The 216,877-nt window shown below is 38.2% G+C and overlaps 13 protein-coding genes, 3 long non-coding RNA genes and 1 pseudogene across 55 annotated transcripts; 9 read left to right on the forward strand and 8 right to left on the reverse strand.

Annotated features, from left to right (window-relative positions):
• The first annotated feature begins 2,064 nt into the window (after positions 1-2,064).
• On the forward strand, positions 2,065-5,439 carry LOC129728953 (uncharacterized protein K02A2.6-like). Its single transcript, XM_055687431.1, has one exon. The coding sequence runs from the start codon at positions 2,065-2,067 to the stop codon at positions 5,437-5,439; it is 3,375 nt and encodes a 1,124-aa protein (XP_055543406.1).
• A 75-nt stretch (positions 5,440-5,514) lies between these two features.
• LOC129728954 (uncharacterized protein K02A2.6-like) lies at positions 5,515-6,406 on the forward strand. Its single transcript, XM_055687432.1, has 2 exons — positions 5,515-6,059; positions 6,127-6,406. Exons 1-2 carry the CDS (start codon positions 5,515-5,517, stop codon positions 6,404-6,406), a joined length of 825 nt encoding a protein of 274 aa, XP_055543407.1.
• Positions 6,407-10,441: 4,035 nt separating this feature from the next.
• LOC129732870 (short-chain specific acyl-CoA dehydrogenase, mitochondrial) lies at positions 10,442-12,034 on the reverse strand. Its single transcript, XM_055694223.1, has 3 exons — positions 11,976-12,034; positions 11,795-11,874; positions 10,442-11,730 (listed from the first exon to the last, which is right to left on the reverse strand). Exons 2-3 carry the CDS (start codon positions 11,823-11,825, stop codon positions 10,547-10,549), a joined length of 1,215 nt encoding a protein of 404 aa, XP_055550198.1. The 5' UTR covers positions 11,826-11,874; positions 11,976-12,034; the 3' UTR covers positions 10,442-10,546.
• A 173-nt stretch (positions 12,035-12,207) lies between these two features.
• LOC129732872 (TBC1 domain family member whacked) lies at positions 12,208-36,236 on the forward strand. 11 transcript variants are annotated; one of them, XM_055694232.1, is made up of 5 exons: positions 16,794-16,932; positions 17,042-17,135; positions 32,762-33,129; positions 33,191-33,555; positions 34,053-36,236. In XM_055694232.1, exons 3-5 carry the CDS (start codon positions 32,863-32,865, stop codon positions 34,513-34,515), a joined length of 1,095 nt encoding a protein of 364 aa, XP_055550207.1. In that variant the 5' UTR covers positions 16,794-16,932; positions 17,042-17,135; positions 32,762-32,862; the 3' UTR covers positions 34,516-36,236. The 11 variants fall into 11 exon arrangements, with proteins under 11 accessions (XP_055550206.1, XP_055550210.1, XP_055550200.1 ...); XM_055694226.1 differs by lacking the exon at positions 17,042-17,135 and adding an exon at positions 17,270-17,472 and having other exon boundaries at positions 16,802-16,932; XM_055694233.1 differs by lacking the exon at positions 17,042-17,135 and adding an exon at positions 17,270-17,375 and having other exon boundaries at positions 16,802-16,932.
• On the forward strand, positions 12,435-14,080 carry LOC129732869 (short-chain specific acyl-CoA dehydrogenase, mitochondrial-like). The gene is made up of 2 exons (XM_055694222.1): positions 12,435-12,696; positions 12,759-14,080. The coding sequence occupies exons 1-2, from the start codon at positions 12,666-12,668 to the stop codon at positions 13,943-13,945; spliced, it is 1,218 nt and encodes a 405-aa protein (XP_055550197.1). The 5' UTR covers positions 12,435-12,665; the 3' UTR covers positions 13,946-14,080.
• Positions 14,664-15,404, reverse strand: LOC129732873 (uncharacterized). The gene is made up of 3 exons (XR_008729370.1): positions 15,176-15,404; positions 14,873-15,104; positions 14,664-14,804 (listed from the first exon to the last, which is right to left on the reverse strand). It is a non-coding gene; the product is annotated as an uncharacterized LOC129732873 (long non-coding RNA).
• A 101-nt stretch (positions 36,237-36,337) lies between the features above and the next one.
• On the reverse strand, positions 36,338-41,940 carry LOC129732868 (transcription elongation factor SPT6). The gene is made up of 2 exons (XM_055694221.1): positions 41,820-41,940; positions 36,338-41,762 (listed from the first exon to the last, which is right to left on the reverse strand). The coding sequence occupies exon 2, from the start codon at positions 41,732-41,734 to the stop codon at positions 36,473-36,475; it is 5,262 nt and encodes a 1,753-aa protein (XP_055550196.1). The 5' UTR covers positions 41,735-41,762; positions 41,820-41,940; the 3' UTR covers positions 36,338-36,472.
• A 3,783-nt stretch (positions 41,941-45,723) lies between these two features.
• Positions 45,724-46,963, reverse strand: LOC129728955 (uncharacterized; annotated as a pseudogene).
• Positions 46,964-51,989: 5,026 nt separating this feature from the next.
• Positions 51,990-53,989, reverse strand: LOC129730772 (N-acetylglucosaminyl-phosphatidylinositol de-N-acetylase). The gene is made up of 3 exons (XM_055690337.1): positions 52,998-53,989; positions 52,840-52,933; positions 51,990-52,781 (listed from the first exon to the last, which is right to left on the reverse strand). The coding sequence occupies exons 1-3, from the start codon at positions 53,683-53,685 to the stop codon at positions 52,610-52,612; spliced, it is 954 nt and encodes a 317-aa protein (XP_055546312.1). The 5' UTR covers positions 53,686-53,989; the 3' UTR covers positions 51,990-52,609.
• Positions 53,990-58,219: 4,230 nt separating this feature from the next.
• On the forward strand, positions 58,220-62,699 carry LOC129730771 (phagocyte signaling-impaired protein). Of its 2 annotated transcripts, none has more exons than XM_055690335.1 (8): positions 58,220-58,474; positions 58,796-59,513; positions 59,582-59,702; positions 59,759-60,031; positions 60,099-60,294; positions 60,352-61,511; positions 61,599-61,863; positions 61,928-62,699. In XM_055690335.1, the coding sequence occupies exons 1-8, from the start codon at positions 58,426-58,428 to the stop codon at positions 62,104-62,106; spliced, it is 2,961 nt and encodes a 986-aa protein (XP_055546310.1). In that variant the 5' UTR covers positions 58,220-58,425; the 3' UTR covers positions 62,107-62,699. The 2 variants fall into 2 exon arrangements, with proteins under 2 accessions (XP_055546310.1, XP_055546311.1); XM_055690336.1 differs by having other exon boundaries at positions 61,650-61,863.
• Positions 62,700-66,281: 3,582 nt separating this feature from the next.
• On the forward strand, positions 66,282-104,123 carry LOC129727849 (phosphatidylinositol transfer protein alpha isoform). 12 transcript variants are annotated; one of them, XM_055686077.1, is made up of 10 exons: positions 66,294-66,550; positions 66,676-66,756; positions 66,816-66,930; positions 89,928-89,958; positions 99,524-99,635; positions 99,702-99,853; positions 100,635-100,712; positions 102,394-102,503; positions 102,569-102,748; positions 102,835-104,123. In XM_055686077.1, the coding sequence occupies exons 3-10, from the start codon at positions 66,914-66,916 to the stop codon at positions 102,971-102,973; spliced, it is 819 nt and encodes a 272-aa protein (XP_055542052.1). In that variant the 5' UTR covers positions 66,294-66,550; positions 66,676-66,756; positions 66,816-66,913; the 3' UTR covers positions 102,974-104,123. The 12 variants fall into 12 exon arrangements, with proteins under 12 accessions (XP_055542043.1, XP_055542052.1, XP_055542053.1 ...); XM_055686078.1 differs by having other exon boundaries at positions 66,693-66,756; XM_055686079.1 differs by having other exon boundaries at positions 66,708-66,756.
• Positions 104,124-114,927: 10,804 nt separating this feature from the next.
• LOC129727851 (cryptochrome-1) lies at positions 114,928-120,899 on the reverse strand. Of its 3 annotated transcripts, none has more exons than XM_055686082.1 (6): positions 120,750-120,899; positions 117,812-118,095; positions 116,772-117,106; positions 116,030-116,706; positions 115,708-115,956; positions 114,928-115,636 (listed from the first exon to the last, which is right to left on the reverse strand). In XM_055686082.1, exons 2-6 carry the CDS (start codon positions 117,957-117,959, stop codon positions 115,396-115,398), a joined length of 1,650 nt encoding a protein of 549 aa, XP_055542057.1. In that variant the 5' UTR covers positions 117,960-118,095; positions 120,750-120,899; the 3' UTR covers positions 114,928-115,395. The 3 variants fall into 3 exon arrangements, with proteins under 3 accessions (XP_055542057.1, XP_055542058.1, XP_055542056.1); XM_055686083.1 differs by lacking the exon at positions 120,750-120,899 and adding an exon at positions 120,200-120,403 and having other exon boundaries at positions 116,045-116,706; XM_055686081.1 differs by lacking the exon at positions 120,750-120,899 and adding an exon at positions 120,200-120,403.
• Positions 120,900-130,762: 9,863 nt separating this feature from the next.
• LOC129726429 (ubiquitin-conjugating enzyme E2 Q2) lies at positions 130,763-188,007 on the forward strand. Of its 14 annotated transcripts, none has more exons than XM_055683100.1 (8): positions 130,763-130,918; positions 133,826-134,441; positions 171,125-171,241; positions 176,561-176,848; positions 178,443-178,517; positions 178,585-178,876; positions 178,942-179,090; positions 186,216-188,007. In XM_055683100.1, the coding sequence occupies exons 2-8, from the start codon at positions 134,280-134,282 to the stop codon at positions 186,324-186,326; spliced, it is 1,194 nt and encodes a 397-aa protein (XP_055539075.1). In that variant the 5' UTR covers positions 130,763-130,918; positions 133,826-134,279; the 3' UTR covers positions 186,327-188,007. The 14 variants fall into 14 exon arrangements, 12 of the variants coding, with proteins under 12 accessions (XP_055539075.1, XP_055539085.1, XP_055539076.1 ...); XM_055683110.1 differs by having other exon boundaries at positions 186,228-188,007; XM_055683101.1 differs by having other exon boundaries at positions 130,766-130,864.
• An 825-nt stretch (positions 188,008-188,832) lies between these two features.
• LOC129726428 (uncharacterized) lies at positions 188,833-191,594 on the reverse strand. Its single transcript, XM_055683097.1, has 3 exons — positions 191,375-191,594; positions 189,856-191,320; positions 188,833-189,756 (listed from the first exon to the last, which is right to left on the reverse strand). Exons 1-3 carry the CDS (start codon positions 191,435-191,437, stop codon positions 188,993-188,995), a joined length of 2,292 nt encoding a protein of 763 aa, XP_055539072.1. The 5' UTR covers positions 191,438-191,594; the 3' UTR covers positions 188,833-188,992.
• A 9,466-nt stretch (positions 191,595-201,060) lies between these two features.
• Positions 201,061-202,413, forward strand: LOC129729362 (uncharacterized). Its single transcript, XR_008728667.1, has 3 exons — positions 201,061-201,215; positions 201,275-201,407; positions 201,470-202,413. It is a non-coding gene; the product is annotated as an uncharacterized LOC129729362 (long non-coding RNA).
• Positions 202,414-202,811: 398 nt separating this feature from the next.
• Positions 202,812-205,031, reverse strand: LOC129729361 (uncharacterized). 3 transcript variants are annotated; one of them, XR_008728666.1, is made up of 4 exons: positions 204,826-205,031; positions 204,644-204,764; positions 204,458-204,585; positions 202,812-203,955 (listed from the first exon to the last, which is right to left on the reverse strand). XR_008728666.1 is itself a non-coding variant. In XM_055687885.1 (3 exons), the coding sequence occupies exons 1-3, from the start codon at positions 204,998-205,000 to the stop codon at positions 204,552-204,554; spliced, it is 330 nt and encodes a 109-aa protein (XP_055543860.1). In that variant the 5' UTR covers positions 205,001-205,031; the 3' UTR covers positions 204,202-204,551. The 3 variants fall into 3 exon arrangements, 1 of the variants encoding a protein (XP_055543860.1); XR_008728665.1 differs by having other exon boundaries at positions 204,458-204,764; XM_055687885.1 differs by lacking the exon at positions 202,812-203,955 and having other exon boundaries at positions 204,202-204,585.
• Positions 205,032-207,958: 2,927 nt separating this feature from the next.
• Positions 207,959-211,002, forward strand: LOC129731648 (uncharacterized). Its single transcript, XR_008729053.1, has 6 exons — positions 207,959-208,041; positions 208,105-208,446; positions 208,503-208,696; positions 209,871-210,134; positions 210,266-210,613; positions 210,774-211,002. It is a non-coding gene; the product is annotated as an uncharacterized LOC129731648 (long non-coding RNA).
• The last annotated feature ends 5,875 nt before the right edge of the window (positions 211,003-216,877 follow it).

Here is a 216,877-nt window from a genome sequence, read left to right on the forward strand (position 1 = left end):
GTAAAGTAGAACTATATAATACTATTTTATGATGACTCTTTGGCCCTAATACATCTGCTAAGAGTTATTTGAAAAGAATTAGTAATAAAAAATAGATATCAACTTGCCTAGTGGGTTGTTTACTTACTCACGGGCTTCTGATTTTCATATATCGCCATCACGCCTTCTATTTTGTATAGAGAAGGCGTCATTACGCCGTGTGTGTATCTAGGCCTTAAAATTTTATATCATTATCTTTCGATGTTTAAATGACGAATAAAAATCTCACTAAATCGCTACAATGATAGTTGGTATATGGGCGAACTGTCATTGTAGCGATTTCAAGCAGTTTCAATTCGTGATTTGAAAATTGAATGACAGCGTTAGAAAATTTCTGAAAATCACGTATTGGTCAGAAAATGCAACTTCAGATGATATAAAAACCTGATTTAGTCAAACAACCTAACAGAGTTATAGAAGGCCAACGAAATAAAATAACTCGGTAAAACGATTTTAGTATAAACTCAGAAAAACGTGTTTAATATCTTTTAGGTTACAGAATAGGAATGAGAGAAAGAAATTTCATTTGACAGCTTATGCTGCTATATACTATGCAGTGTTGCCCGTGTGAATAGGGACCAGTAGGTAGCAGTGTTGTACACTTAACACCCTCCTTCAACCATTGCTACCTATCAAACCGATGCTTAGACGATGACGCCGAAAAGCACAAACTGGTAGACCCTTTGTCATGATGTCCGTTGGTTGGTCCTCTGAACGAAGATACTCGATGCGAATCCGTCCTTCTCGAACCAGGTCCTTCAAAAATTTAAACTTCACGTCGACGTGCTTCAAACGCCCAAACTCTTTTGAGCTCTCCATAATCTTTATAGTGGATTGATTATCCTCGTAGAAGATAGTTGGCTTTCTGCAGTCGAGTCCGAGGTCCTCTAAAAGACGAGTAAGCCACAGCTGATGACACGCTGCAACACCCAAAGCATTCAGTTCCGCTTCGGTGGACGAGAGGGACACTGTTTTCTGCTTCCGAGTGATCCAGCCAATGGTGCACCCCAGCACCTTGAACACACAACCACTAATCGATTTACGATTTGATGTATCATTCGCCCAATCGGCGTCTGAATATACCTTCAGAACCGCTGCAACTTCATCCGCTTGGTATACCAGACACAGATCAAGAGTGCCCTTAATGTACCGAAGTACTCTCTTCAGGTGGACCCAATGATCATCTGTTGGGCAACTTTGGTACTGGTTGAAATAATTGACCGCTGACCCCAAATCTGGTCTTGTTGTTAACGACGCATAAGTCAGACAGCCGACCAACTCCCTGTACGGCTGCCTCGTTCGCCTCTCTTCAGTTCCCTTCTCAAGCTTAAGCCGCACTTCCAACGGTGTCAATGCAGGCTTGCATTCGTTCATGCTGAACCTACAAAGCAGGCCTTCCAAAAAATGCCTCTGACTGATCTTTGTTATCCTTGCCTTAACATCGCAATCAATGCGCATTCCGAGGAAACATCGAATCTCACCACCGTCGGTCATCTGGAACTCCGTTGCTAAAGATTGCTTTATGTCTTCGACTACTTGGAGGGTGGACCCCGCAACCACTACGTCGTCAACATAAATAACAAGGATTGCCGTATCTTTCCCAATTTGCTTCACATACAAACACTGGTCGTTGGCGCTTTTAATAAACCCCAGTCGTTTCACTATTGTTGGAAGCAACTGGAGCAGAACTGGGAACACCGTCACCGTTTCCTGTTTGCCCGCTGGGCTCTCCCATGACAGCAAGACTGTCACTACGACAGATGCCCGGTTGGCAACATTATTGTCATCCGGTATAGACGACCATATTGTTTTACAAGCATCTAGGTAATAAACGTTAAATATTTTATTTCGTTAACTACGCGGTTAATTGTTATGAGAACGTATCGTTGAGTGTTAATCTCACTGTCCCTTGTGGAAACACAACAGTGGCGACTCGGGTTTCATGATTTCGTTTGCGTTCGCGTCGAAAAATCGCAAAACAAATATCACGGTTTCCCACGCGGTTTTTAACCCGTCACAAAAGTCATGACTACTCCAGGCCAGCAGGTTCCAGTGGAATCAATTATCCTGCAAGTCCTCCAACAACTGCAGCAACAGCAGGCGGTGACAAGTCAGCTTCTCGCCAACCAACGGGAGGCCCAGGAACAACATCGGATGCTTATGCAGCAGAATCGTGATGCTCTTCAGAATATTAGGTTGCAGATTCCAGAGAGTCCGGAGACCATCCTGGATTCGATCGGTGCAAATATAAAAGACTTCCGATATGACACGGAGGAAGGCGTTACGTTCGCGGCTTGGTTTTCACGATACGATAAGTTATTCGCGAAAGATGCTGCAAGGTTAGATGACGCAGCCAAAGTGAGGTTATTAGTCCGGAAGTTGGGAGTAGTTGAACACGAACGCTTCCTGAGTTTCATCATGCCTAAGACTCCTAAGGATTTTAACTTCCAGCAGGTCGTGAATAAGCTCAAGACGTCGTTTGGAGCAGCGGAATCAGTGATTAGTAAGCGCTACCGTTGCTTACAGACAATAAAGTCTCCAACAGAGGACTATTTATCTTATGCTTGTCGCGTCAATAAGAACTGCGTAGAGTTTGAACTGTCAAAGCTCTCAGAGGACGAATTTAAGTCACTGGTATTCGTCTGCGGATTAAGAGGTGAATCCGATACTGATATCTGCACTCGTCTCCTTACTAAGATCGAGGATAGCATAGCCGTCACTCTCGAACAGTTGTCGACCGAATGTCAACGGCTGATGAACCTTCGACATGAAACAGCCATGATCGAGAGTGGTTCTAATTCGGTCAACGTTATCAACGGAAAACATCAGAAATTTCGGAAGCAGACGAAACAGGAGAGTTTCCCGAAACGGTCACCACCGGCAAATGAGAAGAAAAGGCCGTCTGGGCCGTGTTGGAATTGTGGGTTGATGCATTTCAGCCGTGATTGCACTTTTAAAAACCATCAGTGTGCCGAATGCAAGCGTTACGGCCACAAAGCAGGTTATTGTGAAATTGCCAAGAAAACCTCCCGTCCGAATTTCAAGCGGATGTCTCAGCGTGTACCTGTAGATACTAAAACCGTCGAAGTATCAGTGGGTGTAGTTCAAGATATACGAAAGTTCGTTTCCGTCATGTTAAATGGAGTGTCCGTTCGAATGCAATTTGATACCGCTTCGGACATAAGTGTCGTGTCTGTCCGTACATGGAAGCAGCTAGGAAGTCCGGAAGGGAAATCACCGTCGGTGAATGCTAAAGCAGCCTCCGGAGACCCACTCAAACTAGTTTCACAGTTCGACTGTCCAGTGAGTGTCAAGGGTGTAACGCATGTAGGTACGATTTTCGTCACGGAGAGGGACTTGCACATCCTAGGTCTGGATCTAATCGAAGCATTCCAGCTTGATTCGGTTCCAATGAGTGCATTTTGTAACGAAGTCTCCGTATCATCGCCGTTAGCGGAGCGTCTCAAAGCGCAGTATCCGCAAGTTTTCAGCAGCGAGCTGGGTAAGTGTACTAAAACGGCAGTAAAGCTCGAACTCAAGCCAAACCAGCAGCCGGTGTTTCGACCCAAACGTCCAGTGGCGTATGCCATGTATAATACGGTGGATGATGAGCTTGATCGGTTGGAGCGTATGAATATCATCACGCCGGTAGACTATTCGGAGTGGGCGGCTCCGATAGTGGTAGTCCGAAAAGCGAACGGGAGCATAAGAATTTGTGGGGATTACTCCACTGGTTTGAATGACGCCATTCAACCAAATCAGTATCCCTTGCCCCTTCCACAGGACATCTTTGTAAAGCTCGGTAATTGCAAGATTTTCAGCATAATTGATGTGTTCGAGTCCTATCTTCAGCTGGAAGTCGACGAGCCCACCAGTAAACTCCTGGCCATTAACACTCACCGGGGCATTTACAAGGTCAACCGTTTAGCACCCGGAGTGAAAGCTGCGCCAGGAGCATTCCAACAAGTTGTCGATGCAATGCTGGCAGGTCTGCAGCACACGAGTGGATACATCGACGACATCGTCGTCAGTGGGCGTACCGAGAAAGAGCATTGGGAGAACCTGAAGGCACTATTTGAACGTCTACGAGAGTTTGGATTTACCATACGTCTGGAGAAGTGCTCCTTTGGGGCTAGCCAAATTAAGTACCTGGGACACTTGCTGGATCAACATGGGGTTCGACCGGACCCAGGAAGGGTTGAAGCGATCAGACAAATGCCTGCACCTGTCGACGTGTCTGGTGTCCGCGCATTTCTAGGAGCCATCAACTATTACGGCAAATTCGTGCCAAATATGCGTGCCCTACGATTTCCTTTGGACGAGTTGCTGAAGGCGGGCACGAAGTTCGAGTGGACGGCGGAATGTCAGTCAGCTTTCGATAATTTTAAAGATATCCTGTCGTCGGAGCTGCTCCTAACGCACTACAACCCAGAGCTAGAAATTATTGTCGCTGCCGACGCATCGTCCATTGGTTTAGGAGCCACGATTAGTCATCGGTTTCCTGACGGTTCTGTGCGAGTTATCCAGCATGCATCTAGATCCCTAGCCCCAGCGGAACGAAACTATAGTCAACCTGATCGAGAGTGCCTGGCGATAATATTTGCGGTCACGAAATTTCATCGCATGGTCTTTGGGCGCAAGTTTCGGCTCCAAACCGATCATGCACCGTTACTTCGTATATTCGGCTCGAAAAAGGGCATTCCCGTGTACACCGCCAACAGATTGCAACGGTGGGCCCTGACGCTGCTTATGTATGATTTTACCATCGAATACGTGGCCACGGAGAAGTTCGGTCACGTGGATGTGTTATCTCGCCTCATCAACCAACACGTTCGATTGGATGAGGATTACGTCATCGCTTCTATATCGCTTGAGGATGATGTCAGATTAGTTGCTTTCGATTCCTTCAACGTCCTTCCGCTCCATTTTAGAGAAGTTCAGCAAAGTACAGAGAACGATCCGGTTCTCAGTAAGGTGGTTCAGTACATTCACCAGGGCTGGCCATCCAAGCAGACCGTGGCATCCAATCCTGAGCTGCAGCAATTCAACAACCGACGGGAATCGCTCACTACTGTACAGGGATGCGCACTTTTCGGTGAGAGACTAGTTATTCCGTCTCGTCTACGAAAACGTTGTCTGGATCAGTTACATACTGGCCACCCGGGAATCGGAAGAATGAAGGCCATTGCCCGAAGCTACGTGTACTGGCCTGCGATTGATGCTGAAGTCGAAAAGGCCGTTAAGGCGTGCATACAGTGCGCGCTTGCTGCAAAGACATCCCCTCGAGTCGCACCTGTACCTTGGCCAAAGCCACAACGGCCATGGGAACGGGTCCATGTGGACTACGCCGGACCGCTCGATGGAGACTATTTTTTACTGGTACTGGACTCCTTCACCTAGTGGCCCGAAATAGTGCAAACAAGCCACATCACAACCACAGCAACTATCAAGATTCTGCGAAGCCTTTTCGCACGCATGGGGATGCCAGAGCTGCTAGTATCCGATAATGGCACACAGTTCACCAGTGCCATGTTCGGAAAATTTTGCAGTATGAACGGCATTGAACACACCACTACGGCACCGTTTCACCCGCAGTCGAACGGGCAGGCGGAACGGTTCGTCGATACCTTCAAAAGAGGTATCAAGAAAATTCGAGAAGGGGAAGGTCCGATTCAGGAAGCACTGGACCTGTTTCTGTTGAAGTACCGAAGCACTCCAAATCCGGCAGTCGTGGGTGGAGTATCGCCATCAGAAGCAATGTTTGGACGTCGAATCCGAACCAACCTCGAACTGCTGCGGCCACCAACAGATCGTCAGCAAGCAGAACAAGAAGAAGACCAGCAGAAACCCCGAAGCTTCAACAAGAAAGATCCAGTGTATGTAAAGGTTTACAACCGGAACTCGTGGTCATGGGTTCCTGGTACCATTGTAGAACAAATTGGAGGAGTGATGTATAATGTGCGAACCGAAAAACGTCGTTTAGTGCGGTCACACGTTAATCAGCTTAGAAAAGTTACCGAGTGCTAAATCTTTTGAAGAAACGTCGGGTTCGCCATCAAATCCGCTCCTTTTGGATGTTTTGTTAAGCGCTTGGAACTCACCGAGCACATCTGTTTTACCATCATCGGCTACGTTTTCCCCTGTGTCTCCAGCATTGACGATTCCGTCCATATCACCACTACGATCATCGGTTCCTGCTAGTCCAGACAGTTCAGTTTGCCCTATGGAGATGGGCGAGCCACAAACACCAGTCATTCGCAGCAATCAACAACCAAGCATCGCCAGCAATTCCCAAGTACAGCCACTGCGACGTTCTTCGCGCCTTAGAAGATCGCATCCGCGGTTCGATGTGTACTATCGCTATTGAGGGGGAGGTGTTGGAAGCAACTGGAGCAGAACTGGGAACACCGTCACCGTTTCCTGTTTGCCCGCTGGGCTCTCCCATGACAGCAAGACTGTCACTGCGACAGATGCCCGGTTGGCAACATTAATGTCATCCGGTATAGACGACCATATTGTTTTACAAGCATCTAGGTAATAAACGTTAAATATTTTATTTCGTTAACTACGCGATTAATTGTTATAAGAACATATCGTTGAGTGTTAATCTCAATGTCCCTTGTGGAAACACAACAACTATGAAGCCATCGAAACGGTCGTTCCATGCCTTCGAGGCTTGCTTAAGGCCATACAACGATTTGTCCAATCGGCACACCAAATTGCCAGAACGTTTGAGCCCCTCGGGTTGTACCATGTATACCTCGTCGAGTTTCCCGTTTAAGAAAGCCGTGACCACATTCATTTGGTGGACCACCATGTTCCTATTATTGGCCAAAGCAAGCACCGTTCGCAGTGTATCAAGCTTAGCGACGGGCGAGTAAGTTTCCGTGTAGTCGAAGCCATATTTCTGACTAAAGCCTCTTGCCACCAGCCGAGCTTTATAGCGGTCGGGTTCGCCGTTCAGTCCCCGCTTAATGCGAAACACCCACTTATTTGTTATAGCCGAACGTCCTGATGGTAACTTCTCCAAGTGCCAGGTTTTGTTCTTTAAAATGGAGTCCATTTCGTCCATGATGGCAGCCTCCCATTTACACCAATCGTCCCGCTTTTTAGCTTCAGCAACAGTCGTTGGCAGGTTCTCGACGTAGTTCATCGCGTTAAGCGCGTACCTAGCGTATTCCACCTCAAAGTCGTCATGCCACGCAGGGGCACTTCGATGCCGTTGCGGTCTTCTTTCCTCTACTTCCTGATTTGAGACAGGTTCTGTCGTATCGTCGTCTTCGAAACTTTCAAATTCATCGCTCGATGCATCAGAATCTGGATCATTGGTTTCTTCCTCGACATAACTGTTTTCAGGACTTTCTTGGACTAATGGGATTCTAACAAAACCGTTACGTGATTTACTTCCTTTCGGTTCAATTATCTTTTCTTCGATACAATCCACGTCACGCGCGTGAACTATCTTCTTTGCTCTAGGGTCCCATACGCGGTAACCGTTGTGCGTGTATCCCACAAAAATTCCCTTCCATGCCTTTGCATCTAACTTTCTGCGATGCTCCCTCGGTATATGCACGAACATAGGATAACTGAATACGCGCAGTTTGCTGACGTCAGGTTTCCGACCTTCCCAGAGCTCGAATGGCGTTACATTAGAATGCAGCGCAGCTGAAGGGCTGCGATTAACCAGGTAGGCTGCAGTCTGAACAGCCTGTCCCCAAAACCGCTTGTCTATTTGCGAATCCTGCAGCATAGATCTCGCTTTCTCGACCAAAGTGCGGTTCATCCGCTCACTGACGCCGTTCTGTTCCGGAGTGTAAGGAACCGTCCACTCGACCTGAATGCCCTTTGCTTTACAAAAGCATTCAAACTCTTTGCTTCTGTATTCTCCGCCGTTGTCACAGCGAAGGCGGATTACCCGCTGCTTGAACTTAGCCGTCACGTAAGCCTCGTATTGCCGAAAACACTCGAAAACTTCGTTCTTGGTCGCGATAATAAACGTCATGGTAAAATGACTCCAGTCGTCTATGAAAGTAACAAAATATTTTACCCCGTTAAGGCCAACCGGCGTCACTGGCCCGCATACATCGGAGTGTATCAACTCCAGCACCCGCGACGAACGTTTCGATTCACGCACCGCGAACGGTTTCCGGGTCTGTTTCCCGGTCACACACGGTTCACACACGACGATTTGCCTGTCTGCATTACCGCTGAATGGTGTCAAGCCAACAACCATCTGATCCCGAACCAGCCTCTCAATGCTTTTTGTATTCAAGTGGCCGAACCGACGGTGCCACAGTTCCAAAACTTTCGAGATTCTTCCGCATGGCGATTCACTTGCGACGCGCTTATCCGTAAAGAAATCTAGCTGATAGTTTTTCATATCGCGAGCCACACGCGACGAGCTCTGATCCGTTATGGATCCACACTTTGCCGTTTTGATACGTCACTTTCATCCCGATTTGGTCGACTCTCATTACGGAGAAAAGATTGCAACGCAGCTCCGGTACGTAAAGCACGTTGTTTACACAACACTCGGTGAATTTACCTTTTAAGAGGGCCAACACTGTTACTGTTCCCGAGTGCTTCGCCAAAATTGTCTCTCCGCTCTTCGCAAGGCAATTTCCACTGGAGATGCTAATGGCTCGAGTTTGTCGAATAGCACCCGATCATTCACAAGATGATCCGAGCAGCCGGAATCGATGAACCATTTCAACCGGTCTGTTTCGTTTGGCAAAACTTCACCGGTCAATCCCACAAAACATGTACCTGCTTTTTCACCTAAATACGCTCTAGATTTCCGTTTTACATTTTTGGTTTCATTTTCCTTCTTTTTCGTGCAATCCGCCAGCTTGTGGCCTTCTTGCTTGCATCCAAAGCATTTAAAGATTTTCTTTTTCTTCTCTTGCTTTCTGCAAAAAAATGCAGCAGAATCACTTTTAGGAGTGCTGGATTCATCACCTATTCCCTTGCGCTTAACCTCTTCATCAAGCAGCAAGCATTTAACGAGCTCGATGCTAAGTTTATCTTCCGGCATGGTTTCGATGGCCGTTACCACGGTCGAAAATGATGGTCCCAACGTAATAAGCAGATGACAAATAACCCAACAAACAATTTTGTTATGCTATAGTTAAGCCGAAATCCACTGAATAATAGTTTATTAGGCTGTAAATCAACAAAATTGTTTGTTGGGAATGTCAAGCTCCTCCATCTCCGCCCCGGTTGCACGATACTCCCTAACGAGCCGGTCGAAGCATAAAAAATGTTCATGAAGCGAACCGTCCTCGAACTTCAGACCCAGCATTCGACGCTTTAAATGCATTCGACTTGCGATGCTCCGCCGCTCGAATACACGTTTGAGCGCATCCCAAATTTCCTTAGGGGTCTTCTTTTCCTGGACGTATTCGAGTTGAGTGTCATTAATCCGGGAGATCAACAGTGATCGACACTTCCGGTCCTGCCTACGTCGCTTCTCTCGCAGTTTCTGCTTCCCGTCTTTCTGTTGCTGCGTGTCGCCCGGTTGGTCTTGCATTTCCAAAATTTCCTCGGCTTCCATCTCCACACACTCAAACAGGTCATGCTCCTCAAGCAGCACCTGTGTGCGGAACTTCCACGCCATGAAATTACCACCGTCGAACATATAAACGCGTTCCGTTTTTCCATCGTTATCCATCGCGAAAATACTATTTTCCATTCACGGGATGTCCGAAACACTGGGCCCATAACCTAACAGAGTTATGGAAGGCCAACGAAATAAAATAACTCGGTAAAACGATTTTAGTATAAACTCAGAAAAACGTGTTTAATATCTTTTAGGTTACAGAATAGGAATGAGAGAAAGAAATTTCATTTGACAGCTTATGCTGCTATATACTATGCAGTGTTGCCCGTGTGAATAGGGACCAGTAGGTAGCAGTGTTGTACACTTAACACAACCCAATTGGAAATAGTCTGATACCTTGAGGACAAGATTCATATTGAATATCGAATAATTTACTAATAATTTACTATTCACGATTTTCGACGCTTTATTAATGTAAGATAGAAAACATAAAATACATAATAGAGGGTCGTACAACATTTACCTTGTTTTTTTCTATAAGATTCATAGGTAGTATCATTTGTCAGACAATAACAAACGCAAATTGATTGGAAGAAGTGCTCCGCATACCAACAACCTTATCTAAACAAAATAATTTAGTCTTCTAGTATCCTACATGTGTTCATACTGTGTTATAAACAACATCAGAATTTGGCTGATTCCATTCTGGCATAAAATTCGTACGAGGATTCAACGGCAATTATGAGAGTCTGATTGATCTTTAACACACTGAGCTTTGATTAAGTATGCCTTGCAACCCGGTTTTTTTTTTCTCAGTAGTAAGTGGGAGTAAATACAGCAAAATCATTAGAAAAATATATTAACTTTATTGTTCCTTTCTACGTATCATATTCATCAAGCGGTTACTTAACATATAATAGAAAAAAGTTGGTTGAAGACATGAGTGTTTTAACCAGACAACTCCTTGATGACTTGACCGGCAATAACTAGTCGTTGGATTTCAGATGTTCCCTCGTAAATTTCTGTGATTCGAGCATCCCGATAATGCCGTTCTGCTGGCATGTCTGACACATAACCCATTCCACCTAAAATTTGAATGCACTGATGGGCGCAAAAGGTAGCAGCTTCGGAGGCTGCAAGTTTAGCCTGTGCTGCTTCTTTGGTGAAGGGTTTTTTGTTGTCCTTTAGCCATGCTGACCGCCACGTTAACAAACGTGCTGACTCTAGGCTAACAGCCATGTCTGCAATCTTAGTTTGGATTGCCTGCAATTTTGAAATGGGTTTACCAAAAGCAATTCTTTTATTGGCATAGTCAACCGCACATTCCAAAGATGCTTGAGCAATTCCGAGAGCTTGACTGGCGATGCCTATGCGTCCTGCATCTAGTGTTTGCATGGCAATCTTGAAACCGAGACCTGGCTCGCCGAGAAGATTTTCTTTCGGGATTTCACAATCTTCAAAGATTAGCTGGGCTGTTGATGACCCTCGAATACCAAGCTTATCTTCTTTTTTACCTAACGTGAAACCCTTAATGTTTTTCGGTACAATAAATGCGGAGATACCTTTGTGCTTTAAATTTTTGTCCGTAGTAGCAAATACAACAGCACTCTCTGCTTCGTAAGCGTTCGTTATCCAACATTTAGTTCCATTCAAAATCCAACGGTCACCTTTTAAGGTGGCAACCGTTGACGCTGCCCCTGCATCTGATCCGTTTCCTGGTTCAGACAGAGCGAAACAACCAACTTTCTTACCGTCGGTGTATCCTGCTATATAGTTCTGCTTTTGTTGCTCGGTACCATAACGATCGATTGGCCCAAGATATAGAGAATTATTAACAGACATTATTACTCCAGCGGAAGCACACCCACGAGAAACTTCTTCCATAGCGATTGCGTACGCAACATAATCCAGCCCAGTACCACCATACTGCTCGGCAATAGATACTGCCATTAATCCGAGTTCACCCATCTTTTTAACTTGTTCTGCTGGATAGAGATGCTCCCGGTCAATTTTAGCAGCTATAGGAATGAGTTCATTATCAGCAAAATCCCGGCAAGTTTTCTGCAGCATTTGGTGGGTTTCAGACAATGCCGATAAGCTAGCGATCGATCGGTTGCTCCATAATTGAAATCCTGCATAATCAATCGGTACAAAGTTCAATAATTGTATAAACGTTTTTTAAAAAGGGTATTTTACCTGTTTTTGCGCTTCTTCTCAAAGCAAACATTTTATAGATAACGTAGATATATTCCTAAATCCTTACAAGACCTAAAAATCTTAAAAGTGTAGAAAAAATCTCTTAAAATAACCCTGAGATTACACTTTCTATGGCACCGATGGAATAAATGAAAACTTTGTACAACGTATAACTACGTACCTATAATAAAAATAATAAATAATGAAAGATAACAGATCGAATCAATACAGTTGAGGTAAGTGAGGCGGTGTATGAGTATGAGTATAGCCAGCGCGAGAATAGGCATATAAAAAAAAATAGCAACACTTGGTTATTCTTTCATTTTATTGTCTTCGCAAATGCGCTTTCTGACGTTTTTGACAGATCAGCTTCGCTGTTACGTTACACACACAACGCTCTCAACACATACATTCACTTGAACACAACAATACAAAATAGAAAGTGTGCTGGATCTGTCATCAGGCTGATAAGCCTCAAAACATTATTCGATATTTTCTATTCAACTAGAAAATTTTTAAAGTCGTAATTGAACCTACTTCAGTTGTTGTTCTTGGCGGGATTTCATGTAAGTACGAGCAAGATTTAAAATTCAACTTCCTCCAACAAATCAACGATTATTTTGACATTCCGTTCTGTTGACGTTTCAATACATTCCGTTGACGGTATGGTTGATACTTTTTTCGTTGATCAGCCTATACTATAATCGCAATCATTTGATTCATAATATATGATAAACATATTCAAAGTCACCACAGTTCAACTCAGAGCTAATAAAAAGATTACCGTGTGGTACTGAATTTCTATGCAGTTCCAACTTGAAGTTGTCGATGTGAAAAGTGCTTTTTCTTGCAGTATACATAGTTTCAAATTATGTACTGTATTAGATACATTTCACGACTCGGTAAGTGGTGGCATGTAAGGGAACGAAAAAATGTATACATTTTAAAAAAATCTTCATTTAAGGATTAACATCATGTACTGGCCTAAGATCGATTGCCAGTTTAAGTGCTCTACCCGAAACCCACCAAATACTGCAAAAAACATGCCGCAATTTTGCAGATAGTCAACTTTTTCCGATAGCGGCAAAAATCGACCGAGAACATTACTATCCGGCGAAAGAGTTAGCTAAGCTGGGAAACCTAGGACTAATGTCAATCGTACTAAGTGAAAAGTATGGTGGATCAGGATTGGATTACTTAGCATATGCCATCGCTATGGAAGAAATCTCACGGGGTTCTGCCTCTGTTGGCGTTACAATGTCAATTCATAATTCACTCTACTTAGGAGTGCTAGAGAAATACGGCACTGAAGAACAAAAGCAGACATTTATTCCAGGTTACATTGATGGTAAGCAGATTGGGTGCTTCGCATTGTCAGAACCTGGAAATGGCTCGGATGCTGGAGCAGCATCTACCACCGCAACACTGAAAGGTGATTACTGGGTTCTTAATGGAACAAAGTGTTGGATTTCTGGTGGTTATGAAGCTGGAACGGGAATCGTTTTTGCTACTACGGACAAAAAGCTCAAGCACAACGGCATTTCTGCGTTTATAGTTCCAATGAACTCCCCGGGATTGAGTCGTGGAAAAAAAGAAGAAAAACTCGGAATTCGTGGCACCTCTACATGTCAACTAATTTTTGAGGATTGTGAAATACCAAGAGAAAACTTACTAGGTAAGGAAGGATACGGTTTCAAAATTGCCATGCAGTCACTGGACGCAGGTCGCATTGGTGTGGCTGGTCAAGCGCTGGGAATTGCTCAGGCCTCTTTGGAATGTGCCGTTAATTATGCTGGTAAACGAAAAGCGTTTGGACAACCAATAAGCAAATTTCAGGCAATACAAATGAAATTAGCTGATATGTCGGTAAAATTAGAATCAGCACGCTTGCTGACCTGGAGAGCTGCATGGTTAAAAGACAACAGTATGCCCTTTACAAAAGAGGCTGCACAAGCGAAATTAGCAGCCTCAGAAACAGCGACTTATTGCGCTCATCAATGTATGCAGATCTTAGGGGGAATGGGCTATGTTTCGGATATGCCTGCAGAACGTTATTACCGTGAAGCTAGAATAACGGAAATCTATGAGGGAACTTCGGAAATTCAAAGGCTGGTTATTGCTGGGCAAATTCTGAAAGAGTATGGCGCGTGATATTATACTAATTCAATAGCTATCAAAATGTAGCATTTTCAGCATATTGTGGTACTTATTGCTATCGTCACTAACCGTATACTTAGTATATTTTTACCTAAATGGAAATAAGCTAAACACGTGCTGTACTTGATTTTCCAATGCAGCATATGCAAAACAGTATGAAAACTGCCTCAATTTTCATCTTCAATATATTAACATTATTTTGATTATAACTAATCATACATAGTTGTACACTGTTCAATATATTGTACCGGATTTTCCTCATGCTTTAAATCAAATTTGATAGGCTAAAGTAAGCTTGAAGTGAGGGTAAAAAACAAAGGCACAACCGAGGGTACAACAATAAAAAATTAATTTACCTTTTTTATACAAACTTCTCGTTTTATAATCCGAATCAAACTGTACTCTCTCTTTCTATCATGGTTACTCTAGAGCACCATAAAGTTGGACGCAAAAGCCTTTCGAAATATTCACCAATCCTTTACGAAGCGCATAAATATGTTCTTGTACAATCAGTATATTGTTCAAAAATATATTTATAACATTGGTATATATTTCAAAAGTTTTTTTGCATCCAAACCTTTGGTGTAACCATGGTAGAGAGAGGGTTAAAATATATTCATTTATTAATATGAAAAAAGCATAATTTGACACACATGAGCCCGCGAACTGCGTCTTTTGTCACGGTGAGGAATAATCAACAATTAAAACTGACGCGCGTCAAAACACATCGCGAACTGTTTCGACGCAGTTCGCGCCGCATCGCCCCTGTATAACATCGGCCTAGGTGCGAACCAATGAGACGTGACGTGATGAGATAAATATAGGTACTGAGATGAATATAGGAGCGATTACCCTATATATAGGGAGAAAGAAGAAGATATTTGTTGGTTTACTAGCGAAAAATAGGCAAAAAACACGTACTTTTTCGTTGTGACGGAGATCTCCAAAAACAAGCTGATGCCATTTGAAGTTGTATTCCGCATTGTTTTCTTTTTGGCACAGGCAGGAAGGCTTTTCAGCCGTAAACTATCATAACTTGTGAAAAATGCTTGAAAAAATGAACCTTGATTTCTAGACATTGTTTAGGACTTCTACGTCATCAATGTTAACAAAAAAGGCCCTTTTAACCTGGGCCTTACCTGTTTATAGTCACCTGTTTATAGTCAATTGGGTGTGTCAATTGGGTGCAAACAGCCTTCAAAATATTTTTATTTTCGACATTACCTAAGACAAGACGCGACAGCTGGTCACCGTTACATGCAACCAATTTGAACCGGCTGCTGATTGGCTGAATCCGATAACGCAATCGTCACGTAGAAAACACAACGAGGTTACTTTTCACTGTAAAACAGTGATGCTGTAGAGTCATAATTTAGCTATTATAATTGTTCAAAAATAATGATGCAAAAGTATGCAAGGTACATGATATTACCGAGTTATGTATTGCTTATTGCTTTGAATACTGGATTTTCAGCTCACTTGTTCAAGCACAGTTTGAATCTGTACATTGTTGTTGCCAGAAAAGATTGAGTAACACTAATATACTTCCTTCGGAATATGATTGATTTAAACTCTAACTATTTTTTTTTTTTTGAATGTTAAATCAAGAGTGGAATTTATTGAATGTATTGCGTAACACTTATTAGATGTCCGTAACTAACTTTTTATAATTTTTTTTCTGATAATGTATTTTGGCAGCACTGCCGCACACGCTTTCATTCAAGCTGTCAAAAAGTATGTTGGGTGACAGTAAATTCGTTTTTGCGGTGTAGCTACACTCGTGTTACACTTTTTATCTTGTAACTCCGGGATTGGTGTAGTACCGTCGCAAAAACGAATTCATAAGTGTTAATGAGCACTTTGATGCACACTTTTTTGCTGTTGCACTTTTAAACTGTGCAGTCCATTTTGGTGGGAAGTGCGCAATATTTCACTTTTGTAACTTTAAAAATGCATTGATTAATCGTTTTTTACTTTTTTCGTTTGAAGTCCAAGAAACTTAGGAAGAAAAAAATTGGGTACCAAGAAACTTAGGAAGAAAAAATTTGATAGTAGAAGTATGCTTTATTGAACATAAAATAATAAATAAAAATTGAGTATTATTCGCCTATATATTGCAATTTTAATTTGTTTTATTTTCATTGACCTGCAGAGGTTGTTAAAAAAAATCATTCTGGCATCAACGGTATTGAACGTTCAAAAAAAATTCGACTGGGATGACGGCCGTTACGAAAAGAAAAATAAGAAGCCAGCTGTCGCGTCTTGTCTTAGGACATTACCAACAGTTACTCTCTGTTATCATCATATCATGCCTTGTGAAATGTGAGTGTACTTTGGCTTTAACTGACAGGCTGTGAGCAGTGTTGCCACACAATTTATCTGAGAGATAAGATGTTTTTCTGTGTAGAGTTCGAAAACGATTTCGGTGCTTTGAAAGTAATGTTACTTATAAAAAATCACTATGGCAGATGGCAGAAAACGTGCATGAGCAAGACTTGTGGATAAAAAACGCACGATTGATTAAAAAAAAACGAATCATTGCATTTCCAACGCATTGATGTCCGGTTTTTATAATATCGACTTAGTAATGACACAACCTTGCAAACATTATAACCGGTCTGATCAGGCAGTCATGCTGCTGCCTAATGCAAATTTAGTTTTGCAAATTATTTATTTTTAAATGTTCATTAATAACACATATTTAGCACAGAGAAATATGTGGCAACACTGTCTGTGACTGCTGTTACGCACACATGCAAGGTTTAAAGAGTTTCGTTTATTTCATCTCTCCCCCACGATCAAAATTCCGTCGAATGAGAGCTTCAGTTCAGTTTTTATCGGTCATGTTGTGAGGTTGTGAGGAGCGCAATGTAGCAAATGTCGTGCGTGTAATGTTTGCTACATTTAAAAAAAATGTTAAAGAAAAAAAACTTTCGAAATCATCTACTGCTACCCGGAATTGTGTTAATTGTTGCTCATAGGTAGCTCAAGTGCAATTAAATATAAAAAACAGTGTGGTTTCAGAAATGAACCTGATTAGTACGTTTTCTTCTCCATTATGAATTACACATTGCCATTTATTTTTCGAAGCTGCGAGAATTCCTCAACGAAATAAGTGAAAAAATACTTGCAGTATCGGTACACATGTGCATATCCAACCGTAATTTCTGTGAAGCAGTAGAAGGTGATTTTCTTATTTACGTTGTTATCAACCTGTATTACATTCAACACGAAAATATTTGTAGTGAAAATCTGGAACAGCGATTTCGATCTTTAAGTTGTGGTGTAGAAAAAAATGTAAATTAATCCAACTTTCAGCTACACAGAAATTCATTGCAGTGTGCGAATGTGTGTAACATTAATGGATGGAAAGTCAAAGATGTGCGTTCACTAGCTAGCACTAAAGTGCCGTGGTAATTAAAAGGTGGTTGCAGATTGAGTGTATTGGAGTTTTTAGATTAATTGTTTGTTGCTAAACCTCAGTGCCGTGGAAGTGTGCGTACGATTACTCGATACGCGAGGTATGTGACAAAAAGATAGCACAAACAGAAAACCAACAAGGATGATAGCATTACTGATAGCAACTTGAGGTGTGCTTGTTCACACCTTAGTGAGTCTATACTACTACGGTGCACAGTGTTCTTCGAAACCACGGAAGGAAAACCAACAGCAAAGGTTGTTGGATATTACCACAAAATTGGACTTTATCGTTGCGTCACCACACCAATATTAGGGGTCTTCACATCGAGCTCGTAAACAAATACCCAGCCGTAAAAATACTCACCTCCATTGTCGAGTAATGGAAGATACACAGTTTACGGCTGGGTATTCGTATACGAGCTCGATGTGAAGACCCCTATTGTTATTTTTTATTTTGCAACTTGTACTATCGGCCCTCTTTGAAGGTTGTAAACATGTTATATTTTACATTAAAAAATGTGTCATGCATGTCTGTAACACGCGTAAACTAGTGCTTGCTAATACATTACTTGTTGAAAGTTGTTACCGATCACTCTGCAGAATGAATTTCTGTTATCTATTTCTGGCGCTCGCGCATAGAATGGTATAAAAGTGCAACCATTTTCATAACGTAATTTCTTTTGAATATTTATCCTTCGTATCTAAAAAAATAACGAAATCTTAAGATTTCCATTGGATAATTTGTTTCAATAAACAGAAACATTTTTCTAACTGTTCGAATTGTTGACTTTCGATAATATTTTCAGACCAGTATATAAACGTCAAAGTTGTTTTTTTAATGAGAAATAAGTAATTGTTTCATGAAGTTCAGCAAGTTACAAAAAATTAAGCGTAACAAAGTTATCACAATCTCTGAAAGCAACATAGAGAAAAACCTACAAAATCGACCAAACATGTTTTTGCAAGTATTATTGTTGTTTATTGATTTTAATCTTAGTAGGATTATACCTTGAAGTAATTTCAACACTAGATATGAATTGCAATGACGAACTAATTGAGTCATCCTTTCAAGATGAACCAACAGCTTGAGCATGGAAAATATTGTACTTGTTATCGCTGGTCGAGTGATAAGAAAATGCAGAACTGTCAAGGAAACGGAATGATTCCATAGATGTTATAGCAGCGATGAAATATCATGTTAGAAAACATTAGTAAGAGAATGACATTCAAAACGAAGGAGATAGACACTCTTGATGTTGCAATAAATATAATACTTTGCTCAAATCCACAGTGAGAAACGAGCCAAGATTTATATGAGCTTGGATAAATATCATCCAATTTTCATAATAGGCACTGTTACAAAAATTATGTCGAACTTCTGAAGGAAATTTTGAGCCGCATTTTAGGAGATTCTAAGAGCAACCCGTCTGATTTAAAATACATGTTACCTGCATCCAGGGGCGACTCGTTCATAGGTGCAACCTGTGCAATCAATGTACACGGGGTACGCCTGACAAAAATTTATTCCACACGCAAATTTAATGATTTTTAGTTTCATTCTCAAACAGTAACAAATAGAATGACTTGTGTGTTTACGCGGACAGGATTGAGATTACTTCCTCAAACTGCGATTTTCAGAATTTGTAGTTGAACAGGCAGGTTCAAAAGCCACGAGTCGCCCCTGCCTGCATCTTTTGTCACCTGAACGATTTTTATACATTCAGTCTTTTAAGGTTAAATGAAGAAAATTCTTAAACGTCAAAATCAGATCACGTAACTGACATAAACATTTCTCTTTAACAATTATTGTCATGGGTAATTTAAAAATCAAATATCGTGGAATTTGGTTTTTCAAATAAAACAATTTTTATTTGTTACGGTTTTGATACTCGAGAAAATTAGTAGAGCGCGGTTCGTTTTTAGATAGTTTATGTCTTGACTGGAAATGAATTTATAATTTTCATTAGAACGTGCTCGAAAAGCCACACAAAACATAATAATCTCAACGCAGTAGCTCATATTTGTTATTGAAGAACCGTGTTCCACGCGATCAAGACGTTATAATTAATTACGACACATGGCGTCGTATTGTCGCCCACCTAACTTGCTCGAAGATAATTGACTTTTTGATCCCTTCGTCTGTCAAGAGGTAACTTGTGCACTTGTTCAACGCTATTTCGCCAATGCACAAATATAAAACAACAAAAGTCCGGCCTTATTTTAGCATGCTTTGACAACCAAGTATTTTTTTTCAATTTTCAATATTCGTGGATTCCCTAGTACACATAAAAGTTATTGTAACGCTTATTACATCTTTTGGAATATATTATTAATTTAACGCATCACAGGGTGGCGAAAAAGTTTTCACAATTAAATTCCCTGATATTCCCTGAAATATAACATTAATTTCTCTGATATTTTTCAGCATTCATAAAAAAGTGCAACATAAATGAACGCAGCTTAGAACTCCAGGGAAAAATGTTTTTTTTTTATCGGAAATGAAACCAAGCAGTAAAGGTCCCGCATTGGCCTTTTACGCTAAATAAAATCGTTTTGGTGCTAGTGGTGTTCAAAAAGAATCCCGTTTCGGTTGAAAAATTTTCCCTGATTTCCCTGATCAAAATATGAAATCCCTGACATTCCCTGATTTTCCAGGTTTTCGCAACTCTGTATCAAATAAGTTAAACAACCTACTAGTAACTCCACGGATTGGCTAAATTCAATTGTGCTTATGTTAACCGATTTTTAACCATCAATCTTTATCTATTCGTTGTATAACAAGTAGTTCTAGAGAAGTTGAGTGAGCAATATCAGAAAGATCACAAAGGATTTCGTGAGACCTGTGAGTTGGACCGAAAGTAACGGAAACAAAATATTTTATTAAATTTAGCATCATCAGACTGTGAACAACAGTAGCCATTCAGAATGTGCGGTTTAAGAAGACAACAGAGTGCGAATTCTAGAAAAAAAATTCTAAAACGAGCAAACTTCGAGTAGTGACGAATATTTATTCAATAGACTGACGAGATACCCTTGCTATTTTGAATTTTGAAAGTATAGTATATGGTGATTATGATCGACGCTAACTTTCGATTAGCTAAGATTTCTAGTTGCTAGCAGAGCAGACTCTTTAGGGGTCTTCACATCGAGCTCGTATACGAATACCCAGCCGTAAACTGTGTATCTTCCATTACTCGTCAATGGAGGTGAGTATTTTTACGGCTGGGTATTTGTTTACGAGCTCGACATGAATACCCATTTAAAAAAAAAATCTTATAAATTAAGTCTCGTTAATTTGGATTGAGGTCTTGTTTTAAAATATAATGATCCTCACAGTGGAGTTTTTTTCTTTACCAGGTCGCTTATCCGTTCAGAAAGTTTATTGAAATATGCTAGTTTTTGTTTCAGGGAAAAATGCGTTATTCGTTTTTAAATATAAGATTTCATTAACACGGTTATCGATACTCTAAAAAAAGTGCTTCCAAGCACATACCACTGTGACCACAAGAGATGCTGTCCGAGCTCTCAAGTCATGAGTAGGTACCGCAAACTTGTTTTACACACACTAGCTTCATTTGCATCGCACGCAGGTATCGATCTTGATAGTCGTCGCGTCGAATGCATGCCAGTAGTAAAAATTAAACCCCGGAAAATCAGAGTTCAACGCATTTGAATGTATTGGAAACAGAAATAAACTAACTGTAAGAACTTCGTCTATATGCACGTAGACACCGGATACTTGCGTTCCGATTATTCAACTCATAAAACACCGACAGCTCGTGACTCGGGCACGCGGGCGTGAGATACAGCATCTTTCCATAATCTATACATCCACACATTGCGGTAAACAAAATGCAAATTGCAGTAACCAACTGACGGAACGAAAAGCGAAAAAACAGGTCAGATGGCTGGCTGCGTCCGATGGTAGTATAGTAACCATCAATGAAGTAAGCAGACGGTCAACGGGAAATTTGCATCAGTGTCTGTTCCGATTCACAGTTCAACGCAATATGCTTGGGAAACTTATTTCCTATTTGTTCAATTTTCACCTACGCGCGCTACTGTATTGGGCTAGCACACACCCCGCAGCCGACAGCGGGTAAGCAAATGCTCTACGCAAAATTTGTAGAAAAATCAATGGATGTAAAACCTGATGACTACACAACACTCGCTACATCGTACGTGATAGTGTTTCGAAAACAGCTGCGGAACGCCCCCTCTGCGATAAAAGTACAACTGAACACCACTGAAGTGGTGCATTTGCAACTTTACAACAAAACTGTTAGTAAGGTTTGTTTAGCACAAGTAAATTCTGGAACATGCTAGATTTATTTTTAGAAAACACACCGATACTCGATGTTTCCATGTGCTCTGTAATATATAGTAGATAATTTATACTAGTTACTTACATGAGATTCTGAACTTCCGTGGATAGTCATGAAATTTTTTTATCGTTATTTTTTTTATTTGATTATTATTATTTATATTTGATTTTCGAAATTTGATTTTGAAATCGATTATACAAATTCTTTCCTGAAAACACAAAAAAAAATTCTAATATTATGCTTATGTCGGTGCTAATAATTATATCAAGAATGTACGAGAATAGCGGAAATCCGACGATGGAAATTATTGGTTTATTGGCAAAAGATCTAAACAACCTTGAGTTGTAATGTACAAACATATGGGAAACAGTCGAGCTCGTGAAGAAGAGCAAATGGTATCTTGGAAGGTATTGAATGCTAGTGGAAAGGCGTAATGTTCTTGAAACCGGTAAATTACTACCGAGTTCAACATGCAACGGCTCCGAGTTGCTAAGCTATTTAACAACAGAAGAAGATATCGAAGCCTAAAATTTATGAAGCGCAACAGATTGCGCATAGAAGAGAAAGGTTGAACATATTATCAATGATTGAAAATGACTTTTAATAGTAATAATATCTAGACTCTACATCTGGACGCAAATTATCAATATTGATGGTACCGATAAGATTCGTAAACCAGACTAATAATCTCATTTTTGTGATTGAACACGTAGATTCATCAAATACAATTAGACTTTAAAAACACTTTTTGATCTTCCAGGGGCGAGTCGTGGCTGTTGAACCTACCTGTTCAACTAGAAACTCTGAAAATCAGAGTTTAGGGAAGTAACTACAATTTTATCCGCGAAAAAAAGCAAGTAATTCCCAACAAAGAAATAACAAATTCCCTTTGTTACTATTTAAAAATAAAACTGAAAAATAAGAAAATAAGAACATGAATTTGGATTTTAGATTCCTTTTTTTGCCTGACGTCCCCATGTGCATTGCACAGGTTGCACCTATGGACGAGTCGCCCCTGTGATCTTCGATTTCTTTTAAATATTAGGGTTCTGCATTCCTTTTGTTGGGGTGCCAATAAAATGTATGGAAAAATTGTTGAATCTTCAAATTTTGTTTAGCTCAAAAATTTTTTTGGACTCAAAAATTTTTTTCTACAAAGGAGCCTTAAAGTTTCATGTTTTGAACAATGAGCAGATTTGAACTTCGGGATCTAGAGTTAATTATTTTTGAATAGTGTTAGCTTTTTAATTTTTATCTGCCCATGTCGCTTGTAGTTACCAAGAAAGGAAAACTTCGCTTCTCTTTATTGTTGCCTTCTTAGTTCGTTGCCATGCGGCCGTCGTTGTTCTCCATTGAAAACACATTGTCTAGAATCAGCTCTTTATTTCGTTGTAGTAATGTCGGGAAAATATACTTTTTCAGATTATGCAACGAAATGTTGCACCGAATGTCTGTCTCTCTGTAGGTTACCTGGCTCTGGGGAAAATTGCTGCACGATTGCACTGGATTTTTGCATGAGTACTGTTTTTCGAGAAGACGAAACTTTTGAGCTCTACCATAAAACAAAATTCGAAAAATCGATTTCCATTGGCATCCTGCTAATGTCACGCGATAAACAAAAGTTGAATTTTTCGAATGTTTTCAAATTGACCATTAACTGAACTACGCATCCGTTTATTTGAACAGCACGTACGTACACAGTAAGCGGTACCGCCAATGGTAGTAGGAAAACAATTCATCTTTCACGTTGGTCTTTCCTATTTTCGTCTTAAATATTTGCTTGCATTCATATCCCTACTACAACACTACCCGTATTGAGGGTGAGTGACGTGAGCGCGCCAAACCCCTGTTTATCTGATCCCGTTTTGGTACATGATAGTCCGTGATTTAGATTGCTTTTTCTCAATCTCGAAAATTCACTGATGAATGAACATCATTGTTTTTTTTAATGGTTAATGATTTGTCTTAGTGGCATTATCTATTTAAATTTGTTCTCTGCCTGTATAAAATCAGTTTATTCCTTAGAAATTTTAAAACAAGAATCCTAGTTTGCAGTTTTTTTATTTATTGGGGGAGGTTTTGTTTCTGACTGAAATATTTTATAATAAATAATCAGCAAACAATTAGAATTAGGAAAATGGAAGTAATCTTACTAATTCAATCGCTAACTTCAGAGCCGATTTTAGACAGTGGGGGAGCAGGGCGCCCACATTTTGAGGGCCCAACATATCAAGAATCAACCAAATTTTTCCCGTGAAAAACCGAAATTTTGAAGTCTTTAATACCCAATAAAAAACTCACTTGTTTAGCAGTTTCAAAGTCTAGAGAATATTTCTTTTGAATGACATTTGGACAATTTGATTTCGAACAACAATATACAAAATGTATTCTAAACACTGAATTTTCGTTGCGTATCTATTTAGGGGGAATAGGGGTATAATGAGCACCCTAACTTGGTTGCTGGTTTAAGCATGGAAAACGACACAAATTTTAGGCTGTCTTCAGTGCAAAATTTGAATTACCTATCTATAATTAAAGGTACACTATTCACAAATTGAAAAGTTTATCGTATAATGGTGAAAAACACAAATTAGATTCATGCATCTAAAACTAGCAATCAGTCGATTTGTAGGGCACAACGAGCACCCTACTGGAGCGTAATGAGCACCCACGGGGTATAATGAGCACTCTTATAGAACATATCTTTAAACTGTGTAGAAGTACAACTAATGGGCCAACGTTTGTCGCGAGATGCTATGATACTTGGCGGCTTGTGTGGTAAATGTCCCGTCGCGCCTTATGGTGGTCTGCAGTTCCTTTTTCTGACCGATTCGGTCTCAAAGATTTTCTAAAATGTGTTCGCACCATCACTGTAAACAAACGCTGATTATGGAAACAGACAAACTCACAAGTCTACTGAGATGAATTTCAGGTAAGTTTATGTGACAAGGTGTGCTCATTTCACCCCACCTAAAGGTGACCATTTCGCCCCTATCGAATTGTTCAATTTGGGGTACGACCCATACCTCATATTGATGTGTCTACATACTTGATTGAGCCATTTAAACGACCGTGGAAGCTTATTTTGTAGTGCGCAATAATAATAATTTTTCCAACATCCGGGAACTAAGTTGAATTTTTTAATATATTTCCAGATTTTAAACAGACAAATGTAGAACAAAAACATAAAGAGATACTGTAGTAACTACGAAAGTGTTCCACATACTATGTAGTATTAAAAAATGCGTAGTTTCGTCTAAAAGAGAGGTGCCCATTTCGCCCCGTGTGCTCATGATGCCCCTAATCCTCCTAAGTCTAATGATTTCGAACGCAACTGAGGGGTGTTTTTCGAAAAAATAAAACTGAATAGAAATAAGTAGCGTTTGTTTTTAAACAAATATTTTTCATAGTGTGGTAAAAACTGTTCTCTTTTTCAATAAATTTTCAGTCAGGGTTTCTAACTCAGGAATCTTCTGGTTTATTTTTCAGCAAAAAAAAAATTAAAAAAAAAATACGTAATATTCAATACAAACACTAATTCAAATGTTTCCTAATGGATATGTTTTTACAAAAGTTTTTAGTGAAACAAGAAACATTGAGTTCAATATTTCATAGTAATATATTTTTAATTTAATTTGTAGCGATGATTTTGAAAAATATTACATTCATGTAATATCACTTCAGTTGAAATTATATTCACGGGAAAGAAAATTTTCAACTTTTTAGAAATGTTCAAATATTTCAATAGGAACACTGTCTGTGTTGTGAAAAACTGATTGCAGGGTCCTTAAATTCATTTTCACATCCTCCGTCTTCATTTCAAAAGACGGCTCTTTCGCAACTTTCATGTCGTTGCATGTGTTTGACGATGAGTTTGGAAAAGTATCTTGAAGCTCCTTTTCCCCATTTTCTTTCGATTTCTCAGCAGTGACGTATTCCAGAATGTCCGAATCAGACATTAGATCGCTACAAATTACGTTACTGTCTACATCATAATATTCGCTAATCGACACTACTGGCTCTACCGAAAAGAGCTCATCTTCCGGTAGTACTGCATCTTGTTGAACCCTGATGATTTCTCTTCCAACAAGTTGGAATGTCATCTTCCTCGTTCAAAACGAAACCAGCCTCTCGAAAACAATTCTGGATAGTTCCTGCCTACACATTAACGATCCAAACCTTGGCTACTTTAACAGAATAACTTGGCATAGCCCCTACCCAAGTAATTCTAATGAAACAAAAATCACGAGGCGATAACAGTCAGAGAACTGGAATTTCCCTTGTTAATTATTTAATTCATTTTAACCGCAATGAGGTTAACAACTTGAAATTTTTTGAAAAAGCACATGCTTTGTATAATGTGCGTGTAAAGTGGGAAATTTTAGAAAAGTTTGGCGGACGTGAAAAGCATATCACCCAATGCCGTATTTGCCAACGTTATGGCCATGGTTCAAAATTCTGTAACATGGACCAAAAATGCCTCATTTGTGGAGACTCTTCTCACAAAAAGGACACATGTCCTGTGAAAGAGAGTAAAAATTTTCGCTGTGCGAATTGTAACGGCAACCATATGTCAAATTTTTATCAATGCCCAGTCCGTTTAGCAATTGTTAAGGCAAGGCAAGGTAAACAAAATTCAATTTCTCAATTAAAACCAACTTCAAAACAAAATTCTCCAAGCGTACCAGTGACGCATAGTTTACCTACTCCTTTGCATACCCGTTTAACTTATGCACAGGTTACAGGTAGTTCGAACATTATACCGCCTAGTGTTGGTAGTTCGAAAATGACCGTTAATATGGGTAAGCAAAACACGCTAGAAAATAATTGTACACCTATTACTAAAGCTAATATTGCTGCCGAAAATGTTTTTTCTAATGTCAACTGCCTGGGACCTATTACGGCAGGTAAACTTTCTTTTTTGCAACAGGCAATGTTCGATCTTATGAACGCCATGTTGCAGGCAAAATAAATGTTTGAAGCCATTCAAATAGACACAAATTTTACTAATAAAATTGTTTCTAATTTAAAATTAAGCAATGATTTTAAATAAAACAATTAAAATATTAAATTGGAATGCTCGCTCATTGAAGGCCAATGAGAATGAGCTTTTTAATTTTTGAACAGTAAATAATGTGCACATTGCAATTATTACTGAAACATTTTTGAAACCTAACATAAAATTAAAATATGATCCCAATTACGTGGTTCATAGATATGATAGGATTCAAGGTTCCGGCGGTGGAGTTGCAATTGTTATTCATCACCGAATCAAACATCGTGCTCTTCCCCATCTTGAGACGAAAGTTATTGAAACTTTGGGAATTGAAGTTCAAACTGAACTTGGGATTTTATTTATTGCCGCTGCATATTTACCATTCCAATGCACACGCGAGCAGAAAAATTATTTTAAAGGTAATTTAAAAAAAAACTCACCAGGAATCGTTCAAAATTTTTTATAATCGGCGATTTTAACGCTAAACATCGATCATGGAATAATTCTCAAAGTAATTCAAACGGCAAAATTTTGTTCAATGATTGTTCTTCAGGATATTATTCTATTTTGTCTCCGAATAGTCCTACATGCTTTTCATAACTCAGTGTTCATAACTCAAATTTGAATTTTGTGAGTCCTATTGAAAATGAAGTCACACGTCAATTTGATTGAATTTCTTCCCAGAATTTTTTACCTGCAGAAATAATTGAAACTAACTTGAATGAGATTAAATCAATTATTAAAAATTTCATAAATATGAAAGCACCTGGTGACGATGGAATTTTTAATATACTAATCAAACATCTCCCTGAGAGCACAATGGAATTTTTAGTGAAAATTTTCAATTGCTGCTTCAAAATTGCATATTTTCCCAAATTATGGAAAAATGCAAAAATTACTCCAATTATAAAACCGGATAAGAACCCAGCTGAAGTTTCAAGTTATCGACCAATCAGTTTGCTTTCTTCAATAAGTAAACTGTTTGAGAGAATTATTCTTAACAGAATGATGTCACACATCAACGAAAATTCAATTTTTGCAAATGAACAGTTTGGATTTCGCCATGGGCATTCCACAACTCATCAATTGCTCAGAGTTACTAATATGATACGAGCTAACAAATCTGAAGGTTATTCCACTGGAGCTGCTCTTTTAGACATAGAAAAAGCATTCGACAGTGTTTGGCATAAAGGTTTGATTGCGAAATTGCAAACATTTAATTTTCCAATTTTCCTAATCAAAATTTTGAAAAATTATCTTACTGATCGAACCCTTCAGGTTGTCTATCAGAATTCAAAATCTGATAGATTTCCTGTCAGAGCAGGTGTACCTCAAGGTTCAGTCTTGGGTCCAGTCCTGTACAACATATTCACTTCAGATCTTCCTGATTTGCCTCCAGGGTGCACAAAGTCATTGTTCTGCGATGACACAAGCATTTCCGTAAAAGGAAAAAGCCTTCGTGTCATATGCAGTCGATTGCAGAAAAGTTTAGATATTTTTTCTTCCTACTTGCAAAAGTGGAAAATCTCTCCCAATGCTTCTAAAACTAAAAATGATAATTTTCCCTCATAAGACTAGGGCTTCTTTCCTCAAGCCAAACAATGATCACGTTGTCAAGATGAATGGGGTTATTTTAAGTTGGTCTGACAAGGTTAAGTACTTGGGACTAATTTACGATAAAAAACTTATTTTCAAAGAGCACATTGAGAGTATACAAGCCAAGTGCATCAAATATACGAGATGTTTATATCCTCTCATTAACAGGAATTCTAAACTTTGTTTAAAGAACAAACTTTTGATTTACAAACAAATTTTTAGACCAGCAATGCTTTATGCTGTACCGATCTGGTCAAGTTGCTGTTCAACAAGGAAGAAAACGCTCCAAAGGATTCAAAATAAAATTCTGAAAATGATTTTGAAGCGTCCTCCTTGGTTTGGTACACTCGAATTACATACTTACTGGTGTTGAACCATTAGAAGCTATGTCAAATAAAATTATTACCAATTTTCGACAAAAATCGTTGCAATCCTCTATTGCTACGATAAGCCAATAAGTTAGCAATTAAGTTAGTTATAAATTTACTTCCTTTTTTCTGACAAGTAGGTTTTAATCCCTACGAATGATAAGTCCTAATTGCGAAAGCAAACAAATCCTAACAATTAAAATTACAAATTTCTAACAGTGTTGAGAAGTCACCATTTGTGATTGGACACACATACTCATTATTTACTAATATTCATCATAAATACACTAAGCTTTTAACAAATCCCCCTCTTATATAAAAAAAAAATCCAAACCTTGGAAATCAATTTAATGGCATCCAATACGGTAATGGCTGGTTTCTCCTAGCAGAAGCGCAGTTTATTGAAAACTTAATTAAAGAAATATTTCGTTGTTATACCTGTTCTGTTTCCATATAAAAGACTCTTTTCTTCACCAGCTCATATCTATAGTAATGTTTCAGAGTTTTGATGATTCTTAAATCTAATGGCTGCAGTACGGACGTTGCATTTGGTGGAAAAAATACAAGTTTGATTAATTTTAGTTTTGCCTCAACAGCTTTGGGATGTGCCGTGCAATTGTCTAAAAATATTGAAATTTCCCTGTTCTCGTCACTCATTCTTTTGTCAAGCTTCAAGATCCACTCTTCGAACAGAATGGAAGTCATCCAGGCTTTTGAGTTGGCTTCGTACTGAACCGGTAATGATTTCACAGTCCTGAAACAGTGAGGTTTTCGACTTTCCGATCACTAGTAATGGCAACTTGTTAGTACCATCCGCATTTGTTGCACAAAGACTGTAAGTCTTTGTTTGGAATATTTTCCGCCATGAATGTTTCGGATTCGAACGCGAACGTTTTATCCAGGAGACATTTGTAGAATAAACCAGTTTCGTCAGCGTTATAAATGTCTTTCGGCTCATAACCCTACAGTAGCCCTGGTAAAATGTTGATCATCCAGTTCTGAACCATCGTAGAATCTACGGCAGCGCTTTCTCCGCATAATTTTTTGAATGAAAAAATTTGTACAGCCAACCACTAGTACCCTTGATACCAGAAACTGCGAGTTTGTCTGCTAATTGGCGAACCTTTTCCCGTACTATTGGTCATGAGAGAGAAAGGTTGGCGTGTCTAGCTTGTTTCACGAAAACCAACAGAGCCCGGTCTAGCCTATCATCGACAAGTGCTCCTGGTCTTTTTCTCTGAAGGTTTTCATTCTGAGATTTTGCTTGCCATTTTTCACGGTTTTTAGGATAGTTGAAACTGTACTTCGGGGGACATGAAATTTCTTCGCTATTTCTGTCACTTTTCCACGACTTGAATCAAACTCTTCGATTATCTTGATCCCGTGGGAAATACTTAACACATTCAGTTTTCGTTTCTCAGTTTTCTCCATCTTCTGTACGGGTAATTTATTTCTCATTCTTCAACACAATTTTTCACGTCTTCCGAACATGAGAACGATATCGACTCATAGAAACCAAACAATGAGCATAGTTACCGAGCGGGACCATCGTAAGGGAAATATCGACTATTGGAGGCGAGCTTATATAGTAAATCGAAGGGACTGAAGAAATTATCGAGTAATGGAAAATATCGGCTCGTAGAACATCGACTCATGGAGGTTCGACTGTACCTTGTTTGGGGTCCCACACAAGAGTGGGACATGAATTAATCCCAAAATTTAAACGAAAATCTCAAATCAATCATTACCAATAAGGTTGAAAAAATGTTATTGAGATAGTCTCTCGATAGACCATATACCGGACGGGACATTTGAAATTGGCTGCGACGCCAACGCTCACAATATAGTTTGGGGGAGCGAGGGTATCAATGGTCGTGGTGAGTGCCTATTAGAGTTTCTCTCATCGCATAATACAGATATTTGGAATGAAGGTAACAAACCAACGTTTACAAACGCTATCGCTTGGATCTGACGCATGCAGCCCAGCAATTTCTGAGAAAATTGCTAATTGGCATGTGTCGGATCACAAGCTTATTTTGTTTGAATGGACCTGTGCAAAATCATTGTCTGTTACATATAAGGATCCTAAGAAAACGAACTGTGATCAATGTGCAGAACATCTAGGAAATGAATTACTTTCAAACTGTAGCAGAATTGAAACAAACTCAAAACTGGAATCTAGGACAATTCAGCTGAATGAGCAGGTAATAAATGCATAGAATAATAGTTGTCCCGCCAAGCAGTCGTCATCAAGTAGGGATGGTGGAACAAAAAGCTTAAAAATAGTTTAGAAACTTTTCAATAAAAACGTACTTCAGATTGGGCTCAATATAAACGAACCTTAACTGAATATAGCGATGAAATCAGGAAATCTAAGAGGAGCTTCTGGATTCAAACTGGCCAACAGTGTTTCAAGCGGAGATTTTTGCAATTCTTGTATGTGCGACTGCTTGTCTGACTAGAGAATACAGACATGCAAATATTTGCATTTTCTTTGACAGTCAGGCAGCGTTCAAAACACTTGGTACTTATAAATGTACATCCAAGATTGTCTAGAAATGTATTCTCACATTGCGACAGCTGTGTCAAACGAACTCAGTGAATTTGTATTGGGTTCCAAGACTTTGTGGCATTGGTGTGAATGATAGGGGAGACGAACTTGCTGAACAAGGATCCTAACTCACAGTTTTTCGACCCATAATCTTTCTGTGGTATATCAAATTGTGCAGTGAAAAATAAGTATAAACGCTGGGAGGAACAAAAGGTGATAATCAATTGATTGGATGTAAAAAGTGTTCCCAATCTAAAAGATTTATAACACTAAACGTAAATCATTCGAAAGCTCTTAGACCTCAAACAAGAGGGCTTGAAAATAGATTTAAAAAAATGTGCTATTTGGATTTTTTTTTCTTTTTCTCAGACATTTTTAGTTGCAACATTTCTTCCAATTGAAAAATGACATTTGAAAAATAATACTAAAACTGGGATATTTTTATGGAGTTGCTCTACTAGTAAAACAACAGTATGACCAAATCGGTTGTTACGTACACAGCGTGTTGATGATAAGTAAAATAGACCAGATGCAATGGAACAAGCAAAGTAAATAAAGATAAACTTTAACGGGAGTCTGTTATCTCGCATGTAAAAGTCCTTGTGATCATGAATTCGGTACTGATGAACCAGGCTGTTGCACTAGAAACAGCGATAGAGTACATCGCTACTTAGTCGTAATCTCAAAGAGAAAACATTCAAAAAATCTCTGATTTCAGTTCTCACAGCCAAATAATGACACTTTGTTCATTAGCAACTCAACATATTTAGGCATACATAAATGATATTTTCAATCATATTGTTGAAGCATTTTTGCTTTTCCTATCTGCGCCAGTACAACGAAGAAAATAATAAACGTAAAGCATCTTCTCTATGACTTTATTAGCCACGCAGGCTATAACAGGACAAACCTGACGATAGTAGAACTGATACTCCAAATTGGAATTCGAACGAATTACTACTATCATCGTTCAAACGGACGAAAAAAATTTACTTGGAACAAATTGAATCATATTCGACGTATATAGAGGAAAAAAGCAGTAGAGTTATTCTGAGAAAATGCAAAGATTGATAAGTTTTTCATTAAATCAAATGATTTTTATCGAAATGCAAGTAAATTTTGCAGTATATCCATTGAAAATATTTCAGTTTCTCGTATCAATGTAACCACAACAAACATTATTGCAGCCGTATGTCCTCAGTGAGAGGATCTACAATCCATGTAATGATTTGATTTAAGTGCTTTCACTACCTTCTATTTCTTCATAGTAGGAGTTTTAGAAATAATTTTCTATGGCTGGAGTTTCAGTGATAATAGTAAAGTGAAACAAGTTATTGAATAAAGTTGAATAGTTTCTTAGTCCAAAACTGGACGTTTGTCTTTAATGACTTGGCTGGTAAAACTACGTTGAGTCGAATCGGAGTAATATTGTCATCGCTCTCTATTAACATATCATAGTTTGTCCTTTTTGAAGAATTTGAAAACATGGAATGCTCATCGCAGAATATCCTCATGTTTTCGTATTTCAAATGATTTTTTTAAAACTATTTCCAGAACTGTGACAGAATCTCGACACAGTCACCGGGACATTCCGGTCATCTTCATCATAAATAAGGTAGCGCATTTGTTTCTGTGGGGTGTTACCTCACCCCAAGATGGCCACCTCACCGACCTCTACGAACACATCAAACTCCGTGTCATTACATCGGCAGTCTAGTAAAAATGCCGACTCGATTTCCCTCTGTTCGACCACCAGTGCCTTCTCAACGTGTCCCGATCGGCATGGCTTCTATGGCGGCAGTCAGTTCTCCGAGAAACCAGCCAAAGAAACACTCACCAGGGAGCAGATTGTAGCTCGGGAAAAGAAATGGTTGCATATGATCAATCACTGGCAGGAATATATGAGCAAAAATTACAAGAAGGTAAGAATCGGGTAAGATTGTTGACGACGTTGCTTTACAATATGCACGTTATCATTTTTAGCTCCGCGAGCGATGTCGCAAGGGTATTCCTCAAGCTGTGCGTCCCAGGGCATGGTTCTATCTCACCGGTGCCTTTGAGATGCATAGACAACATCCCAATAGGTATGAAGAGCTGCTTCAGCAACCGGGTAATCCTCAGATCATAGAAGAAATAAAAAAGGATCAGCACCGACAATTCCCACACCACGAAATGTTCATCGACGAGGAGAAACCTGGCCAGAGGGAATTGTTCAACGTACTAAAAGCATACTCGATACACAATCCCAAAGTAGGTTACTGCCAGGCACAGGCTCCTATTGCCGCTTTCCTACTGATGCATTTGCCGAGTGAGCAAGCTTTTTGGTGCTTTGTCACGATTTGTGATAAGTGAGTATTTTTTTATTATTTGCAAATCATCTTATTTTCAAAAAAAGTCTTATTTGTATAGTAAGTCTATACCAGCAGAAAATTACAGACTTGTTATTAGCACTTTTACATATACCTTACAACATTGGCTGCTTGTATCTGTTTATGGTGTTATATACAAAGATTACCGCGGCAGAACGTGACTTGATTGAGGCACCATTGTTTGTTCTACACAAGGAAGCAATTTACCAGTTCGCGTATAACCGCAAAGCGTCGGAAAGAATTACTTTGGCTGACCAATTATCAACCCTCGATTTGTCATTGGCGCGGTAAACACCGTCTTCTTACAGTAGAACAAAACTGGTAGCAAGGTGATTCACCTTCCAGATAATTTAGCTATACTAACGACGTCTATATGACGTCTTCTGAAAAAAGAATAATGTTGTTCGTAGACCAGTGTACAATAATACTGATGTTACTGTTGACTTTCGAAGCACTTACAATCCGTTTTATTTCAGATATCTTAGAGACTACTTTACCCCAGGCATGGAAATGCTACAACGCGATGCCGGAATGTTAAACGGTTTGTTGAAAAAAACCTCACCATCGGTATATCGGCATCTTCAGAAGCATAAGGTTGATCCATTGCTGTACATGACGGACTGGTTTCTATGTGCCATGACACGGACATTACCCTGGGACACACTGCTGCGGGTATGGGATTGTTTTCTGTGTGAGGGCATCAAAACACTCTTCAAAGTAGCGCTGGTGATTCTTGGCGCTAGCCTCAATTCGCACAAGGTTCGCAAGCAGGCTAACGGGCTGTGTGAGACGCTAGCGGTGCTCCGCTCGCCACCGAAAAAATACATTGAGGCGGACTTCATCATGCACCATATTTTTCGACTGAATATTACCGTGGAAGATTTCATTCATGAGCACAAAAAGCAAGAAATGCTGCACCGGAAGGCTAAAGTGTCATAGAACCGGGCAGCAACGGGAAATTTGTTGAATACCACTTCAACCGATGCCCATGGTCGATGATAAAAGCAGTCCTTAACTCTAGTCTTCTCACGGTTGAAGGATCGCATCAGATCGTTTATTTACATGTTGTAACACAGTATAGTTTGGAAAACACACGAATTTAGTTATGTCATCTTGATTCTAAATCTTGTCACTTCAAGTATAATAACTAGGTACATTTGCAGAAATATTTATCGTAGAATTAAAAAATAAGCATTTAACTCAAAATTGCAATAAGCTAAAACTGACAAGCGAATTCAATTAGAGGGTTTCTCAATACCGTTTGAATTTCTCCCATTCGTTACGATAAATTTGTTCTCTCATCAAAGATCCATCAAAAATGCACTATGTAAAGGGCAATAGATAAGATACGAGTTTACAACGCTATTTTTAAGTGACGTGTAAAAGATGCTGATCAATTAATTGAAAACGAAATAATCGAACAAAATATGGCGATCGAGCTAACTTTTAGTGTAAATGACGAAGTCATTCTAAAATGCAGCAGAGTTATTCCTGCGCGATGACATGATCGCATTCTAAAGGCAAACACTCCTACCAATAGACAGATCTATTTATAAGTAATAAAAGAACTAATCAAACAATCGAACTCTACTGATGCAGAACCGTAGTTAGCGTATAGTTAAACATGGCAGCATCTAGTATGATAAATAAAACAGTACAACTTTTAACACTTCATCAACCGTACCGAGAAAGAGAGCAATCCGAAAAAAAAGTATATTACATAAAACTATTTCCACTGTAAGTAATGTTTGCGAAATATGCACTCGAAATGTTAGATAAGTGCGTACATTTCATATTTCATTAGTTCACAGTTCCATTCCGAGACTCTTTTATTAATATTAACGTGTAAAAACAACTAATTAACCCATATTAATTCGCTTAGGTTCAATGCAATATCGATACCTGGGTAAAACAACTTCTAGCGAGGCGGGAGCATGATGTGAATAGACAGAATGTTAAACGAGAAAACCATGATTATCTAGCACAAGCAGTTGCCACTGTGTGGAACAACAAAATTTTGGATCTTTATTACTAGAATTTACATTACTGCTTAATTGATTTGCGTATTGTATAAAAAAAAAATAAAACAAAAAATAATTTAAAAAACAGCTACTAGTTACATTACCGTTCCGATTGTTGCTTACGTGGTTAGTCCTATGTTGACCAACCGACGAAATTGGTCTCTAAAGTAGAATTGTAATAACAGAAATTTCTCTTCAAATTAGTTGCTGCCCGAGTTGATCCCAGAGAAACCGAACTAAAAAAATCATCTTATCAGAATAAGTCAAGACCAGTTCAACGTTATAGTGAATGGAAAAAATATAACATTTGTTGTGTGCAATTTTGTTTCCGTCGAAAATAAACCCGACACCAAATTTTTTCATTATACTGTAGGTTTATATTTTTTATATTCCATTTTGTCTCATAGAGGAAAAGTAGTTCAAATCGTGCGAGTAATAACAATGTTATGCATGTTATCAATCCGCTATTGTTTTAGTGTGTAGAAAAAAAAAGCAACGTACGAGAAATTCAATGCAGTACTGTTGATCGATACTTTAATGTTATACACCATTTATATATTGTACCTACAATTTCGATTATTTATTAACCTAGAGAAACATATCTATATGAAAATAAACTTTGTGTGAACAAATATACAACATGCGTTTGCTTTCATTATTGGTATTCTAAAGCCTTCGGTATGTTTTACATTGGTCGAAATTGAATTTCAGCAAACCGAAGAATTAATGACAACTCCAAATTACTATCAGCATATTTATTATTTGATGTATACCAACATTGGCAATGCACTACATTTAAAAGCAAATAGGATGCTGTAATTTGAATTAAGTTGGATGCGCTTTCGTGTGTTTATGAAAATTTAACATTTTATTGTTCATTCATCCCATAATGGAGTAGAATCACCTAACGTTGCTAGCTGCGATACACTGTTTGATTTTTGTATATTAGAAGCTATATGATGATCAGTGGGATTATTAGTAGGCATTGGCCGGTGGCTTTTTCCTCGATTTGTGACCTCTTTCTGTGCACGATTTTCCACGTGTATATTGGGTGTTGCACTTTGTGGTAAGCTCCTTTCGTTGTCTCTACCCTTACTGCTTCTATTAACATTGGTTACCCAAGGGTCGTCTTCTTTGTCCCAAACATCGTCTTCTGTATGCAGCGAACTGTAGCGGCTGTTGCTATTTTCAGAAGAATATGAAGACACAGATGCTGTTCTACTTCCTGCCGCCCCACTTTCATATGGGTTAGGACGGCTGAATGATTCTGTTATGCTTCGGGATGGAGTAGCGAAGCTGCAATTCGGAGTCATTGAAGAATGAGGTGTTTGCTGATATGGTGTCATATAGGGTGTTTGTCCACTTGGAGTATACGGTGTAGTCACATAATTGCTCGATGTCCCAATATCCCCTGGCGTGTATCCGTATTGAGGCGTGTGACCACTTGTTTGTGATAATGACGTCAATAAATGCGAAGGCATAGTTTGAGCCATTTTCTGGATCGCATCATTGCTGTATCTAGGTGTTCCTAAATATGGCGTCCGCAAAGAGGCCGATCCTCGCGGTGTACTACTCGGAGAAGGTATTGGGTCACGGAAATGTTCCTTGAACCATTTCAGTAATGAGTTGACTGAATCAAAGCGTTGTTGTCTAAATCTGTATCCTTCAGGTGTAACGGTTACATATTCATGCTTAAATTTTGTGCGTGGTAGATAAGACAACAAAAATTTTCCAGGGTAATTTTTCGCTATTGATATTACGTAGTGTATCTTATTTGGATTTTTCTTCTTTTCTTCTTTGATTATCTCTTCCGCCTTATCTTTCATACCTCCATTTGTATCTTTGTAGTATTTGTAATTGAGCAAGTCTCTCACATACGATGCCATTGGATTGATGTATCTAGCGATTATTTCATCTAGATCTTCAAATTCTTCATTCCCAATCCACAACGATTGACCCAAACTGAATATATTTTCTTTGCCTTCTTCTCGGATATCGATGTGTTGATAGATTTCGTTGGTTACTTTCCAGGAAGCAGTCAAATGATCAGATCCTTTACTGGATGGGCGAACTATCACTTCTCCTTGATCCAGTTGATCAAGCTTCTTCAAAGCCTCAGCATACGAAATGTTGTGGAATGAAGGGTGAACAATTACTCGCTTAATGTACTGTTGTCTATTCAAATTGGTTTGCACGCTAGACTCTTTCTTGTTATCTTTATCCTCAGCTTCCTGATCGTAAAATTGATCTCTGCGTGGTCGCCACTCATTATTTTTATCAGCTAAATCAGAGCTCTTAGATGAACAATCCAACGCAAATCGATCCACGTCAATTTTTATTACTCGTACGTGAATGGCTTGGCCGATATGTACACGCTCTTCAGGATTTTTAACATGTTTATCTGATATATTTTTTATATGTATAAATCCTGATAAACCATTGTCAAATCTTAAACGCACTCCAGTTGCTTGCCCAGAACATTCGCCAGCATCGAAATGATTCCACACTTCCGAAAGTTCAGGGAATTCATTCTGCATGCAAAATGGACACTGCCATAAACCGGTATCATCATTACGCACGGGATTAGCTTGATCCAGTTGATCACCCTGCGGTTTCTTGTGACTGATTCCGGCAACTGTACCGAGCATCATTTTTCCAACGTATAGCGTTTCCGGGGTTTCCTTTGTTAAAAAATCAAAAAGTTCTTCAGATGTAGCTGTACGGTACGGAGTTCTCAGATCTTTGTATCTGGAATTTAGTTCAGCCCGTATATCGTAAAGTGTTATACTTTTATTTCCAAAACCCTGGCGTTCCAATTCGACAGCAAAAGCATCTAAATCTAAATCTTTTAGACGCTCAGGTGATTCCAAAATTTCTTCCAGTGCTCCAGCCGGATTTGCTTCCTCATCGTCATATTCTAAAGCGTCGACCGCCATTTTACGAGCCCATTCGTAAGTTTCAGGATGAACACGTGATCCATCCAAAACCTCAACGTACGCCTCTGTACTGTCACCCAAAGAACTTGTATCAATTTTAATAAATCCTGAGCAGTTGATAAAAACTTTAGGGCCCATATGACAAGCTGTCACCAGCTGTGTGCGATTTTCCAATCGTTGGTTCGTTTGTTTGAGTAATTTGATGAGCGCCAGGCCTTTTCTTGGTCCTAAACCACAGACGAATTGCACTAGATTTACCGTTAACGAATTCTGAACTGTCAAATTAACGTCGAGGCCCACTTCATTAGTACGATTGATGAATTCTGTGTAAAGATTTTCGAGCAGTTCCTCTTTGCACAGTTGATCTTGTAGGGTATGGAAACGCAAACATAAAATTTCTTCATCCGCTGTACAAAGCTGCGAGAATTCTACCAATGGGTCTTGCATTCTTCTTGCCAACGAAATTGCCTGTCGTAAAAGTAAGGGGTATTCACGAAAATCGGCATTTCCTTTGACAGAGTTTGAATAGATTTTAGCCAAGTCGTTATCTATAATCTCAACTGAAACTTCCGGAAACTGTTCTTCGTCAACAAGAATGCGTACACAATCTCGCATGTCTTTTTGAACCATTAGGGCATCTTTCGACTCACCTCCTATAACTATCACATGAGGTTTCTTATTTCGCACGAAATCAATAATAGATTGCAAATCTGATTCCTTCAATTTTTTTTCGTCTTCTCTGTGCGTATTTTTCCGTTTCAATAAATGTGGGATTCGCAAGTAATCACTGACTTCTCCGTCTGTTGTTATGATAGCGGCAAATGCAGCCTGCGATAAATCAGGTACATATGCTACACCCATCACTCGAATCCCACGGGAAATATCCCATTCGTAATCGTCATCTTCAATGTCAAACGCTGGACTATATGGTGCTACCTTGATCCAGTTATAAAGTTTCCTACAACATACTTTCAACACGGCATCTTTTGATTCTTCTAACAGAATGGACTGCAACTCTCTCCCTAGTTCAGGCAAGATCATTTTGGTAAATGCTAGTTCAACACACTCAGATCGTACTTTATTCCATTCTTGAACGTTTTTTGAAAATTCGTCCTTTTGATAAAGTGCTTTCATTTCGTCCAAGAGATCTGAGGTAGCATTTCCTTCAATTTGCTCTGAGAATGTTATAGTTAGCAATTTATCACATTGAGCGATTTGTAATTTTAAGTATTGATCTCCTATCAAATCACGAACTGGCTTATCCTTCAAATATTTCATTGTAAAACATTGATGATTTTCATCAATTTCTTTCATTCCTTTTTTTGTAGGGCGTACTGTTATTTTTGCTCGTTCGTAGTATAATTCTCGGATAGATCGTCTAAGCATAGGTTCTTTTGCTATTTGTCTAGCAACCATAAATTTACCAGCATGTAACACATCCTCTGCTGAAGTAAACCGTGAATTTACATATTCTTTGCCGACATCAAGAGGGTCACTTGGCTCCTGGTCAACCTCATGGCGTTGATAACTGTCTCGAACGTTTTCAGCAAAATGACCCGGTGATAGCCCAAATCGCTTAGCAAATCCACAAAGACCACCTTTCCGACACATAGAATATGGACCTGAATCTATATTTAGCTTAACGTTTTCCTCCTGGACAGGCTCTTCTTCGATATCCAAATTTGACAAATCAATTTCATCCTCGTCTCTCTCACCTGACTCGATTGCTTTTTGGCGAGCTTCAATTTTTTCTCGACGTATTCGATCGCGTTCTTTACTCCTAACATGTTCGTGCATGGCTGGAATAGCATACGCATAATAGAGCATGAAATGATTATGAACGTCTTTGAGTTCCTCCGGAGAATATGTCGACTTCAACCTGTCAATATCATCATCTTTTATTATTCTCATTTCATCAGGAATTGGTGCATCAGGGTTCTTCATGAGTAAATCAAGCTGATAATCACGCATATTCGCAAACAGCTTGAGCAAATTGGTTTTTCGCACTAACAGTTGACACCATTTTGCATCATATTTATAAACTTTCCATAAATCGTTTATGTTTAAATCCGGTTGAACATACTCTTTTCGATAGAACGCAATGAATGGAACTTCCAAATGTTGATTGCGCATGAAATCTAACGCCTGCTTGATTTTAGGTATAGCGGTTATTGATTTCCGGGAATAGGTTTCCTGGTTTGATATCGGAGGTCTACAAAATGCCTGTTTGAAAATCCATTCTGCTTCTTCTTCCAATTCAGATGATCCCTCAGGTACTGGTGTTATGGGTACATCCCGAATTTGCATCCTTTCGGGAATGTCTGTTTTCCGTATTTCGTTATCAAGATCGGTGAAATGCCCTCTTTTAAGTTCACTTGGTTCAAAAATATCGAAAATAGTCTTTTTTGATGACTTCTTACGAGTTTGTTTTTTGGGTCGTTTGGAACGTTGGTCACCTTGTTCAGCATCTTCCTCATAATCGTCATCGTCAGATTCGTATTCATACTCATCTTCATCATATTTTTCGAATTCTTCGTAATCAAAATCGACTCCAAATATATCCTGGCCTTCTTGAAGTGAGGCGTCAGTGAATATAGGACGCTTTTTCTTTCGTTTGTCACTAATGGGGACGCCGTCGTCGTCAACAATAAAATCATCAGCATCAGATTCATCATCATCTTCTTCCTCATTATTTTCAGTTGTCGTTAATGGAACGTCACGATTGGCATCACGTTCAGATTGATGTTCATCCTCCTCATCAGCAGATCCCTCGAACAACTGTTCGGCAATTACTTCTCGGTTTAATCCGTCATCAACTGGTTCGTCCTCATCGCTACCTTCGTCGGTTATTTTCTTCAAACGTTTAAAGCGTTTTCTCTCGACTTTTACACCGAGGTTTTCTTCAATTAAATCGTAATCCTCATCCTCTAGACGATCGTCTAGTTCATCCTCATCATCACTTTTTTTTCTTTTCGCGTGATCTCCGGAACCATCAGAATCATCCCCGCCGCTATCATCATCTTCGATCGGATTGTCATCTATCAAATCTTTCAATTCCTCCCGGAGTCGTTCCTCGTCGTCTTCTTCGTCTTCCTCGCTATCACTAACTGTCTTGATTTTTCTACTTTTTTTTCTGTCATGTAAATCCAGATCTTCATCTTGCTCACTTTCCTCCGCTTCGGAATCAAGAAAATCTGCCATTTTCCTTTATGGAGACTTCTAACGAAGGCTGAAAATATAACTATCTTTACTAACGAAGACTACAAATGTAACTATTTGTACTAACAATGTATGCACTGTAGTAATTTCACTCAAAACTTCAATTAACTTAAAATAAAAATGCGTATGAACAATTCATTTTATTAATTCGTAGCGATGGGCGATACTTGTATCGGAAATGACGGTATCGATACTTAGGCCAAACGCCAAACGTAACATGCACGCTCAGGCATTCAAACGCTAAACTGCGTAGAATCTTACACTATAAAAAATCGACACGTTACTGCCAAGTGGATTCAACTTACTTCTGTCAAAAACATCAGATCAAGAAGACTGGCATCTCTGGATCGATCCCATACAAACAGCGCACTCCATTTATTAAAGGTGGAAGTTTGCTATGAAAGTGCTGGTAATTACATCGCTGCGAAGACAGAGTGTGCGTATTAGACTGGGACACGGTTATATGGGAAAAAAGCGATGGTGTTATTTTTTCGCTCCCATGCACTTTTCTTGTTCCTTATGGGTCCTATAACAACTGTGTAACTTTTCAGATCGATCGGTGAAACGCCCGATTTGCGCCCGTTTTTTCAAGCTTCCATACGATTTTATATGGGAAAAAGCACTTTTTCAAAACTTTGTCTATAAAGATGTCTAGTTGGCTCCAAAAAATATATCAATACATGATGTTCATAGGAAATTTTCCTGGGATTTTCCTTGCTTGTGAAAAAAGATATTCACCCCAGACTGATTGAATATCTGACGAACGGCTCACAATTGAATTTTACTAGCAATACTACTGCAGCATGCTGCTGTTGCAAATTTAACCATGTGATGAGAAATGATATCGCTAAATTTATCTTGGAGGCTTCACCGAAGATACTATGAGCAAAAATCACATTTTGAAAATTAATTCCACGCGAAATTATTTCTCATACTTAAGCAAGTTCGCAATAGCAGCATGCTGTAGCAGTGTTGCTGGAAAATTTCAATGGTGAGCCGTCCGTCAGACATTCAATCAGTTTGGGGTAAATAGCTGTTTCTACAAGCGTCGTAGTGCCTAACGGTCTTCAGAAGAGTTTTTCCCATTTCCATTTCCTACAAATATCATGTATTGATATTTTTTTGACAGCCAACTTCCCAAGCAACCAGAAGTACGAATTTCACTTAACAAACGAACTTAGAAGTTCACATAAAGTTCGGATTTAGTTCCGCGGAACTTTCTTGCTGAACAACAGGACCCATTACTTACAAACCGAACTTCATTCTAAATAAAGTACCGTCAGTACTAGAAAGCAACTTTGAAGTTCATGAGAAGCTGCTTGCTCTTCTTCATTGGAACCTTAAAGTTCACACAAAGTTCACACGTGAACTTCAAAACCACTAGAATTGAAGTTCGGTTAGAATTTTATCCGTACCTTTAATCAGCACTGAAGTTCATGAGAAGCTGCGTGCTTCTCTCAATTGGAACTTTGAAGTTCACATAAAGTTCACACGTGAACCTCAAAACCACCAGAATTGAAGTTCGGTTAGCATTTTATCCGTACTTTTAACCAGCATGAAAGTTCAGGAGAAGTCTATGTCTACTTCATTTTCACTTTAAAGTTCATGTTTAGTTCTGACTGATACTTTGCTCGGCTTTGACGCAAATGAAGTTTTCAGGTGTGAAATTTAAATTCGTGCTTCAGGACTAGTGACAAAAATGAGTTTTTCAAAAACAATAAAAAAAAGTGGATTGTTTTATTATCATCGGAAAAAACTTTTGTCGAAATGGGAAAAAGAAAACAAAGCTATAACTCCAATAGGTAATATTAGGGTGCTTAAATTCTTTCGCTATGTAAACATATTGTTACCTTACAGAAAATCAATCATGCACTCAGATACCCAGAAATGTGCAGGTCAAAAGAAAATTTGAACCGGGTGCAAGCCGTGAATTTCTGATAGAAGAAGATATACTTCAAAACCACGACAGTGATGTCGATGAATGTTGGGGCAGTGATGATGAATCATTCGATGAGTTAAACTCATCATTCGAAAATAAAAAGAACTGTGATGTACTGGATCGCATGGATTTGAGTGAATGCTGCAGATATTGGGTTCTCAGAACTAACCAGTCTCATGAATCTATAAATCTCATTATGGAAATAATAAGAAGAAAAACTGATGGAAAAAGATTGCCTCGCTCAGCAAGAACTTTAATGAAAACATCTCGTCAAGCAACTTCCGAAATTATTGAAACTGCTGGTGGACAGTATTGGTTTAGAGGTATAAAACGGTGTTTGGGCGATTTTTTTCGGTAAGATCCTTTTGTTTTGCTTTATTTAACAAGCCTTCAAATTTTTCATTCACAGATTCACAGATCGGTCATTAAATATTTCAATTCGCATTAACATTGCTGGGATTCCGATTTTCAAAAGCAGTAAACTACAATTTTGGCCTATCTTGTTTAATATTGTTGAAATGCCTGAAGTTGCACCGATGCCAATTGCTATATTTTATGGTAAAACCAAACCAACCAGCCTTGATGAATTTCTAAAACCAATCGAAGAACTGATTGATGTGCTGAATAATGGCTTTTCAATCAACACTTACAAGATTATCGTTACGTTAAAATGTTTCATCTGTGATAGTCCCGCACGCGCGTTTCTCAAAGGTATATTCTCGTTGAATGTTTTTCGATAGTTGAAATAAACTTTAAAATAATATTATTCCAGGTGTTGCTAATGTTAATTCCAAAAATGGTTGTCTGAAGTGTGAGGGTGAAGGGGAGTACTCACATGATTCACGGACTGTTGTTTTTACGTCTACGAATAGTGCTAAACGGACAGATGAAAAGTTTAGGCAAAATGCTTACAACCACCATCAAAAAGCCACCACACCTTTGGTAAAACTACCGAACCTAAATCTAATTGAAGACATTGTCGTTAAAGATCGGTTGCACCTAATTGATCTTGGCGTCATGAAACGTTTACTACTTGGGTGGAGAGATGGAACATTAGGTTATGCAACAAAATTATCTTCGCAACAAACTGATGAAATTTCAAAGATATTAGCTGGTATTCGATTGCCCTCTGAAATCCATCGTAAACTACGTGGATTGGAATACTTGTCGTATTGGAAAGGCTCAGAGTTTAGTAGTTTTTTACATTACGCAAGTATTGTGACACTTAAAGACTTTCTACCATCCGATGCCTATAAACACTTTCTACTATTCTTTTGCTCGGTTACTATGCTATCTTCAAATATTTACAAATCCAACTGGCATGTTGCTAGAAAGATGTTGAAGGAATTTGTCATTGAGTTCATGGAACTCTATGGAGAACAGTATTTGACTAGCAACGTACACAATCTGCTACATATTGTAGATGAAGTTGAGCGTTTTGGACCGTTGAAAACATTTTCAGCATATCCGTTTAAAAATGCTTTACAGCAAATAAAACACCTTCTTCGAAGCGGATGGAAAAGCCTCGAACAGGTCGTGAATAGGTTATCCGAAATTAATTCTACAGAATATTACACCTCTGAGAGAGCCAAGAAACAACAGCGAAGCTATCCTTCTGTCAGAGCCTGCCGAAGAAATGTAGTAGATGTAAATGAAAACTTTTTCTTAGATAATTCCGATAGAAACGGATGGTTTCTTACCCACAGAAACCAAATTGTACGCTTTGATCATGTTTTGGAATCCTCTCAGCTGGAAATTTATGGAAAAATGGTGTCTTCGAAACAAGATTTCTTTACCTATCCATTTGATTCATCGTTTTTAAATATTTATATAAGTCTTAAGAATAATTTATCTAAGACAAATTCGAAGATTAACTGCCAAGAAATTCAATCTAAATTAGTTGCAATGGAGTGGAATAATAGTTACGTGTTCGTCCCATTAATTCATACAATACTTAATTAAAGGAGTTTGCAAAACTTAATTTGGCTGTATTTTAAAAAACAAATATAATTAAATAAATAAGCAATTATTATTATTCAGCAAATTTAGATACCAAGTCAGTATGGTCTAAGGCATCTGATGAATCGACGACCGAACCGGCACTTGTTTCAGTCTCGGACTCACTGCAACGCTGGGCCGATTTATCAGCCCATACTTGCAGCCCGCTTGTTGCAGCATCGTTTGGCCCCGGAGCTGATTCTATCTCCAAAACTTGGTTGTCTGGTTTATCAAGTTTTCCTTGCTGGCCTGAAATAGCATCGTTTGGCGCAAGAACTGATTCTCGATCCACCACTTGATTGTTAGTCGTTTTTCTTCTAACATGTCTGGTTCCTCTGCGTTCCCCTGTAGCGACCAGACGTTTAAGGGAGTTCTTCAGCTTTTTCATGAAAAAGCTGGCCAACTTCTGTTGGGTGACTACTTCCTAATCGTCACTTCCTGTCTCTTGGAACAGCTGCAAAATGTTACGATTTGGCATGATTGCCAGTTTTGGTCCTAAACGGCTGGCTCCAGTCCAGGTGCATTGCGTTTGCATTTTTTTGCTGATCAGCATGTCAAGAACGCCGAACATGCGACTTTCCGCACAGTCGCCGGTACAATTCACTCGCAACCATTTAACCTATCGGATAAAATATAATGAAGGTACAGATTTTTTGTTTTGTTTATTTTATAATGGTTTAGATTAGGAGAAATATCGTTGTTTATGGTGGAAAGCTCTGCCCAACTGTAACTATTACTTGACTGTTTTGCTATCAACATAACTGTTTTTGTTAGGAAGTTTTTAAGACAGGCCATGATCATGAACAAGAACAAACTGGGGTAGCGAACGGCTACGGTAGTGGTTTTCTTCGGCAGGTTTTCTGCAGCAATTTTATGCAGAAACTTGCCGAAAAAAACCACTACCGTAGCCGCTCGCTACCCTACTTAAAAAAAAACAATGAATAAACGCGGTGGCAGATTGCAAACAACCGCAAACAACGATACTGGTAGTTATCTCTTACCATCTTCGATCTGTAGTTGTTATCCGCCAACTGAAGCTCCAGATCAGTGAGTTCTTCCTCTCGTTCAATAGGATTGAAGTAGAATGCTGGAGGTTCTTCAAAAGTCGTTGTCCTGGAGTTTAGGTTCCGTAAGGCATCAAGAATGTATTCGTTCTGCGTAGCGATGTCTGCTGTCCGCTTCTCCAAAAGATCCAACCGATGATTTATTTGGCTGAAAAATTCTCTTAATAATGCCTGTGTTGTGGTATCTGTCAGCACATTCGGGTCCGGCATAGCTTCGTAAGTCACATATACGCATTCTTCGGGTGGCTCATTGATGCCTTCTGAAGTCCTGATGGTGTGACACAGTGAGCTACCGCCGCGTGGTTTTTTGATTCAGTCGGTTCTACTTGTAAGGGTGCTGCTGGTGGTTGTTTTGTTCTGGGTGATAGTTGTAGCAGAGAAGAAAAAGAATCTGGATTTTGAGACGGTGGAGACGAAGGCATGTGTTTTCCACTGCCGTTGTCTAGTACCAACAAGTTTTGGAAGCTATTTAGTCCCTTGCTACTAGCCTTTTTCTTCCGTTGGGTTACACACTGAATGTCTGACGAGGATTCACCAGACAATTCAGCCGACAATCCCATCGCCACATCATAAGACGCTAGGTTACTTCGCTTCACCGTACATTTATACTTGAGCCACACTTTTTTGGGCGAGATACTCTCATCCCTGAGCATTTTGTTCAAATCCTGGGTTCTCTTAACGTTAGGCCACAGCATGATGCTGCCGGTTTTGGAGGTCCGTATCCATTTTTCAGGCACCACTGAGAGTTCTCTACGTCCCAAAGCGTTGGTCGTTTCGACTACGGCAAACGGCATATCTATTGACCGAAGAAGTTTTGATCGATTTTCAACATTTATCATATTTTGTATATAGTGCTTACCAGAATAATTTTCAATTCACTTTTGGAACGAAAATAATGCGCACACAACCTTTTTGTTCACAACAACGTTCACAACCTTTTTCAATCACATTACAAGCGAACTGCAGCGAAATCAAAACAAACTAGAGAACTGTCAGACGTAAGTTCACATCGCGCTGCGTGTGTACTTTTGCTGAACTTGAAAGTTCTAAAAAAGTTCCGCGTCAGCCTTTTCTGAACTTCCGAGTTCACATAAAGTTCCGCGTGTACTTTATCTGAACTTCCAAGCTGAAAGAGAGACCCGGTGTGTTCCTCGAGCATGTAGGTAATGACGAGAAATCAGCACATCGAGTAAAATCGATGCTGGCGTCATATAGCGAGAACGGAGCAGTGGTATGGATCTAGGCTTCAAAGGGGGAGGACTTGAGTTCGAAGCTTGTGTGGTGAGTGGTAAGTTGCAAAAATATCTTAAAATTTAATAAAAAATAAACCAGGCATTATTGTTCTGATCTAGAATTTCTCCAGTACATATGCTTATCATGGGATAATATCAACATTAATAATGATACGTTAGGTGAGGTTAGGGAAACAAGAAATTGAAAAAAAATATTTTGAATTTTTTGAAGTTTTGTTTTCAAGCTGAATAGCGTTCTATGCAGCGCCCTAACCGAACTAAATGTGAACTTTCTAGTTCGGTTTAGAAGCTGCTTTGCATGCTACTCGAAGTTTATTCATCAAATGCGAACTTGAAAGTTCGGTTAGTTACTTAAAAATCGAGCTGAATAGAATTCTATTCATGATCGTTAGTTTGGCTGATTAGGCTGTGAAATCTACTTTTATCCGAACTTTTGGTTACTTGGGTTGACATCTCTAGAGAATAAGTATTGAAAAAGTGGATTTTCCCATATAAAATCGTATGGAAACTTTTAAAATCGGGCGTTTCACCGATCGATCTGAAAAATTACACAGTTGTTATGGGACCCATAAGGAACACGAATAGTGCATGGGAGCTAACATTTATTTTTTGTCCCACCCTAGTGCGTATGTGGTGGTCCAGCCTGTGCGTTCAGCTTGCATTCGCATTGCCAGCACACACACTAACATGCGTTAGTTCCACTTTCACTCAACAGGCTACGCTGCCAAAACTGTCGCTCAATCTCAGGCAGAGTTCCCAGTCTTCTTGATATGATGTTTTTGCTTCTGTGCTAGTAGATGTAACATTTAATATCTAAGTGGAATATTTTTGCGTTTCACTTCACAGCACAAAATCAAGTGCCTTACACTTCGGTTTGCCATGTAATGCATACCAAAATCAATATTTTTACACACATATTTCAATGGCAGAAAGTGTCAAATGCCAAAACACGTCAAAATACCGTGAATCCCATTAAAAATCGATATGGGTCGACCTGTTAAAACGATTGGGTTGGTTTATTGGTATTCATGTGTAAATAGCATTTGGTATATGAGCGTGTGATTTTTTTTCAGTGTATTTATTTTTGCAATGACCGTATTTATCTAGGGGCTAGATAGATTTTATTTTTTTTTTAATATTTCAGTATTATTATTTATACACACTTAGATTTTATAGCCGAGAACTCAACAGCTGATAAATTCAGCGAAATGTTTTGAAAGTTTTCGGTGGAATTTTTAAGAACTTCGGTAAATGAAATGTCAATTGGGTTCTTTAGCTATATCAGTTTTTTATATCATCTGAAAGATCTGCGTTTTCTAAGTAAAACGTGATTTAAAAAAAAAATCTATCGTTGTCCTTTGCTTTTTTAAACACGATTTAAAACTGCTCGAAATCTGCTCTAAATCACTACAATGACAGCCCATATACCAACTGTCATAGTAGCGATTTAGAGCGAGTTTTTATTCTTCATTTAAAAATCGAAGGTTAATGATATAATATTTTAAAAAATCATGTTTTGCTCAGAGAATTACACTCTTTCAGATGATATATAAAAATCGAAAATCCGTGAATAGCTAAACAACCCAATACTTGCTGGTTTACGGTAAATCGATATATTTGCTGAGAGTTCGTCGAAATATATTGCTAACATTTGCTAAAAACTTCGCCGAGCTCAATCAGCTGTTAGGAAGTTTGCCGAGATAAATGAGGTGTGTACGATATTTGACGATATACACTGAATTCCTGCGCGATTGATGCGTCCACGCAAACAAAGATAATTTCGTAATTTCGAGCGAATAGCGTCGTTTTGAAAAAAAATCCTTCGTTACGTGATATATGTGTTTGTGTGTGTATGTATATGTGTGTATGTGTGTGTAAGTGTATGTGTATGTATGTGTGTGTATGTGTATATATGATTGAATGTGTGTGTGCGTGTATGTGTGCGCGTGTGTGTATGTGTGTGAGTGTATGTGTTATATCTTGGTTCAAATAGAAGTGTTTTCCGTATCAAAAATCGCGTAATTTCAAGAAAATCGCGTAATTTCGAGAAAATCGCGTAAAAAATCGTGTAAAATAAACCGCGTAAAAAAGTCGCTCAAAAAGAATTCAGTGTATTTCGATTTGTATCATTTATTTACCATACCATTTGTAAATGCGTTTTTGATGTGACCGCAGACAGGCGTCCAAGCTGAGTTCCAAACTTGTGTAAAGTTTTTTGTAGTAGCGATCCGTAACCAGATAGCGCTACCAGTACCGCCAGCCTCGTACACCAGCGAAAAAAAAATTATTGTAGCGATAAGGTCACCAGGCAGCGCTAGTGTACAAGTGATTTATAACGCAATTTACTTTGAAGATTTACACGGAAATTTTGATCAATATTGTCCTTGCTTGGACGTCTGTCTGTGGTACCTCTCTTTATACGTTGCTTGGAACAGAAACGGGTCAATAAAAATTTTCCTTAGCACAGGAAAATCACTTTTACTTAGAAGAAGTTCAGGATGTAATCCTTGGAACAGGAAAACAACTGAGTCTTAGGGGCAAGACACTATTGATATATTGCGGAATGTTTCCAATATCCAATATTAAAAAGTATTTACCGTTCCATTTTCGGGTACCCCACTATCTATATCATAGCTCATTGACAATACATCAAGCGTTACATTATCGTTGGAGGATATCAATTGACAGATAAACGATAAAAATCAAAATATATCAACCAATATCGTGCAATATTATGAAAATATTTTTCATGAAAATAACGGTGTCTAGCCCCTAGCACACGAGTCTATTTATGTCGAATTCGTTTTTACGGCAGGACTATACCGTTTCGGACTACACTTTGCAGCTGAAAAAAAAACACTTTCCGAGCAGTTGCAATGGTGTGTGTAATACCAGAGGTAGCTGTCACTTATGTTTTGGTCATCGCCATTGTCTTTTTATCGCGTACGAAAAATTTGCCAATTTACTGAAAAATGACAAAATAACAAAATAAAATAAATAATATCCAACCTGATGTTTGACACGCGAAGAACGATAATCAAAGCAAACCGATTTTGACACATTTTTTTTTTTATTTTGACACATACTTGTGAATGTGTTGGTGTCTTTAAAACTGCACTCTGTTTCTTTCGCGGACTGTCCAGGACAGAAAAAGGGTAGTCCGGGGTAGTCCAGAAAATGAAAAAAAAAAACAACTTTAGGACAAAGTGTAGTCCGCGGAGTAGCTACACCGCAAAAACGAAAACGACATTAGCAATACTCGGAGGGAGAGATATGCGAAGAGAATGTTGTAAGCCAAACGAACATGTCGAAATTCGAGCCAAACGAACAAGAAAGGTAAAACATTGAAAGGTATTGCAATCGGGTACAATAAAGGATATATTTAATTTCACACGTTTTTTATGTTTTATTATTAAACAATGAATTGAGAATGCTCCAAAATTTCTCTATCACAGTGATTTTTACCCGGTGGTTCACAAACCTTTTGTATGATCAATAAAATAATGATCAATTATGGTGAAAGAATATAAAATTAAAAATAAACATAAAACTTAACACCTTCACGGTTTTTGTGATGCACTTCATTATTTCCCAAGACTTCTATCGTCACCATCAGTTATACGAGTCGAATGAAAGAGTAAGTCAACATAGCGCTTCGAGAAGAGATCTGGCACCTCTGACATGTGAAACCCAGTTGCTAAATTAGCGATTTTTTCATCGCTTATCTCTCTCTCTGAGTATCTCTACTGAAGACCTATAGACCAGAGGTTCCAAACCATTTTGGTTTCGCGGCCCCGTATGTATATTGTGTGATACGAGCCTAACATGTCTAACTTGTTGCATGGATTGATCAAACCCCTGGGCTAGACCCTGTGATAATTCAAATTTTGAAATTTAATTTGTTACAAATATTCTAAAATTAAGCGGCAATGACAAACTTTGAGAACGAAAAACGTTTTTTATTTGTACTGGATTTTCGGGGATTCACAACTAACTTGTATGTGATAAAAATTTATTTAATATTGCAGAAATTTGAATCGCATTCATTAATATGTACAAAGATTACTTAAGTGACTGTGTGATTAATGATTGATTTCGTTGCTAAGATAATTTTGTTTTTGTTACAAAAACTCCAAATTTGCCTTATTTTGTTTCGAAGCAAGCACGCTTATAGCAAAAGATTAAAACGTTCAATACAGTTCTAAAATTTAAGCAGCATTTTAGGAACAAACATAATAGAGGCAACGAGCGCACTAGGATTCAACATTGCAGGGTAATCTTACAACGACATTGTTTGTTTTGCTTCTTTTCTGTGGCCGGTGCTTGGAATAAATATTAATATACGATTCGATTACTATTAAATCGTGTTCTACACGTTGCACTTTTTAGACTAGCTGTAAAGCTTCTGAGTTTCGTTCTTAAACACTGTTTACATTTTTGTGGCCTCCGCTTGCAAAAAGATTGATCTATTTTTCTAAACTAGATGGCATTGGATCGAACCGTGAGGAAAATTGCTCAAAACTTAAAAATTATTCAAACATGAATTTAAAGAAATTATTTCCACCTGCCTTCTTATTCGTTTATCTTGGTCATTTTTGGACAGTTATGAATCAAGGATCTCGAATTCTACGTCTGATTTGTTGATTTCTCTCAATGAGTTGATGACCATGTATCGTGAAAACATGATGTACAACTTACGGAACCAAACCATCTGCGACCGATGAAGTCTCATTGCATTCTGAACTGCTCGACGTGATTGCCAATTCAGTACAGCCCTAGAAAAAAATTTCCAGTTAAATCATTTAGCGGCTAATGCCCTTCAGAGCTAGCTACCAGTTAGTAGAAAGCAACAGCGTAAGCGGTAAATCTAGTACCGATATATACTTTCGACAAATGTTGACCGTTTCCAAAGTTAACACTTTACATTCTGTAAATAAATAGTATATAGTATATTTTATTATAGCTTAATAGGTCATATGGAAAGAACTTACTGTATGGAATCAATCCGGACAAGCAAAGTGATGCTGTAGCATAGTATATTGCACTATGATTCGGATGCCCGCTGATACCGTCTTTGTCAAAAGTAACCATAAGATCAATTTCTAGCGATTCCAAATACTTGAGAATTTGGTTCGCAATAGTTACCGCTTTCCATTCCAAAGCAGGATCATCTCGCAGGTGGGTAGCGTTTAGTAATGTGATATCTTCCGGCTTTATTCCTAAAGACTCGCAAGCATCCCACAGTTCCTGACGACGCTGATCTCCTCGCTGACCGTAGTTTCCCTCTGACAGACAGAGCAAAAATATACGACAATTCCGACGACGAAGTTCAAGAATGGTCGGTCCAAAAAACATACATTCGTCATCGGGATGAGCTGTTACTAGCAATGCGCGGTTCGCGTGAGGAGGGAGACGACATTTGCGAAATAGCGTAAGCCATTGACTGCAGCGATGAAAGAGCAATTTGTACAGGACCAAGCATAATAACGTGTATGCAAAAACAACCAACAATATATGATCCAGTGTTTCGCGCAAATAAATAACCAGTTGGTTACGAAAAAACTGATAATAAGACAGTAGTTCCTCCTGTTGTTCGACCACGGGGATGTAAGTATTTTGCACTATTTGATTGTTGAAAATAAATTCAGACTGCTCCAAAAGCGAAATGTTGTCCTTCATTTCCCAAGTCCGCACATTTCCGGCTGCTTCGAATGAAGCAGCTACTCGAAAACCAGACTACTTCTCAAACTGATGTTAGCGACAAAAATATCAACACAAAAAGTAACAATCCACTAAAACGAAACTAAAAACGGAATAAATAAACTTAAACCGAGTCGAATGTCGTATTACAGTGTACAAAACGTATCATAAAACTGCTAAAAATTATCACACCGACTACGATATGATAAAAATAGACAATTTTAATGGTATCAGTACAAGAAATATTTTCAACAGTACTTATTGGACTCACGGTTTGTTTACTTTACGTTTTCTTTTTTCTTATACGGAAGGGAGATGTCAAATCCGTCAACCGTTAGGGCGATGTTTTCTTCGACGAAATTGAATCTAAGGGTTGATAAAATATAGCGCCCCAGAAAATGAATGTTTTTAAAACTTCTGAGTCTATCAACCAGTTTAGAGAAAAGACATTCCCCAAATATCTAATGAAATTTTTACAGCTTCTGTGACAGCAAACTTGAGTCGGAGTAAGCGCCAAATTTTCAAATTTCATTTTTTATTTTGATCCACGAAAATAAATCTCGTGGTACGTCTGTTTGTCTGTGGTGGTACCATGCTTGTGGAGTGCTGAGGAGATACAATTTTTGTGCCAGCTTCTTGCCATTTAAAATGCGTTACAGCGTATACAGCGCATTACTTCCGACGTTAAATATAATTAGGCTGACCAGACGTACCGTTTTGAACGGGACAGTACCGTTTTTTCAACTATTTCTATCCGTCCCGTCTTTTTGCTATTTTGTTTGTAAAAGTCGCGATTGAAGATGAGACGATGATAATTATTAGTCGAAATCTCGATCATGCAAGTGATAAAGTTTAGGAACCTATTGCAAAAAAGCACACTCTTCTACGCAAATTTTATCAGAGTAACGAATAATTGTTTGCATACTTTTGTTAGTAAAAGTTTCTAAAAATCAATTATATTATGTGTCCCGTTTTTCGAACCCATTTGTCCTGTTTTTATCCCGAGAAAATCTAGGCAGCCTGAATATAATGAACGGTATGAGAGAAAAATCGAATGTCGCTAGTCGAAAAATTCGACTTTCTACTGGGGCGACAATAAAATACCGTGGATTCCAATTAAAAAAACATGGGTAGACATAATAGAATGACTAGGGGCGTTTATTGACATAAAGTATATAAAGAGCATTCGGGGTTAGCGTGCGATTGTTTTTCAGTGTAGCTCTAAGAGCTTAGTGTTGGCAATTACGTCATTTACAGATAACCTCTAAGAGCAAGCCCACCAGTGGCTAAATTGAAGTTTCTAAAGCTAGTTTGGCAACTCCCACCATAACGCGGCAACCGCACCGGGCGTTGCTATGTTGGTTTGGGAAATAACAATCCTCACCTCGGGTAGTAGCGAGTTATTAAATTTGGCAACGCGATAGCAACGAGCCGAATCGTTGCTATTTGATGAAATGTCAAACTGTTGGTTTTTGTGCTCGATAGTGAATGTTCGCAATAATATTACGAAGATGAAGAGTGTTTCGAATGCGGACTCAATTGGTCGGCCTCGGAAGACGAAGTGTTTTGCCTCGCTTGTTAAACACGTCGTAGGACGCAAGTGTCGACGTGAACCACTACTCAATTTTATTTCCGATTGAGCTGAAATTCTGCACAGGGTGTTTTTTCGGGCAGATAAACATTTTGTATAGGTTTTTTTATTGAGATGACCATTTTGGTTGGCATTTTGGTCTGCAACCTACACGATGCGGAAAGCTCAAATCCTCACAAGATTGGCCAATATTATTCAATAAACCTGGAAGGTTTAAGCAAATCTGCTCTGGAGTATTACCAACTATTTTCCCGTTTAGTTCGGTCGTTGTATAAAAAACAATTTTTCTCCTTTACCGCTGTTTCAATCTTCAAAAACAACCTAAAATACGTTCGAAAGCGGCGTTGGAAATGGTCATCGGTATAGACCGTTGTTAAAACGCTGGATGGCACCTTCCTCCGTATGGCGGACAATATTTGGCTATTTACTAGGCTGAGAGTCGCCCCGAATCTTTCCAAAAATCATTTTCTTAATAGCGTATAAGCAGGGCCGGATTTACGATTGTGGGGGCCCGGGGCCCAGTTATAGTGCGGGGCCCCAAAAAAAACAAAACCATTTTTTTATCGTACGAGGTAAAAACATTTATTTGCTATTGAAAAATTACCAAAAATTTGTTAGAATTTTCTCTTAAGCCCTATTTAGAGTTCCAAGCGAGGTGAAAATCTCATGCAAAACGTTCATTTTTTCACGCTCGTGAAAAATGCAACCTGCAAAAATTTCACTTCGCTTGGAACTGTAAACAAATTCGATCCAGCGAAATCAAAGGTTGTGGATCTCATCTTTTTCACTTGGGTTTATTTTTTTTCCCGGATGCAAACGCTAGTGAAAAAAGCAGCAGCAAGCGAAAACTTGCGTGCGTTTCTATTCTGTCAGTTGCAGCCAATTTTCACTTCGCTCGGAGTGTAAACTCGTGAGTTTCGCTTCACTTAAACTGTAAACTGCAGACTGGTGAAATACCTGCGTGTAGAGCGGGGGCCTAGTGTGGTTGGTAATGTCTCTGCCAACCACGCTCGACGCCTGGGTTCGAATCCCACCGCCGACATAGGTGTCGATGGTTGTGAGGTAGCGTGATCCACTCACAACCAACCCAACTGGTCTAGATTCAATCCTAGCCGACACCGGGAGGTTTTCTGAGGCGAAAAATCTCTGGGATCACGCTTTCCATCGCATGAGGAAGTAAAGCCGTTGGCGCCGGTCCGTTAATAAACGGGTCGTGAGTTAGGGTCCTGGGTGTGGAGTCGCCTACCTGGGCGTCGGTGATTGGCCACAACAGTGGCGGAACTAGACCGACGAAAAATAAGCGAGAATAAAAAAAAAAAGAAATACCTGCGTGTTCCACAAACGGGTTTTCACGACAGATTTCGCAAGCGAAAATTTACGCTTTTTCACTTGTCAAATGTTTCACTTCGCTTGGAACTGTAAACTATGCTTTGCGAGTTTTTTTGCCGAAAATTTATCGTACTCGAAACTTAATAATGCTAAGTTTGACTGTCTTTCATTATTCACAGTGGTACGCACTGTGCGGTATTTTTAATAAGTTTCATCTTCAATTTGTTTTCTTGATACCTAAAAAAAACTACCGCAATTTGAAAAAATTGCGATCCACAGGCAAAAATTTGCACACAATTTGAGAAAGACTGCGCAAATATAAGACGACTCTGACAATAATAGAAACTAGGAAAAAACTACGCACATCTGCAGGTCAATAAAATCTGCACACGAACTCAGAAAATCTGCATTTTTCAAAGCACATTTGGTATCCCTGATTCGGACAAGTTAGCAAAAGCAATGCATTAAAAAACTCGTGGGTTATTTTCTTTCTCTGCTTTACTTCCCATGTGCGTTGGTTCGATTCAAATGGTGTGTTAATGTGTGTCATTCCAAGAGAATCCAAGGTGAACTCTTATGGATGTAGTTGTGATATTGGCGCTCGCGAAAAAAAAAACGGAAGGAAAGTGTCAGATTGAAATGTTCTGTTCAAATTTTCTTACTGTAAATTAAACTTTTGATTGAATCTCATTTTTTAAAAAAGAAAAAATCTTTTTCTTGATTTGTGGGGGCCCCAAAAATGTGGAGGCCCGGGGCCCGGGCCCCCCCATAAATCCGGCTCTGCGTATAAGGAAATTTGTTCTGCGGAATCACTTTCTTCATCACTAGAATCAATCAAATAATCAAAAACAATTTACGCGTTCTATATTTAAGTTCTTTTTGGCGGCGAATTTGTTCTGCGAAATCACTTTCTTCATCACTAGAATCAATCAAATAATCAAAAACAATTTACGCGTTCTATATTTAAGTTCTTTTTGGCGGCAAATTTTCAAATATTAATAGCAAACTGTGGGAACCGAGACAGCATGAAATACAGAATACAACTAAGTTCGCCAGCTTTCAGTAGAATAGTCATTTAAGCCAACGTTGCGGGTCGTGCCCAGTTTTACGGAATTACTTTAAATAAACATATAAGGATGAAAAAATTTATGTACGCACAAGTACAAAAATCTGCAAAAGAATTATGTTATCGATAACTTGGGAGAACGGAAACAAAGTTAAAATAAAGTTACGTGAAATGGAGGGAACATTTTATGAAGTAGAAAGAACGTAAATCATTCCGGAAACGATTGACTGACGGATATGTTGGTTATTACTAGATCCGCAAAACAAAGCAAAATACATCACAAACAAACATTTTGTCAACGCTGGCTAGTGACGGTCTTCAGAAATTGGCAACTGCCGGTGTGAAAAAGAAATAGTGGAAATGGTAATCCCCATTAGCAACGACCGGTGCGAAAATCGGTTGCTATCCAAAATAGCAACGGCCAGCGTTGTGAAAATAGCAACTCAAATGGCAACTCACCGGTGCGCTTGCTCTAATTCTAATTTGAAAATCATTGCTAATTGACAGATCTGTCATTAATATGAGACGATGGAAAGCCGATTCTTTTTCACTGATTCGTTTGCCGTGCGAAAAGTTCCGAACGGAGTTTGTGTCGATTTTCAAACGATATAAATGTCTAGAAGTATTTTTTTTCATTTTGGATGAAAAGTGAAAATTGCTGTTTTATTAAATCAAGGCCAACATACTGAGTTTAAATCTTTAGTGTTGTAAAATCTGGCATAAATTCGTTGCAATGCAGAACGTGGAGCTCGTGGTAGAACGAAGACTTCGCCCTATATTTGGTATGCAAAAAAGGACACTTGAAATAATATTAATGGTTAATAGATATGCGTCGTTGTTTGGATGTTCAACCTAAATTTAATAATTATAATTCAAAGATGTGTTACAATCGCTCACTGAAAATAAACTTTGAATATTTTTTGCGATTTTTTTGCTGCCAATCTAAGTTAGAGGTTATTGTTGGTTTCATTTACACATAGACGGCTTTACCTTAAGAGAACACAAGATAGATGTAGAAAATGCATTTGCAGCTGTGTTGTCGAAATTGTAAATAAGGCCTTCCAGCGCACTTTTATATTGAAGCATTACTTTCATTGTTTCAGAATCGATCGAGATCGGTAATTACAAGAAAGCTCTACAGGATGTGGAGAAAGTGCTTCGAAAAAATCCTACCATCCAGTGCGGGCGAGCATTAAAAGCCTGGGCTTACATACGGTTAGGAAGAGACGAGGAAAGTGCAAGTTTGATTCGAGCCTTGGAGCAGGAAACTCCGACAGAATCAACGACGTTACATGTAATGACTCTTTGTTACAAAGAAACGGATCAGTTGAATAAAATCTGCCAGTTGTTCGCCAATGCCTCCAAACAGCATCCTGGAAATGAAGAACTGTTGTCGCAGTTGTTTATTGCACACATGCGAGTAAATGACTTTAAAGCACAGCAAACAGTAGCATTGCAGTTGTACAAACTGAAACCAAGAAATCCATTCTATTTTTGGGCTGTTATGAGTGTTGTTCTTCAAGCCGTGCGTGGACCTGATTCAAAAGATCCACAAAAATCGAAACTGCTGCTGGTCTTGGCACAACGTATGGTTGACAAGTTAAACGCCGAGAATAAACTGGAAGCTTCACAGGAAGTTCAATTGTACTTGCAAATATTGCAACACCAGGAAAAACATCAGGAAATGTTAGACTTTTTAGAGGGTAGTGTTTGTCAAAAACTGTATCCAGGAGCTCCACATTCGATAAAAATTGATCTTCTGAAGAAGCTCGACAAATGGGCGGACTTGAATAAAATGATGAAACAAATGTTGTTAGAAGAGTAAGTAGATGCTGACCATAAGCTTTTATTTCAATAGTAACCTAATATGTATGTCTTCATGTTTTCAGCTCTGATCGGTGGGATTATTATCTCGACTATATTCAATCAACCTTCGAACTTATTAAAGTGAATGACGAGACTCCTGGGACGGATCATAGCACAGAAATGTGCCATGAATTCATATGTGGAGTAAGACGATTTTTTTGTTTCAAATGTTCCAAATTCTCTAACGTATTGATTTGTAGATCATAGAATCGCAACCACGCCAGCATAGAGGTCCCTATCTGGCAAGATTGGAACTCAACCGTCTAATGGTAGAAAATAAGTGCGACAAAGAGCAATTGTTTGGAGAGCTGACAGAGCTGTTGCTCGATTACTTTCGAATTTTTGGTGACAAAACATGCTGTGCGAATGATCTTAAGATGTTTCTGGAGTATGTGGATCCTGTGAAGCGTCCCGGGTTTGCTGCAAAATTGATGCAAGAATGTCGAATAAATCCGGTTACACTACCGAGCAACGTAAGTTAGTGGAAAGTTAGTTTAAATATTTCTAATAAGGTTTTTTTTTGTTTTTATTGTTTGATAGAAAGAACACATGCAACGACATATTTGCTCGCTGCAGATAGCTCGATTTTGTGGGGCGCATGCCGCATTGAGTGAGGAACACTTGTCGGCACTCTATACGGCACTAAGTTTGCACTACGAGCATGGGTACAATGCTTTTGGGAGAGGACTGCTTCCAACTGATATGGGCCCTTCAGATCCCTACGCTCTGCTGGCAGGTAAATTCAATTGAGGTCACCTAGAAACATTCGTATTGCATTCATAATGTGTTTTAGTAAACATTATGTACGACCGTGCCTGGACGCTGCAACGCTCCGAACCTCTAGTAGAAGCACTCTGCTTGCTGGAACATCTGCTTTCTAACAGCATCAACAACTTTCATGGCAAGCTTCTCAGTCTTCAGTTGTACCATAGGTTAGGTATGACAGACACCGCCCACCGAGTGTTTGAATCGCTCGACATCAAACACATTCAGTTGGACTCGCTTGGATTTCTGCATTGTAGCCAGTTATGCAACGGTGGTTATCCATCATTGGCTAAGCAGTTGTTCGATCAAACGCTGAATTTTTTCATCAACGATCATCAAAACAGTGTCGAGTTTATTAAAACTTCATACAACTTTGGGTCATTCTCGAAACTAATCGAGTTCCTGGAATTCCGGGATCGGTTATCCAACAGTTTTCATTTCACGCTCATCTCAGTGGAAGCATTACTCTTAGAGATGGTATGCTTCTGTGGTACATTAGTGCAGAATCTCATCGCATACCGATTAATGAGAATAAAACCGCAGGAGGATCGAATTAATTGGAATGACCTAAGTGATAATCGTGATCTGACCATTTTTGTCCACTGGGATCCTGCGGTGGATTACTCAAAAGTTCTTCCACCAGAAGGTGCGTCGGAAGCACTGAAGGGTAGTAGTGAATACACTGTCGTACTAGAGCCTAAGACGGTGCAAAAACAGCGTGAGGAATTTCGGGAGGAGAGTTACAAACAAGAGATGGATCTTTTGCAGTTGCGTTCAACTTTGTTGAGGCTGGTTTCCTCATTTATAGATTTATATGCCAAAGGAGCAGATTATGAATTTGAAACGGCGGCAAATCTATGTCAACGATGGGAGAAAATTATGGCTACCATTAGAGATAAAGATCGACAAAGTATAAGTGGAAAATTTCTAGTCAATTTGCTGCCGTCACGTTTACATTTGATGCTGAGGATGCCATACGATTATGTGTTCAAAAATTTCGCGGATTTTCTACTGTTGCTGTGGAAGGGTGAGAAACATGAACTGATACGAACTGCGGCTGATACGTGTGTGAAGGATATTGGCGAGCTGTTTGCGATAATTGCGAACGCAATTAGTGATTATAATAAATCCGGAGATCTCCTATGGAACCGCAAGCAGGTTCACGATACTGTGAATGCCGGAATTGAGGTAGGATAATTTCAACATTGTTTAGTAAGCGAAACAATTTTGCTATATTTATTTAGTTTTAATAAAAAAAAAAACATCGCTTTGCAGACAACTTCCATCAATAATTGTGGCCTGGCAATGCTTTCGTATTTTTTTCAGATTGCTTGCCTGGTTCTGTTTGTGCTGACAGTTTGCTACGATAAATACTCTCAGGCACCACCTCCGCAACCCACACGTAAACCGAAGAAAAAGGAGAGTGAACAGAATAATCATGAATGCACTGTGGTGATGAATGAGAAAAATCGACTTCATCTCGTAACAGAACTGCTTCGGACTTTGAAGGTCAACATTATCGAGTGCGAAGCAGCGCTTTGTAAGTAACTTATTATCATTTTATCATATATGCTCGAAATGTTTACGTATTACTTTTGTTTCAGCTTCCTGGGAGGCGCCACTAGTATCAGATTCCTTAACCGCAGCATTAGAGCAAATGTCACTTAACCCTAAAAGTGAAAGCAGTGTGCGACTCAAACTCATGGACAGTCATGTAGGCGAGATTAAAGAACTGAAAAAACTTCTAAAAGACAAGTTGAAATTGATCAACAAATCAATTTAATGTAAATTCCAACGGACGCACTACTAGAGGTTGTTAAAGCTGCCGGGAATGTTTAGATTTTTCTTAGAGTAACTGTGAAATGGCACCACATGGTAGGCACTACGAAGGCGATGACTGGTAGTATATAAGATATTATGTCATTAGCAGATGTTATAAGCAATTTTCTGCATATATACATCACACAGTTTGCCCTAAACACATTTGCACATTTTTCTCATGTTGTTATCATGGCCTCATGCTCGCTTAATGTTTAGCGAGAACATTCAGAAACTGCATGTCCGCTCGATTCGTAACTCATTGTTGGTCGAAATCTTTTACGTAGTAAAAATTTGTATTGAAGATTCAAGCAATGCACTAGCGAGCAAACAGTTATCAAAACAATCATTAACTTGTCATTTACTGCTGGACAGCACACGTATTGCCGATTTATCCAGTTTTCTTGATTAAACTTTTGCTTACACCTTTATCCCATTATGTAGTGTCGTATGAAACGTACGCGGATACCGATAAGATTTATTATAATAAAGATGTTTAATTAAGTTTGGAATGTTTTAGGTACAAAAACTCGACTAAATAAACTGAATGTGACCAAATGCGCATTTCGTTTTTAAATTCTATAGATTGCTATAAAAGCTAAATTTGATATAAAAGTACGAGCCCTGCGATAGTCGACTCAAATCGCCCATCTATTTCAGATTTATTACCGTCTATTTCAATTTGTTTAAGATGATTGTTTTAATATTTATATGAACTGAAAACATCGTGACATTCCAGAAACAGAGAACGACTGGCTTTGGGATGTCAAAAACAAAACCAAAGTCAAACCAACAGCATTGTGTTTTCGTACTCGAGGAACTGACGAGACGAGCATAATGTTCTATTAGGTAACGCGAGCAGTTTGGCAGACGAGCTAGTCGTCCAATATACAGCTGACTCGCCATCTGTAATACCAGGTCAGGCAAATAACTCGCCGATCGCCTCAACTTTTGTGATAGGCCCCATAAAGATGTCTATTACATATGACGAGTCGAGAGTAACTTTATTCGACAACCTATTTTGGTATTACAGAAGTAGAGTCGAGTCGTATTTCTGTCGAGTAGCTCCACCGAGTCGAACGCTCGAAAGGTCAGCTGTCTCGATCAATTGGGTCCTAAAGTGTTACACGGTTTTTTGATTTTTATGTATCAGCAGGAAGAGTGTAACGTTAAGAGCAAAACGTCATTTTGGAAAAAATGTTCATCGTTGTTCTACGATTTTTAAAAGAAGATTAAAAAATTGCTCGAAATGTGCTAAATGACGGTTAGCCCATATGGCCATCCTTTCTTTTTTTTTAAATCACACCTCGAGACCAGCTGGGAGATAAGCAACCAAATTACTTAACGCTAAAATGTGGTTTCCAGACCCCCTTCTTCCTATGTAATTAGTAACGTTTAATATGACTCACTCCCTACAATTACGTATCACGAAACAACTTGCCTTCCCTACGAAATTTTCGATTTCCATGAGTCTCGCAGTGACGTAACTGTCTCAACTAACCCCTTCCCTATAGGTAACAATAGGTAACAAAATCTCAGCCCTCCTCCACCCTGTTCATGAGTTGTGTAATTTGTGTATACGACGTTTTATTCGGCAAGTAGTTAGAATGTGTCGGGATCTGACAAAAATGAACGGAAGGAATTTTCTCAGGCCTTAGACGCTCCTCTTCGCACTATATAGGGTAAGAACCCCACAATTTTTCATTTTCATTTTTATGTTCAAACACGGTTCTAAGAGTTGACACTATATTGCGAACAATAGAAAAAAAATATAGGTGGTCGAACTTTGGGTACTCGGTTAATGTGGGCGAATTCTGGGGTCGTTACCTTATTTTTGACTCCATTTTCAGTTCGCACCCACCGTGGTTCCATAATGTTACATCAATGAGCAGCGTTGCCACTAAGTCTTAAATAAAATCTGGCAAAAAGCAAATAAAAATCTGGCACTCATTGTCTGATTAAATTTCCGACAAAATTGAAAGTGAAGACCTTTTTGCCTTTCTCCTAGAAAGGTATAGCAATCACTTGCAAAACTGAAGATATGAAAGTACTCCAAAGGGCCGAATGGCATATATCACTCGACTCAGCTCTACGAGCTGAGCATTTTTTGTATGTGTGTGTGTGTGCGTGTGAGTGTGTGTGCGTGTGTGTGTATGTACAGATTTTTATTCACTCACTTCACTCACTTTTTTCATATGTAGGTTAAAATCACGAAACATCATTATCTCAAAAACTACACAACCAATTTAAACAAAATTGGTTTAAATTAACGGTCTTTTAACTCTTGGCTTTTTAATATTATAAAGATTGGACATGTGGTTCAGAAGTTATGGAAAGAAACGTGTTCTGGAGACTGTTTAATCTCACTATTGTTTCTCAGAGATGGCTGGACCGATTTTCATAAAATTAGTGCCAAATAGAAGGTCTAGTTGCCCCATAAGACCCTATTGATTTGTTTTGCAATTGGATTATTACTTTGCCTGTTATGTTTAAAAATGTGAAATCTAGCCAACAAAAGAAACATATTCCGAAGAATACTCAAACTCCCTATTGAATTTAATAATCGGATTGTTACTTTGTCTGTAATGTATCAAAATATTTACGAAACTTTATTATCTCACAAATTGCACAACTGATTTAAACAATTTTAGTATCAAATTAACGGGCTAGTTGAGGGTAAACTAAAGAATTTTAGAATGATAAGGCATGTGGTTGAAAAGTTGTGAAAAGAAACATGTACCGATGACTTTTCAAATTCATTGGTATCCCCAAAGATAGCTGGACAAATTTCAACAATCTCAGTGTCAAATGAAAGTTTTAATTGCCATTTCATTTGTTTATAATCGGAATTTTATTGCAACCGTTATGTATTAAATTCTGAAAACAGCGAAAGTCTATTAACACAAAGATAACACGATTTATTTGAACATAACTACGGGCTGTCTCTCAAACGTACAAATAACAAATTTCAAAACAATTTGATACGTGGTTCAGAAGTTATGGAAAGAAACGAAATTGATTGATCAAAATATATTCTACTATTTGAACGTTCCCGGTATTGCTCTTGATCTAGGGGCTAGACACTATTGATATATTGAGAAATATTTCCAATATTCAATATCAAAAAGTATTTATCGTTTCATTTTTAGGCACCCCTCCATCTATATCTTAGCTCATTGACGTTACATCAAGCGTTACATTATCGTTAGAGGGTATCAATTGGGTTGTTTAGCTATTCACGGATTTCCGATTTTTATGTATCATCTGAAAGAGAGTAATTTTCTGAGCAAAACGTCATTTTTTAGAACTTTATATCATTGTCCTTCGATTTTTAAATGAAGAATAAAAATTCACTTTAAATTGCTACAATGACAGTTGGTATATGGGCGAACTGTCATTGTAGCGATTTCGAGCAGATTTCGAGCAGTTTTGAATTGTGATTTGAAAAGCGAATATTTTGCATGAAAACAAAGGTGTCTAGCCCCTAGCTCTTGATTACAGTCTTTGGATTTAGGAGTCATTTTTCCGTTTCGGTATTTCTTTAGCACAAATATAACGTCAAATTTCACTCTTGATACTTCAATTATTGCTTCAAATACAAGTTTATTTTGTACCAACTTTTTAAAAGATTTCTTCTTGAGTGTTACGTATTTCTCATGCATGTGGTATAACTTTTTATTTGCAGGAGTTGGATGCTTTACTCCAATAATCACCGCGGCATCTTTATTCTTTTTGTTAATGCGTTAGAATTTGACGAGCTTGTATTAGACAAAAAAGACCCCTCGTTATTTGACATGCTTGCACTCACGATATTTGACTGCGAAATTCACTAGAGCACACCTATACTGAAACGTGGAATTCGTATTTTTTTATCAATTTGCATTCATCATGAGAATGTGTTAGTAAGCCAAGGTTAAAATTAAGAGGTTGTTTGAGCAGAAATAATTGAATTTTTCGTTGGTGATATTTCAAAAATTTATATTATTTTTGCCAAAAATGAGCCAATTTTCAAGTTTTCAAAGATCTCAATAATTGTTTTATTATAGTTATTGAAATCAATATACAACATATTTAGCTTTAAATGTAGTTGATATTAACTGTTTGTCTTTACCTATAGCTGTAGATCTTGAAATCCACCGTGTCTAGAAGTTCTGCTGCATGCACGTCGTGTGGAAGTGGAGCTAATCATTTAGTTCTTTGAGTGATTCGCTTCAGTCGAGTTTCAGTCAGGTTGATCGGTGTGTAGTTGTATGATCTCCCAAGCGGATTGTACAGGTGTAGAGGACATAATTCTCACGACCCTCCAAAAGTTCAATTTCCGCGCGGACCTTTCCCTTAAATAACCTATTAGTTCCGAGTTATTCGAGTGCTGGCTGCGGCGAAAAATTGGCGGTGACGAACGTGAATCGGTACGAAGAAAAAGCTGCGGTTGAGGGCGGATTCATCTCAACTTCAATTTTCTGTGCCAGTGACCGAATAGCTTGATTCTCAAGGTCCATGTGAAGTTTTTTTTTTGCATAATCAACTAATGAAGCATACTAATTGCTGAAGCTGTGTGATTTTTAGCTATACTGTAAAAGTGATAAAAAAGGAAACATTTTAGTGTAGAACTAGAGTGAGTGCATTTTTCAGCGGTGTAAACCCTTGTATAACTTCTCTTGAACCAATTTTTAGTAGCAAACGTTTAAACAAAAAGTATTCTTGACATTAACAAGTTGCGTGACTCATTAATACCGCAAGTCAATTCCGGCTTAACACGTCAATCGTAAACGATGCTGATCAAAGAGTTGTAAGTAGCATTTACTTATTTCGTGCATGAAGTTGATATTTTGGTTATTTTCAATTTTTTTGTGGGAAAACATTCAGAACTGTCTCAAGATGCATCTTAGATTTATCTGAAATATAACATTCTTTTACAAAACGACCACGATGGCAGGATTGCAAATGAAGAAAATTGATTTTTCTTCCTGTGTGGACAGGAGAACTGAGAAATTTTAGTCTGTGTGATCAGACCGAGCTGCCATCTAAGATTTGTGAATATTTTTCAACATTATCGAAATGGATGTGTTATAGAGTATGTGCGATGGACACCTTAGTAAAACATAATTTAAACATATAGAAGCCTCGTTATATCCCTATTTAGACCATTGATTTAGTTGGGTTGGTTCGAACAAAATCAGATAGCTAACATAATATTACAGCGACTGGTGTTGTGGTTCCTCTTTTATTTCTTTTCTGGCAACCTCGCCATTTTATAAGAGGCAGCCTTGTCATTTTGACAAATCATTCTTTTTTTCATATTTGTGTTGTTGCTTTTCCGCTGTTTAGGTTAAACACATGATGGTGTATTAAGAGGTATGTACAGCTTAGTGCACCTAAAAGACAACGGAGTCTGATAATCGTTGATGAAGAAAAGTGGAAACGCCTCATCTGTATCTCAGATTTTTGTTATTTGCAATACAATCTAAGTTTGAAATGAGTATTTCAAAATTGATTACACTACGGTTGAGGTTATCGTATGAAATGTATAAGAATAGTTATCATAGAGAAGACGACTTACCTCCTGATGTCTATCATCATGAAATAAACCGAAATGTCAAAGTTACTCATTTGGGAAATTCGGAGAATGTTTGAGTGTATTTGTATTCAACGAACATTTCACATGTGCTTGGAAATGTGTTCATTTTTTATTACTGCACGAGTGCACGATTGTATGAAATTGAGAGAGGACGAATGTGCAAAAGCTAACAAGGTGTAGAATTTCAAGAGTTAAGGATAACATAAATATGAACACGGGTGATGATTCGAATTGCTATTTTGAATAATTAGCTATATTTTGTATTGTAGCTTCAGTTTACTTTCATATTGACGTAATTTAAAGCATGCTTTTGTACGTTTTTGAGCAATGAAAAATATTTATATTTGGAATTTGATTTTCGTGCAATGTGGAGCTAGGTTGGCACATGAGATGATTGATTATTGGTTTGATTATATAAATATCGAATGTGCGAAACTGCATTCAATATGATCTCGAATTGTAAAGGTCAATTATTAGAATGAAAAATAAACTGCCGCTTGTCAAAGGAATAGCTAATCATTTCAGAAACAATATGGGATGTTGCATATATCTGTAAAATAATTAGAAAAACTCAATTGCTCAAAGCTTCGTTGGAACACAAGGTTTTTTATTGTTCTGTAAAATTTGTACAATGATATTTAATGTAAAATTGATTGTATTTACAATAAAAATATATTCAAATTATGGCAAAACTATGTACAATCACAGCAACTTTTACGTTATTTTTTTCGGGAACGGCACGTCGGTATTTTGTTTGTGCGACATTATCTAGTTTTCCTTACTGAAAAACCAGTTGTTGAACTGCGGCTTATTAAGCTATAGCCCAGCCGGAATCCACCTAACAATAGCTTAACAAACTAAATCGGTGAAATAGTTTGTTGGGATAGGGGAGCTGGAAGCCCCAGATTACAGAGTCCGCTCTGACAAGTGATTGGTCGTGAGTTCGAATCTTAATAGAATCATTTTATCGACCATTTTTGATCTGGCTGAAACTTTGCACAGTTTCTATGAGCTTTAGAAGTCATTTTGTACTTTTGGTTTTTTTTATTTTTGAGACACGATTAGTTTGTCTACAGTTTCATGGGCGTTGACACAATTGTATATAACAATTTTATCTTTCCGAAAAACAACAGAGCTGCCATTCCCTTGATTACGACAATATTGATATATTACAAAATATTTCCAATACAGCAGCGGTTTTCAACCTGGGGTACGCGTACCCCTGGGGGTACTCGAAAGGCTTCAGGGGGTACGCGAAAGAAAAATCAGTAATGGCGGACAAAGCAATTTTTTTATATTACTCCATTTGTTGTTCAATCTTGCTCTTAACGTAAAGTGACCAGATAGTTGAAGCTCCAACGCGGGACACACCTATTTAATTGTGCGTCGGACGGAGAGGAGAGGGGGGGGGGGGAGATTAATGTTGGTTATCTTGAAACGGTAAAAATTACACGTAAATTATTGTAAAAGTCAGCGGAACATATATTTAAACCACAATGTTTGGAGCAACACAAGAAATCATCCCGAAAATAAGAACAAAAAAAAAAAATAAGAACAATTGAGACAATTCAACGTTCCTTCAATGAAACATACGTTCTAGAAATAACTTTCGCAGCAAATAATTTTTATCTTTCAAAGCAACTTAGGTACGCATAAGCAACTTACAGTTTTTGTAAAAAGTTTTGCTGCCACTTCTTTGTAAATTAAGCAAATTAACGATTAGCATTTGGAAGACCAACATTTTGACGACGCTAGTAGTTCAGATGAAAAATTAATGAAATCGCTAAGCAACTAACTAATATTTAGTTCCTGGTAACAACAACGCGCAGTTTACTTTTCAAATTTTGGAATACAATAATATTGATTCCAAAATGAAGCAAGAGGGTATTAATGAGTAGATTAATACTTATCGAAAACGCGGGACGCATTTCTGCGCGGGACATTTTGTTGAAAAGCGGGACTGTCCCGCGAAACGCGGGACGTCTGGTCACTTTATCTTAACGTGAAACGGGATGGAACCCAACCATGGGATGACCGATGGCTTCCTCCTGCATACTATCGAATTTTTGGAATGCGTTATAAAATATCATTCATTTTTCTAATGCGTTATAAAATATCGTTCTAACTAACCTAATTCAATCACTTTGCACTTGTGGTTTTACCGTGTAAGTTCTCAAAACATACCGGTACGAAGCAGTCGCGTAACCACTCAAACTAAGTATTATATTCTCTTAACACTAATAAACATTGCGATCGCAACTAATTTACACGGAAAATTGAGCGAAATGGTCTGAAACTAGGGATACCATCCGTCCTGATTTAGCAGGACATGTCCTGATTTTGAGATCATATTTGGGCGTCCTGATTTATTTTTTATATTCTAGCATTTGTCCTGATTTTTATAAGACATGCAATTATCTTCAATCACCAAGCTCATATTGCAAGCCACAAGTCGGTAAATTTTTAACAGAAACGTGAATGTTGCCTGATATTAGAAAAAGTTGGAGATTGCCCAGTTTTTATTTGTTTTTCATTTCTGGTTGCCAGTTCGAATCCGTCGCTGGTAAAAATAACAAAGGGACATTTTTCTCCGATAAAAATCTTGAAGTAACATTTTATGAGGTAAAATTGTAAAATTTGAAGTGATGACCGTTTGGCGGGCTAAAGGAAATTAAGGGGGCTATTACAGTCAACAAGGTGAGCAGCGAGTTACTCGCCTGACCAATTTAGATATAACAGATGGTGAGTCGGCTGGATATCGGACGAGTAGCTCGTCTGCGAAACTGCTCCACTCAACTGTCACCAACCAAGTTTCACTCGCGTTTCCTTATACAACATTTTGTTCGTCAGTGACTCTAGGCGAGGCAAATTGCTCGCCTCGTTACCTGTAATCGGTCCCAAAATCAGGAAAAAATCTGCATTATTTTTGAAATATCTGGGAGATTTTAAACAGTTTACGTGTGCTGAATTCTTTGAGGACATACACATTCCTATAACTTCAAAGTTACTTGATAAAATTGGATCGTTCGAGATACATGTTGAATAAATTAACAACCGAATAGCATTTTGAAGTGCAAATCACATACCACCAGTTTAAATCAGAATAAAAATAATTTGGATCAAATTTGTGCCGAAAAAATAGATGTCCTGAATTGTACCTCTGACCAGATGGTATCCCTATCTGAAACTTGCCTATAAAGTATAACGCCTCGAAAAATCCCGGTTTTTGCTCTTTTCTAGTTTCAAGTCAATTGTGGGCGTCAAGTTGTACGCCAGTGTTGTCAGCATTATTCAGCAAAATATTCAAAATGATGATTCAGTGGAGTTTTATGGCAACAAAAAATCAAAAATTCGGTAACCATGTACTATTAACTATGTTATAATAATTAGATTCCGTCCCGTTCCACCCTAAAACATTACTGTAGCAATCATCGGATAATCGAGTTTTCCGCATAATCGAATCACAGAAAAAATATTCAAATTTACTGTTAACGAACATAATATTTCTTTTTTTTTATTTTACTCGTATGACGCATTGGCGTAACCAGAAATCATCCCTCTATCTATATCATAGCTCATTGACGTTATATTTTCGTTGGAGGGATCAAAATATATCAACCAATATCGTGTAATTTTATTAAAATATTTTCCATGAAAATAAGGGTGTCTAGCCTCTAGGTGTCCCAGCGTTACGATGTGTATAAACTGAAAGAATAAATGTATCATATTTCTCCTTATATTGTCACAATCATATCACATAAATAAGACATAGGTAACACTGGGGAAGAAATCTTCCAAAAAATTGGGTGAAATTGAACTACTCGAATGGTCTCTTCCTCTGAAAAAAACTTTTGTTTGAGCAGTTCATGAAGGTCGTGTGCATGTGCAATCCTGCATGCTGTCTCTACCACGGGGATGGCAAGCTTGTCAGCTTACTTATAGCGAATTTTTTTATTCCACCAGCACACCTCGTTTTGACCTGGAAGCGCACTAACTGCTGTCAAAACCCTTCTTTATTCGCTCGATTTTGACCCAGTTTTGACCTGCCGTGCTGCCCGAAGCGCACTGTAAAATTTGTCAGCTTTAACCCACCACCGCACGTGCTATGTTCGTAAACAATTATTTGGCATCTCTTTCTTACTTGCGTCTTAAATGGCGATGACGTTTCATTATTCCTCGACAGTTTTGCCCGCACACAGTGGAATAATAAAATTTGCTATTACTAAACAGTTCCAAGTAGTGTGACCTTTGCTGTACGTAAGAGTAGCGCTGCAAACTTTCGCTGTCATGAAAGAATTTTCAGTTGAAATTGAAATCTTTGAACTTCAATTTTCAACGAACGAGTTGAAAATGAGAGAGACTCAGCTCTAATCAGTTGACAGTAATTGTTGGCTAGCAGCGTTTCTGTGATTTCGCACACGCTGTGTTGCTTTAGCGATGTTTATGCGGTTGAGAATGTATATGCTCATATGGTTCATCTACTTTGTGCAATAAATTGGCTGGAATCAAATAATTTCGATATCAAATTGACACCAGTAACACTGAAGGTAGTTTCACCTTGAGACAGTGAAAAGGCTGTTTCTGTCATTTTCGTTTGCAGTGTCGAAATCTTGGAGGTCTGCGTAAGAGTCGTCTCAACTCCACTCGGTCTAAAGCTGCAGTTTGCCAGCTCTGCAGTCTGCGTAAGGTCCGTAGGTCGTTCAATGGTAAATATTGGATTTATTCTTCAGTAACGAAACGAATCAGAATTTGATCCGTGCCTTAAAGCGGTAAATTTTTCTTTTTTTTGCCCGATGAAAAAAATGCAAACTAGCTTAGGAAATTTTCGATCCCGAAAAAAACATTTTTTTTTGATGCCGAATGTCTTAGAAATGCAGAACACGTCAAGATCTGGTGTTATTTAAAAAAACGACTTTCTGGGACTTAGACAGGTGCTTATTACGGGAGTCACTTCACGGTGAAATATATTTCACTCTCACGCTCACTTCACTTTTTTAGACCTATTCCCGATTCCACCTCAAGTGAGGTGACAAAAATCACCTCCGTGGAGTGAGATTGACAGTGAAGTGAAATTGAGAATAGGACAAGTGAAATGAGATTGTTTCCCAGCTCAAAAATGTCTAAGTCCCAGAAAGTCGTTTTTTCCCGTTTTTTTAGATAACACCAGATCTTGACGTGTTCTGCATTTCTAAGACATTCGGCATCAAAAAAAAATGTTTTTTTCGGTATCGAAAGTTTCCTGAACTAGTTTGCATTTCATCGGGCAAAAAAATGAAAAACTGACCGCTTTAAGGCACGGATCAAACTCTGATTCGCTTCGTTACTGAAGAATAAATCCAATATTTACCATTAGATCACAAATCAATCAACTTTAAGACTTATGGCAGCTTCGAGGAATCACTTCACCGTTCAAAATGGTCGTGAAATAATTCCACGCGAAACGTCGCTTTTTCTGTTCTCACTTCACTGATATGACACTCATAATAACCCAGATTCCACGGCAGATGTCACTTCGCGACGTTTTTCTCACTTACGTGAGTCCCGTAATAGGATTTTGTTCACTTCACTCTGATTTCACCGTGAAGTGACTCCCGTAATAAGCACCGTTATCACTAGATCACAAATCAATCAATTTTTAAGCTTCCCTATCTTCGTGAAATCATTCACCGTTCAAAATGGTCGTGAAATAATTACACGCGAAACGTCGCATTTTCCGTTTCCACTTCACTCATATGACACTCATAACAACTCAGATTTCACGGTAGATGTCACCTTGCGACGTTTTTCTCACTTACGTGAGTCCCGTAATAGGACTTTATTCACTTCACTCTGATTTCACCGTGAAGTGACTCCCGTAATAACACCAATTAGTACTTATTACGGGAGTCACTTCACGGTGAAATCAGAGTAAAGTGAAAAAAGTCCTATTACGGGACGCACGTAAGTGAAGAAACCGTTGCAAAGTGACATCTGCCGCAATCTGGATTATTATGAGTTGCATATCAATGAAGTGAAAACGGAATAAGCGACGTTTCGCGTGGAATTATTTCACGACCATTTTGAACGGTGAAATGATTCCACGAAGATGACATAAGTCTTGAAAATTAATTAATTTGTGATCTAATGATAAATATTGGATTTATTTCAGTAACGTATCAGTAACGACACGAATTAGAGTTCGATCCGTGCCAAGAAGCAGTCAAAGTTTCAACTTCATGACCGACGAAAAAAATGCACAGAACTTGTCGATACAGAAAAAAAAACATTTTTTTTTGATGCCGAATGTCTTAGAAATGCAGAAAACGTCAACCAGATGGTGTTATCTAAAAAACGGAAAAAATCGACTTTCTGGACTCAAAAATTTTGAGCTGAGAAACAATCTCATTTCACTTGACCTATTCTCAATTTCACTTCACTGTTAATCTCACTTCACGGAGGTAATTTTTGTCACCTCACTTGAGGTGGAATCGGGAATAGGTCTCAAAAAGTGAAGTGAGCGTGAGAGTGAAATATATTTCACCGTGAAAATACTCCCGTAATAAGCACCATAACATCCTAAAATTACGTAACTCTAAACAACCTGACCCCTCTCCAAATTTACAAATTTGAGCAAACATCAGAGTAACCACCCCTTCCCTCAATGTAGCAATAAGTTACGCAGACTCACCCCCTCCTCATGCGTTACGTAATTTGTGTACGACGTCTTACTGCCATTTTGCGCCTTTAAATTTCTCTGCTGGTATCATTGTCGGTAGTTACCGTAGAGCCCAGGTACACGACCTCGTCGACCACCTCGATTTCATCACTACCAACTTGAATTTGAGGTGGAAGGGTAACATTATTTTCTCTTGAACGTCGTTCAATCTGTTTGCCTTTGGTCTTCAGTTCGATGTACGTCACAATGGCGAAACCAAATAGTTGAAACGACTTACGGAATATCGTACCACTCGTGTCAATTTTCGCTCCTTCCAGAGCAATGTTAAACAGTAGGCACGAGAGACCATCATCTTGGTTTAAACCTCTTCGAGTTTCGAAAGTGCGAAAGATAGGTACTACTTCGCAAATGGTGATAGTCGGCGGCAAAATATTTGGGAGAGTATACCTTGTAGGCGGCGTTCAGAAGAATGATTACCCGGTAATTGCAGCACTCCAGTTTGTCACCCTTTTTGTAGATCGGATACACAATATCTTCCATCCACTCCTCCGGTACTCGTTCTTCCTCCCAAATCTTGGTAGATGCTCATCGATGTGCTGTTTCCACTTTTCGATCACCTGACATTCGGAAGGAAGTTGACGTCTAAGCTCCTGCACATACCACCTTGAGGCACGTAGTTTTCGCAGGAGTTGTTCAGCTCCTCGTAGATCTTCCGAGTGTCGTTAGCTTGGTATAGCCCTTCTATCGCTACGTGGTCACGGTTCTCTTGTTGGCGCTTCATCTTTGGAGTATGGGCTGTTCCGTACTCGTCGGTATAGTTCTACGTTCGCTCTCATACGGTGTTGCAGCATGCCCGTCCGTGCTGCGTTCTTCTCCTGCGGTCGCCGTCGAACCAGTCCGGAGCCCTTATACCTACAGCAGCGTTACCTATGTCGAATTGAATGCTCATCCAGACATCTTCAAGAGTAGCTGCATCGAGCTGCTCTTCCGTGGGTAGCGCTGCCTCCAGCTGTTGCGCGTTTTCCTGTGCAGCCCTGGGGTCCCACAGTTGCTCAATATTTGGTCGCGGCCTTTGACTTCGGCGGATATCATACACCGTCAAGGGTTTTGAGCGCATGGATACAGTTGCTAGGTAGTGGTTCGAATCTACATTCGCACTGCGTAAGTTGCGAACGTAGATGACATCGGAGAAGAATCTATCGTCGATTGGAACGGGGTCGATTTGATTCTCTGTCTGTTGGTCAGGCGATCTCCAGGTTGTTTTGTGGCACTTGGAAAAGGTACTTTGGACTACCATACCACGAAAGGCTGCAAGTTTACGCACCAATGTTCGTCGGGTCTCTCTTCATGTGGGCAGTACACGCTGTAGTTGAAGAGTCGGCTCTTTATCCCCAACTCGCATATCCTCGCGTTGATCGGCTGCCATCCAAGGTTACACAAAGTAATATGACTTATCGTTTTCTCAATTCAATTTTTTTATATCAACATAAACTGTTTTGCTAGTATTCGAAATTGTTTAAATTCGACAACAAATTGAAAACCAAATATAATGCTTTACTGTAGTTTTTCAGACAACCGTTTGTTGTAATTCCTGACACATTTCAGCTCAAATTATGTTCAAAAATGTTAAAGGTTGAACCGAATCTACTTACTACTTATTTAGATGGCCGTACGTCCTAAGACATGGCCTGCATAACGTGGTTCCGCCAATTCACTCGGTCCATGGCTGCCTGCCTCCAGTTCCGCGGGCACCCGGTACTTTGCAGATCGTGCTCCATCTGGTCCACCCATCTCGCTCGTTGCGCCCCTCGCCTTCTCGTTCCCGCCGGATTTGAAGCGAACACCAATTTTGCAGGGTAGCTATCCGGCATTCTAGCTACATGCCCTGCCCAGCGTATCCTTCCAGCTTTAGCCACTTTCTGAATACTGGGTTCACCGTAGAGGCGCGCGAGCTCGTGGTTCATCCTACGCCTCCACACTCCGTTCTCCTGCACACCGCCAAAGATGATTCTTAGCACCCGACGTTCAAAAACTCCGAGTGCTCGCAAGTCCTCCTCGAGCATTGTCCACGTCTCATGCCCGTAGAGAACGACCGGTCTTATTAGCGTTTTGTACAGGATACACTTGGTGCGAAGACTCAGATTATGCGACCGTAGTTTTTTATGGAGCCCATAGTAGGCACGACTTCCACTGATAATACGTCTCCTTATCTCCCGGCTGGTATCGTTATTCTCAGTTACCAGAGAGCCGAGGTACACAAACTCGTCGACCACCTCGAACTCATCCCCGTCGATTGTTACCGTATTGCCTAGGCGTGCCCTGTCGTGCTCGGACCCACCTGCAAGCATATACTTAGTTTTTGACGTATTATTCTTCAGTCCGATCCTATCTGCTCCACGTTTCAGTCGGGTTACTGGTCTGCCACCGTCTCAAATTTTCTGCCGACAATATCCACGTCATCCGCAAAGCAAATAAATTGACCTGATCTGTTGAAAATCGTGCCCCGCATGTCAAACCTCGCTCGTCTCATAACACCCTCTAGCGCGACGTTAAACAATAAGCAGGAGAGACCATCACCTTGTCGGAGCCCCCTGTGAGACTCGAATGGATCCGACGTTCCACCCAAAATTCTCACACAACACTTCACATCCTCCATCGTAGCCTTAATCAGTCTTGTCAGCTTCCCCGGGAAGCCGTTTTCGTCTAGAATTTTCCATAGCTCTTGTCGGTTTATTGAATCGTATGCGGCTTTAAAATCGACGAAAAGATGGTGTGTAGGGACTCTAAACTCACGGCACTTTTGGAGGATCTGCCGCAGTGTAAAGATTTGGTCAGTCGTAGACCGTCCTTCCATGAAGCCGGCCTGATAGCTTCCTACAAACCTGCTGGCTAATGGTGACAGGCGTTGGAAGATGACCTGGAAAAACACTTTGTAGGCGGCATTCAGGACTGTGATCGCTCGATAGTTCTCGCAGTCTAGTTTGTCGCCCTTTTTGTATATGGGGCAGATAACCCCTTCTTTCCACTCCTCCGGTAGTTGTTCTGTTTCCCAGATCTCGACGATCAGCCGATGCAGCGAGCTAGCCAGTTTGTCGGGGCCCATCTTTATAAGCTCCGATGCCGTCTTTTCCGGCCGCTTTGTTGATCTTGAGCTGCCGGATCGCATCCTTAACTTCGCTTATTGTTGGGGGTGGCACATCTTCGTCGTTCGTTGCACCGACCACGTCTTCTCCGCTCCTGTTGTGGTCTCCTGCTTGCACGCCATTCAGGTGTTCATCGTAGTGCTGCTTCCACCTTCCACCTCACGATCATCCGTCAAAATGCCTCCATTCTTATCCCTACACATTTCGGCTCGTGGGACAAAGCCTCTGCGGGATCCGTTGAGTTTTTGGTAGAACTTTCGTATTTCGTGTGTGCGGTGCAGCTGCTCGAGTTCTTCGCATTCCTCCTCTTCCTGGCAACGCTTTTTTTCCTTGAAGAGTTGGACTTGCTGCCTCCGTTTCAGTCTATATCGCTCCACATTCTGACGGGTGGCTCTACGCAGCATTGTTGCCCGCGCTGCGTTCTTCTCGTCCAAAATCTGCCGACATTCTTCGTCAAACCACTCGTTACGTCGATTCGGTTGCACGTGTCCCAGGACTTCCTCCGCAGCACTGCTGATAGCTGTTCTCACGGCATTCCAGCGATCCCCTAGAGGGGCTTCTTCAAGCTCTCCCTCTTCTGGCAGTGCAGCTTCGAGCGATGACGCGTACTGTGTTGCGATGTCGTGTTGCTTCAGTCGCGCGAGATTATACCGTGGCGGGCGACGGTACCGTATGTTATTTACAACGGATAGTTTTTGGCGTATCTTAACCATCACTAGGTAGTGATCCGAATCGATGTTAGCGCCTCGATGTGATCTGACATCGATAATGTCCGAGAAGTGCCGACCATCTATCAAAACGTGGTCGATTTGTGTTTCTGTTCCATTCGGTGATCTCCAGGTGAGTCTCTGGTGGAGGCTATGCTGGAAGAAGGTGCTACGTATGGCCATGTTCTTGGAGGTGGCAAAGTCGATTAGTCTGAGGCCATTTTCATTCGTCAGCTAGTGTGCACTGAATCGTCCAATCACCGGTCTGTACTTCTCCTCCTGGCCAACCTGAGCGTTGTAATCCCCGATGATGATCTTGACATCATGTTTTGGGCAGCGGTCATATTCACTCTCCAACTGCGCGTAGAATTCGTCCTTGTCGTCATCGGTACTTCCGAGGTGTGGGCTATGCACGTTGATAATACTAATGTTGAAGAAACGGCCTTTGATCCTCAACCTGCACATTCTAGGGCTGATTGGCCACCACCCGATCACCCGCTTCTGCATCTCTCCCATCACTATAAAAGCTGTTCCCAGCTCATGTGTGCTTCCACAACTCTGGTAGATGGTGTGACCATCCCTGTACGTACGCACCATCGTTCCCTTCCAGCATACCTCCTGCAGCGCTACGATGTTGAACTTGCGGGTCTTCAATTCCTCGGAAAGCACGCGGGTACTTCCTAGGAAGTTGAGAGATCGGCAGTTCCATGTTCCGAGAATCCAATCATTAGTCCGTTTTCGTTGCCTAGGTCCTAGCCGATTGTTCCGGTTCATACTTAACGTTATTGCGTTCGTTGCTGTTGTTTTTTAATGGTGCGGGCTTGCAAGGCCAGCGACCAACCCCACTATGTCGCAGGAGGGCCACCGTAGTGCCATTGTTTAGAGTCCCGGGCACTAGCAGGACTTGGGAGGGACACTGCGTTACTTAGAACGCTTCTGTTGGTGTCGCTCCCAGGAAACTCCCTTCCGAGGAAGGAAGCCCCGCCCCCTGTCAGCATGCGACCAGCAGTCCCACCAGGGTTGGTTACCCGATCTTTCCACTGGTTACTCGCACATCAGTTGGTACCACGAGAAGGTAGGGGTACGGTAGCTGGAAGACTGAGGTTCACTAGTGGGACCTGTTATGCGCCTTTGGTCCAGTCATTAACCAACCTGAACCAAATCTATTTAAGGAGTAATAGTTAGTGGTTTGGTTTATTGATCACGCAGCCGATCACACTACGTAAGAAATAAGATCTCTAAAAACTAAAAAGAATACTAAGTTGCGATGCAAGTAGCTCTGGCAACAGGATGTATCTCATGTGGTAAAAAGAGTTGAAACGAACAGATTGTTATCCTGTAGGTATCGCTCGGAAGATGTGACGGGGTGGTAGGTATCCAAATCAAGGCTAATGCTGTGCTTTATTCTCTGCATCCTTCAGCTACATTTTAGTGTGAAGCTAAGTGGCTAGTTTGTGGTTTTTTCTCATTTGATGAAATCATTACAAAACATTTTTCCCTGTCATCCTGGGGCGTACATTATTTGATTCCGCGCTATGTTTGCTACTCTACTAAAGTTTTGACAGGTTAAACAGTAGGATAAAAATTTCAAATCTATGAAAAAAAATACTACTTCCAGTTGATAGTCTTTTGATAGTATGTTCTTCCACGCTGTGCTTTACGTGGATTCGTAAACCACTATCGATAAATGTCCATTTTAAACATGCCTCTGTGGGTGATGAAATATGCGAAAAAAGAAACCGAGAATGACGTAGGTACATCGAAAGATTTGTACACGAGGTTCATTTTTTCACTTCGGAGAGCATGCAAAAATCACATGAAACGGAACGTAGGAATACTAGCATCTTAATTAAAGAGTTTTGTACACTACTTCTGGAGACTTCCATAAGTGAGTTGTTACAGTACGTGCTCTAAATTCAAACATACGGTTTCTTAGAAAAATAGATGCTGATCACACGTGAAAAAAGGGAACAAGTTAACCAGGGCTCGTTTTATCACGGATAATGTTTTACGTGTCGTTTTTTTTGAAATATGAATGTTTGAGTCATTGACAATTCTGAAATTTTTCACTCAATATATATGACATGCCTAACGGCTTCGTTAATTTACCCGCTCACCGCAAGTCATTGCAATTTGAACTTTCAACTATAGTTGCACACATTTATTAACCGTATGGCAGCTAGATGGGAAAATGCTAAAAATAGTTTTGTATACAAATTACTATAGAATTACTGGATTCATAGATCTCCCATCGAGTACAGATGTTGATATCGAGCGATATGTTGTCTTGTACGATTGTTGTAGTCGTTACTTATCTGTCATCATCGATATTAGTACAGTGTTTACAAACGAATATTAGCTGTACGGAATCGTGAAACCGAGGACAACATTGCATTGTGCTTGTGCTGGTGCCTTTACTTTTAGGTGCGTTATTCTATACAATCATTATAATATGCTGAAGTTACAATGCTAAGAGCGTGAAACAAATTAAACAACGAGAAGTAGATCGGTACAAATTTGAGAACTCGAAACAAGTGTTAATGTGCCTGTTTTCTAATTCAAAGTGTAAAAATGAATAATAACGCTGCAGATGAATTAAGTGTGTATTATCAAATATGCACATGCCAGTATACACACAATTAATTAAACGGCACAAAAAGTCGTTATCAGTGCTGTGCCAACAAAGTTTCATCAAACCAGTGCTGGAAATTTAAAATACCGGTTTTGCAGCAAATTTCTCTGGTTTATAAACACCTTCTAATCAAAAGCTGATACACGATAATGTAGTTATTATCACAGAACAGTACTATAGCTCACATTTACTTATATTACCTATTTCTGAATGTCGTTTTCATAAAGCGTAAAAGAAAGCCCACACTTGCACACGTTTGTCAAACTTTCCTGAGAAGTTTCCGCCCTAAGTCATTGCTTTAAAAAATTTTTTGTTTAGACAGTTTGCGTCTTTAGAGAAAATTCTCGATTTGAGCGATACTATTGCATACTAAATGATTTGCTTACTAATTATTTCAATTTATCTGAAATATCATGAAACATGTTCATTAAGCAGACAGTATATGAAGTAGAGAGAACGAAAATTGAGCGAACTGGAAATATGATACACATTTGGAAAAATGTACCGCATCCCGACGGGACTTGAACCCGCAATCTCCCTGTCTCCGGCATGGTGTTTTGACCAATTAAACTACGGGGGACGGTGGTACTGTTCCACAATCTATATCGTAACACATTCCGCTGCCGCCTTATTCTATTGCTCATCCCTAACTACACACACTGCTGTGCAAGCGTTATTTATAGACTGAAAGTAATGTCTCATCACACACCAGGGGCGATTCGTCTCTAGGTGCAACCTGTGCATTGCACACGGGGACGCCAGGCAAAAAATTTATTTTAGACGCAAATTTATATCAATATTTTATTGGTTTTTAGTTTCACTTTCAAATAGTAACGACTAGAATGACTTGCGTGATTACGCGGACAAGATTGTGATCACTTCCTCAAATTGCGATTTTCAGAATTTGTAGTTGAACAGGCAGATTCAAAAGCCACGAGTCGCCCCTGTCACACACAGAAGAGTCAGCTGATGCTGATAACTCTTATAGACCTGTGTGGTCGAACCCAAAGTCAGTCTGGTGATATTTCCAGTTCGCTTAATTTTCGTTCTCTCTACTTCATATACTGTCTGCTTAATGAACTTGCGTGTTAACGGGAAAAAGCTGTTGTTAAAAAATAGAAATTCAGTTCGAAAAATTCAGCCCGTACGGAGCACCTTCCGTAGTTGTGTCGCACTTGCAAGCACGACGCAGACCAGACTGACTTTGGTCTCGACCCAGCGTTGCCAGGTCATTTTTTAAAAAATCTGGAAAAGGCAAAATAAAAATCTGGAAAAAATCTGGCAGTCATTTCGTGGGGTGAAAGGTTAATTTTTCGGATAAAAGTCATGGTGTACGCAAAATTTGAGGTGACAAAATTGCAAAATTTCGCGCCAAAATTGAAGTGATGACCTTTTTGCGGAACAGAGAAAATAAAATCTGGATAAAATCTGGATCATCCATGAAAAATCTGGATAATTTGACATCAAAGCTGTTTACCTGGATACATGTCCAAAAATCTGGATAATCCAGCTAAATCTGGATACCTGGCAACGCTGTCTCGACCACACAGGTCTATAAGAGTTATCAGCATCAGCTGACTCTTCTGTGTGTGATGAGACATTCCTTTCAGTCTATAAATAACGCTTGCACAGCAGTGTGTGTAGTTAGGGATGAGCAATAGAATAAGGCGGCAGCGGAATGTGATACGATATAGATTGTGGAACAGTACCACCGTCCCCCGTAGTTTAATTGGTCAAAACACCATGCCGGAGACAGGGAGATTGCGGGTTCAAGTCCCGTCGGGATAGTTTAAGACCGCTTCCTCTTCTGGAAGGGAGGGGTCCCATACAAATGAAACATAAATTTCTGCACAACTCAGGAACAAACCAAGCAAATTAAACCGAATTTGGCATGTGGATGTTTTAAAGGGTAACAAATATGTCCATAATAGTTGAACGCCCCTTCCTTTTCTGAAAAGGAGAAATTCCATACAAATGCAACACAAATTTTTGCACATCTCGAGAACTAACTGAGTAAAGGGAACCAAATTTAACATGTGAATGTTTTTAGGGGTAACAAATATGTCCATAATGGTTCGACACCCCTCCCTTTTCTGGAAGGGAGGGGTTCCATACAAATGAAACACAAATTTCTGCAAATCTCGAGAGCTAACCAACTAAATGGAACCAAATTTGGCAGGTGAATGTTTTTAGAGGTAACAAATATGTTTCATAATCGACCTCAGGCAACATTTTGGATTGTAAGATGGCAACTTCCGGTTTCTGGAGAACAGCCAAAAATGGCCGATTTCCACCCAATATAACAATATCCGGATCTAGAATGATACACAGGAGCTAAAATCGACCACAGATACCATTTTGAATTCTAAGATGGTGACTTCCGGTATTGGGTGTTATTCGATCATTTTCGGCTGTCTCCCAGGAACATGTGCTTCCAGAAGAGGGAATTTGTTACCTCTAAAAACATTCAAGCAGAATGACGCTCAGAGGCCAGAAATTATCTTAAATACCATTTAAAATAACCAAATACCATCCAATATGAGTATCTCTGGAACCAGAATGATGCAATGAGCTAACAATTGACCCTGGACACGATGGAACGTTCAAATAGTAAGATACCACATTTAAATTATGGCCACATATGAGCAAGATCGCGCCAAATCACCGATGGTCGAATATTGACCATTTTTGATTTGAATGAAACTTTGCACACGTATTTGGCTCAGCAAACTGTGCATTTTCCACAGATGGAGCGATTTTTTACACTCATGAGTTACATTCTAAAAGGGCGTATGCCTTTTGGCATAGATTTTATTCGAAGCATTGTAGCCCAGAAACCGTTGGTTGTATAGAAAAACTGTCTGAGAATGAGTTGCAGGGAATTAAAAATGCATCATAAAAAAATATACACTGTTTGTACACGAATCACAAATTGATAAAGACGTATTAAAATGAGCTTGACTGTTCAATATTTTTAATTTTGCAATAACGTTCTCGTTTAATTTGCGTAAGCTTGATGAGCACCGATGATCAGGAAAGGGTTTACAGCATTTGGGCTTGGTGTATTCCATTTTCACTTTATTCATCTTCACAAAATGCAAACTGTTACTAACACATCTAGAGTAGTGCAATCGTATTTATATACGAAAACAGATATTATAGGTAACCCAGTAGTTATTGGTTCCGTACTTTACAAACAGTTATTATTAGTAAACAAGTAGGTAGTGTTGCACGACAAACATACGTGTAGGTAAGCTAAGGTACAGCCCCTGAGTTATTTACCCAATCGTTTTGTTGCCAAAGAATGAATTGTATATTTTTGATCAAGCATTCCAATGAACGTATGGTTTTTGCTGGAGAACCTTGGACAAATTAAGAAAAACGTGTATTTTCCTAAATTTTAATAATTGTTCGAGCTTAAATTAGAAATAACTCGAAAACCAATGCCTTTAGAATGTTAACTACCAAGAGCTTTTTGATTCAAAATGACTCTCTGCATCTTTTAAAATCATCAGAATACAAATATTTTGAAAAATGTTTGAATTAGAATTTTCATAAAAAAATTATTCTACCATAAAAAAATTATTTTTCATTTCTCCATCCTGGACTTTTTTTTAAAAGTTGTGTATTAACGTCAAGTTTCTTTTAAAAAAAATTCAACTCTTTTTTTTTAAATTGAAATTTAATGTTTATTTTTAATTTATTTTGGTCAAAAAAAATTTTTTTTGTACAGTGTATATTTTTTTTATGATGCATTTTTAATTCCCTGCAACTCATTCTCAGACAGTTTTTCTATACAACCAACGGTTTCTGGGCTACAATGCTTCGAATAAAACCTATGCCAAAAGGCATACGCCCTTTTAGAATGTAACTCATGGGTGTAAAAAATCTCTCCACCTGTGAAAAATGCTAAGTTTGCTAAGCCAAATACGTGTGCAATGTTTCATTGAAATCAAAAATGGTCGATTAAATTTTCGCGTATTTCCAGGCGATTTGATTGAAATGATTTCGCTCATATATCGTTTAAAGCAGGTATAGTTATAAATAGTCTTTGAATTTTTTTTCTTTCCATAACTTTAGAGCCGCATATCAAAATGTTATGAAGTTTGTTATTTGTAAGTTTGAGAGATGACTCGTTCGTATGGCAATAGTTATGTTCAAATAAGTCATGTAATCTTTGACTTCGTTGTTTTATTAACAATTTAATACATAACGATTATCATCAAGTGAAAAAAGAACGTATAGGGCAGCCGACTTATGAAAGCACGTGTTCAATCATAATTCATTAGTTAACCCTAAAATAGCCCGCTCATCTGATAATAATATTGATCGAATCAGTTCTTTAGTTTCTGAGATAATGAAGTTTCATGATTTTCACATTTCTGTACATTACAGACGAAGTTACAGTTCGATTACAGTGAAATTCAATAGGGTGTTATACGGCAGCCAGACTTTTCATTTGACACTAATTTTGTGAAAATCGGGTCAGCCATCTCTGAGAAAAGTGAGTGAGTCCAAGTTGTCTCCGGAATATGTTCCTTTTCATAGCTGGATTTCACATTTTTGAACATTACAGGCAAAGTAATAGTCCAATTGCAAAACAAATCAATAGGGTCTTATGGGGCAACTAGACCTTCCATTTTTATGAACCACCAATTTTATGAAAATCAGTTCAGCCATCTCTGAGAAACATGGGTGAGATTAAACAGTCTTCAGAACACGTTTCTTTTCATAACTTTTGAACCACAACTTCAATCTTTATAAAATTCAAAAGTTAAGGGTATTACAGGTAGCCCGTTCATTTGAAATCAATTTTGTTCTAATCGGTAGTGTAGTTTTTGAGATAATGATGTTTCATGATTTTTACATTTTGATACATAACCTCCAAACTATAAATCCGATTACAATAAAATTTAATAGGGTCTTATAGGGCAACTAGACCGTTCATTTGCAATGAACTGCATGAAAATCGGCCCAGCCATCTCTGAGAAAAGTGAGTGAGAATAAAAATCTGCACATACACACACACACTCACACACATACAGAAAATGCTCAGCTCGTCGAGCTGAGCCGAGTGATATATACCATTCGGCCCTTTGGAGCACTTTTATACTTTCGGTTTTGCAAGTGATTGCTATACCTTTCTAGGAGAAAGGCAAAAAAGATTCTTTTGAATATTCATATCGTAATTATTTTTATTCTTTTAATTGCCTTTCTCCTAGAAAGGTATAGCAATCACTTGCAAAACCGAAAGTATAAAAGTGCTCCAAAGGGCCGAATGGCATATATCACTCGACTCAGCTCGACGAGCTTAGCATTTTCTGTATGTGTGTGTGTATGTGTGTGTGTGTGTATGTGCAGATTTTTATTCTCACTCACTTTTCTCAGAGATGGCTGGACCGATTTTCATGAAATTAATTGCAAATGAAGGGTCTTGTTGCCCCATAAGACCCTATTGAATTTTATTGTAATCGGATTTTTAGTTTAGAGGTTATGTTTAAAAATGTGAAAATCACGAAACAAAAATATCTCAGAAACTACACAACCGATTTGAACAAAATTGGTCTCAAAAGAACGGGCTACCTAAAAAACCCTCAACTTTTGAATATTATGAAGATTGAACATGTGTTTCAAAAGTTATGAAAAGAAACGTGTTCTGAAGACTGTTTAATCTCACTAATGTTTCTCAGAGATGGCTGTACCGATTTTCATAAAATCAGTGTCAAATGGAAGGTCTAGTTGCCCTAAAGACCCTATTGATTTGTTTTGCAATCGGACTATTACTTTGCCTGTTATGTTTAAAAATGTGAAATCCACCTTATCTCAGAGATGGCCGACCCGATTTCCACAGAATTAGTGTCAAATGAATGGTCTAGCTGCCTCAGAAGACCCTATTGAATTTTACTGTAATCGAACTGTAACTTCATTTGTAAAGTACCGACTTGTGAAAATCACGAAACTTCATTATCTCAGAAACTACACAACCGATTTGATTATTATTATCAGATGAGCGGGCTAGTTAAGGGTTAACTGATGAATTATGATTGAACACGTGTTTTCAAAGTTTGGCTGCCCTACACGTTCCCATTTCATTTGATTATAATCGAACTTAAGCAACCGTTATGTATTAAATTGTTAATAAAACAACGAAAGTCTATTATCTCAAAGATTACATGACTTATTTGAACATAACTAGTGTCATACGAACGAGTCATCTCTCAAACTTACAAATAACAAACTTCATAACAATTCGATATGTGGCTCAAAAGTTATGGAAAGAAGAGAAACTCAAAGACTATTTAAAACTATACCTGCTTTGATCGATATATGTGGCCTCAACATAATTTAAATGTGGAATCGTACTATTTGAACGTTCCAAATTCATTGATTCCTCGCAATGTGTTTTAAGTCTGCAAATGCACGACGAATCGGTCATAGGATATGATCAAAGTCAAATAACAAACCGTTTGAAATGATTGGTTTTATCGAAATGACAATATCCTCAACTTTTGGCTTCTGTACATCGCCTTGATTCTGAATATATTCATATTGGGTGGTATTCTGTCATTTTCAGCAGACTTTCTGGCATCAATCTGACACCGGAAATACCCATATTGGGAGGTATTTTTGGTTATTTTCCAGAAACTGAAAGTGGTCGTCTTTAAATTCAAAATGGCGTCCAGGGTCAATGTTTGGTTTCTATGCATCATCACGTTTACGGAAATATCCATATTGAGTATTATTCGGTCATTTCCGACTGTTGCCTATAAGTTGCCATTTAGCAATTCAAAATGGTGCCTGAGGTCAATTGTTAGCTCCTTGCATCATTCTGGTTCCAGAGATACTCATATTGGATATTATTTGTTTATTTTAGGCTGTTTTTCACAAACCGGTAGTCGCCATCTTGAATTTCAAAATTGTATTTAGGATACTGGTTAAAGAAAAACTCATATTGGGTGATATTTTGTCACTTTGGACTGTTTTTCAGAAGCCGAAAGTCGTCATTTTGGACTTTAAAATTGCCTGTGAAATCAATTTCTGTCATCTGGGCGTAATTCTGGTTCCGAAAACATTCATATTGAATGGTGTTTGGTCATTTCCGGCTGTTTGCCAGACACCGGAAGTCACCATCTTAAAATTCAAGATTGTGTCTGTGATCAATTTTTAGCTTCTGTGCATTTTTCTGGTTCCAGAAATACTACTATTTAATGGGAATCGTCCATTTCAGGCTGTTTTCCAGAAACCGAAAGTTGCCATCTTACAATTCAAAATGTTGTCTGATGTCGATTTGTGGCTCCAGTGCATCATTACGGTTCCGGAAATACCCATATTGGGTGGTATATGGTCATTTGCCGCTGTTTTTCCGACACCGGAAATCGCCATTTTGGTTTTCATAATGGCATTTGGAGACAATTTCTGGATTTTGAACGGCATACTGGTTAAAGAAAAACTAATATTGGGTGGTATTTGGTCATTTTCAGCTGTTTTCAGAAACCGGAAGTCGCCATCTTAGAATTTAAAATGCTATCTGTGGTCGATTTTAGCTCCTGTGTAATATTCTAGATCCAGATATTATTATATTGTGTGGAAATCGGCCATTTTTGGCTGTTTTCCAGGAACCGGAAGTTGACATCCTACAATCCAAAATGTTGTCTGAGGTCTATTATGGAACACATCTGTTACCACTAAAAACATTCACCTGTCAATATGGTTCCATTTAGTTGATTAGTTCGCGAGATGTGCAGAAATTTGTGAAGAAACATGTACTTCCAGAAGAGGGAGGGGCGTCAAACCATTATGGACATATTTGTTACCTCTAAAAACATTCACATACCAAATTTGGTTGTATTTTTTTGATTGGTTCTTGAGCTGTGCGAAATATGTGTTTCATTTTCATGGGATCCCTCCCTTATAGAAGAGGGAGTCGGGTGTCAAACCATTATGTACATATTTGTTACCACTAAAAACATTTACCTGCCAAATTTTGTTCCAATTGGTTGATTAGTTCTCGAGATGTGCACAAATTTGTATTTCATCCAACTATTATGGACATATTAGCTACCTCTTAAAACATCCACATGCCAAATTCGGTTTCATTTGCTTAGTTTGTTCTTGAGTTGTGCAGAAATTTATGTTTCATTTGTATGGGACTCCTCCCTTCCAGAAGATGGAGGGGTCTCAAACTATCATAGGAACCTTTATCGGCACCAAAAACCCCTACATACAAATTTTCGCGTCGATCGGTTCGGTAGTTTTCGGGCCTATATGGATCAGACAGACAGACAGACTCGACTGCATTTTTATATGTAAAGAATACAACATCAATATTTTAGAACCTAAAGAGTATATACATTTATTGGATTGAAGCGGTCATGTAAATCTATTTTTAAAAATAAAAAATTGAATGAGAAAGGCTGGGTCCGACCGCTAGGTGGATTAATTTAGGTTTTTGAGATTTACGAACACTGATTTGTAACGTACCGATTATTCGTCCCTCGATGATGCAATAAAAAAATCAAATATTCAATTATACGACCGATCATCGGTAGATTGCGAGAACCAACTCTACCAGCTCTTATTGCTAGTATATTTCATACAGGGTTTAATCATGAATCAGAGCTTCGCATATATACACTACACTATGTCCCGTGAGAACGGCTACTCAATCATTCTGAGAATACAAATACTCTCGCAACTACCACTCAGTTTCTCCTCGGCGACCAGGAAAAATCCCACGTGTCCTGATGGAAAACCATGCCCCAAGCAGTATAATCGGTGCTTTGGTTTGTTTTTGTATTCCGTCGTTGAGGTACTATTTTGTTCCGTGACAAATAAAATTGAACAAAATTTTGAAGTGATGGAAGTTTTTTTCATTTTTTTTGTGAAACATTATTTTTTATGATCACACATCTTTATTCTTTGTAAAGAGCACTTACTTTAAATTAGAAATTTAAATCGAATGAATCAAATCAGTACATTAAAACCGATACTTGTTACTAGCTTACATTGTTATGATTTATTAAAGCGGCATTCTTTGAAAATTTCTAATATTTTTCTTTCTGTCTTTTCAGTCGAGTAACTCTACCACTGACGGTTGAAGAGGTAAGCTTCATAATATGAAGGAACTCAAAGCTGTCTACATTGTGCATGTCTCACTATAGCAAAACGTTGCTGGCTGGCTAACTTTTACAGGTGGCTATGACAGATCTGACTTTCTGTTCAAACACCGTGTATATATGCAGGATGTTTGCGCTGGAGGTGTGAATGATTCAAATGAAATCAAAATGCACTTGAAAGTTTTGAGAGCAGAGTAAGTTTGAGGCTCACTGACAAGATGTGCTAGTGTATAATTATTATTCGGCAATCGTTAATATTAATTATTAAAATTGCCAAAGCACTACATAACCTTCACAATATTACTTTTACATTTTTTTAAACTTTGTCAAAAAAGTAACATAGTTTCTTCTGATAAGATTTCAAGTTAACAGATCATTACGTTATATAAAAATTTTAACTTTTGTCATATTTCATTAACAATACAACAATACAATTTACGTTTTGAAATGTGCTTTTTTGCCAGATCCTATTGAAACACTCGAGATATTTATTTATTTTCAATATTAAAAATACGTATTCTCTAGGTATCTAACTGAAGCCTGATAAATACTAGGAATATTATCATCTATTCACAAGCGAAAAGGGGTTACTAAAAATGTAATTGACCTGTATGATACTTCATAGCTCAATACCATACCATATATATATTCTTCTATTGAAACAATACCAAGATCGGTTGCCTCTTTTTCATTTAAGGCAGTAGCTGCGGCGCAGTTTTCTAGTACACTAAAGTCGCTTTTTACGCGGGGGAAACGTACCGCGTAAAAAAAACCGCGCAAATTCCGGAATCCGCGTAAATAAACCTGCGTTATTTCTGCGATCCGAGTGAAGAGAAACCGAAATTTGCGTAAAAAAATACCGCGTAAATTCCGGATTCAGCGTGAAAAAACCGCGTAAATTCCGGAATCCGCGTAAAAAAATACCGTGCAAATTCCGGAATCCGCGTAAAAAAAGCGCGTAAAAAGTGACCTTGGTGTATTCGAGTATAGTATTGAGTAGAGTATTGTCAAAAAAACTAGTAATATTAGCTAGAATTTTTTCTTCATCATCATCATCATTTAGTATTCAACATGGGCCTTTAAACAAACATAACTTTAATCGTTTTCAATACCTTCATTGAAATAATGGGCCGGTTTTAGCGAGAATTATTCAATACGAAAATTGTGAAAAAAGTGCCAAAAATTTATGTTGAATTGCATATAAAGAAATGCCTCCATCAACTATGATAGAAAATATATAGAAATATTAAACGCAAATTTAAATGATATTGCACGTTATTTTGAAACAAAATCGTAGTTTACGTAGAAAGCAACTGAAGTTTTAATAATGTACGTAACGTGTAATGTTCAGAATTTTTTACTGTTTACAAACAAAGAGGAAAAAATGTGAGCGTGTAGGACATTCTTGTGGTTTGACTAACAGTTGTATGCACAATTTCGATGTATTCGGATTTACTTCATTCCTTTTTATTTTACCCTTTCATTGAAAAATCAATCAACAGTTGTTTCATCATTGAATGAATATTCAATTAAACATTCAATAGTTTCAATCTTCCTTTCAGTGCGAACTATGATTAAAATGATTGCTTTTTGCTTTCCCGGTGTATTACCGTGTGACGATATCTGATATTCAAGTTCTAATGCAGCGAATGACTGCTAGAACATTTTGCATAATGTTATCATTTAAGCATTATTAAAAGCATCTCGCGCTTCGTTTACTTATTTCAAAAGATACATTTTTGGTATGTTTCACTGTGATACTTAACCCCAATTGATGAGGTGATCGGCTGACAGTTTTAGCGTGACAGGTGTCAAACAGGGATGATGTTTAAAAAATCAATTACCTCCATAGACGCGGTGGTACGAACCAGAAACTAGGCTTTTGGTATGCTTTTATCAAAACATTGAAGTATGCGTTTTATTGGCGACCCACAGTTGTAAAACCTATCTCATACCAATTATCATCGCAAAACCGATAGCCGTATGTTTACCGTAGCGGAAGAGAGTCCAAATTTGTACTGCGGTTACCGCAGTAGAGCGTTTCCATGCCAAATGACCTACGAGATGGACGGATCAACCATTTTTTGGATCAACCAATTTTAAAATTTTTTTCACAGGGCAAAAATGACGATTAAAAAAAAATAATTAAACTGGGACATTTATTTTGGAACTGCTCTACTATATTCTAATTCGAAAATAAAGATTTTATTTTTTTCAAAGTTGAAACGCAGCTTTTGATAAAAAGTCCAGGATTAAAAAAATAAAAAACAAAGAAAAATTGAGTTGCAAAAAAAATAATTTCAGAATTTTTTAAAATATTTGTATTCTAATGATTTTGAATAATAATTGCAAATCGAAAAGTTTATTATAATTCGCTTCGTAAATGTATCCGTTTTCAAGTTATTTTGAATGCAATAAATAAAAAAATAAGTTTATCTTTTTCCGCTCGAATTTTTTTTCGTTTAAACTTGATTCCAAAACTTCTGTCAAAAAGTTCCGGATACCGAAATATAAGACAAACTTTTTTTGAAAGCAGGGGCGACTCGTGACTTTTGAACCTACCTGTTCAATTATATATTCTTAAAATCACAGTTTGGGAAAGTAATCACAATTATGTCCGCAAAAAAAAACGCAAATTATTCTTTTTGTTACTATTCAAAAATAACACTTAAAAAATTACATATAAATTTGGATTTGAAATTTATTTTTTGCCTGGCGCCCCCTTGTAAATGCTTAGGTTGTGTCGCCCCTACTTACAAGTAAATTTCAAAGATTTTTTCTTCAATTTCAACATTTTTGAGAATAATCAAATTTCAATGAGGCAATATGATGTTAACAGTAATTTCAAATCATAAAGCTTTCTGCGATTAACTTTCTAAATGCACCTGTTTGTGTAATATTTCAATATTAGGTTCGAAAAACTTCAGTTTTTTTTATGAAAATATGCTTTTTTGTGAGTATTGTGGTCGTCCAGCAACAAGCATAGATTTAAAGTCAACCATTTTAAGACTATTGGTTTGAATCGACTATTTTAATTGTTTAAAATCATTTGAAATTTTTTTCATAAAACTCAATCAATAATTTTTTTTTATTTCCATTCGGGATTTTAATCAAAAGTTTTGTTATGTTTCTCAAAAAAAAATCACCTATTTTTTAATGAAAAATTTAACATTTTTTTAAGCCAAACACGTGTGCAAAGTTTCATTCAAATCAAAAATTATCGATTGAATTTTCACGATTTTCCAGATCATTTCGCATGGAAGTGCTCAGTACCTTCCCAGCTTCGTGGTATTTTTTTTGTCCTACGAGCTTAAAACAAGACTACTCGATTTTTGTTATCATTGTTAAATTTTTACCGCCAATGAGTCAACTAATTGCCGTTGTATAACACAGGAATCTAACGTGCTGTTTGCAGTACCGTATGTTAGTTAGCAATGTATCAGTGCTCTAGAAATTAAACAAATTTGCAGCTGCTTATGTTTAGGGTAAACACTAGCTATTCAAACTAAAAAGTTGAATTAAGAAAAAAAAATCTAATAAAACTATAATTATTGCCGTTCCAAACGTTGTTGTTTTTTGAATTTGCAACATTGTAGGTACTGCTGTACGTTTCTATACAAACGCAAACGAGTATCGTCGTCAGCGTTACACAGCAAAGGCAGATGATCCTACATCATCACTTTTTTATAACCGGCTATCAATATTGCGTTTTTTACGTCATAGTTCGAGCACAGCTGTTGAGAGTCTCGAGATAGAGTCGATTAACACACACAAAGTAGTAAGTGTAGGATGGTGTACTGCATAACGATTTCCACACAATGTAATCAGTTCTTACTTACAGCTAAACTAATATTCAAGAACATGTTGTTTGATTTCGGAACTATTGATTGAACGAATAGAAAGAAAATGAGAAAATGACACTGTTGATTATGATTATAACGGTGATATGAAGAGTAGATTAGATTCACATTATTAGTCTTATCATCGAACCACTCCACTGAGCTAGCGATAGAAATTTATTCTATGTTGTAGCTAAGCGGGCACATTGAGTTTTATGATTTGTTGTATGTAGTATCGGTTGTACCTACTTGTCAAAGCAAAGCAAAGCTTAGGTATCTCGCTGTCGAAATTCGACCTTACTGATTACACAGTGCAACATTTTTTTTCGTATTTTGACGCAAATACAAATTCCCCGAGTCTGAACACATTTGCGTCAAAATACATGGAAAGATCATATATAGAAACCAAGGCAAAAGAAAAAGTTAATTTTTGTTGCACTTTGTTATTGGACTCAGAGTTATACTATTGGTATACATGACAATTGCTGGGCCCAAGTAACAATTATGGTTTTATCAAAGTTGTATACTGCCGGTACCCGGATTAGAATTAAGCGATCCTAAGAGAAAGATCGATCTTCAGGATCGATTTAACTGAACGGTCTCATGATCGATCCATTTGAAAAATTGGAGCTGCATGATCGGTCTCTGTTGAATCGATCTTTTAAAGCACTTTTTCGCGGCGCTGTAAAATTCGCCGAACCAAGCGCCATTGGTTTTTTTTTTCAAATCGAGTTAGTTATTAACACCAGTGTACGTGAGAATCAGGGATGTTACGGATGTGATTTTTCAGACATCTGCAGATGCGGATGCGGATATGTGATTACGGATGCAGATGTTGATGCGGATGTCAATTTTCATGCGGATGTTCCGCATTCGCGGATGCGGATGCGGATATCCGTAGCATCCCTTGTGTTATATTTTGCTTTTTTCACATAACTATGCCCCTCCCCAGTGCAAAAGTTATTTTGGCGAGCAGTAAATACACCAAGGAAAATTTTTCTGCTATATTTTATGAAGCGATATTTTTTTTCAATATCCGCATGGTATGATGCGGATGCGGATATGTGATTACGGATGCAGATGTTGATGCGAATGTCAATTTCCATGCGGATGTTCCGCATTTGCGGATGCGGATATCCGTTACATCCCTAGTGAGAATGAATAATCTATTATTTATAAAAAATCATTTAAATAGTTCATGATGATATTATGGGGCCTATTACAGAAGACGAGACGAGGCGAGCAACTCGCCCCGCCATCAGTCACTGACGAGACGAGCCATATGTTGTATTAGAGAGGGCGAATGAAACTTAGCTGGTGACAGCTGAGTGAGTTGAACAGTTTCGCAGACGAGCTACTTGTCCAAAATCCAGCCGACTCACCATCTTCAATATCAAAAGCCTCGTTTTCTGTAATAAGTCCCTACAACAAAAAATTCTTTAAACATTGAACACCGATTACTCGAAATAATGTTTTTGGAGCTTGGTCCGATTCGGTTGCACTCCGATCATATCACATCTGCTAGTGCGCCACCAGTTGCATTATGGGCAGGAATGGAATGGATGATGATGCCATAACATTGGAAAGGGTACACGATATCTGACAATTACTCAAAATCGCATCTAAAAAAAGTTCTGCACGGATTTTCAGGAGATCGGAAAAATCAAATCGAAAAATAAACGATCTTTTCAATTTTTCCAGGGCGATCTAAGAAATCAAAATACGGGATGGAAGAGATTCCCTGTAGACCGATTAGAGATCGACCAATCATAACCCAGATTACTGTCCCATAATGAAAGACAATATGTTGAGAAAACGGCGATTTATTATTATCCGTAATTTTTCTAATTTCCAGCTATTCTTAGTTATTAGATCAAAAAAAAAAAAAAAAGACCAGAACAGTTTAATGGCACCAGAAGTTTAACGTTGAGAACAAAAAACCTAGGTGGAATTGGTTTTTCGTTATATAACATGAAAAAAAAACAATATGGGACAAAATATGCGGGAATATTTCAAAAGTACACGCATATTTCGTCCCACCACATATAAGTTCAACCAGCAAGCGGCAGTATCATCGGCAACGTAGATTGTACTACAGAAAAATAACATTAGTCTAGTTAATTGAATGACATTCTTCTATATGCCTAAAATTATCCGATATACACTAATCTGGAGCAAAATTATATGTTCGCAATTTATTTCACTATGCAGTGGGACTATATTGTGAGTACTTTCAATATAAGACAAACATAACTTGGTATTTTTTCCATGTTTTGCCATACATAAGTATCAATTTTAGATTTTTTCTTAAAATATGATAACAATATAGTCGATTCCCGATGATAACTCAAAAGTGACAAAAATCAGTATGGGACAGTTTTGCTTTTACCGGCAGTATACTGCCGTTCAGTGCACAGTTGTCCCAGCGTGCATAAGATTTGTGTAGAACATGAGACTGCTATGATTTGAACGGCAGTATAGTCCTCAATAAGCCAAAAAAGCGCTATAAAACTTTGATACATATAACCAATTTTGTTACTTGGGGGCTTGTGCTACGATCTTAGTGAATCGAATTCGAACATACGATGACAAGCTTGTAATGCCAGCATTTTGCGCTATTGGTTAGGTTTTTTAATCACGACTCGTTTTGGAGAAGCTATGTGAAAATGCTATGTAGAAATAACACATTTATAGCCAAAACGGTTTGTTTGAATGGTGTGACACCTTCGGCTAAATAACAAGTTTTGAAGTAGAATACTTCTCTCAGGTAGTTCGGCTACATAGGGATGTGAAATGAAAATCTAAAACCGGAAAATGTGAAAAATATGTCCAATTTCAAATGCTAGTAAATCGATTAGTATTCGATGGATTTCCTTCGTTCTTGCAGCAATAGATTGGAAAATCATCTAAGATTCTTCTCAAATGAAGATAATTGTAATTTTATTATTCAAGCTATTGTACTATTGAAAATATTGTCAAAACGAAAAATCGACGGTCGACAGAATCATATACCTTAATATGCTATTTGGCCTATATAAGAGCCTGTTTCAGCCGGAGCCGCTCATAATAGTTTAAGAAAGCGACAACAGCAGTCATCTCTTAGCAGCAGCAGTAGCAGTGCAGTGGATACCAGCGATAGCGGATAGCGGCCACAACTGTGGCGTAGCAATGGATAGCGCACTAGTTGCAGCGGATCTCAGCATCAATAGCAGCTGGGCCAGCAGATGCAGAGCAGCGTTACCAATGGCAGCGTATAGCGGTCAACAACTGTGGCATGGCTACGAATAGTGTAGCAGTTGCAGCGGGCATATCTGACCATGAAGCATTTATGCAATAATTGAATGAAAATTGCAATTGCAGCAATCGGCCTTTTTTAAGGCTACTAAATGTATTTGGAAGAGCATAATGAATGGTTATTAATAAACTGCAACCGAGGTTTGATGCTGCTGCAAATGCACAGCAGTGTGATGTTTATTACGATTTGTTGATACTGTGCTTAACAAGCGGTGACACGCAAGCAGCCGGGTTATCTTTCATGTAAAAGTATTCTACTTCAACCTTGCGGTCGTGGCTTTGCACACAACCCTCCTGTGATTTTTTTTTATAAAAACTACAAAAGATAAGCTAAACATTGTATCTGTCCGATCATGGAGAAATGAGAAACAAAAAAGGTAAAATTTTGTTGAAAAACAAAATTTGTTTTATTTTCTATTACTCCAAGTTTAGTAAACTATTTTTGGTTAGCTTATAATGTGTAATTATTCCCGAGAGTATTTTTTTTAGAAAAACAAAATTATTTTCTACAACTTTACCCAATCAAGCAAAACGTTTTGTCTCTAAAAATATTTGTAATCATCAATTTTTACATTGCTTTTCAAAAAAGAGTCAATAACCAATAGCACAAAATGGCATCTTTTGAGCATATTATGCAAATTTTCCACCAAATTTGAAATGGTGGATTAAAATGGTTGCTCGTTTTTGAGCGGAATTACTCTAGTGAAGCATCTTCACGCTTTTATTATTACCAGCCTGTGCGAAAATTTTACTGTGAGTGCTGATTCCATATTCGGTAAAAATGTATACCTTTGAATGAAGTTAAGTAATGGAAGTAGTGAATTCCATGCCTTCCATTACTTTTCAACATCATAGGATCAATGAATTCAAATCTTCACTCATTGGAGTAACATACTCTAGTCACTAGTGGAGTCACTCGCGCATCCTCATAATGATACACAAGTGACAAGAGCCCCCGTCATCATTTCCTGCAATCCACGTTTTACTTCATATGGTGAAAAGATGTTTGTATTTGTTTATGCAACCGATTTGTAAGCGTATTTTGTAGTATATTCGGTTTTAGGCTAACGTGGTGATAGATACTATTACTTGGCCAGCCAGAATTAGTTTCACTTGTAACTGCTCTGTTGAATTGAAAACACTCTGAACTCAAGAACGAATTTCATCACTTTTTTTTGCTTTTTCTCGCAAAATCGCGATCTGTTTTGGAAATTACTTTTGTTTTGTGTTTTACATCGATATCATACGTTCTTTTTCTATAAACATCAGTTTGTACAAACTATTCTGATCGTTCAATGCAACAGCATGTAAAATTATTTCAAAGCATTAATAGTGGATATTAAAAATGTCATGGAGCATATCAATGTTACATAGCAATTACTCAAAAACGCGGCTTAGAAACTAGTACTAATAAAATTAAAGTTGATACAAACAAATAAAATTTCTCTTTATTTTTTTTTTTTCAAAGATAGAGTGTCGCCATGTGTAATTAGTAGTTCACGCTATTCCGCAAATCGACCATTTCCGATCTCGCAGAAAATTTGTACAGTTGTTCATAATATCAGCTCTTCATGTAGACTCATGACTGCTGTTTCAAAAGAACCTATCCAAAAATGTGACTGATGGATGAAAAATTCTGTATCAGAAAAACAGCTTGTTTGATTGAAATGGTGTCTTCAGCAAAGTTATAGATATAATAAAATTGCGGTTCTATAAAATATGTACACTGTGAAAAAAAATTCTTTCTAGACTAAATTCTCTTTTTGAGTGTTTTTTTCTAGCTACATCTGAAAAATTATCGCTAAGAGCATGATACCAATTCAACACGCTGTTTTTATACCATAATCAACCATTTTTATACTGGCCCTGTTGAAATTGAATCTGCGTAACTCACCGGCACCCTATCATCAGAAGGTTGTAACAATAAGACGATCTCACAAGGTAACCAATTTAAACAATATGTGTTTATATCAAATAAACCCAAATTTAGGGAACCGGGAGCTGCGAATTAAGCAGAGACAAGGCAATCCACGGTTCTTCGAAATCAATGTTGATCGATCGTGTTCGTGATTAAGGCTAATCATTCGTAGATATTTATTTAAAAGCTTATCGTAGCTATTGTGAACCGCAGCGATTCTTCAATATCATTTCCACAATTTCATTGTGAATCCATTGAAGCGGTTTTTTTCTAACTTAACTCCACCAGATCGTAAATCGAATGTTCGTTCTTATTCGGGAGGATACGAATATCTGCTCTTTACAAACAAGTTTGAAAAGTTATAGCAAATTTTGCTGTTCTATTATTACTTACACACATACTATCGTACGAAAACAACAACCAAATATAGTTATCGCAATTTCAAGTAATAAGCGTTAGCCTAGCTCTTAATAAATTTTTCTCTTTTTTTTCTCCTTCAGTATCAAGTGGCACAGCTCTACTCAGTGGCCGAGGTGTCAAAAAACGAAACCGGTGGTGGCGAGGGAATAGAAGTGTTAAAGAATGAACCTTTCACCAACTATCCACTGCTGGGTATGTCGACTAGCGCCTATAATTCCATTTAAACATAACTGAAATAATATTCCATTCTCCTTTCAGGAGGCAAATATTCGTCCGGTCAGTACACCTACAAAATCTATCATCTGGCATCGAAAGTACCAGCATTTATCAGACTACTAGCGCCTAAAGGTTCGTTGGAGGTGCACGAGGAAGCATGGAATGCATATCCCTACTGCCGGACAGTAATAACCGTATGTATTGTATTCCTGTGCCTTGTGTTTCCATCAGTAGAGGGAAACATTCATCAGGAAAACTGTAAATTTTAAATTCGGAATCTCAATCATCCCTCGGTTAATTAACTGTAATTCAGTTGTGTGGAAATCAATCCAATTGTGTTTATTGTTGTTCTCAAATATTTAATTAAATATTTGATGACCTAAATCTCCTTTTAAAAATTTAAAGTATTCTTCATACGCAATGCAACAATGGTTGAGAACAACATTGAGCTTAAAATTAGATATAAGCATTCGATTTAGAAATTTTTGATTGGCAAAGCTTTATCATGATTTCAATATACACAGAACCCGAAATGGATGAAGGAGAAAATGATGTTGATGGTGGAAACGTTACATGCCGAGGGAGATGGAGAAATGGAAAACGTAAGTCAGCTTTCTTCTTGAGTAAAACTAACATCCTTTCCTTTTCTGCTTTCTTTACATGCGTAAAATCGAATCCTGTTTTTTACGCTCGCTAAATGACAAACTAAATCGGGAAATGCGCTGGATTTTGGTGCTCGTTCATACTACTAAAACTGGTTCCTGATAATATTGCATACTTCTGGAAACGTACCACACCGTTTTGTGCGCATCAATCGAATGAATCGTGTGTGCTTATGCTTCTATGTGCATCCCTTTAATCTGTGCTCTTTGATACCGGTGTTGGTGAAAATCGCTATGTAAAATAAAATGGATCTTGGCACTCGTGTATAACTCTGCATTGTGTGGTGTGGCCATAATTTTATCATCAAACAAGAATCCCGGTTATATGAAGGAAAATTTCATCATTAGTATCGAGTCACTCCATGTTGCCGATGTGGGTGATCAGAACAATGTGAGTTGCTGTTGTAAATCATGCCAGAACTGATAGTCAAATCTTTCAATTCAGTTTCACGAATTAACCAGTAGTATTGTTTTGCTATAACGCATTGCTTACCATATACTAAAATACTTTTACCTTTTAATTCTGTTAGAACAGCAGAAAATGTAACAGAATTAAACGGTAAAAATTTGTAGTATAGTATAGATATTATAGAACTAAATTAACAAGAAGTAATTTTTAGTTATTTTCTTTATATTACGAGCTCATAAACCACACGTATCTTCTATTCTTATCTGAAAAAGTAGCTGAATCTCATTCTAAGACTATTGTAATTTTTAAAACACTCCACTGCCGCTGGACAATGAATCTATCATAATAAGTCCACCATAACGCATCACATTGAACGATTACCACTTTACGTTTGATTTATTACTGCTTTTAAGTCTGATCAACTCACAATTTCTAAAAACATTTCCTTTCTACATGAACACGCTGACTGTTCTTGTTAAGAGAACCGCATAACACATTGCAAATCCGGACAGAATCTGTTTTAGGTTATGCTTAGTTTAGTAAGCACATTTATTTTTTCCGGATTTATTTGGGTGGTGATCATTCAATCCGTAAGGCATTGTGCACAAATTACATAACGCTAAAAGTATTGATTTCAGACCCCCTTCCTTCCTATGTAACAATAATAGCGAATTTCTTTATTCCACTGCGTCAGGGCAAATCTGCCGAGAAATAATGTAACGACATCGCGATTTACGACGCAAGTAAGAAAGAGATGCCAGATAATTGTTTACGAACTAAAGAAGTGCGGTGGTGGGTTGAAGCTGACAAATCTACGGTGGGCTTCGGGTAGCACGCCAGGTCAATACTGGGACAAAATCGAGCGAATCAAGAAGGGGTTTGACAGCAGTTAGGTTGCTTCCAGCTCAAAACGAGGTGAGCTGGTGGAATAAAGAAATTGGCTATAAATTAAGTTTTATATGACTGCCCTCTGAAATTACGAACAACTTGCCCCCTAACATTTTCGATTTTTCAAAAAAATTACAGTAACGTAACTGTCTCAACTAACGTCCTTCCCCATATGAAACAAAAAGAAACGCAAACTCAGAGGCGACTCGTGACTTTCGAACCTGCCTGTTCAATTATAAGTTCTGAAAATCACAGTTCGGGGAAATAACCACAATGATGTCCGCGAAAAAACGCAAGTTCTTCTTTTTGTTACTATTTAAAAATATCACTATAAAATTAAATAATATGAATGTATAAGTTTGGATTTGAAATTTATTTTTTGTTTGGCGTTTCCACGTGCAATGCACAGGTTGCACCTATGGACGAGTCGCCCCTGCGCAAACTACACCCCTCTCCACCTTCATGCGTTACGTAATTTGTATACGACGCTTTCGATAGTTTGTGAAAATACGCTTTGTTCTGAAATTTAAAGTAGCTTATTTCAAGATATGATCCCCATGATCTTATACCACGTTTTGTTGTGGTTTAGGGAAGACATTCTCTGCATTTTTGAGCTTGTAAATAATTCTTGTTATTCATAAACTAACAATCCTTTTTATTGTTTTCTAATTCACAACAATGATTTTGCTTTATTTGTTGTAGTTCATTAATGGCCACTGGTCAAAATAATAAATAAAATATCTATCTATCCATCTATCTTCAAATGCCATCACAGGCTCATGAGCTACCATCAGAGAAGCTGAAACTGCGCGAAGTTGTGCATATTGATATTGCTAATGACCCAGTAACCGCTGCCGACTACAGGGAAAGCGAGGACCCTACCAAGTAAGTTTTACGATATTTTTTTTATTTTCATAGTTTGACTATTTCCCCTTTTATTTTTATTTCAGATTTAAATCCCAGAAAACCGGACGAGGGCCGCTGGTCGGTCCAGATTGGAAGAAAAAGGTAGAGCCGGTTATGACCTGCTATAAGCTGGTCACCTGCGAATTCAAATGGTTTGGGCTCCAGTCTAGAATAGAAAGCTTTATCCAGAAATCGGAGCGAAGACTGTTTACGATTTTCCACCGGTACGTAGTTTGCAAACATATTTCGGTATCAGTGCCGCCAATTGATTGCATGCGTGCATTGATCTATGTTCTCTGGACATTTTCAGACAAGTGTTTTGCTGGATGGACAGCTGGCACGGTCTAACAATGGAGGATATCCGTGAGTTGGAAGATAAAACCAAAGAAGAGCTGGACAAGCAGCGTCATGTTGGTGAAGTGCGCGGAATGCGTGCTGAAACAGATTAGGCCGCGTAAATGAGCGCCGATTATTTGGTATTTTGGGACAACAAGACAACACAACACACCATCCTGGCGGTTTATTACGGCATATGGGAGCATAAACACTGGATGAGAGGTATAGACATTTATATTAATTGTAAATTTACCGAGCGATTTAATGAGGAAAAAACAACAGTTATTAAACACAAACATAAACAGGAAAACAGCTATACATATTCAGAACGAACCGCTACCAATAATGTAAGACACACCCAAATCTAGTGACACAATTACACATACAGATACACCGAAACACCTGTATTAGATACCATTTAGTAAGTCGTCAGTAAATTGAAGGTTAATAAAAAAACGGTTATGTTTGAAAAGAAAACGTACAGTAACAGCAAATCTAGCACGTAGCGTTTAGAAAAAAAATGAATGCAACATGTTAGGCGTTAGTATTCTGAATGGTAAAACAGTAACTGCAAATAGGATACGTCAATCAGCTAATTACCTATTTATGATGAGAGACAGAGCACTACATTTTAAGTTGAATGAGAATAATCATGGTCCAAGGGTCCATGCTGGATTTAGTCAAATTTGTTTTAAACATGCTAATACTAATTTAATTCAATCGCGCTAATGATAATGCCCAACGCGTTTTTATTTTGATATTCAGTAGATGCCCGTTGAACAGACCCTTGCACTAATTTGAATTGTGTTTAGTTTCGCTATGATTTGTTTTAAAGGCAATGTAATATTTAAAAAAAGCATAACAACAATAGTCGTTCGGCAGCACATCGTGCTCAAATGCGTGCGCGAGAAAATAAAAAACAAGGTTTAAACGAGTGTGCGAGCTATTTTAGTCCAATCGATGATATTTCATCGATCAAGATGCGTATGTAGACTCAGTTGTAGTAGGCAAAGTTAACTGAAGCAAAAACAAAGCAAATCAATTCTTTCCATTAAAATTAATGCGATTTAGTGAAGTACAGAAAACTAGACAGCGACAAGCGATCAATGGGGATCCCAGTTGATCTCGGAATGTACAATAAATCCCCTCTTTTCCGGTATACTAATAGACGAAAACTGAAGACAAAACATGCTATCCAAAAAATAAGTTGTTCCGATAACCTTGGTAAGTGTTATATGAAATTAAAAATGGAGTTCGAGGAAACATGTGTTTTGATTTTTATTCTTTTTCCACCACCACCTGTCTCATATGATGAAAAAATACACAACGGTCTGATATTGATCCATGATACAAGTTTATAATTTTAGAAGTCAATATCTCTGCCAAAGTTTCACATTAATAAGGCCCGGATTTAAGCGGGGGACGGGGGGGGGGGGGGGTGTTGGTAAAGGTGGCAAATACCCCGGGCCTTCCGACACGAATCATTATCCCGAAACCCATTTTCCCGAATGTACCGATTCCCCGAAGATCAATTCCCCGGAAGATTTTTTCCCGAATGTACCAATTCCCCGAAAATTACTTCCCCGAATGTAACACTTCCCCGAAAAATATTTCCCCGAATGTAACACTTTCCCGAAAACCGACTCCCCGAATGTAACATTTCCCCGAAAAATAATATATCATTTCCCGAATGTATCATTTTCCCAGAGGATGTTTCTCATATGTACCATTTTTCCGAAACCACAACAGGAACGTTCCACTATAATTTATGTTTCCATATATTTTAGTTTGGAATTTTTTAATCACTTAAAGCTAAATCATATAATGAATAAATAACATTTAAATAGGAAATTCTACTGCTAAACTACTTTCTAATTTTTGTATTATTTACATAAATTTTGAATTACATTTTATAGCTACATCATATAATAATTAATACATAATTAAATTACAATTTAAGTTAACATAGAAAAAAAAGCATATTATACAGAAAGTTTTTGCCTCATGTACATATGAACATCGAATTTCAGAAAACCTGTAGGCGAGCCAAGAAAATGCTAAGAACTAAATATATAAAGATAATACTACTTTGAACCACAGAGCAATATTTTGACGGACTTCCAAATCGCGAAAAATCATGTGGTCGAACTGTTTTTTGAGAAGCAAAACAATGTTGCGTTTAAAACTCTACGAAAATAAATGGATGAGATCCAAAAACTCCACCTGAGGCTGAGCCACCGTTTCGTCTTACTGAAAATACTACATGGTATACAATTCTAGGTTTGTATGAAATGGTGACGTGGGACTAAACACTGTAATAAGGGGATTTTTTGTTCCAAAATATACAGAGTCCGCAGCCAGAATCAATGTGTTTGCTGGGTGACTTACGTACTTTTATTTAGCGATAGCGATATTATGCCTGTAGAATTTTTCGTACATTTGACAAAGCACAAGCTTATCGTTCTTGTTGAAGAAGCATGATGAATTTCTCGTAATGCGTCAAAGTCAGAATTAACTCTATATCCTCAAAATACAAATCCAATAATACTTACGTTATCATAATGAATGGTTGTGTCTTATTTAACTTCGATTAAATCAAATTTATAATATGGATCTTACTTTCAAAATAATATGGGAGCCCTTACGAAAGTTTATTAATTGGCAAACATAAGCAGATATGTTGAACAAAATTATTAACAAGTTTCAGCAAAAAATCGTAGCAATCAACAATTCCATTTTTGTTTTTTGAATGATATTTTTTTTCATTTGCCTACAATCACATTCGCTGTATTACGAAGACAGCTAATAAACGTTTATTATGGAATAGTTGCAAACAATAAAATATCATCTAACAATTTTGAAGTGTAAGAAAAAATTCGCGTGAATCTTAGTAAATGGACCAAAAATTCACAAGCATTCACCGGCTCTTACTCTTCTATAAATTTATATATTTGGGAATTCAATTTCGCGATACTATCCGGTCATAATTACATATTTAGTGAATATCGAATATAAAATATAATAAATATAACTTATAACCGTTGCAAAAATATGCAATTCTTGTTGATTGATTTATGGCAATCATATTTATGAGATAAACTGTCAATCACCATCAGCAGCAGCATTATAGTTTTTCCTTGATTGCATACGAATGAAAATGTACGAACAGAAGTGTACTACTGCAATACGAATAGTACCGCGCGTTGCAGTACGAATGGAAGTGTATCGCTGAAATGTACGTATAGAAGAGTACCGCTGCAATAATAGACGACGAGAGACCTGCTGCTTTCTGCTCCACTGGTACTGTTGCTTATACCAGCATGTTTTCTTTCAAGACATCAGTTTTTATTACGTTCTGACAGCAGGTTTAAGAATTGTTCAAGTATGGGGATTGTTTCAAACTTTTCGGAAAACTTTTACCTTCGAGACATCACATTAGTCTAAGCTCATGGAAACAACAATAAATTGACCTATTGGAACGGGCAGACTCTATCAATTTTTTTTTGATATTAAAACAGAGAATATCATAGGGAACGGATGGTGTCCATTCACGTCGTCTGTGCTAGGAATGCTCGCTTGTAATTGGTTCATTATTCGCATAAATTTGTTATTGTATCTTTTTATCAAATTTACCGCTTAGCAATGAAATTAGAGTAATAACTAGCGCCATCTTTTTTGGCGACGAAGCCCGAATGGCAGTGAAACCATCTGGTACTTCTTGAACTTTCAAGAAGGCCAGAGCCTCAATCTGTCGGAACGCTAGCTGTACTCTTAAATCAGTGCTGAATGCGCTCGTTCGATGGAGTTTCTGGATCCTCTTCCATAGGTTTTTTGAAAGATGGAAAAAGCAGCCATACTGTACTGCTTCGCAAAAAACTGCTTTAACAGCATTAATTTCCGCTGTCTCGGAATCCGTCAAAATTATGCCTGGGTTCAAAGTAATCTTATTTTCTACACACAAATTCTTAAGCATTTTCAAAGCTCGCAATTGTTACTACCTTGTTTGGTAGTAACATATGTACACAAGGCAAAAACTTTCTATTATCCCCGTTTCCGAAGCTACCGTGCAGTGTGAAGATTTGGCGGAATTCACACGGTGCTGTCGAGAAGGTGCCGTCCAGCAAATAATTTTTGACTGGGAAAGACGGCGAATATTGTCTATTGTTGCGAATATTAAAATTCTCCCATCGTCCGTCGTTTCATTTCGTTGTAATAATGTCTGTCCTTCAAAGGACTCGGTAAAGCTATGGATTATATGATCATAGTCCGTCGGATCGTCCGGTAAACCTGTCTTGCCTCTAGCCCGCTGGCATATTCGTTTTCGAGCCAATTTCGATATTTGAGTTTGTACCTTATAAAGTTCAATAATCAATGATTAATAATAAATATTAAAGAATAAATTAAAATGTTTGTTATTTTCAATTTCATTATTTCAATCTAAAATGTAATGTAGCAGTTCAGAAACGAATATTTGCCTTTGTGTCATTATATAATTTTAGTACAGTCAGGTTTTTTACGCGGGAGATACGCACCTCGTAAAAAACCGCATATTTAAAAAATCCGCGTTCATTGGAAAAACCGCGTTAATTCGAAATCTTCTGAAGGACCGGGTTTACTACGAAAGGCAGAAACTCAAAAGGCTGAAAAACACAAAAGGTTGAATCACGGAAAGCTGAAAATCATAAGGCTGAATTTAATTTAATTCTATTTTTTCAATTTCTGCATTTGAATATATGTTTATGTTAAAAACTACACATAATGCAACACACTCGTGGCCTTTGGCCAAAGTACGAGAAATATAGTCCCACTAACTATATTTCTTCGCAGTTTCTACCATCTTATTTTCCAGTCAATTTATTCTAACATTCGCTACTTGAAAATAATCTAATTCAAATTCATATCCTAAAACTATACCTGCTTGTCCTTAGCGTAGCTGTATCCATCCCGCAGCAGTTTTTCGCCGCCTGCTAGCTGTTTCACTAAAACAGAAGAATTGTTCCGTTTCCATCGCGAGAAATAATAGAACTGAGCCTATTGACAGAACTCAGGCAATAAAGTTGCATTCACATTCATATACTCTTTTTTCACAAAACACTTATTGACGCAGCACAATAGAAACGAGCTTTACACTGTGTTGTGAAGAAAACGAAAGCTTTCAACGAAAGCGTCCTTGCAGAGAATTAACCCTATAATAACCAGTGCCGCCTTTGGAGCTTCAATCAATACTTAAAAAATGTTTATAATGATCCTTAGTAATTTTTTCGAAGGTCGCCTGACAATTAACTTGGGCACTAGAGGGTTGAAGATTCAAAAATTGATAATTTTGAACAAACAATTTTTACATTATTATTCTTAATGTTCAATAGTATTTTTGCTTACATATTTCGAATCAGTTGCTTGTCATTAAACATGAAAAAACCAATCATAGAACGAAGCTTAATCAAATAATTTATTTTTAGACAATATATTAGGTTTTGTTTTAATTTTGGTCATTGAAACGATTCATACTGTTTTTTATTGCAATATAAAATTGCATTCTAATTATTATATTATGTATAAATAAAAATGTCTTAAAATTTTATGACCTATAAGAAACTTCGTGGAACAATAAACCGAATTTCTTGGGTGCAAATCCTAGTATTGCTTAGAACGCACTTTCGGGAAATAAATTTTGAGAAAATTTCACACTCGGAAAATCAAATTTCGGGAAAATGTTACATTCGGGGAATCTAAATTCGGGAAAAGGGTACATTCGGGGAATCGAAATTCGGGGAAATGATACATTCGGGGAAGTGGTACATTCGGGAAAATAACATTTGGGAAAATATCATTCGGGAAATTGTGTTTCAGGAAAAAGACTTTCGGGGAAATGTGACACAACCGCATTGTACAGTTGGCTATGAACTGCACAACAATTTTAACGGAAAGTTCACGGTAAACCAATTTGAAAGCAAAATCTTACGGTTTCGACCGAATATAATTTCCTGCAAACCATAAACAAAAAAGGTAGAGGAAGACCGGCCAAAGTAACTAGTGGATAGGAAAAGACTTTTTCCTTCTTGTCTAAATCATGTTCCAAGCCTAGTGGACCAAATTTTCTCGACTCAGCACTGGGGCACAGTTTATCGTTGTACTCATGCTACAACATGCAAAATGTGAGAAAAGCAATATCCATAACGAATCCTCTCAACTAATCTAGTTGATCGAGACCGCTATTAGCCCTCCAGGCTAGCGTGCGATATTGTTGTTGTTAAGAGTTTATCCACATAATATCATTTTCTTTCCCATCTTTCTAGAAACGAGCATTTTTATCAAGCACGATTTTTTTTTATCAAGCACGTAACGCTGTAGAAGAATTCTACAGCGTTACGTATTTTTTTGGTGGTGTTGGCGTTACGTTTCGTTACATATAAGGGGTGGGGGTCCAAAAATTGGGTTTTTTGCGTTACGTAATTCATGGATGTCGCCATACTGTAATCGGACAAAAACTGACCTCAAAACGGGGATTCTACGAAAACAGTTTTGGAATGGTTTTAATATCAGAACAGCGCTAATGGATCCATTAATATCTGAATGTGATAGTCAAATTATGCCTTATACTGAGGAAAAAGTCTCAGAAATCGATCAGTAGGTGTCTTATCCACGTACAATGTCAGCAACAAGTCAATTTCGCCCCAATTTCCCTTCAACACTGAAATAGGTTTATCTGGACATAAGATTAACTTATTCAAAATCTGTTTAGTGTAATATCAAGAGTGTAAGCAATTACTCGAAGATACAAAAACAATTTGTCTTAACATTTTTTTCTGTCAGATTCGGGCCACCGCGACCATTGTTCTGATCTTTTGTGGTATTTGTCTTAACATGATCCTCCCCCTTTTGAGGAAAGAGGGTCGCATTTTGGCCAGGACCGGTCAAAGCATAAAAATCTCGCTTCAGCTATGAGACAGAATCACCGCGTCTTTGATGAAGTTGATTCATTAAAAATGTATTATACCTTTGATATTTTATTTGGTATTAGTTGTAAAACTTTCCTATAAGCCATTTAAGGGTGAACCCTATTCTGGAAGATTCAAAAATAAAAAAATTTCGTAATTTTTTTCGGATGTTTAGAGTAAAGTCATGTTTTCGGGTATTTTGGCCATTTATTATGGTACATTTGGAGATATATTTTACATGTCTTGGATACAAATACAGGTTGTTAGGTAGCTCACTTAAAATCCTCTAAGGGGTGATAGAGGACCCTATTTGAAGAAAAAAATCCCTCTACACATATGGTCAGAATTTAATTACAGTGGATTCTCTTTTAAAGCGATTGATGCGTGCGCGCAAAAAAAGAATCGCGTAAAAAAAATCGCGTAATTTTGAACAAATCGCGTAATTTGGAGCAAATCGCGTAAAAAAAGATCACGTCGTTACAAAATCTTTCGCTATGTGGTAAGTGTGTGTGTATGTATGTGTATGTTTGTGTGTGTGTTACATCTTGGCTCTTAAACAATATTTCCCATGTCACATATCGCGTAATTTCGAGAAAATCGTGTAAAAAAATCGTGTAAAATAAAATCACGTAAAAAAAAGTCGCGTGAAAACAGAATTCAGTGTACTGCAGAGTTATTCACTTTTTTAGTTTTCGGTTATGTTTGCCTTTAACGAGGACTATCACAAGAAGTGTGATAGCTAGCTCATTTCTGTTGATTTCGTTGGAAAGCTGAGAAAATGTCGTAATCAGTAGTGTCTTAAAAACGTCCAACTAGAGAAAATAAGAAGCACTTAGAAAGGAACAAACGTGAAAACAAATGTTTTTTGAAAATTCAACTGCAATTTTCTCTCTGAAATGTGTGATAAAGATGGATTTTGTTTTCAACTAAATTAAACATTGAAATCCACTCTACAAGTTGTTCTTTGACATCAAGCATCTAGCTCTATTAGTTTAGCTACTATTTCACTCTAGAAGCAATAAGTCGCATGTCGCGCCTTCATTCAGTGTTGTAAGGATCACAACTTTCTGCTTCACTGTGTTTACTTAGATGCGTCGTTGCATGAAGGTGCAACTTATTGCTTTTAAAGTAAAATAGCAGCTAAACTAAAAGAGTTAAGTGCTTGGTGTCAAAGAACAACTTGTAGAGTAGACTTCAATATTTAATTTGGTTAACAACAAAACCCATGTTTATCACACATTTCGGAGAGAAAATTGCATTTCAGTTCTCAAAAAACATCCGATTTCACATTTGTTCATTTCTGAGTGCTTCTTTTTTCTCTAATTTGACAATTTTAAGACACTACCAATTACGAAATTTTCTCAGCTTCCCAAAGAAGCCAACAGAATTGAGCTAGCTATCATAGTTCTTGTGCTAGATCTCGTTGAAGGCAAACATAACCGAAAACTGGAAAAGTGAATAACTCTGCAGTAGTTGAATTTTTACCATATGCGTAGAAGGATTTTTTCATCAAATAGGGTCCTCTATCACCCGTTAAAGGATTTTAGGTGAGCTACCTAACACCCTGTATAGTGAGTGTTACGCTGTTGGCAGAAAGCCGCCGTGGTTTCCGCGGTCCGAGCCGGCCGCCGACCCGCCGTCGGAAGCGGCGGCCTCTCGCATATCTCGCATTTTCTTTCCCTTAGTTAAGTCCGAACGAGCGGTAGCGAGTAAGGACAGCATACACTTGGACAATAGAGTCGGCCAAAGGCCGCGAGTGTGTATTGTTAAAAAGAAAAAAGTCCATTTTTTGCCTTATGAAATATTCTGCCTTTCGTAATTCTGCTTTTCGTGATTCTGCCTTTCGTGATTCTGCCTTTCGATTTTCTGCCTTTCTGAAAATGAGGTGTTGCACGATAAATAATTCTAAAGTGTTTCGCATATGAATTCTATATGTTTTGACCAGTAGGGCGAATTCAAGTGCAAAACACTTTATAATGTCGTGTCGATTTCTTTCAGTGTGTGCACGAAGTACATGTTTTGAATAGGTCTTTATAAACAACTTATTTGGATAGGGTAGAACTGCCATAGATGGACTACTTTCTTTAGTAGACAAGATACTTCGCCAGACAAATGGTGACCATTCACCCATTTATAATTTACTACTTGAAAAATGGGAGGTTAGAGCATAGTAGTTTTATCATAATATCACCTGTTCTCGACCACAACTATGTGCTTGTTCACTGTTACTTCAATGAATTGTTTAGTTACATGAAGAGAAATCTGCCACACGTATCAAAAACGCATATTTTCTCTGACGGCGCTGAAAGTCAATACAAAAATAAGTATAATTTTAAAAACATTACGTTTATGAAAGATGATTTCCAAATGGACGCGGAGTGGAATTTTCACGCAAGCTCGCACGGGAAATGCCCATGTGACGGAGTTGGTGGAATCCAGCGAGCAGCCTGTAAATATAGCTTATCTCCCAACAGAGACAGGCTGATTACAGATGCGGTATCGTTCTACGAATGCGCTGTGGAAAACCAAAACAAAACAATGGCATTCGCTTACGTTGAGCAAGCGGATTACGAAGCGGCTCAAACTAAACTTCAACATCGGATGAAAAATGTCAAAACTATCGAAGGAACGCAGAATTATCACTAGATTTTACCTCAAGAACAATATAATTTGTTTGCTAAACAATATTCCAATAGTTCTGAGAGTGAAGTCAAAAACCTCAAATGCAAAGCTTAAGACGTTGATGAATGTATTGGTAACAATTGAGTATTTTCTTCGCGTTTTCATTATTTCACTTCCACTTGTATCTTGTCCACTTAAGGGGTTATATACCTTTTTGGTCGAGAAAAATGAGGGAAGTTTGAATCTATTTTCAAGTGCATAGCACCATTTTCATTGCATCGAAGGGGTATTTTTTTGGAAGTACAGTTTATCAACAACAACAAAATACGTTTGATTTTGAGATATACCAATTATTACTGGAGTAATGGCCGTTTCCCCGAAACACTATTTTTTTGCAGAGGCTTGCGGTGATCCTGATAGAGACTCAGCGGGTCAACCGAAATCAAAAAACTCATATTATTTCATTAGTTTAGAAGTGTGCCGGGTCCTTGAACGATCGCTTTTATGAGTATTTTGTTTTCAGTGCAAACGGGAACGTTTTTCCCAAAAAATGCGCAAAAAAAAAATTTTTGCGGCAAAATGTAACTGTGTGTTTCAAAAAGCGATCGTTCAAGGACCGGCGAATTTAATAACAAAAATTAAAAAAAAATATGAAAGAAATCGGTTCAGTAGTTTCCCGTAATCAGGATCACGGCAAAGTCATTTTTCGGAAAACACTATTCCGAGATAATCGCGTGTAAAGTTTCAAGTTTAGCTTATGCGGCCATGGCGAGGCGCGCTGCGAATTGCTCTAACTTTCTTCCTATTGCTCAGATCTTTATAAAAATTTGTGAAAATGTTCTCAAGATGTTGTATTTGAAGACAATACAATGAAAATTTTTTCGGTTTTTTGAAAACTAAAAAGGTATATAACCCCTTAAGAAAGTAGTCCATCTATGGCAGTTCTATCCTATCCAAATAAGTTGTTTATAAAGACCTATTCAAAACATTTACTTCGCGCATACTAAACGATGTGCGTTCAGTGTGCGCTGCGTGGCAAGCAGCGCTTGCTGCTATATCGATCGCGCGACGCGCGTTTGAAATGTTAAAACTCGGTATAGAAAATTGGCTCGACAGCCATGTTTCTCTCGCGACACACCTGATTTTTCAAAATGTATCTCGTAGGATTTTTTCTCAGCTTTCGAATGGTTGTCTCAGAATTAACACCGGTGGTTGCCAACCTGTTCAAAAACGCGTTTTAATGATAAAATTCAAAATGGCGGCGAATCTAGGATGGCGGTCAAACTTTTGAATACTCCACATGAAAACCCTAGATGTTTCCTGTATAATGAAATGCTGTTTGTAGAGGGTTTTGGGACAAATATTTGAAATATAGCTCGATAAAAATATTCGATTTTCACTTTTCTAAATATTTTTTCACCCCTTGGCGAACAAGGGGTCCACCAAATGGAACAAAATTATGTGCAGTTATTAATTTTTCACTGCGTTTAATCGAACTAAAATAAAAAAAAAATCATTTTTTAAAGACCTCGTGTCACTAGTGGCCTGGTTTCAGCGAGAACTGCCCACTAATGAACTAGGATTCAAAAGTGAAATATTTTTCGAAATTGAATATCAGCTGATTTTTTGGTTGAAAACAAATCGATTTTATAAGGATACACGACTAAGCCTGTATTGGTGAGATCTGGCGTGAAAAGCTCTATGCAACGCGAATTTCGAAATTTGTAGGGTTGCGTCAAATGTCTTTGGGCCGTGTTGTCAACTGCTACAAAGCTGGTTTTTATTGGGTTTCGAACATGATATCCGAGATATCATGTAGTCGAGGTGATATCCGATGATAGCTCGATTGTATGGGATAGCAGGTGATATGGATGGTGTTATGGCCTCGATAACACGAATCGTCTGATATCAGTTGATATGCGGTGTAGTGTGAGCGGAGTATAAAAGATCTATCTATGAATTTAGCTCTAATTATGTTCAAAATCAGTTTTTTTTTCTCAGCAATATTTTGCTGAGTGTTAGTTGCAATACACGCCGTAATTGGACATGGCTCGTGGAGACTACCTCAATCTCCAACATTTTCATGGGATATTGGAGAAAGTTGAGAATTATGACATGCATATATAGGCACAGATGTTGAATGTAGTCAACCTACACAATCAAAACTGAAAGAACTCCGTCTTTCCATTTTCCATTTAACTGTCGATTTTCCAAACGAGAATATGTTGACTATAGGTCAACAGTTTTGTTTCCGAAGATGCGATGATTTTGTTTCGTAGCTGGAGCGAGATTTTTATGTTTTGATCGATTCAGGCCAAGAATGTGACCCTCTCTCCCAAAAGGATCGTGGGGAGGCAAATTTTTATTGCATCTGTGCCCCTGAGGAGTAAAAAATGACAACACGGAATACGAAGTATTATTGCATGAAACGCAACAAAAACCTGCAGATTTCAGAACATTGGACGTTTTTTTAATAATGTTCACAATGAAAAAAAAAAGAAACAGAGTCTGTTTTAAACACGTTTATTAATGTCATTGTGCATCTGGCGTTCGGATTGGTAGAGGCCGTGAGATGAACTACCAGAGTCAAGATGAACAATAGTCCTTAAATAACTAAAGGTAGAGTAAGTTAAAGTTGGGCACATGCTGAATTACCAATTTACTTTGTCGACCAAAAAGATTAAATCATGTCATTAAATCCAATTTCTGGTCATCTCGCATACCCGCGACTAGTTTTTGGGAAGTTGGAAAGTTAACATTTAATGGATTATGAGTATAGACGATACAGAAACAACACACGATGGATTATTGAAATGATCATTTGATTATCACTTGTGTAATACATTCTCCGCATAAATGAGTTGTTTTTGAAAAGAAAGCTGTACTAAACATGTAGATTATTCCTATTTTAACTACTTTGTCATTTTCTTTTCTTCGGTCGTGCTTTTCTCAAGCAATGAATGTTGATTGTTGACTTAGCAGTCCGCGGCTACATCCTCTGGTAACCAGAAAAAATTTCGTATTTCATCCATATTTGATGGACGACAGTGAGGAGGTGTTGATCCACGCTCCATTAACTTTTGACGAATAGATTTCATGGTGTTGGCATTACGTTTGCCAGCTTCTGCTAGATCGATCATTGGCGATGGGTAATCTGTGCCAATAAGGCAGTCACATTCTTGTTGTACTTCTAAAGGAGCTTTCCATGGTTCATGACTAAAACGCAAAAAAAAACAAACAAAAGAAACAGTCAAGAAATCTCTCCTTAGATTAGAGGGTATACTTACACGTAAATAGTGGGAAATTTCTTGAGCTCTGGCAGGTAGCGCTTTACATACTCGCCTTTTGGATCCAACCGGCGGGCCAACACTACAGGGGAGGTGCACGAAGATGAGTCGAGCAGTTTCTCAAAAGCTGATGAGGAAACCCACATCCAGTTACCAGCACATACGGACCAGTCGGCATCTAGTAGGTGTTTCAGGAAGTATTCAAATCCAGCTTCCCAGCTAATCCACAATGCCCCACGTGTTAGAAACCTATATGGGCGAATAATAATTTAAATTATTTGAAAAATTTTCTTTCAACGGTTGTGTTGTGGATGTGCTGAACTCCAAAAATACTTGCGTTGCTGTTATATTTCTCAATATGTGATGCAGCCAACCTTCGGCTAATAGCTGTCGCATGGCGGCATCAATCATCGGATATCCAGTTCGACCTTCCTTCCAGCGTTGCAATGAATCGTCTTTCGGCTCATACCATGGAATATTGAGACAAATTGGATTCGCCTCCATTTCGGCATATTTTGGGTTATTCATCGACATGGTGTAGAAGTACTCACGCCAGATTAGTTGTCCGGTTATATGATGCCCTCCAGGATATTTGTACGTGCTGTTGGCCTGCACCTTTTCGAACAGGTCATGTACGCACCAGTAAAACATTCGTACTGATAAGCACCCGAAGCGTAATGCTGCACTCAGTGAGGTTGCTGGCCCCACAAACTCTGGTTTAGCCTGGTTAGGTAAATAGTATCCATCGCGGAACGCTTCTTCCTCCTGGTTTAATCGGCGACTGAGAGACTCGAGAGCTTTGGTTTCACCGCCCAACCATCTTTGATGCAAGATTTCCGGATTCCCCTCATAGTAAATACCAAAGTCTTCTGGACTAGGGTTCGCGGCAAATAACTTGAGCTCGGTAGCCAAAATTGCCGGTATCTTGCCAAATTCGGAAAACTCAAAACTAGGAGCCGAGACAGGCCGAGGTGGTTTACCAATTATATTAACCGTATGCTATTTGCAAGAAAGAAGCGTTGCAAATATGTATAATAATAGACGTTGGTTTTGATTTTACTTACCAAGAACATTTGATACGTAAGCGGTGGAATGCCACCGTTAACTTTGATGATTTGCTCTGGATCCCAAAGTGTATGGGATACTTTCTCTATGCATCGAACGTCCATCGTATTGCAAAGGTTCAAGATTTTTTCATCTCTATCTTTCCAGATAGGCTCGCAGTCCTGTTCAAAGCAGAGCTTTCGAATGCTCAGCTCTTCAAACAACCGTCGCATCACGTTCACAGCATTACCTCGGAACATGAACAACTGACCTCCAATTTCTCGCAACTGGCGATCCAAATCGGCCAAAGACTTCAATAAAAATTTCATGCGGTTATACCCGACAAGTTTCGTGCCTGTGAAAATGTGGAATTGACAACATATACCATTTGTTACAGGATTCGAAAGTTTGTATAAAAATGTCACAAGAAATATTTACAAATTGTCTTAATAAACAATAAATCAGTGACTTGTTATGCACGTCTCAACATTCGACTAACTTTTATCAACAAATGTCAGAAATCCATACTCAAGAGGCGAGAGAAATGGAATAAATTAATCACTTTGAGTTTATAAATATTAAACATCGCGTTTAGGCACTTGAAGAACAGTGCAGTTTTGTAGTTAGATACAATTGCATTTTTTCCATCATTGAATTCTTGAATAAATTTCTTTCACTCAAATGCAGACTACTTTCAAGGGCACCCGTGAGTTTTGCACGTTGACGAATGCATGAGTGGAAGTGCTTCAATTTTCCTGTGGTGCAAAATAGAGGAACTAAATGTTAGCAGAGTTAGGACAACATCCTATCGTAAGCCTAAGTCACATGTTTGTGGTGTACACAATTGGTATTGTGACCCACTGTATTTAACACATTTTTTGTAAAACTACTGCAACAATTCAGGAATAATAACTTTGAGTTGTATTAGATAACCTAGCAGCGTTGTATTAGACAACCTAGTAGCGGTACTTATAAGAGTATGAAGAGCTGCGCTTGAGAATAATAATCATCAACGGATACGTTAATATACGTTAACTTGTCTAGGTAATTAAACACTTACCTGCACTTTCGCCATCGAAAATGAAAATCGGGAATATCCGAACCGGTTCGGTCACATCACCACAATCAGAGCGCAGGGCTTCAAGCAAAGCTGGATTATCATGTAATCTGAGCCCATGCCGAAACCAGAGAATATGATTCACTGTCATTTTTCCTTGCTTACTTCACCAACCGTTGTTCGATACTGACTGCGCCACAATTCTAATAACTCGAATCGGAATCCCTCGTCGAACTTGCACAACGAAGAGGATGCAGTGTATATCTTGGATAACAATCAATTGAAATCTGTAATGTAAATTAAAGGGATATTTGAATACTTATGTTATTGTATGATGTAACTGCTACATTTTGTGGTTTGAATATGCATCCCCTAGGATGCCATCATTTTAATTTTTTGTCGTGCATTCTAAATTTTATGTCTAACCGAAAAGTCTAACGTTGTTAGCATCTTCATGTTTCAAGTTGACGTAAAATTTCAAAAAGAGATTTTCTAGGAACAAAGTTCAGTTGAACTTGAGCTATGAATGATGGTGTAACAAGACTGTCCTTATATGTTAAGACCCCGACCTGAGACATTTGGCTGTGAAATTTTTGCTAGGTATTATTAACAAAAAAGAACGTGCCACCTCCGCTCTGGTTTCTTGATGAGCAGTAACTTGAACAAACTTTTCAGGATGAAGATTTTTTTATGCCCCTTTTGGTGTGATTCAATTTGTTATGTCTTGAACCATAATGTGTCACGCGGAAGCCAGACGTTGGCATCCCCAGCGGGTTCCATCACAACGTAGACGTCAGTAGCATTCTGTGGTAAACTGCTGCACGCATCCTGTGATGACGCTTCGATATAATCCTGCGGTGTGGGGTGGGTTGCAACTGTTGCTGACACGTGACTGCAGATGTAGATGCTGCTCCAATCACCAGATTCAATTTTTTTCTTTTGCACTCTTTGGTGTCTTACGCAATGACTTTAAAAAATATGTATGCATATTTATATAAAATCCACCAGCAATGAAAATGCAAGGAACGCAGCGAGTATTGAGTGTTATACGGAACGACAAAATCTAGCAACGGAACGGAGCACCAAAGTGTTTTTAATTGACACTTAAAAGGTCAACAGCTCCTAACTTTAAACTTCCCAATGTTGACTCTAGAAATCAAATCAAATTTTGAATTCATCCATCGACTACCTGATTAACAATCAAAATCACTTAAAATCACAATTTTCTACTGTGCCAACCTTTTAAAATTTTCAATGGTCTATTATCAGTATTTTGAAATGTCATTGTTTCGGGTAACTTGAGGTGAGATTTGAAATTAAATAAAATGTAGAGACAATGTTCGTTGTGATATAACAAAAATCGCAAAAAATTAATTCATTAATTATTAATTCACACTTTAACCGCTGTGCTTACGAGAGTTGGATGATAAGAGGTGAAAATCACTAATCAATCTTTTCGAATTTTGATCAATGCAACAAACAAAACAAAACACTCGTGCCAAATCATAAGCTCGATTAGATTGCTTCTCTTTCTACCTTCATTGTTACAAACAGTTGAATGTCTGACACATAATTTATTATTAAAAAGATGCCTATAGTTGTTTTTTCTGAGATTAGTGGAAGCGGATATAAAGAACTAGAAGCCAGTTGTCTTGACAAATGTTATGTTAACAGCTAAAATACTAATTTATTTTTGTTGTATACTGCAAAACTGTACTGAAAATGCTTTGTTGTAACACCCCTAAGAAAAAAAAATTATCGCTAAAAATTGTCAAACGAGTTTATTGTATTTTAGTTTTGCAAAGTAGTACGAAATTCAACATATACATGTGTTCCAGGGTTCCTCGTATCAGAAAATCTCGCCACTCTATTCGTTAGAACCTAGACCAAAAAGATTTTATTTTTTTTGCATGCTCTGATGTTCACACTAAAACTATTGAAACAATTACTGCTGCGTGACGAAAGGGGATCAGATATCAACAAAAATGGAGGTGGAGCATTCGCTATTGCTAGTTCTCAGCTGGGCGTCAGTCTGCCTTCTTAGTAACTAACAATTGAAATAATGTTTGCACTAATTGATGCAGCTTCCATGTCATTAATAGGAAATAAGTGAACAATATGGATAAAAAGGATATCGCTTTTGGAGAAAGATAGTTGAAAGTTCAGTTTATTAGTTTTCGTTCTCATGTTGCCTACAAAATACCTTTAAAGCCTACACACGCACGTGTTGGCTTGTGTTAAAATTTTCTAAAAAGTGAAATGTTTTATATTCGGTACTTATAAAAAATCGATACAAATTTGGTTGGTTCCGTTGGTTCTCAGTAACTATACCGTTGCGATAAAGTTCGTTTGTATTGATTTTATAGAATTCACAATATTGAAGTAACTCACCTGAAGACCTACAAGTTTCGCCAATCGTTTAAGTGACTATACACTCACTAATAATGATTAGAACAAATAAAAGTAGATACGTTAGACGGCTTCATGAACTACAACTGTATGCACTTAGACGCCGGTCGTATTATACTTGATACAGAAAGCAACAACACAGTGCAGTAGCTTCTCGTGTAACGCTGCAATGAGAAATGATCGTAGATCTACAAGTGGCAGTGGACAGAACAGCGAATGCAAAAACTGATTAAGCGCATGCGCTTTCAGGTGTGTTATGTAAATGCTACTACGTTCATCCTAGTTTCTACATTGTCGGCTAGGCTAGGAAGCACACAAATACAGTTTTGCATTATTTGAAACTACATATGAAAGCCACTGGAACGGTGTTTGAGATGCTATCACTGTTATCACTACGTATCAATACGTCATTAAAACGTTACGAAGTAATCAAGTCAATAATCATTTACTAATTCGACAGGTAATGCATTTGCAGATGCATTTTCAAACCTTATGTGTTATTCACATTAAAGCAAGCAGCTAAGATACTTACATTCCGCTTTTGGAACTTGAACTTGTAACTGTTTAACTGTATTTATTGGACACATATTTCGCTGCTAACTGTAGGTAAACGGGATAGTTGTGGAACTAACCCGCTGGGTAGCGGAATCCTTTCGGCCAGAGCCGGATGTAAGGGGGGGCCCAGGAAGCCCGGGCCCACACATTTTTGGGGCCCCCACAAAATGAGAAAAAGTTCTTTTCTCTATCAAAAATGAGTTTCAATCAAAAGTTCAATTTAAAGTAAAAAAATTTGAACAGATCCTTTCAATCTGAAACTTCCCTTCAGTGTTATTTTTTCGCGAACGCCAATATCACAACTACATCCATAAGAGTTAACCTTCGATTCTCTTGGAATGACACACATTAACACACCATATGAATCGAACCAGCGCGCATGGGAGATCAAGCAGGAAAGAATATAATCCACAAGTTTTTTTAATGCATTGCTGTTGATTCCGAAAATAAGTTTACCTGTCCGAATCAGGGATACTAGATTTGCGTTGCAAAATGCAGATTTTCAGAGTCCGTGTGCAGATTTTATTGACCTGCACTGCCCATAATCGCATATTTGTAACATTTGCAAAATTGGTTGTTCGAGCAATTCGCACTTTTATATTTTGACCTTAAATGCATTGTTACTAATATATTCTCGCAAATAGACACTTTAACTAAACTTAGTATCATGAAGAAAGCACTACTTTACACTATGTATACATTGAATATTACTTTTGAAGTCAAATTGGTTGAAATTTTTGCAATGATACATTCATGCCGTCACTTTCAAGCTACTTTTGGAATATATCACATGGAAAAAGAAGTTTTTCATGTATTCAACAAGCATGAGCTGAACATCAGAAACGGATCACCGGTGGTTACCGGACCAGAATAACTTCCGAGTTCCAAAGGATGCAGATGTGGATTTGGATGGAAACTTTTTCGACAAAAAAGTTGAAAAAGTTAAGCAGTGTGACAATTATGCGGTTATTTACGCTATGTGACAAAACAACTTGGTATTTTTTACGACTTTTTTCACACAAACATAAGCATATTTTTCCAGATGTAAAAAGTACATACTATTCTAAGCATTTCCCAATAAAAAGCACGAAATCCATAAAATGTCGAATGTTACAATTATGCGATCACAGGCAGTGCAGAAGTGTGTAGTTTTTTCTAGTTTCTGTAGATTATTGCCAGCGTAGCCTTATGTTTGCGCAGTCTTTCTCAAATTGTGTGCAAATTTTTGCTTACGGATCGCATTTTTTTCAAATTGCGGTAGGTTTTAATTTTTCAGATATCAAGAAAAAAATTCCGGATTTCAAGCAGTTGCATACATTTATTTATTTGAGCCTAATGATCTCGAACGCAACTGGAGAAAGGTCTTTATCGAAGATGAAACTGATTGAAAATAGGTTGCGTACGACTATGAAGAGTGAAAGGCTGTCAAACTTAGCATTGTTAAGTTGAGAGTACAATATTCTGAAGGAGCTGAATGTTGATTATTCAATCAATAAGTTCTCTGCAAAAAAAAAAAACTCGTAAGAATTTTTGGTAACTTTTCAATAACAAATAAATGTTTTTAACGCGTACGATAAAAAACGGGTTTGTTGTATTCTGGGGCCCCCACTGTAAACTGGGCCCCGGGCCCCCACAATCGTAAATCCGGCTCTGCTTCCGGCACTAACAGTCTCTCTTTCCAGCTGTTATTCGAACATACGACGAGTGGCTCGTACCTCGACACGAGGAGACTAGTAGTTTATTGTCGTGAATAAACTGATAATAACATTTTCTTGAAAATACTGCCAAAATCATGTGAAATACTCGTTGACTTATCGGGAATTAGATGTGCGTAGATAGTAGGTGAAGGATTTATTATTGGTCTTGGTAGGGTTAATTAAACTAAATCTAGTTTACAAAGTAATGCCACTACGAATTCAAGCAACTAACTTGATTTTCAAAAATTGATATTGATTATAAAAAAAATAAAACAATCAAAATGATGAATTTCGCCAGAAATGCTTTCTGCTGATTTTTATCATGATAAGATGCCGTATTTTAGCGAAACAAAGCTACTCGTCTTTATCATTTTTATTTTATGCTGAGCATTTCAGTTTTTCAACAAAAGGTAAACAGGGGAGGATTGTACAAAACGCACCAGTTAAGCATTTGCGCGATTTACAGCGCTTCAAATAGTTTCAAAGGGACATTGAACGTGTAGAATGATTGTAGGATCTATTTATTGTATGTTTATGACGAAGTTTATCATAAAATACTCGATTTCAATGTCTTTTTTGGTAAAAATTACTATTGCCGCCAAACAAGCCCGTGACCAAAACGCACCACAACGATGGTCAGTATGCGCAGTAGGCTAATATGCCACTAGCAGAAATCAGCACGCGAAGTGAGAAGCGCTTGAAGTCTAGAAAGCAAAATCAAAAATAATGGAACATGCTCTAAGTTGTCAAGCAATCTCCTGCAAGCTCTTCATAGTGCATTCTGCCCCAATTTTAATTTTGATTGTTTTAGGTAAAAGTTGACGAAAGTAAGTGAAATAATTTTAAATACTCATAGTATTATAAACTCCAAAAGTGTAAAGGTTAGGGGAACCATTGTTTTTTGTATTATTTACAAGTCAGTTAATCATAAAAGCTCAAATAAAATTCATGAATAATTACAGCTAATTGCACAACTTTTTGAGTATTTTAGTCATTATGGCACACTTTTGTATATGAAAACTGTAGAGAAGCTGGGTTTTTATGAGAAAACCGAAGAATTTCGTCATAAAAAGCCACATGTGTAAGTATTTTGGGGAATTAATAGCATGGGCCATCTTACCCAACTGGTGCGTCTTGTACGGTTCTCCCCTATCTTTAAACCTTAAATTTTCCGGCATGTGAAGCACACCGGATCTTCACATAAAAAGACAGCAGCTGAATACAATAGTCATATATAGAGCATTATACAGGGTGTCGAAACCCTGGAAAAACCTCTAAAATCAGGAATGTTAGGGAATTCATTTTTTGCTCAGGGAAATCAGCAAATATCAGGAAAAACAAAAAAATATTCAGGGAAAAATTTTTAACCGAGACGCGATTCTATTTTAGACGATTGTTTAGAAAAAAAAATTTCAGTATAAAAGGCTATTTCGGGACCTCTAAGTTTCGGTTTCATATCTGATTAAATACTTTTTTCACTGGAATTCCAGTGTTGCGTTAATCTACGTTGCACTTTTTTGTGTGGAATGCTGAAAAATATCAGGGAAATTAATATTATATTTCAGGGAAAATCAGGGAATTTCATCTTGAAATTTTTTTCGCGACCCTGATTATATTTCAGGCATTTGATTCAGGGAAAAAATCTAGACCAGTTGGGTTGGTTGTTAATGGATCCCGCCACCCACAACCATCGACATCTATGTGTCGACGTTGGGATTCCAACCCAGGCTACCAGCGCGGTTTGTGGAGATGTTACCCAATTACGGGAGGCAATCACAAAAAGTATAACTTTCAAAAGCACAATTCTAAGACCTCAGCTTTAAGTAAACTCTCAGAGTAGAGAGTTAGATTAAATTATCAATCAATTTAGGAAATTGTCTCAAATTGTTTAAGCAAGTTTTTCTTAAGGACATAAAACTTTGGGGACCCTCACAAAAGTTCACATTTCATGACTCATGACTAAATACAAAAAATTAAAATAAATTTCGCCACCAAATGAGCATATCGATCACTCACAAGCAGTAGATATAGAAGTTTTTTCTAAATCTCTTTGTTCTTGTTCATTTTTCGCATCCTCGTAAAACTACACACAATGCCCGGTTTACTAAATACGGAAAAAAATCTCGATACATTAAAATACCTGAAATTTTATAAAAACTAATTCAATCCTTCTATAACCTTCCGTCAACTTAGTTTTTTGTATGAAATATAGCTATATTGAAATTTTGACAAATGAAAAGGGTGCCTCCACAGGGCAGTTGGCTCTCCCAGAATGTACCCCGGTATGAAAAACAAAGACGTGATCTTACGTCGAGACAGACATGTTTTACGTGGCGGTCAATAAACAACCTACGCAGGTTTTTTGGGACAGGTGAGTTTATCAAAATGTCTTACGAATGCTTACGTGGGGGGAATGGATATATTTGACAAAATCCTTGTCCCTAGCCATGAACTTTTTTTCAAAGACTTAAATGAGCAATTATTTTGCAAACTCTCACGTAGGTTGACACGTTTTGGCAAAGGCTAGGAGCACCAAAATTCATAGGAATGGTTGAACTGCTATAATTTTTCGTTTTTTTTCTGGTTTGAGTTTTTGGAGTGCATGTTCTATCATAATTTGATGTTCTGGATAGAAAAACAAAAGACAACAAACAAGTCTTCAAAACATAGTTGAAACTATATTTGAGGGATGAAATGCAGTTAATAATAAGCTGTTTTGTGTAGTGTATAGATTAAATTAATTTAATATGATATCAGGGTATATTACAAAGCAACATTTACAAACGACCAACAATTAGACGAATATTTAATTTGCAACGTTTTAATACTTTGAACCAAAACTGCAACCTTGCCATCTATTTGTATCAAATTACCCGGTTGCCAGATCGCATGATTTTCTATTAACCAGACTGTACTGTACTATTGACAGTAAGTGGTATATGGTTATTATTTATCCGTGCTTGTTACGATAACTGCTTTACAATACCAGCCATGCACCTACTGTCAATTACAGTTCGGAGTGGTTTGAATAACCGAATTCTCCGGATAATCGAGCCGATTTTTTGTTTATATCTTATTTTTTTTTTTTTCATTGAGAAATCAGTTGATTAAAAGAATATTGTAGTCGGTGAATATGTCGATATAAAATATACAAATTATCCAAGGACTACATGTCTATGTTTGTCAAACATAGAAAATTCACTCTTAAAGCCCTGTTTAGAGTTCCAAGCGAAGTGTAAATCTAAAACAAAACAAAACAAAATGTTCAGTTTTTCACGCGCGTAAAAATGCAATCTACAAAAATTTCACTTCGTTTGGAATTGTAAACAAATTCGATCCAGCGAAATCGAAGGTCGTGGATCGTATCTTGGGCTTGCTTTCTTCATGCATGCGCACACTAGTGCAAAATAGAAGCAGCTAGCAAAAACTTGACATTCCCGTGCGTTTATATTTTGTCAGTTTCGAGCAATTTTCACATCACTCGAAGTGTAAACTCGTGAATTTCGTTTCGCATAAATTGTAAACTGCAAGCTGGTGAAATGCCTGTGTGTTCCACAACCGAGTTTTCACAACAGATTTCGCTAGCAAAAATTTACGCCTTTTCACTTGTCAAATTTCTCACTTCGATTGGAACTGTAAACTATGCTTTATGAGATGAATTAATCGTGTCATTTTTCTGTATGCATTGAGTCAAGGAAACATTCGTATATTACGAAACGTGCTAAGGGGGTGGGGGTAAAGGCCTAGAGTTTGGCCTTGAAGTTTGACCGACTGAATTTCCGTCGATCTGGCAGCCATTCTAGAATTTCGAAGAACTAGCTACATTGCAAAAAGTAAAAGTCATTTCATGACTACTCGTATTTTCAGTTTCATAGTTTTTTGTTTCAATTTGTTTTGCCATATATAGTAATCGAACATCAGGAAATTTTAAAAAAATAAGCTTTTTTCGGTTCCCCATCGATAAAAATCATCGCCGAAAATGGCTTGAATTTTGTGAATTACATGAGGATTTTTAGTCACAGAAACGACCTTTGTAGCCTAAGTCTGGCGTTTCAAAAATATCAATCCGAATAAAAAACAAAGTTTTGCAATTCTAAACTTAACTAAAAGTTTCCGGGACCTGTGTATAAGTTTATGGCTCAAGTGGCAAGTGAGGCACCGTATAATATATCGATTGATTATGGTCACTTCAAACAAGCTACCCAATGTCCGTGTGAAAATCCATGTGTCACCAACAGCCGTAGTAACTCAGAATCTCATCTAGTTGTCAACAGTTAAGAAAAACAAAATTTAAAATTCATCAGAAGCAGAAGACCAGAGCCAATAGAACGGAGATCTATGGCATCATGAATTTGTACCCATTTAAAAAATAAAACATCGTAAAGATTTTTGGAATTTATTGTTTTTTTTTTTTACAATCGAGTTTCATCCCTAGAGTTTTCGCATTTTGTCATTGCTAAATCACAATACTTCCCATCTACCATGACAAACTTGACATGACAAACATTCTTATGTTTGATTGGAACAAGTTTTGACAATTCGATTGGAACTTTTCAGTGACAGTCGTCCAAACTTTAACTATAGGGCTTTAGGTGAGGGAGGTATTTTGTCAGGAGTTTGTCACAATTCTATAAAGTTTAGCAAGAAGGAGTCGAAGGAAGGAGCCTGAAAATTAACTAATGTTTAAAAGTCCTTTGACATTGAACGGCTTTGATTTAAATCAAGATTCGAGCTAATGATAATCCGCTTGTCAAAACAGACTCTGTAACATTACAGACACGCAGCTCCCTCAACCAGAGGCGATGTTATTGTCAACTCTATTTGACTTTTAGAATTACCCTGGTGAACTAGTAACTGACCCTAGAGTACAAAATAGAAAAAAATTAAAGGATATAGTTTTTTAACCATTCCTGTGCATTTTGGTGCTTTTAGTGAAGATAACTTTTTCAGAGACTTGAATGAGTTTTCCCATAAGCCAACGTAGAAGCGACGAACCCGGTGAGCTCTGCGGCATTTTGACGCAATTCTACTATCATATGCTATTTTAAGCTTTAGAGCAGCGGCTCTCAACCTTTTTTTGTCCGCGTACCCCTTGGCGATATTTTTCATATCGATTGTACCCCCTGGCTTGGAATGTTCTCGCAGAATGGGAGAGAGTCGTGGTAGATCATATTGTGGAAGTCTAGTAAAGGTTTCAAGTAAAACTATGGTTTGTTTGATTGCTACAGTCTTGTTTTAAGAGCAAGATTGAACAACAAATGAAGTATTATAAAAAAAATTCTTTGTCCGCCATAACTGATTTTTCTTTCGCGTACCCCCTGAAGGCTTTCGAGTACCCCCAGGGGTACGCGTACCCCAGGTTGAGAAACGCTGCTTTAGAGCAACAGTATATTCGCTTTTGTCGGACAGTGTTATCATCAGAACTATCAATGTTTGCAATTAAACTTGAGCAGCGGGTAAAATTATACATATTAACATCGGATTATATGCGATTTTACGACTTTTTGATATCGAATAACTTCAGTCTGATTTCGCCGTACGCCCCTCGCACAATCTTGACATAAATTGTAATTTTCACTTGTGACACCCCTCGCTTTTCGTTGAAACTCACCCCAAGTATGATGACAGTTCTACAAGGTATGCTATTCACGTCGATGCATTAGTATTAGTGATCGTTACGAACTTTTTCCAATTTTGTATGAAATATGAAATGATTTTGCATTTTAAACTAAACTTATGAAACATACTTTCCTGAAAAGCTATAGAAATGATGTTGAAACATGTTTTATTTGTGGGGAATACATCAACATGCTGCGGTTTAGGTAAAATATGCTGTTTTTCATCAATTTGCCGGTAACCTTTTCGCACTTTTCGTTTTTTTTTGTACTCTAATAGCATGGGCGCAACTAAGGAAAATTTCTAGGGGGGGCTAGTTTTCATGTATGAAATTTAAAAAAAACGGAAAAAGGAGTTTTAATATGCTTATTTTATAACGCTTAAAATAGTGTCGTAACAGCAGAAAAAATCACTTCGGGATAGAATCTCCGAAGATGTACTGAATATCTTGAACACAGCGTCAACGCCAACCTCTTTCAGCAACATTGATTTGATATTGAGGAGAGCCAGTTTTGGTAAATGGCTGGGCAGTGCTTTTTAACAGCACACCCGTACTAGCTGGAATAAAATAGACCCCAGTGTGGTTCAAGGCATAATGCCCTATTGCTACCTACACGTGTTACCGACTGTGATACGAGCAACCAAGAGAAAACCGGTGAACCGGTGGGAACTTGGTCGTATGCTGACAGGAAACGGGTAGTTGTTCTCCTTAGAGAGCAGCTTGTCTGAACCCCACAGGCTAGGGGCGGCTCAAACAGCGACTGATCCGGACCGAACGGCTGAACTATGAAATGCGGTGTCTCGCCAACTACACCTATGGCGGCAGCCCCGTCGCGAGATTAGGCATCGCAGCCCTGATAAGGCAGCACACTAAAATAAACATACTACGAAGAATCAAGAATTCAAAACGAACCGGAACAATAGGCAATGACCCAGCCGACGAAATAAGGACGACGATTAGAAGCTCGGTACATGTAACAGTAGATCGCTCAACGCCCCGGATGTCGACTGGATTCCGCTGGATCAGCTAGAATCCCGCCACTTCGACATCGTTGCGCTCCAGGAGCTTTACCTGAAAGGAGAGAAGGTACGGTGGATTAGTGACCGCAAGGCACAGTACCACCAAAGCGGTGGCACAACCAATGAGCTTGGTAGCGGTTTTATAGTGCTGTGCAGGATGCAGAGTCGTGTGATGAAGTGGCAGGCAATCAGCGACAGGTTGTGTTTGTTGAGAATAAAAGGCTGGTTCTACAACTACACTATTCCCAATGTGCACTGCCCTCACGAAGGAAGACCTGATGCAGAAAAAGAAACGTTCTACGCACAGCTGGAGAAACTTTACGATAGCTGCTCGCGTAGACATCAAGATCGTCATTGGGGACATGAACAGAAGGAAAAACTTATATAAGTCGGTGATCGGCCCGCACAGCCTGCACACCGTAACGAACGACAACGGCCAGCTATGCACCAACTTCGCAGCTTCCCACGGGCTGGCAGTCCAAAGTCCCTTCTTTCCTCGACCAACGTACAGCAAAACAATTGACCACGTTCTCATCGACGGCCCGTTTTTCACAGACATTACATACGTACGCACCAATCACAGTGCTGATCGGACATGACTACTTCAATACAAAAAACTACAAAACTCTAATATAACCGGTAGTTCTCTACGGAAGTCCTCTTGGTGTTTTCGAACGGAAGGTGCTGTGGACTATCTACGGTGGAGTACAAACGGACGACGGATAACGGCGACAGCGCATGAACCATTAGCTACAAGCGCTGCTTGAAGAGAACCCCATTGCGCACCTGGCGAGAGACAATAGGTTGCAGTGGGCCGGTCACGTCGTAAGGATGCCGGACGACAACCCTGTGAAATTACTTCTCTTCAGCAAACCCTACCGGCAACAGAAAGTAAGGGGCGTAGGAACTGGTGAAACACAGCCCAAAACCGAGTAAAATGGCGACAACTTCTTGATACAGCACGAGTTACTACAGCTCTTGTCTGGCTGGTAAGGTGAGTAACAGAGCAAGGCTTGAGAAACGATCCTGGGTGCAGAACTAGTTCTTAGCCAATGAATGACGACATCTCAATTTGTGTTGATTTTGATGCTCTGATAAGTAGTATGGAATGTATTTATATTGAATACAATCATTCTCTGGAAAATTCTAGGGGGGGCTAAACACTTTCTAGAGAGGGCTGAAGCCCCCCCTAGCCCCCCCGTAGTTGCGCCCATGTCTAATAACGCTTCTAAATAGAGTCGCTTATGTTTCATACAATAACAAAAGTCATGAGCTATGACAATGACTAAGATTTTGCTCCAACTATTAGAAATATAGCATTTTTATATATTTTATTTCGACATATTGCCGCAATTTTTCGCACTAAATCTAAATTAATATCAATTTCTAGTGTGTTTCAACTGGAGATTCACGCTCCAACCAAAAAAATCAGATATAAAACAACATAAAACGAGAAATTTCCAAAAATGTTCTGAATTCCATACAAAACGCGAAATTTTTCATAACGAGATTTGTTTGTGTGCGTGGATAGACAAAAAATGTAGCATACCTTGTAGAACTGTCATCATACTTGGGAAACTCACCAGTGCTGCTCTCCTGCTTTATCCATCATTGTGCACGTATTAAGTCATCCTTCTCTGTTGTTCTACGGCTCCGAGCCGGATGATTGCGAATGCAGCTCGGTCGTTTTCCTCGTTTGTACGCAGTGTTGGTTGGACGTGTTTTCTCGGTCGAACTTGTGGTGTGAAATGTTCGAATGGTGATTTTCGCTTTACTTTCAACACATATCTGGTACCCGATATGATCCGGAAAGGTGTGAAAATTAGTGATTATATTGGTCGTTATTAGTTGTACCAAATGCCTAATCTGATCAAACTTTCTAACAAACGAATAAAGTGATAGAAAATTGCCAATTCTGATGCATGTAAAGGGTTTCCGTCAGAAAAAGAAAAGGTTTTCCGTGTTGCTTTTTTCTGCATTCGGTGGATGTGTTAGTGTGGTAAAATCTGGACGAAAGAAGAAACGAATCATTTTCCCAGTCGTAGTTGTGTTGTGTTCAAGTGCAGTGTTGCCATAACTATAATTGACCCGGTTTATATACCTACACCATAAAGAGTTGCACGGTCGTCCCAATTTATTGACATCTTGCAGTGCTTTGTTTACAAAGACAATTTAGAATTCTCGCGTAATTTTTCCAAAGGACCTAAGTAACAATAACAGATTCTCTCCTCTATCCAGAGGGGATTCACTGCTGTCAAATTTCATATATGTGTGCGTTATCGCAGATCAACTCTGGTCCATGACGTTTGTTGGTCCATGACGTTTGTAACTATGAACAATAATGGGGGAAAAATCACTACATAACACATTCATGAAAGTTTTTCGCGGTTTTACGAGTTTTGATTTAAAAACGTTCCGGTTTTATAATTTTTCACATCGATCAATTTCATTAACAAAAAGAACGAAAACCAAAACAAACGCCATGTTGCCGAATATGTTGGTTACACGATGTTTGACAGATAGATCCCCCCTGCCTCTATCACTTTGTTCCGTTAATTACGTCGTCATTATATATAATTTCTAAGCTTTCTCCCCCTTAATCGAGAGATAGTAATACTGTCTTGCTTACTAGCATTGAGTGTTAGGAAATCTCGCGTAATTTTTCAAAAGGACCTAAGTAACAATGACAGATTCTCTCCTCTATCACTTTGTTTCGAGTCTCTCAATGTTAGATAGGTCCCTTTGAAAAATTGCGCGAGAATTGTAACGATCAATGTGAATAAAATGACGGATATGCAGAAATATATCGTCAGATAACACATTTTCAGTCATTTTGTATAATTAGAATTTACTTGCAACGTTACCAACAGACATGTAACAGCAACAACCTGGAATTCATGCAAAATGGGCCGACAATCGCCTTAGTCGTTCAATAGACAATGAATATTAAAAGCACTATCAGACCACTCAACGATATTTTATTCGTTAGAATTACGTATTACTCAATAGCAGTTTGATATCTAATATTTTATAACATCATTTTCGAAATCAATTCACTAGTCAATCTGACACAATTTTTACTGTAATTAATGCGCTAACACCGTGATGTTAGAAAAATAAAAAAAAAAACGTAGCAATGACGAGTCGTCAACAGTTGTTACCATACCAGAATGCCTTATTGTTTGGAGGCATCGTAAATTGCCGCTACATTGCCGCTTTGCAAGAAACAGACTTACAAAAGTTTTTTCTACGGCTTACAAAGCAAAAGCAAAGCCTCGGTGCTACGTTCCGATTCGAAACTCGACCTTCTGTTTATTATACACAGACTTCGCAGCCAACTGTTAAAGTGTACAGGCCAATTGCGGGGCTAGCGCTTCGATCCTACTGACACTAACAGTCTCTCTCGAGCCGAGACTCGAACCTACGATGACTGGCTTGTTAGGCCAGCATCGTACCTCGAGACCATCTGGGAGATATTTCTACGGCTTACTTCAATCTGTAAAAACGGTTCGCGTACCCCCTACATTTTAACTTTTTATATAAGCAGTAATTTGTGAAAATAATTGAAGTAATCTGCAATAAAGTTATTTCAAACATTGGGTGAAACCATAACAAAACAAAATGTAATTTCATGGTCTTAAGGCTCTAGTACACTCTTTGACCAAGCGTCAAATATTTGTCACTTTTTGACAGATACAAATTTGGTCAAAGATAATTGTTTGTCACTCCAATTTTTACATGGGGCAAACACGGACAACCAACAATCATGATGTCAAATAAATTTGACCATTATGTCAAAGGTCAAATATTTGACCATTGATCAAAAAGTGTAATACAGGCTTTAGTGTGATGAATTGTGTGAATTCGTAAAGCGAAACTTGTTTTTGTAAATCGGGCTCAAAACAGTTGAAATAAATTCACAAATTATGGGTAGCATTGAGCTTGTTTCGATAATTATTTACGCTGTACGTAAATTAAGAAAATTGTTTTGCTTCCTTTGCATACTCCGTTTTGAGAACCGTTTGTCTGTTTGTCCATAAGGTTGCAAATTGTTCATGCCATACTTTTTAAAAAAAGGTAAAAGTTAACTTTATTGCATGTATTTCTCTTTCCAATATAGCGCAATAGCAAGAAGTTCAGTGACAACTTTGTTAGCGAATAAGTACGAAAGCACGGCGACAAGGATCAATAGCGCAGATGATGAACTCAGAAAAAAATTGACGTTTCGGAACATCTTTCATGCATTTTTTTATGAGTTATCTGAGTAACCACAAGCAGCCGAACCGAGAGTTATCAATAAAGTGAAAAAAAAAACAGCTGAGATCATAACTGTCTCTTGGATTATTATATCCGCAATTACGAATGCTATTTTACAATTTTCAAAGAATGTAAATTTTAGTGTATAGGCCAAATCTAAGCTAAATCTCAGCTTAGTCAATTGTACAGTTTTACAATGCTGCGTTCCTAAACACTTGCTCTAACATGATTCCGTGTAATCCAAATTTTGCTGATTTGATTTTTGTTCTGATGTTTACAATCAATAAGAACCAATCAAAAAAGTACCAAAAATAGGTATTATTTCTAATTTCAACGTTATGGTTGAGTAACAAATAAAACGAAGGGTCGAAACTGTCTAAAAAGGCAAATAAAACAATTTTCAGCTTAAGGAAAATGGTTATCAAATAAGAGCTCTGATTATCCAATTGATCGTATTCTTTAGAAGAAGCATCTTTTCAACCACTGGCAACACTGTAATTGTCTCGGGTTTTCTACCACTCCACTGACGGCTCGCAAAAAAAACAGCAGTTTCGTGTGGTGTGTCATAAAGTGAAGGAAGTGAAGTGAACATAGTGTCTGAAAGTTTACCTAAAATGAAGGTAGGGAAACTTCGATTCGTGAAATAATTTACCAGCAACTGTGAAGAGATTTAAGTGATTCAGTAAGAATGAATTGATCGTTGGTGAGATGCATATTGTTTGAAGAAGGTGCACTAACTGCTGTTGGGAAGCAAGAGAATATTACCCATTCAGTGTGTGAAAACAAAGAAAGAACCATCACCAGGAAGAAATAATCGGTCGTCATCGGCAAAATCGAGAATCTGTCCCAGTTGTGGCGAAGAAGTTCCTGGCAGTGATAAATGTGCTGAGTGCAGGCAGAAAGGGGGTTGATAAGAAATGGCGTGTCTGAACACCTTGAAACTAGAAATAAAGACGCTGGAGCAGATATTCACCAAAAATCACGAACGGTTCCAGATCCTTACTGCTTCGGTGGATGAGCTGAGCTGCCGTTTCATTGGCCGCAACGGAAAGCAGTACGACATTCATGCTAATATTACGGTGAGTGCGCTGAACCTTGGCTTCGTTTTTCTCTTTTTTTGTCTTGTGCATATTGCTCTTTTTCATTCCGTTCTCTGTCTCAATTGTCGGTTCTCGGTATCCGTTTGGTTATGCGTTCGTTTATTGGGCTGGCATGTTTGAGTTTATGTATATCGACGTAAGAATGGTTTAGGGGCGAAAGCCTTTTTAAGCTTATTTCAGTTTATAAGGAACTGCCTAATTTGTTGTTACTCTCTGTTAGTTGCCTTTTGTATTTATCAAAACATTATTGGCTTTCGAAAATGCATATTTTGTTCGCCTTTCAGTGACACATCAATAACTGAAATGCGACGAAAATATACATATAAATAAAAACGGTATTGTGCTTTCAAATCCTCCACTCCCCAGAACTTAAGTCTTAGGACACATGAATTTGTGAAAAATCTTCCTAATTTTCAGGCGTTGCAATGTTGATTTTATCTAAAAATAATTTAGCATTGAACAGTTTATGAAACGTTTGAAAAAATCGAGTCCAATTTGTATTGTAGTGGGTAACTTTTCGAAGTGTGTTCCCGTTTCACGTTGTTATTTCTGTGCTGGCTCCAAATCTTATGTTTAGCTGTTCAGTTGTAGCTAGATACGAGCAGTGGTATACGATAAGCAGAAAAATATGAATAATGCGTCTCAAACAGTTCTGTCGCTCTCTCACTGAAGCCTGGGTGTGATAATAGTTTCCATTCGGTCACCTACTTTTACCTTATTTAAACATCCTTTCGTTGTTTTCACCAGACGCATTCGATTAATTTATTACCGAACATTCTAAAATGCTTTGGTTTGTCTATCTGTTATTATTTAAAAAGTTTATTAACTGTGAATCCCAATCAGCGGCTTGTGTGCCAGAAATTAATCAATTGATGGATTTGTAATGTCAGAATCAGTCATATAAACACCATCTGAGAATATAATTGAACAAATTGACGGTTGCACAATTAGATGGTCACTCTCTTTGCGAGTGATTTTTAGTTGCTGTATTGTGCGTTTTTTCGTGTCTGGTGAATCACTGAGCGTAAATGTAGGGTAAGGAATGTCTGAATCAGTAGAAAAACCTATTTCAAGGAGTTATGTCAGGATCAGTTTACAATAAGATAGAGTGCTCGTTTTTCGTACCATGGTTCTTTATGGTTCTAGCATTCTAGCATCAAATGGAAAAGTTCGGCTACCTCTACCGAATTATAACGCACACTGTTTTGATCATGTATGTTATATTGACACAACTGTTTTGAGAAACGTAGTGGTAATACGTAGTGTGTGTCTACTGCTGGGAAGTTGCCTTTAGTTTTAGGGTGTCGAAAGACCAATCAGATTACCTTTCTTATCACTGGTCCCTTCTATCTAAATCACTGATGTATCTGTCCCTTTTTTACATTATCCTTATTAAGAATGGCTTTCGCATTCAGATAGTATGTACTACAGCGTGCAGTTCCCATGATCGCAACAGTGGCGCTTCTGCAAATCTTTACGTACAACAGTTACAAGCAAAAGTAACCTCATATTTTCAACATAAAGAGACTTTTTTTAATTGAAAATATAACGAGGAAACCCATGCTAAAATGTTTGGATCTCGTTAAAATATGCTAGTAATCAATCTAGAGACCAAAATATATTTCAAATTTTGAGTATTCATACCAAAAATTATTTTATTATTTGTTATTTGTTTACCGCACACGAAGAAGGAGTATCGCGACGTAGTAGTAAAGTTGTTTGCGAGAGGTGAGCGACCCGGTGGTATATTCTAGCAGTTGAAATCCCACGGGATGCAGTTGAATTTCATCTATACCACCATCCGTCGATACCGGTAGAAGGGCTCGGCCAAGGACCGTGCGAGATTCATGTGGCCGCGTTTGACGAGGACACTAGCAGCTAACAAGGTGATGAGGGAGCGGGTTCTTGAAAAATTGAACCGCTCGATCCGGAAGACCGCTGCTGAACTGGATGTGTCGATCGGGACTTCCCACGTCATCATCCCGAAGGACCTGGGATATAAGCCGTAAAGAAAAGGCAACAACGAAGAAGAGCGTGGACAGAGTCAAACTAATATTTAAGCGGCACGCAGGTCAGGAGTTTATGTTTTCTGATGATGTTGGCCAGCATTCTCGCTTCCACATAAACATTCCGGTCGTATCCAGGCGTGAGAAGCTCCCACTGGTGTTTATCGAAAAATAAAACGTGAAAATCTGCGTCGCGTATTATAAGACCGAGGTTCTGGAGAAGGTTGTGGTCCTGGATCTTCGGGACCTCTACGGGTAGGACCATTACGTTTTCTCAACAGGACGGCACAACGGCCCATACGGCGAATATTGTCAAAGTGTGGTGTTGGAAGGATTTGACTGATTTTCTCGATAAGAGCGAACATAAAGTGAGCACTATGAATCAATTTAGGAAACTCATTTCCAAAACTGGAGCGAAATGTCCAGTTGTACCAGATGCGTGCAGTGTGCGATTCTTTTGAGAAACGTCAAAGGGGATTTTAGCTGGGTGCTTCCAGCTAGTATGGTTTAAAGGTTCTTAATAAACGTTGCTTGAAAAAATGACTTGAAAAAAAATATCTTGTATAGGTATTCATTTTTCAACACATTTTTAAGGTGTATTCGAACTTATCGAACACTCTGTAGATGTCAGATTAGAAAACGATGCAGTATTAACCCTGTGAATGGTATTTCTTCAAGGGAGTTCATGAACGAATTACGTGTTCTTCATTTTTCAATTTTTCGGCCGTAAACAAGAATAAGGGCGATCAATAGAACCCAATAGTGAGCCAACATTTGTGGCAGTCGCCGGTTGTCTGTTGATAGTAAAAAAATATTTTCAGAATTTTTTCCTGTTTAAAATTAAATGAAAACACGTAATCATTCTTAAAATCTTATTTATTGTGTTCTGGTAATAAAAAAAAATGTTTCGAATGAAAAAAAAAAATCATAAATAAACAGAGACAAAATAAAGTGCCGTATAGCTTCAAAAATGCCAAACTGAAGGCATGCAACAACAATTTAATAGTGTGTATGGCCTCCTTTAGCATTCTACACCTCCTGTAAGCGCTTCGGCATACTTTCATCAAGGTTTTTCGAGTGTTGTAGGTCGAGTTCTTCTCACGCGCGCTCCAGGGCTTCAGAAAAAAAATGTATCAGTTACACCAGTTTTATCGATCCGAGCATCGAGGATGACCCATTGATTTTCGATGGGGTACATATAAGGACTTTGTGGGGGCCATTCAAGCGGTTCGATGCGACAGGAACGAAATATTGACTTCCTCAGTTTGGCTGTATGCTTCGGATCGTTTCCTGCTAGGAAACGAAGCGCTCCTCGAGGCTCGTCTTGAGGAGGGATACCTCGAGGTTTTCCCGCAGAATATTGCAATACGACTCCGTTGCCATGACTTCGTCTATTTCCACCAAACTGCTGTTTCGTTGCTTCCTCCGTGCTTGACTGTTCCGTAAATATGGCACACGATCCCACTTCTCCCGATTGAACAGCTCGAATTTGAATTCGTCTCTCTCTCTCTCTCTCTCTCTCTCTCTCTCTCTCTCTCCCTCTCCCTCTCTCTCTCTCTTATAAAAATTGAAGAGAGTAGCATTTAAATGCATTTGTATATTATCAAAAATTGTTTTTTTTTTCATTCAATGTATTTTGTCTATTTATTGTCGATAAAAATTAATTTGCAGGGCTAGTAACGAGTGTAGGTTATTTTGTCACTATTTTGAGCCTAGTCACTAAAAAGTCACTATTCACACTAAAATATCACTAAAGTCACCATTATTTTACTTTAAGTACGTTACTAGCCTTGAATTTGAAAACTACAAATTCATCCAAAATAACATTCAATTTTGAATGAACTTAATGTTTTTAAATTATTGTTTATCGACAAACAAAAACAGGGGACCAGCCGTAAGATTACAGAGTCCGCTTTAATAATCAGATGGTCGTGAGTTCAAATCATACTAGAAGCAGGAAGGATAAACATGCGTTTATTTTCAGGCTCCTCATCATCACCACCACCACCTCACTGGGTCGAATCTGTTTGCTTCTTCACAATGGGGAGAGAACACTTTATGCCTCTGAGACAACGTCACGCTCGCATCGATAGAACCGCGATACACCTGCCCATCGCTCGGTTATCGTAATGAAAAAACTTGTGTGAACATTTGTACCACCTCTGGGGTTGGGTAGAGCTGGACGCACGTCGTCGCTCTCGCAATCGATAGAATATAATCGCGATAATACATATACACTTATCACCCATATGATCGATCGCATCACTTATCAAGATGAATCCTGATCCAACGTTTACCCTTCCCTACTAGCAAAAAAATCTTCTTCCTGTGATCTTTGTGGAAATGCAGTGGTATAAATGGTCTCCAAACAGCAAAAGTCATGCTATCATATCCCTTGCCTCTTCCCAACCTGATTGCAAGGACGTGGCCGACGCCGTTATTGATTATTGAAAAAGAATTGAGTCACTAAAACTTGTACAATGAGAGTGATCGTCTCCCAGCCCCATTCAGATTCAGCTAGTTAATGAGAGTTTTCGTTCTAGTCTTACGGTCTGTTAGGGAAGGGAACAAGAATATGTTACAATCGTTGTTGCCAGACACCGAGTTCACCTCTGCATCTCTAACGACTATAACGGAAAGAAAGTTTTCTTTTGTCACCGTGGTCAGTGACGGATATTTATACTTTTACCCTTCCCTCTTCCACCCTCTATATAGACTCTGCTCTCGTTAGTTACCCTGCCAAGTATCGACAATTATTACTGGTGTCCAATTCAAATTTCAAATTTGTGTGACTTTTCTGGAATTCAGCGTTGGGGAAGGGCCAAGTAGGAAGATGAGAGGGAGCCTGAGAATAAACTCATTCGTGAAAGTTCCTCTGACATCGAACGGTGTTGATTTCACTAAAAATCGAACTCATGACCAATCACCCTCTATTAATTATATAGGTACTTTATAAAATTAAAAATTATAAAGTTCACAGCGATGAATCGTTTGTGTACATTCACTTTCGAGATATTACGAATTAACATATGCTAAGATTGTTCATTTAATAACATAAGAAACGTAAAACATATAACAAACACTTTTTCCAATTTTTTGATCAAAAAACCACGAAAGAGATAACCAAGCTTGTGGTGGTTTGAACTTATGACAAGTGAATAATATTAAAATAAAAAATATAAAATTAAACTGCCATCTATAAAAGCACAACACAATCAATAAAGCAGTGTGCTGGATTCACAGTAAACTACATGAAAAAACAAAATTTAGAATAAATTTCAACGGGTGCGTATATATTTTGACAATTAATTGACCTAGCAAACGTAAAAATGTGGTTATAAATTTTAGCCCTATTACAATCATTTCTGAGTATTTGTTTATTTTTGCACGTAATAGTGCAGCGTCGAGAAGCTATTCAATTGTCTTCTCGTTCGGTGTGTTCCATGATAATGCCGTATTGTGAAACTGAAACTAGTGCTGAGTGAGAATAGACAAAAAAAACATGATTCAAACGACATCAGCAGTATAATACTTAAATTGAAAATTTAGTTGTAAGTTTACTTTCCCTTTTCTGACAAGTGGGTTTAAATCCCTACGAATGATAAGTCCTAATTGCGAAAGCAAACAAATCCTAACAATTAAAATTACAAATTACTAACAGTGTTGAGAAGTCACCATTTGTGATTGGACACACATACTCATTATTTACTAATATTTATCATAAATACTTAAGCTACTAATAAATCCCCCTCTTAAAAAAAATAAATAATTAAAAAAATAAAAAAAAAAACAGAAAACCGTTACTTCACAGGAAGTTTTTGTGAGCAGTTACAAAGTACGTTTCATTTTTTTCCTATCTGTGTTGATTACAACAAATCGAGGTTGAACTTTATGTTACTGAATACTGCAGTATCGCATCAAAACAAAACTGTAGAAGTTAGGAGACACACATTAGGGTGGTAATGCGATGTATGGAAAAATCGAATGTAAAGAACCGACCATGTACATTTTGTTTATTTTCCCAAAATATTATTCTGCGCAAAATTTCATCTTAATTAGACATGATTTAGGGTTCCTCAAGGCGTTTAAAATTTCAGTGTTTGACCCTCGAAAATTAACATTCCTAATAGAAAATTGTGTGTAAACATTTGAAGTAGTCGACGAATTTATTTACCTGGGAACATTAGTGACATGTGACAACGAGGTTAGGCGTGAGATAAAGAGGCGGATAGCAGCCGCAAACTGGGCCTTTTACGGATTACGTAACCAGCTAAGGTCCCTCTATAAAACACTGATTCTTCCGGTGGCTCTCTACGGCCATGAATCATGGACGCTGAAAGAGGCTGATCGGCGAGCTCTTGGTGGTTTTGAGCGTAGGATTTTGCGTTCAATCCTTGGCGGCAAACTTCAAAATGGTGTTTGGCGCAGACGCATGAACCATGAAGTGTAGCAGGCATATAAATTGGCGGATATAGTCAAGCGGATAAAACACGGCAGGCTTCAGTGGGCTGGGCATGTAGCGAGAATGCCGGATGAGCGTCAAGCGAAGGCTTTATTTAGCAGGAATCCCGATAGAGGTCGTCGACTTCGGGGTGACCCCGCACTCGTTGGATGTGTGCTGTCGACGAGAATGCACGCGAAATAGGTGTGAGGGGCGATTGGAGGATAGCAGCCCAAGACCGGGGGACATGGTGACGTATTCTGGATTCGGCACTGGATCGATGATCGGTCTGTCGCCTTGAAAGTAAAGTAAAGTAAGTAATAGAAAATTGTGTTTAAGATGCCTAATAAACATTAAAATAATTTACATGTGGTGTGATAAATCATTTTTATGTTTACTAGGCATTTTGAACTAGATTTTTTATTAGGGATGCCTAGTTTCGAAGGTAAAAACATCAAAACTTTGAACACTTTGAGGCACCTCCAAATCTTGTCCGATTAAGCAGAACTTTTACACACATCATTTTTTTAGGTCAATAAACAAAATGTACATGGTCTGTGACATGACAATTTTCGCTGCCACTCTAATACACATGTCTTTTTAATTTAAGTTTTTATCTCGCCTATACCGTTTATATTAGAGTGCCTGTAAATATATAAAGTGGCGACACTGTCAAAATTGGAATAAAAATTATCTGTCAGTGTCATTCCAATTGAGCAAACAAGCTATTGAACACGTGTGGGGAAAAGAGAAAGGATGTTCAGTGTTACCAGTGTTACCAGCGTTACTTTGGATGACACGGCGCCACTCTAGTTATATATAGGCACTCTAGTTTATATATGTCTTGCTGGGGAGCAATTTAAAGATCTTGTTTTTATCTAGTATCCTTCCGAAAATCAAATAACTCGGTTTTAATTCACCAAATTTAATTTGAAGTTAAATTTTACACACAATATCGTACCATATGTGATGGCATAATGGCTTTTAAAATGAGCCCAAAACATGAAAATGTTTTTTAGCCATTCTTCAGCGAGGAAAAACTGTAGCATAGTGCGGGATCCATCGAGTGAAAACGTCTTCTTAAACAAGGAGAACTAGTGTAATGTTGCGAAAAAGACGTAACCTAATAAAAGTGGACCTTCCGTTAATTAATCAGTGACTTTCATCATGTAAAGTTTTCTTCTCTAGCTAATCTAGATTGATGCTTTTAATGTTGTTTATCCGAATAAGCATGATTAGTTACTGTTATAAACAGACGCCTACCGGTTTATCCGATGAATTATCCAATGCATGACGGACGGTGTCAAGGACCTTGCCCCATTAGGCTCAATTCAATGTACCGGAATACGATAAAATACATTTTTATTCAGCAAACCATGCAAGCGAGACGAAGTCAACGCCAGCAGCTGAGCACATATGAGCAGCGGACGAGCATGTGAAAATGTGAGAGAGACCATTATGCACTTCTCGACAAAAAAACAAGCGAAAACAAAATGCGCCATATGCCTGCATGAAGCCATGCAAAGATAACATCCAAATTCAAAAGAATGATTTGACCTTGCTTCATACAGGCACTAGAATTGATTTGGGAAAGATAACTGCACGCATTCTCCATGATTCATGAGCTACACAATTTGTTTTCAGGGCTGGAATTTATTACTTTTTTGCGTCGTATACAAAAACAAAAGCGATATATTTTTTTGAAAATCAATGTTTATTCATTTTGAAGCCATCTTCCTAGGTAAATGACTGTAAAAAATAATGTTAATCCAAGTATTATGCAATGCTTTGCGCTTCGGATAAAACTCTTTTTCGACCTCAAAACGGTGCTGTCGAGAAAGCAGTTCGTGGAACAGATGCTTTTGTTTATAAATAGTTAACGTGTATGGACCATTATTTGGATTTAAAATTCCGTATCAAATCGAAAATTCAATAACAAATCGTATAGAGCGGTAGATGGAACAGGCATTTTATTTGAATATTTACACCATTCATTGAATGTTTCGTGGTGAAAATAAAAAAAAAAATGATCCTTGCATCATTGGCAGCCAAACAAATGGCGTGGCGTAGCTACTCGGTGTGTTTTATTCTAAGTTATCTTTTCGCATGCTTTTTTGTTCTTGGGTGGCCTGAATGAAATTTAAGCATTCACGATTGACAAAGATGTAGAATATACTTAACTCCAAATAGTTTCTAAAAGTTCTGTAAGATACGTTAGAAGAAAATTCACCGATTTGTAGATACAGATATTTCGGCTGCCACTCACAAACTATTTCAACATGAACTGGTACGGAAGACATTCAAAGTAGCATAAATTAGATGAATAAATAAATCTTCAACAAATAAATTTCTTTTTGATTTATGCAGTGACTAGCTGACCCGGCAAACTTCGTCCCGCCTATTTGTGTGTTTAATTTATTAATTTTAAACATTGCAAATTCATTGATTCCTCGCGATTTGTTTATATCGTCCGTTTATCGAAATGACAATATCCCCGACTTCTGGCTTCACTCACACACTCACTCACAAACTATTTCAACATGAACTGGTACGGAAGACATTCAAAGTAGCATAAATTAGATGAATAAATAAATCTTCAACAAATAAATTTCTTTTTGATTTATGCAGTGACTAGCTGACCCGGCAAACTTCGTCCCGCCTATTTTTGTGTTTAATTTATTAATTTTAAACATTGCAAATTCATTGATTCCTCGCGATTTGTTTATATCGTTCGAAACGATTGGTTTTATCGAAATGACAATATCCCCGACTTCTGGCTTTTGTACATCACCTCTATTCCGGAAATACCTATTTTGGTTGGTATTCAGCTATTTTCATTGTTTTCCAGAAACTGGAAGTGGTCATCTTCGAATTCAGAAGGGTGTCCAGGGTCAATGCTTGGCTTCTAAACATCATTTCGATTACGGAAATATCCATATGTAGTAGTATTCCGTTATTTTCGGCTGTTTCCCAGTATTTGCCATCTTACATTTCATAATGGTGTCTAAGGTCCGGTGATACTCATATCACTTAAGACTATTTTTCAGAAACCGGAAGTCGCCAGCTTGAATTTTGAAGTGATTTTTGAAAACAATTTCTGGTCCCTGAGAGTCATTCTGGTTTAAGAAACACCCATATTGGGTGGTATTTGGTCATTTTCGGCTGTTTTACAGTCACCGGAAGTCGCCATTTTACTATTCATAATGTTGTCTAAGGTCGATTTGTGGCTCCAGTGCATCATAACAATTCCGGAAATACCCATATTGGGTGGTATTTGGTCATATCCCCCTGTTTTTTCAGAAACCGGAAGTCGCCATATTGGATTTCAAAATGACATTTTCCGGATAGAAACCGGAAGTTTCCATCTTAAATTTAACAATGGCGTCTGGAGTCGGAAGTTTTTTTTGCTCTCAAATCCTTAACATATAAAATTTGGTTCAATTTACTCGATTATTTTACGAGATGTGCAGAAATTTATTATATGTTTAGATTTACATAGAGAAAATATTACGCTAGCAAGTAATTCATTTACTAAGAATTTCTAGTATCAATTATTGTTTCAACAGCAAGCTTTAAGATTTTCATAGCATTGGAGTTGGGAAGTCACCTAGTTAAATAATTGAAAAACGACAAATAGAAACTATGGGTGACTTTGAGGAAACTAATAATTGTTTTTACGAAGAATTTGTTCAATCTTTATTCTTAGGAAATCGAAAAATTCTGTTGTAAGATTTTAAGTTTATCCCATATTGGGTGGTATTTGGTCATATCCCCCTGTTTTTTCAGAAACCGGAAGTCGCCATATTGGATTTCAAAATGACATTTTCCGGATAGAAACCGGAAGTTTCCATCTTAAATTTAACAATGGCGTCTGGAGTCGAAAGTTTTTCTTGCTCTCAAATCCTTAACATATAAAATTTGGTTCAATTTACTCGATTATTTTACGAGATGTGCAGAAATTTATTATATGTTTAGATTTACATAGAGAAAATATTACGCTAGCAAGTAATTCATTTACTAAGAATTTCTAGTATCAATTATTGTTTCAACAGCAAGCTTTAAGATATTCATAGCATTGGAGTTGCGAAGTCACCTAGTTAAATAATTGAAAAACGACAAATAGAAACTATGGGTGACTTTGAGGAAACTAATAATTGTTTTTACGAAGAATTTGTTCAATCTTTATTCTTAGGAAATCGAAAAATTCTGTTGTAAGATTTTAAGTTTAGTAAAGCGGGCAATGTATGCAGTTTGCGAGGATGAACGGGAATAGAAGGTGTGACTGTTGTAAGATAAAGTTATAATTATTTGGGGAACATGTTTTCCTGATTTTTTTTAAACTGTTAAGTTTTCTCACCAATGAAACGATCTCTGACTTTGAGTGTTCATTTTTTATTTACTCATTTTTTTCGCCAAGTCAAATTTGTTTATAGCATAGCATGAAACGATTTTAGGCCACACAAAACATCACTCCCGCCACACCTGAATAAAATGACTTTTCAAAATATATAAAATACAATTTCAAGTACCCAGATCAGTGACAGTTTGCGGTAGTAATGAGCTGTACGCATTTATTTCACAAATGTAATTTTTACGCGTCGCTTAAAATACGAGATTCTGGGCAGTCATGTTTAATATGTAAATTTTTAAATTCACATGTTAGTGTTTCCCATATCATTAAATACATTTCGCATTAAATTATCGTTAGCCACATGGAGTTTGAAGTAGTGCTGTTTTAATTGTATTTTGATGTTTTCTGACAAAAACGGGATTAACATTATTATTTTTAAGTTTAAATTAAACCCTGAAAACCTCTCTCTAGTTCATTCTATGGCATCAATTCTTTATTTCTTTTAGCTTTTGGGAAATTTTTAATTTTGATGGAGAACTTGCATCAGCAAATATTTGGCAATCAAATCACAAGATTAACTATTCACAAAAATATAGCACAAGCAAATTGTAACAGATATAACCCACTGTATTGTGCATGTGCTTGACTATAGCGTCAAAATGTACAGCCAAACATAGACTATCTCTTTAACCTCACATTTCTGACAGTTTGCGGGTACTTTGTTTACGTTTTTGAATTTTTGCGCGCGTAGTGGAAATACTGCTCAATTTTTAATTGTTCTTAGTTTACTGGCTCCTCAAGCACAACATTTAAAGAGCCTTTTGATCACAATTGAAATTATCTGCTGTAATTAAAAACAAAACAGCATCACCCGAAGGTAAACAAAGTTACCAGTAGCTGTCAAACTCAGGTGTGTGACGACACCGTGCGATGGTCTATTTTAAGCAATACAGTGCTTTTTCAATTTTATCACGGTCAAAAAAAAAATTACCGTGAACTTGGCGAAACCGTGAATTTAGCGTTATGATAAAAATTGAATTTTTTGTGTTGGATTCAATCGAAATTCATGATATTTTGAGTAAAATGATGCACTTTCATAGTTGAATGGAGTCTGAGTTGAAGATACAAATGAATAAACAAGGAAAGGCTAGTTTATGATATTTTTCCCCATTGATTTTTTGCGGGTTTTCATACGGCTGTTATACATGCAATATCAATATGATTTGTACTGCTCATTTTTTAGCATAGCTAGCAGAGTCTAATGCTTGTTTATGTGAAATTGTGGAGCCGCTAGATTTTATAATTTTTCAATCAACACTATGAGGACCAAACTGTAGGACTATTTGAGTTGTTAACAGATCTTTTTTCTAAATTGCTCGAATAATACGTAATTTTTGCTCCAAAGTCAATAAAGTACGTAGTTCACGGTTCATTTTTCGCACAATTATGACACAAATTATTTGCAACAGATATGACACTTGCTTGCCTCAGAAAATTGATCAAATAAATTGAGTTCATAAAACTATACACATGCGAGGACACAAGGCACAAGTGAAAATGATGTTTCGTATACATTTTCTGCAACTCGAAGTACATTATTCTTGATTTAGAGTTTAAAAGTTAAAAAGCGTGATAAAAACGAAAAAACCGTGAGAAAATCGTGCGTGAATTTGGCGAGTAGTGATAAAAACGACTGTTTATAAAAGCGAAAAAGCACTGTATTAGCAAATGTTGTTGTGTGATTGATAGGACCAACTTGAAATATACACACCAATCAATAATTAATGTTAAAATAATCAATGTAAATATCTACTTTTTATACAAAAAAAAATTTTTTTATTGGATCTCTTTTGTTTGTAAAAAAAACACTGAAAGCTTATCTTTTATTACGACAGGTTTCTTCTGTGTGTCGATTTTTAAGTCTTTCTGTGCAATAGTTCTACTTACTTACTTTTGAGGCGACAGATCGATTATCGATCCAGTGCCGAATCCAGAATACGTCGCCATGTCTCTCGGTCTTGGGCTGCTATCCTCCAATCGCCCCTAACACCTATTTCGCGTGCATCCTCGTCGACAGCACACATTCAACGAGTGCGGGGTCTACCCCGAAGTCGACGACCTCTATCGGGATTCCTGCTAAATGAAGCCTTCGCTTGACGTTCATCCGGCATTCTCGCTACATGCCCAGCCAACTGAAGCCTGCAGTGTTTTATCCGTTTAACTATATCCGCCGATTTGTATGCCTGGTACACTTCATGGTTCATGCGTCTGCGCCAAACACCATTTTCTAGTTTGCCGCCAAGGATTGAACGAAAAATCCTACGCTCAAAAACACCAAGAGCTCGCCGATCAGCCTCTTTCAGCGTCCATGATTCATGGCCGTAGAGAGCCACCGGAAGAATCAGTGTTTTGTAGAGTGCAAGTTTAGTACGGATTTGCAGACTGCGGGACCTTAGCTGGTTACGTAATCCGTAAAAGGCTCTGTTTGCGGCTGCTATCCGCCTCTTTATCTCACGGCTACTCCGCCATTGAACCTGACGAAAACGAAGACGTACAATAATATTGGTTCGTGACTGTTTTACCATGTTCAAGGGAGTCTATAGCTCAGGCCTTGCGAATTCCAAAAAATACTGGCTAACACTTTACCAAGAGCAATTCTCGCTGAAACCGTCCAACTGGTGACATGAGGTCTTTTAAAAAGGATATTTTTATGTGTAAATGATCGAAAGTAGCGAAAAAATGAGAAAACCACTTCGGTTAGTTCATATTGATGGACCTCTCGGGCGCAAATCAGTTAAACGGTTTTTACAAAAATTGATTTTTGGGCAATTCATGACCTTTTTATTGATTTATTTCTCTTAAATTTGTCATTGAACCCCCTGCAACCAACACATCGTTTTCAAGAGGAATGATAGAGCTTTCATTTGAAGTAGAAACAAATTGGCCGCCATCTTGGATTTCGCCGCTATCTTGGATTTCATCAGAAAAACGTGTTTTTGAGCAAGTTCGCAACCACCGATTTTAAATTTGAAATCACCATTGGAAAGCCGAGAAAAAATGTTTTAAGATGCATCCAAAACATTAGGTGAGCATTGAGGTTATCTTGTCATTCTGGTCACTGTCATCGGAGCTGGGTGGTTCTGTGTGCACCTCCTCATAGCGCATCACACATGCAGAAAGAGACGTCATCATGACAGTTTAGCGGAAAGAGCGAGAGAGAAATGATAGATACGTTAGCGTATCTGCTGACTTGCAGAAATAGAAATTGAGCGAACTCGATAGCGTTAAGAGCTAATTTCTGACGATCCTAAAATTATGAATCCAAAAATCCTAAAATTATTATTTTAAAAATTTAATTCGGTGAAGGAATTTACTTATAGTAGTTATCAATAAAAACCTAAATATTAATGCAGTGAAAAACTTATTTAACGGAAATAAGTGTATACGGCAGAGTGGTTACGGTGAGAAGCGAGGTAAACTGAATTTATTGTATTTCTTACAAATTAATTTAATATTCAGATAGTAATTCACGTGGCAACAACTATCGACGGAATAAACGACATAAATAAAGCGCGATACGCAAGCAACAATTTTTTAATTCGTTTTACACGATGTCGACCAAGTCCGGATCTAAATCCTCTGCCCCCAATAAAGGAAATTGCTCAGCTACTCAATCTATATGCACGCGTAATGAAAGAACTCTCAGCTCTAAAGCGGAGGCTTCAAATAAAGAACTCCTTCTCAACCCCAACTCAAATATTTCTAATCGAAAAACTCCCTCGATCAAAAGTACCCGTTCTAAATCTTCCCGTGCGAGCTCACTAAAAGTCGGTCAGAGTTGTCGGTCCTGTTATTGCGCAGACAATAGTCGTATGGTACAGTGTGACGACTATGATAAGTGGCATCACTTTAATTGCGTTGGTGTTGATAGTCAGATCGAGATGGTCCCGTGGCAGTGTGTTGAGTGCGAGAAAGGGGCAGACCGAAACCGTAAATTCGATAAACAACCCGGAACGGCAAATGTAGCAAACGCTAGCAGCGTATCGAAACAATGCGCTTCATCTGAGAGCAAAAGGGATCACCAAAAATTGGGTCGAGACACGATTAAATCGACAGATTCACTGTCAGTATCGTCCAGACGATCATCTATAAGGACTATACAACGTTTAGAATTGCAACTTCAGAAACTCGAAGCTGAGCAGACACTTCTAGATGAGAAGAAGAACCTGATTGAACAACAATTCAGTGTCCTTGAGGAGTTGGCAAGTTTGAATGAAGAAGAAGCAGAAGAAGTTGAATCAAAAAATGATTCCAAGGTTCAATATTGGTTGAATAGAAAGAGCGATGCATGCCGGAATTGTGCTTCGTGTGAAGAGTTTGTGAATGAGGAACAGTCAGAAAACAGCAGTGATTCTTCTTCAGAAGAAGAGCAGGAACAACAAACAGTGCACGATTTACCCCACCTTAATCCAAATAAGCGCTCTACGCCAAGGAGAAAGCACGTCATCGAGCGGGGAACGATTGCAACCAGCAACCAGTTCAATTGTAGCCTGTCACGTAATCAACTCGCCGCGCGCCAAATTGTTGCTAAAGATTTGCCTATCTTTACAGGCAATCCTGAGGATTGGCCACTTTTCTTCTCAACCTATAAAAGCACGACACGGATGTGTGGTTACACGAATGATGAAAACATGATTAGACTGAGAAGTTGCCTGAAGGGTGAAGCCTTTACAGCAGTACGAAGCTATCTGCTTTATCCATCAACGGTGCCGAGAGCGATGGACGCTCTCAAACTTAGGTTCGGTCAGCCTCAATTCATAATACATTCGGTACGAGATAAAGTTCTAGCAATGCCGACGCTGAAAGCTGACTCGATTGACAAAACCATCGATTTCGCATGTCCCTTAAGCTGGAAGTACAAAGTCAGCAGAACAAAGAGTTAATAGCATGAAAATTCAGTGCTCATTCGATGCTCATTTAATGCCATATCGCCGAGTTTAATGCTCCATCATTTCTTTGAAAAATGCATTTGTTTGCTAGCTTAAGAAAATAGCTAGCAGACAATATACGAAAATAGCATTTTTAGTCACAAAACAGTTCTATAACGGCCAAAAACATTCAATGCTCATTTAATGCTCTTGAAAAACCCTGATTTTCATGATAATTTTATTGATTTTGTGTAAAATTTTCAATGATATGATAATAATATGATAGTACATAAATAGCTTCAATTTTTCCTCTGAAAACAATCAGAATCCTTTTAATACGATTAGATACCAATCAAATGCTTCCATATGCGAGCAGTTTCAATAACTTAAGTGCATTTTTCATTAAATATATTTTTTTCAAAAATATTGTTCTGCTAGTTTAAGAAAAAAGTTACCAGAACAATGTCCATTTTTAGGCAATAAACTGTTGGAGAATGGTTATAATAATTTGATGCTCATTAAATGCTCTTGAAAAAACCTGATTTTCATGATAATTTCATTGATTTTGTATAATTTTTTCAATAATATTATAATAATATGATAATAAATGAATAGCTTCAATTTTTTTAGACATTTCCCTCTGAAACAATCAGAATCCTTTTGATACGATTAGATACCAATTAAATGCTTCGATATGCGAGCAGTTTCAATAACTTGGGTGCATTTTTCATTATAAAATTTTTTTTCAAAAATATTGTTCTGCTAGCTTAAGAAAAAAGTTAGCAGAACATTGGCCAGAAACAGCATTTTTAAGCAATAAACTGTTTTAGAATGGTCATAATAATTTGATGCTCATTAGATGCTCTTGAAAAAAACTGATTCAAATGATAATTTCATTGGTTTTGTATAAATTTTTCAATAATATTATAATAATATGATAATACATGAATAGCTTCAATTTTTTCCAACATTTTTCTCTGAAAACAATCAGAATTCTTTTGATACGATAAGATACCAATTAAATACTTCGATATGTGAACAGTTCCAAAAACTTGGGTGCATTTTTCAATCAATAATTTTTTTAAAAATATTGTTCTGCTAGCTTAAGAAAAAAGTTAGCAGAACAATGGCCAGAAACAGCATTTTCAAGCAATAAACTGTTGAAGAATGGTCATAATAATTTAATGCTCATTAAATGCTCTTGAAAAAACCTGATTTTCATGATAATTTCATTGATTTTGTATAAATTTTTCAATAATATTATAATAATATGATAACACATGAATAGCTTCAATTTTTTCAAACATTTTTCTCTGAAAACAATTAGAATCCTTTTGATACGATTAGATACCAATTGAATGCTCCGATATGCGAGCAGTTCCAAAAACTTGGGTGCATTTTTCAATCAATAATTTTTTTTTTTTAAATATTGTTCTGCTAGCTTAAGAAAAAAGTTACCAGAACAATGGCCAGAAACAGCATTTTCAAGCAATAAACTGTTGAAGAATGGTCATAATAATTCAATGCTCATTGAATGCTCTTGAAAAAACCTGATTTTCATGATAATTTCATTGATTTTGTATATTTTTTTCAATAATATTATAATAATATGATAATACATGAATAGCTTCAATTTTTTCAGACATTATCCTCTGAAAACAATCAGAATCTTATGATACGATTAGATACCAATTAAATGCTTCGATATGCGAGCAGTTTCAATAACTTGGGTGCATTTTTCATTTAATAATTTTTTTTTTCAAAAATATTGTTTGACTAGCTTAAGAAAAAAGTTAGCAGAACAATAGCCAGAAACAGCATTTTCAAGCAATAAACTGTTTTAGAATGGTCATAATAATTTGATGCTCATTAAATGCTCTTGAAAAAACCTGATTTTCATGATAATTTCATTGATTTTGTATAAATTTTTCAATAATATTATAATAATATGATAACACATGAATAGCTTCAATTTTTTCAAACATTTTTCTCTGAAAACAATTAGAATCCTTTTGATACGATTAGATACCAATTGAATGCTTCGATATGCGAGCAGTTTCAATAACTTGTGTGCATTTTTCATTAAATTTTTTTTTTCAAAAATATTGTTCTGCTGGCTTAAGAAAACAGTTAGCAGAACAATGGCCAGAAACAGCATTTTCAAGCAATAAACTGTTGAAGAATGGTCTTATTAATTTAATGCTCATTAAATGCTCTTGAAAAAACCTGATTTTCATGATAATTTCATTGATTTTGTATAAATTTTTCAATAATATTATAATAATATGATAATACATGAATAGCTTCACTTTTTACAAACATTTTTCTCTGAAAACAATCAGAATCCTTTTGATACGATTAGATACCAATTAAATGCTTCCATATACGAGCAGTTTCAATAACTTAAAAAATTGAATTAAAATTAAATTTAAAAAATTTAATTTTATTTATTGAGATTTGTTTGCTTTCTCAGGACTTAGGGATTTAAACCTAGGACTTAGGGATTTAAACCTACTTGTCAAATAAAGGATATAAACTTACAACTAACTTAATTCAAAACTTATTGACTATAAAGAGAGCTCATCGTAGCAATTGAGGATTGCAACGATTTTTGTCGAAAATTGTTAATAATTTTATTTGACATAGCTTCATGTTTCAACACCAGTAAGTCTATGTTATTCGAATGTACCAAACCATGGAGGACGCTCCAAAATCATTTTCAAAATTTTATTCTGAATCCTTTGAAGCGTTTTCTTCCTTGTTGAACAGCAACTTGACCAGATCGGTACAGCATAAAGCATTGCTGGTCTAAAAATTTGTTTGTAAATCAAAAGATTGTTCTTCAAACAAAGTTTAGAATTCCTGTTAATGAAAGGATATAAACATCTTGTATATTTGATGCACTTGACTTGTATACTCTCAATGTGCTCTTTGAAAATAAGTTTTCTATCGTAAATTAGTCACAAGTACTTAACCTTATCAGACCAACTTAAAATAACCCCATTCATCTTTACAACGGAAAGAAGCCCTAGTCTTATTGGGAGAGATTTTCCACTTTTGCAATTAGGAAGAAAAAATGTCTGAACCAGACGCGTCGCCTGGCTGATTTCGTCACATGTGCACCAAACATTCATTTAAGTTCTCTCCTTGAATGAAAGAAAAAAATCAAACCAAAGTATACGATGCTTCAAATTGAAGGGTTTCGCTAGTACGCTTACTTGTTTTTATAGTTTATCATATTTCGATAATTGCATATACCCGGATATTGGGGAATAGGGTACCTGTGCAGTGCACATGTTATACAGGTGGACCCGACGCCACTGGTCTAAACTTTTCTGCAATCGACTGCATATGACACGAAGACTTTTTCCTTTTACGGAAATGCTTGTGTAATCGCAGAACAATGACTTTGTGCATCCTGGAGGTGATTCTGGAAGATCTGAAGTAAACATGTTGTACAGGACTGGGCCCACGATTGAACCTTGAGGCACACCTGCTCTGACAGGAAATCTATCAGATTTTGAATTCTGGTAGACAACCTGTTGAGTTCGATCAGTTAGATAATTTTTCAAAACTTTGATCATAAAAATTGGTAAATTGAAAGTTGACAATTTTGCAATCAAACACTAGCGAATGCTTTTTCTATGTCTAAAAGAGCAGCTCCAGTGGAATAACCTTCAGATTGTTTAGCTCGTACTATATTGGTAACTCTGAGCAATTGATGAGCAGTGGAATGTCCATGGCGAAATCCAAACGGTTCATCTGCAAAAATTGAATTTTCATTGATGCGTGTTTTCGTCCTGTTAAGAATAATTCTCTCAACCAGTTTACTTATCGTAGAAAGCAAACTAATTGGTCGATAACTTGAAACCTCAGCTGGATTCTTATCCGGCTTTAAAATTGGAGTTATTTTTGTATTTTTCCATAATTTGGGAAAATATGCAATTTTGAAGCTGCAATTGAAAATTTTTACTAAAAATTCTATTGTGTTCTCAGGGAGATGTTTGATAATATGTTAAAGATTCCATCGTCACCAGGTGCTTCCATATTTTTCAAATTTTTAATAGTTGATTTAATCTCATTCAAGTTAGTTTCAATTATTTCTGTAGGTAAAAAATTCTGAGAAGAAATTAAATCAAATTGACGTGTGATTTCATTTTCAATTGAACTCACGAAATTCATATTTGAATTACGAACACCCTCAAACTACTGAGCAAGTCTTTGAGCCATTGGATACAAGAAACGTTCACCGTCTTTTAAAAGAGGAATAGGCTTTGAAGGTTTCTTAAGAATCTTCGACAGCTTCCAAAAGGGTTTTGAATATGGTTTCAATTTTTCAACTTTAGTCTCAAAATTTCGATTTTTAGAAGACTAACTCTATGTTTAATTTCATTCATTAAATCTGTACAAATAGTTTTGAAAACAGGGTCACGAGAACGTTGATGTTGACGTCTGCGGACATTTTTCAAACGAATTAGAAGTTGAAGATTTTAGTCAATTATTGGTGAATCAAATTTCGCGTGAGCCTTTGGAACAGAATAATTCCTGGCATCAATAATTGCACATTTTATTGCTTCCAAAGTGGAATCAATATTCACTTCGTTTTGTAAATCCAGCTCATTATTGAAATTACTCTCAATATGAGTTTTATATCTTTCCTAATTAGCCTTGTGATAATTAAAAACAGAGCTCATAGAGTTTAAAACTAATTCATGTGATACAGAAAAAGCAGTGATGGCATAAACTCGTGCAAAGTTGAACTGAGTAACACTTTTCAAGATTTGAATCCAACATGAATCTGCTTCCTCTCGATAGTCTGAGTTTTTTTGCACCGCACACTCTGATCGGTTGAGTTTAAATGCGTGCAAAGCATACAGTGCACGATGTATCCAACGATACAGGCGATGATGTGACGCGATGAATTTTGTTTTTAGATCGTATTTATGCTTTCAAATGACAAATTTCATCGCAATTCGATTTTTATGCAATTGTTGTTATGCAGGATTCAAACTCAAATCTAACTCAAGTGTAATGCATTGTTAGTAGGGTTTACGTGCAAACCGAAAATAAATGTGCAAGCAAGTTTTAAAACTCACTTGGATACGAGTGCAAAATCACACTGCCTCTGAGAAAAAGTTATTGGAAGATTGTCAGAACCGAAATCAGCATGTGTGATCAACTCACATACATGACTTTGATCTGTTAGTACTAAATCGATTGTTGATGGATTTTTTCAATGTATTTTTGCCTTCTGCCGCGTTTTGTTTACCTTCCATATTATCGGTCATTTTCGAATTACCTACATTAGGTGAAATAGTGTTCGAACCTGTTACCTGTGCATACGTTAAACGGGTATGCAAAAGTGTAAAAAAATGGGCCGTACAGCGGTGCAGCTTGGAGAATTTTGTTTTGATTGGGAAATTGAATTTTGTTTACCTTGCCTTGCCTTAACAATTGCTAGACGGACTGGGCATTAAAAAAAAATTGACATATGGTTGCCGTTACAATTCGCACAGCGAAAATTTTTACTCTCTTTCACAGGACATGTGTCCTTTTTGTGAGAAGAGTCTCCACAAATGAGGCATTTTTGGTCCAAGTTACAGATTTTTGAACCATGGCCATAACGTTGGCAAATTCGCAATTGGGCTTTTCTCATCCCCCAAACTTTCTATATAACTCCCACTTTACCTGAACATTATAGATGGCATGTGGTTTGTCAAAAATTTCAAATTGTTAACCTCAGTGCGGTTAGCAAAGCAAAGCCTGGGTGCTACATTCCGATTCGGAATTTGACATTCTGTTTACTATACACAGACTTCGCAGCCGACTGTTTTAGTGTACAGGATAATTGCGGGACTAGCGCTACGATCCTACAGACACTAACAGTCTCTCCCAAACCGAGACTCGAACTTACGACGACTGGTTTGTTAGGCCAGCATCGTACGTCGAGACTATCTGGGAGATAAGTGCGGGTAAAATGCATTAAATAACTAACAAGGGAAATTCCAGCTCTCTGACTTTTCTCGTCTCGTGATTTTCGTTTTATTAGATATGCCAATTAATTCTGTTTGGGTAAGTTTGATGATCGGTGGTTAAGCGGTGATGATGATCTCATCAACGGTGTGATCGTTGGTGAGACCTTTCAAGACAACCTCGACCGGCTTGGCGTTCTTGATGTCATAAGTTAAAAATTTGTATATCTTATCAGTTTTATACTAACTAAACAAGACGTTTATGGCCTTTAATTGACTCAGCTAATAAGCATTCGCCGCTAATAAGCATAAGCAGTTGATGAAACAAGTGACCAAATAGTACCCAACAAATCACAAAAAGGGACCAACAGTTGTTAGAAAATAGCCAGAGAAGTTATTGTTATTGAAAAGGATACGAAATAAGGGATTGGGCGATCTACATGGAAAGATCAATCTTCAGGATCGATTCAGCTGAGCGGTCCCAGGATCGATCCATCTAAAAAAATCGGATCTGCAGGATCTATCTCTGTTGAATCGATGTTTCAAAGCACTTTTTTTGAGGCGTCATTTTTTTTAATTGAGTTAGGTATTAACACTAGTGTACGTGAGAATGAATTATCTATCATTCATGAAGAATAGAAATCATTTAAATAGTTCATAATGATATTGCCTATTACAGAAGACGAGGCGAGCAACTCGCCTCACCTCCAGTCACTGACGGACGAGTAAAATGTTGTATTAGAGAATGCGAGTGAAACATGTTTGGTGACAGCTGAGTCGAACAGTTTCGCAGACCAGCTACTTGTCCAAAATCCAGCCATCTGCAATATCAAAATTGGTCAGGCGAGTAACTCGTCGCTCGCCTCGTTTTCTGTAATAAGCCCCAGTTACAAAAAATCCCTAGAACATTGAAAACCGATGACTGGAAATCATGTTTTTGGAGATTGGTTCGATCTGGTTGTACTCCGATTATTTCATTACTGCTAGTGCATCACCAGTTGCACTATGGGCAGAAATGGAATGGACTATATGGAGGCATTATGATGTCATAATCGCACGCAACCATTCAAAAGCCGATAAGACAACATTAGAAATGGTACACGATACTTGACAATCACTCAATATTGCATAAAAAAAGCTCTGGACACTGAAAAATAATTTTTTTAAAAGATCGAAAAAAAAAACAAATCAAAAAATAAACGATCATTCCGCGTCGAACACTCGACAGAAACGGACGTGCAAAGTGGTCGTTCTATTACAATCCGGTCCGTGTGTACGAATAGCCAAACAAAAGAGTGTATTATTCGCGCTAAAGGCCAACTAGATTGTGAGTTGTGTCGCTACGTTCTGTACCCGGCTCGCAACTTTGGCTGTATTGGTGCAAAATACCAGCTGCAGTTTTGATCTGTGCACAGTGAATAGATCTTTCTAATTCAAGGCCATCATTTGACAGTCGAGTCGTGTCGCTGTGCTGAGTGATCTCACACCCGGCTCACTGCTGGTGGCTGTATTGGTGCTGCTGTACTGGTGCTGCTGGCTGCTTTGGGTGCAGCTTCAAACGATCGGACAACCACTGCTGGAAGGAAGAAGTAAATAGGTACGTGTTTTTGTCGGCGCTAGTGCGCTAGTGCGCTACATTTAGCGCGATGGATATAGATCCCTCGCCTCCCGTGCCACCATCCCCGAACCCCCTTGACCCTGACCCTTCTGTTATCCCCTCCCCTGTTCATTCTCCAGTCCCCCCTCGCCCCAGGCTTTACCCGGACGGATCTCAACAGGGCAGCTATACTGTTTGTTTTCGTCCAAAGGCAGGAGTGAATTCAAAGCGATTAAACATACTGCAAATTTCTAAAGACCTGACGAAGGGGTACAAGGCCGTGACCGAAATTTCCAAGGTCCGACCTAACAAGCTCCGTGTCGTGGTCAGTGATCTGGCACAGGCCAATGCTATCGCTTGCTCTGAGCTCTTCACACGCGAGTATCGCGTTAACATACCCACACGAGACGTGGAGATCGACGGTGTCATAACGGATTCGAGTCTGTCTGTCGAGTGTATCCTAAAAAGCGCAACCGGTTGCTTCAAAAATACCGAAACACAGGCGAAGATTTTGGATTGTAAGCAATTGCGGTCCATGTCTCTCGTCGGCGGTAAAAAAGTTTACACTCCGTCAGACTCGTTTCGTGTTACGTTTGCCGGATCTGCACTCCCTAGCTACGTCTCAATCGACCGGGTTCGTCTGCCTGTGCGATTGTATGTACCCCGTGTTATGAATTGCACCAATTGAAAGCAGTTAGGCCACACAGCCGCCTACTGCTGCAATAAGGCACGATGTAGCACGATGTGGGGAGACTCATGCGGAAGATTTTTGCAGTGTTAATGCTGAAAAATGTATTCACTGTGGGGAAAACCAGCATGAGCTCTCCACATGCCCGGTGTACATGCAGCGCAGAAATAAAATCAAGCGGTCACTTAAGGAGCGTTCAAAGCGTTCTTATGCTGAGATGCTGAAGAAGACCGTGACCACTTCTACCATAACATCGAACCCCTTTGATCTGTTGTCCTCTGATGAAACCGATTCTGACGATTCATCAGCGGGAACATCTTATGCCAATCCTGGGGAGTCTAGGAAGAGGAAAAATGTTTCTTCTCCTAAACTTCCCCGTAAAGGTCCTAAGATTTCCCAAAGTGTAATGAAAAGTACGAACAAACCAAACAGTGCTGCGGAAAAACCGAAGCAAACTCCTCCTGGGCTTGCAAATTTAAAGTCCCAGAAGGAGTTCCCAGCACTGCCAGGAACATCTAAAACCCCAGTTGTTCCTTTTGCACATCAAGTTATGAAACAAACTCTGGATTAGTGAAATTTTCTGACATTGTGGACTGGATTTTTGAAAATTTCAATGTACCCGATCCAATTAAAATTTTTCTTACAGCATTCCTCCCAACAGTTAGATCATTTTTGAAGCAGTTGACTGCCCAATGGCCCCTCCTTGCAGCGATTGTATCCTTCGATGCCTAATTCAACTGCGTATATGAAGGATTCTATCTCTGTCTTACAGTGGAATTGTAGAAGTATTTTACCAAAAATTGATTCGTTTAAAGTTTTGATAAATAAAAACAAATGCGATGCATTTTTCCTTTGTGAAACTTGGCTTACTTCAAATATTGATCTCAACTTCCATTATTTTAATATTATTCGCCTTGATCGAGATACCCCATATGGAGGAGTACTTTTAGGGATTAAAAAGTGCTATTCTTTCTATCGTATTAACCTCCCCTCGATTTCAGGCATCGAAGTTGTCGCATGTCAAATGACAATACAAGGTAAAGAGCTTTGTATTGCCTCAATATATATTCCTCCCAGAGCACAGGTTCGGCAACGGCTGCTCTTTGATTTAATAGAACTTCTTCCCTCGCCACGTTTGATTTTGGGAGACTTCAACTCTCATGGTGTGGTTTGGGGTTCCCCTTACAATGATAACCGCTCCTCTTTAATTTATAACCTTTGCGATGACTTCGACATGACTATTTTAAACAACGGTGAAATGACACGTATCCCGAAACCTCCAGCGCGCCCAAGCGCTCTGGATCTATCCTTATGTTCGACGTCGCTACGGTTGGATTGCACATGGAAGGTAATCCTCGATCCTCCACGGTAGCGACCATCTGCCTATTCTTATTTCAATTACAAACGGGTCAACTCGCATGCGACCAATTGACATTCCGTATGACCTCACACGGAATGTCGATTGGAAGTTATACGAGAAAATGATTTCAAAAGCGGTCGAGTCGATTCAACATCACCCACCACTTGAAGAATACAACCTCCTCGCGGGCTTAATCCTCGACGCCGCGTTGCAAGCCCAAACGAAGAAATATCCCGGCGTAACGATCAAAGAGCGGCCTCCAACTCCGTGGTGGGACAAAGAGTGCTCCGATGTCTACACGCAAAGATCCGACGCTTTTTTGGCCTTCCAGAAGGGAGGTTTACCCGACGACTATATACGGTATTCGGAGCTTAATACCAAGCTTAAAAGCCTGGCTAAAGCAAAGAAACGCGGATATTGGCGTCGGTTCGTGAACAAGACGTCGAGGGAGACATCGATGAGCACTCTTTGGAACACAGCCCGAAGAATGCGGAATCGCGTAACGGTCAACGAAAGCGAGGAGTCTTCAAGTAGGTGGATATTTGATTTTGCCAGGAAAGTATGTCCGGACTCTGTTCCTGAGCAAAACATTGTTCGCGATGCGTCTCCGGGCCACGACGCGATAGAATCACCTTTTACGATGGCAGAATTTTCAGTTGCCCTTCTGTCCTGTAACAATAACGCGCCTGGGTTAGATAGAATCAAATTCAACTTGTTGAAGAATCTACCCGGCAATACCAAGAGGCGCTTGTTGAACTTGTTAAATAAGTTCCTGGAGCAAAACATTGTACCGCAGGATTGGAGGCAAGTGAAGGTGATCGCCATCCAAAAACCAGGGAAACCAGCTTCTGATCACAACTCTTATAGGCCGATTGCAATGCTATCCTGTATCCGGAAATTGATGGAAAAAATGATACTCCGTCGTTTAGACCATTGGGTCGAATCAAATGGTCTACTATCAGATGCTCAATTTGGCTTCCGCCGTGCCAAAGGGACGAGTGATTGTCTTGCGTTGCTTTCAACAGATATTCAGCTGGCGTATGCTCGCAAAGAACAAATGGCGTCTGCGTTCTTGGACATTAAGGGGGCTTTTGATTCCGTTTCTATTGACATTCTTTCGGGTAAACTTCACCGACAAGGATTTTCTCCAATTTTGAACAATTTTTTGCACAATTTGTTGTCCGAAAAGCACATGCATTTTACGCACGGTGATTTGGCAACTTTTCGCATTAGCTACATGGGTCTTCCCCAGGGCTCATGTTTAAGCCCCCACTGGCTTCGGTATCTTCAATAACAATTTAAACGTCTCCCATAAGCTCGATAATCCTGCTTCTGTTTACGTCGCAGAATTAGCTGCAATTCAGTACACCCTAGGGATTATCGAAAAAATGCCCACGGACCATTATTTCATCTTTACGGACAGTCTCAGTTCCATTGAGGCTCTCCGATCGATGAAAGATGTTAAGCACTCTCCGTATTTCCTGGGAAAAATACGGGAACATCTGAGTGCTTTATCCGAAAAATCTACTCAGATTACCTTAGCGTGGGTACCTTCTCACTGCTCGATACCGGGTAATGAGAAAGCGGACTCTTTGGCTAAGGTGGGCGCAACAAACGGTGATATTTATGAAAGACCAATTGCCTTTAATGATTTTTTTGCATTTGTACGTCAGAATACGATCATCAGTTGTCAAAATTCTTGGACCAAGGGGGAACTGGGAAGGTGGTTACATTCATTTAATGAGCGTTAAATTATTATGACCATTCTCACTTTTTTCTTAAGCCAGCAGAACTAAATTTTTGAAAAAAAAAAAAATTATTGAAAAATGCACCCAAGTTATTGAAAATGCATATCGAAGCATTTAATTGGTATCTAATCGTATCAAAAGAATTCTGATTGTTTTTAGAGAAATATGTTTGAAAAAATTGAAGCTATTCATGTATTATCATATTATTATAATATTATTGAAAAATTTATACAAAATCAATGAAATTATCATGAAAATCAGGTTTTTTCAAGAGCATTTAATGAGCATTAAATTATTATGACCATTCTTCAACAGTTTATTGCTTGAAAATGCTGTTTCCGGCCATTGTTCTGCTAACTGTTTCCTTAAGCCAGCAGAACAATATTTTTGAAAAAAAAAAAAATATTTAATGAAAAATGCACCCAAGTTATTGAAACTGCTCGCATATCGAAGCATTTAATTGGTATCTAATCGTATCAAAAGGATTCTGATTGTTTTCAGAGGAAAATGTTTGAAAAAATTGAAGCTATTCATGTATTATCATATTATTATAATATTATTGAAAAATTTATACAAAATCAATGAAATTATCATGAAAATCAGGTTTTTTTTAAGAGCATTTAATGAGCATTGAATGTTTTTGACCGTTATAGATCTTTTTTGTGACTAAAAATGTTATTTTCGTATATTGTCTGCTAGCTATTTTCTTAAGCTAGCAAACAAATGCATTTTTCAAAGAAATGATGGAGCATTAAATTCGGCGATATGGCATTAAATGAGCATCGAATGAGCACTAAATTTTCATGCTAATCATTCTTTGTTCTGCTGACTTTGTACTTCCAGCTTAAGGGACATCGATTTCGCACTAACCGTGCAAAACTTTGTAGCAACAATTGACGCTTGCGGTCGGAAGGAGTATAGGCGAGATGTTTCATTGTTAAGCGATCTTGTGGGGAAGCTCCCCACCTCAATGAAGTTAGAGTGGGCGAGATATATGAAAGGTTTACGAAAGGTGAATCTGGCAGATTTTAGTGAATGGCTATACAACATCGCCGAAGACGCCTGCTTGGTCTCGGAGCCGAGAAAAATTCAGGAGACCCTATGTCATGACACGCGTAAGAAAACAAAACCCTTCATTAACACACATGCTGAACAGCCTAGTTTGCGTAACGAAGATTTACCTGGACCGAGTAAAATTACGCATAAGACGATCGGCGAGCAAAAGAAACCTACGATGAGATTATGTATTGTCTGCAAAGGTAACTGTGCACTTTTAATAAAATGTAAGCGTTTTTTGGATCTTTCTTACGATGGAAAGTGGGCAACTATACGCGAGGCCAGAGTCTGCCGCAAATGTCTGAAGCAGCATAAGGGAGGGTGTATGTCGAAGGAATGCGGCATAAATTCAACAGCTAATAATGAACAAGCAAACGAAGCACAGGCGTGCAACACTCATCAGGGAGGATCCAGTGCCATCCTCTTTCGCTATGTTCCGGTTGTAGTATACGGTGATGGTAACAGTGTACATTGTTATGCATTCTTGGACGACGGATCCTCGTTAACGCTAATGGACCAAGACCTAGCTGAGGAGCTGAATCTTTCAGGAGAGCCCAATCCGCTATGTCTCAAATGGACAGGAGGTACACACCGTTCGGAAAACAACTCACATAAGGTAGCGTTGGATATTTCTGGTCTTAAGGGTAAGCGTTTTCACTTTGAGAATGTTCGAACAGTTAGTGAGCTTCAGCTATCATCTCAATCACTCAATGTTAAACAGCTTCAATCTGAATACCGTCATCTTAGAGGTGTCCCTGCGCAATCGTACCGAGACGTCCGCCCACGCCTGCTAATCGGCGTTCAGCATGCCTACGCGACACTCGTGCGAAAAAGCCGAGAAAGGAGGGTTGGTCAACCTATTGCAATAAACACCAATCTTGGATGGACTATATATGGTGGAGCCTCAAACGGTCAATCGATGAGCATGCTACACTACGCATATCATGTCAAACAATGCAATCAGATGATGTCGATAAGATCAACGACAATATGGAACGTGCGTTAAAAGATTTTTTTGCTATTGAGAGCTTAGGTGTTACTTCCTCTAATAAGGAAATCCGCTCTCAAGATGATGAACGGGCCATTCAGCTTCTACATGATCTCACTCAGTTCAATGGAAAGAGATACGAAACAGGTTTATTGTGGAGAAACAATAATGTAAAATTGCCGGACAGCAAACCAATGGCTTTAAAGCGAATGTATAGCATGCAACGGCGCATGGAAAAGGACCCAGACTTGGCGCGAATTCTGGACGAAAAGCTGGCGGATTATCTAAATAAGGGCTATATACGCAAACTTACCACCGCGGAGCTGGAGGAAAACCACAGACGTGTTTGGTACTTACCTGTATTTCCAGTGACTAATCCAAATAAACCAGGCAAGGTTAGGCTTGTCTGGGATGCGGCTGCTGTGGTGAATGGTGTCTCGTTAAATTCATCTCTACTTGCTGGTCCTGATTTGTTAACTTCGCTAGTTTCTGTCCAACAAGTTCCGCGAGCATCGTTTCGCAATATGCGGTGACATTCGCGAAATGTTCCACCAAGTTAAAATTCGTAATGAAGACCAGCACAGTCAGCGCTTCTTATGGTGGGACAGCGAAAAAACTCAATACCTATGCGATGCAGGTGATGACGTTTGGGGCATGCTGCTTACCCGCGAGCGCGCAATTTATAAAGAACCTGAACGCAGAGCGTTTCAGTGAAGATCTGCCAGCCGCTGCGAAAACGATAGTACAATGTACGTACGTTGATGATATGTTGTGTAGTGAGGAAACGGAAGAAAAGGTCATCGAATTGGCGAAATCAGTCCGATTTATCCACGAGCAAGGCGGCTTCGAAATCCGTAATTGGACATCAAATTCGAGGTCAGTTCTGGCTGCACTTAAGAGTGAGACGTGTTTATCAAAAAACCTCGATCTATCATCTAGTCTGGCAACTGAAAAGGTTTTAGGCCTCTGGTGGTGTACCGATTCAGATTGCTTCACCTTTAGAATAAATTGGAGCAGATTAGGAGAAGATCTACTAAAGGCAAAGCGGCGTCGCGGGAAAAGGGAGGTTCTGCGAACTATGATGTCTATATATGACCCGCTAGGTCTTGCAGCACATTATCTCATGTATCTCAAAATGCTTTTCCAAGAGATCTGGCGATCTGGTGCTAGTTGGGACGACGAGATCAATCAGCAATGCCTTGAAAAATGGCAGACATGGCCTAAGCTTCTACCCGAAATAGAGAATTTAAAGATTCCACGATGCTACAGACTCCGAACGTCAGCTGGTCAAGAAACGGAAATTCAGTTGCATACATTCGTCGATGCCGGTGAGAATGGTATGACAGCCGCTGTATATCTTCGCTATGCAGAAAAAGGGAAGGTCGAATGCTCACTTGTTGGCGCGAGAACCCGCGTAGCACCGCTCAAATATCTCACCATCCCAAGACTGGAGCTTCAGGCGGCGGTAATTGGGGCAAGACTAGCCCACCTTATCAGTGAAGGATTAACCATTAGCATCACAAAATATGTATATTGGTCAGATTCAAGGAACGCGCTTTCGTGGATAAAAGCTGATCACCGTAGATACAGACAGTTTGTGGCTACACGTGTAAGTGAAATTCTGGATTTGACTAACGTTTCTGATTGGAACTGGGTTCCTACGAAGTGTAACGTGGCGGATGAGGAAACAAAATGGAGAAGTCGTCTAGTACTAACGAGTGACAGCAAATGATATAAAGGACCTGACTTTCTCTATCAACGCGAGGAAGAATGGCCAGTGACACCGGACAAAATGGTTGAACCTATGGATGAACTACGAGCGAATATTCACGGGCACACCGAGACTCAGAGGATGGCAGTTCCGATTAACAACTTTCAAAGTCTGAGAGGTATGGTCCGAGCAACTGCACTCGCCATTCGGTTTCTGAGGAACGCACGTCCGAAATGCTTCACTCGAATTAGTGGTGGTCTAACCAGTGAAGAAATCCGCAATGCTGAGGTTTTCCATTTCCATGCTGCGCAACAGGACGCCTTCCGAGAAGAGCTTTCTGTTCTAATGAAAAACGATCCCAGGCTATTACTTCCCAAACGAAGCCCGCTTTATAAACTTAATCCCTTTGTCGATGAGCATGGATTGATTCGTATGCGAGGCAGAACCGGACTGTGCGAGTTTCTGCCTCGGGATGCTGTAAATCCCATAATACTTCCTCGAGAACATCCTGTCACACACCTTGTTGTCAAAAGCTACCACGAAAAGTTTCACCATCGAAATCATGAATCGGTCATTAATGAGATCCGACAGAGATTCTGCATCAGTCGATTACGCAGAGTATATGCGAAAATAAGATTCGATTGCCTACACTGCAAGCTGCGAGATGCTCGCCCACGCCCTCCACAAATGGCTGATCTGCCTCGCTGTCGTTTAGCAGCGTTCGTTCGTCCGTTCACTCACACCGGGGTAGATTACTTTGGTCCCATGGAAGTTGCAATAGGGAGGAGGGTTGAGAAGAGATGGGGAGTTCTTTTTACATGCCTTTTTATCCGTGCTGTTCATATTGAAGTAGCTAGCTCACTTACCACAAACTCTTGCATTATGGCAATAAGAAATTTCATTGCACGCCGAGGAACTCCAGCCATATTCTATAGTGACCGGGGAACAAACTTTATTGGTTCGGACCGTGAACTGAAGCAGGCATTAGAAAAGGTTGATCAACATAAAATGGCCCAAGAGTTTGTGTCCTCGGAGACATCCTGGCGCTTCAATCCTCCAGCAGCTCCCCATATGGGAGGGAGCTGGGAGCGACTTATACAGTCTGTCAAGCGAACTTTATCTGAGCTACACCTGTCTCCCCGCCCAAGTGATGAAGGGCTCAGAAACGCGTTGATCGAAGTAGAGGGTATCTTGAATGCCCGACCACTCACTCACGTACCCATAGAAGACGAAGCCAGTCCAGCTCTCACTCCAAACCATTGGCTTCTGGGAAGCTCAGATGGGGCCAAGCCATGGTCACTTCTCGATGAGAACTCTATTGCTTTGAGACGTGGTTGGCATTTGTCCCAAAAATTCGCAAACCAATTTTGGACCAGATGGCTTCGAGAATACCTTCCAGAAATTACCAGGCGCTCGAAATGGCATCGAAGGGTTCGGCCAATCGCTGAAGGAGACATCGTTCTAATCGTCGATCCAAACTCCCCAAGGAATTGCTGGCCAAAGGGGCGGGTCATTGGTACAGTGAATCGCGATGGACAGGTACGGACTGTGACCATTAAAACGTCAACTGGTATATACGAGAGACCAGCTGTGAAGGTGGCAGTGCTTGACATAGAGCATGAGACAAAATTAGCTGACTCAGAGGCGGAGTCAGCGAACTAGGGGGGAGTGTCATCGGAGCTGGGTGGTTCTGTGTGCACCTCCTCATAGCGCATCACACATGCAGAAAGAGACGTCATCATGACAGTTTAGCGGAAAGAGCGAGAGAGAAATGATAGATACGTCAGCGTATCTGCTGACTTGCAGAAATAGAAATTGAGCGAACTCGATAGCGTTAAGAGCTAATTTCTGACGATCCTAAAATTATAAATCCAAAAATCCTAAAATTAATATTTCAAAAATTTAATAATTAATAAAAACCTAAATATTAATGCAGTGAAAAACTTATTTAACGGAAATAAGTGTATACGGCAGAGTGGTTACGGTGAGCGAGGTAAACTGAATTTATTGTATTTCTTACAAATTAATTTAATATTCAGATAGTAATTCACGTGGCAACAACTATCGACGGAATAAACGACACACAGAGACGGAAAAGATAATCGAAGCACTAAAACGTAAGAATATTGTAAACTAGTTAAAACCTAACCCTAAATTAAAACTTATACGTACAGGAAATAAAAACGGATCATACTTCGCACGAATAAACTGGCCGTTAAATATTCGGAAAGCAACCTTCTTTCATCTATGTTTTGTTGCAGCGCGATACGCAAGCAACAGGTCACTTTTCAAAATCGACCTTCAAACAATACAACGCATGACGTGCGGCCAATATCAAATCATGCTGAGCCTGTGGTGTGTGTTTGTAGTGTAGTGTATATTAGGGGCCATCCATGTTCCACGTGAACATATTTTCAAGAATTTTGTTACCAATCACCCTTCCCCTCCCCCTCAACTTCTCATATAAATTCTCAAAATTTTGTGTGGACCGTGGACATCACACAGACCCCCCTCCCCAGAGTTGTCCACGTGGAATGTGGATGGCCCAATGCCTGTGTGACTTTGGGTCTGTTCACAAATTACGTAAAGCAAAAAATCATATCTTTGACCCCTTTTCACTGCATTCACATTGTTTATTTCTTCACTCCCTCGCACCTCCTTGAGTGTAACGTAATTTGTGATTAAGCTTCTCTACGTTTTTCTTTTGCTAGAACAAAGTTTAGTTCCCTGTACGGAGGACAGTTTTCGCGTGTTTAGTAATTAAACAAATTAATGTTAGATGTAGTTTCAGCTACTGTTATATACTGTTGTTTTTAGGCATTAGACTACTATCAACAAACTTAGGTATGATATACCAAGGTATAGTATGAATCAAGTATATCCAGAATAATCTGGAGAAGATTTGCGTATGCCAGCGTAAATAAAATAAGCGTAGAATCATCACTTTTTTGATCCCTAGCAAATTCTTATCGACGAAAAGGGTACGTTTGCTACCTAACGAAATTCAGCTAATTGATTAAAGGCTTTTCCAAAATATAACGGTGTGTGGTACACTTACTACCTGTGAACTAGAAATACTGACTGTCCACATCATACGCACACTACAGGCTCAGTATATTGCGTTGATTTGATATTGGACGCGCGACATGCGTTGAACTGTTTGAAGCTCGATTTTGAAAAGTGACCAGAATGACAAGATAACCTCAATGCTCACCTAATATTTTGAATGTATCGGAAAGCATTTTTTCTCAGCTTTCCAATGGTGATGTCAAATTTAGAATCGGTGGTTACGAACTTGCTCAAAAACACGTTTTTCTGATGAAATCCAAGATGGCGGCGAGATCCAAGATGGTGGCCAATTTTTTTCTACTTCAAATGAAAGCTCTATCATTCCTCTTGAAAACGATGTATTGGTTGCCGGGGGTTCAAAGACAAATTCAAGAGACATAAATCAATTAAAAGGACAAGAACTGCTCAAAAATCAATTTTTATAAAAACCGTTCACCGATTTGTGCCCGAGGGATCCATCAACATGAACTAACCAAAGTGGTTTTCTAATTTTTTCGCTACTTTCAATAATTTAGACATAAAAATATCTTTTTTGAAAGACCTCATGTCACCAGTGGGACGGTTTCAGCGAGAATTGCTCCAACTGATTGTAATGTTTTTGGATGCTTCGGATGACTTTCAACAGGCAAAAGCCACTCTGCCGAATGCCGATTGGACTCGAAAGTGTAGTTGTGGATTAGGGATGTAACGGATATCCGCATCCGCATTCGCAAATGCGGAACATCCGCATGAAAATTGACATCCGCATCAACATCTGCATCCGTAATCACATATCCGCATATCACATCCGTAACATCCCTGTATGTGGATCCAAGTTTCGCTGCTAAAAATTCTTCCTGCATAATCAGTGTCAGATTCCCCGTCGAAAGTTTGATATGTTGGTCTTTTTGATCAATTGTTAAAAAACGCGGCACTCATCACTGGAACAGTTTCTTCATGTTTAAATATTCATGATGTTTGTCTTTTGTGGCTGGCCCCAATAACTTCACACCTTTTTTTTATTTTCATGTACTTAGTTCACCTTTAATGGAGGAATTGCTGAGCAGATCCTCGTCTTGCTAAACTGTCCCCATATTCGTTTCCTACGATTCCGCAGTGCAGCCTGACTGTCTGAAAAGACTCCGATTTTGGCAAGTCAATAGTTTTGCTTAGACAAATTGTGGCACAGATGTATATTGCGTATACCTCTGCTTGAAAGACGGTTGACCACTTGCCCAGAGATCTAATTTTTGAGCCATTCGTTTAGAAACGAAATTAAAAACGGATGATGCCCGATGGAAGACTCGGCCCTCTATTGTTTTACATCGAGCGATCTGTGGAACGTTCATGTTTGGTTTCGCTACTATCAAGTCCGAGACTGTTGTTACTGGAGGTCCTTTGAGCATCGTTGTATTTCTTCGCAGCCTTAGTGCGCCAAGCTCTGCCTTATTCTTCACATAGAGATGTAGAGGCAGTAAGCTGAGCATGGCCTCCATGGCTGCAGTGGTCTTGACTACTTCGGTCAATTTCTCTTTGCGGACATTTAGCACAATTTCACGATTTTTTATACTTTCCGACATTTTTCATCAGCCGGTGTTAGGTCCGATTAGATGTATGACATGGCAAATACATCCTGTCGTAGCACAACGTATTGATTCTCAGAGAAGTTGGCTTTCACCCAGGGAAGCACTCAGTCCTTCAAAATAATACGATATAATCTTCAGTATTTAATACCAGTAATAACAACAACAGGCGGCATTTTCAATCCATTGGACGCTACCAAGCCAAATATCATTACCCCAGCCGGATGTTTGGTTTGGAACTTAAACTTTACTTTCTCAGCAACATCCTCAACTTTCTTCTGTGAAATGAACCGGTTTGTGCGGCTGTTGGACACAGCATCGGTGCTGAACAGCTTTTCGTCAGAGAACAGGCTTGTCATTTTTTTCAGTAAGGAAAGCAATTTCTTCGAACGAGTCACTTGTAGTTCTTTTATCCGCCCCGTGATAGAATAGCATTTCACACTATCGTTGGATGATGCGTGCAAGTCTTTTTTGATGATTTTTTGTAAACTCGTAATCACTTCTTTGGTATACATTTTCACTTATTTGCAATGAACCGGTTTCGTTGTTCTGTTGCAGCACCTGAAAGTAAACGTAAACAAATGCACTGCCTAACAAAACAGGTCATTAGATATACAAACTAACCTAATTATTACTAAACCGATAGACCATCGAACTGATTATTTGCAACAGGTTGTCGTTATGCTTGCGGTCTTGTCTCATACACAACCTCTGCAACTTTTTCACTTTTTAATTCTATCAATTTTTTGTGTTGCAATATACTGATACGTATTTCCACTCTGACATAAAGGTTTCTTTAGTGCTTAGATGGTTATGTTTCCTAATTAGATAGAATAAACAAAACTCACTCTGATATTTTTTTTTACAAACTGGAACCCGCGACATAGTTACTGTAAACCCTTCATGAAATGCAAGAACTTAAGCAAGTTTTTTGTCAGTCTATCCATATTTCATTTATGGTGAACTTTACATTATACAGACTGAAGTTTCGTTCCAAAGCAATGGCATTACATACGTAATTTTATTTTCCAATGTTTCATAGTTATCCATGAATAGTTGCATCTGAATTCCCCAAACCGCATTGTTTCATGCTCTTTTTTTGAAATACTCCTAATTTTTAAGCTATTTCTCCTCGTAAATAGAATTTAATAGATCTGTTATCAAATCTTATCATATTCTTCACAGGAAACATACCCCTCCACGCCGCCAGTATGGTTTGCCGAGAGCGAAGAAACCAGTATAACCAACGCTGTACAAATACTTACAAACACCCGTGGCCACGATAATCATGTTATAAATCAGGTGAGAAAGCTTTCTAAAACAATTGAGAATTACAATAATCCACTTGCTTTATCTTTTATGTTGTAAATCTAGATTGGACTACCAAAAACAGTTAAAACAAAACGTGTACTGCATTATCATAGAATTTTATTTGGGTAAGAGTGCTGTATAGAAGATTGTATAACTGGTTCAGATTACCCAATTTGCTCTTGTTCAGATCTAATACTGCTGCAATCTAATACTGCTCAAAAATTTTTAAGTCCCAGAAAGTCGTTTTTTGGTTTTTTTAGATAACACCAGTTCTTGACGTGTTCTGCATTTCTAAGATATTCGGCATCAAAAAAAAATATTTTTTTCGGTATGGAAAATTTCCTGAACTAGTTTGCATTTTTTTCATCGGGCAAAAAAATGAAAATTTGACCGCTTTAAGGTACGGATCAAATTCTGATTCGTTTCGTTACTGAAGAGTAAATCCAATATTAACCATTAGACCGCAAATCAATCAACTTTAAGACTTATGGCATCTTCGTGGAATCATTCCACCGTTCAAAATGGTCGTGAAATAATTCCACGCGAAACGTCGCTTTTTCCGTTCTCACTTCACTGATATGACACTCGTAATAACCCAGATTCCGCGGCAGATGTCACTTTGCGACGTATTTCTCACTTACGTGAGTCCCGTAATAGGATTTTGTTCACTTCCCTCTGATTTTACCGTGAAGTGACTCCCGTAATAAGCACCACTGTCAAATTGTCTTCAATCATATTTTGGTGTCGGCAGGCACGTATTATTCATGTTATTCTGACTCACGCTGCATTCCGCATCTACCGAGTTTGCCAACCGAAAAGCTTGAACTAAGTTGGTACTTTTTTAACTTCGATTTTGCACACTCTGGAACTCTATCATGCAGGTCTCCAATCGCCAAAATCTTTGCTCGAAGAGGATCTAGTAACCGAACCGTCCAAAAACAATTCAACCCAGGCTAACAAAATCTCGTTGTAAGAGGGCAGTGTACTATTCCATCTTATTGGTTGTGTAGGAAAAGGCCTCCCGTTGCCATCGAGGTTCCTATTAATCTTTAGATTTGTCCGTGTTGCTGGTTTTCGCGGCATTTCGCGGATTTTTTGGTAATTTTGCGGCCGATGCTAGATTTCGCGGGATTCGCGGCTTCCGCGAAATCGCGATTTACCACTGTCCCAACTTATGAGTATTGCAGAGGCGTTATTCTCAGAGGCCAGAAATCAAATTGAGACGTCACTTTAAATTTCTAGATAGTAGTTCCGATTCATGAAAAACAACCTGAAAAGGACAAATATTACCCAATGTTTTTCAGGAACCGGGATAATGCTCGGAAGCCGGGGTGAACTTTATACTTTACTTTGAAACCCAATTTTGCAGCTTCCGATTTCTGGAAAACATCTTTAAATTGTCAAATATGAAGGTATATCCACTCTTCGGGTTCTAGGATATTGATGTTATATATAAAGTAATAATCTAAGTATGTTTGAGACTAATTTTTTGAAAATCGGTCCAACCATTCTGAAAAAAATTAGAGAGCTTAAGCAGTTTTTAGAATATGTTTCTTTTCAAAAGGTGATTTCCTACTTTCATACATAACGGACAAAGTTATAGTCCAATTACAATAAAATTCAATAGGTTTTTGTGGGGTAACTAGAACTCCAATACGACACTAATTTTGAAAAAAAATGATTCAGCTAAATCTAAGAAAAATGAGTGAATTTCAAAGCCTCCGGGACACGTTTCTTTTAAAAATTTTTGATTTTCAAGACAGCCCGTTCATTTGACATCTGTTTTGTTAAAATCGGTTGTGTAGTTTCTGAGATATTGATGTTTCGTGATTTTTATGGGGCAACTAGACCTTTCATTTGCAATTAATCTCATGGAAATCGGTCCAGCCATCTCTGAGAAAAGTGAGTGAGAAAAAAAAGTTGCACATACACACACACACACACACACACACACACACACACACACACACACACATACATACATACCTACAGAAAATGCTCAGCTCGTCGAACTAAGTCGAGTGGTATACGACATTCGGCCCTTTGGAGCACTTTCACACCTTTGGTTTTTGCAGTGATTGCTATACCTTTCTAGGAGAAAGGCAAAACATAACATAATTTCTTCTTGTCTCTTGGGACAGCTCAGTAAATCTTTGAATTTTATTCATCGAGCCGCAAACGGGACCTATCATAGCGTGCGTTTTGTATTGATTTATAAAATTAATATTTTTTTGCCTATCTCCTAGAATCACACTGCAATCACTTGCAAAACCGAAGATATGATAGTGCTCTAAAGGGCCGAATGGCATATATCACTCGACTCAGCTCGACGAGCTGAGCATTTTCTGTATGTGTGTGTGTGTGTGTATGTGTGTGTGTATGTGAAGATTTTTATCCTCACTCACTTTTCTCAGAGATGGCTGGACCGATTTTCAAGAAATTAATTGCAAATGAAAGGTCTTATTGTCCCATAAGACCCTATTCAATTTTATTGTAATCGGATTTTTAGTTTAGAGGTTATGTTTCAAAATGTAAAAATCATGAAACATCATTATCTCTAAGACCCTATTGATTTGTTTTGCAATCGGACTATTACTTTGCCTGTTATGTTTAAAAATGTGAAATCCAGCTATGAGAAGGAACTTATTCCGAAGACAACTTGGACTCACTCACTTTTCTCAGAGATGGCTGAACCGATTTCCACAAAATTAGTGTCAAATGTAAAGTCTAGCTGCCTCCTAACACCCTATTGAATTTTACTGTAATCGAACTGTAACTTCGTCTGTAATGAACCAAAATGTGAAAATCACGAAACTTCATTATCTCAGAAACTGCACAACCGATTTGATCAATATTATTATCAGATGAGCGGGCTAGTTAAGGGTTAACTGATGAATTATGATTAAACACGTGGTTTCAAACTTTGGCTGCCCTATACAATCCTATTTCATTTGATTATAATCGAACTTAAGTAACCGTTATGTATTAAATTGTTAATAAAACAACGGAAGTCTATTATATCAAAGATTACATGACTTATTTGAACATAACTAGTGTCATACGAACGAGTCATCTCTCAAACTTACAAATAACAAACTTCATAACAATTTGATATGTGGCTCAAAAGTTATGGAAAGACAAGATATTCAAAGACTATTCAATACTATACCTGCTTCGATCGATATATGTGGCACCAACATAATTTAAATGTGGTACCGTACTATTTGAACGTTCCAAATTCAAAGATTCCTTGCGATGTGTTTAAAGTCTGCAAATGCACGACGAATCGACCATAGGATATGATCAAAGTCAAATAACAAATCGTTGGAAATGATTGGTTTTATCGAAATGACATCATCTTCGACTTTTGGCTTCTGTACATCGTCTTAATTCTGAATATATTCATATTGAGTGGTATTCGGTCATTTTCAGCAGATTTTCTGGCATCAATCTGACACCGGAAGTATCCATATTGGGAGGTATTTAGTTATTTTGGTTGTTTTCCAGAAACTAAAAGTGGTCGTCTTTAAATTCAAAATGGTGTCCAGGGTCAATGTTTGGTTTTTATGCATCATCTCGATTACGGAAATATCCATATTGAGTATTATTCGGTCACATTCGACTGCTTCCTAGAAGTTGCCATTTAGCAATTCAAAATGGTGCCTGACGTCAATTGTTAGCTCATTGCATCATTCTGGTTCCAGAGATACTCATATTGGATGGTATTTGGTTATTTTAGGTTGTTTTTCACAAACCGGAGATCGCCGACTTGGATTTCAAAATGGTAATAATTTCTGGCCTCTGAGCGTCATTCTGGTTGAAGAAACACCCATATTGGGAGTTATTCGATCATTTTCGGCTGTTTCCCAGGAACCAAAATGGGGTCTGTGGTCGATTTAAGCTGCTGTGTATCATTCTAGATCCGGAGATACTCAAATTAGACAGAAATCGGTCATTTTTGGCTGTTTTCCAGAAACCAAAAGTTGCCATCCTACAATCCATAATGGTGTCTGAGGTCAATTTTTAGCTTCTTGCAATATTCTGGCTCCGGAGATACTCATATTGGGTGGTATTTGGTCACTTTGGGCTGTTTTTCAGAAACCGAAAGTCGTCATTTTGGACTTTAAAATTGCCTGTGAAATCAATTTCTGTCATCTGGGCGTAATTCTGGTTCCGAAAACATTCATATTGAATAGTATTTGCTCATTTCCGGGTGTTTGGTCGATTTGAGCTCCTGTGTTTCATTCTAGATCCGGATATTATTATTTCAGGTGGAAATCGGCCATTTTTGGCTGTTTTCCAGAAACCAGATGTTGCCATCTTACAATCCAAAATGTTGCCTGAGGTCGATTATGCATATATTTGTTACCTCTAGAAACATTCACCTGCCAAATTTGGTTCCATTTAGCTGGTTAGTTCTCGAGATGTGCAAAAATTTGTGTTTCATTTGTATGGCACCCCTCCCTTTCAAAAGAAGAAGGGGTGTCAAAACATTATGGACATATTTTTCACCACTAAAAACATTTACCTTCCAAATTTGGTTCTATTTAGTTAATTAGTTCTCGAGATGTGCAGAAATTTGTGTTTCATTTGTATGAAACCCCTTTCTTCCAGAATAGGCAGGGTTCTCAAACTATCATAGGAACCTTTATCGGCACCAAAAACCCCTACAAATAAATTTTCACGTCGATCGGTTCGGTAGTTTTCGAGCCTATATGGATCAGACAGACAGACAGACCGGACTGCATTTTTATATGAATGGATAAATTACAACATCATTTTTAGAACCTAAAGAGTGAATATACATTTATTGGATTGAAGCGTTCATGTAAATCTATTTTTACAAATAATAAGTTTGAATGAGTAAGGCTGGGTCTGACCGCTAGGTGGAATAAATTAGGTTTTTATCCATGTCTTCAAACATGCGTGCCGTTTCGTGGTCTCTTGTTCAGAAATGTCACGCAAATAATTAAGTCTGTATGACGAGCTTTTTATAAAACAAAAAAAGTTGCATACAAATTTTACCCAATGAATTACATATTTCTTATTAATGTTGGTCATTGCCATATTAGACTTTGCAATTAGTGTTCCGAATTAGAAACACTATCAGGAAGGAGATTTTTTTAAATTTTAATTTCTTGGAAAACAAAAATCTATTTCGAGTTGAACAATTTTCCTTTTTCAAATCAGGTGAACGCTGATTACACTATAGTAACAGTATTCAAGATGCGCATGCATCTTTCTGCATACCAGCGTCAGTCAGGGAAGTCCTTTGCAATGTAATTGTGGAAATTTCATTCTTTCTCTCAGGTCGATATACTGTTACGTGAACTATGCCGGCTTCATACAGTGCCACTACCTCCAGATTTGGACAACCTAAGGATACCGTTTCAACCTCATGCACCCGGCACACCCTCCCCACATCAGGCGGCTTTTCAAGGAGCGCGTCAATTGCATCAGCAACAACAGCAACAACAGATCGACGAGATCGATTCAGACTGTGATGACATCGAGGACGTGGTGGGTGAAAGTGACCAGGAAAGCGAAGGAGAGGAAGATCTCCCCCTCGAGATGGACGACGGTCGGAATCCTTCTAAGGTAAAAATATGGTTTCCCTATTCAAGAAAACATGTGCATTTCGCAGAAATGACATTGTTTCTGTTATATCATGTGACCTGTTTCTCCTGTATTGTTTCATAATATCTTCGTCGGTTGTTCAGTCAAGGCCATTAAACGGCAGCCAAGAATAGTTATAAGAGTTAGAGAGCCCACCGACCCATAAATAAAACAATAGTTTACTGTCAATTAGCATGAATTTACGGTTTATTTTGTGTTGGTGCTGCTGTAAAATCCGGTGCGGGATAGTTGAAATTTACACCTTTCGCATAAGGTAATGCAATGGTTGCAATATATTTTTGATACTCGTGCCTTCTAGCCTCGGTCTAGCTATTAAGTATCGTTGCTTACCAACTTTGCATGGCCAATGCGGCGAACGTTTTGTCAAGTCAACCGTAATAGTAAATTATAAAACTACGTGGCTGCTAAAAATGTCTTATTAGGCAGCTATGCATATTTGTTTGGTTTGGTTTCTATATTATCATTATCATTAGGTTGAATTTTATGTCTGTTTTGCTAATTTACTTATGAAGAAAAAATCATACTGTAGGAAATTGTCTTTATTGGTCACTAGGCACGACAAGTACGGAAATATCGTTACAAATAGTACCTAATTAAAAAAGTAGGAAAATGTGGTTTTTAGTTCTTTAGAGCCAGAAAGTCTCCTGGACCGACAATGTTTCCAATATAGGTGATCCGGTATAAGGTTCGACGCCTTCGATTATCACCATTAAGCATTCACAACCAATCAGACAAGATTTATAGAAGAGGTCACTTAGAAGAGCACAAGTCTTTGGTGAAAATAAAAAAATAAGTAATAGATAAACAAAACAAACAGGAACAGGGATGATTAAAGTGATGACGTTAAGTATTATTTATAAGAGGTTACCTGTCGCGTTATAAAAATTCGATGATCTTCAATTGTTGATTTTTTAATAAATTAGTTTTGAAAAATAGTCCCAAGATTTTGAATCGGTGTTATACATCAGAAGGCTTTTTAGACTTCAAATAGTTTTTATTTGTTTACTTCCCTGATTTTCTTAGCTTTCCTCTTCTAATGAAACTGTGTAAGCAAATTTCAAGAAGCCGGTGGCTTACAATAATAACGTTATATGCATGTTTTGCAGGATCTGTTTAGATATAAATGCCTGTCTAAAAGATAGTCTGACGTACCCTGTCCTTATACCCATATGAAGAATATTTTTACGTAATTTTCATCATTGGTTCTCATGTCTGAACTTAATTGAAAAAATATTAATACATATTTCATTTCACGTGGCTTTCTGCTATGGTTTCTAAATGGAATTCTACAAAAAACATTATCAACAGTTTAGCCCTGCATAATAAGGGTGCCATTTTGACTTTTTAAGAATGTCTTTTTTGTGTGAAAATTCATTACAAATAATAAAACAGTGAGATAACAATAAAAAAAATGTTCCGCGGTGAAATTAAACAAACGGTATGGTTGCAAGCGACTGTTTATTTTTCTTTTACAAATAATGCAAGGCCACTAGAATCATGTGTACATTCTGGTAACAAAGTTGAACTAAATATTTGTTTCGTATCACTTCCACAGAAAGACGAGATGGAAGTGGAACATCTAGCGACGTTAGAAAGATTACGGCAAACCCAACGGCAGGATTATTTAAAGGTAAATAACATCTAACAAACCTAGGCGTTAAACTGCTACTAATGTTTGCGTACTTGGGCTTGGATAGGGTTCAGTTTCAGGGTCAGTTCAGGCCACCGATCGGCTAATGAAGGAACTACGGGACATCTACCGATCCGATTCGTTCAAGAGCAACATGTACTCGATAGAGCTGGTTAATGATTCAATTTATGAATGGAACATTCGACTGATGTCCGTGGATCCAGACAGTCCTTTGCATAACGATCTCGTACTGTTGAAAGAGAAAGAAGGCAAGGACAGCATCCTGCTCAACATTATGTTTAAAGAGACGTACCCGTTTGAACCACCGTTTGTGCGCGTTGTGCATCCGATCATTTCAGGTAGGATTGTAATTGCTAGATGTTGCATCGTTCTACAGATGGATATATTTGCGTTTCGTTCGTAGGTGGTTATGTCTTAGTGGGAGGTGCAATCTGCATGGAATTGCTCACAAAACAAGGCTGGAGTTCCGCGTACACCGTGGAAGCTGTTATCATGCAGATAGCAGCTACACTAGTCAAGGGCAAAGCGCGAATACAGTTTGGGGCAACAAAGGTAAGTAGACATTTCAACTGTGTGCGGAAGAGCTGCGAGAACATGCGCTGTCAATCTGAAGTTTGCTAACAACATAAAATTTTCTGACAATAACAACGTTATGATCTTGCTTAATTGCCTGCCATGAATGATTGGGTTAAGTAGGTATTAGACGACGCAAATTGTATTTGCTATTTTTGGTACGATTTTTATTTTCACAAAATAAAATCTGTATTAAAAAATAGCAAATATTTGCTTCGTCTAAATACCTGCTTTAGCAATGCAAGAACAAAATTGAATTGCGAAAGACTTAAATTTAAAAAGGCTTAAATCATTAGATACATACAGAAGCTGGCACTATGGAAATGGGTAAGAAGAGCCAACTCTTTTACTAAAAGTATTACAATTCTGTTATCCAGACAGACGAGTTTTTTAAATACACAGGATTGGAAAATAGTTAATGCGTTACCTGTAAAAATAATATCTTGTGTTTTCATCACCATAACAAATATGAGAATATGTTTTCGCAGGTAACGCGTTTACTATTACCAAGGGGTATACCTTTGAAAATTCGAAGTTGACCACGTGGTGACTCAAAGTCAGCCTTTTGTGGCTTCATCACACTTCCACCTAAAACGAGTTTACCCGTAAGCAAACGTAGAAGCGACGACTCGGCGAGCAATTACTCTGCCGCCTTTTGATGCATTTCTAACCAAACTTGGAGCTCCAAAATTCACAGGAATAGTTAAAAAGCTATAACTTTTTCAGGGCAACATTGGGGCAACTTTTTTGTTTTCTTTTGTCGTCCCTAAACATAAACATATTTTTTAGAAAATTTAAATTTATGTATCAATTTGAGGGATTGATATTTTTTTTTGTATGGACCCCATTGCGACCAGTTTTTTTTTTATTATTTGTGGCATTTTCCGGACGTTTTGCTGTTTGCACATTTTTACTTAGGTCGATATAAATGTCATTTTCATTTTATGTCCCCCCCTTCAAAATTGATGAAAATTGGAGGGGAAGAAAAAAAAGTTCAAGCCGTTTATTCGATTTTTCGTTTTTCGAATGCGTATATAATCAATTTAACAACAAACAAGTCTAGTGAGAGCGAGAGTGTCATCAAAAAGCAGGCCAAAATACTCGATAATAATAATGACAAAGTGTTATTTTTCAACATTCATTCATTTGCAAGATATCTCACCTTACCAATCAGACAAGAGCCATGGTGGCTCGTGCTGTATCAAGAATTTGTCGCCATGTTGCTCGGTTTCGGGCTGTGTTTCGCCAGTTCCCCAGGCGTCTCATCACCCGCAAGTCTCCTTCGACCTGGTCGAGCCATCGTGCATGCTGTGCCCCTCTATTTCTGGTGCCGGTAGAGTTGCTGAAGAGAAGTGATTTCACAGGGTTGTCGTCTGGCATCCTTACGACGTGACCGGCCCACCGCAACCTATTGACATTCGCCAGGTGTGCAATGGGATTCTCTCCAAGCAGCGCGTGCAGTTCATGGTTCATGCGCCGTCGCCATTCTCCGTCGTCCCTCTGTACTCCACCGTAGATAGTCCGCAGCACCTTCCGTTCGAAAACTCCAAGAGCGTTAAGGTCCTCCGCGAGAATCGTTGTTGTCTCGATCCCGTAGAGGACTACCGGTCTTATCAGGGTTTTGTACAGCGTCAACTTCGTGCGTCGTCGCACTCGATTGGATCGAAGTGTCTTCCGAAGTGAAAAGTAGGCACGATTTCCTGCCTGGATGCGTCTCTGAATCTCTTTGCTGGTGTTATTGTCGGCGGTCACCAGTGACCCTAAATACATTAACTCGTCGACCATCTCAAGCTCATCACCGTCTACAGAGACTTGAGTTGGGAGGCTGATGTTGTTCTCCTTGGAGCCTCTCACCTGCATGTATTTTGTTTTCGAGGCATTTATCCGCAGTCCGATCCGTCCAGTTTCGGCTTTCAATCAGGCGTAAGTTTCCTCCGCCGTCGCAAAGTTACGTGATATGATGTCGACATCATTTGCAAGATACAAACGTCGTAACTTGCATACGGATTTTCATTACAGATATTCCTTTTTTTTCTTCCCTTATTTACTTGCTGTTCGGAGAAGTTGTCTCCATTTGGTCCATGGCTGCAGTTCGCCAGCCATGTCGTCTGCGGAGGTCCCGCAAATCGTCTTCCCCGTCGCCTCGTTCCAGTCGGGTCGTTATCAAGAACCATTTTCACCGTCGCCTGACATCCTAATGACATGCCCAGCCCACCGTAGTCTCCCGATTTTTGCCGTTTGAACGATAAGTGGTTCTCCCAGCAGCTGATGCAGCTCGTAGTTCATCCGCCTCCGCCATGATTCATCTTCCATTTGCACTCCACCACAGATGGTACGCAGCACCTTACGTTAGAAAACCCCAAGGAAGCGTTGGTCCTCCACGAGCATGGTCCATGTTTCATGGCCGTAAGGGACTACCGGTCTGATCAGTGTTTTGTAGATGATTAACCTCGTGCGGCGGCGGATTTTATTCGAGCGGAGCGACCTCCGGAGTCCAAAGTAGGCACGTTTTTCTGCCATAAGGCGTCGACGAATTTCTCTGCTGGTGTCGTTGTCAATAGTCATTAGTGGTACACGAACTCGTCTACCGCCCCGACTACGCACATCTTCCGATCCACTCCTCCGATACTTCCTCCCTCTCCCAAGTCTTGGCAATAACCCAGTGTAGTGCTTTAGCCAGTTAATCACCACCGTGTTGCAACAGCTCACTGGGGAGTTGGTCAGCTCCAGCGGCTTTGTTGTTTTTCAACTCTTTAACCTCCTGTAGGTCAGGGGCTGGAATTCCGTCGTCATCTGCGCGTACACTGAGATCTACTACCACTCCGTCGTCGTCCTCTGCTACATCGCCGTTAAGATGCTCATCGTAGTACTGCTTTCACCTTTCAATCGCCTCGCACTTGTTCGTGAGAAGGTTGCCGTCCAGGTCCCTGCACATGTTGGCTTGTGGCACATAGCTTTTGCGGGAACTGTTCAGCTACTCGTAAAACTTTCGTGTGTCATTCGCACAGTACAGTTCCTAAATCAACGCGAGATTGGTGAGTAGTATGGATACGGATACCTATGGAATACACGGAGCGTATGGTTCATGTAAGTAATTATCGAGATTTCAATGCTAAGGTATGTTCTCGCTAAATTATCAAATTACAATACTATTTTATATTTCATAGTACTTAAACATATTTCATACATCATATAACACGGGTGGGAGGGGCATCAGGGTATTGAACAAACTGGAGGCTGGAGGACGGACATGGTGTGACAGCCTGAATCACCTGGGAGAAACTATTTTTCTCCCTGAAGGCCTGAGAAATGTTTAATGCGCCCTTCTAACAAACAAACCATCCGGCAAGTTCAGTTTGTAAGGCGAAGTTGTTAATTAGGTAACATACACTTCGGCTTCCCGAAGTTGCCCGATGTTTGATCGCGGTGGGCGACTTTGACGCGTGTTTAGTACCGTCGAAAGTTTCAAGCACATGCATACTTCAACAAGGTTATTGGTCCGAATCGATAGTCGCACTGCGGTAGGTACGAACGTTAATGACGTCTGAGAAGAATTTAAAATCGATTAGAATTGGTTCTCCACTCGATTCGGTTCTCCACTTGTAAGTCAGGTGGCTTTGTGGATGTCTTTGCGGGGGAAGAAGGTACTTTTGACTACCATACCGCGGGAGGCTGCAAAGTTCACACAACGTTGGCCGTTATCATTCGATGCGCCGTGCAGGCTATTCGGCCCGATCACCGGTTTGTACATTGCCTCCCGTCCTATCTGAGCGTTCATATCACCGATGACGATCTTAACGTCCCGTTGTGGCCAACTATCATACACCTGCTCCAACTGCACATAGAACGCTTCTTTCTCGTCGTCGGCTCTTCCTTCGTGTGGGCAGTGCACGTTGATGATGCTGTAGTTGAAGTACCGGCCCTCTCAACTTACACATCCTCGCACTGATCGGCTGCCACCCGATCACGCGTTGGCGCATCCTACCCAGCGCTATAAAGCCCGTCCCAAGCTCGTTGGTGGAGACACAGCTCTGATAAAAGGTAGCCTCTCGATATCCGCTTTTCCATACCTTTGGTCCCGACCAGCAAAGTTCCTGCAGCGCTACGATTTCGAAGTTGCTACGATTTCGAAGTTGCTACGATTTCGAATTTTTTTCTTTCCGGTGTTATTTATTTTTGGCTCCTTTCCTCGGCTAACTTTGATTACCTTGGACAGAAAAAAAAATTGCATAAGCCTTATTGGAGAGTCACCTGCTTCGTGTTTAGTGCTTTCATTTTCTCCTTCAGACTTAGTAACCTACTTGCTTCCGTATTGACCTCATCATATCCTTCTGCAAGCTCTAACAGATATTTGATATTTGATATTCCGGCTTGCAGTCTAATGAATTGCGTTGATTCCTATCTGCACATCTCCGACGTTTCGGTCCTTCTATGAAACCATTATCAAGGCCTACAATATATTTAACATTTTACCGTACAGTTGAACTTACATTAGAACAAAAATACACTATACAACATTGAAAAACTACTCACTCGAAACGGTAATCAACAATTTGGAATATTTTTGCAAACGTAAAACAGTCGGGTCGTAAAGGGTTTAATGCCGTACATCCAAAGCGCAATTACAAATTAGTTCGTTTTTTTTGGGTTTTGCACTGGTTGTATTTGGTGAAAAACCTATCAAGCGATACACTTCGCCTCCATCGCACAAAATTTTCCCACTCGAACTGCCGAACTCTAACCGTCGCTCTGGAGCTGGGGCTGGGTTGCTTTTGGTCGTTCCGCTCTCAGATTCCCTACACTCGTAAGCTGATGCCATCCGTGTCTGTACGTCGACTGACCGTATTAGGTATATGTGGCACATCTCCAATATCGGCAGCGCCTGTGTTTTAAAGCTGGTATCGACGATCGATGGATTGTTTATATCAAACCGGTGTTGTTGGTCTATAGCGTGCTCCAACAAGGCAGATTTCTCTCTGAGCTGTACATCCGCGTTCGCAGCTAATTTTTGGTCATACCGCTTTCTTCGCAGTACTGTAGTCCAATTGTTCGTAAAATGTTAATGTTTCTCGTTCTAAAAAATGTTTTCTGGTTTTTAGAGTCGTTGTCAGCTATGTTTGAGATAAATTTGAAATCATTTTATTTGTGGCCCCTTTGTTTTTTGAAAAATATCTTCAGGCATGTTGAGGACATGTTGAGAACATTTCAAGAATTTCGGGTAAAATTTTTGTTTCCTCTTGTTAACAGCCCTCTGCTATTACTTTTAAGTTTTTGTAGACACAAATCCTCCACATGTGGGAGGAACGTGCCGTTATAAGCCATGGCTTTTTTAGCCGACCTACCTGATACCTGATAGCAAAGGTACTTTTAAGTTTGTATAGGTTACTTCAAAATCATTTTTCATAAACTTTGTTCAAAATCTTTCAGGCACTTTCAACTAAACTCACAGCTATATTTGGATTGAGTTTCGTCATAGGTTGCAATCATCTATAAAATCACCTTTAGTTTAATTTGGAATCAATTTCTGCTTTGGTGTTTTCTGTCATTTAGAAGCGTCCTCCAACCATTAGACTGAATTTGAATAGTTTTTCTCATGGACTTTTCCTCTCGTTAAAACCACCTACTTTATTATTTAAACCCAATTTTGAGATCATTTTGATTTTTTGCAACTGATTTTTTAAAAGTAATTTTCTTTTTTGGACTGAACTTATACCTTTTTTCAAAAGGTTTCAACTGGTTCGAGGAAAATTTATAATTCCTTTTATTTTCGATTTTTCTTGCTTTCGATGCGTTTTTAGAATTTTAGAAACGGTTCACTTAAAGTTATATTCAATTTTTTTTCGACTTCTGCTTGATTTTAGAGAAGTTTTCCTGCATCAACTTTTGTATCTTTTCTTTCTACGCAAACGTTTTGAAGTTTTTTTAGGTTAATTCGGGATAAACTTTGGATAGTAGTTTTTGGCCTGATACTGCTTATTCGTTGGATTTTACAGTTTCCCTGAGAATTTGTTAAACTGAAACTAATTTTTTTCCCCTGTTTATAATGGCTCCAGTCAGTTTGCTCGTCAACACGTTTTCATGTATTTTGTGTTAAATTTGGTGTAGGGTATCGAACGTCTTCGGCAGTTTTTTTGCAGCAATCTTATGCAAAAGGGGGCCGAAGAAAACCACTGACGAAGACGTTGGATACCCTATTTGTTATTTTTTAAATATTTTCATATAAAACTTTTTGTCTTTCCAGCTTCTACGGAAGCTTTCACTCATATTAAACTTACTGTTAAATCCTTTTTGTTTTTGAATTTATTTGGGCGGTTATTATTAACAGCGGTTTATATTACCATTGGAAATTACTTTTGTTTTTGGTCTCTTACAACTTTGGAACCATTTGCAGCAAAATTTAGAATCTATTTCCTCTGGTGCGTATCTCAGCCCTTTTTAGGCTAAATTTTGACTATATTCATGTCATTTATGGCTTTTCTGATCTAGGGTGTATAAAACTGAATCTGACATTATTTTTGTTATATTTTTGCTGACATTATTTATGTCTAATCTCTAACCACAAATCAATTTTTTTTGTACAAAAATATCCACATGAACAAATAGGAAGGGGAGGAGGGGTGTTTCATCAATGTTCACAGATGTCCACGAGGGGAACAGAGGGGGGGGGGGGTCTAAAGTGACGATTTTTCTGTCCACGAGGAATGTGGACGGCCCCTTTATATCGCGCAACTATGGCAATGTTAACTAAGTATGTAACAATGTCAGCCCTATTTAAATTTTACACGTTTGACAGTCGGCAACATATTGAGACTACATTTAAAGTAGAACTCCGAGGTAGATGCCCAGTAAAAATTCCATATACTCATCACTTTAGTCGAGAAGACTCTACACTTATTCAACAGAAAGAGATAGCATGATGGCTTCCCCCTGGTACGTAATAACTACAGTCATTGGGGTTGTCCTTACATGCTGACTGTACAAGTAAATAAACACAGTTCTGCAGTTGTTTCAAACATTGGCCAATTGTTCCGCAAATTTTGAATCTTTCCATATACCATATCACACAAGCTGTCCAGATCGACTAATATACCGAAGTAACTTTAGTCTCTTACTCAGGGCCAGTACAGCTTGGCACGTGCACAACAGAGCTTCAAGTCGTTGGTACAAATCCACGAGAAGAACGGCTGGTTCACCCCGCCAAAGGAGGATGGATAAATTGCCCAAGCCAGTAACATTAACCGACTGCGTGGGGAATGATGGAAGCCTCACCGACAACTAAGGTTCTTCCGCATTATGTTTATTGATAACACCTATAGTTGCTGTCAGCATCGTCATCGTACGCGTTTGTAAAGCGGTATTCTGTCCAATCCAATGGCTGCACTGGAACGCCATTGACTAACTATTGAATCAGCATCATTAGCAGAACTTTGTTTGTTTACAGTTCACGATTACCCATCATTAGTAGAGAGTCCTGTGGGAGAATACACTAGAAAAAAAACTGGTCGTCCATATGAAAAGGCATTAACTTTCGATGTATTTGCTTCAAATGGAATGAGTAGTATCGGAGTTAACTGAAGATAACATGTTTGTGTGTGTGAGTGATTGCGTTTTAGTATGTATGTAAGTGAAAATTTGTATGTGTATGAAGAAACAAGCAGCAATAGCTGAACATGAGAAAATGATTAAACTGTAGTAGGATCTAAAAAAACGAGTGTTCGTTTGAAACAAAATTATAGACTAGATAATGAGAGGAATACGTGAATGTGTAAACTAGAAATAAGGATAAGAACATTATCATCCCTGGTAATCTTCGAACCGATGACGACATCTTAATTAAAAGAAATAAAAAGCGGAACAATAGTAGTTATATACCAACAATCTGTTTCACTTTGTGAATATCGTAGAAAGCCAATAAAAATGGGAAGCATTACAACTGTATAGCAACTGGTGGATTCCTCTTAAAGAGGCGGCGATATTTTTAATCTATATTTCCTATAGAAGAAGTATTACAAGGGAATAAACGTGAACTAACGAGTTTGTAAGTTTGAACTGTTGGCAAATATGCGTTATTGGGTGGAATGGAAATCGAAAAATCATAACAAAAAAGGACAGACTCTCAGAAAGTAAACTTATTAGGCTTTCTCGCCACTTCGCACTTAAAACAGACAGAGAAGGCAATGCATATATGAAATAAATTTTTTATTGAACCTCAGGCAAAAAAGCTCTCTGTCAACCGCTAGAAGCAACAGAAACTCGAAAGTATCGGAATGCAGCAGGTAATCCCAAAAGTAACAAAAAAAAAAACTTCATAACAGCAATGAATTACCCACAGAAGTAAAACAAGAACACGATTACACACTAGGGGTCTTCACATCGAGCTCGTATACGAATACCCAGCCGTAAACTGTGTATCTTCCATTACTCGTCAATGGAGGTGAGTATTTTTACGGCTGGGTATTTGTTTACGAGCTCGACATGAATACCCATACTGTCATTAACTGCGTACGTATAATACAACTTGCATAGACCGGGTCAAATTTCGAAACAGCGATGAGAAGTACTCCGGTAGAAAAAAAACTTGTCTTAAATTTGATGTATTGATTGGTTTTATATTTCATGAATATGATAGCCAGAAAGCAAACAGAAATATCAAATTGAATAAAAAGCTTCATTGCTTATTTTCAGCTTTGGAAGTCACAACCCATATTATTAAGCTGGCTCTAGGTAAAATGAGATTCGATCAAGAATAAAGTTTTCTTTCCATCAGACTGTGAAATATGTAAAATATAGAGAAAAAACGACAAAAAAAAACAAGAAAATAAGTATAAGTATAGTTTATATTATTAGAGTAATAAAAAATTCTGAAGTTCAGGAAAGGAAAAAAATCCACTCGAAAGCTTTGTTTTTGATTTGTGTAGTTTATTCAACTCGAACGCTCATACATTGAAGGTTTTTTTGGTTGTGTTCAACCTTAGATATCTTCATTCTTTTAGTAACGTAAAATTAAACAAATTTACTGGCTGTACCTCAAAAGGCATAAAAATGTCGGTTTATGTTTTCGAAGCATCACTAAGTGTTGGATCACCAAGTCGATTGTTTTTAATGCCATTATGATTTTTCCGATACATAATCTGAGAAAAGAATAGATTCCATCTACCATCTTGTGTCGTTTCACTGATAGTTGTTCCTTGTTTAGAGGAAACTCCATAGAACTGGGAGGACAATTCAATATTCTTGAGGACTTGCCTGAGCAAATTGTGATAAGGACACTTTAGACAAATAAAGTCGGTAGTGTCTATAGATAACTTGTGAATGAACGCTAATTGTCGTTCAGCTATTACGACAATTACAAAAAGCAGGGACAATTGTCATGATCACTTAATTGATCGAGTTTTGTGCTCTCAAGTCTGTCTAATGAAAACATATTTTTTCACAACCTCACGCGTAATTTTATTTCATTATCAACCATTTAAAAACTTTTTCCAGCGTCAAAATCTTACCTCAAGTTTATATCGAAGATTGTTTAATTTAGCAGGGTGTAATAAGTGTTGGTAATACATAGGAAATTCAATTAAAAAAATTGAAAAATACGTTATTACAATTTACGCTTTAAAAAGGCTACGTTGTTAGGCTGGTTATGTTATAATGATGAATACCTGCATTTTATATCTGAACCGAGTAGGAGTGTTCGGATAATATTTCATTGAGTTCAAAATAGAACTTTCAACTTCATTAAATGGCCTAGATTGTTTATTCACAAGGTTGCCTTTGATGCTTTCATTTTGGCCGTGATCTAAACTATTTAAAAAAGTAACTTTTGTATTCGAAATCTTGATCTAACTAAAAATATTTAAGCTTGAAATTCAAAATCCTGTACTAAATCAAAATCCTTGTACATATTTTTTTCTTACTGGTTTGGCCGAAGTCTTATTTGTATCTAATTTCACTTTATCTTTCAAAGTATCTGTAGTGGAAACCATGGGAACTGGGAACTTCATCGATGATGATACCGCTGCTATTTCCACAGAACTGTTGTCATCGTCACTAATGACGGCCGCTTGTGTATCTGGCACTTCTTCAGCGACATCAGTGCGCACTGTGAATGTTGCTGCCAATTCAGCCGTTTGCTCCAGCCAGCTGGATATTCGATCGGTTACATTAATTGGTATATCAGTAGCGAGTCGTTGTTCCGACTGCGCCACATTTGGTCTAAATCCCCATACCGACAGCATATCTGGTGCAAGTAAATCTCGATACTCGTGAAGCTGTTCTACGGTCTGCTTCCAACGAGGTCGTTTACGGAATGTTTGTTTATTTTCTTGGCTTTCCACAGCTGGACTGTTCCAATTAGTGCGGGATTGTAAAATTTTCTTAAAACCGCGTAAGTTTTTTAGATCAGTCGCTGTAGTTCTCGAAGGTAGTGACGCATTGAACGAGTTCACCTGAAGCATCCAGTTGTGCATACTGCTTGCAACTTCGGAGCTGTTTGATTCATTACGGTCATGGATGATTTTCTGATGGAATATGTCCCCAATCGAATTCTGCAGCAAAAGATAAAGCTGATCTGAATCTTTAATTATGGCAATGCCAGAGTGAAACAACTGAAGGCGACGACTCAATACTCTTGCTGGAAAAACGCATTTACCTGAAAGTCATATCGACACCTTAGTGTTTTATGCACAACATAGTGTTTTACATACAACATAACATGCATTAATTCATGGAGTATGCATTTTCAACTTACCTTCGTTCCGAGCGAAAATATACGATTCTTGTATCGAACGTGGTTTCACCGGCAGATTTTTCGTTGCAAATCTTTTCGGTGGTAGTTTCGCAAAACTGCATATTTTTGTATCGCCGGGTAAATGCGAGGAGATCCAAACGTAATAGTTCTGGTGCGATTCCGAAACGCATTGCATCATTGTTGGAAAATGTTTGAGATTGTGCGTGAAGGTAATGATTTGTTGAAGATCAGACGATTCGCTGTCAGCCGATTCGACTATACGCAAAAGAAGTAGTTTATGCGTGGTTCCGATGAAAATTATCCGTTCTTCCGTATTTACTTCTAGACACGATGCTCTATCACATGACCAGAGCCAACTCGCTAGTGCGACTGTTTTCTCAATTATCATATCATTTGGTGTAATTTTAACGAGCCTTACATTAGTTCTTTCTAAACAAATGACGGTACTTCGTCCAACATAACGAATGCAGCACCAATCATCATCCGCAGGGTCCTGTTTTGGAAGTTTGAGTGAACATAATATTCTTATTTGATTATAGTTCCAGATTTTTAAATTCTTTTCCATGTCCGATGTGCATATAAACCGTTGGTTAAATTCGAATACAAAGCAACAGGAAATAAACGGAACTTCTGACGTAATAGTTCTTTGTGTTAAAGTAGCAGGATCACCCTTTCCACATAAAATGTTTATTTGATGCTTCCGTCGAAGGCCTATTATAATATTTGAAAACTCAATTGCTTGATCCCTGACCGTGTTAAATTTATCTGCTGCATTCCAAAATGTTTCCAATATGGGTCCGTAATCACTACCCAAATCATATTCCTTAATATTATTTGAATCAATCTGCAATTTATTTGCCAGAACATGAATTGGGATTATTTTTACCGTGTGCATTGTTTCATCCACCACGTTTACAATCCACTTGAGGTCCTTAGTCACAACTACAATCAAACTGCCACCGGTGAAATAATAATCATAGCCATATTTTCCCAAAAACCATTTATCTGGATCTCTCTCAAGTTGTTCCGCTAGCTTGAAGACCACATTTGGGAATATATTCTCTTGCGGTAGCTTCTTGCCTATTTTTTTGGAAACTTTTTTACGCCGAAAGCTCGCTTTTATGCTGTTTAATGTATTTAGATAAGATTTTTTTGCTTTTATCAAACGAAGCATGGAATCACATTCTTCAGTAGGATTTCCCTCCTGAGCAAACTGAGCAATAAGGGGCACTGGGAACGTTGTGTTCCATGATGTGCGCTGGAAGTAATCATGCAGAGATTCTTTCGTGAGTATTCCGGGTTGTAGTGGCAGTTGTAGTATATTAGCATGAACGTTGTGGTCTAACGAATATTCACGTGGATGCCCAACGTTGGCCTGAACAGATTGGAGATGACTGTTGACCCATTGAATTGCTGGATCTGAATGGGAGTCGGAATTATTTTTACGGCAACGTTTACGTAGTACCTTAAACATATGATATTAAAATATTGCAGGATGCAAATAAACATGAATACAAACCACGGTTGATGTTCCTCGTTTATGATCTGTTTCAAATCGTTTACCTGAACCAGCCATTGCCATAAAAACAAAATCTGATCTATTCTATCATCAAGCACAACGAACTATAAAAACTGTTTGTATTTAACATTGAATATATAGTTAAAGAAACTTATATTTTGATCATTTTGCATTTTAAACCCGCGAACTTGTTACAAACGAAATACAAACAAACAATGTTCGGGGATGTAAAAAAATGATGTTCTATTGTGTTTGTCGCTACGGTCGCTACACTCTGAATAGTATTCACACATTTTTGTGCAGATGGAGACAGTCACGCGGCCTCGGTTCGAAAGGCCGAATGCAGATAATCGAAATTCAAATGGGCGAATCATTTCTCGCGTAATTGTAAATGTTTTCCCTCCATGCACTTTTCGTGTTCCTTCTGGGTCTTATAACAACTGTGTAACTTGAATATGTCTTTGATAATAAAGTTTGCAAAAAAATATCTGGGACGGTGTGTTGTTGTAAGTTACGTTATTATTTATAAGGAGGTCTAAAACTTTGTGACGAAATGTTACGATGGAGAGGATAGAGAACAAAACCCAACAAAAGCTACGTCATTTATGCATGCTCCCTAATGCCGCACATTATGTTTGAGGCAAATCATGTAGCACAAAAATCCGAAGAACTAGAGTCGATTTGTCGCGATTCGACTTGAAAACTGCTGTGAGAGTCATGATCTAGTAGCCCTATCTCTATTTTGAACTTTCCTTTGGGCTATAACTGTTAAAAGACTAAGCAGTTTACGGTACTTGGCCAGCAGATTATCTAGATACAATAACAATATCGCTTGCTTAGCCTTGGGGCTGATAGCGGTCTCGATCAACTGGAGTGGTTGAAAAAATTCGTTATCGATATTGTTTTTGGCACATTTTGTATGTGTAGGATAAGTACACAACGATACACCATGCCCCAGTGCTGAGTCGAGAAAATTTCCAGCTCGAAAGATCCTCGACTCGATCAGGAATCGAACCCGATATCACAACCGTGTGGGAGAGCTAGCCGACCGACATCGCTAACCACAGAGCCACGGGGACCACTAGATTATCTAGATACAAAACCTGTATAAATCCACATCCCTGTCACGAACGTCATCCCCATACATTTTGCTTGAAGCCGTTTTTCTCTGGCTCTCTGGCTCGATTATACGTCAAAAGGCTGTCAGCGCTTGCGAAACAGCCGAATAAGCTCCGTCCATGCGAGATCAACTGTTGCTGCAAGTGGTGTGTAGGAATGCAAAATGCGAAGAACGATTTTTTTGTTTCGAACGCTCGATGGATTTTGTGCAGGACATAAATGGGCATGTTCAAACATATTTTAACACGTTCTGGATAGCCCTACATCAAAGATGACTGGAACAAGATACCTGACTCTTGCAGAATTCATCGGACATGATTGTCGCTGCGCGTGAGCAAAAGTCGAACTAATTTATTCACTGTTAATATGATGTATACTTAACGGCAAAATCAACTGACGACAAGGCCAAGCCATGACTGCTGAAAGGCGAAACATTTTTTTCAGTATCCATGGACGACTTACGGTGCTGCCATCCGAAAAATGATAATAATGTGTACGAATGTTTAGTTTTCAAACATGAAACTCTCCGGAAGAATCAAGAATAATCAGCGCATCATTTAAAATTGAGCGTACCATCAGAAATTCCTGATAACCGCTATGAGCACGCTCTACAGCCAAGGTTTCCACTCTTGCCGAGCTTAATAGATCAAAAATCGGGTGCCCAGGTGAACCTGTCCATATGCACAATGGTGCTGAAACCTGGCTTGCAACATATCAAACATTAAGTTACGGTAGAATGGGACCTGAAAATAAATATAACCCCTCAATATAAACCCTCACTCCGACAGTCAATTTCACACTTTTCTTTCGTACTTTGAACAAAGAGAACAGACTAACAAGCAAACAATAAAAAATGTGTAAAACAGATTGTGCGCGCGAAAATATACTCTCCGAATTACACCCCTCGTCATGCTAAGTGGTAAACTAAGATGTGATGTCGCTACCGTCGCCGTGGAGCGAACGGCATAGCCAATAGATTTTAATGTCAATACCAACGGGAGTGAAAAGTACATACACTGATGAAAATACAGGCTGTATAGCGACGGTGCGCATCACATTTTACTTTACCATTACGCATAACGAGGGGTTTTATTCGGAGGATAATTCGTGGCACACATGCAAAATTTTACACACTTTTTTCAGACCGTTTGTTCGTCGCCTGTTAGTCTGTTTTCCGTGCTTTGAATGTGCAAAAATATGACAATAGCATTAGGTGCATAAAATGGTAATATCATTAATCTGCATGTTATCTTAAGCGTCGAGCTGACCAAACAATCTTGAACAGCTCAACGATCAATGACGGACTATGCACGATAAATCGATTTTGCTCATAGTGACAATTTTATGAGAATTGGAAGTTAGGTATCTTGTTCCAGTTATCTTTGCCCACATTCAATATAGTTAGAGGCACGAAAAAAACTGTACAGTAACACATGCGGCACAATGAACGGAGCTTATGATCATATTTTCAACACTAGCGTCATCATCATCGGCGGCGGCTCCAAGAAACAGTTGCCATGACATCGGTCTGTATAAATCCAGCGATGCCAGCGACACGACTACATCTTCACGTTAATTTAATTTGACTCTGAACTTAGTAGAGTATCACCACATACATAAGACATACGTAACACTCAGGAAGAAATCTTCCAAAAAAGTTGGTACAAAATGAACTACTAGAAAGTACCAACCTCTGTAAAAAAACCTCTGTTTGAGTAGTTTATGGAAGTTGTGTACCTGCGCAGCCCTGCGTTTGTCTCGTTCCCACTCGAAAAATGCAGCATTGATTTTGTAAACAACTTTTTGACAGTTTCGTAAGGGATTTTGTTGAGGGCTCGAGTAGAGCCGCTATGAAGAAAATTCATTCCGTTCATTTTCGTCGAGCAGTTCATACTGGTGTTGGTACCGGGTGATGTGGGGCAAAGAGTACCAAAAAAATCGCCAGTGCTTCGTACACACTCAGATATTATCACCGAGTACGGTAAAATACATTACCGAGATTTCAACAGCCGAGATCTCGGTAAAAATCTTGGTAATACATCAAAATACCGATGTTCGGATCCAGACGGAGAAGATTTTGTATCAGCTTTCTGTTGTAACAGTAGCGGCAGATCAAACTATAAATTTATTTTCAAAGTTAGGTTAAGTGTAGATGATAATAGAGCATGTAACATACATTTAGTTTCTCCTATGATTTCCTACGTGGTTTGGATTTCTACTGTTCCAATGTCTCCAAAAGCCCTAGTGAAAAATGATATTCGTTTGCCTTTCAACGTAATTTTAACCTGAGTATATTATCTATAAGTTTCAACTCACGTGTGTCTGGTATCCCAGTTCCCGTCAGCGTACTAATTTGTAAATTTAAATTTAAATTAAGCTTTATAATTTTTTCTTTATTTCAATAGTTCAACCAAAAATACCTAATTCTATAATTTCATCTATTTGCGATTGTAACTTTCGATAAAGCACAGCATGTCTATCTCTTTAAGCTCACCAAATCTTAAGAAGGAAACCAATTGAATTTTTATAGATCGTCGCTGTGACAGATGTTGTTCTGTTGTTCTGTCTGATGTTCTGTCTATCTGCCAATATCGTTTTCAAAATTAACCGATTCCATACCGGTTGGCGCAGTGGGCTGCAACAACCGAGATTCTGTAAAACCAAAAATTGAAAACCTGTCGAACTTTAACGAGATTCTCGGTAATGTTTTACCGAAATACTCAATAAATAATTACGGAACTCGGAAAATTTAACTGTCGATTATTACGAGAACTTCGGTAAAATTTACTGAAGTACGTATTTTGCGATTTTTTCAGAAAAAAAAACTCAGAATATGATCGAAACCGATTAAATATACAAATAAATTTATTAATTTTTAAGTCAACTGATTCAACAAAACAGAGTATTAGTGTAAACAGGACTGTTGTATTGCTTCTAGGAAATAAAGTAGCAACTACCACTCTGCAACTTCCATCCGGCGAAGCGAGTCGATAACCTGCAAAACTGAGTGAAGAAAGAATTGAATTAATCCTTTTTCTTCAAATATTCTTCGCAGCAAAATAAAAACAAGATCTTAAAAAGTATACTCACTCAATATTTAAGTTGGTCTGCATATTTTTCCATAATAATAATCAGGCGCAAATCCTGCTCGTTCTACATCTACACCGAAACACGAACAAAACTATTAGTGAAGCGCTCGTTATTTTGACAGTTCTGTTTTTCGGAATCTCGGTAAGAGCTTTTTTGTTCGACGAAATCTCGGTTAAATGATGTCAGGGTTCCGAGTTTCGGTATTTTAGTTCACTGAGTTCGTAAATTCTCTATTTCACGGTTTTCTTCGGTGAACAAATTTACGGTATTCCGGTAAACACGTTCGGTTTCCGATTCCTCAGTAATTTTTTTACGAAATAACGGTAAACTAAAAAGTTTTCAAGTAGTTCAGAATCAAGTATTACCGAGAAACCATTGTGCAGTTAAGTGTGTATGTCTAAGTATGTGGTATCACTCTGTTTCGTTGAAAGTGGACGTACTCTAAATAGATTATCTGTGCAATTATATGTCTACCTGTCAATAACTGAGTAAATTTTACCCACCGGCCATTAATCACGAATCAACAAAACCAGGGGAATCTATTTGTCAAATATCGTGAAACCGTGACCAACACATTTGGCAACAAGGCGTCTGTATGTTTTGGTTTTTGTCGTTTTGATCGAAGTAAAATGGAACGTTCTCTTTTAACAAAACTCGAGAAATCGCGGAAAACTTTTATTAATAATGCGTTCCGTAGTGAAATTTTGGGACAGCAACAAGTTTTTGACGAAAATTGATGATGTTTTATCGTCACCTTGGTAAGTTATCAAACGTCATGGACCAACAAACTTCATGGACCAGAGTTGATCTGCGATAACGCACACATATATGAAATTTGACAGCGGTAAATCCCCCCTGAACAAAACTAATAGAAGAGCAGTAAATATGGCAACCCTTTTTTAATATTCTATTTTAAACAATTCTGGCAACAACATTTAATTTCACATCACTTTTCATTTTTATCTAGTGCGTATATGAAAGTGTAATAAAACTTTGAAACTTTGTAAGGATATATTACTGAGTTTCAAAGCTTGTTTCAACACATACACACGAATTTAAATTTTCAATGCATCACTCGTAATACGAGCATGACGAACACATTTTCCGTTTAAACGGCGGCCTAATTCTGCGCGGCTCTTAATTCTGCGCACTTCGTATTAAAATGTTAAAAAATAATCAATTGAAAGCAGATTTTTAAAAATAATGTTTCACGCATAATCAATAACCACAAACGGATGACAATCCATATGATTTAACGATAGTTCATACAGTCGGGACTATATCCCAAACTAGTTGTTAGGAACGTTTTACGGTTATTGATTATGCGGGTTGGAAGTGATTTCCTATATAATAACTGTCAACTTTCTGCTTATGTTATGTTATGTTTTTAAATGGCATCAACATTTTGATACGAGGTGCGCAGAATTAAGAGCCGCGCAGAATTAGGGCGCCTCACGATACAAAATTTATACTGATTGCAACACATATTCTGTTCGAAAAGCAACACACATATTTTTTAAAAAGTTCGCCGAGCTCGATCAGCTGTTGGTAAGTTTGCCGAGATGAATTAAGTGTGTACACACTAAGATTTTATTGCCGAGAACTCAACAGCCGATAAATTTAGCGAACTGTTTTATAAGTTTTCGGTTGCATTGTCATGAACTTCGGCAGGCGAGATGTCATTACTTGCTGGTTCACGGTAAATCGATATATTTGCTGAATGTTCGTCGAAATATATTGCTGATATTTGTTGAAAAATTCGCCGAGCACGATCAGCTGTTGGGACGTTTGCCGGGATGAATTAAGTGTGTATGCTAATGTTTAATTGTTTTCACCACAATTGATAATACCTTTCAATGTGTTGTTACCTTTCTTGTTTGTTTGGCTCACATTTAGACAGTTCGTTTGGTTCACACCCAAGGAACAATTATTGTTGCCTAAACATTTACTCAATCAGTTTTATTAGGCTACAGTTGAATAACAACCGAAATGGAAAATAAAGAACTTCTGTTCGATGATTGTTCAGTTAAATTTGGAGAAATTTTCCGACACAAAGTTGTTTAGGAACGGTGAAGAGGGTTTTAAACAACAACAGCAGAATATTTCATTCAACACTTGTTAAACCAGCGTTGAACAGATGCATCGGAAAACATTTATTAGGCTACTGTTCTGCATGTGTTCGATCTGCCGAATAAAATATTTATTAAACATCTGTTAAACCGTTGCTCGATTTTTGGAATGCTCTTATTAAACACGTGTTTAATAATAATGTTTGCAAATGTTTATTCCACGCAATAGAGCACACTTATGCTGCTCACGCTGAATAGAAGCGAGGAAAAAAAGTTTGATCGACAATAATTAAGCTCTTTTAGCACAAATAAAATGCAAAAAAAAGTTCGTATTTTTTTATTATAATAATTATTATTAGCTTTGTATTAGTTTTTTACTTATGAAAATGCCATGGGTAAATTTTTGATTTACATTAGAAAGCTATACCGACCTTTAAAAACCATCCTTTTTTGGGTTGCTGGTGAGATTCGAACTTGCGGTCCATTGCTTGGCAGTCATCGATTAATGCATCTGGGCTAATCTGTAATATGACGTGTGCTGTGGTCAAAGTGAATATGCTTCCTAACGTTCTGGTCTAATAAACGTTGAACAGGCATTGCATAACTCCTGGAATATATGCTTCTTGCATGCACCTCTAAACAAAGCGCACCGGTTGATTGTACATAATCAGGCATGCCAGACTTTAAGAATAGCCTACAAATCTTGGATTTTAGTGCGTGTGCGGATGTAATCAACTGTCATACCGTGCGGCTGCATTGGTGTTTTCTTTCTTCAATGTTGTTTACAGGAATTTATTATACTCATCACATTAATTTTTTTTACGTTTCTGTGCAATCTATTGCTCCTTTTATGCTTTTCGTAAATATTTTATTCAATCTTCATTGTTTTCACAGTGTTGTTTTCAAACATAAGCTTGATAAAAAGTAGGAGGGTGGTATTCAAGACACGACCGCATGACGTTGGACTACGGTATTCTTATATTCCATTAAAACAATTAATAGAAACAATTGCAACTCTAGTATTTGCTGCAATTTTATCTAACAGTGTATTTCTGAATGTTGAGACGTTAAAACGTTATAAATAATAATATATACTAAAAGAATGGATATCTTTCATTTAATCGCTGTCATTTCATACATATTCGAATCAACCCTTTGTTTGCTGCACTACCAAGACAATCATTTAATTGAGCGAATTGGTAAAATTTTCCTATCTAAGCCAAAAGCAAACTTTACGAAACTATCTGAAATTGGAGCCCAGACCGATTCAACCGAAAGTTTAAATTTGAAAATTGTTTGTCATTTAATCGATAAAACTCATTCTAGGTTAGTTCCAGCCCAGCATATAACTTCATGTATTTGAAAAACAAAAACGTTTGGTTCAATAACTCAATATAGCAAGAGCTCAATTACACGTTTTTCGGTAGTTGTTATCAAGGTTTGGGCGAGTGACAGGAAAATATATTAACTTCTTCAGTTGTGATTTAGAGCATTTCTAATTGTTTTGTTATTTTTCACGATAGCGACAAGTTTGTTTCTTTCTCTGTGTGCGAGAAACAAAATCAAAACCGCGCACCGAGAAACAAAAACGAAAATTTAATGAATGCTCATTGAGAAAACTTGCAACTCTTTTTACTAATCATTTATGATACTCAAAAGACCCCGTTTTGATCTAAATCAAATTTCTAGTAAATAAGTGTTGATCATTCATAGGTAGTAATTTTTCCTCGATGAATAAAGACTGGCTGAAGAAGTTAAAATCGCTGCTGTAAAATCAAATTCACAACTGTGTTCGTTAAGACGTTTTAATATTTTCAATGACAATAATAATCTTCGATAAACACCCGCTATAGTTATTCACACACATGCTATAACTATCTAAACACGCGTTAAAACTATTCATACACACGCTGTAGCTATAGCTATCCATACACACGCTATTCCTTTCCATACATCCGATACAACTATCTATACACACGCATAAGCTATCCAACCATGTGCTATTACTATCCATACATACGCTATAACTAATCATTACACACGCAGCAGCTATCCACACACAAGCTATAACTATCCGTACACACGCTGAAGATATACACGCAATAGCCATAATATGCTACACATGCTAGTGTCTTACACACGCTATAGCTAGCCATACACACGCAACAGCGCCATCCCTATCATCGCAAATGTCATAGCAATACAGATGCACATACGCTATATGTGCACACTGCACACACACTAAATGGCGGTAGCTTTCCTAGTGGCGGTGCTGGCTCGTGCAGTTTCTGGCTGTTTTCATCCAACGATATCTGAATTGGATTACCGCTGGTGGGGTCCAACTCAGATCGAAGGAGAACCGAACTGAATGAAGAAATGCAGCTTCCCACAACCTCCGCCGCTGCTGCCTGATACCACCGCTCTGGTTCTGCTGCAGCTCAGTTTGGCCGCTGGAATCAGCCACCGCTGCTGATTATACAAGACCGGCCTGGTGGCTTTTCACTTGTTAACTGATGACTGCTATGAGACGACACAGGCTATTATATAGCCCAAAGCAAAAATCCATCCGCGAGCAAACAAGAAGCGAGCTTGTGATTGGTTGAATGTGCACGACTTTTAACACAACTTTTAACTAGTTTAGTATCGAAAACATATTTAAATTATTATATGACAATCTTGCGCAATATTTCCCCTAACAATCAAGCCATTGGTGTTTAGAATCTGTTCAGTGGTAATGATAAAAGAAGCATTTTAAAACGGTGTTGAAACACCTGTTGCAGCTACCGAAAGCGAGCTCGTTATTGGTTGAATGCTGTGAGACTGTTTACAAAGTCAGATCGGTTGTATCCGTTAGTGTCGACTGTGCTTGTGAAGAGAGGTGGTGATTGGTTGCTCGGTATGATTTAGACAATCGATGTGATTTATCAATTTTTCAATAGTGTATCTCGAACAATAGGTTATTTTTGTTACATAAATTCAACCGTAAAAGAATTTCTGATCGGTTGATGCCAAAACCTCGAAATTCTGAAAAGAAATGACTGATATATAAGCGCTCAAAACCTGACCACTTTTCCCTGGTTTTCCCCGGTTGAATTACTAGATTTTCAAATTCAGGTGCCTAACTTCGATATAGACGTTAGTCCAACGTCAAAAGCAATATGCAAAAGTTACTCAGCAATTAAAGATAAGGTGTCGTGAATGAGTTAACATTGGGCAAGATTTAGAAAAAATCATTTAACTGAATCTATCTATTCTGTTGTTATTAATCGATCCATTGATTTAATCGACTAGTCTGAATCGATCTTTTCTATTTTGTTTAATTTAACCATATTTCTACGAGAAACATTGATTTTCTTGTATATTTTTAAAATTGCGCATAGATTTGTTGTGTCTGTTCAGTTCAGTTCGTCTGGCATCCCTTGTCATTGCTATGTCGGTGTCAGCGTCTGTTCAGTCTCAGTGTTGTTCCGCGATTTCAGCTCTCAGTGTCATTCCGTTTGTTGCCTCTATTTACCAAGTTTATTAAGTTTACATTGTAATAAATAAAGTTTTCGTGATGCAAGGTAATTATGAATATGAAGTCTGATCAATTAAGTTACTAAGTAAACATGTTTCAACTTAGGGACATTACGGAATTGCGTTGCTCGACTGTTCATCGGCGATCAAGGCGATCAACAAAGAAATCTGCTGCTGCTCCAGATAATTAGTTTGTTTCCATTACTTTGGCAAACGTGTATATTTTAATAATGATAATAGTGAGTATTTTATTACCATAGAACGATTTTTTTAGAATAAAAATACGAACTCTTTTATGCAGATTCTGGGGACAGCGGAAAAGAAAATAAACCATCGATGCTACCAGAAAGCAGCCGTACGGAGAGTGATGTCATCGAGCTGTGAACATTATATTTTTTACGATCTTGCATAAACTTTTATCAGTTTTGATATATTTTAAAAGAGAACTGAACAAAGCAGAATAATACGCATAAAAGTTAGAATGTCAGTGTATCAAACATGAAAAAAGTTGTTATGAATTACATATACATATACTGCCGCTCTTCGGCAAGTGGAGACAACGTCGATTGAATTTTTTGATTAATTTTCGGTTATTTTGTGTCGGCATGGCTCGTTCTAGTAAGTATTCGTTATAAATTGGTTAAATTGCGTATGTTCAATTCAATGGGCCTAAAAAATTACATAAAATATATTTTTCTATTAATATGACAGCAATGTGACTGACATACAGCATGACATATGTGACTGACATGCGAATAATTTTCGATCTGATCAACTAATTATTTGATAACCAGGTAACGAAAAGTGTTGCACCAGGTTATCAGGCAACTTCGGCAGCGGTTCTCTTCGGTAGGTTTTCTACGGCCTTCTAATGCAATACCCCTCGAAGAATACTGCTACTGAAATAGTTCGATACCACACTTTTCCCATTGTTTTGTCATAATCATCAATTATTTATTACCCCTTTTCCTGTGTGTTCTGGCATATTGCATCACCAGACATCTAAACTTTGATTTCAATTCAACATTTATACTTGAAACTATTAAATATGGTTAGAGAACAGATCGATCAACAATATGCTATACAGTTGGTAGCCGTGCATGCAGTTAATAAGTAATAAGAGATAGATTTCTCCGCGGGAGATGGTTTATAAAAAAATGTGCAACAAGAGGGTATGGTAGTATAGGTTTGTTTAAAAATTACGTCCACATTTTAGGGAAAAGAGGGAGGTTTTAAACATGTGTGATAAAACGAGTGAGTAGTATGCGAAACAGTGCGACATGCGAGTAAATTATTAAATTTATGTAATATGAGTATGATTAGATTTTGTTTCAGAGTAAGCATTACCATCGCATAGTATGGTTCAAAAATGGACACTTCAAGACATCAGTGAGACAAACAATGTTTGATTTTTAAAATTATACGAATGAAGTTTACTATTATACTATTTTTTTATAAACTTGAGATGTTTTTAACCACATTTCCACAAAAAAAAAACAAAAACATCAAAAATCGATATGGAACGGATATGCGAAGAGCATCAGTATACTACATATATTTTTTAGATAACTTTATTACAAAACTCTTAGTAAGACTATTAGTTTCTAGGTAAAGTATGCTGAAGAGGAATAAAAACAATATCGTTACACTTATACTTAACTGCCACTAATTTACAAAAAATATCACTGATACTGTATGATTTCTCGTTCTCTAAATGAACAATGTTAGCGATATAAACATGCAAATACGTAGAGCGTATAGGCTTAAAAAAAAAAGATGTATTCTGGATACTTTCTCGCCTTTTATAATTATTTCACTATTTTCATTTATTACTGCTGACGTCATATGAACTATATCAAAGCGTTTTGTCAAAAACCAAGAGTTTTTTAATTTGTTGTCTAAAATAAAGTCTTCACTAAGGCGACAAGACACAACTTCACCTTTTTTTTTTAATTCTAGGAAAGACGTAGTTATTCTGAGTTTTAGTACGTATTGCCGCTCTTTGTTCAGAAAGTCTGTTGGCCACCTGCTCCAAATTGTTTTGTCCATGCCGTAACAACTTTTTGATCTGATATAGCGCATTTTCAAACGGATAGGATGATATTGAGGGCAGTGGTCCAAACCTATTCACATCTTCAACTATGTGTTCTAAGTTATGGACATTACTGGTTAGGTATTCTTCTCCATATATATTTTTGAATTCAATGATGTAGCGTTCGAAAGTTTGTTGCGCTATCGGTCGGTAATCTTTATAGATGCTACATGAACAAATTGTAACAGCTACAAAAAGGAGCAAAAAGTGTTCGTACACATGGCTACTCAGAATATCTTTTAAAACAACAACACCAACATAGTTCAGAAATGATCTCCATTCTACGCCTTTCCAAAACGCCAATCAGTCCATTCCCCGCATGGAACGATGTATTTCCGAAGGTAATCGGGTTTCTAAAATCATTTTGTCGAGGTTTTCTATGTCACCAGAACATAGTTTTCCTGCGAATCCTAGTGTACCATCTCGCCATCCTATGAGGCATCGCTTCATTATACCTAGCTCCAACAGATGAAGAGAATCCGCTACAATAAAGTCTTTTATCATATTTAAGCCAGGTATTCTTAATAGTGGTGTATCTTCCTTGTGATGCCTGCCGTATTCCTTCATACGGAATTTCTTATCAGTTCGCAGAGTACAGTTCAGACTTGGAAAAATTACGGTTCGGGAAATATATGAATACTCTCCTTCAATCGTGCATTTATGGCATCCATTAATTCCATTGAAGTTCGTTACACCTTGAATTCAAAAGTTTGATAAAAATAAATTACAAGAGCAGATTGGGTAAAAACTTTATCTGGGACTATACTGTTCTCTTAGTACGATCATCTTTATACAAACAAAACCAAAATTCGAAATATCATGCTAATCTTTACCTTTAATAAACGCACGAGCGGGAGAATCACATATAATGCTTCTTATTCTCATTTTAATTGTATGTTCGTTTACAGAAGGATGTCAATTAGTTCATCAACGAAAGGTGATAAAAAATCTGTCAAACTTTTCGGTTTGACTTTTCCCAAAAATATCCCGACAGCCATTGGTGGAATATGCTGCATTTCATGTATGTTAAAAAGTATAGGCCAAAATTGGAACCTTGAACTTCTATGGATCGGTAGTCCATCTATATTGACATTGGGCTCTATTTGAATATCCTCGGAAAGATGTCTAAAACAGTTTTTCAAACACACCTCGAGCCCTTGGTGCCAATACTGACCACCCGGAACAGTTTTAATTTACCTTCCTATCTGCTGAGGCGTTTCCAAAAAAGTACGTGGGTCTAGTGGAATATTAACATCACCATATTCTTGTCGAATTATCTTTAGAAGCTCTCTCAATGCACGATGTGTAATGTTGAAATCGATTGCCTAAGAACGTAATCGATCAGAAATTGAATTCGAATTGAAGCTTTTCGAGTTTTCTAACTTATTTGTTTCGAACGATCCAATAACATCGGAGTTTATAGATGTTTCTGGCTCAAACAGCTCCTCGGCTAGGCTTGTTGAACTTTCGCTTGATTTTGAAGCTATTTCGTGCCCCGACGAGCCTATATTTCACAAAAAAACCAAATCAAAAACCAATTTTTAAAAGCAATGTCATTTACTTACTCGGTGAAGATTCCACTTCGGGTTGTTTTGGTTTTTTTTCCGGTGTATATTTTCTATTGGTGTTTTCTCCTCTCAATGCTGTTTCCAGAAATTTTTTATACTCGTCACGTTTATTTTTAACGTTTCTGTAAAATGTACCACTCCGTTTGTACTTTTTATAAATATTTTTATTCATCGTGTTTTTTTGTATTGCTTTAAATGTTAAACAAATGTAGCTCGATAATAAGTAACAGTTGCCAAGTAATAAATTATGTAGTGTTGGGTATTAGCATTGGGAAAAATTCAGGAAAAAGTCCATTTAATTGAATTCTGTCTGTTTTTTTTTCTGTCTATTCTTTTGTAATTGACCAAATTGTATCAGCAATCGACTCGTCTAGATCGATCTTCTCTATTTTGTTGAAATTTTACAATATATTTCTCATATTTCTACGACAAACCTTGATTATCTTGTATATTCTGAAAATTGCGCATAAATTTGTTGCGTCTGTTCAATCCAAATATTCTGGCATCCCTGACCATTGCTGAATCGCTGTTCAGTCTTCAGCAGGGATATCAGATATGCAGATTTGTCTGCAAAATGCAGAATTTTAGAGTTCGATTGCAAATTTTTATTGATTTGCAGATATTTCCAATTTTTTCATAGTTTCTGCAGATTTTTGTCAGTGTCTTCTTATATTTGCACAGACTTTCTCAAAATGTGTGCATATATTTGCAGACGCAGACATTTTTCAAGAACATATGGCATCTCTGGTCTTCATTGTTATTCCGCATAGCAATGGGCGATCTTCGAAAAAAAATCGATTCTCCTGCATCGATTAATCAAAATTAATAAAATCGATTCATGAAAAAATCGAGCCCGAGAAATCGATTTAACAAAAAATCGATTTTTGTTTGGTATAAGCTTTTTACGACCTTTTTTGGCTATATTTATGGAGATTTTGTTTTGTTCTGGTTTATCAATCATGTTTTCTGGTTTATCAATCATGTTCAACGAGTTTTCGTTCACAACATCTACTGACGATACGGCTTTTTTAGTTTATTGCCATCTTCTTTTACCGCGTGTACTCTTTTGGCGGTTTTTTTTTTCTACTAAGAGTTTTCGTTGTCGCTCATCCCATAGACCATTTCACGAGACGTTTGTGAACTTGATTCATGAACGAAATTTCGACAGAAAGTTTGGAACCGCTGTCATAATGCACGTGAAAGCATCATCTGTTGATCATCAGCAGGATCCGTGACACCTGTCAGTTCGTGAAATGGTCTATTGTTTAGGATGCACTAAGAGCAATCCAAACCTGTATAATTGGGTTGTTTAGCTAGTTCAAATCGTGATTTAAAAAGCGAAGGACAATGATAGAATTTTCTTTTAAATCACGTTTTACTTAGAAAATTCAGATCTTTCAGATGATAGAAAAAACTGATATAGCTGAACAACCCAATTCATAAAAAATCGCAGCACAAACTCAAATAAACAAAATGGCGAGCGCAACACCATGCTGAGCCATGCTGCAGCACGGCATATATACGAACATTTAATTCAACTTTTGCAATATTTGAGTTAACGAGTACCCCGCTACTCATAGTTGAAAAATAGTTTGAGGTAGCAAATGTGAAATAATGTTGGCTAATATCCAAAACGGTAAATTCAATATCCAATGCAATGCAAAATTTCAGCTCAATCGGAATTCAGGAATACTTGATCTAAATTTCACTTTCTCGACCTCTTAAGAAAAGCACAGTTTGTAATAGTTTTTTTTTTGTGCCAAATGTCTTATGCCTTTTTCACGCTATAGCAGATATCACGTGATATCGCGTATCTTGAAACATACATACATCTAGTTTTCACGGAAAGTTTGGAGTATGGGATTTGAAATCAAGATGAGCAATATTACATCATGTGAACGCGTTATTAGAAATGTATAAAACGTCGAAGTCGGGTGTTATCCGAAAAATCGAAATTTTGCTAACTGTTCGTGAGGGCTAAACATTGAACACTACTTCTAAATTAAACTGTCAAAGTCCATTGCCACCCCAATATACACCAATCAGTTAGTAATGATTGTATACAATACATATATGTCAAACTTTCGAGGCGGTCCTGTGGTCGGCAATTTATATTCAGTTCGAGGTGCAAACTTGTCTCGTCGTTCTTTTCATCCTTGCTAGGGATGGGCGAACGGCTCACGAGCCGTTCATATGAACCGGTTCTTAGAAAAGAGCAAAAGAACGAACGGCTCACGAAAAAGAACCACGGTTCTTTGGGCGCAGCAGAACTGTTTGGTTCGCGCGAACCCGAAGTTTACCGAGACAACACGAACTGTCAACGCTCGTGAATCATTGTGAACCATGAGTCAGTTCAGAACCGCTCTTGCAAAAGAGCCGTTTCACCCACCCCTAATCCTTGATATATTTCACAACGCATGCGTATTAGCCAAATTTCATACGGGTTTGTCTATTGATGTCGCGTTTACAAAGGCAAAAAAATGGTTACTGCGTTAAAAATACTGGAGGGACTTAATTTGGCTGCGGATTGTTCTTTTTCAACTCGACGACAAGGTTATCCAGCTTCCCTGACCTACAGGAAACGTCGAAATGGGCAGCGTGCCATTACCGTTCGTGGAAAGCTGGATATTCTGGAACCCTTTGGGGTGGTGACATACTCATGAAAAAAGTTGTCATGGACGTAGACAATTGTTTGAACCAACAAAAACATTTGAAATGCGTTTTTCTCGGTTTCATGTCTACTGAACTTTAGTCCATTTTTAAAATATGGTCATCCCGGTAAAAATTTACACATTTTTTAGATCAGTGTCCGAGTTCCGAGCACACACTTCTTTGGAGAGAAGAAAAAAAAATTGTATACTATCAATAAAGAAATTTTCTACTCTTCAAAAACAGTGTTCTCGGAATTCGGCCGCAGATTACGTTAGCAACAATAAATGCAATCACTATTGTCTTGAATCCGTTTTGCACACATTTATTTTTCGACGAAAAAAAACGATCTTGCCATCCAAAGGATCGATTCAGTAGAAGATCGCGCGCAAAGAAATCGATTCAAAAAATCGATTAATCGACCTAAAAAGATCGATTTTGCGAAAATCGGATCGATCTTGCCCATTTCTAATTCCGCAGCTTCAAACTCCAGTATCTTTTCGTTTATTGGTTCTCTTTTCGTTGTTTTTTTTGGCAAATAAACTACAATTTACGTGATGCAAGGTTATTTTAAATATAAAGTCAGATCAACCTATGCGCTAATTAGTGAAAATCTTCGATTTACAGGACATTACTTCTGTGTGGTACAAACCGTCGAAGCCAGTAAGCCAGTGGTAACTGTGGTTCCGCATCAATGGATTGACGGAAAATTTCTTCTCTGGCCTCCTAAAAAACCGGATCGCCTAAGAAAAACTGCGTCTTCAAAACCAGAATCTAACTGGGGTAAGATTCCTTGTGTAATCAAAAGGCAGTACATTCCAACATTTGATGAGGCAGAAAAGGAAGCTGCATTTTTATCTGACATAACAACGGATACCTCCGATACACCTGCACCACCAAAGAAAAGGCTGAAAAAAGCAACAACATCAATTCAAGAATTTGACTTAAACCATTAGCTAGAAAACGAGGGTTTGTAGCACATTATGTTGTATCATGTCTAAATAATTTTACATTTTCATTTTCAGGCACTTCAACGACGTTTGTTACCATCGAAAACACGTCTGCGTTAAGTGTTGATAATTTGGTTTGCGAACCCATAGAAGGATTCGAAACAGAGCAACCAATTGCTACCTCTTATACGCTACCCGGTCCCAGTACTGCAATTATACACCGGAGTGAAGATCGTGCATTTGACCCACTATTTGACCGCGATGAACATGTGAGTAACTATATCGTCGGCTTCGAGCAACACTGGCACAACATAAAATTTTGCATTTTTTAGTTTTTGATGGTAAACGATGCAAAATCTAGTTAAGTTTCATCCCACGAAACCTGGTTTCCAAATTCCCGAAAAATCCAGAGCTATGAGTAGAAGTGCCTTTGCTGCACAAATCGAAATTTCTCCATAAAGTTAGTAAAAATAAGGTTTTAACTTGGACAACGTGCTCATAATATGTGCATAATAGACCCAAAAGTGTTAAATGAGGATTGATAATTTTAAACTTCAGAGTTTTCTTGAAAATCGAAAACATAAATTTTCGACGCAAATTTTCAAACGCGTATTCCTCAAAACTATGATTTTTGAGTTGTGCCAGTGTTGCACGAAACCGACGATATGAAGAGCGACTCATACATAACATTACATTTTAGGGCTCTTCCTCTCAGTGCATTTTCACACTCACAGATATTTTTTTATGTTTTTAATGGATTGCTTTTTGAGCACCTGTACGGTAATTCTCTTTAGGAATGAGATTTTAGAGACATCAATTTATAATAACATTTACGTAGTTTTCTTCCCATACATTTTTTGTCTAAAAGTGTATTGTTTTTTATGAAGCGATAACATTACTGTCTACATTTTCGCCGAAACCGTTGTGACTGAATTTGCAGTTTTGTGACGAAATTTGGCGAGGGGGATGGTGAGGGTCAAGTCAAGCTACATAGCAATTATGAAGCTAGAAAAAAAAACAGTTTAAATATCAACTTCTTTGTAAATCTAAGATTTTATGCTTGAATTCTTACTGATACTAGATATAATGAAATAATTTTGTTTATTTTGTTTTTTTTTTTAATTATTATTTTGTTTCTTCTTAGCCTTTTTATACTTTCTTGTCTTTTAGTATTTATTAATGATACAATGTAACATACATGCATTGGCAATAGAAAAAAAAATTGTTATAAAGCTACGTCATTATCTAAGGGGGGTCTGCAACTTTGTGACGAAATGCTACGTTTTGAGGGCCCACCTGGGTTGAGTTGGGGGTCGGTGGTGAAAAAAATAAAAAAGCTACATCATTTACGGGATGCTGCCTTATGTTGTGCGAGGGTTGATAGCAAAAGGCATTCGAAATTACTTCCATCTAATCCAACTTTATCTTTATGTGTGTCGGCAGGTAACAATGAACGACGTTATGCAAAAGATTGACATGGCAAAAAACGAAATTATTTCTACTGTGCAGCAGACGATGGAAAGTTTGGTTACCAGAACTATATCAGTTATAAAAAGTGACTTCGACACTAAAATCCTGCATTTGCAAAATTCAATACGGCCCACAAGCGTTGTATCAAAGAACTTTTCATTTTCATTAGTTTGCACTATCGAACAATTACAAGAGCTGGATTCGAAGCTCGAAGATCATCTATACACAGAAAACGTGGTAAGTGCAGATTGAGTAAAATTGTAATTATTTATCATAGAAGAACCTAAAAATATTAACTTCAACAAATCCAGCTGTTCAACTTTAAAAATGTGTATAACTTTCTCAACACATCTTTCAATACTTTTCAGAAAAAATATATGATGGACAAGATAAGCAATGTTGCAGATACAGTCAATGGGCAAAATACATGCTACGAGCTTGTTGATCATTTTTTTGATTGAAAGCTAATGTTGAAATGTTCATGGACCAGTGCAAGCAAAAATGAAAACCCAAAATGTGCACTACGTTTGTATAAAAACGTTCTCAACACATTTTTCGAAATCGTCAAGGGTATCAATTCAAGCTTTAACGTCAAATTGATGAAACATTTTTTCAAGTCAGTCACGAGAAATTCTAAGTAGTGTTGTGAAGCCAAGGGGTTGCGCTGCTCGACCGTTTACCGGAGATCAAAAAAAAAAAGATCACTTCCGTTGCAAGTAATTTATCTGTTTATATATATATATATATATATATATATATATATATATATATATATATATATATATATATATATATATATATATATATATATATATATATATATATATATATTTTTCGTGTATTTTACACCTTTTTTATCTGTTTATCCGTTTTTAGTTGCTGAATGTATGATCACTGATGATGCGGGAAAAGAGAACGAAACCGCTTTGCTACAAGCAAACAGCGACACAGAAGAGGAAAGTGATAGTGAAGATTGAGCATCTGTTACGTTTTCGCCTAGTTTCAAGTTATCTTTTATTAATTAATTATTTTATGCTAAGCTTGATCTGTAATTCGTTATTCTGTATGTAACTTAAGAGTAGAAGCAGGACAAAAAAGATTCAACACTATGTATTTCTGCTGAATGTACAAAATCGAAATGTTTGTTCTAATAAAAGGCTTTTTTTATGGCACACTATAATTTATTTTATTAGTTTTTTTTGCTTCCCAGTAGGGCGCTGTGTACTCAGTACTACTGATGAATTAAATTGAATTTTGTGTTATTCGTGTTATAAAGGATTCAGGCTTGATTCAATGTACGCAACGTCAAATAGCATGCACACGCTGATAGATGCACTAAGTTTGTGTTTGTCTGATTAATTGTTGCTGACTGCTTTATTGATATGATTGTTTTCACCTTGTAATCTATTCAGACGAACCACCCACATGCATACAGTCACTTTAATTATTTTAATAATTACTACTAATTACTAATTTACTCATAAACAATACCGTTACCCAATAGTCACCTTAGTTGAGTACTAGCTTATTAATAATTAGTTCAGTCGAATTCCGCTTCATAACAGCTTAAAAAGCTGTAAAATAACAAAGTTGTTTGCTGGGAAATTTAAAAAAAACCTTTATACTGCAATAAACCCAACAAACGACGCCTTTAAAAGGAGGTTTCATAAACATGTTGATCTAACCTTCATATTCTGGTTGCACTTCTTGAGCTGCGGATCAACTTCCTTTGTGGTCCGTAGTTCTTTGCAATTTCTAAGTTAAATTGACAAAGTTTATCAGTGCTTTTGGTCTCTGTGGAAAATTACAAGAGCACAGTGTTCCGAAATAGTGCGCGATAATCAAGAAGTGCTTTAAAAGCTAATAATAATTCAAGTGGTTTTCTCTTGTGACAAGTGTTCAATTAAGGTAAACAAACGAACAGCTTATAACTGGTGAGTGGCAGAAACTGCATGCTACTATACTAATCTTGCATGAGATTATAAAGCTATAAACTTTCAGCTTGTAATATCAAGCTATAAACTTTCAGCTTGCAAAAAACTTGTACGCAACTGAAAAAAGCTTCTTGTGCGCAGCTTACAAGCGCTTACGCAAGGATACAAGAGCTTGGCTGGTGAAACTTGCGCAATTGTGACTTGTGTGCGCACTAACACACAGTGGGCCAATTTACTAAATACGATGAAAAAAAAATTTTTTTTTTTTAAATATATAAATAAATTAATTAAAACATAATTTAAATTTAAAATTGAATTTAAGAAATAAATTGGTCCCACAATAAAACGGAAATTATTAAAATCAATCCTAAATAAGGTTGATAAAATGTCGCTGGAAAAATCTCTCGGTAATCAAACCGAACGAGATATATTTTCCAAAAATGCAATCTGCTAAGTTCCTACAAGTGAATCTCCACCACGCTAAAGGCGCATCGGCAGTCCTTAGTAGGAGATTCAAAAAGGAGGAGCTAGACATGGTTCTTATTCAAGAACCATGGTGCAATAAAGGTAAAATATTAGGGATTCAAATGAATTCTGGCAAACTATATTACGACGATTCACAGAGTTCGCCAAGAGCTGCAGTTCTAGTGAACAAAGCAGTAAAATGCTATCCTGTGACAGAATTTGTGAAACGAGATATTGTAGCGGTCATGGTTCAGGTGCCAACCACCAGGGGGAATACTGAGGTAATTGTTGCTTCGGCTTATTTTCCAGGTGAAATAAATGAGGCGCCTCCTCCTGAGATTGCTTCGTTTGTCAAATTTTGCAGAGACATTAATAGGGTATTCATCATAGGCTGTGATGCCAACGCTCACCATACAGTTTGGGGGAGCAAGGGCGTTAATGGTCGTGGTGAGTGCCTATTGGAGTTTCTCTCGTCAAATAATATAGATATATGCAATAAAGGTAACAAACCAACATTTACAAACGCTATCAGAGGTGAAGTTTTGGATCTGACGCTATGCAGTCCAGCAATTTCTGAAAAAATTGCTAACTGGCATGTATCGGATGAAACCTCACTATCTGATCACAAGCACATTTTGTTTGAATGGATTGGTGGGAAACCATCATCTGTTACTTACAGAGATCCTAAAAAAACAGACTGGGATCAATATGCACAATATTTGCGAAAAGATTCACCTTTAAATTGTAGCAGAATTGAAACAGTTTCAGAATTGGAATCTATGACAATCCAGCTAAATGAAATGGTGATAAATGCATACAATAAAAGTTGTCCCGCCAAACAATCGTCCTCAAGTAGGGACGTGCCATGGTGGAACAAGAAGCTTGAAAGTCTTCGAAAAAATAGTCGGAAACTTTTTAATAAAGCAAAACGTACTTCAGACTGGGCTCAATATAGAAGAGCCTTAACTGAATATAGCAATGAAATCCGGAAATCTAAAAGGAGGTCTTGGGTTCAAATGTGTGAATCTATAGAAAAAACTCCAGTTGTTTCTAGATTACAAAAGACTCTTGCCAAAGATCATACCGTTGAGCTTGGTAATCTAAAGCGTCACGACGGAATCTATACTAGTGGTCCTCGTGATACCTTAAATCTAATGATGGAAACGCATTTTCCCGGTTCTATTGAAAAGACGGATTCAGCCATCTCTGATTTAGTTGAAATTTGTTCTACGCAGACTAGCTCTTGGTCTGCTAGAACGGAAAATACTGTATCAGATGTGGCGGATGAAATTTTTACGAGAACCAGGGTCCTTTGAGCCTTTTAAGTCTGCAAGTGTAGATGGAATATTTCCAGCATTGCTTCAAAAAGGTGAAGCAATACTAATTCCTTCTCTCATTGAGATTTTCAAGGCCAGTTTAAGGTTGAATCATATTCCATCAAAATGGAGGGTAGTAAGAGTAATCTTTATACCTAAAACCGGGAAGCGTGATAAGACGCATCCTGAATCATTCAGACCCATTAGTCTTTCTTCGGTTTTGTTGAAGACAATGGAAAAAGTGCTGAATGATTTCATTCATACATCTTACATGCAAACAAAACCGCTTTCAAAGTTCCAGTTTGCCTATCAAACTGGAAAATCCACTATAACAGCGCTTCATACGCTGGTCATGAAAATTGAAAAGTCACTCTCAGCTAAAGAAATTGCTCTGTGCTCTTTCTTGGATATTGAAGGTGCTTTTGATAATGCGTCCTATTCTTCAATGTCTAGTGCAATGAAGAACAAAGGATTTCACACGAGCATTGTTAACTGGATTCATACCATGCTTGCAAAAAGAGAAATCACTTCTGAGTTGGGAGGTTCGTCTATTACGGTAAGGGCAACGAAAGGATGTCCGCAAGGAGGTGTTCTTCCGCCACTTATGTGGTCTTTAGTGGTGGACGATCTTCTCAAAAGCTTAGAAGCAAAAGGTTTCGAAGTTGTGGGCTTTGCAGATGACATAGTCATCTTGGTAAGAGGAAAGTTCGACAACATAGTTTCGGAAAGAATGCAGGAGGCTCTGGAGTATACCCAGTCTTGGTGTATAAAGGAGGGTCTCAGCATTAATCCGACAAAAGCTGTAATCGTATCTTTCACCAGAAAGAGGAAATTCAATCTAAAAACTCTCAAGCTTGGAGGAGTAGAAATTCCATTCAGTGAACAGGTTAAATACTTAGGAGTTATCCTTGATGCCAAGCTAAACTGGAATGAACATCTTGACTATGCAATCAACTGGGCGGTCAGTGCATTATGCTTGTGCTCCAAAACCGTTGGGAGAAAGTGGGGCTTGAGACCGAAAATGGTGATGTGGATATTCACATCTATTATACGTCCAAAACTGACCTACGCTGCGTTAGTGTGGTGGCCAAAAACCAAAGAGTCCACCGCTAGAACAAAGCTAGATAAAGTTCAACGACTTGCGTGCATTGCTATAACAGGAGCAATGAAAAGCACCCCGTCAAAAGCTCTTGATGCAATTCTTTATCTGCTGCCGTTGTACGAATACGTGCAACTAGAAGCAGAAAAGAGTGCCTTGAAGCTAAAAAGAACAAAAACTATCTTGTCAGGTGAACTTGTGGGTCACCTGACAATACTGGACTTTTTCAAAAGAGGGCCAGTGATGAGTATGAATGGAGACTGGATGGCACCTCAGGATAACCATGATATTCCCTACAAGGTATGCGAAACGTCGCGTGCAGACTGGGAAGTCGGAGTTCCTGATGTCCGTCTCGGTTCAACGATATTTTTCACAGATGGCTCAAAAATAGGTACCAAAACTGGTGCAGAAATCTTCGGCCCTGGAATTAATATTTCAGTGGCAATGGGACACTGGCCAACAGTGTTTCAAGCAGAGATTTTTGCAATCCTTGAATGTGCGAATGTATGTCTGACTAGGAAATACAAACATGCAAATATTTGTATTTTCTCTGACAGTCAAGCAGCACTGAAAGCACTTGATGCTTATAAATGTACATCCAAGATTGTCTGGGAATGTATTCTCACATTGCGACAGCTATGTCAAACAAACTCAGTAAATTTGTATTGGGTTCCAGGACATTGTGGCATTGGTGGGAATGAAAAGGCAGACGAACTTGCAAAACAAGGATCTAACTCACAGTTTATCGGCCCAGAACCTTTCTGCGGTATATCAAACTGTGCAGTGAAAATGGAGCTTAAACGCTGGGAGGAACAAAAGGTGATAACCAATTGGTTTGATGTCAAAAAGTGTTCCCAATCTAAAAGATTTATCACACCAAACGAGAATCATTCGAAAAAGCTCCTAGAGCTCAACAAAAGAGCTCTTTGTACGTACGTCGGCCTAGTAACGGGGCACTGTCCGAGTAGATATCATTTAAAGAACATTGGCCGGGTTCAGGATGATATCTGTCGCTTTTGTAATATGGAAAGCGAGACATCGGAACATCTGCTGTGCAGTTGTGGTGAATTATTTAAACGCAGATCAAGGTTTCTTGGCAGTGGCTGTTTACAGCCCAAAGAGATTTGGTCTTTAAATCCTGGGAAGGTGATTGGCTTCATAAACCATATTTCACCTGACTGGGAGCGTGTCGGTGCAGGTACCTGATCACTCAACAATAGTGGTCATTGTATTTTGCAAGGGGACACGTATAGCAATTGACTGGGATATATATTACAAAAGTTCACATCAATGGACAACGTAATTCTAATTCCCTAACAAAAAAAAAACCTTCACGTCTATAAGCGTTGAAAAATTGTATCTTGAAAGATTTCAAACGCATGTATGCAGCACTTAAACAACACATGCCAAATAACAGTTGCCGGGTTGCCGTTTAGTACACTCAATGAGCTTTTATTAGGCGAAAACGCCGCTGATGGAGGAAACCTTTGAAGCGCTTTAACGCAGCACATATTTGTTAGTGTTGCTTGTAATTTTTTGCAAACCTTTGGATAACTTCTATTCAGCTAGAGTTCCACTATTGAATAAGTACATGAACAAAGGATGGTGAAACATTTGTACAACAAATAATTCAACGTGTTGCTTATTCAGCACCGGTTGCTTCTATACTGCTTTTATTCCACATTTGCTCTCTTAACGGCTTCCAAATTGTTCCTTGGGCAACCACCCCCTTGGCACGTTTGTGCTTCACACTGTTACAAGCAGTGACATCGATAGATAGGACAAGCCCAGAGTACGTTAATGGACAGGTATACTGCTCATAACTCAAAAATTGGCCAATATGCCATAGGCATCAATTCGAGAAAAACGCATTTTAAAGTTTATTGTCGGTACTAAATGTTTTGACTGTCCATGTCAACTTTTTATTGAGTATATCACCCTTCATATAAGCTGGAACCTTGCCGTTGAGTTGAATCAGAGAAATCTTCAGGAAAATTCCACCCGTCAAGTATTTTTCATGCAGTAGCCATTTTTTCAATTATTAACGAAAGGTCAGTTGACAAACCGGTGTGCAATTTGGCTAATATCCATACGATGTGAATTATATCATGCTCGTTGGTGATAATGGCTTTAAAATCAATAAAACAATATGGAAGCCCAAGTGAG

The sequence above is a fragment of the Wyeomyia smithii genome, chromosome 3 (assembly GCF_029784165.1).
Source record: "Wyeomyia smithii strain HCP4-BCI-WySm-NY-G18 chromosome 3, ASM2978416v1, whole genome shotgun sequence".
In the NCBI taxonomy this organism is placed as follows: domain Eukaryota; kingdom Metazoa; phylum Arthropoda; class Insecta; order Diptera; family Culicidae; genus Wyeomyia; species Wyeomyia smithii.

What these genes read in the sequence shown, in the direction of transcription:
- LOC129728953 (XM_055687431.1), top strand. Translation starts at nt 2,065, where the DNA reads ATGACTACTCCAGGCCAGCAGGTTCCAGTGGAATCAATTATCCTGCAA.
- LOC129728954 (XM_055687432.1), top strand. Translation starts at nt 5,515, where the DNA reads ATGGGGATGCCAGAGCTGCTAGTATCCGATAATGGCACACAGTTCACC. An exon ending in CAGCTTAGAAAAGTTACCGA is followed by an intron (nt 6,060 to 6,126) that starts GTGCTAAATCTT and finishes TGTTTTGTTAAG; the next exon opens with CGCTTGGAACTCACCGAGCA.
- LOC129732870 (XM_055694223.1), bottom strand. Translation starts at nt 11,825, where the DNA reads ATGTTTGCTTTGAGAAGAAGCGCAAAAACAG. An exon ending in GAGAAGAAGCGCAAAAACAG is followed by an intron (nt 11,731 to 11,794) that starts GTAAAATACCCT and finishes TTGATTATGCAG; the next exon opens with GATTTCAATTATGGAGCAAC.
- LOC129732869 (XM_055694222.1), top strand. Translation starts at nt 12,666, where the DNA reads ATGTACTGTATTAGATACATTTCACGACTCG. An exon ending in TAGATACATTTCACGACTCG is followed by an intron (nt 12,697 to 12,758) that starts GTAAGTGGTGGC and finishes TCTTCATTTAAG; the next exon opens with GATTAACATCATGTACTGGC.
- LOC129732872 (XM_055694231.1), top strand. Translation starts at nt 32,863, where the DNA reads ATGGCCACCTCACCGACCTCTACGAACACATCAAACTCCGTGTCATTA. An exon ending in TGAGCAAAAATTACAAGAAG is followed by an intron (nt 33,130 to 33,190) that starts GTAAGAATCGGG and finishes TATCATTTTTAG; the next exon opens with CTCCGCGAGCGATGTCGCAA. An exon ending in TTTGTCACGATTTGTGATAA is followed by an intron (nt 33,556 to 34,052) that starts GTGAGTATTTTT and finishes GTTTTATTTCAG; the next exon opens with ATATCTTAGAGACTACTTTA.
- LOC129732868 (XM_055694221.1), bottom strand. Translation starts at nt 41,734, where the DNA reads ATGGCAGATTTTCTTGATTCCGAAGCGGAGGAAAGTGAGCAAGATGAA.
- LOC129730772 (XM_055690337.1), bottom strand. Translation starts at nt 53,685, where the DNA reads ATGAAGGACAACATTTCGCTTTTGGAGCAGTCTGAATTTATTTTCAAC. An exon ending in GTCCGGATTGATTCCATACA is followed by an intron (nt 52,934 to 52,997) that starts GTAAGTTCTTTC and finishes ATTTATTTACAG; the next exon opens with AATGTAAAGTGTTAACTTTG. An exon ending in CTGTTGCTTTCTACTAACTG is followed by an intron (nt 52,782 to 52,839) that starts GTAGCTAGCTCT and finishes ATTTTTTTCTAG; the next exon opens with GGCTGTACTGAATTGGCAAT.
- LOC129730771 (XM_055690335.1), top strand. Translation starts at nt 58,426, where the DNA reads ATGCAGAACGTGGAGCTCGTGGTAGAACGAAGACTTCGCCCTATATTT. An exon ending in AAGACTTCGCCCTATATTTG is followed by an intron (nt 58,475 to 58,795) that starts GTATGCAAAAAA and finishes TCATTGTTTCAG; the next exon opens with AATCGATCGAGATCGGTAAT. An exon ending in CGAGTGCGAAGCAGCGCTTT is followed by an intron (nt 61,864 to 61,927) that starts GTAAGTAACTTA and finishes CTTTTGTTTCAG; the next exon opens with CTTCCTGGGAGGCGCCACTA.
- LOC129727849 (XM_055686068.1), top strand. An exon ending in CACCAACTATCCACTGCTGG is followed by an intron (nt 99,636 to 99,701) that starts GTATGTCGACTA and finishes TTCTCCTTTCAG; the next exon opens with GAGGCAAATATTCGTCCGGT. An exon ending in GAGATGGAGAAATGGAAAAC is followed by an intron (nt 100,262 to 102,393) that starts GTAAGTCAGCTT and finishes ATGCCATCACAG; the next exon opens with GCTCATGAGCTACCATCAGA.
- LOC129727851 (XM_055686082.1), bottom strand. Translation starts at nt 117,959, where the DNA reads ATGACAGTGAATCATATTCTCTGGTTTCGGCATGGGCTCAGATTACAT. An exon ending in TTTCGATGGCGAAAGTGCAG is followed by an intron (nt 117,107 to 117,811) that starts GTAAGTGTTTAA and finishes ACATTTTCACAG; the next exon opens with GCACGAAACTTGTCGGGTAT. An exon ending in GCAACGCAAGTATTTTTGGA is followed by an intron (nt 115,957 to 116,029) that starts GTTCAGCACATC and finishes TCGCCCATATAG; the next exon opens with GTTTCTAACACGTGGGGCAT.
- LOC129726429 (XM_055683098.1), top strand. Translation starts at nt 148,872, where the DNA reads ATGTCGACCAAGTCCGGATCTAAATCCTCTGCCCCCAATAAAGGAAAT.
- LOC129726428 (XM_055683097.1), bottom strand. Translation starts at nt 191,437, where the DNA reads ATGGCAATGGCTGGTTCAGGTAAACGATTTGAAACAGATCATAAACGA. An exon ending in AACGAGGAACATCAACCGTG is followed by an intron (nt 191,321 to 191,374) that starts GTTTGTATTCAT and finishes CATATGTTTAAG; the next exon opens with GTACTACGTAAACGTTGCCG. An exon ending in TATTTTCGCTCGGAACGAAG is followed by an intron (nt 189,757 to 189,855) that starts GTAAGTTGAAAA and finishes TATGACTTTCAG; the next exon opens with GTAAATGCGTTTTTCCAGCA.
- LOC129729361 (XM_055687885.1), bottom strand. Translation starts at nt 205,000, where the DNA reads ATGAATAAAAATATTTATAAAAAGTACAAACGGAGTGGTACATTTTAC. An exon ending in CGAAGTGGAATCTTCACCGA is followed by an intron (nt 204,765 to 204,825) that starts GTAAGTAAATGA and finishes TGTGAAATATAG; the next exon opens with GCTCGTCGGGGCACGAAATA. An exon ending in GGATCGTTCGAAACAAATAA is followed by an intron (nt 204,586 to 204,643) that starts GTTAGAAAACTC and finishes TTACGTTCTTAG; the next exon opens with GCAATCGATTTCAACATTAC.